The sequence below is a fragment of the Anabrus simplex genome, chromosome 5 (genome assembly GCF_040414725.1).
Source record: "Anabrus simplex isolate iqAnaSimp1 chromosome 5, ASM4041472v1, whole genome shotgun sequence".
Classification (NCBI taxonomy): domain Eukaryota; kingdom Metazoa; phylum Arthropoda; class Insecta; order Orthoptera; family Tettigoniidae; genus Anabrus; species Anabrus simplex.
The window spans coordinates 33,331,301-33,619,658 of NC_090269.1; the positions used below are offsets into that span (position 1 = coordinate 33,331,301).

Here is a 288,358-nt window from a genome sequence, read left to right on the forward strand (position 1 = left end):
TGACGCAAACCGCGAATTTCTCTCTCGGTTGTCAGGCATGCTTTACCTTCCTCCTTACTCTCAATCTAGACTGGAAAATGGTTTTCTTTCCTCATTCTGAAGGCAGTAGCACAGTGTGACGCAAGGATCGAGATAAACTGATTTGTTAGTACGATTATCTCGACTTGTGAGACAAGTTCTTTCTAGAACTTTGGACATCTTAGAACTATTTGTTCCCAATCAAAATCACAATACTGAGTATTAAACAAAGGCAAACGGAAAGTGAGTACCTTATTAATGTGGAGGTAGCAGGCCATACCGGAGCCACGTCACTGATAACAGCAGTTGAATGAGATAAGACAGCGTTTGAGATCCACTCAGCAGTGTAATAATAGTACAGGATTTAACCAGCGGAAGTGACCAAGATGGAGCAGAAAGGCTGTTGGGGTTACCTAGTGCCTTGTTCAGTGGAGAGCCCTCCCATTGGTAAGTGCTGACAATTGCCCGACAAACACATGTATTCCTATCAATCTAGTACATCGTTGACTATTCCATTTCTTCAGTTGCCTCTTTCCATTTTAATGAAATTTCTCAATTACACTCCTATAACCGGAGTTATTCCAAGTAAAAGTTGAGGAGATCAGGATACTAAAATGTATTATAAATAATATATGACGACTTATATTCTAAAGTAAAATTATATTATGTTTCATGACTTCTAAATCACCGATTATATCAACGTAAAACTGACCTTACTTAGCCTATTGAAAGTTAATTTAGACTGAAGCAACATTAATCTTACCGAGCTCGATAGCTGCAGTCGCTTAAGTGCGGCCAGTATCCAGTATTCGGAAGATAGTGAGTTCCAACCCCACTGTCGGCAGCCCTGAAGACGGTTTTCCGTGGTTTCCCATTTTCACACCAGGCAAATGCTGGGGCTGTACCTTAATTAAGGCCACGGCCGCTTCCTTTCCATTCCTAGCCCTTTCCTGTCCCATCGTCGCTATAAGACCTATCTGTGTCGGTGCGACGTAAAGCAAATTTGGAAGGAAAAAACCATTAATCTTTACTAGACCAGAATAACACTATAATACAGATTTAAGGTGCTTCCTAGTATGGTCTTCACGTAAAGTACACGCACAGAGTACTATGACAGATGTGATAAGCATCAAAACTGAATAAACAACACCAGTAATAATAATAATAATAATAATAATAATAATAATAATAATTTGTACTTTTTATGGCCAACTGTTATATTTCAGATATAATTTATAAAGTCAAACATTGCATTTTCCGTTGTAAAACGGTAACTTATGACTATCTATATATTTAAAAGTTATGAAAACTTACGTCAGTCAGTCCGGCCATTCTATCCAGTCGATTTCCCTCTTTCTTTTTTAACTGAAATGTATTCATGCACAGCTTTGTCATCAGGTACTATAAATCACTTGACTTCCGCCTTCCTCAAATTATTTGACTTTTCAATTTTTTTGTAAAGCAATCATATTTTTTGGTTCTAATTGAGGTACGGAGTTCGTTTTGGCCTAAGATCCATGAGTGGATCAAGCTCTTTTATTTCAGCTCTTAACTATTCAAATTGGTTAACTCTGAGGAAAGTTATGAGTGCACATTCAATTTGACGTCTCATTTCTTCAACATTTTTTCTACCGTGCTTGATAGCTGCAGTCGCTTAAGTGCGGCCAGTATCCAGTATTCGGGAGATAGTAGGTTCGAACCCCACTGTCGGCAGCCCTGAATATGATTTTCCGTGGTTTCCCATTTTCACACCAGGCAAATGCTGGGGCTGTACCTTAATTAAGGCCACGGCCGCTTCCTTCCCATTCCTAGCCCTTTCCTATCCCATCGTCGCCATAAGACCTATCTGTGTCGGTGCGACGTAAAGCAACTAGCAAAAAAAACTTTTTTTCTCCTTGAAGCAATCATATCTTTCGTTCTAATTAAGGTACGCAGTTTGTTTTAGTCTAAACACACTCGGTGGATCAAGCTCTTTCTTTTGAATTAATAACTACTTAAATTGATAGATTCTGAGAAAAGTTATGAGTATATTTGTTTCCATGACGAAGATCTTTGAAGGACTTTTTAACAGTTCGGCGCGTAGTGTTGTTCCAAGGAACGTTTAATTCAATTTCTTTGTGTGATGTATTTTCCAAGTGTTTTGTTGACATAATATTACATTATATTACCACAGCAGATCATGTGCTTTATTTCATTAACTCGAAACTTTGCAAATACATCCGCAAGGATAGTAACGGACAACACCATACTTTGTACATTGCGGGCGGAGCCAGCGAGAAACTGCTAGTTTCCTTTAATTTTCTAAATATATACAGTATACTTCGAAGATAATATTCCTAGCTGAGTAGAGAAAAAGACAATTATTTTTCTTAGTCCACCCTCAACTAACTAAAGAAATCTGTGTTTATTTACCTATATATATGAAATAACTTGTCCTGACTGACTGACTGATTCATCATCGCCGAGCCGAAACTACTGGACATAGAGAAATGAAATTTTGGGGATACATTCATATTAACATGTAGGTGCTCACTAAGAGAGGATTCTTGAATATTCCGTCTCTAAGGAGGTGACGAGGGGGGTTAATTTTTAAAATGAGAATATATATATTTCAAAAACTTAAAGGTTTAGAGTAATAAAAATTGGTATTTGGTATCTCCTTTAAAAATAAAGAAATACGTATATTTTGTTTTCGGAAAATCCCATGAAGGGGGCTGAAAAGGGTGGGGGGGAAGGGGTTGAACACCTTTTATGAGGAGACTTATATCTCAAAAGCTGAAGATGTTACGGTCATGAAAATTTAAATTTGAAACCTGCTTTAAAAATAAAGAAACACGTATTATTTGTTTTAGGAAAATCCAAATAATGGGGGTGAAAAGGCGGGGTGAATTTTTAAAATGAGTATATCTATATCTCGAAACTGTAAAAGTTTTCAGACGTAGAAATTGGTATTTAGAATCTCCTTATAAAATAAAGAAACACGTATTTTTTGTTTCCGGAAAATCCCAATAGGAGAGGTGAAAAGGAGTGAAAAATGGGTTGAATGGATTTAATGAGGATACTTAAACTTATATCTCAGAAACTGAAGATATTACAGACCTGAAAAAAGGTATTTGGGATCTCCTTTAAAGTAAAGAAACATATACTTTTTGTTTTTGGAAAATCCAAATAGTGGAGGGTTGAAGGGGGGGTGAATTTTTAAAATGAATGTATCTATATCTCAAAACTTTAAAAGTTTACAGATGTAAAAATTGGTACTTAGAATCTCCTTTCAAAATAAAGAAACACGTATTTTTTTGTTTTCGGAAAATCCCATGAAAGGGGTGAAAGGGGGGGGGGAAGCGGGTTGAACACCTTTTATGAGGAAACTTATATCTCAGAAACTGAAGATGTTACGGTCATGAAAATTTAAATTTGAAACCTCCTTTAAAAACAAACACGTATTTTTTTGGAAAATCCAAATAATGGGGGTGAATTTTTAAAATGAGTGTATCTATATCTCGAAACTGTAAAAGTTTACAGACGTAGAAATTGGTATTTAGAATCTCCTTTCAACATAAAGAAACACGTATTTTTTGTTTTCGGAAAATCCCAACAGGGGGGGGGTGAAAAGGAGTGATAAAGGGGTTGAATGCATTTAATGAGGATACTTATATCTCAGAAACTGAAGATATTACAGAGCAGAAAAAATGTATTTGGGATCTCCTTTATAAATAAAGAAATACGTACTTTTTGTTTTTGGAAAATCCAAATAGTGGAGGGTTGAAAAGTGGGGTGAAATTTTAAAATGAGTGTATCTATATCTCAAAACTTTAAAAGTTTACAGATGTAAACATTGGTACTTAGAATCTTCTTTCAAAATAAAGAAACACGTATATTTTGTTTTCGGAAAATCCCATGAAAGGGGATGAAAAGGGGGGAAAGGGGTTGAACACCTTTTATGAGGAAACTTATATCTCAAAAACTGAAGATGTTACGGTCATGAAAATTTAAATTTGAAACTCCTTTAAAAATAAAGAAACACGTATTATTTGTTTTTGGAAAATCCAAATAATGGGGGTGAAAAGGCGGGGTGAATTTTTAAAATGAGTATATCTATATCTCGAAACTGTAAAAGTTTTCAGACGTTGAAATTGTTATTTAGAATCTCCTTTCAAAATAAAGAAACACGTATTTTTTTGTTTCCGGAAAATCCCAATAGGAGAGGTGAAAAGGAGTGAAAAATGGGTTGAATGGATTTAATGAGGATACTTGTATCTCAGAAACTGAAGATATTACAGACCTGAAAAGGGGTATTTGGGATCTCCTTTAAAGTAAAGAAACATATACTTTTTGTTTTTGGAAAATCCAAATAGTGGAGAGTTGAAAGGGGGGTGAATTTTTACAATGAATGTATCTATATATCAGAAGTTTAAAAGTTTACAGATGTAAAAATTGGTACTTAGAACCTCCTTTCAAAATAAAGAAACACGTATTTTTTTGTTTTCGGAAAATCCCATGAAAGGGGGGGGGGAGAACGGGTTGAACACCTTTCATGAGGAAACTTATATCTCAAAAAACTGAAGATGTTACGGTCATGAAAATTTAAATTTGAAACCTCCTTTAAAAATAAACACGTATTTTTTGTTTTTGGAAAATCCAAATAATGGGGGTGAATTTTTAAAATGTGTGTATCTATATCTCGAAACTGTAAAAGTTTACAGACATAGAAATTGGTATTTAGAATCTCCTTTCAACATAAAGAAACACGTATTTTTTGTTTTCGGAAAATCCCAACAGGGGGGGGGGTGAAAAGGAGTGATAAAGGGGTTGAATGCATTTAATGAGGATACTTATATCTCAGAAACTGAAGATATTACAGAGCAGAAAAAATGTATTTGGGATCTCCTTTATAAATAAAGAAATACGTACTTTTTGTTTTTGGAAAATCCAAATAGTGGAGGGTTGAAAAGTGGGGTGAAATTTTAAAATGAGTGTATCTATATATCAAAACTTTCGAACTTTACAGATGTAAAAATTGGTACTTTCAAAATAAAGAAACACGTATTTTTTGTTTTCGTAAAATCCCAATAGGAGGGGTGAAAAGGGGTGGAAATGGTTGAATGCCTTTAATAAGGATCCTTATATCTCAGAAACTGAAGATGTTACAGACCTGAAAATCGGTATTTGGGATCTCCTTTATAAATAAAGAAACATGCACTTTTGTTTTTAGAAAATCCAAATAGTGGGGGGTTGAAACGGGGGGCGACTTTTTAAAATGAGTGTATCTATATCTCAAAACATTAAAAGTTTACAGATATAAAATTGGTACTTAGAATCTCCTTTCAAAATAAAGAAACACATAGTTTTTTGTTTTCGGAAAATCCCATGAAGGGGGGTTAAAAGGGGGGAAATTGGTTGAACACCTTTCATGAGGAGACTAATATCTCAAAAACTGGAGAGGTTACAGTCATGAAAATTTAAATTTGGAACCTCCTTTAAAAATAAAGAAACGCGTATTTTTTGTTTTTGGAAAATCCAAATAATGGGGGGTGAAAGGGGGTGTTTTTTTAAAATGAGTGTATCTATATCTCGAAACTGTAAAAGTTTACAGACGTAGAAATTGGTATTTAGAATATCTTTTCAAAATAAAGAAACAAGTACTTTTTGTTTTCGGAAAATCCCAACATGAGGGGTGAAAAGGAGTGAAAATGGGTTGAATGTCTAATATAGGATACTTTTATCTCAGAAACTGAAGATATTACAGACCTGAAAAAAGTTATTTGGGATCTCCTTTAAAAATAAAGAAACATGTACTTTTTGTGTTTGGAAAATCCAAATAGTGGAGGGTTGAAAGGGGGGTGACTTTTTAAAATGAGTGTATCTATATCTCAAATATTTCAAATTTTACAGATGTAAAATTGGTACTTAGAATCTACTTTCAAAATAAAGAAACGCGTATTTTTTGTTTTCGGAAAATCCCAATACGAGGGGTGAAAAGGGGTTTAAAATGGTTGAATGCCTTTAATAAGGATCCTTATTTCTCAGAAACTGAAGATGTTACAGACCTGAAAATCGGTTTTTGGGATCTCATTTATAAATAAACAAGTATTTTTTGTTTTTAGAAAATACAAATAGTGGGGGGGTTAAAGGGGGGGTGTATTTTAAATGTATCTATATCTCAAAACTTCAAAAGTTTGCAGATGTAAAAATTGATATTTAGAATCTCCTTTAAAAATAAAAGAACACTTTTTTTTTTTTCGTAAATTCCAATACAGGGGTGAAAAGTGTGAATAAGGGGTTGAATGTCTTTTATGAGGATACTTATATCTCAGAAACTGAAGATATTACAGACCAGACAGTTCGTATATGGAATCTCCTTTAAAATTACAGAAACTTTTTTTTTGTATGTTTGGAAAATCTAATTAATGGGGGTTAAACAGGAGTGACTTATTGGGGTGAATTTTTAGAAAGACTATATCTACAGTATATATCAGAAACGTAAAATGTTACAGACGTAAAAACTGGTATTTGGAATCTCCTGTCAAAGTAAAGAAACAGGTATTCCCGGAAAATCCAATGAAGGGAGGGGGGGGGGGTGAATTGAAAAATTAATTGAATTAATTGTATGAGGATACTTACATCTAATAAAACTAAAGTTGTTACAGACGTGAAAATTGGTATTTAGATCATCTTTAAAAATAAAACGACGCGTTTTTTGGGGGGGGGGAATCATCTTTGGGGCGGGTGTGAAAAGGAGTTGAATTCGTTTCATGAGGACACATATCTCAAAAACTGAAGATAATCGGTATTTAGAAGATCCTTTACTATTAACGAAACAAATATTTTTGCCGGAAAATTCACTTAAGGGGGGGGGGAGTGTGAAAGTAAGTGAAAAAAGTGAATTATTTTTATGGGAATACTTATATCTCAAAACTGAAGGTGACATACGTGAACATTGGTATTTGGAATCTCCTTTAAACATAAAGCACGCCTTCTTTTTTTTTGGGGGGGGGGTTAAATCAACTTAACCTCGGTGGGGTGAAAACGGAGGTGAGACCAATTGATTTTACTGTTCCTAATGTACTTATAAGGAGCCTCCGTGGCTCAGGCGGCAGCATGCCGGCCACTCACCGCTGGGTTTCGTGGTTCAAATCCCGGTTACTCCATGTGAGATTTGTGCTGGACAAAGCAGAGGTGGGACAGGTTTTTCTCCGGGTACTCCGGTTTTCCCCATTATCATTCATTCCAGTAACACTCTCCAATATCATTTCATTTGTCATTCATTAATCATTGCCCCAGAGGAGTGCGACAGGCTTTGGCAGCCGGCACAATTCTTATCCTCACCGCTAGCTGGGGGCTTATTCATCCCATTCCTGACCCGGTTGAATGACTGGAAACAGGCTGTGGATTTTCAATGTACTTATTCTGATCATAAACCAATCATTTTTAATCGTTCCTGGGTTCGTTTTCAAGAGCCATCTTTTCCTTTGGAGAACCTTTTTAAATTACAGTAGGTTCTTCTGGCATATAAATAAAAATTTAAGCACATTTGAAATAAACGATAGGTATAAAATTGGCCGTGTAATTGTTCACCTCTATAATAAGGTCAATAATGCACGAAAGTATATCATTCGTATTGCCAGTCCTGCGCACTTGCCTACGGGTGACAATGGTGCTGGTCATACTGTCATAAATGACAATGGCAGCAGATGTAATTTACCGCCAAGTAGAGGTCTTGCATCTTGCTGTGGGGTCCAGAACATCAATAATAGTAATTGTACCGGGAGGTACACCTCTAAGCCGCACATTGAAATCTTGCGCCTAAAAGATCTCCTCTACTGGAGAAATCGTGAACTTGAAAGTAGACATATTTAAACCTTTACTCAGAAGATGTCACTACAGTAATTTGACGTAATTTTCTCATTGTGAAGTTTCATGTACTGTATTCTACGTGTTTTGTTTACCATTCATCAAGAAGTTTGGACTTTTTTCAGCAGAGGTCACTGCTAAAAACTATGATCATGCACCCTGCTGCGAAGTGGATGAACTTTGATTCAAAGAAGTTTTGTATTCATAAGTTTTTTAAACTAATTAATGTTCCTTATTTTTGGGTTGGCAATATTGATATTTTCTTTCCGCCAGTTTTGAATCCAACCAATCAAGAATTTCTGTAATTAATTTTCTACCAATCACCATCTCTTCTTCGATTTTGAGTGTAACTTTTAAATTCTCCAATAAAATTGAGAGGGTGTGGCTGGTTTATTCGTGAATGGTCTCGAACTTTCCCCGAAGGTTTATAAACTGCGGATTTTCACGTCTCTTGGCCATTTGATCGTCATCTAACTTAGTGTCTGTGTCAAGCAGGAGGCGGGAGGCGCCTCTTTATCAGGCAACAGTTTTTCAGCAAGGTAATGGCCAATTAACATCTTTATTTCTTGCTAGCTCTGCAGTTTAACCCGAGGGGGAGGTCCGAAACCTTAACTATGTAAGCAACTTTTCTGAAAATGTAATTTCTGCCGGCTTATGTAATAACTTCACAAAATCTTTAACTATGAATCGGGGATAGAGAGTGATGTACCCTCTCGAGCTCCTCTTCATATTGGTTTGAGGTGACTACGTTTTGTAACTGGTCTTTTCCTTTCCGTATCTTAATTTATTCTTATACGAGTCACCTCCATAGTTTGGGAATAGCCCCTGTTTCATCGGCCTAGTGCTCTTTAGGTTTTAAGAATGCATATTTAGGAGTACATGTACTCGCCTCCGTTCAATTTGTGTTTCGAGCCATTTACTTAACCTGTTTCTTTCTGCAACGGCCCAATAGGTTGGGTACTAGATACCCCTGTTTCAAATTTGTAAGTTGTGCCTTGATGGCAAGTGATTGTAATTTTCTGATATCGCCTTAAATAGGCTTGAAAAACTGAGAGCCTGTTAGCTCGTTTTCAAAGTTTTGTAAGATTAATGAATGCCTCTGGGAGGCTTGATATTGACTGAGCAAGTGCTCCATGTATCAGGGGAGTTCTGCCCTTCCTTAAAAATTGTGCTCTTTATAAAATTGAGCTGAGAGCTCAGGAAAGGTAATGCGAAGGGCTTGAAGCCCAGGACTTGTGGAATTCACTGCATTGTATTTTCCTTGACTGGTTCCTAATTTGTAATTGTTAATTTTTGATTTTTGTTGAAATTCAAAAAATATAACCTTTGTTAAAGTTTTAAATTAACTTTGATCTTGTAGTTAGACCCATTCACCCCGGCACCTTCTTTCACCTCTGCTGGTCCACGGGTCACTCCGTAACAATACTAATAATAATAATAATAATAATAATAATAATAATAATAATAATAATAATAATAATAATAATAATAATGTGCGGACCGTGCTGGAAACGGGTCCTGGACGGGTAATGACTACGATTGCAGTTAGGCCGCCGGTTCAGTACCGCCAAGGCAACCCAAGACGGCACCACGCCGGATCTCCTCAAGGTTTTGATCCACATTAAAAACGCTTATAGGAAAAGATGGTAAAGATTTGGGGACCCAACTGACCGGGTGGAATACCTGGACCTAGCCCGGGAAGTACGAAATCGATTGCTGGAAAAAAGATTGAAAAATGGGAGGAACGTTGGCGTAATCTCTCAGAAAATGAGTCAGATCACGAATTTCTGTGGAATCTCTCAGAAAACAAGTCAGATCGCAAATATCGGCGGGTTACCTATAAAACGATAAGCATTCAATTATAAATTTCAGTATAATACCGTAGCGAAGCACGGGTATCTTGCTAGTTTCCTAATATTGCGAAGAAAAACTTGGCTAGGTACGGTACTTTGTATACGATACTTTGTATACCATACTATAGACCTACTTCTACGCGATTTTCTCATACCGGTACTTAATACTCTCATATCAAACGGGAGAAGGATGGTGGTGTGGTGGTCAGTGACTGACACTAAGTGAAACGTTGTTAACATATGCAAAATTAATGTACTATGTAAAAGGCAGATTCAGACTTATTTTTTCATTTTTTAAACTTTTCATTAGTAATTGAAAGTTTATTTTTTCCAATCCATCACGCAATGTCGTATGTTCCTAATTCTAAGAGAAACTTTCTTAGTTTCAATGAAAATAGGGATTTTGACCAGTACAAATGAAATAAATGAAATAAATACGAACAACAAATGCATTTCTGTTCTTTTTTTGGCTAGAGTTGAGAAAAAAATTCTGTATTAACTGTCTTTTAACATTATTGCATGTATGTATTTTCTTGGTTTTTGTCGTAAATTTGAAATATTCAACCATTAAGTTTGACTGAAAAAGTCCTGTTACAAGGTTTTAAAATGGACCGTACTACCGTTTTTTTGTTAGGAAGAGTTAGGGGATCGGGGATTTCCAGGTGCTCAAAAGGTGGAGGGTGGTGAAGGGAGAGCGAACGTAAATGACGTGAGTGGTTGCGTAACTAACCACATGCAGCTCCGCGGCGCCAAGACCCATATTCCGAGGCGCGCATGACTCCCCCCCCCCCCGCACCGTTCGTCCTACATTTAGAATGTCATAGGACCTTTTTTCTTGCAAATTTCGTCTACTTTCCGGATTTCTAGGATTTATTTCCAAAAAATACACACAAAAAGAGTTGTTTAAAAATCCACATTTAGGTTTTTTTTTAAATCTTGGGGGTTGCGGGGAGAATTTTTGGGAGGGAGAGCTAAAATTTTGGATTCAGCGGCCAAAGAAACATAAAATAAGCCAATTTCTAGCACTACCATGAATTTTTCTAGGTAAGGTCCTTATATGATCTTTGCACGCCCTCCCTCAGAAAAATGACCCGAACACTTCTCAGTTTAGAAGAATCCAATAGATTTTGTCTCTATGAGGAGTCATATTTATCAAACAGATTGGAAAATAAGCAATCCATAATGTCTTAGCTGAAAGTCTTGTAGCACAATATGTGGTTTATCACCATGCATGCACATGGAGCATGTTTATACACAGTGTGGCATCATAGCTTCTCTCCACAATTTCAGCACACAGTAACATAGCTACATACTTCTTTGTGAACTGAAGCCAAGTCAGTACTGAAACAAAGAGATAAAAATTTTGTTCTGCAAGGTGGAATTACCGCCTCCATAGTGTAACAGTCAGTGTTATTAGTTGCTGTCCTCAGTGGCCTGCTTTTGATTCCCAGTACTGCCAGAAATTTAAGAAAGGCATGAAGGCTGGTATGTGTGAAATGGTACATGCTGCTCACCTCCATTGGGAGTGTGCCTGAAAAGAGCTGCAACACCTCAGGAAGAAGACACAAGTTTACTTTTCTACTTTTACCAGTGCAATAAAGTGCATTACCATATAAGAAGCCAGTTCTACTTGAGCAAGCAACCAGAGTGGAAGTGTTGAGTGGTGAGTGCGGAGAGACACGGTGGGCATTGAGCAATACCGGGCGGTGATTGGGAGCTGGCCGCGAAGACAGAAGAAGATGGCAGGACGTGCGGCAAACAAGGGAGTGCAAGGGGAGATGGGCGAGGTGCTACTGGTAGCAGCAGTGATAACCATGCTACTAATTATAGGGGGTGTGGAATTGAACCCTGGCCCAAACATGAACTGGGAGGACTGAGAGAAGATTAAGTTGATAGGAGAAGCTGTTAAAGAAAATACTGGAGTTGAACAGGTAAAGGAAACGAGAAAGAAACAAGCAAAGGGAATGGTTCCAGGAACAATGGGGTGACATGGTAAAAAAGTAGAAAATAATGAGATCACAACTGGAGTGTTAAGGGAGCAGGTTAAAAGTCTGGGAAAGGAGGTCGTATTTTTGAAGAAGGAGATAGAAAACTTTAGCCAAGAAAGGATGAAGAAATGTATATACATATATGGGTTCCAGGAAGAAAGGAGTGAAAGAAAAGTGAACATTATATATAAAGTGGTGGATGTCGTACAAAATAAGATGAAAATCAATTTCAGTGAAGCTGACATTGATGATGTTGAAAGAGTAGGTAAAGTGAAAGGTCAGAGACCAATTAAAGTGAAGTTAATATCAACCCTGATGGCAGACATAGTGTCAAGAAACACAAGGAACATGTAAGGTGAAAAGATCTAGGTCAAGAGAGACTTGGGAAGAGAAGGGAACGAGAACCTGAAAAACCTGAAGAAGCATCTAGGTAGAGTTAGGCACCAGGGTCTTAGAGCATATTTAAAGGATCAAAGGCTGGTGGTATGTAATGGTGTTTGGTGGCGAGTTTGGTCTGTAGCAAAATTAAAAGGCATGGTGGAAGAGCTCAAACAGGAAGAGGAACTAACAATGTGGCAAAAAGGCAGGCAGGAGAATGCCCAAGAAGAGGGAGGAAACATGGTAAAGTTGATTGAAGTGTCGAGTTAAGAGGACAGTGCAGTGCAGTGAGAGTGAAAAATTAAGTCCACAGGTTCAGGAAGTGCTGTTAGATAATGTTGCTAAAGAAAAAACAGATGCAGTGATTGATGATATGAGGGAGGAAAAGAAAAGGCGAGGTTCTGTGTTGAAAAGGATAAGCAGGAGCCTGAAGGACCTGTGGGGGAAAAAAAAGGCTTAGATGATAAGGATAGTAATAAAACACCAAAGTATGATGGAATGGAGGCAGAAGGAGAGAGGGAGATAGTGACGAGAAGCAAAAACGAAGATGGAAATGGGGAAGGCAGGGAAAAATGTTATAACTAGACTGGAAGATAGGCTTTGTAAATATTGAAGGTTTATTGGATAAAATAGGTAATATAGAAGTGAAAAATTTAATAGAAAGTTTTGACATTGTGGCACTCTTGGCAGATAACTTGTGGGAAATTTACGGTCAGGCAAAAGTCAAGAAAAAAATTTAATAAAAAGGGGCAATCACCTGGAGGAATAGTTGTGCTGGTTAAAGAAGAGCTCACCGGGCGAGTTGGCCGTGCGCGTAGAGGCGCGCGGCTGTGAGCTTGCATCCGGGAGATAGTAGGTTCGAATCCCACTATCGGCAGCCCTGAAGATGGTTTTCCGTGGTTTCCCATTTTCACACCAGGCAAATGCTGGGGCTGTACCTTAATTAAGGCCACGGCCGCTTCCTTCCCACTCCTAGGCCTTTCCTATCCCATCATCGCCATAAGACCTATCTGTGTCGGTGCGACGTAAAGCCACTAGCAAAAAAAAATAAAATAAAGAAGAGCTCAGTGAATTAACAGAGGATATTGAGAGCAATCTTGGGATAAGATTTACTATGGGTAGAGAGGTAGGGAGAGAAAAATATGTTTGCTTGGCTTTTGCCTACTCTCACCCCAAAGGATAAGTTTTTTGAGGAATTACTAGTAGAAACCAGTATCGTTAGAGGGAAGTATGAGGAGGATGGAGTATTATTACTTGGGGATTGGAATGCCAGAATAGGCAAGCGAAGTCCAATGTATAGCAAGGAATACAAGATGACAATAGGGATAGGAAGAAGAAGTAATGATAAGGAAATTAATAGCTACGGTGGAAAGCTTCTGAAATTCTGCGAAGTTGGGAATTTTTTCATCTTAAATGGTTACTGGGAGGGGGACAGAGAAGGCAAAATGACTTATATTACTAAACAGGCGGGGAGTGTTATTGCCATAGTAATGAGTTCAGAAGACATGTTAGAGAACATCAAAAGTATAGGGGTGGATGACTGGTTGAATCGCACCATGCACCGGTATGGGTGAGGTTAGTGAGGAGGAGGGAGGAATTAAAGGAGGGAGTCAGAAAAGGGTCTTCAGAGAGGGGTAACGGCTATATTATATATATTGTGCCCGACATAGTCAGTCTGCGAACACGAGACACCCCAGGGGTGCTCAGTTCGGTGGCTGTAGGCTTATAAAACAAATGAATGTGGCAGGATTTTCATAGGGTTCATCGAATAAGCACGTTCCAGGTATAGAACAAATATGACACTTTTATTTAAATAAATGAAATGTTGGCCATCCTGAAGTCTGTGATTATGATTATGATCACTACATTATGGAATTTAATATGGCTCTTGATGTAACAAACCTAGGTGCAAACAAATTGGATGGTACACGGCAGTTGTTTCCCTAACATTCCAACAGAGTATTTTTACATGGTGAAAATTTTTTTTATCGTCTTTAAAGTTATTAAATTATTGATTTAAAGTTGAATCAAAAATTTTCATTCAGAAAAATGAGGTCTGGGCCAAGCCTTCATCGACAATCTGGAAAAAAATGCAGTAATTGTAAGAACGAGTATAATAAAGAAATATCCAAGATTCAAAAAGTTAACAATTATAGCAACAATAAAATTTACAGTCGTTATCTTAACAATTTTGTAATTATAAAATGAAAAGTTGAATTTGCCTTGGTTTTCTCTAAGTTAATCCGAGACGTCGGATATACCTGTTCACGTCATCTCACATCTCTTTTCGTGAGAATTTATACTGAACGTTAAGCATCTAATCAATAATTAAACCAAATAAAACGCCTTCTGGGCTTGCGAACGTAAGTAAATGGGGAGAATATCATCCATGTGGAAATCCCGTCCACTATCAATCGATAATGTCAAAGTGTCACATATTTTCAGAACAGAACATATAGAAAATAATTCTCTAACTACTAACAAATTACTACTTCTACAGCTAACTACGGAAATTGTCAAGAAGACTGTGATTACCAAGAAGAAAATATCTCCACTATGTACATGTCGACGAGTGTCGATCAATCATATTACTCTCCTATTAACAGATTTATTGAGTTACCTCATGAGAGCGAAAAATTGCACCAACGAATGAGCTTGCATAGTCACGAATCAAATATTATTTAGATATTTCGTCGAGGACCTGTTCTTCAGACCTAAGGCCTTCTCGAACGTTCACCTGTACCTTCAACTTGAAATTATTGAATTACTTGAGAAATGTTGGGATATTCCCACGAATTAAGAAGTACATCGATTAACATGGACTTTCATTTTCTTCATCTGAAGACACTAATATTAGACTACACTGCATTCATCGCGAATAATCCATTAACATGTGAAAAGCTCAGTTTCACGAAGATTCATGTCATGCGCAATTATTCCATATACTCTACACGTACAGTGTACTACAATGACGACTCTAACTTGTCGCATCCTAATCTCAAATATGTGTAACCACGAAATATCAGGACCTACCATCGTCCTACAAATACATAATATCCACTTAAATGTGTCTTGATGATTAATTACTCCAACTAATTATCACATGCCCCCAATGCACATATTCACATTAAATTCGTACATAGAATTCAGACTCAGTATCCCGATGACACGTTATCTCAAACACGAGGTACAAGTAGAAGTTCCATTACAAGAAAAATATTGAAAATATGGACGAAATATCCTACCATTAAATCCATCGGACATAAATTAATTCATATTCGTGACGAAATTCACTCAATAAGCAAAGATGGTGTCGATAACACATGGATAACTCTATCAGAACCCTCACTGTCAAATTCATGGCCACATGGTCATTAAGCAATCGCATGTGTCAGTTTTACGACATATCCGAGCAAATATACAACCATAAAATGTGTCAAAATAGCTTACTAAGAAGAAAGAAAGAATAGAACAAAACTACATAGAACAGATATAAATGAGACGTAATCGACTTAACTTAAGGAGAAATCTTCATGTCTGGAAGTCTGGGTTCTCAATCAGCCATGCTAGGATGAAAGAATCTGCATCCCGACGCCGCCAACGGTGGTCGAAGGTTTAGAACTTCATGGTGAAGCACTGGTAATCCATGATGCGAAGTTCCGTCCTCTTCTGGAAATGATCACGTCCACGTCTTCCGCGTCCACTCGTGAGAAAGCTGAAACTTACACAAAGTGCTTTAGCATAAACTCCAAACACACACGTAACTGTATTTTGGAAATGACACGTACTTAAGGGATTAATATCTGCACAGTCGACGTCTGATCACAGCACTGTTCTAAGTTGTATACAATTATCAGAGGTGTAGAGCACAGGAGTGAAGCCACTATTCTTGACGACAGTATTCACGACATTCCACGCTGAGCGACTGACGATGATAGTCCAGGAACACGTCAATGTGTGTGAGAGTGAGTATTCTTGTCACATGACTTAAATATTGTGCCTGGTGCACATGCACGGAAGTAAAGTCAACTTAGATACTAAATTCTTCTACTGTACGAATATACAACTTCATTACCATTTTAGCCACAAGGTCGTGTAAATTATTTCAAAATTTCAGTTTTTAATTTATATCCTCTAACTGTGCTGTTTTTTTATCCAGTTTATTTTAATTTAATCCTTGAGCCTTCCGTAATTATGCACGTCATGCCACCAAAGATATTATAAATATTTCATTCATATCGTTCCTCGCAATTACAAGTGACACACGCTGGTATCTCTCTTTCTCTCGCCAACCTTCATTTTTTTTTTTTATCCTGTTAGGCAGTCGGCCGCCCTCCTCACGTAAAAAAAACTTGTTCTCGTCCTCGCCCAAGGTCGCGCACACCCCATCTCGCCGACAAGCGAACACAAGCCATACCAACACCTGTTCACTCAGCTGTGGCCTCACGGTCACAATATATGGACAGAGAACATAAAATGGGAACTAGATGCCCTTATGGATAATGAGATACAATTAATTAGAAGTGGATCAGAAAGGGCTCTGGAGGAAAATAACATAAATAGAGCATTGGAGTTAATAGAATATCGCATAAGGAGAGTGGCACGGGCAGTCCAAGGTAGTAGAAGGAAAAAGACGGAAGGTGAAGGGTGGTATAACAAGGAATGTGAGGCTTTCAGAAGGTCAGTGATGAGAGCGTTAAAAGAATATAGAGTAAAAGGAGGGAGCAAAGAACGAGAAGTCTTTTGTAGATTGAGGAAAGAGTACAAACAAAAAAATTGCGGAGAGGAAGAAGCTGTGGATGAAGGACCAATCAGAGCTAATAAATAGGGACTGCAGGATGAAGCAAACTGAAAGAATATGGGAGAGAATAAATATAGTTAATGAAGGAGGGAAGGGATATAAGAAAATGAATATTGATTATGATCAGTGAGTGACATATTTGAGCGAGCTATTGGGAGGAAGAGACGAATGGGGTTATAAGGAAAGAAGGCAGGTCATATGAAAGTAAGTATACATGAACTAGATAAGGAATTTACAATAGAAGAAGTTCAGGGGTTGATAGGTAAACTGAAGAGGAGATCGGCAGTGGGGGGAATAGTATCAGCAATGTATTTTGGAAAGAATTACGTTCATACAGTCAGATGGGGGAGGGAATTGTAAAATTATGTAACAGAATTTTTAATGGGGGCAAGTTACCAAAAGAATGGGAATATGGGTTTATTTGCCCAGTATATAAAAAGAAAGGGAATAAAACCTCCCTAATAACTACCAAGGGATAACTCTCTTAGACTCATTGAGCAAAATTTACACAGGAGTCTTGGCAGATAGGTTAAGGGATTGGTCTGAAGAGAATGATATAATATCTAGATTTCAAGGAGGATTCAGGAAAGGGAGGCAAACAATAGATAACATCATGACAGTGAAGATGATAACAGATAAATACATGGATCGGGAAAGAGGTAGTGTATTTCTAGCAGCGATCGACTTTGAGAATGCTTTTGACACTGTGAGTAGAAGAGCATTAACAGAAAAATTAGGGAGGTTGGGAGTTTCTAGAAAGATGATCTGAGCATTTGAGGTGTTATACCAGAAAGTATATAGCAGTGTCAAACTAGAGGAAAATTTAATTAGCAAGCCGATAGAGTGCAAGGTGGGTCTAAAACAAGGACACAAATTATTGCCTATATTATTCTTATTATTTATAAATGATATACTGGATGGGCACGGAGGAGCAAATTGGGCTGTACCGGCAGTGAACAATATAGGGATTCCAGGTTTGATATTCGTGGATGACATATTGTTAATGACTGTAACAAGGGGGGATTGGAGAGAAGTATGAATAAATTAGCAGAATATGCAAAGAAGTGGTCATTAAAAAATAATTGTAACAAATCGAAGGTGATGATTATAAGTAAGAGGAAGAGGACAAAAAGAGGAAGGAAATGGATGATACAGGGGGAAAGAATTGAGGAAGTAGAGAGATTAGAATACCTAGGAGTGCTGCTAAATAGCAGAGGAGAGTGGGACGATCACATCAAGAGGTGTAAACTGAGAGGGATGCAGCTCTCGCAGCAGTAAAAATTCTAGTGGCTTATTTTATTTATTTATTTATTTATTTATTTATTTATTTATTTATTTATTTTGTATGGTGTATAGAGGGTACAGAGAAAAATATATACAATATACACTTAAAACTATATACACTTATAGTAGATAGAATAACAATCGGACAAAGGATCAGTGGTTGGTAATATAACTTAAAATTTAATATCCATAGAATTTAGCCAATTGACTGCCTCTTCACTTGCTGCATGAAGTTCGTGGTATCCTCCCTGGAAGCTCCGAAGTGGGCACATCATTACAACATGGTGGACTGTCTGAGCCACGTTACTGCAGTCGCAATGAGGGCTGGAAATTTTTCTCCACTTGTGGAGCCAGAAGTTGCATCTTCCAAGACCGGTCCGCGTTCTGTTCAACGAAGCCCAGATTCTTATTGGAAAGTTGAACCCAGTAAGTTTCGCACAAGGGTCAGATATCAACTCTAGCTGGTCAGGGTTTGAAGCAGCCCACTCTTCCCTCCAGGCATAATTCATGTTGTACTATGATTCAACCAGCCTCTTTCCTAGTTGCCATGATGGATGTCGAGATTTTAATCTTCTATGCTTCTGAGGGATGCAGTCCTGATGAATTGGGAAGAGTGTATTTGCAGTACATTTTAACCATTCCTTCTTCAGAGCAGTTAGCCTTCGAAGGTAAGGAGGATGGATGTTAGTTAATACTGGCAGCCATTTAAGTGGTGTGGATTTTTGAGTGTGCCAGACACTGTCCTCATGGTATCTTCCAAGACCGGTCCGCATTCTGTTTAACGAAGCCCAGATTCTTATTGGCAAGTTGAACCCAGTAAGTTTCGCACAAGGGTCAGATATCAACTCTAGCTGGTCAGGGTTTGAAGCAGCCCACTCTTCCCTCCAGGTATAATTCATGTTGTACTATGATTCAACCAGCCTCTTTCCTAGTTGCCATGATGGATGTCAAGATTTTAATCTTCTATGCTTCTGAGGGATGCAGTCCTGATGAATCAGCAAGAGTGTATTTGCAGTACATTTTAACCATTCCTTCTTCAGAGCAGTTAGCCTTCGAAGGTAAGGAGGATGGATGTTAGTTAATACTGGCAGCCATTTAAGTGGTGTGGATTTGAGTGTGCCAGACACTGTCCTCATGGTATCATTCAGCTGGACATCAACTTTTCCTGTGTGTGCGCTGTTGATCCATACAGGGTTGCAATATTCTGCATCTGGGCATACTAGGGCAAGAGCTGTTGTTCGGAGGACATTAGCATTTGCTCCCCAACTAGTGCCACTGAGTTTGTGAAGGACGTTGTTATGTGTTTTAACCTGTGCTGCTGTTCTGCAGAGATGTTCTTTATATGTCAAAGAGTGATCCAGCACAATACCCAAGTATTTTGGATGAGCACAGTATTTTAGCTGTTGGCCTCTGAATTGAACTTATGGAATGTAATGGCTCTCCTATTGTCTAGATGAAACGTACTGATCATGAGTACAAACAGTTCTTCTCAGAACCAAACAACAACAAAGGACCTAGGACATTCACTGACAATTTTAGTGGCTAAATACCCAGGGATAAACTGTAAGGTACTGAGATTAGTGTTAAAGACATTAGTACTAAGTAGAGCTCTATATGTGGTAGAATTATGGGAACTGGAAAAGAAAAGGGTCTGGCTGAACCAAATCATACACAAATTTAGTAAGACAATTATGAGATTACCGCAATGTACAGCTAACGTGGAGGCATTAATAATGTGCGGAGAGTATCTAGAGGTGGATTGCGTTAAAAGAGTATTGAATTATTGGATAAGACTTAAAAGGGGAGGAGGTGGTATTTTGCTGCAGGAAACATTCAAACAAGAATTGAAAGGAATGCATGATGATTGTTGGCTGGCGAAAATTAAAACCTATGTTGAGAATCTGGGTATGGGATATATTTGGCAAGAGATATGGAAGTAAAAAGACGGCAGAAGCCAGAGGGCCATGATAACGAGAATTAAGGATATACAAATGCAAAAATGGTTAGAAGAATATAGAGAAAGGCCTTTGCTCAGTCTACTCTATAAGGTTTTCCAAATCTCTAAGTTAAATATATGATTCAGGGATGGAAGGTTGAAAGGCGGGCTATTATGGTGGCTGATGGGATTGTACAGAAACAAAGGATGGACTAGAGCAAAGAGAGCTCACAGTGTATCCTATGTGAGGAAAAGACTGATGACTTGCACTTACTAGGCTCTTGTAAAGGGACTGAGAAGTTGAGGGCATTGTTTCCAAGATTGAAACAACAAGAAATGTGCAAGCAAAATGATGAACGAAAAATTTTAGTGTGGATAGTGAACCTATAGAACAGTGAAGGTGATTTGAATAAGTTTTTATGCGCAGTAAAAAACTATGTTTAAGAAAAGTGAAAGGTATTGTATGATGCAATTAAGCAAATGCATAGGTGCGCTGGAATGTAAACAGAGAAGTGGCCAACATAAGTAGGTTAGTAGTTGATTGGCACTCAGCGAATTACAATGTTTTGATAACGTCAGCGTGGAGTGGTAAGTTGCTACCAGACACGCTGATGGCGTCAGATGAAAGTGTAGAAATAGGCTTACATATTGTTGCATAATCTTTCCTTCTCCACTATTCTTTGTCTTTGTTAATCACCAGGCTCCGTCCAGCGGTTATCACTGCTGGTGAGAGCGATTATTCCTACTATTTCAAAATCCTTTCAGCATCTTGAGTAGCCTCGTGATACCCGACAATTAATATCGTGATTTTCCTCATCCCAGTGGTTATCACTACTGGTGGGAGCTATTATTCTTATTATTCCAAAATCCTTTCAACATCACGATTCCTGGCAAACACTGTTTATCTGGTAACCACAGTTTTGAATAGATGAAAACCTTTAGCTGTTTTACACTATATTTCTCTTCAGTACAGAATAATATGAAATTTATTACCTGTGATATACACATTTTGGCAAGAAAAATTTGAGAATTATTATAAAATGTAAGGTATAATTATGTGTATGTTATATACATTCTGTCATCCAAACTACTGCCTTTCTGTTACAGAGCTTCACAAAACTGAGGTACTAGTAGGCAGAGAATCTAGCTGTGATGTACTGTTACAAGGTAGTCTGCTTGGCTGTAAACAGGAGAACATCTCCAAACATCACTTCTATCTGGTCCATGACACTCAAGGTACAGTGCTCAAGGATGTGAGTAGAACTGGCACTTTTGTGAATGGACGTCCTGTTGGCCGAGGCAAGCAAACACCCATTTCTCATGGAGCAAGGATTGACATCATTCGCATTGGTGTTAAAGGTACTTCATAGATTATTAATTTTATTGACTGTGCTGTGAGCTTGTATTTGGGAGATGGTGAGTTCAAATCTTGTTGGCAGCCCTGAATTAATTGTTTTTCCTGTTCCCCATTTTCACATCAGGCTGTATCTTAATTATGGCCATGGCCGCTACCTTCTGTCTTAACCCTTTCTCATCCTTGCACCACTGAAAACCTTCAATGTGTTAGGGTGATGTTAAATCACTAACAGAAAAAAAAGTATTATTATTATTATTATTATTATTATTATTATTATTATTATTATTATTATTATTATTAGGCCTCAGAAGTTGAGGAAAAATCCCTTTCTTCTCAGGTGTCCGTAGATGAGACCCAACATAATATGTTCATATATGGTCATTGTAGGCCAGAAAATGGTGGATTTTATTTATCCTTTTTTGCCTTTTTTCAACATTTATTGGATTATTAATCCTTTTTCAGTCTTTTTTAAAGGTCTTAGTGGCTTGTTTTGCAACTTCGCTTTCTTTCAACTACCTTTTTACTGCCCATCCTCAATTTGAATCATCATTAGTTCATCCATCACCTCTTAAACATCTTTCCTCTAGTAATGACCTCTGTGTGTGTGTGTGTGTGTGTGTGTGTGTGTGTGTGTGTGTGTGTGTGTGTGTGTGTGTGTGTGTGTGTGTGTGTGTGTGTGTGTGTGTGTGTGTGTGTGTGTGTGTGTGTGTGTGTGTGTGTGTGTGTGTGTGTGTGTGTGTGTGTGTGTGTGTGTGTGTGTGTGTGTGTGTGTGTGTGTGTGTGTGTGTGTGTGTGTGTGTGTGTGTGTGTGTGTGTGTGTGTGTGTGTGTGTGTGTGTGTGTGTGTGTGTGTGTGTGTGTGTGTGTGTGTGTGTGTGTGTGTGTGTGTGTGTGTGTGTGTGTGTGTGTGTGTGTGTGTGTGTGTGTGTGTGTGTGTGTGTGTGTGTGTGTGTGTGTGTGTGTGTGTGTGTGTGTGTGTGTGTGTGTGTGTGTGTGTGTGTGTGTGTGTGTGTGTGTGTGTGTGTGTGTGTGTGTGTGTGTGTGTGTGTGTGTGTGTGTGTGTGTGTGTGTGTGTGTGTGTGTGTGTGTGTGTGTGTGTGTGTGTGTGTGTGTGTGTGTGTGTGTGTGTGTGTGTGTGTGTGTGTGTGTGTGTGTGTGTGTGTGTGTGTGTGTGTGTGTGTGTGTGTGTGTGTGTGTGTGTGTGTGTGTGTGTGTGTGTGTGTGTGTGTGTGTGTGTGTGTGTGTGTGTGTGTGTGTGTGTGTGTGTGTGTGTGTGTGTGTGTGTGTGTGTGTGTGTGTGTGTGTGTGTGTGTGTGTGTGTGTGTGTGTGTGTGTGTGTGTGTGTGTGTGTGTGTGTGTGTGTGTGTGTGTGTGTGTGTGTGTGTGTGTGTGTGTGTGTGTGTGTGTGTGTGTGTGTGTGTGTGTGTGTGTGATGAGGACATCCTGCAATCTGATTGGTTTGCCAGACGTTGCTGCTGACAGAATAAAAAAGCCATTTCAAACTGATTCAAACCAGCTGCCTTCCCATTGTGAACCCGAATCCATATCCATTGGGGTATGGCACTTCACAAACAGACACACATAACACACATATTACAATATAAGAATCTCATCTTGGGGTTATTCCATATTGACTGTATAATTTAAAAAAAGAAATGTATATAGTGTAATTAGTCCACCTTACTCAATTACAAAAGTTTCTTTTCTTACTCTGTGATTTTTCTTTAAAGTTTCTTTAAAAGACGTTTGAAGAGTGTTTGTTAAAAAGGTGCTATTTCCACGTCAAAATAAAAATTAGTATATCTTCCATATGCATTGCAGTAGTTGAATACTATCGAATGTCATGAGAGATCCAGATCATACAAAATGTAATTTCCATGTGGGTTTTGTTTTATGTTTTTTGCGTTCTCCCCACAACTTTCTTATGATGGAAATAGCGCCTTTTGAAGGGACACTCCTCATATTGTGTATTGACTAAGGTGGGCTAATTACCAGTATATAATTTTCTTTTACACATGTACAGTCTGCCATTAGAGTATTTGCCATGTAAGCAACACCCCTAAATGGAGATTAATGATTATTGCTGCTGCTGCTAATGTTGCTGTTGTTGCTTGATTGGGTGTCTTCCCCAGGGTCTCTTACCTAGGATGACGATGTCCTGAGCTGAAGGATTTGGATAGGTGGTGGTGGTTGGGTGATGTCGGCGACGAAGCGAACAAAGGGTATTGATACATAGGAGAACCTTGGCGTATTCCTAGGAACATGAGGAAGGGTAGTCCCTCCATCACAAGAGTCTCCAGGATGCCTGTTCTTCTGGCAATGTGACTGAAGTATTGAAGTTAAGCCTGGCTGATCTGCTCAAGAAGTCTAGTCTGGATACTTAGATGTACTGGAACAGTATGAAAAGATCTAGTTGTGTCTTTTCAATCAGAAATTCTTAGATATCTTCCCTGCTGATGCCAGTTCTATTTCTCTTACCATACTCTTTGCTTTTTTGCCTCAGGTTCTGTTACTAAGCTAGAAATTTTCCTAGAAAGGAAATTGAACAATTATGCAGATAATTTCAAGTTATAGTTGTTGGACTTATGTTACATGACATTCTGTTGTGTCTTTCTCATTGGTCTTAGGAAAGATTTTACATAGTGATTCCATTCTCTAGGCTGTAATAATTGGTTGAAATCGACAGTAATACAATTTAATAAATTCAGTGAAAATATGGTATCAAAACTTCATATGTATATGCTCATACTTGGGAAAGGCATAATGACTCGTATAAGAACCACCTTGTACTATTGTTTCCTTTATGTCCTTACAGAAATGAATCAATTTATTTAATTTGAATCCAATATACGGTAATAAAATAAACATAATTTTTATTTCACATCGTACATGTTTTCTTCACTAATTTGTCATTTTAATCAAGTCATTGGATTTTGGAAAATACACTGACTGACAGAGCAAATGCAACACCAAGAAGGAATGGTTCGAAAGGGATGAAAGTTGGGGAAAAAACAGAGACGGCACGGACGAATAATTGATGTTTATTTCAAACCGATATGCAGGTTACACAATGCGCACGGCATCGACTCAGTAGGATGTAGGACCACCGCGAGCGGCGATGCACGCAGAAACACGTCGAGGTACAGAGTCAATAAGAGTGCGGATGGTGTCCTGAGGGATGGTTCTCCATTCTCTGTCAACCATTTGCCACAGTTGGTCGTCCGTACGAGGCTGGGACAGAGTTTGCAAACGGCGTCCAATGAGATCCCACACGTGTTCGATTGGTGAGAGATCCGGAGAGTACGCTCGCCACGGAAGCATCTGTACACCTCGTAGAGCCTGTTGGGAGATGCGAGCAGTGTGTGGGCGGGCATTATCCTGCTGAAACAGAGCATTGAGCAGCCCCTGAAGGTACGGGAGTGCCACCGGCCGCAGCACATGCTGCACGTAGCGTTGGGCATTTAACGTGCCTTGAATACGCACTAGAGGTGACGTGGAATCATACGCAATAGCGCCCCAAACCGTGATGCCGCGTTGTCTAGCGGTAGGGCGCTCCACAGTTACTGCCGGATTTGACCTTTCTCCACGCCGACGCCACACTCGTCTGCGGTGACTATCACTGACAGAACAGAAGCGTGACTCATCGGAGAACACGACGTTCCGCCATTCCCTCATCCAAGTCGCTCTAGCCCGGCACCATGCCAGGCGTGCACGTCTATGCTGTGGAGTCAATGGTAGTCTTCTGAGCGGACGCCGGGAGTGCAGGCCTCCTTCAACCAATCGACGGGAAATTGTTCTAGTCGATATTGGAACAGCCAGGGTGTCTTGCACATGCTGAAGAATGGCGGTTGACGTGGCGTGCGGGGCTGCCACTGCTTGGCGGCGGATGCGCCGATCCTCGCGTGCTGACGTCACTCGGGCTGCGCCTGGACCCCTCGCACGTGCCACATGTCCCTGCGCCAACCATCTTCGCCACAGGCGCTGCACCGTGGACACATCCCTAGGGGTATCGGCTGCGATTTGACGAAGCGACCAACCTGCCCTTCTCAGCCCGATCACCATACCCCTCGTAAAGTCGTCTGTCTGCTGGAAATGCCTCCGTTGACAGTGGCCTGGCATTCTTAGCTATACACGTGTCCTGTGGCACACGACAACACGTTCTACAATGACTGTCGGCTGAGAAATCACGGTATGAAGTGGGCCATTCACCAACGCCGTGTCCCATTTATCGTCCGCTACGTGCGCAACACAGCGGCGCATTTCACATCATGAGCATACCTCAGTGACGTCAGTCTACCCTGCAATTGGCATAAAGTTCTGACCACTCCTTCTTGGTGTTGCATTTGCTCTGTCAGTCAGTGTATTATATTACTGGAGTAGAGAATTATGTTTCTTGAAACACGTATTTATTTGATTATAGTATATTGAATGTTGACAACATGGGTTAGGTGTAAAATGAAATTCCTTGATTCACTGTAAGTAGTAAATATGGGCCACTAAAAGCCATAAATATGGTCACATTTATAAATTCTCCATACAGGATGTAAGCACAACTAAGCTCTCACTAGATCACAGATTGTAAGGAATTGTAGCTGGCTTCTGCTGCAGTTACATCTAATGATACACCTAAAAGTGACCCTTGCACACTTTGTATTTACAGTACTTCTAGAAAGATTTTATTTTGTGTTACAGCTTTTGTGTTCCTCGACAGAGCAGTAAGTGATAATGGGAACCAACCAAAGGCTGTTAAAGACAAGTATGTAATGGGAAGCCAGCTTGGAGAAGGAGGCTTTGGTCAAGTGTATCTTGTTCTTGATAAGGTATGCACCCCACATGTACTGTATTGGGATTATTTAAACAATAATACTTTGTAAACTTTGCGACTGTGATGACAAATTTTTCTGGAAAATAAATGTGCAAGAAACATAATTACCAGAAGAGTTAGAGCTCTCTATATATTTATTACATAGTAACACTTCCTCAATTTAGAGGTTGCCTAAAAGACAACTAATATTGTGTAATGGAGAAAATAAATAAAAGTCTATTGAATGTTAAAGAAAATCACCAAAGATGGTTTCTTAAAATACTTATTGACAATTTCAAGGCAGAAATAATCAAAGATTTTGACAGGTGGAATGTCTTGCAGAACTCAACAAATTTTCAAGATCTTGTGGCGCTACTCCCAATCAGCAAGCCTATGATCCTGTTTAGGTTGTATACTTCCTTGTGGAATTGAACCGTGGGCTTGTATATTCCCTTCTTCTCATGATCAACATTGTGAGGTTGACTCGTGGAAGATTAGAAGTGGACGGTTGGATCATTTATATATTCTACATTGTTGTCTTCATTTCCATTCTCTCCCAAACCAAGAATCTCTTCACGGATGGTGAATCTGGTTCTTCTGAGGACCTGGGTGATGGTGGTTCTTATTTGATGATGCCTAGCGATGCGCAGAGTTTCGCCATGTTGGCAGGAACCAAGGATGTGTGCATTGAGGCATCACTTACAATGGTTACTGTCCATGGACCTACTGGGCACAGCACACTCTACAAGTTGACTGAAATTATGTTGTGACAAGAAGGAAGAGGAATGAACATTGCTGTTTTGAATTTAGCCACTTGTTTTCCTTAAGATTATTTTAATAGCAGTAATCCACCTTGGTTTGCATCTGCTCCATAGTGTAGTGGTTCTTCGGAGGCCCAGTTTCATTCCTAATACTGCCAGAAGTTTAAGAATGGCAGGAGGGCTGGTATGTGGTCAAAATGATACATGCAGCTCTCTTCTATTGCGGATGTGCCTGAAGAGAACTGCATCACTTCTGGATGAGGACTTGAGTTTTCCTACCTTGGTTAGCACTGGGTTATGCATTTTTTTCTGACATTAATGTTCAATGAAAAATTATTTTGGTAAAGTAGTGCTTCTTACCTTCAGGATATTATGCTCTTTATAATATGTCTATTGAGGTAAGCATTTATCCTTTGTTGTTACTGCAGCAAGCAAATGAAGGAATAATTTCTATCTAGTATGACAATATGGCATTTGAATATCAGCATCTGTAATGGAACAAATGTCTTGGAATTAAAAAGAACAATAGGTGAAAGTTATTTTATGCTCAATGTCCATTCAAATTTCTTTATTCTAGAAAAAGTTTCACTATCTTTTTATCAAATCACTTTCAATCATGTGTAAATATGTGCAATATTGTTTACATTGTGTAAACTTGTCAGCAACTGTGAATTGGTGATGGTAGGGATAAATAAGAGCAAATAATGATTGTAATAGTCCTCCACTACCACTTTAGTAACTTTTAGAAATTTTTCTGTACTTATCTAAGCTGCTAATTGTCCATTATCTTCAGCAACTGCATTCAGACTGAAGCCAGTTTCCTTGCTCCATTCTTTGTAACTAAGATTAGGGTGGTGAGGGAAAATTCTTTGGAGAGGGTAGAGGAAGTTGTTGTTGTTGTTGTTCTTCTTCTTCTAGTGTATTTTTTTGTATTAGGGAGTAAATGTAAGTTAGTGATTTTGATTAAATATACGGAAGTGATTTAAAGAGTATCTTGTATGACATTAGTTTTAGTGATAAATAATAACCTACTTTAATGTCTCAAGTGGCAAAGACGCGGTGTAAATTCAGAGAGTTTACTGCACATTTGAGACATTTGAGTCAGAGTAGCCTCCTATGGGAACAACATTTCACACTTTTTGCATTAGTGCTTAGTGATTCCCATTATAGCAACATCTTACAAGACACTTTTTAATTCAATTTCATACTTTTATTTCATTAAAATCATAAACTTACATTTACTCCCTGATACACACAAATACACTATAAGATGAAGAAGCAGTACTTCCCCTGCCCTCTCCAATGAATAGAGTCAATGCTCACAACATTCCCCTCATCCCCTACTTCCCTCGTTTCTCCAAGAACAGAGTTATTGCCAACAGAATTTCCCCTCACTCCCTCCCCCTGATGCAGCTCCTCTTAGGGCCAAGGAAACGTGCTTCAGTCCATATCCAGTTTCTGAAGGTAATGGACAATTAGCAGCTTAGATAAGAACAGAAACATTTCTAAAATTTACTGAAGTAACAGAGGAGAACTACTACAATCATTGAATGCATCATTGCTCAGTAATGTATGAGATATGGTCCACTGTAACTTATACATATTCCATGACTTTCATTTGTAGAATATTTTGTTTTTTTTATTCTGTCTTACATGTTTCTCTTTAATTTCTCTCTTTCATTTATAAGGCAGCACTGAAACGGTACGCAATGAAAATGGTGAAGAATTCCCAAGTTGCTATGAGAGAGGCACAGATTTTATGTGAAATAAAGCATGTGAGTATGATAGTTTATCACAAATGAGTAAGTTATTTCCCAGGTGGTGTAAGTCCATGTTTGCAGTTTTGAGATATTTAAATGTTTGCATTTGATCTCACAGTCAGGTTTAGGAAACATGTAGACAAACCCAAATAATATTTTTGGACAAAATATTTATTTAATTTTTATGTGCAATAAAGAAATAATATTAATTTTTGGCAAAGTGTTGTTTTATAATATGGAAAACAATTCAAAAGCAACATATTATACTAATTTCAAAGCTAATGTTTTCTATAAAATTGGATAGGTACTTAACTGTAGAAAGGTGCAAAGTGCCAGATTCATGAAAAATGTGATAAGTGGATTGAAAGGTGCAGGATACTGAGGAGGATTACATGTGAAAAGGGCTATATCTGCTGGGAATTCCAAGCGGTTATAAATGCCGCCGCTAGATAGCAATAGTGTTAAGTTGCCTGATGATTTCTTAAGAATGGTGCAATGTGCCATTCAATTGTTTTTGTTTCTCTTTCCTGGTGTGATAAGTGTATGCATAGAATTTTATTCTGTCCTATTTTGTGAATAATTGCTCTTCAAATTATAAGGTATGTGAATAAATATTCCCTGTGACTCTGAGTTTGCCTTGATAGAGAGAAGGAAGTCAGTGACTAAGGCATTTGTACCAGTGACCTATGTAAAATGGTTCAGAAACCAAAGATGGTTAAACCTTTCAAAGTAATTTCCATTAATAGTTCAAAAAAATTTTAACGTTCAAACTGTGGCAGATGAGATAATCTCTACAAAAATCTGAACATTTCAAAAGCTGTCAGAATCACATTTGAATTCATCAGATGTAGAAAGTGTAAGAGTAAGAGAATGCTACACCAACATAGAAGGGGTCCGTAAGGTGTAAGTCCTCAAAAAAGGGAAACTTGGAAGAAACATTCAATCTGTTATCTTTTAATCTAGTTCCTCAATGAACTCAATTTACAGATGAAAAAAAGAAGGATTTAAAGACTATGATCCCTTACCTGGAAAATAATGAGCATGAAGAATATTATATGCAGATCTGTGGAGAGTGAATGAGAACACAGCACCTAGAATAATTTTATGGTACTTAGCACCATTCACAAATATCTAAGTTAGAAATTCCTTCAGCACAAAAGTATTCCAACTTTGTCATGAAACTGCCAATAATGTATCATAAAAAACTCTCATTTGTAATTTTGAAACATTTGAGGAATAAATAATGAAAACACTGCACTATAGACAGTTTTTTTGTGTAATAAATTCTGTTCATAAATTTGCACCTTTCTTCAGTTAAGTATTCAATTATAGGAAATCAAACTGGACTTATTTTTATTGAAAAAGAAAACATACATATTAATAGCCATTTTAAAAAATATGAAAATAAAGTCTCTGCTGTTTCAGATAGCAAATAGGATAAAAGTGAGGACCACATGCACTGGGTGTACACCACTAGATTCTGAAATATCGAGCCAATTTGTTCACCACACCAACTGTGTGCTTCGACATACATCACTTTGTTAGTACGTAAAGGACCCCTTAAAGAACTGAAGTTGGGAAATAAACAACTCAAATAATATAGCATAGTTACAAATATGAAGTTATGTCCTGTTATTATGTGCTTGAATTACCTGAAAGGGTGTGGGTTGGATTCTCATACAGATATTTTGAAATGGAATTATCACTTTTGGAGAGGGATAAGGTCCTTAGGCTCCCTCAGTCTACAATAGAAATGATTACCGGGCAAAGAGACAGTCAAACGTAAAGAATTGATTAAGGGAGATTAAAGAGGAGAGATGAAGGAAAGAAGCTAGACACAAGAAAGTCAAATCAAAGCTAGACTCAGTTCCAGGCCAGCCCTCTTTGTAGGTCAGTGGTAGTGTATCAGCATCTACATCTGAAGATCATAGGTTCAAACCTAGCAGAGATAATCGGATTTATGACGGGTGGAAAATACAGTAGTCCATTTGTTGCTCCATGTTTGTGATAATTCTAATGATCATAGTACTAATTATTATCGTGTCAGATCAGCTGTTGTGTGCAGCCTTCTTAATTTAATGCCACTCAAGCTGCCTGCATGTCAGTTTTGATGTTTTGTCTTACTCCAGTACCGAGCAAGTGGGTATGAAGTTGAGTCACATAGCTGTCAGCTTGCATTCAGGAGATAGTGAGTTCTAACCCCCACTGTGAGCACCCCTGAAGATGATATTCCATGGTTTTCCATTTTCACACCAGGCAAACACTGCAGCTGTACAGTAATTAAGGACTTTTCCTATCCCATCATCACCATAAGACCTATCTGTATCAGTGAGACATAAAAAAATACAAATAGAAAAAGAACAGAGTGCAGGGAACAGACTTCAAGAATCTGTCTACCTCTGGCAGGTTTGACCTGTGATCTTGGGATACAGACCCAACACTCTAACTCTAGTCAGTTGTCAGCATACAAAAGATCTCTAGTGATACATTTGGTGATTACTCGATAAAATAAATTAAAACCCAGCCATAAATTGTCTAATAGAGATCTATTTCTATCATCTACAGTAGGACATTGATTATCTGAATATCAGTTATCTGACACTTCAAATATCCAAACCCACATTTTCTCCATTTGCTTATTTTTTGTTACTTTTAAATGCCTCATACAATAAGTTTTCTCTATGTCGCTCGGTAACAGTTTGAAAAATACCCTTCTGGCAAGTACAGTATAATAGTTACGGAATTACAGTAGCCTACATTATAGCCATATAAAAGATTTTGTTTATATCTTCTTGGAAATTGCAAGTGCCATACTCCTGTGTTCCATGTTGTCAATCATCTGATGCTAATTAACTTTTAGCCTGGTCAAAAACCTTTCATAATAACTAGCTTAACTCCTCTCCATCCAAATGTCTATTTTTTTGCGGAAAGTCCAAGTTCCCGTCTCAACCTCGTAGAGCAGGTAGACAACGTACAGATATACACCATGCACTGATAATTTGATTTCAATTTCAGTTTAAGAGAGGTACTGTAGTTGAAGAGTTCTAGGTTTCAACAATGAAATATCAACAATTATTTCACACAAATGGGGACTGCCAGGTTGAGGCGGTAAAGGCGTACTCGGTTCGCCCGGAAGGACGTGGGTTCGAATCCCCGTCAGGAAGTCGTAAAATTTAAGAAATATTTCCACTTCCGGAGGTACGTATGGCCCTGAGGTTCACTCAGCCTACACCAAAAATGAGTACCAGGTTAGTTCCTGGGGGCAAAGGCGGCCGGGCGTAGAGTTAAGCACTTTACCCCATCATGTGCCGAGGTTACGAATAGTGGAAGCCTTTACCTTCCACCACTCCCAGGGCCTTCATGGCCTGTACGGAGATGACTTTGCTTTTTTTTTTTTTTTTTTTCACACAAAATAAGTTAAGTTTGCTGCCTAAATTTACACTAAATACTGTAATTCAATTTGCATGGTAAAATTACCTTTGGGACTTAAATTTTGTGCACTGGTCCCAGTTAGAGTAATTTGGATAATTGACGTCCTACTGTAGTTAAAACAGAATTTTGAAATTGACATGCGGAAGCCTAAATGGTATCGAATTAAAGTGCCTGCAAATGGTTACTGAGCCCTTGCAATCATCGTCGTCCTTGTCATCATTGTCGTCAGTCCACATGATGGCCATGATTATTAAGGCATCAATTCTATGCGTTCTGACTGTTCTGACACCATGGTTAACCGGTTTGAGTCCCGTTGATCAAAAAAATGTTCGCCATCAGAATGTTAGCCAGTAAGGTAGGAGAGGTGGTGGTGTACAATTTCTATTCACCAGACTGCATGCCAAAAGCTTGGCTGCAGTGTTAATATGGAGTGAGGGCATATGACGCTGTTGACAGTGATTCGTCCATCGGATGCAGACATTAAGGCTTGAGCGGACCTCCTTGGTACTATTCGACAGGAATAGGTTATGTGCCAGTTTTCACCCTCTCCCTACCTATATCACGTCATTCATTTCATCTCATTAATTTGTCTGATGAGGTCTGATTGTAAAAACTCACTATGAAGTTTCATCCCATTGCATACCCGACCCTGTAGAGAAATAGGATAAGGGTTGGTCGTATATCATCAAAAACATCTGAAGCCCAGGTTTGCCACACATCACCTCACAAGTTGTGTGTTCCTGACAGTTACAACCTTCTCATTTACTCTAGTATATATGAGCACAATTCCTTGTTCCTGATGGAAAATTAAACTTGTGCAAACGTGAGATATGAAGATATCTAACAGAGCTTACAGGTCACATTTCAGTAGCTGCAAGGAAGTTTCTGTACATAATGACTGAATAAGTATATTGACTTGCTACAATAATTGAGGTTGAGCTCTGTTTTAACCATGTCTGTTAAGTCTTCAGCCTGGAGGCTGGTTAGACCCTCAAAAAGCATCATCAAAGATTATGTGCTTATGGGGAAACTGCAAAATCTAATGGCAGTGCTGTAATGAGGAGTGAGTTAAGTTGCCATTGCTTTCCTCACTGGACCAGTAATTACTATAGCGGCACGGCTGCCCCATGAGAAGTACCTTTCATAACATCAGGACACACTAGCTGTGTTATGAATGTCATCACTCAGCATCCATTCCTCAAAATCTTCCACACTATCACAGCCATAAAAGAGACCGAGACTTCAGTGGAAGCTACATTTTGCTTTTGCCTGTGCCAAGAATGAGATACAAATTGTAGCCATATTATTATTTCATGTCAGAGAATGGATTCAATATAAATGTACATAAACGTTATATTACACAAAATATATGGCACTTTACAGATATAATTCATGCTGTCACACTGAGTCCATCCAATAATAAGATTATGTAGTTATGGGGAAACCACAAAAAGTAATGGCATTGCTGTAATGAGGAGTAAGGTAGGTTGCCATTGCTTTCCTCACTGGGCCAGTAATTAATATAGTGGCACGGCTGCCTTATAAGAGGCACCTTTCATAACAGGACACATTAGCTGTGTTCTGAATGTCATTACTCAGCACCCATTCCTCAACATCTTCCAGACTATCACATGTGTGGGGTAGTTTGTTTTTCCCCACAATCGCAAGTTCTGTCTGTTTTCCTAAATACTCCCACCTCTTGAGGTTGTTCCTAGATATTCTAATACCACTTTTCAAATGATTAAATGACCTCCAAGTAGCCCAGCTGAACTGATGTCCAGGAGATGGAGATTCATGAGGTACCATCTGCTCTGACAGGTGTTGTAATCTACTTTGCCACAGGTCTTGGTGCGCTTTTGCTGGTGATTTGTTTGAAGTGGTAGAGACATTGAGGAAGCTCTTTCTTGATTTTAATCTTTTATGAGGTGGTCGAAGTCCAAATAGTGGGCGACTCCTGTTGTTCTCCACCATTGTCCTCTCATACCTTGCTGCCACTTCTCTTCGAATATCAGGGAGGTGGGGGCGATCCCAGACACGCAGTAAAGTTTCTTAGTAGGGGTTGGTTTTCAGACATCCTTTAACTACTCTGCAGGTTTCATTCAAAGCTACATCCACCCACTTTGTATAAGCGAAATTGAACCGCACAGGCCTTGTGTATGCTGCCACAGAGAAACTGAGAGCCAAAGCAGATGTCCTCGATACTCTTGGATGTGCGCCCCACTTGATCGAACAAAATTTACGAAGGATATCGTTCCAGGCTGAGACTTTTCGTCCAGTATTCGTACAGTTGTAACCAGATACAAACAAATAAATACTCTTCAAAAATAAGGTTCCTAGAAGGAAACTATAATTGAATTTCATCAATTGCAAATGTTAAACATTTAAGCTCTTTAGGCTTTTTGAATTGTGAAATTACCAACATTTCGCCCCAGTGTAGCAGTGGGCTCATCAGGTGGATTGTTACAACTTTCCAAGACGCCGGCGGCTAGTGCACCATTGAGATATCACTGCAAGCCTCTTATGTAGGACAATGCAGTGACAATGCATTAGGGAAAGCACGCAGGCATTTGTACAAGTGGAGGCACATGCTTCCCCTAGTACACCGTCACTGCATTGTCCTGCAGTGGTGTCTCAACGCGCATTACCTGCAATCGTCTTGGAAAGGTGTAGCAATGCAACTGATGAGCCCACTGCTACACTGGGGCAGAATGCTAGTAATTTCAGGATTGAAAATGCCTGAAGAGCTTAAACGTTTTTAAATATATACTTATTACAATTGTACAAACATCATGACATAGTATTATATGATACAAAACTTCTTGTTAGAAATTCTTCTCTGACAACTTATTCAAGTTTAAGGGAAAGGAAACCAATAAGTAAATGAATTTTATCAACCGTTGATGACAAATAATACCACTCTTTAACATAGTCTATTGTCCAGGGAAAGAGTTCTTTCTCTTAAACTTAAGATTGATCTTAGTAACTATTGTTTATTAATTACTTTTTCTTTGCATATTTTGTAACACTTCATCACATTGATTTGAAAGATGTGTGTAAGTTGATTATCAGTGATACTGTTTCAGCCATGTATGATCCGTGCATATGAAATTTTTTCAAACCAAGGTCATCTGTACCTCGTATTGGAATATATCGCTGGAGGTGATCTATCACGTTGGGTCAACAACAAGAAACTGCTGAGTGAAAAGCAGACGAAGTTACTATTCTATCAGCTTACTCTTGCAGTTCAGTACATGCATCAGAATTCCATCACTCACCGTGATCTCAAGGTGTGTAAAACGGGTAAGATTGATGTGCAGTTTCTGTAGAATTTATAATCTTACTAATATAGTAGGAATGTAATTTATGTCTGTGCTTTCATTTTTTTGGTCACAATTTTTAGAGGGTTGATAGTACACTAGATATGTCATAATTTATGATTTTCATGATTTCCATGTCGATTTCCCAGTTTCAGTGGCTTTAACTTTGTTTTGGACACACACACCTAATCAACACTTACAAATTGTGTTATACAATTTCATTCTATCTCATTTACAGTAGAATTAGTTTCAGTCTGTTGTTTAGATCATCTTCAGCTACAATGATAAACTTAAAACTAATGTATCTAAATCAAAACCAAGATATAGGAGAGATTGTTGCCTCTTACATATTTTAAATTTTAGATACGGTAATTGTTTTCACACATTCACACTTATCCATTGGTAATATTATATTGTAAATCAAGAGGCTACTTTCATTTGAAGATACAATTGAGTAGCACAAAACTTTAATAGTCGTTATTAAAATTGGTGTAAAACATCAAGTGAAGATTAAGGTTTTAAACTGTATTTTAATGTTCAAAAATTTTAGAGATTTTATAATGTTACAGAATGGACACTTGAATTGTGTTTTTAATTTTTGAAGACATAACCAAGAAAAGGAATATAAACTTTATAATATAGAATTTTTATCATTGTTTATAGTTTGTAATTGTATGGTTCTTATGTTTGTCATTGTAGCTGAAAATGGTCCAAACAATGGACCGGAACTAGTTCTACTGAAAGTGAAATAGAATAAAATTGAATAACACAGTTTGTAAGTGTTGATTAGGTGGATGTGTCCAAAACAAAGTTAAAGTACACTAGATGTAGAGATAAAGATAATGTGCTTTTCTTGGTCTGATATCCAGTTTCAATTGAATAAATGCAAAATCTGCTACTCTGTTATTTATGAAATTTGCCAATGTTAAAGTAGAAGCATCTAGAAACTCCCAGCACTTGATTTTATCTGTCTGTTAAGTATGGGAGAGTCATGTTGGATCAGACACTTACATTTTTCAATTTATATGGCTCAATTTCTGTACTAAATAAATTAACAAAACTTTTAATAGGACACCTTAAAGAACATGGAGCAGTGTAAAAGAGATAAACAATATTTGGTGTAAAACAGGACAGTGAAAATTAAGATTTATAAATCCTTGGGTATTTCTTTTGAGAATCTTGTTTTCTTATACAGTAAGTGAATACACTTGTCACATTCAAAATACAAGGTTGTATTTTCAAAATTAGTATACAGTTTACAAGCTTCCTACACCCTTCACACTGTGATGATGATGATGATGATGATGATGATGATGATGAAATGAAATGTCATATGGCTTTTAGTGCCGGGATATCCCAGGACAGGTTCGGCTTGCCAGGTGCAGGTCTTTCTATTTGAGGCCCGTAGGCAACCTGCGCATCGTGATGAAGATGAAATGGTGATGAAGACAACACATACACTCAGCCCCCGTGCCGAAGGAATTAACCAATTAAGGTTAAAATACCCGACCCGGCCGGGAATCAAACCCGGGACCCTCTGAACCAAAGGCCAGTACGCTGACCGTTCAGCCAACGAGTCGGACATGATGATGATGATGCTTGTTGTTTAAAGGGGCCTAACATCAAAGGTCATTGGCCCTCCTTCACACTGTATCCAGTCCTCCTCAAAGCATTTGATGGAATGCCACACTGTCTTGCCGCCTTTCTATGATAGAACGTCATTTAGAGAACATTTCATTTGGTCTTCCAACCACCAGCCCCTTTTAATCCCTTGTTCTTTCCATGAAAAGACCTGTAACAACAGGAAATGAATTATATTTGTGTCCATTGCTACCCAATATAGCACTCTCCGGTCTTACCTGACATGCATGCTGATGAAGTATTTTTCACCCTATGTACAGTTAATTCAATTTTCAATAAAAATATCTAATTGCCTTAATTACACTACTGTACATATAACTGTGAAGTATGGAAATAAATGACTCACCTGATTCTTAGCAGTAATATGAAGCAGATGTGGAGTCACAAAAAAGAAAATCACAAATAGCAACGTACCCTCTAAACTTGAAGAGATACACACTCACACTGCTGGTTATTTAGTTGACAAGAGGGAGACTTCAAGACACCGTCAAGGAAGTGCTCCCATCTTGTGGAATTTTCTAGAAAGTTAGTATGTCCAGACATAGCCACTCCTCTGTCTTACACTACTCTCCCCATACCAGTAGCTGACAAACATAATTTTTAACTGTTCAGCCAGAGAGAAGTGAACAGAGTTCAGTGATTTCCCTAATGCGCCATCGATATCACGCCCGGTTCTTGTACATGTCTCTTTGCCCGTACCTCAGTGAGTGATCAGAGAGTTCACTGAGTTGAATCATGGGTAAGAAGTAATTTTATGGATCTGAAATTTTTTCTGGAACTGGTTTACTGTAGAGACAGGATAGATTCAAAAAGAGGGGGAGTATTAATTCTGGTGAAGGAAGAAGTTATGAAAAGATTAGGAAACATGAAATTGTAGGTGTACGGCTCATCTCTAAAGATACCAGACAACTTCATGGTTTTGGGGTGTACAGACCTGGAAAAGGTGATGCTAATGTTGACACAGAATTATTTGAGAATTGTTATTGTGTGGAAATGACAGTGAAAGGAACATGATTGTAGCAGGGGATCTAAATTTACCAAATATTCACTGGCACGGTAATGTGAATGACAGAAAGTATAACGAACAAATGGTAAATAAGTTAATCTAGGAAGGACAGCTGAATCAGAAAGTGATAGAACCAACTAGAGGGAAGAATACTCTAGATGTGGTGCTGATAAAACCAGATGAACTCTATTGGGAAACTGAAGTGATAGATGGTATAAGTGATCAAAAAGTTGTTTTTTTCTGTACCCAAGTTAAATGTGATTGAAAGGAAGTTTGAAAAGTAGGAATATTAGCCAGCACCATACGGTTGATAAGGAAGACATGGGGGAGTTTTTAAAAAGTAATTATGATCAGTAGAAAATGGTAAATAAAAATAAAACAGCTTGTGGGATTGGTTTGAAGAGATTGTTGAGGAGTGTGAAAACATGTACTGTATTTCCCAGCATAATCGTCACCACCACGTAATCGTCGCATCCTTTATTTTCAATACAAAAATTGGACTTTAAACATTTAATTGCATAATCATCGCACGTCCAAATTTTGTTCACCAATCTGGTTAAAAGGTAAATGGAACTGCAATGTAAGTTGCACATGAATGCGCAACTTAAATACATGTATGGTTTATGGGCAATTTGGCAACACAGTCACATTTGTGAGATGTTGCACAACGTATAAATAAATAATACCGGTATATGTATGACGCATGGCTTACCGGTAGGCTATCGGCAGTTTGACAACGTGGTCGCAAGACAGTGTACAATTTATTCACCACCTACATATTATGAGTTCTCATTTGAAATACATAAGGCTGTAAGTTATTGCTTATCAGCAACGTTGCCAGGAAATACCGGTACCAACACACACTTGTCTTCTAGTAGACAAGAGGTCTGATAGAATTCTGCGTTGTTACAACCACCCGCCCCCCGGCGCAACAGTCGCGAAGGACCTTGGCCTAGCAAGTGACCCCTGCTCAGCCCGAAGGCCTGTAGATTACGAGGTGTCGTGTGGTTAGCACGACGAATCCTCATGGCCGTTATTCTTGGCTCTCTAGACCGGGGCTGCCATCTCACCGTCAGGTAGCTCCTCAATTGTAATCACGTAGGTTGAGTGGACCTCGAACCAGCCCTCAGATACAGATAAAATTCCCTGACCCGGCCGTGAATTGAACCCGGGGCCTCCGTGTAAGAGGCAGGCACGCTATCCCTACACCATGGGGCCGGCTCCTGCGTTATTGTGCACAAAGTGAAATCCAAGATGATAACACAGATTTCCACGGAATTATTCAGCTCATGGTCAGATTAATTATTTACGATGTCTCGGTTGTCATCGCTAGACTCTTATCTTACTACTACATCATAAGTATCCGGGCATGGGATGAAAACTTTTACCCAAGCAGTCAAGATAATTATTATCCAATGGTATTAAAGTTTTATTTTATAAACTTGTCAGAAATGTAATGTAAAATCATCAATAACTGGGAAGAAATATTAACCTAATTACCGTATGTTTAAATTGAAAAAATTAATGTTTGTTACTGACATCTCGGAACACGGTTAACTACAGTAGATCTACACCACGCTAGCTAGCCGGTTTGCGAGCTTTGTGCAAGCGCACTAGTGTGTCGCAACCAACGAGCTCAACTGATAACAAATTGCTGCATGCTTCCTTGCTGCCTAACAGTATTGGCTACTCTTGGAATGGACAGATCACAGATGCTTTTATTTGTTTGTGACTGACGTGATTACTGTAGACATGTGTGCGTGAGAATTTAAGTTTTTCATTTGTGTTTGGGGTGTTTGTAGAAATAATTTGTTTTAATAGTGAACAATTACGGAAAGTCATTTATATTGCAAAACATTAACGTGTGAAGCATTTATAAGCGATTATGGGTAAATATAGAAACTATTCTGCGGGCTTCAAGCTAAGCATAATTGCCTTCGCTGAGCAGCACGGGAACAGAGCTGCAGAAAGAAAATTTTCAGTGAGTGAAAAGTTGGTGCATGACTGGTGGAAATAAAACAAGCTAAAAAGCACAAACCCTTCTAGACGTGTGTTTAGGTCCTAAAACAGGGAAGTTTCCTATAATTGACAACGAAGTGTTTGTGTATGTCAATGAAATAAGTAGCAATGGCTGCAGTGTATCATATGAAATGTTACAAATTAAGGGACGGGAGGTAGTGCGCAAACACAACATAACTCAGTTTAAGGCGAGTCGTGGGTGGATTAAGGGGTTCATGCGACGACACAATCTGTCATTGCAAAGGAGAACAACACTAAGCCAAAAGTTACCTGCTGATTACACGGACAAGATTGTAAATTTTCACCGATTTGTCATACGTTTGCGCAAGGAAACTTCATACTTGCTTTCTCAAATTGGTAATGCCGATCACACTCCAATCTTTTTTGATATGCCTCGCAACAGCACTATTGCGCTAAAAGGATCACGGAGTGTATTAATGAAAACCAGCGGTAGTGAGAAGTTGCGATGCACGGCAATGCTAGCCATTACAGCTGACGGAAGAAAGTTGCCGCCTTACATCATTTTCAAGAGGAAAACGATGCCTAAGAATATACAGTTTCCGTGTGGAATTCATGTACGAGTGCAACCAAAGGGTTGGATGGACGTAGAACTCATGCTGGACTGGGTTAAAACTGTGTGGGATAGAAGACCCGGTGCACTACTAAAACAACCAGCTCTGCTTGTTTTAGATAGTTTCCAAGGTCACCTCGTGAACAAAGTGAAGCAACTTCTCAGTAAAAATAAGACATGACAGATAGTCATTCCTGGTGGCCTAACATCTGCTTTGCAGCCACTAGACGTATGTATTAATAAACCCTTTAAAGACCACTTACGTCGATTTTACAACAAGTGGATGATGTCTTGATTAATTAGTTTCATTTTTCGTATTGATAGTTAACATGTAATATAGATAAGATTCCACCTTATCAATACCAATTTTATTTATATAAGATTAACTTACAGGACCGGTTTCGACTTTTTAAACAGTCATCATCAGCTGTACATTGGTACCTTTACATAAGTCAATTATTGGTTGAATTGCCTTTCCAAATGGAGAAGTTGTGGGGAAGAACTATGTCAAGCATTCAAATTGGGCATGTTTAAAAGTAAAAAGTGGTTATATGGTACATTCTAAATGGTTGAAAGCGAGTTTGTTTTTTAGGCCTAAATTTGTGTAAAATAGCTCATTTTTAAAAAGTACAGGTATATTACACACTCTAAAATGCATAACACATGTTAAAGTCACATTTTAAAATATACAGTGCATGTTAAAATCCTTTATAATGGCTCAGATCACTTCATTGGAATGGATTTATACGTCTTGCATATGTCTATATTCTTGTTTGAGTCCAATGTAGATGAAGAATGTCAGTGCTTGCATTTGTGGGTAGTGCCCTTGTGGGGGTTCTGTTATATATTAAGGTATATCCACTTGTATGTTTGACGGGTTTATCATATTGTTGATAGCAATTCCAGTATATGAACGGAGGTAGATATGTGCAGCTGTGATTGATGCATTGACTTTAAGTATTGAATGTAGTCTCCATTGTTCGTGAATATTTCAGATGCAGGTTGGTGGTTCTTTTCTCATCTATAATATTTTTTCTGGTGTGTGTTATTGCTGTCGTGGTTGGGATGCATTGAGTTTGCATCAATCACAGCTGCACATATCTACCTCCGTTCATATACTGGAATTGCAATAAACAATATGATAAACCCATCAAACATACAAGTGGATATACCTTAATATATAATAGAACCCCCACAAGAGCACTGCCCACAAACACAAGCACTGACATTCTTCATCTACATTGGACTCAAACAAGAATATAGACATACGCAAGACGTATAAATCCATTCCAATGAAGTGATCTGAGCCATTATAAAGGATTTTAACACGCACTGTATACTTTAATATGTGATTTTAACATGTGTTATGCATTTTAGAGTGTGTAATATACCTGTACTTTTTAAAAATTAGCTAATTTACACAAATTTTAGGCCTAAAACACAAACTCGCTTTCAACCACCTAGAATGTACCATATAACCAATTTTTACTTTTAAACATGCCCAATCTGAATGCTTGACATAGTTCTTCCCCACAACTTCTCCATTTGGAAAGGCAATTCAACCAATATTTTGACTTATGTAAAGGTACCAATGTACAGCTGATGATGACTGTTCAAAAAGTCGAAACCGGTCCTGTAAGTTAATCTTATATAAATAAAATTGGTATTGATAAGGTGGAATCTTTTCTTATCTATATTACGAGTGGATGATGAGCGGCGATCAGCAATTGACGCCCGCTGGAAATATCAGGCGTCCAACCTTGGACTTGTTATGCTCGTGGGTGATCAAGAGTTGGGATCTTATACCACCTGAACTAGTCTCCAAGAGCTTCAAAAGGACTGGGATTTCGAATGCAGAAGACGGATCCGAAGATGACGCAGTGTGGCAGAGAGACGAAGAATCTGATACTGGTATTAACAGCGGCGAGGACGGCGCATCAGATACCGAAACCTGCGATAGCGACACAGAAGATTTGGAATAAATTGTGTACCGGTAAGTCCGTATTTCACAACAAAGTGATAATTTTTTGCAAGTGTAATATTTTAACTTTAATACTCAAATTAATGACAATTAACTTAATACGTTCATTTATATTTTCAGGTTGGAAAAATGTTTGCCGAATTGTTACGAATAATTATGAATTTTTTTTAGACTATTTTAATTATTTTGATGTATAAACGCGAGTATTACGTGCATCTTAAATTTGTATCAAATACAGTTTAGTTATAAATAAATTTTTGAGTAATACAAATACTGGTATTAAAAATTCTTCGTATAATGGTCGCACCGTACTATTTTTTTGAAAATTTTGGTATAAAAAGTGCAACGATTATGCCGGGAAATACAGTATACACATTTAAAGGTGCTAAGGAATGGCAAAGATCCACTATATTATAACAGAGAAATAAAGAGATTAAGCAGGAAGTGCAGGTTATAAAGAAATTGATTTTGGGAAGATTCTGAAAGTAAGGTGAAATTGAAAGAACTTATTAAGATAATGAATTCTACAAAAATGTCTGCTAAGGATGATTTTCACCCATGCATATTTTTCTTCACTTTTAAAAACCACTGACCGGGCGAGTTGGCCGTGCACGTAGAGGCACGCGGCTGTGAGCTTGCATCCGGGAGATAGTAGGTTCGAATCCCACTATCGGCAGCCCTGAAAATGGTTTTCCGTGGCTTCCCATTTTCACACGAGGCAAATGCTGGGGCTGTACCTTACTTAAGGCCACGGCCGCTTCCTTCCAACTCCTAGGCCTTTCCTATCCCATCATCGCCATAAGACCTATCTGTGCCGGTGCGACGTAAAGCCCCTAGCAAAAAAAAAAAAAAACCACTGAGATATTACAGGAGGGAAATCATGGGCACTTTATAACACCAAAAGGTGCCAATTCATCTGAAGGTGAAGATTTACAAAACTGTTGTCTATTCATAATGGCACAGTATGGAACAGAGCACTGGCCTACAACAAAAGCCACTAAGCATCGCTTTCATATTAAGGAAATGTGCATGGTTTGATGGACATCTGTGTCCTAGACCATACTTACAATAATTCTAGATGGCAATTTGGCAAAACTTCCATTCATGAGAAAATGATAGGGAGGGATGATGACCAAACAGCCTCATCTTAAGCGCCATGCCTGAAACAATCACATACATGTCCTACAATCTTAATATTAATGGCAAGAAATTATGTAGTAAAGCAAAGCAGTGATGGCAGGCGTCTACCAGTGACAACATAAAAATTGTGGCAAGCATTCTAATGAAGCACAGAACTGAGCCAAGTGACAATTGGACATCTTGTCCATCAGGACAACACTAAAGAGAAGCTGATAATTTTAAAGTTTTATATCTGGAATTCATACTGTAACTGTTACTAAGTGCATAAAATAAAAGGAATACATTTAAAACCGTCACAAATTTAGAATCATTAAACCACATTATAAAATCAAAATTAAATCCATTGATGAGGTAGAATACACAACAGCAAAGGTCAGAATATGGGAAGCAGCAAGAGCCCTACGAGGTGATGGAACAAAGCCTTTCATGGCTAAAAATTTGGAAAAGATGACTTTCTGGGAGCTAAAATTTTATTCAAATTAACATTAGTCAAAGCCTCAATAAGACCAAAGCAAGACCTACACAACATAATAACAGAAAGGAAATTAAGTTGGGTGCAACATATTTTCTTAAACAAAACACATGCACGGTGTGCTACATCAGGTTATTTACGAAGTGTCAAGTGCACCTCGGCACCAAAGAGAAATATTTCAAATCCCATTTCGACGATTTACATCTCAGTTACAGAGGGCTAGTCCCATTCTAATTAATTCAAGATTAGCTAAAGCCTTATACAAACAAAAATGTAGAAGAATACAAGATTACTTCATCAACCAAAACACAACAGGAGAGGAAAGTTAAAATACATCATGTTATACAGCACTACTGAGAACAAATCTTATAGAAAATTTTAATTTAAGGTAAATAAATGGTTAAAAACAAGGTTTGCCTCCGACAAGGTTGTAGATGCAACTATCTGCAAAGCTAAGTTATCGTGAAATGAAACAAGGTTAGCGGTTAACGTAAGATCCGAGGGCAAACTCCTGCATACTAAAAGAAAAGGTTTACATTTAAAATTTAAGGGAAGTTACAACCAAACATTTAAGAAACAAGAGTGCTTACTCTCCTAGGAGGCCAAGCTCCCCAGTGAGATAGGAGCTCAGAGCGAGCACGTTTAGCCTCTAAGACGGTCAATCATAAAAGACAACAGAAGCTCACTCCTCCCACCGAGGAGCAGTGAAGTTCGATAAACAGGAAATGGTAAGCATAGTAAGTGTAGGAGGAGACCGATAGCGATGCAGAATTAACCCTCAGGATTTTACATTGACCAATAGAAAACACTTTTATTCTGTCTAATGAATTCACTCTTCCTTCTTGCCGACGCTGTTAACTGCACAAGTTCTAGAAAAGTCCAGGCTTATGAAACATGAAATAATGCTTCCAGAATTGCGCATGTCCTACAGTATGTTCCTAAGTTTAGGCCAATATTTAAGATATTTTATACAACCACATAAATGAGAGTTCACATAGGTTCATTCAATTGCTCCCTTCTCACTGGCACACATACAGATGCCCTTTGTACAAATTGAGATTCATCACAGTGACTAATTTTAGTTGTAAATGTGGTACTTTTTGGACCCCAGACTAAGCAGCAACAGTCTGATATGCATTGGGTCATGTGTTTGTTTCAATTTTGTTTGATGATAAAAATGAGAGGTAGTTAAATGAATGGGAAAAATTATTACTAAGCTCATTTCAAGGTTCTATTTTTTTCCTTGCAGATTCTCCAGTAAGTAAATTTAATTGTTGATTTATGTTTCAGCCTGCTAACATCTTACTGGTATCCAGTTCCCCACATACTCTCATTAAGGTGACAGACTTTGGTCTAGCTAAGGATCAGAATTTGCACAGTGACATGACCACTTGTGCAGGTACAGAAGTCTACGTTGCTCCAGAGGTAATGGTATCTTCTCCATACACCAACAAAGTGGATATATGGAGTATGGGAGTTATTCTATACTACAGGTAAGGATGGATTCTCCTCCTTCTCTTAAGAGGTTGGTGATCGTCTTGGCAATGTGACCTCTGTCTACTGCAGCTTGTAGTGGATGGATTTATTTCATGCCGTCATCTGTGGCAAAGTTAAGGCTCAATTTTTAACCAGGAGAGTATTTTATAATAGGGGGAGGTATGAGTTGATCATCTCCCAAATGCAAGCTCACAGCCCATACTTTGTAGGCAACTCACTTGGTAGTAAGGAAATAAATAGATAATATTAGTAATAAATCAGGGAAATAATTCTGATTTGCCTGTGTGTTACCCTGCTCTTGTTTGTATGTACTGTAATTACACTGGCAGAAAAAGTATCTGAACACAAAGAAGGGGTTGTGCTAGATTAACGAACATTGATAGGCGTGTTTATACATCAGAAAGACGACATTGATTCAAATTTCCTATAAATTGCATTAGCATGGCGCTAGTAGTGGCCCCATGATGTTGCACATCAGGTTTGCTTTAAATACAGGCTGTAGGCTACTGTGCTAGAGCATTAGTTACAGGTGAGATTTGACAGAGCGACTGTGAGCAGGTCAAGAAAGCCTTTATGACGACGAAGAGGCCAGTCAGTATCAACAGCTCACGGTGGTTGAATGAGGCCGTATAATAGGTCTACGTGGATTTTCCTTCCACGCTATTGCAGAATGACTTGGCAGGGATGTCTCCACTCTGCATGTGTGCTGGCAGCAGTGGTCACGAGAAGCTACGCTCGTAAGAAGATTGGACTCTGGATGTCCCCGTGGCACCACCGAGACGAAGGACCGCTGTATTCGGCGTATGGCTGTAGTGGACTGTGTCTGCAGCAGCAATTTGAGCGGCAGTTGGCATCACAGTGAGGCAATGAACTGTTCAAAGTTGGTTACTCGAAGGACAGCTCCGAGCCAGATACCCTGCGGCGTGCATTCCACTTACCCCAAACCACCACCGTGTCGTCTGCGACTTCAGTGTTGTCAAGCGAGAGCTCATTGGAGGATAGAGTGGAGGTCCGTTGTGTTTCCTGATGAAAGCCAGTTCTGCCTTGGTGACATTGATGGCTGTGCATTGGTTAGAAGGAGGCCAAGTGAGCCTCTGCGTTCCACTTGTCTGTGGCGTCGACACATTGGACCTACACCAGGAGTTCTGGACAAGCATGCCACATTTGCAATGGCTTTTCTTGTGCGGATATTAACCTGTAGTCTTGTACCTTTAATCAATTAAATATATTACCTCAACAAATATATTGCCAAAATTTGCCTATTCTACATTCCTTATTTCATGGTGTTTGGATTTTTTTCTGCCAGTGTATACAACAAGATGGTCTTTGTATTATTCCTGTACACTGGTTTTAACTACCATACAAGAATTTGTGTATTTTCTCAAAAATAGGTCTTTTGTGGGTATTTATATACTTCTTTATTCAGTGTCATTAGACCTTCAAACACCACCAGACTTAGCCAGTATCAAACTCACCAACTTGGGCTCATCCGGCTCAGCTACTCATCTCAGAGTTCAGGGATCAAACCTGTTAGAGTTGATAGACAGATTTCACTCACTCCTGACCAATGTGTTTATTCATATTATTAGCGGTATAACATAACTCTGGTAGGTTTTGGTGCTGCTGGGATAGGAAAAATTCTAGGATAGGTAAGGTAGTGGCTGTGAACTTAATGGTAATTAAGGTGCTTAATGGAAAACTATGTAAATCACAGAAAACCATTTTAAGGTTTGCCAACATTGAGTTGTAAATAATATCTAGGGAGACCAGGTGCAAATAGATAAAAGAATAGGACAAAACTATTTAAAAAGGAAGACAATGCCAGAAAAAAGAGGACACAAAATCCTCCATCGAGAGTCTGAATTTAGACATAATATATTCTAATTTTCCATTACATAAACAAAATTTATTCATTTGCATATTATACAGTAAATTCTTACAAAATTTAAACAATGAAACTAATTTACTTGCCTTGCTGGTACTTCTGCCTTCACGAGTTTTGGGGTGTCTAACGTATACTTATAAACATTTACACACATGTTATAGATTACATTGAACCATTAAGAAGATTTTCACAGATTCTACTTTGATATGTTCCTATTATCAGTCCATTATGATGAGATCAATGAAAATAGTCTTTCTTCAATTGCATTGGGCCCTGGTATAGAAAAAAGTATTCTGCAAGTTTTAATAACTCTGAACTACAATCAACTGACTTAAGTGCATGGAAATACTTTGCCCATTTCTGACTACAAGGTAACTTTTTAAATTCAGAGTCTTTACTACTCTCATTCAGGAATTGTTTGAAATTGCAGAACTGATCAAAATATATCAAATCATCAGTTTGAAAGGATTTACACTTAGCTTGCAAGTACAGAATACTTTTTTTTTTTTTTTTGCTGTTTGCTTTACGTCGCAGTGACATGGATAGGTCTTATCGTGACATGGGATAGGAAAGGCCTAGGAGTGGGAAGGAAGTGGCCATGGCCTTCATTAAGGCACAGCCCCAGAATTTGCCTGGTGTGAAAATGGGAAACCACGGAAAAACATCTTCAGGGCTGCCGACAGTGGGGTTCAAACCCACTATCTCCTGGATGCAAGCTCACAGCCGCACACCCCTAACTGCACATCCAACTCACCCAGTAATACATTTTTAAATATCACAATAATCAGTATCACTTTTCAGCAACATCTGTTTAAAACAGGCTTCCTTTAAATCCTGTTTATGTCCTGTCACTTGTTACATTGTCATCTGTCACACCTTAACACAGCAATGTTCTGATGGGGTATTGCTGAGAGAAAAGCATGCAGCATACAGAGTGGTAAATAGTGTTTATAATCACAATACAAGGCATGCATAGAATAATCGCATGTACTGTATATCCATAATCACATATTTATATATTGATACGATATCAATGATGCTAAGTAAAATTCTTTCAAGAATAAAATTTACTGTGTCCACCTATTCAATACAATTATATTCTGTAGTGATTAAAACCTACATGAATTACAAACACTAATTAGGAACATGTTTCGCCCTAGTTTTGGGCATCTTCAGCCTAGGAGCAATTGAAATTATCTTACAATGACTAGAAATTGTCCATTGTAAGATAATTTTGATTGCTTCCTTGTACACATTGTAAACTATGTAAATATCACCTAAAGCACAACTTTTTATAAAAAAATTAGCATAAGACCATTGTATTTAGTTTTAAGTTCTAATGTTTATAGGTTTAAAGACTTGACCTTAAGATTATTATTAGGCTGAAGATGCCCAAAACTAGGGTGAAACATATTCCTAATTAGTGTTTGTAATTCATGTAGGATTTAATCACTATAGAATATAATTGTATTGAATAGGTGGACACAGTAAATTTTATTCTTGAAAGAATTTTACTTATTGTTATCTTCAATACGGAACAAAATGAGATTAGTTACTTGTACTTGTAAATCAATGATGCTGTCGCATAATGAAGAATATTTGTAAAAATAAAGTAGTACAACAGATTACCCCAAAATAAGCAGATTCACTAAAAAAACCAAGGGCTTTTTGGACTTTTTAAGTAATCCACCCAGACCCCAGATAGTGGTCTAAAAAGGTGAACATGTCCAGATAAAAGAGGATGTCTGGTAATCCTAATTATATCTGAATATGGTATTATGTTATTAATGTTATTTGGTATCTTATTACAGTTTAAGTGGGACGCTACCTTTCAATAGTCTTGGTGAAGCCCGAAGGGTCCAACACCATGTCATGTTTGCTGCTGATAAGTGGAGATATGTATCACTAACTGCATTGGAGCTAGTGAAGAGGATGCTGGTCACTTCTCCAGAGAGAAGAGCTAATGTCAATGAAGTTTTAGCCTCACCTTGGCTACAGGTACATTGAAGGGATAAGTACAGTACAAAGTAGCATCAGATAGATCTGAGATCAAACTTCGCCTGAATTAATAAATATACTTTGGATAATTTACCATTGAAAATCATTGGTGCAGATCTATGTCTGCCTTGTCAGTCCTATACAAAGTTATTTAATCTATATTAATAAAATGTTGTACATGTTCCCAGAATATCAACTATTCTCTTCATCAACAACCAAACATTCCACCAAATAATTTGAAGACTCGATACCTAATCTCCTAACAATATACTCTAAATAAGTTATATTTAAAATACAAGACTAGTCATCTAAATAAAATATTTAAAATTATATAAAAACCAACATTTTTTTTGTTACATAAAATAAGCATCTCTTCTTCTTAAAATTATATCACTAAAAACAATATGTGCATCTAGAGTTTAATTTTATTTAATTTCAGCTCCTTCTGTTTGAAACTTTCTCCAAATGGCTAACCTTTTTCTGGATGGCTGCTTGTATATGTATCAAGTCATAATGGTTACAATAATAAAAATTACACTTTGGATGATGAGACACTACAATCAAATACAGTAGAGACAATACACGACACTGAGCGAGATATCGAGGGACAGCTATTGGAGCTCACTCTAGCGGATAGACCTGAATGGTACTGATTCTGTCATAAGAGCACGTGTATTTTTGTGTGAAGTTTTTGGTGTTATTTATGCGTTTTCAGTGAGTTGACATAATTAAATAGTAGCGTGTGTCATTCCTTGATATCTCCTCTCAACATGAGGGGAAAGGTATGTGCTGTGTTTGGCTGCAGTAATTACGAAGTAGAGAAAAATGCGCGTTCGTTCTTCAGGTTCCCTCGTGACAAGAACATGTAAGTAATATTGTGTTTGCATATATATTCTTCCAGTGACAGAGATTTTTGTAGTACTTCATAATCTTCTGACCTGCTCGACCCATGTTTTAACGGGCTTAAAATATAATACGCATATTTTGTTGTATAGTGCAGCAGTTAACCTTCAATACCGATGTGTTGTTGTAGGTGTGATCTGTGGGTTTTGAAATGTCACAGAAGCGATTTGGATAAAGTGTACAAGAAAGAAGGGACGTTACGCATGTATAAGAATTATAAGATCTGTTCAGATCATTTCCAGGCCAGCGACTTTAAAAATCCTCGACTATATAGCCAAGGGTATGTTACATTTTTACTCTAATTGTACGTAAATATTCCTCAAAGCATCACTATCGGCAACATTTTCAAACTTTTCTTTCTTCTATCCCTCTTCTCAGATTAAAGCCGGGATTTTATAGATTTTCTTTCTGTTAGTTGGCTTCATGTTAAGAGGAAAATTGTCCAGCTATTAAATGTTAATTCATTCCATCATATGTGTAAGGAATGTACCGATATTTTTATTGACAAATGTCTCAATGTGATGATACATTGTTTTTAAATGAGGAAAAAAGACAAATCCAACCGTAAGATTTCAGGCAGGTATGCTAAAGCTAAAAAAGTAATGCATAAATGAAAGATCAAACCATTTCACAGCAGTCCATTTCACACCTTGTTTATATGTCTAATTTCAGTCTTTGAATAATAACCTTTTAAATAACTCTTCATTCATTTATCCAGAATTGCTTTAGCAACTTCGAAGTTAATATCTCAATACCACTGTCTTTCTAGACGCGATTTATTTATCCATTTCCGTATATACATTTCCATTGATATTTGAATTTAGCGCCATTTGTCCAGGTCAAGTCACTAGGAGCGCCACCGTCGAATTGTCTCCCAATTTAGCAAGGCGAAATCCGTAAGTGTCGTGTATTGTCTTTACTGTATTTGCTACAATGGATCATGCAGACTTTAGTTTTGATGAATCTCTTCATGTCCTGGAATAGTAGATATGGTAGTCTTTTATATTTATGCCATGTGATTTGTAACAAACTACTGACAAGCTTTATGTTTCACAACAATTTTGTTTGGTTTCTTCAAAAGTAAACCATTACACACCAGGTCCATTCTAATAATTTAAATTATTATGGTTTATGCAACTTGCATGTAAAGCAGACTTTATTCATGAGTTCAAAATAGTTTCTTCACCTTGTTCCTTTCTTTTATTTTTTTTTATTTTGTCTGTCCACCACCATGTCTTTTTCCCTTAACCCTTGCTTTTGTTTTTCCGCATACCTCAATATTTCTCACAGCTGACAATTTCACACGAACATGCGATGGACTTGGGCTATCTCAGGTAGCTGTTCACTATTACGTGTCTTATTCACCAGGATGGACAAACCAAGAACTGCAAACAATAAATTTTTTTTTTTAATCTACGAACTCGCACCAGATAACGAAACCAGGGAGTGTAGAAATCTGTCCTCTTTGAAAGAAAGAAGAAAAGCTCTTGATACTTATCAGAGGTGGAAACACTGGCGTATTTCTCTCGAGGTTCAAAATATGGGGGCAATTGGCATCCCAGATAGCAACTGTCTGGGACATGGGACATTTAACTCAAATACGGTACTGTCCTGTAAAATCCAGGACATCTGGCAACCCTAGTTGACTGGTCTAATTCTAGGCAGGCCGCTGTCACTAAAACTTCAACAGCATGACTGCTTGTTTGCATTCACAGAATTCTGCAAAATTTATAAACCTATAGGATGTTTACAGCAAGTTTCTTAAAAAGAAAATGAAGTTATTAACTTACGAGGGCAAGTCAATAAATAATTGAGGGAAAAATAATCAAAGTAACTTTCTGACATTTATTTCACTTTTCCACATATACACCCTGTACATTCAGGCACTTATCCCATCTCTTTACAAGTCCTTAAAAGCCAGCAGCAAAGAAGTCCTTTGGTTGCTGTTGCAGCCAACGTGTAACCTCATAGATTATGGCATCATCTGTATTAAGATGATGGCCACCCAAACAATTTTTTAGAGGCCCATCATCTGTATCAAGATGATGGCCACCCAAATGATTTTTTAGGGGCCCAAACAGATGAAAATCACTGGGGGCTAAGTCAGGAGCTGATCCACACGCTGTAATGTGGTTGCAGTTGACACCTCCACAGGACGACCAGGATGCTCCTCAACTCTGATGCTTTTCCTTCCATGGTTAAACTTCTGGATCTAATCGAACACAGCTTTCCATGAGAAACAGTTTTCACCATAGACGGGATGCATTCCACGATGCACTTCTTCTATGGACAGTCCTTTGGCCCACAAAAAGCGCACAACTGCACGCCATTCTTCTCGTGTACAGTCATGCAACACATGTGCCATCGTGCACTAACAGCCTCTGACTGACTGAGTGCCTGCGAGATGTCGTACAACAATCATACATATGCTGCCATCTGCTGGCAAAACATGCGCACGTAATTTCAAATGGTATAAGGCACACACATGTTTGTGACTTATTTATTGACTCACCCTCGTATTAACAATCCTTAAGTATTCACTAACTCTTCCCACCTAAAATTTGACTTCCAGGAGCACAACTCAATTACGAGAGCTTGTGAAACACACCAGGTGCTCAAACAAGATTTTCATAATATTTTTATGGATACAACACATTACTTTGACTAGATTTGCAATTCCTAATCGTGATAATTCACATTTAAAATATACAGTTGCTCAACAAGTATGAGCGCATGATATTCTGTAAGGTACTTGCAGGTATATTTTTTCTCAGAAACAACTGAACTTATAGATATAATGTTTGTTGCAGGTGTCTACAGGGAGATAATAATTAAATTTTCTAGGATGTACAGTTACTTTAACCCTTTCAGACCTGAAAGAAAACTGGAGGTGTGAATTTTTGTTTGTACGTCAAGAACTGACTAAAATGCTCCTTAATACACATATTAATAGTTTATTTTACAAAATAAAAACTAACATCCGAAAAACAGGACCCACACAATTGTGCGTATTAAAATGCAAAACCTCGTTGTATCACGTACGATGGTGTAGCTTCAAAATTTACGTTCACTAACCAATGTACACACTTCATTGAATATATTCCGGTATTCAGTAAAGCTTCTAGATTAATATAAACCCAGTAAATAAATACTTACTTTCGGCACTACTGCTTCCTGCCATCTCGCCGATCAACTGTGCTTTTTAAACTCTTCTTCCTTCGCCCTGGCGGTCAAGCGCATACTAAAATCAATTGAAATACACGCCACGTGTCCTGCGCAATCACTGAAGTCCGGTGTAGCGCCGAAAAAAAATCAAATACGGTCAGGGATAACTAAAATACGAACCCGCACAATTGTGCGTACTCGGTCTGAAAGGGATAAAGCACTACTGGATTAGCAATTATTAGTAGGCTGATGAAGGAATTCAAATAAATGGCTTCATCTTGCTCTGAAATGGGCAGATTTTTAGAAAAGCCACTCATTTCAGGAGTATTAAGAAACTTGAGGATTCTCGGTACCAAAACAGTTAGTTGCTCTGCTGCAGAATATTGCCCATCATACGCCATGAGGAGGCTTTTTCTTACATTACAAGTTAGAATTCAACTTCAGTTCTTGCCCTCTTTTTCATACTGCTTTATCACTTCTACCTGCAGCCTTAGACATTTTACAGATTTGTAGACATTTCTTCTAATGTATGCTAAGAAGCAGATTGTGTCGAACACCTGCAAGTTATATTGATGTCAACAAGCAGCTCCTCTCTTCAGACCCTTATCAAGTTTGGATTGTTGTATTTATAAAACTTACATTTTTCTAAAATGTAGTTCAAAAGCTTTATTGAATGAATTTTCTAATTCAAGTAATTTATTATATACCTAGTCCTCACTCAGTTGTTGCTCTTTTTTTTATATATAGTTACTGGTAATACTTTTTTTCTGTACAGAATATTGAAAAATTGAACATGATCTTTCTGCTCTGAGAATGTATTACTTTGCTTGATTTCTTAGGAGACATTTCTATTTTTTGAAGAGCTACAGTTCCATGAATATAGAAGAAACACAGTCGAAAGAAACTTGATCTCTCATAGTACATGAATAATGGGAGTATTATTGCCAGACAGTTCACTAATATTCCGTGAAGACATTGCTATACCACTCGTGCTGGGGTAACAGATTGCATCACTCTGTTATAGCAAACAGTTCCCCTCCCCAATCATCACTCATTAGATGTTCTATAACGTATGGCAGGATTATATCAGGAATTTTACAAATACAAAACTAATTCCTTTTTGTTATAGTATTTAATTATCTTCTTTAGATTAGAAAAGGCAACTTTGCTAATATTTTAAACATTCTTTACAGGATGAACCGATGAAAGAAGATGCTCACTCTCTCATGGGATCACATGTTGTTCAAAGTCCTGCCTCACCAACAGGCGAAAAGCTTTTATCACCAACTAATAGAAATACACCTCAAGTGGCAAGGAATAACGTGTCTCCAACAAGACCGAAAGCAGTATCTCCAGCAAAAGTAACTGCTGTATCTCCTGCAAGAATAAATGTTGTATTACCAGCAAGACTAAATATTCCATCACCAGCAGATAAATCTCCATCCCCTACACCACAAAATAGGACACCTGTGTCTCCACGGGGAGTACTGCAGTACCTGACACCGAGTTCTGGGGCTGATAAACCAAAGGTAGCTAATCCTCCCATTCATGTAGCAGCTGTGCCAGCAATAAACCAATCTCCTAATAGACTGAGAGCAAGATCTCCAGCTTCTCCAAAGAAATGGGACTATTCACCAGCACCAGTAAGTCCTTACAAACCAGGACAGTTTGCAGTAGCAGTTGGTGTTAAACTTCCAGTGGTACATAAGGCACAGAAAACTTTTCTGCTGGAAGCACGTAAAAACTTGAAATCCACACCAGGGAAACCCTAAGACCATGGCTCTTCAGGCAATGAATGAATGTTAGTACCATAGAAAGCTGTTCATCTGAAGTAAAGGGGCCTGGAACCATTTTGGATAAACCATTACTACTAATCTCAGTAATGAAACAAGATGCTACAGTGTTAATAGCAGTAATATTATAAAGAGAAAGCACACTTATTCTCTCTCACTGTATGCAAGGACATCTATATCTCGCTAGCATATGATTAAAAGTATATCAGTTAGTTTATTATATTGGGAAGTTTACATTCATTCAGTAAAACACAAGGCAACCTGAAACAAAACCTGATGTTAGGTCAACATTACTATAGAAAAATATTCCCCATTTAATGCATGCAGTGGAATCATAGAGGCTTTCTCACACCTAAGACTTTAAATTCTATCTGCCATTAGCAAGTCAATATCAACCTCACTATCACTATGCCATCTTCTTTAGTTCTTCACTGTAGCACTGTATCTACAATTTAGTGATCTGTTACACTTTTTCTGATTGTAGCCAGAATATACAGTGACCTCACAGTGTGATATTTACCACGTTATCTCTTTTAGATTGCCGTAAAAATTTTAAATATTCTCGTCTTCTTTAGTGGTAAATCCATTAGAGACTCTTCCATGATTTTTAAAGAGATGCAGGTGAAATATTTCTCCAGGATTTTTCTCACCATTAATGACACTCTTGAGTCTCTTATACAAGGAATATAATTTAAGACTTTGCAATTCTGCTCACAGGTCTTGGAAATCCCCAAGTGAGCGCCACATGGCATGATAAAGAAATGTTGACAGCTGACGTAATAGATGCTTACCTTTGTCGCTCAGTTCACTAGCAACTATTGATCTTTCTAAGGTGTGTTGTGAGTTTATTATTGCGATGGTTAAGTACACTGCAGCACTGCTCTGCATACTGCTCTGCGCTCTTATGCCTCGATTTTCCGCTACAAAGTCTTAAATTATACTCCCTGTACTCTTACTATTGTTATTATTAATATTGGATGATTTGCATTCATCTATCTTTAAGAAACAATCTATTGTACACGTAGCTTACTAAGTGCCTTGACCTGCCAAGCCAACTACTGCTCAGCCAGATGGCCAGCAGATATTGGAGTGAGTGGCATGTGGGCATTGTGACAATATTCTCAGCCATATTGCTTAGCTTTCTTAACTGGGCTGTTAACTCTCATATGAGAAAACTCTTCAGCTGAACTCATGAGACAGAGTGAACTCTATTCTAGCCCTCAGTCCAGCATTGAAATCTTTGGACTGGTTAAGAATCAAACCCAAAGCCTCCAAGAGGTAGGCACACTACCTCTATATCATGGGTAGGCTGACTAGACATCCTCCTTTTGCAATGTCTGGCCTCATGAAATTTGTGAGTATGACAGATTGTAACCTTCAAATGTCCCGTTTTTTCATAACATGGAAAAAGAGTGAGATCTAATGTTGCCATTGATGCTTTCATGGCCCGTACTTATAGACATGATATAGGCTTTTCGGCTTATGCCGTGTCAAGAAAATAAGGAGAAGTTCTCTGCGTTCATCAAAAGAAAATCTCGACTGCCCACAAGAGAGGCTTCTAAAACAATGAGGTTTGAATTTAGACGTTACCCAATAGAAGTGTAAATGGTACGTTCATTTGTCACCAGATGGCTCCTTGGATGCGGTACAGTGTTAGCGTTCGAAGAGGAAGGTGACGGAACCATCCAAATCGGTGTTATGTGACCCTCTCAGACTGATTCTGATGGTTCCGTCAGCTTCTGCTCCGAACGCTAGTGCTGTACCTCATCCGAGGAGCCATCTGGTGACGAATGAATGTACCATTTACACTTCTACTGGGTAATGTCTAAATTCAAACCTCATTGTTTTAGAAGCCTTTCTCGTGGACAGTCGAGATTTTCTTCTGAAGACTCAGAGCATAGTTCTCTGTGAAACAAAGAATTTCACCTTATTTTCTTGATTTTAAAATCAAGAATTTCATGTTTGGTCCGTATTGAATAGAGATTACAAAACAATAAGTTAAATTTTACAAGTCTGTCAATGACTTCAAACTTATTTCTACGCGGATTCCCAACTTCATATTTTTATTTTATTAGTGACTTACGAGTTGTCAATCTTGTACTAATTATATAATCAAACCTGGACATTTAGCATAAATATGCTTTATATTTTAACTTGTTATAGATAATTTTAATTATAAGGGTCAATTTTATGTATTTTAACTTTAATGTGTATCTTTGTATAATGACCCTATTTGGCTGATGATGACATCCATGGACGTTGAAACCTGTACCATTTAATAAATAATGTTGTAATTTTTATCAACAACATATCTTATATTCAAAAGGTGGATCTTGTAAAATTTAACTTATTGTTTTGTTATTTTCTTGATACGGCATAAGCCCAAAATTAATAAATAATGTTGTAATTTTTATCAACAACATATCTTGTATTGAAAAGGTGGATCTTGTAAAATTTAACTTGTTGTTTTGTTATTTTCTTGATACGGCATAAGCCCAAAAGCCTATATCATGTCCTAAGAGTGAGATCTACTTTGTGCATTTGCTGCAAAACTTGAACAACTTCTTCCAAAGCAATGTTCTTGGTTGTTGTTTTTCTTCTTCCATTGTGTATGTGTTTTTTTAATCCTAGGTGCCCCTAATTACTAGGGACCAGCAGCACATCTGGATTTTAGCACTTGTTGGATACAACCTTGGTAGAGGGATGAATTCTTCATTATTGACTGTGATTGGTGATTGGTAGTGTGGTGTAAATAGAGGGGTGTGTATTAAAATAAATGCAAATGTCTAGTCCCTGAACCAGAGGAATTTAATTACAACAAACAATGTTTTATTATAAACCACCTATTCAATACATCAAAATGTTATTACATTTAGAGTTTCCTCATTAATATGAAGTTATATGCGGACATGTTTCGCTCCTCCAATACAAGATATGTTTCATCATCAGCCAACCTAGAATCTCAAGGGGTGGTTTATGTTCGTAACTAATGACTTAAAAACTATTCGTACATTTTACAATCTTAAACTTATTTTACTAAAATATCATAGAAGGCAGAATCATTGGTAGCATGCCTTATTAACAAGGACTTAATAGTGAAAAAGTTGATAAAAATATTCATTTAAAATTATGGTAGAATACATTTGCTCTCAAATATTTTCAAACAATTAGTATGTCTAAAATATTGAAGAATGACTTGTGATTCAATCTTAAGAACTAATAATTAGGTTACAGTCATTTGAAATCTGAAAATGAGATCGGGCTAAAAGTTTATGTTATCCTTTGAGGATAAGAGTCTATAAAATTCTAAGATCTCGTCATCTTGATAATTGAAACTTGTGACAGGTTAAACCGTAGTCTTCACGAAGTTTAAACTGTTGTTGTAATTTGACACCGGCAATGTTGTTGAATAAATATATACTTGTTGAAATCATTGACCAAAGATCTGAAGCAATGAATTAAAATGAATCGTGGTTGAAAGGGACGTAATTCGACGAACTGTGTAGCTAAAAGTTGTTGAATAGGCTATCGCTTGTTGGCATGTCTGTAACAAGAAAAAAGATTTGTGTGAGTGTTGAATGTGGTGTTACTAGTTGAGTGAGCACTTAAGGAAATTTCACTTACCCCTCCAATTACTGTTTGTCTGTCTGGTGTTACCTAAAGTTGCATAGTGACTGCCTGTTGTTCCAAGTCTGCTCGTTGTGTTGTACGACTGAGGTGGTGGTAGGGGTTGGGGGGAGGGAGTAAGGGTGGGCAGAGTAATGTTATTAGGTGTAGCTTTAGGAGGGGATTGTCTAGAGGAGGCATAGTGGGGGATTATGTTCATTAATGTTACATGATTATTGGTTGTTTTGGGGATAAAAACTTTAGCAAAGTTATTTTTTTCTAGATTAAGCATTTGTAAAAGTTTGGGCAATTGTTCATGTAAAGGATTTTTTATTTCGATTTCATCATTTAAGTTTTTCTCCTTATTGAAATGCTGGTCTACATGGATATAGATATTTTCTAATTCTGTCATTAATTTTCCCTTTTCTATCTTTTTGATGATTTTTAAGTCTTTCTCTATAGTTGTAAAATGGTGGCCTGATTCTCTCATGTGAACACTCATAGTAGAATGTTTATGATGTTTTGCAGGATTAACATGTTCAAGGTATTGTGTGACAAAGCTATGGCCAGTTTGGCCAACGTATAAAAATTTACATTCTACACATGTTAATCTATAGATACCAGAATTTAGATAGGGTTATTGCTTGAATTTATGCTATTGTGGTTGAAAAAAATTTTGGTTTGTGTTTTGTGTCTTGAGAGTCAGGTTTCTTAGCCCACTGCATACCCCACATGTTTGTAAAACAACCCTCAAAAGGCATTATATATTAATGAAACAAATGAATTCAACACAGTATGTTAACAAGACATCAAAAACTAGTTTAAACACAAAAATTGTGAAACATCTTTTTTAGTAATGTCTTTTGGTATGATAATCCTGAAAACAAGGTACAGGGCAAAGAGTTTTGTTGCACTCCTTACAATGGTAGATAGTCCTTGTGTTCCTTTTCTCCCTTCTTGATGTGTGAGCATACACATGGCACACTCTTGAAGGTGGTCTTCTTCCTGGTTTGTTTGGTGGGATAAGGCACTTTATTTACCTTTATTTACCTTAATACACTTTGGATGTGGCAGTTGTAAGACCTCATCCTCACTTTCATTTAAGTCTTCACCACTTGAAATATTTCCAGATATATCTACTACATCATCTTCATCACTGTCTTCAAATACTGAATAATCACTTCCATCATTCATAAGAATTTATTTACCTTTATTTACCTTTGTTCGCTTCGGACATGGCAGCTGTAAGACCTCGGCCTTACTTTCATTTAAGTCTTCACCGCTTGAATTATTTCCAGATATACCTTCTACATCGTCTTCATCACTGTCCTCAAATACTAACCAATCACTTTCATCATTCATAAGAATTTCACGAACTGTATCTTCGCTTGTATGCAAAGCTATCCGTTTTTCAATTGTTGTTCAAAGACATACAGTTATGAAGATATGTATGTATGTATGTTGGGTATTCAGCCCGAAGGCTGGTTTGATCCTCTGGAGCTCCGCCAACAGCTGTCATAAATAGCCTAGGCGTTACTGAAGAGGCATACTAGGGAAATGAGGAGTGAGGTAGTTTCCCGTTGCTTTCCTCACCGAGCCAGCAGTTGCTATTATGTATCAGTCTGCCAAGCCCAGTGAAATGCATGCACCAACCGACCCTATGAGCGATAGTTTCACACCATTCATAACAGGGACTGGCTCCATAAGGAATGGTATTACTAGCATCGCTCATACCTCAGTCACTTTCATATTGTCAAAGCCAAAGATGAGACTGAGACAGGTCAATGAAAGTAACAAATTTGATATAGCCCATACCAGAAGACATAGTGCACTGTAAACACTACATCTCGCCAGCAAAGGCATTGTGAAGATATATCACTTCAAATTCCGACACGCAATATATTGCACCGTAACCACAGCGGCACTTACCGCTACACACAATATATTAACATCTTGTTTCTTAATAGAATTAGTTATTTGATAAATGACTGGGTTAGTGAATGTAAATGTAAATCTAACAACGTAAATGTAAATGTTGCAATTTTGGATTCCTTAGTTTTGTCAGGAGTAAGATTAGTTTCTAACTTCATTTTTACTTTATTCATGATATATTTCACCATATCCATTTTCTAGCCATTAATCGAAGCCAAATCCTTTATGAATTTGAGTTCCTTTTTTTTAAGCTACTATCCAAAAGGGGGATTTTGAAAGCTCTATGAATCAAACTAGAAAAAGCCGCCTGCCTATGCGATTTTGAGTGGAGTGAAACTTTTTTATCATTAATGGAGCATATGATGGTTTTCTAAATATTTGAAAGTCAAATTTGTCTACTAATCATTTTATACTAATGTCTAGAAAGTTAATTTTGTTAGATTCATCCTCTTTGTGAATTTTATATTTGGGTCAATATTATTTAAGAAATCTAGGGTTTTTTCACTATCGTTTTGTTGACTATCTATTATGACAAAGGTGTCATCTACATATCTAAGTCAAGGACAAAGCCCTTTTATGCTTGTTTTTATTTTGTTTTGTTCCAAATGGTCCATATATATGTCAGCCAGTATGTCTGACGTGGGGTCACCCATTGCTAAGCAAGTTTGATGGTAAATCTTTTTATTAAAGGTGAAATAATTATTGTTTAAGACAAATTTCAATAAGTTAATGATTTCTTCTAATTCCCATATCTCACATATAACTTTATATTAATCAGAAAACTCTAAGTGTAATAACATTTTGATGTATTGAATAAGTGGTTTATAATAAAACATTGTTTGTTGTAATTAAACAGACTTTCAATATGGATTAAAAGATAAGTTTAGTTACTTGCAACCAGAGGAATTTACTAGATGCAAGACTGATGACTACAATCAATCAGCTACCACGCATCTGCATTTTTGGCTTCAACCAGGTGGCAGATTCCCTATTATTTGCTTACCTAGTCTATTTAATTTTTCAAAGTAGTTGGAAATTTATCAAACATCTCTCTTGATAAATTATTCCAATCCCTAATTCATCTTCCTATAAACAAATATTTGCTCCTATACGTCCTTTTGAATTCCAACTTTGGTTTCATATTACGATCTTTCCTACTTGTAAAAGCTCCATTCAAGCTTATTTGTCTTCTGATGTCATTCCATGCCACCTCTCCACTGACAGCTAGGAACATAACCTTTAATCTAGCAGCTTGTCTGCATACTCCCAAATCTTGTACGTTTTTTGGAGAAACTGCCAGAATTTAGACCCGTGTGAGATCTTTTATGTGCCAGTAAATCTACCGACATGAGCCTGACCCATCTGAGCACCTTCAAATACCACCGGACAGAGCCAGGATCAAACCTGTCATGTTGGGGTCAGAAGACCAGTGCCTCAACCATCTGAGCCACTCAGCCCAGCAAAGTAGTAATATAGAAGAAAGACAATGTTAAGCATACACTAACTTTCATTAATGTGAGCATTATACTATGATAACAAAGGAAATGTATGTTAAATATTAAACACTTAGGTGCGGTCCTCGTGGCCTGGATTCAAGTCCCAGTACTGCCAGAAATTTGAGAATGGCGGGAGGGCTGGTATGTGGTTGAATGGTACATGCAGCTCACCTCCATTGGGGGTGTGCCTGAAAAGATGTGCAGCACCTCAGGATGGGGACACGACTTTACTTTTTTTTTTTTTTTTTTTTTACCAAAATGTTATTACTGTAGCTGTACCAAGCCTCTTAATATGTACAGGAGGTACTTAAGGTGATCCCCATAAGGTCCTTTTACCCCACCACTGAAGTATTAAAACTGAGAGGAATTTTCTGTTTGGTGGAACTTACAACCTGACTTTTCACCCCCTGTTGTCCATCTCCAAACTTATTTATCCACCAGGTTATTATTATTATTATTATTATTATTATTATTATTATTATTATTACCAGGTTTCAGACCTTTTCTGATGTAGTGTCATTTACATGGCCTGCTAAGTGCACTGCAAAAAGTCTTAAAACTTGCCAACAATTATGACAGAGAACCAAGATATTTACTCTTTCAAAAGTCAACTACTTGGCCAGGATCAAACCTCCAAACTTAGGATCATGAGTTGGACACTGTGCCTCTGATCCATTGAGGCAGCTAGTGGCCACTTAGGAATGGGATTACAGAGACAAAACATAATTAAATAATTGTACATAGTGCTATTTCACTCACAAGCTACAGTATGCAGGATGTACCAAAAATGGCATCCAATAATATAACTGTTGGATAAATGGCATTTTACCAAATAATTTAAGTATAGGAAGCAACATTCTCCAAGCCATAATGTCTGAGATATTGGACCACCTGCAGTGTACGACAAGTTGCTGGATGACCACGATCTGGGGTTGGTGAAGCAGTGACAACATTTCCCTCATGCATCTGTCCAATTGATCAAATACATGGGAAATAGAATGATGGCATACAGGATATTTTACCCTGTACAATGCTTACTACTCTCATCCAGGATAAGATACATGTCCCAGTACTCTGCTGCACTGCTATGGCAAAACACATCCAAATACCACTGCACACTACACTCACAGATGCTTTACTGGATACTGCTAGCCGTCGGGCGAGTGTGTCCTGTCAGTTTGATCGGTTGCCAGTTACTACACTGTGGAGTGCAGGCTACCAAACCCACTGTGTTTGTGTCGCGTAATTATTCACCGTTAACAACATAACTATGGTGTAAGACATTGTGGAGCTTACTTCAAGGCATTGTAAGTGATAAGTAAGCAGCAAACCATGCTTAAAACTACATGCCATTTCTTTCACCTTAGGGCAGCGGGTTGATTCCTCTCCTCATCCCCTTTATTATTCAACACCATTTTCCGTACATCCTGTATAGGTCTTGAATTATATAGTCTGCTCTATAAAAGAGTCAACATGTTTAGCTTCAATACCAATCACTAACACGGACAAGTATATTATCCAAGAAGAGGAGACATTGAAGTTTATTCTTGTTTTTCCATTTCTAGTCATTCAGTATTACCAGAAATGTATGTGCTGTGCTAATTGATTTAAATAATATTATCAAGAATACATAATAGAATGTATCAGTTTTAAGTACAGTAATTGCTAATTACTTTTCTTTAAATAACCCCACATGCACTGATGAGGATCTGAACCACAACTGCCTTGATGAGAAACCAGTGATGATATCATTCAGTTTTCAGACCCATCTGTCAACTGATGTAAAACAATCTGAGGATGAAAGATAATAGCGAACTGTATTAATTTAGCAACACACTATTATTATTATTATTATTATTATTATTATTATTATAATTATTATTAATTTTATTATTATTCTATTCTCCACTGACGAAAGCCGATGCCAAAAATTTTGGTCCTATTTCTTTCTTTTTTGTGTACTCTAACTATGCATTACTACATGTAAGTTGCTGCTCTCTATCTGTTTCTTAGACATATGTATTTTGCTTCTGCTAGCTTTCTTAGCTGAGCACATTTGTTAGTTAGTTTAGAAACTAACTGAAATACTATTACCTCTTATGGCTCTTAAATAAACATCGCCTCTACAATAATTTTTTTAAACATAAAAAGTATGAAGTATAGTGTAAAGAAGCTACCTCATAAAAACAATGAGCCCTTAAACATGTACTTTATTTTGAGTTCGCATTAATATTTCACACTTTCAGAATGTCTCATTTTATCAACTGAAAGCACCAATGAAATATGAATATGTATTGTCAACAGTATTGAACATTTATAACTAGTTTATAAACCAAGATTGTTCTTAATAAACTCAAATGTAACAAATGCTATCGTATTTATTTGTACCTTAACTCTTAGAGGGCAGAATTTAATATATTAAATCCCATAACAGGTTGCCTGCGAGCAGAATTTAATATATTAAATTATCAGAAATCCAGTGTCAATGGCAGACATAGTAATAAAAAATTCAACTTATGGCAGTAAATGACACTTACAGGTCTGGCTGAAAGGGGAATCCTCCAATAGAGTTGCGTTATATCCCTGCTAACCTTTTATAAGTTGTGAGAGGCTATCATGTTCAGTCAAGCGTGCATCGAGAGGTTTGAAGACCGGCTTTTTGCGATTTATATAGCTATTTCACGAAATGGTTAGTAAGAAGAGAGTTAGTGAAATATGAATATGTAGCCTATTCTCAACAGTATAGAAAATTTATAATTAGTTTATAAACCAAGATTGTCCTTAATAAACTCAAATGTAACAAATGCTTCAATTTTGGACTCTACAGATGTAGATGAAAGTGATTTTTCATTTGAAGAGTCCAAAAATGGAAATTCAAGTAGTGTGGACCCAGGACCTTCAAGTACCATTCTGATATATAATATTAATCAAGGACCAGTTTTACATTCATACTGGGACATGTGGACCAAGTCTATAGAGTACTTTTCACTACTTTTTTATACCAAATAATTCACCAGGAAACAGTAATTAAGGGAAACAAATGGAAACAACAACAAGCAACACCTCTATCTAGAACATGCAGAATCAAAGACTGATCATCTCCAACACTATCTGATATAAGAACTTTGATTTGCACAACAACTTATTTGTGGAATGAATCTTATGGCTTTTTTTGCACTAACATGCTGTCGCGCAAAAATTCAGTAAAATACTACGGATCTCTGCGATGGAGTACAGCCAATATTCTAGGTAAGTATAATATTATGTACATATGCATGTTTATAGCTAGTGTTCAATAATTATGGGAGAGTTTTAATTTGCCATATTTTCGGTCCACGTACAGATGTAAAGTGCTTCCACCTGAGTAGGGTTAATAATTCAATCAATCATTTTATTTAAGGTATTTTGTTAGTGGTTTAATGTCACACTGACACGTGCAGACTTCAACAATGCTGAAATGTAACAGGGCTAGGACTAGGAAAGTAGAGACCATGGCCTTATTTAAGGTATTTGCTGGGTATGCAAATGAGAAACCTGGAAAACCATCATCAGGGCTGCTGACAGTGGGCTTCAGACCCATCATCTCCTGAATTCAAGCTCACAGCTACACAAACTGTGCTATATAGCAAATTCACACAGCAACTTAATGATTGTGTTACTGGCAAAATTAATATATATTAATAATAATGGTGTGTGGCCTCTGAGAGGCCTGGTGCAGGTCTTTCGAATTGACACCTAATAGGTGACCTGAATGTCTGAAAATGGGACCCTATCTATAATGATTTATAATGCTGAATACGGCGCACACACCCAGCCCTCAAACCATTGCAGTGAATACTCAATACCAATGAAGGCTAAAATCCCAAAACTGGGCAGGTATCAAACCCAGGACCTCTTGGACTGAAGGCCAGCATGCTAACCAACTTAGCCATGGTATCGGACAAGTAATATATTATGACTTATGACAACTAAAACCATATCAAGTTACTAAAGGACTACTTAGACTGAGTTTTATATTTAGTCATCTCAAATTTGTATAGAGGCTTCAGTAAAAAATAAATAAATAATTTTTAAAACAAAAAACTAGAATCATTCACGAGGCAATAGAAATTGCTAAACACATGAATAATTTTAACAAAGGTGATGGCTATATACTGAGTAGAACATGGGTATCCTCCAGAGTTAATTCATCAATATCTTTCTCCTTGACTCTGGAGGCCCTGGAATGAACTACATTTCTAACAGGGTCTCACTATCTTGAGACTGGTTACTATGGAGTACAGTTGCCAATAAAATCTTTATTATTGCTCTGAAAACAATTCAGGTTGCAGGTTCGAAATGCATCAGCATATTTTAGGCATTACACAACTTAATATCCCCAGTTTTATAAAACCCTGCATTTGTTTGTCACTTCCACAATATAACATAATATTGTACAGTATTTATGAGACAATAATAAGAATAACCATCAGATAAATTGAATACTAAGAAATTTCCAATTTGTAATCCTGGTGGTATCTTCAGATAGAAATATATATTCAGTAATTCTATGTTTAGCTTTAGTAAATTTAGGAATTCAATCAGTTTTGTACCTAATTCCACAAATTTTGGCTGACTGGTACCTGAGAAGCCAGTTTTGGTTTAAGAACGATTTATAATCATGGTAAGTCCACTAAATTTCAGTATTGCAGAAGTTTGCATATTTACAAAGACATGAAATAGTTTGCAACTATCAACATATCTATATATATAAAAGAACATGTCCTGACTGACTGACTGACTGATTCATCATCGCCGAGCCAAAACTACTGGACATAAAGAAATGACATTTTGAGGATACATTTATATTACAATGTAGGTGCTCGCTAAGAGAGGAGGGGTGAATTTTAAAAATGAGTGTATCTATATCACAAAACTTTAAAAGTTTACAGATGTAAAACTTGGTATTTAGAATCTCCTTTAAAAATAAAGAAAAACATATTTTTTGGTTTTCGGGAAATCCCAATAGGAAGGATGAAAAAGGATGAAAAATGGGTTGAATGCCTTTAATGAGGATTCTTATATCTCAGAAACTGAAGATATTACAGACCTGAAAATTGGTATTTGGGATCTCCCTTAAAAATAAAGAAACATGTATTTTTTGTTTTTGGAAAATTCAAATAATGGGGGTTAAACAGGAGTGACAAATTGGGGTGAATTTTTAGAAAGACTATATCAACAGTATATCTCAGAAACATAAAATGTTAGAGACATAAAAATTAGTATTTTGAATCTCCTGTAAAAGTAAAGAAACATAGGTGATTTGTTTTTGGAAACTCCTCCACTTAAGGGGAACTAAAAAGGGGATGAAATTTTAAAATGAGCATTTCTACAGTATATCTCAAATACTTTACACGTTACAGAAGTGAAAAATGGTATTTTTATCTCTATTAAAAATAAAGAAGCATGTATTTTTTGTTTTCGGTAAAACCACTTGGGGGAGGGGGGGTAAAAGTGACTGAAAATGGGGGTTGAATTATTTTAATTAGGCTACTAATATCTAAAAAATAGAAGATGTTACAGACATGAAATTTGGTATTTGGAATCTCCTTTAAAAATAAAGAAATAACGTATTTTTTGTTTTTGGAAATCCACTTAAAGGGGGAGATTGAAAAATTAGTTGAATTATTTGTATGAAGATACTACTATCTCAAAAATGAAAGACTTTGGAGACGTGAAAATTGGTATTTGGAATCTGCTTTAAAAGTGAAGAAACATGTATTCTTGTAAAATCCAATGAAGGGGGAGGTGAAAGAATTGATAAATTAATTGAATTAATTGTATGAGGATACTTCCATCTAATAAAAACTAAAGTTGTTACAGATGTGAAAATTGGTATTTGGATCTCCTTTAAAAGCAAAGAAAAATGTGTTTTTGGGGGAAAATCATCTTGGGGGCGGGGGTGAAAATGAGTTGAATTCCTTTCATGAGGACACATATCTCAAAAACTGAAGATGTTAGTGTCATGATAATTGGTATTTACAAGATCCTTTACTATTAGAGAAACAGGTATATTTTGTCAGAAAATTCACTTGGGGGGAAGTGAAAAGTGAAAAAAAGTTATTTTTATGGAGGATACTTATATCTCAAAACTGAAGGTAACAGACGTGAACATTGGTATTTGGATCTCCTTTAAACATAAAGAAACATGCCTTCCTTTTTGGGGATGCGGAGGGGGGGGGGGGGTAAATCAACTTAACGGCGGTGGGGTGAAAAAGGAGTCGAGACTAATTGATTTTGCTGTTCATAATGTACTTATTCTAATCATAAACCGATCATTTTTAATCTTTTCCGAGTTCGTTTTCAAGAGCCATCTTTTCCTTCGGAGAACTTAAAGTTAGATCACAATGGATTCTCTTGGCATATAAATAAAAAATTAAACACACTTGAAATAAACAATTGGAATGATGCAATTGTTCACCTCTATAATAAGGTTAATAATGCACGGAAGTAAATCATACGTATCGCCAGAAATCCCACGCACTTGCCAACGTACGACAATGGTGCTGGTCACATTATCAGCAATGACAATGGCAGGAGATGTAATTTACTGCCAAGTAGCGGTCTTGCACCTTGCTTCGGGGTCCAGGACATCAATAATAATACTAATAATAAAAAATAATAATCTAAATTCAACTAATGTCACCCACCCTAATATAATAATGTTGTGGACCGTCGTCAAAATGTCTTGGTTTATTAGTTTCATTTTCCGTATTGACAGTTATCGTATGTTATAGACAAGAATGTTTCCACCTTTTCAATACAAATTTATTTATGTAAAATTCAATCTACAATACCGGTTTCGACCGTTTTTACACAACGGTCATCCTCAGCTGTACACTATTACCTTCACATAAGTCAAGTTTTTTGAATAGCCTTGTCCATTATAAAATCATGATACAGAGTATGTCTTACATTCTAATAGGGCATACATAAAGAATGAATCTTTTTAGGCCCAAAAATCGTATAGGTGAATTATTATTAAGTATACAGGTACATTATCATTTCAAAATATGTGGTACATGTTGACTGATATGTTAAAATATACAGTTCATGTTGAAATCTGTTACAATAAATAGGAACACTTTGTTAAATTGAGTTTGGCGTCTTGCATTCGTCGAATTTACTTATTTTTCCAGTATGAATGGAGAATGTCCGTGTTTCTTTCGTGAGCGGTGCTCTTATTTAGTCTACTATAAATTGTAATTATTCATTAGTTTTATAAAAGTCATGGTATAGAATATGTCTTACATTCTGATTGGGCGTACTTAAAGTTAGAAGTGGCTATATATACAATCTAAAATGAAGGCATACAATCTAAAATGAAGGGTGGACACAAAATAGGTCTTATAATACAGCTTCATACATCGTTTTGGTAACTGGTCATTTCATAGCAGATCTCTTGTGCTCTGATAAAATTTTCCTGTTAATTGTATTCTGTTGGAAATTTCATGAGTTAGTCCAGTTTGTGATACCATACTTCCTAGGTATTAAAAAAAATGCTCGACTACCTCCGATTGCTCTCCTTGGACTTTGACACTTGTTATCACTACACGTTTACTCTTCTTACAACTTATTTCCATTCCCCATTCTTCAATTACTCTAATCTAAATGTCAGTCTCCCTTTGCACCATCTCTCCTACTGAAGAAGATGGCTAAACACCTCCTGATCCCTCTGAAATTGACCAAAAGGAGGAAGGACTAGAACTTCCGACGCCTCCGAGACCTTCAAGAAACAGATGATCCCCTAAGTACCTTCAGGATTACATCCTCAAATAAATGATGGGGAGAGGAATATGGTGATATTTATCAAACAGACTACCAACTTACATTTACTCCATCATCTTGTGTTTTTGACAGTCAATTTTTTGTTGCTTTTTTTACAAATTCATGTTTTCTGTGTAAACAGTAGGCTACATCTTTGGAAGAATGAAATGCTATCAATAGGTACATCTCTAGTTTTTTTTTTATCATTTCAAGAGTATCTTCTGAAAAAGCTTTTGAACTGATCTGGTAACGACTTTCTTGCTCCCCATATCTGTTAAAGGGCATTATTCTTAATTTCTGCTCATGAGTGATGAATTTTTAAATTGATGCTCCTTTTCTTTCTTTCTTTCTTTCTTTCTTTCTTAGAAAAATGAGCAAGATCTTATTTTCCTTTTTGGAAAAGGCTAGGAAAGCAACAGATAGGGAATCTGCCACCTGGGCAACTGCCCTAAATGCAGATCAGTATTGATTGATTGATTTTACCACATAAATGAAATAGTAAAATAAATCAGGCACAATGTAATTTAATTACCTTTATCCACTGACAATAAGATTTAATTAAGCCTATCAAGATTACATTGGTGCAAGTAAAAAAAGCACTGTAAGTTCACGATTCAAACAGCGTTTTAAATGGAGCATACAGATATTGCAGCTAAGAGGAATGATTATTTTTGTAAAATGAAAGACATAAAGGAAGCAGGAAGACACAGAAACGGTATGTTCAATCAATAATGAAAAGTGGAAAGATACATAGCAGGGTACTAGAAAAATAGAGGTTTAGTCCGTCAGCGATGCCACTGGTGGGATCCTCAACAGCTCTGCCATCAGCTGTCATAGATGGCCTAGGCATCACTGAAGAGGGGTACTAGGGAAGTGAGGAGTGAGGTAGTTTCCCGCTGCTTTCCCCACCGAGCCAGAGTTGCTATTACATATCAGCCTGCCAAGCCCACTGAAATGCATACACCAACGACCCTATGAGCAACATTTTCACACCATTCATAGCAGGGACTGGCTGCATAAGGATTGGCATTACTAGCATCGCTCATACCTCAGTCACTTTCATATTGTCGAAGCCAAGGATAAGACAGAGACAGATCTATGAAAGTAACAAAATTGCTCTAACCTATACCAGAAGACTTAGTGCACTGTAAACACTAGGTCCTGCCAGCATTAGGCAAACAAATACCTGTAACTGACAAAATCCCTAATCATATCATCATCACTGTTGATTATAATCAGAATACTGTGAACTGAGATGAGGAACCATCAAATTCATTGTAACAATGCAAATAAGATAATGCAAATATTATATGAAAAATATTATTTTATATTTAGATTGTTATGAATTACAATATTCAGAAACATATCTTGAAGATTGCTTTACAGTATTTTATATTCTAACTAATCTAAAAGAGCGGTGACTGTTTCACATTATAATGCCATATGAAATGCAAGAAATAAGAACTGAAAACCCTGCTATTTCATGGTGAACAACAGATTACACCATTATCATTATTCCTGAGAGCTGATACTATTACTGTTCCTGACCATATTAATAGATGCACCTTGAATATTTTATAATTCATTGGCTTTCCAGGACTGTCTTTGTCATACAGCTCAGTTATCATTGGTACATTGGTCTGAATGTAAGTGGATTATTGTGTAAAATGAACACATTTCTAATTGTTAATGAGCACAAGCCAATTGCAGTATTGGAAATAACAAGAGCAGACTTGTTTCAAGTGTGTGTTATGTAAAATCTATTATTTCACATGTTTCAAGTATTTTTGGTTTATTTTTTCATTTACAATTGCTTTTACATTAGACCAACACAGATAGGTCTTATGGTGATGATGGGATAGGAAAGGGCTTGGAGTGGAAAGGAAGTGGCCATGGCTTTAGTTAAGGTGCAGTCCCAGCATGTGCCTGGTGTAAAAATGAGAAACCACAGGCAACCATATTCAGGGCTGCCGACAGTGGGGTTCGAACCCAATATTTCCTGGATACAAGCTCACAACTGTGCACCCCTAACTGCATGGCCAACTCGCTTGGTGGTTTATTTCTCATTTAAGCCTTAATTGATACAAACTTAGACTACTAGGAGTGAGCATTGCATAGGAAGTAATGGGGTAAAATAAGTGATTTGACACCTCGCAGGATTTCAGCGATAAAAGCTTCGATTCAACCTGGGAGATTTCTAGAAGACTGGATGTATCTGAAGCATCTGTAAAGTGAATCAAGAACAAAATTAATTTTGGTGAGGAAGTAGTTCCTTAAAAGAAAAATAGATGTGGCCAAAAATCAATATTTACACCAAGATCTGAATGCTTCTTGAATAAGATTTGGTACGCCATGAGATTCGGTTTGCTTGTACAAGATAAATTAAATTCAAACTTGAATGCAGTAGCATCACTGCAACAGAAAGAACTGTAAGGTGCAAATGTTCACAAATGAACTTTGCAGACCTGCCTGGAAGCCAACATTTTTCACTGCTTCCTTTACTCTCTCATTCCACCATGGGGTCTCTTTATCTTTCACTCTTTCAGCTATTCTGCAGCAAGCATTATCTGTACAGCTTACAAATGCCTTCTTGAACATGTCCCATTCCACTTCCACTCTCTCCACATTAGTTCTGGGACGTTCTGTTTCAGTTTACATTGGCATTTTTCTTTTACTTCCATAGCTTTTAATTTACGTACAAATTTAATGACATATCTGTTTAAAAAAGGGCTCATCACTTAGGTGTACTGTATATCATGCTAAACACGTGTCAAACTCATCCTCCTACTGAAGAATTCCTTTGTGAGAAAGTTCACATCTTATTTCTCCCTCCTAATGTCATGAGTCTTATGCACCTTGCTAACAAAAGAGTTTACAACTATTTCATAACGATGTGTCAGCCCTTTTCATGCTGAGTTCACTTATGAGGCAAGATATTCATTTAGTAGTCATTCCTTCTGCTTCTAATAGAACACAATTCTATTTTTCAAAAAAGGATTTTTGCCTCCTGTATTTGTGTTTCCTGGCTCAAATTTGACACTTCTAGAGCCATCCATAAGGATAGGGAACAAGAACACACGTCTCGAGAAGCTCAAGAACTTCTTGATTATGTGCAGACTAGGCACGTCTCATAAGAAATAAACTGACCTGTTCAATACAATATGAATATGAATATCCACAACAGCCTGTTTCCAGTCATCCAACCAGGTCAGGAATGGAATGAATGAAGCCCCCATCTAGCGGCGAGGATAGGAAATGTGCCGGCTGCTGAAGCCTGTCGCACTCCTCTGGGGCAATGATAAATGACTGATAGATGAAATGGTATGTTAATGGAGTGTGTTGCTGCAATGAAATATGATGGGGAAAACCAGAGTATCCGGAGAAAAACTTGTCCTGCCTCCGCTTTGTCCAGCACAAATCTCACATGGAGTGACTGGGATTTGAACCACAGTATCCAGCGGCGAGAGGCCGGCGCACTGCCGCCTGAGCCATACTACATCAGTCTTGGGACTAGATTCAGCCACTTTGTGGCCATCTTCAGCCAAATAAAAATTAAACAGATCATGTGATACCTAAAATATATGTATACAAGACAAAAACAATTTTGCAGGAATAATTATAACATTAGAGGACAGGACAGATAATACGCAGGTTTCTTTCGTTGACCTTCTTCAGTTGTAGAATGAGCATCAAAATCTTGATCGTTTGCATTGTTAGCCTCTGAAATGGTTTTCTCTTCACCTTTCTTCTTCTTCTTGACTTCGTTTTCCAAGGTGTTCATATCACTTACTACTTCATCTACTGGTACATCTAATTCTAAGCTGTTGCTTTTGTCATAAATTTTTGAAATATCCTCTTTCAGATCTCTTACCAAGGAATCGATTCGGCCTTTTATCTCTTGAGCCTGGGCCTCGATTTTCCCTTTGAGTTTTTCAGATTGTGTCCCAATCAAAGTAGTTAGTTGCGTAAGCATAATGCTTACCCGGTCGTTGGCTTCCTTCTCCGAGGCGACTTCAAAATCGAAACTGCCTGGGTCTTCCTCATTTTCTATCAGATCCTGGCGTAGTCTCTCTTGTAGTTCCGACTTGCTCCCAGCCGTCGGTAACCCTCAGGATATCAGCGCCTTTTGTAAAATCACTACGGTCATTTGATCAATCTTCATGGTTAACTTTCGGAAGTCCTGTCACTGTCGCCAATTTATCGTTCTCTATATGCGATTTTCTATTTTACGCAATAAATTATCACACGAGAACACTTTTACGTATTTCTAAAACAACTTTATTATCACTACGAAACTTATCCTAGTCTCGTCAATCTCTCTTTTTAAACACCACAGTCCACACTTTATTTATTTCCTCCCAGAAGGAAAAAACAATCCTCCGAGAGAAAACAATCGTTCTCTAAACCAATCTACGTAGAATATATACATGTTTCACATCAGAGACCTAATGGTGCTGCTTCTTGACGCCATATTGGAAGTCTGTGTGTCCGTACGTCCGTTGCTATCTTAACCAAGATAAGCACATGTACGTTATACGTCCATGGACACGAAACATAAATATATTAACATAATACATTCGGCTCATCGTAAAACTTCAAAAGACGATTATTGAAGGTTTTATCATAATTAGGATATTTGTCCTACGACATAGTTTCAGCCACTTTGTGGCCATCTTCAGCCAAATAAAAATTAAACAGATCATGTGATACCTAAAATATATGTATACAAGACAAAAACAATTTTGCAGGAATAATTATAACATTAAAATACATATAATAACATAGATTATGGTTGTGATCTTCTTGTCATAATATGTTGTCTAAGTTTTTCTCCTTTTTAATTTATTGTCTGTATGTTTATTCATTTCTAATTCTGGCTATTATTTCCAGATTTACTTCTTTGTCTGAGGTCCTAACCCAACTTAAAGAAATCATCATTATGACAAGAAGATCACAACCATAATTTTTGTTAATATATGTACTGTATTTTAATGTTATAATTATTCCTGCAACATTGTCTTTGCCTTGTATACAAATATTTTAGGTATCACATGATCTGTTAATTTTTATTTGGCTGAAGATGGCCACTAAGTGGCTGAAACTGGTCCCAAAACTGATATAATATTATTTACTTGATATATTGTATTGAAAAGGTCAATTTATTTCTTATAATTGCACTTTAGTACAGAACAAAAATGAAATTTATAACTTATAATTAAACGTCTCATAAGACCATAAAATATGGTAAGTACTCTTCTGCCGTAACAAGGTACACAGAGTGAAAGCATACTGTAACGGCAGGGTCAACCAGATAAGTCGGGTGATAGTTTTCTCTTCTGTTCATAGCAAAGACATGCGAGCAACCAGGGGAGGAATAAAAGGCACTGCAAGATCTAATTTTTCCCAGTCAACCCATGAAACAGATATAATCTGTTATCTCATTTGAGCCTGATTGTTTTAAGTGCAGTATGTGATTTTGTGTAACTTAATGCCTTTTCTGAGATTTTTGCAAAGTATTTAACTCATCAAAGCCAGTGTGACTCCAAGAACTTTTTCTCATGAAAATAACGAACAAGGCAAGCAAAACAAATTTGTAGCATCCACATAATCATGGAATTCTATCGTACTCACTTTCGTTAAAATGACTCATAAACACTAATACCTTTACCCCGAACACTGATGTCATTGTGAAGAAGTTTCCTCGATTAACCACTTCTAATTAAAATTAGTTGTTCATCGTAAAAGAATAAACTAAAGCTATGTTCTTGTACTCCTTCTATAGCTTAGTCACATGTAAGCTGTTCTTCCATTCCGAGTCCACTCATGCTATTGCCAGCAATATGGCTAGCTGTACTGTCCAGAAGAGGGTCCAAGATTTTATGAAACTGGCGGTCACAATATCAATTCACAACCTTAGATGTAGTTTGTAGGAATTCACATACTTTTGCTAATCATCAGCAACTTAATAAGAAAATACCCTTTTTATCGACTTAAAACTAGCATATAGATATAATACAAGAACCATTACAAACACAGATATACTTACATTTTTTAAAGATGCTACACGCAAGATAAATACCGTATTTACGCAAATAATCCCCGCATATTTTTTTTAAAAAATTGAGGCTCAAAATTGGGGTGCAGGTTTTATTTGCATCAAGGTTGGCAACAATCTCTAGGCTCAGCTAGTTTTCTTAATCACGTAATTAATTTTCTTGTTTGCTATTTGCTTTACGTCGCACCGACACAGAGAGGTCTTATGGCGACGATGGGATAGGGAAGGCCTAGGAGTGGGAAGGAAGCGGCCGTGGCCTTAAGTAAGGTACAGCCCCAGCATTTGCCTGGTGTAAAAATGGGAAACCATGGAAAACCATCTTCAGGGCTACCGACAGTGGGATTCGAACCCACTATTTTCCGGATGCAAGATCGCAGCTGCGCAACTAACTGCACAGCCAACTTGCCCGGTACGTAGTTCAAAATCCGATTTTTGTGTTGCTAAGACTCAAATTAACAAGGTTTTACTGTATCGCAAAACTAACATCCGAATTCTCTGGTGTGTCTTTTTCAAGTGTTTACATTGCACGAGAAGAATTATCCACAACTGGTCATGTTACTATCTGAGTAAAAAGAGACCGCCTGTGAGAAGTGTTTTAGACGTCGAGTGTGAAGAATTTTAAAGTCATTTAGGAGAGGATTCTAATGATGCAAGGGACAATGAATCTTCCATTCTACAGGGGAATCAAGCCTATTGCAAGTTCAGATTAATTAAATATCTGTCATGTAAGTAAACCTACTATCTAATTTTCATGGCAAATATATTTCATAGCAGTGATAATGTATTATTATCTCAGCCAAAGCAGTTATATCCATAAATTTACATGTTCATATTATTTTGCGTAAAAACCACGTGGACCTCGTGGAGAGATATGAAATGTTTGTTTATTCCTACGTTACTCTTTCGGTGGAAGGAATTTTAGTTCATTTTTTCCAAAACGAGCCTTCCTAAAATTAGGGTGCGGGTATTATTTGCGTAAATACGGTAAGTAAATAATTAAAATATTGTTTATTGCCATAAATATTTCCACTGGTCAGTTTTTCAAGCCACTTCCTTCGTGCTGAGGACTCCCAATTTATTCTGACAAGTTTCAATTTTGTACATTCCACCCCATCTCAAAGTTCAGTATTCCATACACAGAAATCACTAGTATCTGTGCTGCAGTGGAATTAACATCATTTTGCAGTAATCTAAATTTTCTCACAGCAAATATTTCCATGAATCTAAAGCCTGATTGGCATGCGGAGCAAATAAAATATTTATTTCTCTCCTAAAATACAGGTGGAAGCACTGCTTCCAGTGCTTCTTGACATCCTGTGCCACTGAGTATCATTAGTAGCTCTTCCACTTTACAGGGTGTGTTTGTAGCTTAAAGGATGTTCTGCTTTAAAAAAAAAAAAAAATTCCTTCTTTGTATATGAGTAGTTATAATTCTACAGTTCAATATAAAGTTAGAAGAAATAATTATAAATAGCATGGGATGTAAATTCAGGTAAAATACATCACATCAGATTACTTGAGCTGAAAGGATTCTTCCAATAGATAAAAGGTTTCACCCAACAAAGATATTTAAAGTAATCACAAAAAATTCTAGAAACTATTGGTGAGGCAGGAAGAAAAAAAAAAAAAACAGTTGATGGAACCTTGACTGTGATGTCCAATTGTGCATTTTTTTGTACTTCAAGTTATATCATACCTCAGCAAATTACATCTGAAAAACAGTTATATGCAGGATCTTTTCTTGTGAAATATACTCTTCATTGCAAACCCATACAGTACCATATCGTAACTGTGTTATGCCTTTGCTACTTTCCTAAAAATAAAACTAGAAACTGGAATCTTTAAGTAAACAAAGGTTTGTTCATAAATATAACTCCAAAATCTAGAGAACAATCCTGGAAATATTCCTAAAACATCCAGAAATCTAGACATTGATGGCAATCGAATGCTTTGACTGAAGAAAACAGGTCAAGTTCTGAGGATGTTGATAAAAATTAAGATTAATTTTATTTATCAATTTTATTATCATTTTCATAAGAAATAACAGATAGCCTATGTTTTTGAGATAGACTGTTTCTAACAAATATCAACAACAATATCTTATAAACTCTAAAGTATAGGTTCTTTTGAAGTGGTCAATCATGATTCTAACAGAAAAGAGCTGAAAATGTGACCACCTTTGGATCTTGAACCCAAATCCTCTGGTATTCATGCGTTTGAGAGAGGTCATTGCAAGCTCTTCTTAAAATCATGACTACTTCAAGAGAAGCTATGTTCTGAAACTAAGATTTTTAAAAATTAGTCATTTTTGGGTGATTTTGAACAGAAACATTGTGTAACATTTAAACTTTTCAGTCTGTTGAACACTAAATATAACATTATAACATACCTGTAAAAAAAAAACACTTATTATATACTGGAATGAAATGGCGTATGGATTTTAGTGCCGGTAGTGTCTGAGGATAATTTTGGCTCGCCAGATGCAGGTCTTTTAATTTGACGCCCGTAGGCAACCTGCGCGTCATGATGAGGATGAAATGATGATGAAGACGACACATACACCCAGCCCCCGTGCCAGTGAAATTAACCAATTATGGTTAAAATTCCTGACGCTGCTGGGAATCAAACCCAGGACTCCTGTGACCAAAGGCCAGCATGCTAACCATTTAGTCGTGGAGCCGGACACTATTATACACTATAAAACAGGTATGTTGTGTGTGTTATAATTAGTGTTTGACAGACTGAAAAGCTTTAAAATTACATCAACTGATTTGACAATGAAAAGTAAGGCTTCCTTCTTAACGAAAGAGTAGTGCTGTGAAAATGTTACAAACTTTGGCCTGGGAAGACTTGGAGTAAGGAGAAGAACTGCTCAACTAAGCAGTATGTTCCAAACTGTTGGAGGGTAATGCCAATCCAACTGATGAGCCCAAATGGCACGTCTGGACGAAACTCTGCAAACACACACGGCCTAACTACCCAAAAGCTGGTTCTATTCCTGAGATTTTAAGATCTGCGGCCACAAAAGCCATTTTTGGAATTGTACCTCCATGGGGAGCACATATTTTTGAAAACAGAGAATTCACTTCTCCTTTAACAGGTTAGCAATCCCTATTTGCTAACACAGTGGGACCATACAGTTGGTCTGCCACTGCTAAGCAGAGTCTTGGAGGGGCGTGCCAATCCAAATGATGAGCCCAAATGGCACGTCTGGACGAAACTCTGCAAACACACACGGCTTAACCGCCCAAAAGCTGGTTCTATTCTCGAGATTTTAAGATCTGCAGCCATAAAAACCATTTTTGGAAGTGTCAATGGAGAGATGGCATGGAATTATATCAATAGACAAATAAGCTTGAGTGGAGCTTTTAAAGGGTGGAAAAATCACAATATAAAGATAAACCATAATGGTTAAAATGACATTCGATAAAGCTGGAATTGAAGAGGATAAATTGAGGCAAATATTTATTTGTAAGAAGAGGAATTAGGGATTGGAATAATGTTATCAAGGGAAATATTCGATAAATTTCAAATTCCTAAATGCAGGTCAATGACTGATTGATAAATGCAGTTCAATTATGATTAACCGATTGATTGATATTGGCCAATAGAGAGCATTCTGGGCATCATCAAATGGTTTCACAGTAATCCAGTTGTTGCCCAGTAGAGATCACCACAATCAGCCAATTTCAGCATCAAATAATTGAGAGCATCATTCTTGTGCCTTCATCATCTCAATGGAATTACAAGTAATGAACTTCATTTTGGTTCCGTATTGACTTTAAATATCTATGATAAAATTCTAAAAAGAATTTAATTGTATTAAGTGTGCCTATTCAACACAAATTATTACCTTTTATAAATGGTCTCTCTGAAATGCTATATAGTAGAACATGTTTCAACCTAGCCTAGAGGTCATCTTCAGCTTAAAATAATACAAGGATGAAAAACATGTATAAAAACAGTGAGACATAAAAATAAATGAGATAAAATACAAATCAACAATTGCAATAAAAATCCATGTTTAGAAATGATCATTGCTTCAATCTGGTTGTAAGATGAATCTAGTTGGACCCACACCTGTTACAACTAGATTTGTCTTGCAACAAGATTGAAGCAATGATCATTTCTAAATATGGATTTTTATTGCAATTGTTGATTGTATTTTATCTCATTTAGTTTTTCATGTATCACTGTTTTTATATGTATTACATCCTTGTATCCTTGAAGCTGAAGATGACTTCTAGGCTAGGTCGAAACATATCTTACTATGTAGCATTTTAGACAGACCATTCATTAAAAGATGATTTATATTGAATAGGTGGACTTAATGCACTTAAACTCTTTTTCGAATTTTATCCTAGATATCTCAATGGAATGGTCATTGCACCCATCCAGTGAGTGAGGAATTTGAGAATGAGTCCTGAGGATGTCATATTTACAGCTCTTTGATTTTAGTGTAACAATCTTATCCTTTCAAATCTGAAAATGTCAAAAAATAATTTACGATATTAACTGGTCTGGTATTAGAATGAATTTTAAAAGAAGTGGTAGTTTGTACCTTTGTTACTTCCCTTTCAGATTAAATGCAGACTTGTGCAACTCTTCATTTGTATTCCAGAGACTTGACATGAATCAAAAACCAGTACCTTGTGTTCTCACTCCAAGACTTCAGATACGAATTCAGCACCTTTCATTTTGGAACATCACATCGTAGATTAAAATTTAAAAAAAGTAACTCTCAGCACTGAAATATGCGACCTTGTCTTCTTAAAAATTCAATACTTGACATCAAGCAAGTCAGTGAAAGGCAACAACAGTGCATAGTTTAAGATGCTTGATATGAAATATAAATAATCTGTTGTCTTTAAGCAACGCTTTGTACTTATGGAAGAGTATGCAGCACTTTACTGCTCTAGAGTGAAGATTCTGAGACAACCGGTGGAAAAAATACATCATCCTCTGATTCTTTGATATAGCCCAACGTAGGCTCATGTTGAGAACAAGACAACCGCCGTGGTGGTTCACTAATATTCAATACTGTTGATGGGACAGGGCTTCGAGGAACTTGTAAACTATCACCACCCGTACTTCCAGCAGTCGATGCCTTTCTTCGTTTGCCTGCTCTCTCTAGAAGTGCATCAATACCTTCCAGATCTTCAGGGAAGTAGCCCTCCAATTCTGTAACACCAATGTGCTTATGTCAATTCTTCAATGGCACAAATGAATAATAATACACTAGGATAATTTCAAAGAAATTTTATAAATTACAAAACTAGTAAACCTAGTATAATAGTGTAATGAAATTTTTTTTAAAAATCTTTAATATGTATATTTCTAAACAGTAGGGAAAAATATTTACTCCATAAAATAACCACTGAGACAGGAAACTGACTTCTTCAACATATTAACTGTTTATTTATATTTGTCCTTACTTTAATTTTATTTATTGGTTGATTCAGAAAGTTCATCTTAGAAACATAGGTAACACAATTTTAACAGTTTATAAAAAATAAATGAAGTACACGAATTAATTTTCATACATAATTTATAACTACTATGATTTTGTAACTAACACTGATAGAACCTTAAATTAACAAGAAATTTTAAACTAATTTTATTTTGAATGAATATTGAATTTTCACGACTGCATTGTAATCGAAGTAATCGAAACCGACTTTCAACCTATTAGGTCGTGTTACGTACATTTAGTACGTGTTGAAGAGATGTTAAGTACAGAACAAAAATGGCCACCCAGACACCAGTCGGATCCGAACCCACAACCTCTCGATTTCGCGTTGGTTGCTCTGTTGCTTTCTTCTGTACTTAACATCTCTTCAACACATACTAAATGTACGTAATACAACCTAATAGGTTGAAAGTCGGTTTCGATTACAATGCGGTCGTGAAAATTCAGTATTCATTGATTTGGCCCTCAACGGGCAACTTAAACGCACTCTACAGTGTGATGGTAGTAGTACCAGACCTGTAGCTTAGATCCTTTCCAACAAAACAAAGATGGCCTAGGCCACCATAGTTCAATTGGTAGAGCAACCGACGCAAAATCGGGAGGTTGTGGGTTCGGATCCCACTGGTGTCTGGGTGGCCATTTTTGTTCTGTACTTAACATCTCTTCAACACGTACTAAATGTATGTAACACGACCTAATAGGTTGAAAGTCTGTTTCGATTAATTTTATTTTATTTATTCAACCTGACCCAAACTGGGTTTGCCCAAGGACAAAGATTTCTTTTTTCTTTTTACATACTTTAGTTAGTAATGTCTATTCTAGCCTGTCTGTCACGACACAATCCATACAAATGATTTTGAAGAATAGCTACTGAACACTTATCAACATTTATCTACTATCTAGTGAAACGATTGCCCAGGAAACAGGTTTGAGAGAATTAGGAGGGAAAGAAGACGCTGTTGAGCTTGACTTGTCTGGCATTGTAAGAAGACATAAGAACTGGAAGCCATGCTCTAATATCCAGTGGTCCACTCTCATAATAGCTAGCTCTAATTGTAGCTCTGTGAATGTCATGTTATGTGAGCTATAAGGTAGCACTAAATCTTCCACTTATAGAGTGCCGAACCGCGCAACAGTGAAAAACCATTTATATATATCGCTAACAGAATGACATAAGAGGGGTAATTTAAAGGGTCCACCTTTTTAATACAAAAGGAACATTATAATGGTTAAGTTACATTTTACTTGGGACTAGTTTCAACGCTGTTGTGCATCATCTTCAGCCAAAATATGAGAACCGGCATGGGTACATATATACATACATATACAATACACAAATGTTATAAAATTATGCTTAAATATGATTAAAATGGGGAATATAATGAAATAGAAAATTGATTTTCAATCAAAAGTTCAGAACTTGACAGTCATTATCGGAACAACACATGGAATGGAAAGTGAATTAAAATAGCAATTTGATTATACAATCACGAGTTAAGAACTTAACAATCGTATTTTGTAACAACACATATAACACTTTAAAACTTAATTTGCTTTAAGACCAAGCTGAACTTGGTAGTCTAGGGTTCGACTTTTGAGTCACAGTTTTCATTAAATAATATCACTTTTTGACTAGAAGTATAGTGAATATTTTCATTGAATAAAGAGTTTTGTCGCTTTTTAACCAGCGTTGAAACTAGTCCCAAATAAAATGTTGTAACTTAACCGTTATAACATTCTTTTGTATTGAAAAGGTGGACCCTTTAAGTTACCTCTCGTATGTTCTCAGTTCAATACGGATATAAGATGAAATTCTTAAATTTAAACAGAATGACACTCGGAGCCTATCCATTTTCCTGAACATAGTATTGTGAATAAGCCCTGCCTATTCAGATGGGAGGAAAAAATGTTCACAATAAACACTGGCAAGTTACTTAGAATTTCCATTGATGCAGGGCTGAGAGGATGCCATATCACCACATGGTGTCATACACTTCATCAAAATCAAAGAAAACATCCACTAAATGCTGTTTACAGAGAAAAGCACCGTGAACTGAACTTTCCAGGTGCACCAGATGGTCAGTGGGTGGATCAAGCAGCTCAAAAGCCACACTGGTATTCGAACAATAGTCCTCTTCTTCACAAACCATGCAAGTCATCATCCTCTCAAACAGCTTACACATACAATTAGCAAGACCAACAGATCTGTAGCTTTCTGCATACTTAGGGTTTATGTCAGCCTTGAGGAGAGATATTACTATACCCTCCCACCACTGAGATGGAAATTTTTTTTAATGATTTGCTTTACGTCGCACCAACACAGATAGGTCTTCTGGTGATGATGGGCTAGGAAAGGACTAGGAGGGGGAAGGAAGTGGCCATGATCTTAATTAAGATAGATCCTCAACATTTCCCTCATGTGAAAATGAAAAACTATGGAAAACCATCTTCAGGGCTGCCAACAGTGGGGTTCGAATCCACTAACTCCTGAATTCATTGATCCAGTAGCCTTGTTCTTGCAAAACACCAAGGTGCTCTGAAGTTCTCACTCCGTAAAGAGCATGTTATAATCCTCTGAAGCATGAACAGGAAAAGAACTTGGATGCTGGTGTTCTGCCTTCATTTTTTTTAGAGCAAGAAATTCTGGATAGTAATTTCCGCAACCAAACATATCTGCGAGGTGATCGATTAGCAACTGCCTGAAATGGAAATTTCTGGTGCAACAGGTGGCCCTTGTATCCCTGAAATGCACTGAATTTTAGTCCACACGTGATATGTGTTATCATGGATAATGCATACCTTTCCCATAAAGCTATCTTTTTTTGTTGAGTAACAATTTGTGCCTTAGCATGGAGTTTCTTAAACATCACCAAATCACCCTTCAATAGCATTTGTGGCTGCTGCTATTTCATCGTCCTAGTAGGAAATTAGTTCATGTTGAGGAGTCCCGGAGAAAGATGGAATGGAACCCTCAGCAGCAGCAAAATTGACTTGTGTGATATTCCACATCATTGTCTACACTCCAGTTAATCGAATGGTAAAGACAGCTAAGGATGTGAACTTTGGCTAATCAGCATGCTTCACAAACCATCAAGAAAGAGCCTTGATAGATTTCTGGTTCAACAAAGTAAGAATGACCGGAAAATGGTCCCTGTCACAGAGGTCACAATGTACATCTCACTGAAAGAATGCAGAAAAAGGATCCAGGTGCTATACTAAAATGAGTTGGTTCCCCTGTATTTACAATGCATATATCCAGCTCAGTTATCAGTTTCTACAACATCCTTCCTCTGGAACAAGGCATTTCAGAGCATCATAATGGTGTTATAATCACCCAATAGGAGGAAAGGCAAGGGAAGTTGATCAATAAGGTCAATTATATTATTGATACCGAGAGGATGACCTGATGAGAAATATACATTACAAACTGTAGTCATGAAGTCATGAGAGGCAATGAGATGCGTACCAATACTGCCTCCAGTTCGGTTTTTAATGGAATGAGTTTGCTGCAGGTATCAGCAAGAGCGAAGATACCAATGCTACCATAAGCCCTTTAGGCTTTATCCTGTTCTTTGAAGTACAGTCTAAAATTTTTCAAGACCATATGATGATCTGGTCTGAGATTTGTTTCTTGAACACAGACTACACTTGTTGCGAACTGACTGGCCCAGTTAAAAGATGCTTGTCATAATAGGTACTGTTCCACTATAACAGTGCCATAATGTGGGCTCTTGCTTGTCTATGGTAGGTAGCAAGAAGCATGTTAACCTAAAGACTGCTTCAATAATAATGTTATTGATTCTTACATCCCACCAACTACTTTTGACGGTTTTCAGATACACTGAGGTGCAAGAATTTCGTCGCGCAGGAGTTCTTTTATGTGCCAGTAAATCCACCAACACGAGGCTGATGTATTTGAGTATTTGAGCACCTACAAACAGGTTTCATTCTTATCAGTGGCATATTGGAAGGTATCTTCCCCAAATGCTACCAACTACAATCAAGGGCAGATTCTGTAGCCACCACGCAGCCTAGACAATACCTGCCTGGCTTTGAAGGTACTGCCCAGGGTCCAATGTTTAATGATGCCATTTAGGCATATACTCCATATCATATACAGAGGGGTTCCTCAGGCATTCAGCTGTGTGGGAACTTGTGCTCTCAGGTGGATAATACTGTAGTGTACACAATTCTCCCACCCAATGAGTTATGGATACCATCTGGGCTTTTGGGTGTAGTTGCACAGTCTTACAGCATGCACATTAAATTTTGAATCGTACAACAAACACTCAAGAGGGGACCGATGGCCAACTTATGCTTTTACTTGCCTTCTATGACAGATAGAGATTACAAGCAACTATTCTCATTGTATTGTATTGTATTGAAAAGGTGGATCTATAAATATTATAATAATATTTGTGAGATAGAGATTATCCGTTATTCACACCCTCCCACCCACAGCAGGTCCAACTCACAATTCCAATGCCACGCCAAGATTGCCCTTTTTAGTCACCTTGTATTCTACCACCTCCACCCACAAGGAGTGAAGTAAACTGAAACATTGTTCTAATAATGCTAAAAGTTTTGAATTCAATCACCAAATAGTTTTACATGTTTTCTCAGCAGCGAGTAAGGCAGATAGAGTTAAATAAAAATAGAATAATTTCCTGCTCTTAATTTGATTTCTTATGAAATGCTCCTTATCTATCTGATGACCTTGCTATTTTCTATTTGGATTTAACAACCAGCTCACTGCCGGGAGAATATTTTACTTGTGCATAAATATAACAAAATGTACTAATCCTTCATGGTGAAAAAAAGAAGAAAAAAAAAAAAAAAAGAAAAAAAAGGTGAATATATTTTCATCAACAGAGCAAGCAATACTGAAGTTTACTTCAAAACTTTCAGAATTATTAGAATAGATGCAGCCCTCTTCTGAGGAAGAGGAGCAAGGTCTTCACAAAAACATTTTGTTTTTCAGAAGTTTGTCTCATTTCATATGGCATGATCCCAAAAGATGTTCAAGCCTAAATACCACACGAGATGATTATCTCATACTTCTACCACATTACCACAATAGTAAATATTTTTTGAATGACATAAAAAATTAAATAAGTTCTTTGCTATGTATGGAGCAGATATTTTAAAAAATGTCTATACTCACGTGATTGGATTTGACGTTTAGGCCAATCAAATTCTTCTCCAAGACGAGGAGAAGGAGCAGGATCAGACATGGCTGACATGCGATTATTTATAGCTGCTATATGTGTGATGTGCCTTGCCCTAAGGAGACGTCGTTCAAGATGTTCGTTGAGCTCTTGGCAGTCGTCATCAATCAAATTGGGATTGTAACGCTCATGGAGCTGCACAGACAAGTAAAATAGGAAATATTTAGTTTTCTACATATTCTTATCTTACTAAATCCTGTTGAAAGCTGTATAAGAACTGATGTATGAATATGTAGAATCATATACAATTTTCAAATCATCAAAAGATTTGAATTTTTTAGTTAACAATAGTATTTTTAGTATCCAGTTGGATACTGTTAAAATTATTTTTATGGCAATTCAAGTTTAGGAACTGACTATGGTGTTTAAAATGTTATTTAAAATGAGTAAAATGTCGAAGGGGAAACTCCTTCAGATGACAATTGCGTTTATGTGGAACGTGTTGTAATCACCAAAAGTTCCAGTGTGTTGAGTTTCCCTGCTGTATCCTTGTGTAAGGTAATATGCGTGTCCTGTATGCAGCACATTAGTGTATAGCGATAGTGGAAACAGCAGGGAATCTCAACACACTGGAACTTTCAGCAGATTACAACACGTTCCACAAAAGCACAATTGTCATCTGAAGGAGTTTCCCCTTTGACATTTTATCTACTTTAAAGAACATTTTAAACATCATAGTCAATTCCTAAACTCAAATTGCAATAAAAATCATTCTAACCGTATCCAACTAGATTATACCGTATAAGATTTTAATTCTAAGTGTGTGTTCATATAGACTGTAAGCTTGTTGCTCAGGATACAATTTAAAGACTTTATCATCCCCATAATTTTAAGGTTATCCTTACAATAGTGAATTCTAGTATGTGTGTATAGACTGCAAGTTGATGCTCAAGGTAAAATTTGACCTGTAGATATCTTTTAAAAACCATATACACTGAGTGGCCAAAAGTCATGGGAAGGGGTGTCCCCATTAGAAAATGTGCCATGTATGACCTCTGAGCATTGCAGCTAGCTGCGGCATAGTGAGCAGTCTGTCACAGACACCAGTGTCATGAAGAAGGCAACACATTGAGAGTTAACCGACTTTGAATGTGGGATGATCATCGGCACAACGGCGCATGGGTCATAGCAATGCGGAGATTACACGCAAATTCGAGTTTCCGAGGTCAACAGTTTTGAGGGTGGATCTTCAATATCGCAGGGAAAGTTACCACCCACGTAAACCACCACACGGGAAGACCACAGGTGTTTAACGAACGGACATGTTGCCTCCACAGAACCATACAGGACTCGACGGGCTACTGTGAGTCAGATCACCACCCAGTTGAATGTCGGGAGTCAGAAACCTATTTCTACCAGGACTGTAAGGGGGGCAACTGCGCCACATAGGCTTCACCAGCCAATGACCAACTCATGTCTCTTTGCTGACACCTCGACACAGAGCTCAACAATGTGCATGGGCATGCAAACATCGGCAACAGACCATGGAACAGTGGCGGAATGTGGTATGGTCCAATGAATCCCGGTTCCAGTTGTACCGAGCCGATTGGCGTGTGTGTGGCATATGCCCCATGAAGCTATGAATCCTGCATGTCAACAAGGTTGTGTCCAGGCAGGTGGTGGTTCAGTTCTGGTCTGGGCGGCATTCTCATGGTCACAATTAGGCCCCATTGTCTGGCTGCAGGAAGCGCTGACAGGTTGACATTATGCAAACATTTTTTCAGACCATCTGCATCTCTTTCTGGCCCTAAAGTACCCTGATGGAGATGCCATGTTTTAACAGGACAAAGCGCCGTATCACCACTCTGTGGTGGCACACAGGTGGTTGGACGACCACTCAGTGGTGGCATGCAGGTGGTTGGAGAAGCACTCCAGTGAAGTTACCACCATGTTTTGGCCCTCCAGATCCCCCGATCTTATTCCAATCAAGCATTTATGGGATGCTGTTGATGCTGGTGTACGTTCTGTGAATCCTGCACCAACTACACACAACCAATTGCGGGTAGCAGTTCAAGATGCATGGGTCCAGATCCCTTCAGAACAATTCCAACATCTTGTAGAGTCAATGCCTTACTGTACTGCTGCTGTTTTGAGGGCTCATGGAGGAGCAACTCGTTATTAACATCACATTCAGTGTCTTCCCATGACTTTTGGCCACGAAGTGTATGTAATATTACTAAGTGTTGTCTTTGTAATCTTATGGCTATCTTTCATTGATCTGAGGATGTCTCTATAAGAGACTAAACATGTATTCCCAATAATATATAATGCAATATATGAATATTTTTTTTGCAAGTTGCTTTACATCACACCGACAAAGAGAGGTCTTGTGGTGATGATGGGACAGGAAAGGAAGCGGCCTGGTGTGAAAATGGGAAACCATGGAAAACCATCTTCAGGGCTACTGACAGTGGGGTTCGAACCTACTATCTCCCGAATACTGGATACTGACTGCACTTAAGCGCCTGAAGCTATCGAACTCGGTAATATATGAAATTAAGCATTGAACAGGTGGACCCTTTCATTTGAGAATTGGATAGTGTTAAGACAGATATTTAAATGATGAAATTCATCAATTATTGATACAACAGTCCACTGGCCGTGTGACTTCTATGGCAGTCTACTGGCTACCTGGCATGGCTCTCAACTGCTATTGCAGTTCACTGGAGTGAAAGGTTTAAATCATTGATATGGTGTTTAAATACCATATTATGATAGGCACATGACATGGACAAGATGTATGCTCTTACCTTGTGGTAAGGATTGTCACGGAGAGCACGTCGTAGAGTTTCAGTGGATGGAGTTGTATCACTATGGGGTGAACTGGGTACTGTTAAGGGATGTCGCAGCTCAACACCAGGAAACAGCAGCGATACACGCAACGAGGACCGTTCACTAGGCGAGGCAGGCGATTTGGGCGTCGGTTCAGTGATATGTAATATATCAGTCTTCTTGTCCTCGACAAGAGTAACAGGTCCATACAAGTGGGCATAGTGATCACTGAAAAAAAAAAAAAGAAGTTGAAAAACAATGTGTAACATCCCTTCAGATTTTAAGAAATCTTAAAGTGTCTTAAAGAGAGTCCTATATAGGATGACCAGATGCAAACAGATTAAAAAGTGAGGACATAATTATTTAAAAAGGAGGACATGCCAGAAAAAAAGAGGACATAAAATCCTGCATCGAGATTCTGAATTTAGACATATATTCTAATTTTCACATACATAAACAAAATTTATCCATTTCCATATTATACAGTAAATTCTTACAAAATTTAAACAGTGAAACTAATTTATATGCCTTGCTGGTACTTTTCTGACGATTCACTTGTCTTTGGGAGTTTTTGCCTGTCTAACTTATACACATGTAAATTCCTTTAGATTATATTGAATCATTAAGAGAATTTTCATATATTCTACTTTGAAACAGTTCTTATTATCAGTTCATTGTGCTCAGGTCAATGTAAATAGTCCTACATTTGCATTGTGGCCTGGTATAGACACAAGTATTCTGCAAGTTTTAGCAAATCTGGACTACAATCAACTTTGCCCTTTTCTGACTACAAGGCAACTTGTTATATTCAGGGTCAATACCACTCTCATTCAGGAATTGTTTGAAATTGCAGAACTGATCAAAAGATTTCACATAATCAATTTGAAAGCCAAATATAATATATTTTTCAACATTATAACAATAATCAGCATTACTTTCAGCGCCATTCATTTAAAACAGGGTTCCTTCAAATCCAGACGATCTCCTGTCACACACTAATATAGCAGTGTTCTGATGGGGTTTTGCTGAGAGAAGCATGCAATATACACAATGGTAAATAGCATCTATTATCACAATGCGAGGCATGCATAGAATAATCGTATCTACTGTATATCTATAATCACACACACACACACACACACACACATATATATATATCGATACGATGTTGATGGTGTTGCATAATAAAGAATACTTGTAAAAACGAAGTTGTAAAACAGATTACCCCAAAATAAGCAGATTCACTTTTTTAAAAAAATTTGGTTGTTTTCAATAATCCACCCAGGCCCCGGACAATGGTCAAAAAAAGGAAGATACATCGAGATAAAGGAGGACATCCTTGTCACCCTAGTCCTATAACATGTCAGTAAATGAGCTCTATTTACTCACCCTTAAGTGCCGATCAACTTCTTGAGGAGAGAAACTCACAATCTTGAGCACAAAAGACAAGCACCTAACCAACAATGCTACTCAGCTGAGCAGACATGAACTTGTTATATTTTCTTAATTTCTAACTTTTGCATATAGCTATTTCTAAAGTGAATAATATTTTATTTAAACCTATTCTAATGATTGTTCACTTACGTCAACAACAGCTTTTCATATAACTTTGTGAAGTTGTTGATTGAACTTTCACGCATGAATAATTTCTTCAAATATAAGTCATCAAAATGCTCAAACTTTCTCTGTAAAGAAAACAAATAACACATATGACTTGACAAGTAGTCTACAGCACAGCCTAGTATTTTTACAAATGAAAATGACTGTATAATATATTAACCTGGATATAGAAGTCACCTCGTACTCCGGTCACCTCCTCAATGCCAGCCATCAAATTACCTATAATCTGAATCACATAAAATCATAAATTACAATATTTTCCTGTGTACAGTGCAAGTCTCAAGTGAGTTGCTGGTTATTTCCTGTGCTGTGTCTGAGCGAGTGGATGATGCAATAGCCATCTGACCCATAAGCTTGCCCAGTGACATCATGGACCCAGCTAGTATGCAATAAGCTTCCGCACAGTGTATAGTAGTGATGTGCTTGAGCCCGGCTTGAGTTGCTTGAAAAGATGACATCAGAGTTTTAACAAGTTCTAGCTTTGCGTGCTGCAACCTAGAGGCATGCTCTTACTAACACTCAAAGATCTATTTATCACTTTCCTCAGAAACAATAATGCAGCCAACCTAAACTCAATCCTAAATTTAATCAAAGGTACTTTTCCAAGACAATTACACTTTCTCCCGCACCCTTCAGCCCCACCTTAAGCCCTCTTCCTAAGCCATATTTCATTTCAATACAAGAACTTACTGATTTCCATGATTATAATTTTTACAACACCCCATTTATACTTTATTCTTTGTTAAAAACCTCTTATTATGTATATTCCTTGTATTATTAACTATTACCATAACATCTCATTTCACTTGTTATTCTTTAAAATAATATTGTCTTAGGATTTCGCCACAAATGATCTTTGCTCCAATACGGCTGATGATGACCCCTAGATGGGTCGAAACTAGTACCGTATAATTTTGTAATTTTGTGAATATATTGTATTGAAAAGGTGGAAACATTTAAGTTATTATTATTATTACTTATATATTGTTCAATACGGACCAAAAACATGAAATTCATAACCATCAATGAATTAGACATGCTAAATATTCACAGGAATGATGCAAACAAGTCTGTCTCGAACACACACACACTCTTCCTGTCTGCATGCACGTATGTTCTTGCTCGTTTCGCTGCTGATGCGGCCTCAGGTTATGTATCATAGGAACGTATCTGTGTTATCAATGCTTTGAAAGAAGAACTCTCAACTTGCTCATTAGTTCAAATCATGTCGGTGTTTTCCGGGCTTGTAGGCCATGGTCCAGGAGCATGTGATGGTCCCAACATTTTACCGAAGACTGCATTTGGCATTATCAAGGGTTCTGACCGACTTCGATAGCAGCGAAGCTCACAGTAGAATGGAGTGGTGATGCAATTCCACCCCATTATATAGTGCAGGTTACGGCGCGCTGCTCGCCTATTGGTCCGCCATGCTGGAGAAGCAGTTGCTGGTCCGCCATGCTGGAGAAGCGGTTGCTGATTGGCTGTTCTTTGGCCAATGACAAACATTAAGGAACCTAATCAACATCAGTCTGCCTTGGCAGAGACAGGCAACTGATCACCCATTGCTTTTTCTGGTCTTCTGCGGCCAACGTGTCCTCCAGGATTTGAAGTTTTCAGGGCAGGAAACCAGGCTTTGTTTACCCATTCAGATTCCTCCTTATGGTTGAAGCTATTGGTATGTTTCAAGATTTCAATGGCTTCCCTTTGTAGCTGGACATGATACGATACAGTAGTTGACAGTACTTTGGTGTCACTGTACTGTATGTCATGGCCTGCTAGCATCAAGTGTTCAGCGACTGATGATCTTTCTGCTTGTCCCAGCCGGCTATGTCTGTTATGCATTTTAAGATAAAAATTTCATAATGTTCTGTATTGAACTGTATCACAATTAAATTGAAACAAGAAATAAGGTAGTTCAACCTATTCAGTACATGTAAATAAGAAATGTAGTATTACATTCTTATTTGATTAAAAGCGGTGCCGGTTTTGACCACCAATCTGGGTCATCATCAGCCGATTAAATATATGAATCAAGGCGCAAGCCCTTGAAGAGTAGCACAACACACGCAATGTCCGGCACTGTGTCTCAAAATGTTTACGAGAAGAGGTGAACAGTTCATTGAACAAGCCTGCGAACACTGCCAGGCGCAAAGTCACAACACGATTTAATAAATTTGGAGTCCCAAAATTGTGTAGAGGTTGAAGACAAGTCGCTTAATTGAATTAAGATGCTAGCTCCTGAAGATCAGCGTAACATACGCAATGTCCGACACTGTGCTTTTAAATGCCGATGAAACTCGGTGAATGGCTTAATGATTAAGCCTGCAAATGCTTCAGTCGCAAAATATATATAATAAAATTTAATAAAATTAAAGTATATATCAGCGTTAATAGGATCTTGTAGATTGTTTAGAGATGCACAACAGTTGACATAAAAAACAAGTGTGAGGAGAAAAATGTTAAAAAAGCGCACTTGTAACATACTTCGTATTTACATACATTTCAATACAGACCTAACATGAGAATTATAACGTGTAATGTAAAAGCCAACCAGCTCTATTATATGATAACCTTCAGGTTGAGAAATTTGTTTAAGATTCACCTTTCAGGTTTGAGTTTGAGGCTGATGATGCCCTTAAAATGGGCAAAACATGTCCCTTGTAACTTTTTATGATAAGATTTAATTCTTAATTTGCTAGATCTCTTTGTATTGAATAGGTGGATATTAAAAATAACACTTGTAACAGACTTTGTATTTACCCTTGATAATGGCGAACACAGTCTTCAGTGAAATGTAGGGACCATCACATGCTCCTAGACCACAGCCTACAAGCCCGTAAAACACCGACATGATTTGTAACCCCGGCAGTGAAAGCCTCAATTGCTATATGCTCATAAGTTGTACATTTTATGCTTATAGAAGCATCCAACAGTATTTTGGTGAAGTCACAGCTCACTGAACTAATGGCTAGTATTTTTAGCTACAGTAAAAACATGCACCCTTAGATTCTCTGCCCTCTGTTAGCAGCTATTTGTCATCTCCAATGTGTTAAGTACTGAACATCGTATTTTCGTGAGAGTAGAATTTTAAATGTAATTCATGCTAAAATTTTAAAGATTCATGGCTGAAATGTAAAGAGTGAACCAGAATAACATCACATGCTACAACGCTTCTCTACAGGCAGAGGGAGAGCATTTTCAACACTTACTGTAAGGGGGTAAGTTCTATCTGTCTTTCAATCTACTTAAGCATTCATCAAAATTCATCATTTTTCTATGGGGATATAGGAACAGTGTGACAACAACCACACTCTTGCTCACCAGCACATGGCATGCAGGAAAGACAGCAACTCTTGTGTGACTCACCCTGTCTCATGTGATTTTATCAGTATTCTTAAATACAGGGAGTGTAATTTAAGATTTTGTAGCGGAATATCAAGGCACAGGAGCACAGAAAAGTGGTGACAGTGAGCGCAGTGCCCGCAATGGTGAGCGAACGTTATCGTGTCAAAGAAGTGGTATGATTATGCCCATGGAAACCAAACAAAACTGAACTCACCAGCTATACATATGCTCAGGATAAATAAATAAATAAATAAATAAATAAATAGATAAGATAAATAAATAAAGCTTATTATGGTGACGATGGGATGGGAAAGGCCTAGGAGTAGGAAGGAAGCAGCCATGGCCTTAATTAAGGTACAGCCGCAGCATTTGCCTGCTGTGAAAAAGAGAAACCACATGAAACCATCTTCAGGGTTGCTGACAGTGGGGTTCGAAGGCATCTTTTAACTGGTTTCTTCTTCTTCTTCTTCTTGTGCAAATAACACTCGAACAAAAATATTCTCTGAACTGTAGTATACTTAACCATTGTGATAATAACCTCACAACACACCTTAACAGTCTAATAGTTACTAGCAAACTGCTGTGTCAGCTGTCAAGACTTCTTAGCATGCCAAGCCTGACAAGCCATATGGCGCTTGCTTGGCAATTCCTGCAGCCTTTGACAGAGGTGTGAAGTCTTAAATTATACTCCCTGTAGATGGCAGTAAGCAATCAGTATATCATAATATTTTGAAGTTGTTTTATACAATGCAGATTTTTAAACAGCCCAAATATGCAAAATAGAGAAAGATGATTGGAAGATATTCAGTATAAGACATTGCATTACTTCTCATGATTTGCCAGTAATTGTGGATTTATTATGTATGTCTCTGTTTTGCTCATTTCAGGTTTGTACGTGTTCCCAGGGGGCAAGAAAAAATTCTTAGGCCTAAAATTTTAATAATACTTGTATACAATAAAATGAAAAGAATATTCTAATTACTATCATCACACTATAATAAATTAGCATATGACATTGTTAATTTTAATGTGGTGTCTGTAATGTAAATGACTGTAATTATACAGATACCTACATATCTAAGACAGGGTAAAGAAATTCTGGACAAGAAGTAAGCACAATCTCAGCATTTTTGGGGGGGCAAATGTGAAAAACCCAATGGGATCAATGTGTGAATTTAAACCTTGGATCTGTGAATTTAACCTTTCTTCTAATCGCTCATAGACATAACAGCTGAATCTCTAAATAAGGAAGATTGGTAGGAAGCTAGCATGAAGGGAGTAATGAAATGTTGAGGAGACTTAAGAATTATTCCCAAATCTTGTACGTAGTATATGCCATAGAATGATCAATAATTACTCAGTTAACTTCCTTATTACAAAACTTACTTATATTCTGATTATCATCATTACTTACACTATCATTCAGTTCTTCATTCAATGTTTTATGTCCAGTCTTGGATAGACGAATATGTAGCAAATGAACCAAAGGCTTAATGGTGGCACCCTAAAATAGCAAATTTATTCACTTATTTACAGGATCAAAACAGAAAACTAAACAATATAGATGATATATAATTTTACAATACAGGATGGTTGGAAACAATGTGAACCAGGATATGAAGAGGGTTGGTCAAACTGGTAATTAATTTGAAAAAATAATTGGATATCCTGCGCCGTTGTCATTTTATCTGCTTCTGAATTTAGCCAATCAGATTGCTTTGCTGGTGAATTCAAAATGGGTTTTGCGAGGTGGTGTAGTTAAATCTTCAGATGGCTTAAGACCAGCTTGAGAGCACCAATTGCCAGGAGAGAGATTTGAAAATGGACCTCCGGGTTGACAGGATCCACAGTGGAAATCCACAGTGTGTTTGTTTCAACACCTGTTTCTCAAGCTGCTCTTAAGCCATGTGCAGATTTAGTAACACTGCCTCACAAAGACCATTTGAATTTGCCCATGAAGTGATCTGATTGGCTAACTTCAGTAGGTAATAAAATGACATCGGCATGAAATATCGAATTATTTTTTTCAAATTATTTATCAGTATGTCCAACTCTCTCATGCTCATATACCCAGCTCACGTCATTTCCAACCACCGTGTATTTATAGTTTACATACGCTCACTGACATAAAAATTTACACAATTTACACACAAAAAAAGAATGGTTGGATTGAAACAGAATGAGGTACAGGAAAGGAGACAAGCAAATACAATAAAAATACATCAGAATGATATTCCACCCACCTGCAGCACTTAATTTAATTTCTACTTCCTTATCAGATGTTATGTACAGCCAACTGCACATTTTTTTTTTTTTTTCCCCTACAACTTGCTTTACGTCGCACCAACACAGATAGGTCTTATGAAGATGATGGGATAGAAAAGGCCTAGGAGTGGGAAGAAATCGTCTGTGGCCTTAAGTAAAGTACAGCCCCAGCATTTGCCTAATGTGAAAATGGGAAACCATGGAAAACCATCTTCAGGGCTGCCAACAGTGGGGGCCCGAACCCACTATCTCCCGGATGCAAGCTGTGCACCCCTCACCACACAGCCAACTCGCCTGATAAACTGCGCAAAAATCAGCTAGCAAATAAATATTTAATTTTACACATTCTTGAAATGCGAGAATATTCATAGCTGTGGATAGCTGGTGGCCAAAGAGATGATACTTTTAATCCTACCACCTGCACAATATATGCATCTTATTTCAAACAAGAGGATTTTGAAAGAAAGTTATCTTTTACAATGCCAATTTTTGTGCACTTGAGTGTTCATGTGTTGATATGATTGGGCATAGAATCAAACAGGCACTGTACGTTATCTTTCACCACCGTTGTAAATTATGATCCCAATCAAAAACATTTCAGCACAGAGGATGGATAGAGCCATGCGCGGATATACAAAATAATATCTGCATCCTCTCCGCATCTGCACTTCCTTCATCCGCAAAATGGTTATCCGTGGACATTGTAAATATTTAACTACAACTATCGATGTGTTGACCTTTGTTCCTTCCTTCCATTAATTGTGGGCAGGAGCCAGTTAGGCTTAGGTCAGATTTGCGGCTTTATGGTCTCAAAGCTCTTTATATATCACTATTCTCCCATGCCAATGTCAAGGGTCACCTAACCACAAGCAAAAACAAGAATATACCTGAGTGAAAATCAACTAACGTCATTATTTAGAAATTATCAGAAAAATTATCCACACTGCCATACAGCCTGTATCTGCCAAGACACTAACTTTGCAGATATCCACAAATTTCATCCACGGATATCTGCATCACTGAAGGGCTCTAACTATGGGAGTACAGTAAAATCTCTTATCCAGCCCTCATTTATCTGGATCTCGAGATAATCTGGATCAGTATTGTAGACATTTAAAAAATTAATGTTCACATAGATAATGATGTTTAACTATGATAGCAAGAGCCTAACTGTAAGTACACCAAATATTCACTTTTTAGTTTGATTCCATGTTCATTTCCAGCACAGATTGTACAATACATTATGGTAATACTGTACTGTAAAATGCTTTTTAGTGAGTTTAAGAAAGATTTACTAGACTGTCACAGGGCACCGACGTGGCATGACGGTGACTACGGCACTATGACAGAAGAGGAAATTGTAGCCGCATTACATCTACAGCAGACATTGATGTGGACGAAGAGGGAGCAATCGCACTGCAACAGTGGATGACACATGCAGATGCTGCATACGAGCTGACAAATATCACGGTATACTTGGAGTGTCAGCTCTACACCACTCCAGCTGAACTATTGATATAAAGCATTTGTACGACCATGCCTCATTCAAATGCCACATGTGTTTGAAACGAAAGACAGTGGACCAATTCTTTGTTAAGAAACGTGATTTTATGAGATAAAGAATTTATGCATTTTTTAACATTGTAAAAAATACTATGTACATATGAAATATAGTTTTTCATTGTCACAAATGGTAAGTCTGCTTATTTAAGGATTTTATTTTGCTTCTTACCCATATAACCTGGATTATCCAGATTTTTGATTGTCTGGATTGCCTTTGGACCTAGTTAGTCCAGATAAACAGGATTTACTGTTCTGACATATGGCGCATAAACTCCTGGGAAATCCAAGCTGGAAAATGACTCCTAGGCACTCCTTCAGGAAGGGCAGAACATGAGGCAGTATGATTTAATCAGCTGTGTTGTGCAGGCAATGACCCTCAGACAGATCACTACTAGTGATGAATGATTGTCACATGCACTAATTTCCAGACCATAACGCCAGTAATAATAGATCTATGCCACTATAAATTGATGCAAGGATTATAGAGATTATAACGAGAACTAGAAAAGATACAAAGAAAATCAGCATGATTTGTTCTGGTTGATTTCCAACAAAGAAGTAGTGCCAAAGTTTATAATTTTCATGTTCTGTATTGATGACAATATAATTATTGTAGACAGTGACTAATTTGAGTGGATATTAGATCACAACTATTTTCAAGTATTATGCTATCTATTTTTGTTATGTGAATGGCCAATTAGTTTTTTAAGTGTTTTAATATCTTATGCCTGGTGATGGCCTAATGTCAATAGGCCAAAAGTAGTACCATGATTAAAATAAACTGAAGGAGTAGTGTTACAAAAATGCTGCAAACTCTGGGCTGGGAAAAAACTTAGGAGCGAGACGAGTAGCTTGACTGAGTGGCATGTTTCGAGCTGTCAATGGAGAGATGGCACGGAATGACGTTAGTAGATGAATAAGCTTGAGCAGAGCTTTTAAAAGTAGGAAATCATAATTCAAAGAACATTTTATTGTCAATTATCTATCATTAAGAATCTGTCTTCATTGTAATATTTACGTGTATACCTATTTTCTTTTTACCACACTGTCAATAAATGCAAAGCCCATAAATTTATTTCTGTTGTGTCATTTATGACTAATGCCATTCTATCCTTCTTAATGCCTCTTATAATTAGTAATAGCTTTCACACATGAACGGTCCACACTGGGATTCTTGTGGCCGCTAGCTGAGCTTATGTAAAAAGGGGGCAATTCCAAGATTACATGACACATTATCTCCCAAGGTATTCATTAGTGGCTTTCAGGAATTATAAGTTTATCCCACTGCTACCTATACAACACACATGCCATGATTTTCCTAAATTCCTTTTCAGGCTATGTCTTTTTTTGTAAATTATATCTCACTGGTTGGTTTCAGAAAGTATGCTGGTTCTGTAACAATCTCAGGTTTCTATAATTTCTTCTACTTGGTTGATATTAACTTCTCAGGTTTCATACTGTTTTGAGAGAGTTGTCTTGTTTTTAATCTGCAAATTCAACTAATAATATACAGGATTGTTGGAAACAACATGAACCAGGTATATGAGTGTTAGTGTCATACTGTCATATTGTCATACTGATAAATAATTTGATGTCTCACGCCATCGTCATTTTATTAGCTGTAGAAGTTAGCCAATCATATCGCTTCAGGGGTGAATTCAAATGGGATTTGCAAGTGGGTGGTGCTAAATCGGCTCGTGGCTTAAGGCTGGTTTGACAACACCAATCGAAGAGAAAAGCTTTCTCAGGCAAGGGATTTGAACATGGACCTCCAAGTTGACAGGATTGCACCATAACAAATATACAATAATAATGTTACTTGCTTTACATTCCATAATTACTTGTATGGTTTTCAGAGATGCTGAGGTGCCAGAATTTTGTCCCGCAGGATGCAGCATCCTTTTTTAACCTCAAGATCTACAGCAAGTGTGCTCAAGAACCTAAGATATCTACAAAATATTATCTTCACTGAAAAGTGCTACCTACATGAACTTCAATTCTTAATTCTTCAAGAATGTGTCATAAGTGTTACAATTACCCTTTAATGTTTTTTGTGTGTTGACTTCTTGCCATTTTTGTATCGGCTGATGACGACATGGATATATGTCGAAACCGGTCTCAAAACATATTAAACATGTTGCAACATTAATTTGTGCAACAATTTATTATTGTATTGAATAGGTGGAACATCTTTCTCTTTTTAGCATTGTACTTATTAGTTCAATACGGATTAGTGATGAAGTTTTTAACTTTAAAAGTTCTTTTACTTGCCAGTAAATCTGCCGACATGATGCTGATGTATTTGAGCACCTTCAAATACCACCGGACTGAGCCAGGATCAAACCTGCAAGTTGGAGCCAGAAGGCCAGCTTCACAACTGTATGAGCCACTCAGCCTGGCAAGCAAATATACAATGGTGACACCAGCTAAAACCTATGGTGTGTTTCTGATTGATGCTGATTTCTCGGAATCGTTAGCTGGTAGGCAATCTGTCATTTACAGAAATGTTCATTAAGAAGCGATATGGCATGCGTACAGTCAGCTTGGACTTTCATTGGAACGCAAACCTTCTTCGATTGGTGCTCTCAAGCCGGTCTTAAGCCACGTGAAGATTTGATATCGCCTCACAAAACCCATTTCTATTTGCCCACGATGTGATCAGACTGGCTAACATCAGCAGCTAATAAAATTATAACTGTGCAGGATATAAATTTTTTTTTTTTTTTTGCAAATTATATACCATTATGACCCAAATTTCTAATGCTCATATACCCGGTTCACATTGTTTCTGACCACCCTGTATATGTCACTGTGTATTAGATTACTTTTGAGCGGGTGAGCTGGCCGTGCTGGTAGAGGCGTGTGGCTGTGAGCTTGGATCCAGGAGATAGTGGGTTTGAATCCCACTGTCATCAGCCCTGAAGATGGTTTTCCGTGATTTCCCATTTTCACACCAGGCAAATGCTGGGGCTGTACCTTAACACATTGCAGACCAGGTGCCCTTCACCCCATGCACAGCCCTGTTCCCGGCCACTTTCTAACTACCTCTAAGCTGCAGTGCATGCATTCAAATAAACTGTCAGAACTTCACTAGCTTTTGAAGGACTACTGTGTATTTTTCTAGTGGCCTTCCTGAATAGTTGTTGAAATGCAGGGTATTTCTTGATATCTATTTTGGCTCATAGTTTTTGGAAATACAGGGTTTTTTTTATTAGGGGATCGGTTGGCCAGTACTTCTTCAGACATGATTTCTTCACCTGCCCTATCAATATACACAAAACAATTTATTAATTTCCCTGCTAGTGACATTAGTCCACTTTAGTGTTTTAGGGGATACGTTATGAGAATGTGAATTCTGCTCATAGTATAAGTTTGTCTGTTCAGCTACATACTGAAAAAATTCCTCACCAAACATAAGTCCTGCTACTTGTCCTATGTTTCCTTTATACCAGGAGCACCTTCAAAATCCTCTAGCCTAGGTTCACTGTTGTCCATAACCCAGTTGTCAGAAAACAATACATTATTTACAATATTTAGAATATTTACACTTGTAACACAATTATCAGACTCGTTCTGCGCCACGTGAGTTCCTCACCTTGAAGATAAGACTATATCCTCGTCATCACTCGAAACATTTCCGTTAGAAGATATTTCATCATTGAACTCTAAAAATTCAGCATCATTTAGATATTCGGAGCCTGTATCAGCACATAATCCACGAATAATTTCATCTTTGTCTAAACACGTGCGATCCCCGGATGCTGCCATCTTGCATGGCTCTTCGAACTTTGTAAACACGTTGTCAAGAAATGCAAAGGCAATCTATGATATGAAAAATACTCGAAAAGAAATGCGACTATCGATTGTATAGAACCATACATAACAGAGTTCTATCACACTTGACCTCCAAATAGTTCCCGTATATCTCAAAAGATAGCACTAAAGTTCAGTCTGCTGGGTCTGCTGCTAACACGAGATAACTCGGGACCAGTCCGCAACGCTCGGCTAGGCAAACACGAGTTTTCTCGGGACCGGTCCGCATTGTGTTAATTAATGCCACGGTCGCTTTCTTCCAACTCCTAGGCTTTTCCTACCCCATTGTCGCCATAAGACCTATCTGTGTCGGTGCGACGTAAAGCCAATAGCAAAAATAAAAGATTACTTTTGTTGTTCTTCCTGTATTCAATGAGTACAGCAGCCTCATTTTTCATATTTATACTTTAATGGGAATCACAATCTAGTCAAGAATTATAAAGAACATACCTGAATAAATACGGTGAAAAGAATAACAATGAGGGTAGTCGTGATAAAGATCTGCCGAGGTATCAAATGAGAATCTAACATCACAGCCAATGAGAAGGCCACAGCTCCACGAAGTCCACCGTAACCCATTATGAACTGCTCCTGGAAGTCTATTTTCTTGACACGGTATACATTGGCAATGGCTGTGAGTACCAACACTCCTAGAAAACAGTAATAAGTCTCCATTCTTCTGTACAGAACAAATAATATAAGATATAGGTAAGAGTACTCATTTTATTCATCCACGACCTTCAGTGTATGTTGAAAGGTTACCTACAAGGTTCTACCAGCACATGGACAAGTCTTAATGAAGTGAATTGGGATTTAGAATCATGTTCTTTAAAGTGATCTAGTAATACTCCAGTAAACCAGTAAATGCCTTTAAATGCTAGGAAAATACCAATCAAAGAATGTAATTTACTAACATAGCTTATTCATAACAATATTTGTTTAGGGAAAAATGTATCATTCTTTTGAGTGTTTTCCAAGTGGTCAGACAATATAATATTTAAGAATTAATATACCTAATGAAGGTAGATCTTAGATCTTATTGTAGATAAATGAGGTAATCCACCTAATCAATACAATATAAAATTAGTACTTCAATTTATTTTAATCATGGTAATAGTTTCAGCCTATTGATATTTCTTGAGACCTTAATTATTTCCTCGCCCTCAATCAGGTGCATTACGCACACTTGCTAAACCAGGTCAATTGAGTGAAAGGTGTCTTACGGTGCAAAGTCATTGCCACCTCACTACTTGCCCATGTGCTCTCATCTCCTCTATTTCCTGTAAGAGACTTAAGTTGCCAGATCTTAGATCTTAGATCTAATTTTAACATCAATCTATTCTTAATTTTTCACCAATTGATTTTAATTTTATACAAGTGTTCAACAAATTATGTATAGATCTTCAAGACAGTGATTTATATTTAATGAAGTATACCAATAGATCATAAGAATTTTCAAGTGTTGTGTTACATCCTCAAGACAATGACTTATTTTAGTGCACTGTATATTGATTAATACATCAGAACTATTTTCAAGTATTTTGCTATCTATTTTTATTATACGCATGGCCAATTAGTTTTTTAAGCGTTTTAAGACCTTATGGCAGATGATGGCCTAATATCAATGGGCCGCAACTAGTACAATGATTAAAACAGTTTATTTTAAGAACTAATTTTATATTGCATTGATTAGGTGGATTACCTCTTATATTGTCATCAATACAGAACATAAAAATTATAAACTTTGATGATTCCGATATTGCAATTCTGCCAGGAAATAACATGCTCATGAAAGGTGAAAACAGCAGTGGGGAGAGCGCACACAAACTGAAAACATAGTTTGCATGATTGGAAATTTGTATTTCCTTGAATGTTCTTTACTTTAAAATAAATGCCATGCATGTTAACCAATTTGGGTGTGCACTTGTATGTGAATAACTAGGAGCTGCAACAGATTAAAATACTATTTACATGATCTACTTTCATTCTATATTAATCTTTTCACCCTCTGTCCGACTCGTTGGCTGAACGGTCAGCGTACTGGCCTTCGGTTCAGAGGGTCCCGGGTTCGATTCCCGGCTGGGTCGGGGATTTTAACCTTAATTGGTTAATTCCAGTGGCACGGGGGCTGGGTGTATATGTTGTCTTCATCATCATTTCATCCTCATCACGACGCGCAGGTCACCTACGGGTGTCAAATAGAAAGACCTGCAACTGGCGAGCCGAACCCGTCCTGGGACATCCCGGCACTAAAAGCCATACGACATTTCATTTTTTTTCACCCTCTACTTTCAGCATTCTGCCCATCCTCTCCAGAGTACTTACAATTCTATAACAGTACATAAAATTAATCTTCTTTCTGTTTTTGATACCAGAATATTTTATTTTATCATTCTAATCTATGGTATGTCTTTTGACATAGAACACGTAATGGTGCGTGGGCCAGTGAGCATTACAAATACATGAAGGTTTTTTTAACCTATTCCGATATAATGAAATATACAACCGTCGTATGTTTTTAAGATTTTGTAATATCTGAAGCCATTCCTTTTCAGTTTTGACTCAGTTAAGTTATAACCGATAGGTTCTTCAGTCTGCTGAAACTAATTCTGAGCAATAAATTTATAAACTAACTGCAAGAAAACATATGGTAACAGTATTGTACCTTAAGAAAGAAACAACTTAAAATAGAATTACTGTACATGTTTCATTCGTAAAAAGAACATCAGATTCTATCAAATCCACTCAAATATTTAGAAAAATATAAACATTTATGTTTAGAAAAGTATAAACGAGCGTCATGATGCAATTTCCACATAACTGAACCCATCAACTTCCCCAGTGGTGAAATTAGAACTTGCACACCCTGAACTTGATTAAGGTGCATTTCAATCCAGATTACCTGTCCACTGAGGGACAAATAAACATTTAACTTAAGCCCATAATATTGACTTTTCAAAAATAACTGTTAGGTTCTTCATTCTGTCAAAACTAATTTATGAATAACTAAATTTGGAAATTTCCTGAAAAAGAACATATGATAATAGAATTATACCTGGAACAGAAACAAGTTAACTGAATTAAGTTGCTCCTTTTTCAGGTATAATTCTTTTCTAGATTTGAAAAACTGAAGAAGCTAACAGTTACAATTTTGCTTTACCGAGCTCAATAGGTGCAGTCACTTAAGTGCGGTTAGTATCCAGTATTTGGGAGATAGTGGGTTCGAGCCCCACTATCGGCAGCCCTGAAGATGGTTTTCCGTGGTTTCCCATTTTCACACAAGGCAAATGCTGCGGCTGTACCTTAATTAAGGCCACAGCCGCTTCCTTCCCACTCTTAGCTCTTTCCTATCGCATCGTCACCATAAGACCTATCTGTATCAAAGGGTAGAGAAGAGTCCACCTATTCAATACCATTAGCTTAACATAGTGTCCTATATAATTGGTACACTATTATACATGTCGCACCGACATACACTGGGTCATCTTCAGCCACGATCCTATTGAAAAACATGTGCTCACATATACCCAATAATAAAGAAAACAATCTGGTATGTCTCTTTGTCGATTGGAGGAAGAATAAATATTATATCTTCTACTTTTGAGAGGGGCTGCCTGGCCGAGGCGGTAAAGGCGTGCTCAGTTCGCCCGGAAGGACGTGGGTTCGAATCCCAGTCAGGAAGTCGAAAAATTTAAGAAACAAGATTTCCACTTCTGGACGTGCACATGGCCCTGAGGTTCACTCAGCCTACACCAAAAATGAGTACCAGGTTAATTCCTGGGGGCAAAGACGGCCGGGCATAGAGCTAACCACTCTACCCCATCAAGTGCCGAGGTTACGGATAGTGGAAGCCTTTACCTTCCACCCCTCCAAGGGCCTTCATGGCCTGTACAGAGATGACTTTGCTTTTTCTACTTTTGAGACTACACTGGATCACTTTAATCAATCCTTTGGTTTGTCAGTTTCTTGGTAGGAACTGTCCAAGCCTTGCGATCCTCCCAGTACTTCTTCATGCATGATGATATTCTTGCCCTTTCTTGTGTAGAGAATATTCTAGTTGGGATTTTCTTCTTTACAAGTGTAAAGCGGAAAGTCATATATTTAAGTGTTGTGTTTACTTTTTTTCTTATCCATAGTGCCATCTGGTGTAAGGCCAATTTCCTCAAATCCTCCCTGATTTTTTTTAATCAATCTGCATCCAGTCATACTTTTTTAGCGAGATTGTACTGCACTAGTTGTTTCAGAAGTTGCGAATCTGGCATTCTCAGATTATATTATTATGATGTCCGTTTGGTGTAGCATTTCTTATTTTATATTAAGACAACAATTTCCTTAAAAGGAAAAGTGACACAAAAGTATTGGACATATGTGCAAGAGAAATCAATTTTAATGGGCTCATGTGTAACCACAACATATTTCATCAATGCTTCAAGATATGCCAGTAGTGTTATATTAAGTGTTGGTGTTTTCAAGTTACATTTAATGTTCCTTTCACTTTATAATTTAAGGCTGAAGATGATCCAATACAAGGGTCAAAACTAGTTCCAATGTAATAAATAATATTAAAGCATTATATACAGTACTGAATAGGTGGACCTTCTCATCCTTGTTGATCATCAATACGGACCAAAATGAAATTAATTTCATACGACCTATCACACAATACATATTCTACATCAAAACTTGTGACTGTGAACCCAAAACAGTCCAGTTTTATTTTATTTTATATTTTTATCTTTGATTATACATTTTTAATTACAATCTTCATATTTTCCTCTTTTACCTTGATCTATTTCCTATATTATCTCTTTGCTTAATATAATTAAATATGTATGTATGGTTTGTTTACCAATGAAGCGACAGAGCAGGCACAGCAGTAACGTCCACAGCACAAAACCTGTATGCCACACATGACGGTCACTCACAAGCTCCATCCCCAAGAAAAGGAAGATAATGGCATCACAGGTCGAGCTGCATGTAAGATATTAATGCATTTCAATTTTAAAATGTTCTACACATGTACAATAATAATGTGACATTCTGGAAGGAAGAACCCCTCCAATTCAAATTTCAAAATATTAAAAAAAAATTGCATCCACAATATATAGGGGGAAAGAAAATATCAGTGTTTGTAGGTATAATCTGATCTTTTATGATTGGCCATCATCATCATGGAATATAAATACATATCTATTTAAGAAACTAAAATTAATTATATTTTCTATTACTGTATCTTGATAAATCATGACATGTGGATTGAAAATGGTTTCTTTATTTTCTAAATTTTTCCATATTTCGGAGTCTAGCACATACAGTATGTTCCATATTTTTAGTGATTAAAATCAATATAGTCCATATTTCAGCCAAAAAATATTAAGTTTTATTAAATTAACAGTCCTCTCAATAATGGAGGAACAAATTAACAATTTATAATATAAGCATTTTATGTTTTAATATGTGTAAATTGTAATATGGTTATTGCCTTTATTGTTTCATGGAACTATATTAATATGTTCTGCACGCCATGGACTCTAAAGATTCAGCCTCAACTGAAGTTGCAAAAGCAGAAGTCTGTGACAAGTGTGAGAAATTACTTACTTTACATTCAACATAATATTTCATGTATCAAAAAAGCACTTATAAGGATCCAGAACTTTGATCTGTCATTTTCTGAAAGTTTCAAATATGTGAATAATACTATGGCACAACTGAATCATGGTAGAGCTAAGGTAAAAGCTCCAGAGATAGCAAAAATGAACCGGAGTACCCAGAGAAAAACCTGTCTCGCCTCCGCTTTGTCCAGTACAAATCTCACATGGAGTGACCAGGATTTGAACAACGGAACCCAGCGGTGAGAGGCCGGCCCGCTGCCACCTGAGCCACGGAGGCTCTTTCATACTATACATAACTGTATCAAAATATTGCAGCCATGATACACGTGATGAAAATAAAAAGCACAACTTATATGCCATTTTGTTTCACTTTTCCGTACATCTTGTAGTAATTAGAAAACCTTCAAGGTCAGTTCTTTTATTGCAAATTAATTATATATGTGCATATTATGGCGATAACCTGTATTTTGGTAAAGATTCCGTAGACCCTTCGTGAATGATAGGTTAGAGATCCCACATGGCGCAGCTCGGAAGATGTCATAGAGGTTAGAAATTCAACATGGCGCGCCTTGGACGACATCACAGCCAGCTAAGCGATGCTGCCAACTTACGAATTAGTTTCAAGACGAGGCTAGTGAAAAGATTATTGGTCTAGCTTGGTTAGATCCGGCTTGTAAAGAGACAACTGAGCAGGGGGCAACAAAGTGGTTAACAGGCCTCTACCATCCCACACACATCACAAGGTACAACACGATTAATAACCCTGTGACTAATCAAAATGAACCCGGCACACACTGAAACTATTTAAAACCATGCGATTTTCTCAATTTCAACGAAGGTGACAGCTCTAGCCAGCCAATAGCAACACAGAAAATGGTGGGAAATTTGAGTTTTATAGTGCCTCCATTTTAATTCTTATAAATAAGAATACTTCTAGGGGCCGGTTAGTGGGTCGAGGAGAAGCATTGGTGCCAGGAGGCTCATAGTGAAACGTTGTGCGTGAATAACCTGCGTGCAGCACTCCAGCCTATGAGATCCTTACTCAAGACTAGCAACTCTTAATCGCTCATACATTCTCGCGTAACACGTTGCCGCTATTTTATGCTAGAGTATTCAGCTGTCTCTTTAAATTCAAAAATCTTTTGCATATATTTTTCTTACATATGATTGATCCATGCAGGAAAATTGCGGACGTGGACACATTTTTTTGACGATCGATGCGATAAAATGATAGTTCGAGGAACAATAGAGGGGGGGGAATTTTAACAGTGGTTTATATGAAACATTTTTGGGACCAAATAAATTGAACGATGGAGATGGGAAAATGACAGTTCCGGGAACGATGCATTGAGATTTTACTGTATTATTGTTCCATATCAAATTTAGATTGCCATGTCAAATTATTATGAAAAGAAAAAAAAAAGGAATTGCCTAAAATGTCATCACACAAAAGCCAATTGGAGTTTCTCGGCCACATTATACACTGCCTTACAAAAAAATTGAAGCACCCAAAGGGGGAGGAGGAAACAAAATGAAACTTCACTTGTTGACAGGGTCTGTGTTGTTATTTCAGAGATTACAAAATCGAGTCAAATTTACAAAGAACTTGGCAGTATCAGCCCACTTATCAGTATGACGTTGCACCCCCTCTGGCCTAGATGCATGCACTAATTCTGTTAGGAAGGGTGTCATAAAGCTGTTGTATCATCTCCCGAGGTAAGCTGGCCCACAACTGTTGTAGCTGGTCCTTGATATCCTGCATACTGGCACTGGAACAGAGTTCACATTCGAGCTGGTCCCACACATGTTCTATTGGGGACCGATCTGGGGATTTGCTAGCCACCAGAGTACCTCAATATCGCTCAGACAGTTCATAGAGACGTGTGCCGTGTGTGGACGAGCATTGTTGTGTTGAAAAATGGCACCACGATACTGTCGCATGAGAGGTAACAAATGAGGATGCAGGATGTACCGTTGTGACATCAGAGTTCCCTCAACACTACCAGCCGTGACCTGAAGTCATACCCCATGGCTCCCACACCATGACGTCAGGACTAACACTCCTGTGCCTCTCCAAAACGTTGGAAGAATGGGACCTCTCCCTAGGTCATCGCCATACTCGCAGACAAGGCTCATCCAGGGTAGTGCAGAACTGCGATTCATTGCTAAACACAATATGATGCCATTCATCAGTAGTCATGTTTCCCAGTCATAGCACCCCTCCAAATTCAGCTGTTTGTATTGTGGTGTTAATGGCAGCCTATGTATGGGACAGTAATTCCCTAGTCCAGCTGCTGCTAGTCTCCGACTAATGGATGACATTTGGCGTGCGCAGATGTGAGGTTACAATGTGGTTGGTGCACAATACGGCGATCCTCCCTTGTGGTGGTCAGACTATGTCGACCAAAACCTTGACGATGAGTATGCCTGCCCTCACATTTCCATGGAGTCAAATTTCGGGCCACTGTCACATCCGAATGCCCCACAAATCTGGATATTGCATGATTCAACCAGCCAGCTGAATGGAAACTCATGAGACCCCTTTCAAATGTAACAAGGTTTAACAGCTTCATTTTTGATTTTTATAATAATAATAATAATAATGTTATTTGTTTTACGTCCCACTAACTACTCTTTTACGGTTTTCGGAGACGCCGAGGTGCCGGAATTTAGTCCCGCAGGAGTTCTTTTACGTGCCAGTAAATCTACCGACACGAGGCTGACGTATTTGAGCACCTTCAAATACCACCGGACTGAGCCAGGATCGAACCTGCCAAGTTGGGGTCAGAAGGCCAGCGCCTTAACCGTCTGAGCCACTCAGCCCGGCTTTTGATTTTTAAAAAACATGTATTGACTATAAAATCAAGCAGCAAATATTTAAGAATAACTTAAATATTGTATTTAAGCAGTTTGCTTATTCATTACACATATAATTTATTAAATCTTGTACATGTTTCTTGCCCTAAGGGACATCGTCAGCTAAAATAAATCACACAGTATATCAGATACAAAAATTACATTAATAGATTAGTAAGACAAATGAAAACACACTTTTATACACAAGGATATTAAAAATAAAGTATTTGCAAACTTGAATAAAGTTTCAAGTCATATAGTAAAGAAAATTATGTGAATTGTTCATTAAAATTCTTGATGACAAAGTTCGTAGAAACTAACATTTGTATTCATAAAATCATAAGATGAACATTGATGCGAGTAAAAAACCTTTGATTTAAAATATTTCTTGATAAAGAATCCTTAAGATCTTTGGTAGAAATTCCTTTAAATTGCATTTACGAATGAATTCTTCCAGATTCCAAGTCAACATGGGGCCAGAACAGTAAAGTTAGTTGTAGAACTGAATAATGTTCAGTCTGAAATTAAAAGAAAACTAAGTATAAGTGAAGAGAGATAGAAGATGAAATAATATATATGATCTAAATTGCATTACTTACTTCCCTGTTATTGGCATTAACATCTTGAAAACTTTAAATAAAGGCCATTTATTAAACATATACAAGTAAATATACATTCATCTGGACCAGAGGAACAATTCGACAGGTATATATAAACAATCTTTCTGAGAAGATTAACATCTTATATGAGGAATTGATTAAAGTGAAAGTTAGAAAGAAATGTCAAACATTAACGTGTCACATACTCTATGACACTCCAGTCGTTCCTCTGCCCAGTACACGCCCTCCTACTTCCCCTCCACACTCCCCACTCAACATAGCTACTACTTGAATATTGAATTTTCACGACCGCATTGTAATTGAAACAGTTGGTTGGCCATTTTTGTTCTGTACTTAACATCTCTTCCACACGTACTACATATACGTAACACGACCTAATACGTTGAAAGTCTGTTTCGATAGCTACTACTTGTTTGAATTCAGATAGACACATACCTCAGCAGAGGTGAGTCCTCTCTGTCATATCGGGGCCAGTAACAAGGAAGTAAGTAATGCAATTTAGATCATTATATTATTTCATCTTCCATCTCTCTTCACTTTTACTTAGTTTTCTTTCAATTTCAGGCTGAACATTGTTCAATTCTACAACTAACTTTACTGCTTTGGCCTCGTGTTGACTGGAATCAGGAAGCGTTCAGTCTTAAATGCAATTTAAAGGAATTTCTACCAAAGATCTTAATGATCCTTTATCAAAAAATATTTTAAATCAAAGTTTTTTTTACTCACATAAATTTTATTGACTATATGACTTGAAACTTTAATCAAGTTTGCAAATATTTTATTTTAAATGTCCTTGTATATAAAAGTGTATTTTAATTCATCTTACCAATCTATTCATGTCATTTTTGTATCTGATATATTGTGTAATTTATTTTAGCTGATGATGTTCTTTAGGGGAAGAAACATGTACTAGATATAATAAATTATGTATGTATTGAATAGATGGACCGCTTAAATACAATATTTAAGTTATTCTTAAATATTCACTGCTTATTCCTTTCAAACTCTGTTAGGTTCTGATCACGTTGTCTCACACGAGTATGCAGCATATCCACATCCTTCACAGTGATCACTCAACATCTGATGCTGTTCACACCCACCTTATATACCCTAAACACGAACCACACTAACACACTCTGGCAGCTATTTTACCTGTCACAGAGAATTGTAACTGTAATAATTTATATACCCACCAATGGTGTGCACACGTACGAAGTTACATTGACATCCGCCTATTTCTTCTGAGTGCTTCAATTTTTTTTATCAGGCAGTGTAAGCTTTAGGGTGTTGTTGCTCCCACTGCTCCCATCAAAAGTATAAGCACTCTTTCAATCAACAGACTATTGCAGTTTATGAATAAGATATCCAAAATGGTAAATATACTTAAATTTACCTGAGCATCTTTGTAAAATACTTCACTGTAGTATAAGACTTGCTGGATATGTTGTTTAAAGCGTAATGGGCTTGTACTAGTCCGCATATAATAATACTGTAACAGACAATAAGGGACATGATTAGTTGACTATCCAATTACAAAATGATGTTCCAATAAAACTGTCCATTTACACTTTCAGAACAAGTTTAAATGATACTGTATTTGCTATAAATTGTCCAAAAAGCTGCTTGTCACTTTCTGAACATAATAAAACTACACATTACATAAATGGACAAAAGTACCGGGAGGGGTTGGAAAGTAACTAGATATTAATTAATGGTTGTAGAATTTTTAATATCAGTGGAATCATAATGAAAATAGTATTATATGTACAAGTCATGAAATAGTATTTGAACTTTCATTCATCATAAGTACAGACACTGGTCACGATAGGGGGTATATTCAACAATAACAAAGATGGCTGACTGTCTCTCTGAAGGAGCGAGCACAGATTGTTGACTCATGCTATGAAGTGTGAAATTCCATTGTTCTTGTTCAGAGCAAGTAGTGTACGGTGAAGACAAGGAATGCCACAATCCATTCAGAGATGATAAAGAATTGTCACTTGAATCAACTGACCATGGGTGTGGCTAACCTCATGCCATTATTTATTTATTTAGCGTATGATGCTACAGTTGAGAATCGACTATGTACAAGTTCTTAACTGGCACAAAAAAATAAGACTCCATATACTTAAAATATATAGGGGCCACTTGGTGAATATCCTCGATGGAACCAGCAAAAGCTCGCAGAGGGCAGTCCTTCAGAATGTGCAGGATGGTTTGCACTTCAGCACCACAGTCACAAGCTGGAGAGTCTTTCCAGCCCCACTGATGCAGTGTATCCTGTTGGGTGTGGTCCAGGTGGAGTGAGGAAGGTTGAAACCAGGCAACTCTGTAGTTGTGTCCCTGATGTTGACAATCCCATGAGTGTGTGATTGAGATCATTCGTGTTTCCATATTTCATCAGGCTTGAAATGTGAATTAACTAATTCCTTTGCCGTCTTCCAGGCAGGTTTCCATGACTTGAGTCTGTCTTATTTTCTTTAATTCCAGGTAGAACATAGGACCTCAACGAAATTTCTCCAGCTTGTTCTATCTGCTGCCAATGCTTTTACCTCCCTCTATGTCTTGTTAACTCCAGCAATCTCTCTGTCTATGGTTCTCTTCAAGGTAATCCTCGGTCTACCTTGTGGATTCCAGCTCAATGCCTGCCTTGTGATACTTTCTTGTGGTCTTCTTGGTCTTCTCAGGGTGTACCCAATCCATCTTCATTTTCTTATTATTTGTTCCTGTAAGGGACTTTGACTTGTGGCCTCCCAAAGGTCTTTGTTTGAGATGGCCGTTGGCAACCATATTCTCATAACAAGGTACCTCAAAGAACAATTTATAAAAGTCTGTAACGTTGTGGTAATGAATCTCTTGCCATACTTTGATGGAATGTTCTGTCCAGCGAGTGATAAGTGCAGACATACTTTTATTGACACATCCGTCCACATATATGGTCTACATACAGATGTATATTTACGGTTACCAAGCCAGCGAGGTTTGTTCTATAAGTTTTAAAATGTAACCAAGAGATGTCAGGAACTATCTGAACTTCATTTTTATATAAAAAATGGTAACTCACTCCTGGAATAAGAAAAATAAAACACACCTCACTGCGTGTTATCTACATATATAATAAGAGTTTTGTCTGTATATTGCTCAAAATTTAAAAAAGGATGGTATTTCTGTGTCAGTCATGTCCATAGTAACAAGGAAATGCATTTTTTAATTTTCCGTAATGTCTGTCTGTACATGCATCACGAGAAAACGGTTGAAGAGAATTTAATGAAAATCGGTATGTAAAGTCCGGAAATAAGTGGCTACAATCTAGGCCATAAATAATCTTTTTCACGCTGAGAGAAATGGTAGTTTAGGGGAAGGCTTAAAATTCTCAAATATTTATGTTACTAGTGGTCCTATCTTAATGAAAACTGGTATGTAAAGTTCTAATATAAGTCGCTACAATATAAACTATAAATAATCTTATTTACTCTGAAAGAAATGGTAGTTTAGGGGAAGGCCTAAAATTTTATTCGCAAATATTTATGTTATTAGTGGTCGTATCTTAATGAAAATCGGTATACAAAGTCGGAGAATAAGTCGTTATAAAAAAGGAGATAAATAATTGTATTCACACTGAGTGAAATGGTAGTTTAGGGGAAGGCCCAAATTTAATTCTCAAATATTTATGTTATTAGTGGTCGTAGCTTAAAGAAAATCAGTGGACATAGTTGGGAAATCAGTCACTATAACCTAGGCTGTAAATAATTGTATTCACACTGAGAAAAATGGTAGTTTAGGGGAAGACCTAACATTTAATTCTCAAATGTTTATTTTATTAGTGGTTCTATCTTAATGAAAATCGGTATGCGAAGTCAGGGGATAAGTCGCTACAGTCTAGGCCATAAATAATTTTATTCATGCTGACTGAAATGGTAGTTTAGGGGAAGACTTGAAAATAATTCTCAAATATTTATGTTATTAGTGGCCGTATCGATAAATACCAAATAACTAAAGTTATATAGCCGTAAATTTCCGATCATTTATTTCTTATACATTGTTGCCGTACTGACTATGATCAAAGAGATATTCATGAATTTGGATTTTTGTTACTAAGTCCATATCAGCGCCGAATCACGAGAACATGGGTAAACTGAATTTAATGAAATTCTGTATGTAAAGTCGGAGAATCAGGAACTACAGTCTACGCTATAAATAATTTTATAAGACGCTCTAATATCACAGAATTGAAAGAAAACTAAATGTGAAGGCCTACAATACAGAAAGCTCATAAAACTTATCAACAATAACATTACATTGACCATTGTTTGTTGTGATGTGCTTTGTATCTTCTGTTGCCACTCATCACCATTAGATAGGATTACTGCTGCGTAACGAGTTTTAAAAATTTGCTGTACATTGCACCAACACAGATATGTCTTATGGTGACAAGAGGATAGGAATGGGCTAGGAGTGTGAAGGAAGCGGCGTTGGTCTTAATTAAGGTACAGCCCAAGCATTCACCTGGTGTGAAAATTGGAAACCACGGAATGCCATCTTCAGGGCTGCCGACAATGGGGTTCGAATCCATTATCTCCAGGATGCAAACTCACAGCTGCGCGCCCCTAACCACATGGCTAACTCGCCCGGTTGTACTGAGAGTAACAGCCTGCCTGAATATTGGCAGGATGTAGCAGGGAGTTCAATAACTTTCTTCTTTAGCATGCCATCCCTCTGGTTCATCATAGCATTCGAGCTATTCAATCCCTACTCTGAGGCACTAATTGGAATGAGCAGTGTGCACTAAATAATGGCAGAGGAGTTTTCACGGCTATCTGTGGTCTGGTCATTCCAGCACTGGGACTTTGAACTGTTAGATCGGTACCATAGTACTGTTCGTTAAGAGTGAGAAAATATGCGGGTTTTCATTTTTCCTGCTAACGATTTTGTAATGACCTATGTTGACCATTTAGGAAAACCAATAAGTCAGTCTTTCTTACAATCCCGTAGCGAAGCACGGGTACATCAGCTAGTTTGTAAATAAATATGGCAGCAGCCTGGAGCGGAGTGGATGACTGGCTTGAGAACATTGATGTTGAGATTCACTATGAAAGTGTGCGAAGTGAAAATAATTCATCTTCAAATTATATTGGTGAAGGTGAATCTGATTCTATTTCTGAAGAGCCAGTGGCCTAATTCAAGATTAACACAAGGTACAACAACATCAACAGGTAGGAACGTCAGTAATGACTGGAAGTGGGAACTTGAAGCTAATAAATTTACTGATGTCACATGTAAGCCAGTTTGTGAAATTCACTCTGTGGTAAAGAGTAGGTTAGAAGATAATCCAACAGAATTGTAAGTGGTCAATGAATTTCTAACCCCACAGTTTTGGGATCACGTAACAAAAGAAACCAATGCTTATGTCTAAATATCTTGCATCTTTGCCAAATTTCTCTCATACCAGCAATATTCCCTTGACACCTCAAGGTCGATATACTGGCTACTACTGATAAAAAATGGCTCCAACTCAGAAGAAATTAAGAGCCTTCCAGGCAATGCAGAGTGATATAGCATGGGGGATTCTGCAAGGATACCTCATTAGAGTACTTCAAATGAGGCTGCTTTGGATGTGGACACCTATTTTTTTAGTGTTTATACACAAGAGGACTTCTCCAAACCATAAATGTATGGTGGAATGCAAAAGTTCTTTATACACGTGTAACATTTGTGCATATAATCATATGCATTTCCTTAAAGTAACTGAAAAAAATAAATAGTATGTAAGGGCACAAATTTTTCAAAAATAATTGGTAGGTCAAAGGGTTAAAGGTGCAAGAAAAGGCCATTACCCACATCCTGAACTGAGGAAAATGTGATGAATGTGAGGGAAATGCTCAATCACAGCCTGGTTAAATGAAAATGTCAGGCAGCTCACGAAAGCGGATTTGCAAGGGACATGGTATGGAAGGTATGAAAGAAACAATTACATTTCCACCCATGGAAATCCATCATGTGCAGCACCTGACATCAGAAGACTGCAGAATGCTGGGCTGGCACGAGGACTAGCCTCAACTGTTTCAAAACATCCTGCGGAGTGATGAGGGCTTATTGAATTTTGTCACTCACCACCAAATGTCATTACTGGGCAGAACACAATCCTGGTATGATGAAGGAAAAGATGCGCAGTGTGGAATGATGGCCACAAATGTCATTGGACCATATCTGTTGCATGTGACACTGCGAATGTGGAACACTAGCAAAGGTGCTTGAAGATTATTTATGGCCCATGGTGTCTGAATGGGAGAAAATCAAAAGACATTTCTTTCATGCAGGATGATACACCACCACATTTCACACATGTGCGAACGAGATTGGATGAAAAATTTCCATGACATCAGCTGGGGCAATGCGAACTTCACAAATGGCCTGTAAGAAGTCCATACCTCAAACCCTGTGACATTTTCCTCTGGGGATGGGCAAAGAATGAGGTCTAACAGATGGAATCTCGCATATTAGAAAAACTGAAAACATAAATCTGGGACAGGAAGAGATGGTGAGTGCCTGTACACCACACCCAGGAATATGGAGTTGAAAAATGATTATGATGATGATGATGATGGATCTGAGACATTATAACCAATGGACCACGCGACTTTCTCCAGAAGACTGTGGAACCAATTCCCAACTGTTTAAAGAAATTGGTAGATGCTTCAGGTATATTTATTGAATTTTGAAGTATGCATCCGTATTCCCATGTAACCATGTACACATAACGTTAATTTCAAGTCAAATAGAGATATGAACTTAGAAAGGAACATTTAACGAAAAGCAGTCCAAAGAGAAGAAGAAGAAGCACTAAGAACCTTGCCTTGGTTACTTGAGACACAAATATAAAATTAATAACTGGGACGTTAGTGGTATGCTGTTTGGTGCGTGCGGAACAATCACAAATTTCTCTGTGAATATTTCCAATAGGTTTCAACTACCTATTTATGTTCTGCAAGATATGTCAACTGCAGGGCTGCAGAAATCTCGGGTGCCAGGTCACCGCGGCAACTGTGTTTTTGCTACTTGCCCCTAGGTTTTGATCCCCGAAAAATATCTGCTTTCCTTATTCTCCTACCCATCAATCTGCAACAAAAAGCCCCCTTAACATATGGCGTGATGTCACTGAACAAGCTTAAAACCACACCATGATCATCTCGAAAATAAACAACTGCAAGACCAAAGAGAATATATATTTTTCTCTGCACAGGACCATCGATGTATATTGAAGAATAAGAGACTTGCCACTAAAGGTAGTGGAGATGCTGAGGTGCCAGAATTTAGTCGCACAAGTTCTTTTACGTGTCAGTAAATCTACCGACACAAGGCTGACGTATTTGAGCACCTTCAAATACCACTGGACTGAGCCAAGTTTGAACCTGCAAAGTTGGGATCAGAAGGCCAGCGCCTCAACTGTCTGAGCCACTCAGCCCAACATTGACATTAGAAATGGAGATTTTGTGCGATTTGATGATGTGTAATATGAATGTAGCTGCAGTAAAGGAATTTGATACTGCAAGACTGTGGTCCAGTGGTTTTTTAGTAGCAAGACCACAAGGCACATGACCATGCAAGAATTAGATCATTATTCAGATAGATCAACTGAATTTTGTAAAACAAAGCTGACACTAATGTTTACAGTTAACAGTTATGCTCTAGTTCTTTAATTTAATATTTCTGGACAGTTTAAATGCCAAGATTACAAAAAGTAAAACCCTGGTCAACGCTACGTAGCCCAATTTGATTCTTTATAGGTATCAGGTTGGTGGGATTCTTGCTGGTTCCTAAACTTTTGGGTTTTCTCAATTCAGAGAAAATGTCTGCACCCCTGGTTAACTGCAATTAGTATTCACTCCAAATTGTACAAAATCATCTGTTTAACTTAAAAGTATTTTGAATAAATAAAATTCATCAGGGGTAGCTGCCTGAAAATACTGAATATTGCAACATTTTAAAAATTCAAATGAAAATTTATTAACAATATTTTATTATTGTCCTTACAGATTAATCAGTAGGCCAAATCTTTGTGATTTCCCTTGTATTAAGACAGCTATCATTATGGATTTTCTCTCATTCATATTCCATTTTCCATAACTGAATCAACAGTAACAACTGCTGATCTATCAACTAACTTTAAATGAGTATAAAAAGTTCACTGGACTATTATAATTTGCTATGTGTGTGAGAGAAAATTTACAAGCCCAAAAATGCACATACCAGTTTTGAGAATTTACCTGATAATTCCTGAAAAATGAAACAGCTCTGCAGTGAGGTATGAGAGGTAGGCTATGCCAAGCACAGCCAATGGCTCCACAACTGAAACACAGAAACAGGAGAAGTAATCGATAAACAGAACTGCAATTTGGATAATTTTTCATCCGTGTAGCCCTCAGGTGTATGAAGATTAGTTACAAGAAATCCAAGTAATTGAAGATACACATTAAAAACTGACTATAAATATAAAAATAAGCACACACTAATTGAAATATCCTACAGAACACCGTATATCCGTTACAGGATTCAATTATATAGGAATGCTTGGTCCAAAAGAAGTTGACATTAAATGCTAAACAGCCAATGAAAAGTAGATTTAAAAACACACATTAACCAGTGAGGAGTCATGTCAGAGTTATTTGATGGGTCATGCACGGTCGATTTGACCGGGATGTATAAAATACCAGTTTTCGTAGCAAAACGCATTGTACATTAAGGAAAAACATGCCCATGAAATGAAATACCAGTTTTTCTTGCAAATCACATTGTATTGTGTAAGAAAAGTATTTCCATTAAATAAAATACCAGCTGTTGTAACAAAACAAGCTGTATTAAAGAAAAGAATATCCATAAAACAAAATACCAAAATAGCAAAACACGTATTATTAATGAAAAATATATCCATGAAACGAAGTACACAGCAAAACATGTTATATTATCAAAGAAAGCATACCTATGAAACAAAATACCAGTTTTTGTAGCAAAACACATTGTATTATTGAAGAGAAAAATATCCATGACACTCACAAAACACTTCTATACCAACAACAAAGACCGTGGACAGCAAGTGTCAGGAGTCACACACGGTGTAAAGGACCGTATAATACGGCAACATCAGGAGTCATGCACGGTGGAAACGACCAGGCTCACAGAAAAAGATTTCCTCTCACTGACTGGTGATGAAAGGGGAGAACAGCGAACATAAGCACATGTAGTGGATGAGTCCACTGAAAGGTACAGGAAGGGATGAAGCTTTATACCATGAAACTATTTCAAAAGAATAAAAAAATGTACATGCCTAATCTAAAAGACCATGATGCAACCCCTCGCAGGTTAAAGTGAACAGTACATCATTAAAACAAACATGCTTGAAATGAGTGAATCTAATTAACACAAGAGTGAAATACCGTATTTACGCAAATAATCCCCACACTCTAACTTTAGGAAGACTGATTTTGAAAAAAAAAAAAAGCCAACAGTGACGCAAATAAAACTTGCACCACAATTTCGTGCCTCAATTTTTTTTAAAAACATATGCGGGTATTATTCACGTAAATACGGTAATTCCTTAAACATTCAGAAATTGCATTACTTTTAAAGCTTGCTGAAAACAGGGGAACTCCTTTCTATTTTGCAACTGAGATTAATCTCACAGAAACACTGGAATAATGGAGCATAAACGGCGTGGAAAACTTGAAGATCAAGAGAAGCCATGAAAAAAAAAAAAAAAAAAAAAAGAGACCTTAGAGAAGGAGCCTAAAAACACAAATGAAATTTATTTCTTGCTGTACATACTAACCTCGGCAGTCATTAGTTGTTCGAGTGACGAGAGCACTGATCAACCCAAACACAACACCGACAGCTGCACCACCTAGACTTACAGTGAAGAATGCCAATGTGGCGAGCAAATACTGCTCATTGGGTATGTGTGGCATCTCACAGAATGTCACCATTGTAGTGTATAAAACAACCGTTACAGCATCTGCAGACAATAACAAAGTACAGACATCAATGAAAAATGTGCACAAAAGTGGCTGTCAAAAGTGGCAGGCATTTAACAAAGATAAAATACTTTTTGACTGAGACACTCTAGAAAGCTTTAAAATTTTTCTGAAAATAAAACTTTGTACTGGAAGGTGAAATACTATATGAAAAAGTGCTTTGGAGTATGGAATGCTCTTCCCAAAGACATCAAGGATGCTGCATCAAAAAGTATATTTAAAACCTGCTACCAGCAGTTCCTCGTTAAGTGCTTCCAGCAAGGTACAGTACCTGTATGAGTGGAACGAGTGATTGTGTGTGAAAATGATATGAGATTATTGCACAATAAATTTAATATTGGTTTAATATGATAATTTAAATTAAATTGAAAACATTCATATTGTATTTATGAAATAGAAGTAGTCTAAAAATAGCTAGTAGTAAGTACAGTATTTAACTTAGATTTAGTCTTGCAAGGATACAATTAGTTAAATTTCATTTAGTATTTTTATTAAGCTTACTAGTATTTTTACATTCGTATTTCTTTCGTTGTGTATTGATTTTTTTCCCCTCAAACCTGTATTATGTAGGCAGTTACTTTTTCTTTCATTCTTCTTTGCATGTATATATTCATATTTTTGTCTTAAAAATTAGTGTTATTTGTAGTTCTTGGTATTTTAAGTTAATCAATGTCATTGTATGGAATAATAACAATATGTGTGTGGTTAAGTGTAAGAAAGGGCCAAGAGCCCTAACTTCGCCACAGAAAATACAGGCTTTATCTATCTATCTAACACTAAGTCATCTATATAAAAATAGATGCATTTTTCTTATACCAAATAATTAAAATACATGTCTCTTAGTTAATTCCTGATATTACCAAAAACAAAGCTTGTGTCTGCCATTATAAATTCACTACAGCTCCTTCCGTTGAACAACACCTCCTAACTGGATTTTAAGTGATACACTCTTATTCAACCTCACTTATATGATCTCTTTGATACTTCTTAGCCTGGTTTTAAAGTTGCCTTATTTATATAGTGTATTTTCCCTGACACTTCTTAGTCAGATGTTACTGTTGCCATTAAATTTGTTTATGTACCAGTTGGTTGTCTTAAGTTTAGTAAAACCTTATGAAAGGTGAAATTACATGTTCATTTACTTCTGCAAGACATGCTTTTATTTTTATAGTGTAAAGAAAGAATAAGCAAGCCGACCAAAAGAGATTTTTTTCCTTGTCTTTTTACAGTCTTTTAGTAAGTGTGCCACCATCCATATACTTATTACATAAAATGCATTGGTTTACCTTATTATCTTCTCTTATGACTTTATTGTTATATAATTGTCGAGCTCAGCGGCTCAGATGATAGAGCACCGGCCTTCTGAGCCCAAGTTGGCAGAAATCACGTCAGTGCTTTTTGGGCTTGCAGACCATGGTCCAGGACAATAAAAAAGCCTAAGTGCTATATCCAAGTTGGCAGGTTCGATCCCAGCTTAGTCTGGTTGTATCTGAAAGTGCTCAAATATGCCAGCTTTACTGGCATGCAAAAGAACTCCTGTGGGACAAACTTCCACCACCTCGGCACCTCCAAAAACCGTAAAAGTAGTTAGTAGGATGTGAAACCAGTAACTTCATCATCATCATCATCATCATCATCATCATCATCATCTTAACTCCCATCAACCACTAAATTAATTATCCATCTCCCATCTTCCTATTAGTTAACATTCCAGGCCTTATTATGTTTTTAAGACTTATTTTACAGAATTCTACCAGCCCATCTGGTGGCCATGATTGTTAAGACGTGAAGTCTATATGGTCTGACACTGTGGTTAGTTGGTTTGAGTTCCGTTGGTCGAAAAAATTTCACCATTAGAATGTTGGTCGGGAGGGTAGGGGAGGTGGGTGTAAACAATTTCTAATCACTAGATTGCGTGCCATAAGACTGGATGAAATTCCAAACCTCTCCACAGTGCTCATGTGGAGTGAGGGCATATGATGCTGTTGCTGGTGATTCGTCCACTGTATGGGGACATAAAGCTCTGAGCAGACCCCTTGGTGCTATTCGACAGGAGTAGGCTATGTCCTGGCACTGGGTTTCACCTTCTCTCTTCCTACTATCATATGAAGCGGTCCATTCCCAAACTCGTCTTATCCACCATAAGTGATATTTCAGGAAAAGCGAAAAACCTGTAATTTCTGTAATATAAGTCTCACTTGTTTAAATTTATTACGACGCGTTCAAGTCCAATGCCATAGGGTTGTCTTACTGAAGAATTATAAATATAATTAGTAGAACGTCAATAAATTACATTTGTATTTTGGATAAGATGAGTTTTGGAGCATCCAAAATAATCAAAATATATTACCTCACACAACTTATTTTAAAACAAGAAAAATGAAAGAATTGAGAATATAATGTTGTAATAAAACTCACCAGTACACTAATACACCTTTTTGCTATCAGTATAATGATATTCACTAATAAATTAAACACAGCAGTGTGATTTATCGTATTTACATCCTATCCATAGTATTTGGAGAGAATTCTTCCTTTATAGGCTACACTGCACTCACAATAGAAGTAACTTGAACAATAAAACATCACTTTGTTGTTAATCAAACTCTCAAATCTGTTCCCTTCTCTTGAGATCCATCACAAAGAACTTCTGTTTCTTCAACAAGATTGTTTTCGTCTACAGAAATTGAAGTGAAATGAAATGGCACATGGCTTTTAGTGTCGGGAGTGTCCGAGGACATGTTCGGCTCGCCAGGTGCAGGTCCTTCGATTTAACACCCGTAGGCAACCTGCGCGTCATGAGGAGGATGAAATGATGATGGAGATGATACATACATCCAGCCCCCGTGTCAGTGAAATTAACCAATGATGGTTAAAATTCCCGACCCTGCCGGGAATCGAACCCGGGACCCCTGTGACCAAAGGCCAGCACGCTAACCTCTTCATGTACTGTCAGAATGAGGGATGAGGAAATAGTCCCTTGCAGAGAGAAAGTAAGCAGAGTTTAATCCAGTACTCTCTTTTGTTATTCATTTTTTACGTTGCACCAACACAGACTGGTCTTATGGTGATGATGGATAGGACAGGTTAGGACTGAGAAGGAAGTGACCTTGGCCTTAACTGAGAAGCAGCTCTAGCATTTGTTTGGTGTGAATAAAAGGGAAACACCGGGCGAGTTGGCCGTGCAGTTAGGAGTGCGCAGCTGTGAGCTCGAATCTGGGAGATAGTGGGTTTGAACCCCACTGTCGGCAGCCCTGAAGATAGTTTTCCGTGGTTTCCCATTTTCACACCAGGCAAATGCTGGGGCTGTACCTTAATTAAGACCACGGCCATTTCCTTCCCATTCCTAGGCCTTTCCTGTCCCATCGTCGCCATAAGACCTATCTGTGTCGGTGCAACATAAAGCAAAAAAGGGAAACCACCAAAAACCATATTCAGGGCTGTCGTCAGTGGGGTTCGAGCCCACCATCTCCCGAATACAAGCTAACAGCTATGTGACCTAAACTACATAGCCAAGTAGCTCAGTAAATCCAGTATAAATGGCTGAAAAATCTTCGTCTTCCGCCATAGTAGAAAAAGGTTGGAAATATGTGATAAACAACTGTGTAAATGGCTTGTCCAGCATTTTCTTCTGTATATCACACCTTTTCTTTTCTACTGGTAAAAATTATAACAGCAACTGTTGCTGCACTGGCCCGCAGGTTGCAGGAGGTACAGACAAACATGATAGCACTTGCGATGGCTTTACGGGACCTGATATTTGAGTACCATGCACATTATTTTAACTATATGAAATGGTACAAAGCTTATATTCTTTAAAATCATTTATTATTATTATTATTATTATTATTATTATTATTATTATTATTATTATAATACCGGGAGGTACACCTCGACTCCGCACACTCAAAATAAGCGCCTTAATGAACTCCTCTGTCGACCCAAATGTGAAATTTCTACTACATAAAATTGAGACTTTAATTAGAAGATGTCACTACTGAAATATGAAGTAACTGTGTTATTGTAAATTTCCTAAACATTGAATTTCTCTTAGTTTTGTTTTGCTATACATCAAGAAGTTTGGACATTTTTCCTCAGATGTCACTACCAAAAAACTATGATCATGCACTCTGGTGCAAGGTAAAGGAAGTTGTTATTGAAAGAAATTTTGTGTTTATAGGTTTTCTTAACTTTCATTTGTTTTTTTTTATGTAATTCTAGGTTTGCAACACTACTGTCTCATTCTGCCAGTTTTGAATTTGGCCAATGAAAATTTTCTGATTTTTTCGGCCAATCACAGACTTCTTGTTCGGTTTTGTGTGAAACTTTTGGGTTCAGCCAATAAAATGAGAGGATATGTCCGGATTAGTCCAGAATTCTCTCAAACCTTCCCTGAGGGTATATAAACTGCGGCTTTTTCGGCTACCTTGGCTATCGATCGTCGTCTTTCTGAGTTTGTGTGTTAAGGCAGGAGACCTCTTTCTTCGGCCGGCAGAACATCTACCAGGTAATCGCCATGTAAACTTTATCTTTCCTGCTGTCTCCGCAAATGTATCCGAGGGGAAGGTCCGAATTTTTAACTATGTAACAAACTTTCTAAAATATAAATTTTCTTTCGGCTAATGTAAAAATGTAGTAAAGTCTTTAACTGTAAATCTGGGATGTCTGTCTGTTAGGTCATCAGCCCAGAGGCTGGTTGGATCCTCAAACAGCAACCACCAAAGGTTATGCGGTTATAAAATCTGGGATAGAGAGCGAGTTACCCTCTCGAGCTCCCCTTCATCTTGGTTTGAGGTGACTACGATTTAGTAACTTTTTTTTCTGTAATGTATTAAAGTGATTTCCATGCAAGCCCCCTCAGTAGTTTGGGACTAGCCCCAGTTTCATCGCCTGAGAGCCCTATAGGTTTTAATTTTTCATTATCTGGGAGTGCAGTGTACGCCTCCATTCAGTTTGTGTTCGGGCCGTTTATTTAACCTGTTCTTTTTTCGCAAAGGCCCAGTTGGTTGGGTACTAGATACCCCTGTGTAAAACTATTTCAATTTGTAAATAGTGCCTTTAGAGGGCAGAGATTGTAAGTTTCTGAAGTAATGTTGCCTTGAGTAGGCTGTAAGAAACTGAGAGCCTGTAAGCTCTTCTCTAAGTTTCCTGTAACACTGAAGGGTGCCTCTGGAAGGCTAGATATTATACTTTTGGGAGCAAGTGCTCTTGAATTAGGGGATTTCTGCCCTTGACTAAATTATTCCTCATTTTGAATTGTAAATTTTGTAAACTTGAGCTCGTAGTTCAGAAACTGTAAATCGAGGGCTTAAAGCCCAAAACTTGTTAAATTCCCTATTCTTGGGGTGTTCCACCCTTTTTTGGCATTGTACCTTAGATGATATCGTTATTTCACCTAGTGGAAATTTGTTAAGTCTTTTTAATATTGAAAGCAATATAACCTTTGTTAAAATTTTAATTCAATTCTTGATATTGTAGTTAGACCCATTCAAGCCCGCACCTTCTTTCACCAATCTGCATTCCACAGATACCACGGAGCAATTATTATTATTATTATTATTATTATTATTATTATTATTATTATTATTATTATTATTATTATTATTATTATTAGGTAGTTTCTTTCAATGGGAGCTTCCGTGGCTTAGACGGCAGCGCATCGGCCTCTCACCGCTGGATACTGTGGTTCAAATCCTGGCCACTCCATGTGAGATTTGTGCTGGACAAAGCAGAGGCGGGACAGGTTTTTCTCTGGGTACTCCAGTTTTCCCTGTCATCTTTCATTCCAGCAACACTCTCCATTATCATTTCATAGCATTTATCACTCATTAATATCACCTTGGGAGTGGCGACCCCATTGTAATAATAGCCTATATGGTTCATTCATTACATCCCTGACCCGGTCAAAGACTGGAAAACAGGTTGTAGGTTTTCAGTTTCTTTCAATGCATTTCTTCAAATTAAAATAAGTTTCCCTGTAATCGAGTTTTTGTCCACACAAATCGTATGAGGTATTTTGCTCATTGTCCACAACACAGTGTGAAATACAAGATGCAAAGTGGGAAGACCATGCGTAACAGTTTCGAGGAACTATGCTACTGTATGTGTTACCACCTGCAAGCCTAATACAAAGCACTTCAAATAACTAAAGAATATCAGTAACCGGCTAGCAAGTAACAGAGTAGGAATGCCAGTACTGCCTCGATAAACTGTTACAAAATTATCGCTGGTGGCTGTGCAGGAGTGTGCGCTTAAGAGAGCTCCTATGCTTCCTAATATCCATTGGCCAATCAGAAACTCCCCACCTTCCCTTGGTTTTGCTGAGACTTGTTACTTTTGTATTACGGTCCCTGGTGGAATATAATATTTCTGGAACAGCTTACTCTGATGGAATAGGTATATTATCAAATTACGATATGTAACTCCCATATCCACTTACTATCCAACCCCATTGAGAAATAATAATAATAATAATGTTATTTGTTTTACGTCCCACTAACTACTTTTTAAGGTCTTCGGAGACGCCGAGGTGCCGGAATTTAGTCCCGCAGGAGTTCTTTTACGTGCCAGTAAATCTACCGACACGGGGCTGTCGTATTTGAGCACCTTCAAATACTACCGGACTGAGCCAGGATCGAACCTGCCAAGTTGGGGTTAGAAGGCCAGCGCCTTAACCGTCTGAGCCACTCAGCCCGGCCAATTGAGAAATAGGACAAGGGTTGCACATATATACATTTTACAGAATTCTACTAGTATTCTCTTGCTATTACATTCTGTTAATGTTGTATATATAAAAAAAATGGCTCACTCACCATTAAAGAGAGATTCTCCAAAGACTAGATAATAAAGATCCTTGTTGACACCCACTTCTTGAAAGATTGCTAATACTGCAACAGGGTCCACACCAGATATAAGGGATGAGAACACCATGGCATCTATGAGCGTGAGCGAGTAGGACCTCTCTTCATCCACAGGTATGGCTCCCACAGTACCCAGCTCCGACAGCCCATACAGGATGAACCCTGCCACCCACAAGCACAGGCTACAGATTGATGTAAGGCTCACTGAAGATCTAGACTGTTGTTATGAAGACATGCCACCACTTACCTATAGAGAAGGTATTCCAGAGAGTTCCCTGCAACATGGATATCAGTATCACAAGCTAACAGCAGGATTTCTGAGCCATTCCATGGAAACTGAACACATAGCATAAAAGTTTTGTGTTACTTCTGTTTCACAATCTCCCGTGCTTCTGCATCATCATTGTGTATCACAAAAACCATACACTGAAATTAATTTATAATCTTGCTATAATTGGTGTACCAAATATTGTCTTGAGCAAGTCACTCTAATACAGGGTGTTTCTGAATTATACAAAACTTTCTCTCTGGTAAAAGAGATATATGGTGGAAGGAAAGCCCCAGAGCACATATGGTGCTACAATTTTAAAATAGTGTCTTACAGTAGAGAAGAATTCATAGTAGAATTAATGTGCATAGCTGCCTACTACACCTAACAAAATTCATACCAACAAAGAAACTTGAGTGCTCAAATTCTCACCTTATATCCTATACAAAAGGAGCAATTCTGGAGTGTGGAATCAACCTTAGGTTGAGCTCCAAGCTCCAATAATGTGTGAAAGAAGACAACCACACTTTTGATCCTGTAGTGTACAGTAAGCTCTTTACTTGACCCCTAACAGAAGTCCGTCAGATCAATATGATGAGCATGTGGTCAATGTAAAGGGATTTGGATTACAGCAACATACGGTAAGGTAAGGGTGTATTATGCCCGAAGGCAGGTCTGAACCTCTGCAGATGTGTGCCTGAGCTGGAGTTTATGTACAGTAGGGTGGCTAGCTCCTTTCTGCTCCTCCATTCCCTTGCCCCCCCACCAACAGTGCATGGCAACCCATCTAAATCTTGACCACGCCCAATGTTGCTTAACTTTGGAGATCTCATGGAATCTGGTGTTTCAACATGGCAGCATCAAACGAGGGCAAATCAAAAAGTAAGTTACACTAGCCAATGTGAAGCAAGCTACAGTAACTGCTGACACATCCGATAGGAAGGATGGTGTGATATCCCGTCATGTTGTGTGTTCAGATCAGGCTAGGCACAATGGTGTGTCAACTGGATGTTCACTCCAAATTGGAGGCACATGCAACAATCAGATTTCTATGGGCTAAACGGCTCAATTGCATGGATATTCGTCATGAAATCACTGCTGTATATGGTGAGCATGCAATGTCTCGCCCAGGTATTGTAAAGTGGTGTAAGCAATTTGATGCCGGACGGACGGATCTCACGGGCGAATATTGCTTAGTCAGGCCCACAACGTGCATTACCATTGCAAATGTTGACCGTGCTGATGCGATCATTACAGACAACTGGCACGTAACACTGCAGGAAATTGCCAGCATGCTGAACATTTCGTATGGCAATGTGTTCTCCATTGTTCACCAGCACCTTGGATTTTGTAAACTATGTCAAAGATGGGCCCACATCTGCTCACCGATGTTCATAAGGGACAAAGTTTCTAATCGTCATTGGCATTTTTGCAATGGTATTATGTGGAGGGCAATGAGTTTCTGTGGCGAATCATCACAGGGGATGAAACGTGGGTCCACCACTTCACTCCCGAAATAAAGAGAACATAGATGGAATGAGTGCACACCACATCACCACCACGAAAGAAGGCCAAGGTCCAACCTTCAGCAGGAAAGGCAATGGCGACAGTGTTCCTTAACCCGGAGGGTGTGGTACATGTGGAATTTATGCCAAAAGGTACGACAATCAACTTGGCTTGAACCGGTGGCATAAGGTAATTAAAGAAAAGTGGCGGGGAAAATTGAGCACTGGTATAATTTTGTTGCACGATAATGCAATGCCAAATGTCAGAACTGCTGCAGTGATTTAAGTGGGAGGTACGGCAACAATCTCCATACAGTCCTGACTTAGCGCCATGCAATTATTATGTGTTCGGTAAGCTGAAAAAGGATCTCAGTCGACAACGATTCTGAAATGATGAGGAGGTGAAAGCAGTTGTCTCCAGGTGGTTACAGAGCACTGGAGGTGACTTGTAAGCATCCGGAATCGAAAAGTTGGTTGACCGTTCCAAGAAATGTTTACTGTCTCTTGAGGACTGTGTGGAAAAGAACTTTCATTGTACATTGTCACAGCCATGCTGCCTATGTGTAGATGGTTTCATAAAGGGCCATAACTTGGAAGAATAACTTACTTTTCGATTCGCCTACATATATTTTCACCAAACATTGTTGTGACATGAGACTACAATGCTCTATCATCTCGAGCAATTACATGATGTAAATAATATGCAGAAACTTTTCTAAGAAAATAGGTGAAGTAAATACTTTCCAAGATGTCCCAATGTAAAAAATTAAATAATTGAAAAGGAGGTTCAACCTATTCAATACTTAAAAGAAAGAAATGCAGTAATCACATTCCTATTTAAATGGGACCGGTTTCGACCTTAGTCCAGGTCATCATCAGCCGTAAAAACATGTACAATGTTTATGAATATTGGAGGTCAGTTTCACACTCTGATAGGCACAAAGACACGACACCACATTCTGTCATGCACAAAGTCACAACAATATCAAATTAATATACGAAGGTCAAAAATAACTTGAAGTCGCAGACGAATAGATTTGTAGTAGAAAGCCGCCAGCTCCTGGTGATCAGCGCGGCACATTCAAGGTCATGCGCTGCGGTCGAACGCCAAAGTAGAGTGGAGAATGTTTTGAAGGTCCAGAATTTGTCACGGTTGCGGGAAGTTAAGTACGTATATAAAAATATACGATGCAAATCAGTATAATTGAATGAGTACTTGTACTCCTGCTAAGTTCTTGGAAAAATTACCCTCTAATCAGTTTGGTAAAATGTCTGCACTGATTGATGAGGGATGCTGCAACACATCACACCGATAAATTAAGTAGTCCCTCATGGGTTGTGTATAGATAATAATCCAGAATAGTGATTGCAGAGAATTTCATGTCAAAATGCAGCCAGTTCCATTCTCTGAGCATTCACACTTAGTGAAAAATCATGGGTCTCAGTTCAATCTGTCATTACTGAGCTTACCTCATCTTAACTGAAGCATATTTACAAGGGCAAGGAAATCTTCCATTTTTCCACCTGTCATGGCCTTTCTTTCTTTAGCTGAAACCATTTTAGGTTTGGGTTAGTTATAATTTTAAATAGAACGTATTATTTTTATCTAAGCATTTCCTGATTCATCAGTTATGTGTATAGAATTATGTTTGATTGTTTAGTCCAAACATTTAATGTAATGTTTGTTTATATGATATTGTCTTTGCACCTGGATATTTGACAGTATATTCTATGATTTATAGTTAAATTTAATTTCAATATTTTCCCTTTCCTTTGTGTTCTTTTAGCTGCTTGTTCTGTTATTTTTGTTTTGATTCTAAACTTTGAGTCAAAATGCAACTGGTCTATCTACTGTACGTAGTTGGAGCCAATCTATGTTGTAGATGTATAAGTAAATAATAATTCTTTCTACTTCAATATCTTTTACAGGAATTCATCATATTGTTGCTTTCCTCCTTAAAACACCATTAATCACCACTACATATCCATGCCATGCCAAATGATCGATTCAAGGAGACCACTCACCCAGGCTTCGTTGCCACCAGAATCATTACTGCTGCAGTGGTCATTACTGACTTCAATGAAGGAAGAGCAGTATGTTAATGACACCATCTCCAAAGTTGGTTGCCATATTTGCAATCACATAATTCTCAAAAACTAAGTACTTCAGATATTCCTCTTCAAAAAGCTGTACTATGAGTTGTGGAAATCTTTAAAGTATTTCAGAAACACCCTGTAGATTAAACATAAATTCCACATTTATCTCTAGCACTATGTAACTGGCATTTGTTAGACTGAAACACAGCAAAACATTCTGTTACTATGTAATCACTAGAGCCCAAATTTTTATGCATTAATAGATTAGAATGCAAACTTACTGAAGCGAGTAGCAAGAAGTATAGTCTACCTTCACAACGACTATGCTATGAGGTTTGCATAAATATTAGGGGTATGGCCCATCAGAACCCCTATAATTTATGTTACTCTTGCTACACTATGGAAGAGCAGGTGGCCGACACTTCCTGTTAACGAAATTAGTTTGCAGTCCAACCTGTTACTGCATAAAAATCTGGGCTTTAGTAATCACATAATAGGGTGGCAAATGAAAACTGAAAATAGTCTACATAATAGATAACGAATCATCACACAGAAATGCTATGAAAGTACAGAATTATAGACAGTGTGGAATATGAAATTCCTGTGAAAATAAAACTGTTAATTTTAGTTGTCAGATGAGATGGTAAACAATACTTCATTTTTTAAATTTCATTTTCCATGTACATCGAACCTGCCCTAAAGGACACCTTTATTCAGCAGACACCTCCCTATATGGACATTTTTCTATGGAAATGATTTTATTTCACATAAGGCACATGTTAAATAAGCCTCATTTAAGTGGACATCATTAGTCTCAACCACTAGTCTTAAGCGGACACTTTCTTTACACGGGGCTATGTCATTCTTTCTCTTAAAAACATTCTGCAGACATACAGGAAATCCTTTTGAATGTTTGTACTATTTTGTGTCCAAGGAAAACAGAAAGAAACGTACATAGGAATGCTGAAGTAGCCTTGAAGTTACTGGTAATTATTCTGTACAGGACTCTTTCTAAACCTTTCATTAGGGTTGTCTTGTGTTCTAATTAGTGTACATTCTGATAATTCTAGTTGCTCAGGAATGTTGCTAATGATTGTTTACTCACAACTTACCACGGTATTTACCAGCACATATTGCATCATTCCATTCATAACTCAGATTGTCGCTGATGAGGTTGAGGTCATGTGGTTCAATTAAACTCTGAGGAAAATAGGAATTGATAGCATTTCAATTGCCCAGGAGGAGGAATGAGCATGTTTAGTCTCGAGATAAGAAAAAAATGTAATTCAAAAAGACATTCAGTGAGGAAAGCTTCCTGAAAATTTAACTCCAGGAAAACACAATTGTGAGGAATAAAAATGGTAATTTAAGTGAGTGGGAGGAAAATATGAATCGAAGAATGAAAATAAAGTGGGAGTCAGTTTTTGCAGAAGTGAACATTGCGGTAAATGAGTGATTCAAATATGTTCGAGCAAAAAAACTGAGTGAGTGGGCCAATACAATAAAAAGCATGAGAAATCGCAAATAATCTGAAAGTTGAGGTTAATTCAGTAAAGAATTTTTGTGTCACACTGGTTCATTATTCCCTTTTTGAGAATATCACAGTAAAGAAGGTAAGGTAAGGTAAGGGTGAATTCTGCCCGAAGGCAGGTTCGAACCTCTGCAGAGGTGTGCCTGAGCTGGAGTTTACACATGGTAGGGTGGCCAATTCCTTTCCGCTCCTCCTTTCCCCTACCACTCACCAACAGCGCTTGGCAACCCATCCGAATCTTGACCACACCCAATGTTGCTTAACTTCAGAGATCTCACAGGATCCGGTGTTTCAACCCGGCTATGGCCATTGGCACAGTAAAGAAAAATGTGCTATATTTGTACACCCAGCTAAATGATAACTTCACGAAGCTGTAATGAATGTAAGGGCTGTAAAATCACTTGTAATATCTCCCAGGCAAGTTTTTAATTAGAAATTATAATTAGAATAATCAAAATAAAGGCATATGCTTATATTAAAGATGGATGTTCTTTGACGTTAAAGTGTTTGATAAATCTTTACAATCTTGTAGTGGACACGTCTCTTAACGAGACATTTTTCCACTGAACTGACAGTGCCCACAGAAGAGAGATTTGACTGTATAACAAAGCCATATGTAACTTAATTCACAATCATGATAACAAACAAACTACTTCAGCAAGTACATTAAAATGTGCAAAGTATTCAGTGGAATTAATTTATCTTCCAAAACTTATCTTCTAATTTGGTAGACCATACTTGCCTTAATGTCATCTAAATCAGCCAGTGAACAATGCTATAGATAATCAGCAGGCAACTATCAGGGTAGTAAAGTGAAATTCAAGGAGGGTAACATTCTTTTTGCAAATCTACAATATCATGCTCTCTTGCATTGAGCGGAAATTGAAATAGGAAAAGGTTGCCATAATTAAAATTACAAGGCAGGAGGATTGCATATAAACAGGGAATAACTTTCTCTTTCTCTTCACATGTTCAGCTGCATACAACTCTCAGCCATCCTATGTTTCATGCGTCTTCATTCAGCTCTATTGTGGGCGGCTAGTCCTGCAAGATTGCTCATCATGATCCAAACAGAGCTTTTCATTCCATGTTTGCCATTTCTCTTACTCTATTGACCTGAGAGGCCAATGCCAGTACTACAGCAATAGCCCAAGTCAGCCTGCATTAGCTTACAGCATGATGTCACTTCACAAGTGAGCTTAGCCAAGCCAACTTATATGGTTTAATAATGTTATTTGCTTTATGTCCCACTAACTACTTTTATGGTTTTCGGACATGCTGAAGTGCCAGAATTTTGTCCTGCAGGAGTTCTTTTATGTTCCAGTAAATCTACCCACATGAGGCTGACTTATTTGAGCACCTTCAAATACCACCAGACTGAGCCAGGATCGAACCTGCCAAGTTGGGGTCAGAAGGCCAGCGCCTCAACAGTTTGATCCACTCAGTCCGGCAATCTTTTTTAAGGGTCAATGAATACTAATCTTTTTTTTTTTACAAGTTGTCTTATGACACACTGACACAGATAGGTCTTCTGGTGATGATGGGATAGGAAAGGGTTAGAAGTGGGAAGGAAGTGTCCATGGCCTTAATGAACGTACAGCCCCATCATTTGTTTGGTGTGAAAATAGGGACTCATGGAAAACCAACTGCTGCTGATAGTGGGGTACGAACCCACTACCTCTCGAATGAAAGCTCACACGGCCAACTCGCTTGGTAATAGATAATTAATTTTTACTGGAGTGTTTCTTACTACCCAGCATATGAAATATTATTTGAAACTTACTGTTTTCATCTAATTTCAAGTTACTGTTCTGCATGTGTTAAAAAATCTTCATTGTCAAATGAAAAGCATTCTGTAATAGGTTTGCTGTAAATGTCTCTTTGCTGTAAACTCCTGCTAGCCTGAAATAATGTAGTGTCTACATAAGCTACAGTGAGTCAGATGTTCTGCTGTGCTCCATTATGCAAAACAGTCTCGAAGTAAGCACCACAACTAGCATGAGCTGTCCAGTGTGGTGAGTCGGGTAGGGCCAACATTAAACTTGACCAAGCTAGAAATATGGCAAGTAGGCTCAGTGCATGACTCTTTTCAGTGATAGTCATGCCAGTATCCGCTTTGACACTACCTAACTGGTTCCTCTTTTGCCACCCCCCATTTTGAGTAAGACTTCCTTTTCCAGGGATGTACTTCTCATTATGTAGCTACAGTAGAATAGCTTTTAGTCTGACTATACTCCCTTCCAAGGAGATTTTTGGTTTGACCAGATCCAAGATTTTTTAGTTACTAATTCTGGCTTTCCACAGTATTCTCAGCACATGTTAACATCAAAGCACTACACATCAATTCTTTTCCTGTCAGCTTTCTTCAAAGTTTTGCAACCACAGGTGGTTACAGGAAAATTATTCAGTACTTGCAAATGCTAGATAAGAACCCAACTAAAACTGCATTTTCCATAAAACATAAACTGTGCAGCATGTCTCCCTTTATAAATTTAGATTAATCTGATTGTACCACAGGACTGTTATTAAACTGTTGAGGAAATGTAGATTTTTAAAATATGTCAATATGATGATAGATGATAATCTCTTGTTATATGACTGCTGTAAAAGCCTATCTCACTAGAGTTTTGTAACAATACAGACAAGGATATACTGTGGAACCAAGAATTTCTTTATTTGATCTGTTATGTATTGATTATGACATATGCAGATGTACATTACAGGACTGTGAGTGAATGTAGGGCGGACTTAAACAATGTTGCGAGATGGACAGCAGACAATTATATGAATGTAAATGGGATGAAAATTCAAGTTGTAAGTTTCATCAAGAGGAAAAGTCCTCTCAGTTTTAATTATTGTGTGGATGGGGTGATTGTACCTCATGGAGAACAATGTGTGCACCTAGGTGTTAATATAAGGAATCATATTAATGAGGTTGTTAAGAAAGGTTACAGATCTCTTCACATAGTTATGATAGTATTTAAATTCTAACAATCAATCAATCAATCAATCAATCAATCAATCAATCAATCAATCAATCAATCAATCAATCAATCAATCAATCAATCATCCATCAATCAATCAATCAATCAATCAATCAATCAATCAATCAATACTGATCTGCATTTAGGGCAGTCGCCCAGGTGGCAGATTCCCTATCTGCTGTTTTCCTAGCCTTTTCCTAAATGATTCCAAAGAAATTGGAAATTTATTGAACATCTCCGTTGGTAAGTTATTCCAATCCCTAACTCCCCTTCCTATAAATTAATATTTGCCCCAGTTTGTCCTCTTGAATTCCAATTTTATCTTCATATTGTGATCTTTCCTACTTTTATAAATGCCACTCAAACTTATTCGTCTACTAATGTCATTCCACGCCATCTCTCCGCTGACAGCTCGGAACATACCACTTAGTCGAGCAGCTCGTCTTCTTTCTCTCAATTCTTCCCAGCCCAAACATTGCAACACTTTTGTAACGCTTCTCTTTTGTCGGAAATCACTTGGAACAAATCGAGCTGCTTTTCTTTGGATTTTTTCCAGTTCTTGAATCAGGTAATCCTGGTGAGGGTCCCATACACTGGAACCATACTCTAGTTGGGGTCTTACCAGAGACTTATATGCCCTCTCCTTTACATCCTTACTACAACCCCTAAACACCCTCATAACCATGTGCAGAGATCTGTACCCTGTAACACTGATGATGGACCTTAGTGTCCGAAAACCGGTTACGTTTAAAAAAAGTATGTGCTGATACGACTGTATATAATTAATAATAATAATAATATTAAAATAACTACATCAGCACTGTTAATAAGAAATGGCTTTGATATTTTATAATGACTATAACAGGACATAAAATGGTAACTAGCACAAGCAAGGCAGGCCTTTCTTAAGAAACTTGCTCACTTCGAACATTGATATATGAGTTAGAAAGAAGTTTTTGAACTGGAGTGTGGCACTGAATGGAAGATAATAAACTGGCTCAAAAAGAAAGAGAATAGAAGCTTTTGAAATGTGGTGTTGCAGAAGAATGCTGAAGGTGAGGTGGGTGGATCAAATCATGAATGAAGAGATAATGAACTGAATTGGTGAGAAGAGAATGATTTGGTGAAATTTGATGAGAAGAAGATAATGATAGGACACATCTTAAGACACCCAGAACTTATTCAGTCAGTTTTTGAGAGACATGTAGGCAGTGAGAATGGTAGGGACAGACTGAGGCAGGAGTATGACAAACAGATTAGAGCAGATGTAGGGTGTAGTAGTTATGTAGAAATGAAAAGGTTAGTACAGAATAGGGTATCATGGAGAGCTGCATCAAACAGTCTATGGACTGATGGCCCAAATAACAACAACATTATAAACTGAATCATAGCTGATTAGCAAGGTCATTAAAAATAATTTAAAGATACCTAGTAATTAAGGTGCATACCTTGAGTCAAATCACTGTCCTACCCTGGAGTTCAAAACAAAAATAGACATAACTGAGAGAAAAATAAAAAAGAGCACAGTAAAATATTCTTACCACAACAGCAAAGAGCAACACACTTCCCAGGTTATCAGCAAAGGATCGATCATGAAGTGAATATGCAGATTCCAAGATCACTCTGCAAAGGATAAAGCCAAGAACTAAGGTTAAAGTCTAAAATAGTTTTCAAAATAAACACATTTATTTTTGTTACTAGCCTTGTACAGAGACACTGAACAAAAACTACCCCAGTCCAAAAAATAATTCTAGTTCTTTAATTATCATTTTCTGGCTCAAAATCGTGTACAGTATTTGACATGATGACATTTGGAGTTTTAAAGTCATCTGACACTAAGGATATCGGTCTTTGAATACTGCAAGTGGGTTGAAAGGAGCAGTAGTATGTTATCTGCTGTGCAATCAGTGTACTTTTTTAATCTTTTATATTCTATTTACCAATAAACAGTGCAAGTACTGTACCAACAGAGGCATAATGAGTGGGGGGGATGGGGGGTGGGGCAGATGTTGTTGAAATGTCATCTTTTCCCCTTAGCATTAGAACGTTGCTCAGTAGTATAGAAATTCATTCTGCAATATAATGAAGAATTTTATTTCGCATTTTTTGTTGATTTGGGATGACTGGTCATTATTTCACCTTTTAATAAGGTTTTAGGTCAATATATACAGTAGCATTCTGAAGAATTTTAATATCTTATAAATAAAGTTGTTCGTGTCTGTCTGTTTGTTTGTTCCACCATCACGTCGAAACGGCTGGATAGATCTCAACCAAACTTCACATTTAGAGTATACTCACCCCAGGAAAGGTTTCGATATGCATATCATTTTAAAATCTTTGAAAAGGCAGGGGTTTTATACGAAAACCGTTTTTCTCTTATACTATTATAGGCAAAATATCGAATTTGTCGTATAAGGACAAGACAAAGCTCAGTTTAATCCTCTTGACGCAAAGAACAAAACTCGGTAAGCCCTATGGGCCCGAAAACCATGTTTTAAGGCCCTAAAACCAACCGTTACGGAGATATTGGCACCACACTACCCCTGCTCTAGGAATCGGATAAAGAAATGAACTGCCGTAACCATGGCAATGTCAGCTCCAGGATTCTAGAGCAGTGAGATTATGTATGTACGTTTGAGCATAGCTGCCAACCAAAATTGGTACAAATAAGACTTAATATCTGGAAAAAAATATGCTGTTGTGTAAGGCACTCATAGGACTCCTTTGGGCGGGGATGGAAAGGGGGTGAAGTACGAGTATACAAATCTTACTATATATAGAAATGGAAGTGTGTGTGTAAATGACACATCTCCTCCTAAACCACTGGAGCAATTTCAACCAAACTTGGTACACGTATTACTTACTATCGGGAGACGAGTACTGTGGGGGGTAAGCCATCCCTAGCGCCCTTAAGGGAGAGGGTCAGGGGGGGTAGTTACAATAATAATCGAGAATAGTGTCGAATTCATAGTTACAAGTAACAACTCTCATTATTGTTCCGTATTGAAGATGACGTTAGGCATAGATATCAAGTATAATTTAATAAAAAACCACCTATTCAATACTTTCCACATTTAATGTGGTTATTATCTACATGATTTTATGTAGACTTATTTGGTCAAGTACATATTTCACCCATTATTTTGGGCATCTTCAGCCTGTAAACAACCTTTAGGTCAAGGTTTGGGACCTTTTTAACCAATATAAACATACCAATATATACACTATATACAATATATACATTATATACAATATATACAAACATAAATCAATACAGTTAAGTTTTTTGGTCCTAATCTATCTAATATGAAAAATGTCCAAAACTAAAATGGATCTTCTTTTCGGTAAAGAGGATTGCATTTCGGGGTTTATGTGACCCCTATATCATATTAAGTTCTTGACGTACCGTGTCTGGTGACAGGATGTGTCGTCAACAATAAGTGGAGATTTGAACTGATTGTTGCTTGTAGGTTGGTCAAGATTGAAAATATAAATTTAAATTAAATGTGTTTTAACTTGGCAGTTCTATTCTGGTTAACTTAAAAGGTTCAAAAATAAAAATAAAATGAAATGGATCTTCTTTTTTTAATTCATAAGTCTTGAGAAAGGGTGATATTAAAACTGGGGCTTATTTGACCCACGATTTTCATTTTCATGTTCTTGACGTAACTAATTTTTAAATGTGTTGTCATGCACAAGTGGAGATTTAAAAAGCCGATTGTTGTAGGTAGACTGGTCAAGTACGTTGTGAATGAAACTGTTAGCATCTTGACTTTGGGTCTCATGTAACGTCAAGGAATTGACAAGAGTACAATATTAAGCTGTTTCATAGTTTTAGGCTGCTGCTTAATTGAGAAGAAACATCCTAGACACTTGATACAGTCTTGTGTGACAATTGTTCCTGTTGATGTGTTGCTTGGTCTTTGGGAGGGATCTTAAGAATATTTGTTCAATTAATACTAGATGGACCTGTCTGTTCCGGCAGTGCCTGTCTTATCACCATTTCTACTCCTGGTGGTGTACGTCAAGAACATGAAAATGAAAATAGTGGGTCAAATAAGCCCCAGTTTTAATATCACCCTTTCTCAAGACTTATGAATTAAAAAAAGAAGATCCATTTCATTTTATTTTTATTTTTGAACATTTTAAGTTAACCAGAATAGAACTGCCAAGTTAAAACACATTTAATTTAAATTTATATTTTCAATCTTGACCAACCTACAAGCAACAATCAGTTCAAATCTCCACTTATTGTTGACGACACATCCTGTCACCAGACACGGTACGTCAAGAACTTAATATGATATAGGGGTCACATAAACCCCGATATGTAATCCTCTTTACCGAAAAGAAGATCCATTTTAGTTTTGGATATTTTTCATATTAGATAGATTAGGACCAAAAAACTTAACTGTATTAACTTATGTTACCCATCTTAAGAGTTCGTTAATGTTTGTATATATTGTATATAATGTATATATTGGTATGTTTATATTGGTTAAAAAGGTCCCAAACCTTGACCTAAAGGTTGTTTACAGGCTGAAGATGCCCAAAATAATGGGTGAAACATGTACCTGACCAAATAAGTCTACATAAAATCATGTAGATAATGACCACATTAAACGTGGAAAGTATTGAATAAGTGTTTTTTTTATTAAATTATCCTTGATATCTATGCCTGAATTCATAGTTTTCGGGGTCGCTGAGTTGAAAAGCAATACTCTAGAATTTTTTAAAGTCTAGTCCCCTTTTAGGTGAGGAGCAAAGGGGGGGGGGGGGGGGTGAGATATAGAAATAATTAAAAACAGTTTCGAATCCATAGATTTCAGGGTCTCTGAGATGAATAGTATTACTCCGGATTTTTTGCAAGTCCAAGTGGGGAGCGAAGGGGGTGAGAGATAAAATTAATCGAAAAACTACATATAAAAATATTATCTTCTTCTTCTTAGTATATATATAAATTGATGTATGTGTGTGCGTGGGTGTGTAAATGATAAATCTCCTCCTAAACCACTGGAGCAATTTCACCAAACTTGGTACACTTATCAATTAGTATCAGGGTATTAGTATTAAGGTAAGACACCCCTAGCACCCTTATGGGCAGGGGGCGAGGGGGGTGGTATAAAAATAATCTAGAATATTATTGAATCCATAGTTTTCGTGGTAGCTGAAATAATTAGTGACACTCTGAATTTTTTAAAATTCATGATCAGCGAGCCCCCTTTGGGGTGTGGGTGAGGGAGAACGAGATATAAAAATAATCGAAAACAGTGTCGAATCTACAGTTTTCTGGGTCACTGAGATTAATGGTGACAATCCAGATTTTATATCTCTTAGTGGTGGAGGGCGGGAGGGGGACAGTCTCATCGACAGTTGAAATCCTGTATATCGATTCTATAGTGCGACGGCTAAATACATATAGTTATCACTTATTAATTTTTGACAGGATCAAATACTTCCCAGTCGATTCGAGCTTTCATAAGGACGAAGTTTTACTCGAAAATTAAATAATCTAAAACTTGAAATCAAACACATATAAATAATTTTAAAACTACATAATAGATCATAACATATCAATCTGCAAGTCAAAAAGGAATTCTATAAAAATTCACATCACACAGAACTAACTGGTAATGCAAATCTTAAAGGTAAATAGTCAGAAACTATCCAGGCAACGCCGGGTACTACAGCTAGTAATTTTATCATGTTTTTTTTAACTTAAGCATGCATTCTTTCTCAGACTGATAAAAATCCACCAGTGACAATGTATTACCCTGCAACGAACAAAAGAACCTACGCAAAGCTCACTTCCCCGCGCATTCTCTCTGAGTGGATGTCTGACATCATAGAGAGTAGTGGAGGGGGCCACATGCTGTCTGACCACTGTACTGTGCACACTGTGAAGCACAGTTACACAAGAGTTTCGCTGTCTCTTCTGTATCCGTTTTAGCGCTCTTGTTGTTTTGTCAGTTTTATTCACATTTTTTTCTTTAGTTGTAGTAATTGTAGTCCTATAATTCCTTTGCATGTAGCGTGTACTGTATTGGTAAATGTTTTTATGTATATAGTGTTGAACAGTGTTACCTAGCGACCTTCAAGGGTCATTACTCATTACGGAGCACATTAACCAGGTGAATAAACTAAATTCTTGACTGTGTAAACAACAGAATTAGAAGTATCGGCAGTTGCGCAACTGGTATGCCAAAAAAAAAAAAACACACACACACACCTAAAGCCGCTCAGCAGCGAAATAATTGACAGCAGCCCAGTCTTTCGCCTATATAGTGTTGGGTATTATGTTATTCTAGTGAGAGTGTCATTTGAATGTACAGTAGTTATGGCTGCTACTTCGAAGTCTGGTAGCAAATCTGGACGGCCTGTAAGGGGACAAGCCAGAGAAATAGTATATAACGTAGCTGCTCACTTACGAGAACAGAAAACAGTTCATAAACTGAATTATAATGTAGTGGCTTGAACAAGTGAAGCAACAGGGGTTTCAAAGTCACTGGTGAAATGTATTTTAGCGGAAGGGAAGACTTCTATGGCCAAGGGTCATTTGCATTTTTCTACACCTGATGGCAAGAAAACAGTCCACAAGAAAAGGATCGAAACAGACGACTTCACAAAAGACGTGATACATCGGAAAATTAGCGAATTTTACGTAATGAAAAAAACTGTACCTACACTGGACAAATTGAAGCGTGTGTTAAAATTAGAAAAGATTTCTGACTGTAGTGGAGAGTATCTTCGACGGTTATTTTGTGTTGTTCATATAATGTCCTCTGTGTGTACGCTTATTGAAACAGTATATTTTTATTTTTATATTTTTAAAACTATGGGTTACAGCTTGGGTATTGTAAGCAGTTCCATTTAACTCAACGCTTAATACTTTTGGCCACTTTACATTTACTTTCGTTCTTTTAATTGCATTGTGTTTCCAGATTTAATGAAAGAATAACCTCAATCGAAGAGCCTGACTGCAGCTACTTGCAGTATGTGTTAACTCCAGCTTGACAGCCGGCATGTCTGTCAGCCAGCTGTGCGTGTGCTTGTCCTTGATTCGTCGGGTAACATCGAGATGAACCGAAACAAGCTGCGCGAACCCAAGTAGCCGAGGGTTCTTTTGTTTGTTGTCGGTTAATAAAAAAATATACAGTACAAGCAAACTGACCAGCAGTTGTTGTTAACTAAGGAATTTATAACTGTGACTCTTGTGTATCCGAGATATGTGCAGAAACGCAATACAGAACTCTGATGACTGGGAGAAAGTATTTCCTAACATGTCTCAACCACCAACCTTCGCACCTGCCCCTACAGCCATTCATTCACCCCTGTGTACCTTAAGGCGAAGCACAAATGGAAATGAGATGGGATTGGAAACAACAGTTAATTTTCCACTTCATTACAGAGTTATCCTCTGAAGTGTTTGCTACAGGTCTGTGCAAGAAAAATGCCAAAAGTGAAACACAGCAAAGTGATTTTTAAATCAGCTAGTGAATTTGGAAAAAAACATGTTTACAACAGATGGGCATGTTTTATTTTGTAAATCATGCAGTGTTAAAAGGAATTTACCGTATAGCAGCACCATCAGAAATTTGTCACGACTGCGAAGAACAAGATTTTACCAGGTTTTTCGGGGGTAAAGTGTTATCACTATATCCAGCAAATCATTATGTCCATATTATATATACTTACAAGTAAATTGGGAGATAATTATTTTTCTAAAAAGAAAATCTGTGCAGTGAATAGAACAGGAATATATTACTTGTAAATCCGTTGTTACAGTCAACAGAATTAAGTTTGGAAAAATATTCTTAAGTCATTTTTTATTTATTTCATAGCATTTTGCCATAAATTTAAGAGCATTTTATAGATCATTTTCAGTGACTTTTAGGTCAACAACATCTGCCCCCTACGGTAGTAATGAATATGATATGGGCCTACCTGCCAAAAACAAAACTGGATCCCCTTTGAAGAAACTGTATAAAACCTCTCAATAACACACAAATTTAACTGCAGCTGATGCAAGCAAAACTTTAATGTAGTTTATATATCCCATTAGTATATACAAAAGATTTACTGTAATATTACACAAATCAACAGAATTTTGAAAACTATTTTTATTTTTTTAAGAATTGATATACAAATCTTTTGTACACTCAATGTTCATAAAAATCAGACATCTTGAAAGACTAGAGATAGGAAGTTCATATTCACAGGACACGTGCATTAGTATGTTCTGAAGAAATGATTAGCATTTGAACCATGTTGGCCCTCAGGTTCAAGGTCCACATCGATACCACCACCAACTGGTGAAAGGTGCCTGCGGCTCTCGTTGTCACTATAAACCAAAGGTAATGGATCAGTGTGACTTGAGCAGACATGCAGAATGCCTCGCAGACGTATGACTGTCAGAACGGTACCGTCAAATGGGCGAGTTTGAAAGAGGGTGCATTATTGGCAAGAGAGAACGTGACGCATCCATCCAGGAAATTGCTGCTCATGTGGGACGAAGTGTGTCGGCAGTGCAACAGGTGTGTACAGAATGGTTCACAGAAGGCCGTAGAACATGACGAGATGAATCTGGTCGTACCACCCACACCACCCCTCAAGAAAATCGACACCCCATCCAAATGGCATTGCAGGACTAATCTGAGTCGTCCTCACCTCTAGTCAACAGTGCGACTATCAGGAGCGACAGTCCATCACCGTTAATTGGTCTGGGTTACCGGCGTGTCGTCCAGTTCTCCACCTACCTTTGACTAATGTGCATAAACATGCTAGACTGCAATGGTGTAAGGAACAACGTCACTGGGGACAGAAATGGCAGCAGATAGTGTTTTCAGATGAATCCAGGTTTTGTTTGTTTGAAAATGATGGCTGCATTTTGGTTCGCTGCAGACAGGGGGAGAGGCATCACATTGACTGCATTCGCACAAGACATACAGCACCAACTCAAGGTCTTATGGTATGGGGTACTACTGGGTACAACCACAAATCACAGTTTGTGCGTGTCCAGGGCACTGTGACCAGTTTGACCTACGTGACTGTCATCCTACGACCCGTAGCCATACCCTTTCTGAGGGACACCCCAGTGCCATATTCCAGCAGGACAATGTGCGACCACATGTTGGTGCATGAACATGTGCCTTCTTGTTGTCACAGGATGTCAGACTGTTGCCCTGACCCACCCGATCACGGGACTTGTCGCCAATAGAAAATGTGTGGGATATGGTGAAATGATGGGTGCGGCACTGTGAGCCAATGCCAACCACCAAATATGAACTGTGGAACCAGGTTGATGCAGCATGGATGGCTATACCTCAACGTGTCGATGCCATCCCGCATGGAACAAGTTATCAGTATCCATGGAGGATGCAGTGCTTACTAGGCAACAGGACACATGCTGAACCTAGGTGACTGAAATGCTAATCGTTTCTGCAGAACAAACTAATGAACATGTCCTGTGAATATGAACTTCCTATCTCTAGTCTTTCAAGGTGTTTTGTTTTTTATGAACATGAGTGTATAAGGGCCATTCAAAAAGAAACAAGCCAGAGGCAATAAAATGATAATCTATAGCGTTATTTCAAAAGTATTGCCCAGCACTGTTGAGGCACTTGTCTCACTGCGACACAAGGTGGTGAATGACCGTCTTGTAAAATTTCTGGGGCTGCGTTGTGAACCAGTTCCAAACGTACTGCTTGATGTCATCCAAGGTAAATCGATTGCCTCTCAGAGCCTTCTTTAGCTCACATTGGACTTTTTTGGGGTGGCAACGACGCTGCACGTTTCTACTGGAGACTGTCATTTTGACTCGGGTTCAAAGCAACCACTCACGACAGGAACTCATTCCCTTCCTTGGCACAGCGCAGCAGATGTTCAAGAGAGAGGTCCATATGACATGCTTTCTGTGCTAGTTGAATACTGTGAGGTATCCATTGGGCGCACTTTTAGTGAAATTTCAATTTGTCCTTAATGATGATGTGAACATTTCTGACGCTTACTCCGACCTCTATGGCAATGGCTGCTACCGTAACTCGCCCGTCTTGCATAATGGGGACATCCACCTGCTGGACAATGGTACTGGTAATGCAGTGTGGCGTTCCAGGTCATGCATCGTTGGTCAACAACATGCGTCCTTCCTTAAATCGCTTGTGCCATGCCTTGACCCTTGCAATGGACATGCAGTGCTCTCCATACGTTTGTGCCATTCTTCGATGAATTTTCGTTCCCCTCACTCCTTCTGCTTTCAGAAAACACTCTACACTCCTCTGCTCTTCTTTTGAAGCCTCCATTTCACTTTTTTTTAGCACGACTGGCTGCAGTGGACGATCAACGTGTGCACATCTCGCTCTGTCATCAAGTGGTGTGCACCCATGTCCCTCTAGCGGTGAGTGGTGAGTTTAGGACCTCAGCGCTCTTCTGCAGGCACTTGCATTACAATCCATTCAACGGTTTTCATGTTATGGCCTCCAGCTCATTTCTTCTTGAATAGCCCTCACATATTTTTAGAACTTTACTGTACTCACCATCGAGTCTGATGAAATTAGACCATTCAGCATGCTTTCTGGGATGCAAGGGTATTGGTAACTTCACCGACATCATTAAATTTAGACCTTTCACATTCGAAGCAGAGATGGCTCAGTTTACTGTATCTGCCTATGATTATACACCATTTTATAGGTAGTTCTTTATACGTTCTGGTTTCAAAAATGATCATTCGGCAGAAGAAACAGTAACAGGAAGAGACAAACAGGTAAAAAGTCATGAGTAAGTCTGGAACACTTGCAGTTTATTAAATCTAGGATGTGTGCTGTGAGAGTTTATATATTTGGCCTAGTTCAGTTAACCCTGGAACCGGCAAGCAGTTTACCTTCAACCGGCAAGCATTTAGATGAGTTTTGCAAGCAACTTTTAAAAAATTCATAAAAATGTTTTTTAAATTATTTTTACGTACAAGAAGTCATTTTATTCGAAAAAGGACGAAGAATACTATAGTAGGAAATTAAACTTACCAATTTAGTATCCTGAAGCAGTATGGACGAAGTATCCAACACACGCTAAGTATTCCAAAATAATCCGAAAGTTCTGGGCAATGTGTACATAAAAATTAATATTATATGACAATTTTACTATATATAATTGCACAATTTTATGCTGATTAAAAATATGTACAAAAGGTTTCACTACACTGAAGTATTGTAAAGTAAAATAGAACTGAAGTAACACAGGCACATCGCACCAAGATGTGAGTCTACTTAAGATTCATCCTCGCTACCTTCGAAGTGGCTCATCTTTCTTCCTGATTTCATAGGCCTCCAAACATGTTCTAATTTATGGTAGTACTGTTGATGGACATCACAATTACATCCTGGGCACCAGAAGTGGGTGCGTGACTTTTTCCTGAAGATGAACAGACAGGGCACAACCGTAGTTTCTTTCCTGGAAGGCGTACCAGCTGATGTCCCTTTTCTCCTGAAGGTCCAGGTGGAATGTTTTGAAGAGTTTCTTCATCTACAAGACCTTTGACAATACTAACCATAAATTCCTCCTGTTCAAGGGGTTTGTCGGTGTTCAAACTATAGAGTATGTAGGCATCAAACATTACCATCAGGTTATAGAATATTCCTTTCCAGTCGAAACGTTTTAGTGATGACTTCAGAAAAAAATGGAAATAAGTTATTTGTGATTTTGAAGTGTACCACTATTTTTCAATGTTGTTATTAGGGTTCAGACTCATATTTATAACTAGAGAAATGTTTTTTTTCATTTCTGATACTGTAACGTCAACCCATCTTTGCAGACGAGAATACGGACCCAGATTTCTGGAATTCATTTTATTTCGTATAATTTCCTGTGCATATGTATTTATAGTTTCAGTCACTAAAAGATTCCGGATAGCATAGGAGAAAAACAAACAGAAATATGTTAGAGGAGGACTGCTCCTTGGAGGGCAATTTTGTATACCTGCGTTTCGAACCTTGAACTTCTCTTCTACTTTTATTTCTGGCTCTGGAGGAAAAACTCTTGTCCACTTCGGTTCTGTTTGGTCAACAGCATTACCGTCATTATCATTATTATCATCAGTGGCTGGTCCATTGTGCTCCACATCATCGTCAATATCAATGTTGAAATCACTTAGCCTAGGCTCATATAACGTTCCACTACCTGACGAATTATTGTCAAAATTATCATCAATTCCTTCTAAAAGTACGTCACTATCATCTTTGCCGTCCAGATCAAACAAATAATTACGAATTTCACTACTTCCTGACAATTCACTCATTTTCCGCCACGAAAGCTAATGCACATCGGACAACCACAGCAAGCACAACAGAATGACCGTCTGCAAAGCGTTCTCGTTTTTCTACGTGTATACCACACACTCTGACACAATAAACTACTTCAGAATTGTGGTGTATTCATAGAGTAGAGTTTCCTCTTCAATATGATGCAAGATATGTCATAATGATGTTGAGTGTCAAGGCGCTATCTCGAAATTAGTCAGTGCTGGCGTAATGCATCTCGATAGAGACTCTGCCGGCTGAGTAACAGGGAAATTAGTCGTGATCACGACGACTGCCGGTTCCAGGGTTAAAGTCTGGATCATTTAAAAATTGTATTAAATTTTATCATTGAAATTCATGGGGCACCCTGTACCACATGTGTTTATTTTTCTGGGACTTTCAAAAGATACAAGTTTTGAGAAGTTTCCAGGGACAATACAACAAGCTACAAATTAAAAATGTAAATTTGGTTTAAATAAATCGAAAGGTAACTCCTATGCAGTCAATGGTCATTAATTTTTCCGTGCTATTTCCTGTTGTACCACCGGCGACGTTCATTTTCTGTCTTCAGGGTCATATTGTGGACGTGTTGTCCGGGAGCTCTGTGCTTATCGCGGGGTAAGCAAATCTTAAATTTCCTAATGTAACTATATTTTATTTTACTTCAAGTTTTAATCTGTCACAAGAGTTTACCAGTTGATTTTTCTATCAGAAATCAATTGTCATTTATAATAGTGTAAAGAGGTTTTATGTCCATCTTCACATTGGCACGAGGCAAGCCTTTTCTAACAGTTTTGGTACCTTTAGATTACATTTCTCATTAAGCTTGACCTCAGTAAATCTGATACATTTTAATTTTTTCTTCCTTATGACCTATATTTTATTTCTTTGGTGAAGGTGGTCATTTCACATTTTCATCTTGTAATTTTCTTTGAATATGGACCCACTCTGCGCAGTGGACCCATTTGGAAGTATTTTCCATGAAGACTAGTACTGGCAAGATTGTAAGACTGCAACGTAATTACATCAGGGTTTGTATTTCTATTTTGTATTTATGCTACCAGTAGTGTTCCTTATTTCCTTTTCTTTGATCTTTTTTATAATACATACGTGTTAACTAAATTATTCTTTGCTGAAGTTTCAGCCACAAAAATCCTTCAATCCATAACCTCATAGGGTTCCTTCCACTGTCCACATTCTGCCGTTAGTTTCAGTGTATTTTACCTTGTTTAATTTTGATTTTATGATATGGTTTTAATGATTCTAAATTTATTTACATGTTTCAAAAGTTTTTTTTTTTTAATAACTGTTATGCTAAGCACTCAATCGCAGCTACAAAATCAGCTACTGGTGTCAAGGCGATGTTTTTTTTTTTTTTTTTCAGAGCGCGTAGTGAAGAGTGCAGCCCCAGTGCATTCTATGTACTGTATATCTTCAGTGAACCCCCTACAAATAGATAAGTCTTAGTAAACTGGCTTATCAAGAGCTTATTCCTTTAATTAATAAGCTCTGTATATTTGCGCATGTCGCAGTAATTTTGACGTCAACACTCAGTTGTTCTCTGGAATAAGCAAAGAGGTTCAATTTCAGGATCGTGGGCACAGGGCCATGGAGGAGTTATAAGGAGCAAGGAAAACATAGCCCAGGTATTGCTGGTGAGTTGACCAATGATAGATGCAAATTAAATCAAGCAGTCCCAAAATTAGCCGAAGCACTGTCTCAGAGTGTGCAATTAAAATTTCCCATATATGGTAAGATACAGTTGTATTAACAAGTGTTGATATTGAATAGATGGACCACTTAAAACCAAATCATACGTAATTAATTGGTGTCAGTACAGATCGAAAATGAAACTTGTAGCATATGAAATTTTAATTTGGGATTTTGAGGTTCTGCTATAATTAACCACAATGAACCAGAGTATTTTGGTAACTGCGATTTGTATAGCATCAATAGGCTTACATAGCATATGTTTAGATACTGAATGAAACTTTTAATCAGTAATACATTTTTTTTTTTTTTTTTTTGAAAAGTAGACAGCAAAATATGCCAACACATGTAATAGTAGTTTGCTTAACATGTTGAAGCAATTATTCCTCCATAAGCAACATCTTCAAGATAAGAATAAACGGGATCAGCTTAAAGTAACTGCGCTTCATATTTTCTCTCTCTCTCTCTCTCTCTCTCTCTCATTCCTTATGGTTTTGGTAACTTCCTCGAGCTGCAGCCAAGTGCCTTAAAAGGAAGGTACCGAGCTCGATAGCTGCAGTCGCTTAAGTGCGGCCAGTATCCAGTATTCGGGAGATAGTAGGTTCGAACCCCACTGTCGGTAGCCCTGAAAATGGTTTTCCGTGGTTTCCCCATTTTCACACCAGGCAAATGCTGGGGCTGTACCTTGATTATGGCCACGGCCACTTCCTTCCCACTCCTAGCCCTTCCCTGTCCCATCGTCGCCATAAGATCTATCTGTCTCGGTGTGACATAAAACAACTAGCAAAAAAAAAAAAAAAAAAAAAAAAGGAAGGTCTCGTTGCTAATCAGCAATGTCATTATTTTACATCTATGATGTAAACTGCATGTAACAATAAATTTGAAAACGTTATTTTCCAAAGCAGTGAACCCCCAGACGTTTCATCCACGTGCTGCCACTGGAAGTGTGTGTCACTCTTGTTATGAGAGATAGCTGTTTTAGAAAATCACAGGAATAGGACCACCTTTTGGGTGGTTAGGCCGTGTGCATTTGCAGAGTTCCGCCCAGATGTGCCATTTGGGCTCATCAGATGGATCGGCACGCCCCTCCAATACTCTGCAAACGCACACGGCTTAACAACCCGAAAGCTGCTTCTATTCCTGTGATTTTTTAGATCTGCAGCTATGAAAGCCATTTTCGGAATTGTATCTCCAAGGGGAGTATATATTTTTGGAAATAGGGAATTCACTTCTCCTTTAGCAGGTTAGCAACCCCTAATTGCTAACACGGCACGACTACGCAGTTGGTCATTTTTGGAATAGCTTTTCTAGATTGAACACAATAATAATAACTGCTGCTAGATGCAAACACCTGACAATTTCTCTACTTACAAATTGCAAAACCATTTTCTTCAACCCACTGTATAAAAACACTGTGATGTAACTTTTCCCGTGCAGTATGGCATTCAGGTAAAATTTTTTTTTTTTTTTTTTTTTTTTTTTTCAATTTTTGGGGGAAGTCTGTGGGGCACCATTGGGTACTGGGCTTGCATGCAATGCAGATCTTGCAGGTACTAATACATCATATATGTATAATATCCACCTGCAATGCAAACCTTGTAGGTCCTAATGTTAAGCCATTGTGTACCAAGAATTTACTAATGAATCTTCCTTGAAGATGACAATTAATGGTCAAAGTAAAAGGTACCTACCTACATTCAAAAAATCCTAGTCACATATTGTCAACATGCCACACGTTACCTACATCCAACAGATCTCTCTACTGCTTGAGTATCAATATAAAATATCTCTCATATAATACCTCCAAAATAGATAGTCAATTAATTAATTAATTATATAGCCTTAACTACCATTAATCAAACTAAACTGAGATGTTAAGACAAAACTTACGGAGGTAGCAGAATCAAAAAGAAGAGCCGTGGAGTAAACATAGGGAAGGCAAATTCTCGTACATCAGTGTGTGGGAAAACTCTGTCATCTGTGTTTTCAGGAATTTGAGCACCACATAAGCTGTAAATCACATTAACATTTATAATTTACACAAAATATTTCCCAGATGCTATACATTAGTTCACTGAGTGACCAAATGATTAACTACTTACAATATTATGCCTCCAACACTGACACCAACAGCAATCATTAAACTGGAAAAAAAAAAAAAAAAAAAGAATGGAATGAATTACACTGAATTCCAACAACAGTACTAAACTGTGAATACTGATAAAGGTGAGTGTCTATAGCTCACATTTCAATATGTGATTTACTTTAAAATACAGGGTGAAGCGAAATTTGCGCACTCGGGCATCGCAGCACGACTTCTCACATGACAGCAGTAAAACAATATCTCTCACAAAAGTTCGTCCTGCGAGTATATCCGGCAGAAAAATAACGTTGCAGAGTGGCAATCTGGCAACACTGTAACCACATGTAGGGTAAACTACCTCTGTCAGCACTTACTAATCGTGCTGTACAGTTGGTGCAGAAGATAGAGTTTTGGGTTAGTATGCAGAAGGTCGAGTGTTCGATCCTACATTGAGGCGCACTTTTTAATTTGCTAATTTCCATTGGACATTACATACTGTAGTACAGTAAGACACCAGACACCATTTCTTATGTCACATGTATCCTACATTAACAAAATTTTGTAATGCTGAACACGTAACGCAACTAGTAGATGAAGTGATGCGAATAAATTCACGCCCATGACGTGGAAAGGGCGTCTTTCAAAGCTGACCAATGAAAACGAATGTTCGTGCATTTCTAGGATCGTAGTATGTAAGTGCAAATGGTTTCTAGAGGACACGCTGCAATCGCTGTTGACAATTAAGATGCCAGATACCATACATTTACGAAATAAAAAACATACGCTTCAAACCAGGATCGACCCCCTCGACCTCCTGCATGCTAACCCAAAACTCCAGCCTCTGCACCAACAGTACAGCACGACTGATATGTGCTGACAGAGGTAGTTACCCTACATGTGGTTACAGTGTTGCCAGATTGCCACTCTTCAATGTTCTTTTTCTCCCGGATATACTCACAGGACAAACTTTTGAGAGAGACATCTTTTTATTGCTGGCATGTAAGGAGTCGCGCTGCGACACTCGGGTGCGCGAATTTCGCTTCCCCCTGTATAAACCTCTTTCTAATTCAGGGGTTTCCAATTAGTAAGAACTCAAGGGCCACATTGGAAACCTGAAGCATGACTGCAGGCCGCACTTTAATTTTCGTAAAATTTCGCAAATAGGACAGAGGTACCAGTGTACAAAATAATATGAAATTGAAAGGAAGGTTTAATAACTTTAATTGCTTAAAACACTATCTTACAATTGCATAAAAGAGTGAAATTAAGAATAATCACCATCATACCCAGGTCAATTGAATTTGGAAGAAGAGCGCCCAAATGAATACTAAAAAACAGGAGATAATATTAAAGAATGAATTAGTTCCGACTTTGCAAATTTTACCTTAAAATGTCTTTCTTTCTTTCTTAATCCCTTTGCCGTCCTGGTCTATACAGGATATAAAAATGAATACATTTTTGAATGAGCTATCAAATATTTTTCGTAAATTTTTCTTCACATTTCTTAAAATAAATTTATAAAGTCCTCGCGGGCCACAAGAAATAGCTTCACGGGCCACATGTGTCCCGCAGGCCACTGTTTGGAAACCCCTGTTCTAATTGATACTCATTATTCTACCACTTTACCCACACCTGCGGGGTTGTGGGGGTGAACTGCACCATACATGGGGAATTGGCTCTGTTTTACGGTCGGATGCCGTATGGGGAGGGATTTAATCACTACTGCGTGGTTTTCTGGTGGTTGTTAATGTGGTGTGTTGCTCGAATATGAAGAGGGAAGTGTTGGGACAAACACGAAGACCCAGTCCCAGAGCCAGAAGAATTAATCAGACATAATTAAAATCCCCAACCCAGCCAGGAATTGAACGTGGCACGCTCTGAACCAGCGGTGACCATTTAGCCAAAGAGTCAGACCTTCTTTGTAATTGATATAAGGTCATATTAGTCTATCTTACTTACTTGAATGGCACTATTACATATTTTATTTTTGTTCAAAAAATTGTAATTAACACTTTCGCTCCCATATCCTACTAGGGTCGGATTAGATTTCATGTGTAAAATACAGTATCTGACCTTCGTCGGATTTCAATTTGCGTCAACCTTTTACCTCCGAAAGTATCTTAGATGACACAATGTATCTATTTGCCGGTAGAGAGCAGACAGGTGAACATTTTGCTAGAGCTTGGGGTAATTTCCCGCATTGTGGGCTGTGTGATCTAAATAAACATGTGCCATTCTTAAGGTCTTTGAAATACAGGGTCTTTTATATAAACTAAGACCGTCAAAGTGGAATTTTTACTCTCCGATACGTAAGCTCCAGTATGGGAGGCGCACGCATAATTCTTGACCTTGCAAGCAGCCTACACATGTTCGACCTGGCAAGCATCAATCGCGAGTCTGAATCTCAGATTGTAACATGGTGGGACACTTATAATTGCAACACCGTATTTTCGTATCTAAAAGTTCTGGTTTCATCTTAATAGTTGTATGAACAGTCATAACTCTCGCTATTGATGTGCAGAAAATCCTAATGGTGTATATGAAGTCCCCCATTATGACAGGATGATTGGTGTTTCATGTGCTGTTAGTGCAAGACGAATAATTGGGCCTATTTTTTTCAAGACGACAGTAAATGCAGAGGGGTACCAAGATTACATTTTGATGCCATTCTTCCATCATTTAATGGAAGAAGAAACATCCTCTGGGCGTTTTCAACAAGATTCAGCCCCTTTTCATACAGCAGAAGATTCCCTTCTTAAAATCTCGGAAGTATTTGCAGACAGAGTGATCAGTGATGGTCTAATTCCCTCTTGTTCTCCAGATCTAACAGTGTGTCATTTTTACTTGTGGGGTAAACTGAAAGAAAAAGTGTATCGAATAAATCCTCACACATTGGAGGAACCGAAAGAAAATATTACGAATGTAATCAGAAACATTACAGTGGCAGAACTCACTCGCATCACCCAGAATGCGGTTACCAGATATAATGCCTGTATAAACCAGGAAGGACGATACTTCCAGCACCTTTTATAAGATAAGATTTCATATAAGATTGTATACATGCTTAAAGCAGGGCGGCCATGCATAACATAAGTTCGGCTCAGGCAGCTGCCATACGGAAAGGTATAAACGCGTGTTCGACCTTAGTTTATATGAGAGACCCTGTATGTGGTTGGAATTCAAGTGGTGCTGCATGATATACGGAATAGTATGGAAAGTAAAAAAAATTTCTCTCTCGAGCAAGTGACTATTGCAAGTGAAAGATTCAGGCAATGAATCTTATTCTGGAATTAGATTCCAGTGATAGTGATGGTGAGGAGACAGAGACTTCTTTATTCACACTGACAACGACATACCAATCATGTCTAATCAGTTGGTAAGTTATTGTACCTCTTCACCAGAGTTCATGGACGGTGCAGGATTAAATACTGTCATTCAGAACAGTGATGAAGTAATGTCATTCCTCAATGAACTTCTGATTTTATCCTGCATGATTGTGATCAAATTATGGAGCACTCAAATTGCTTTGCGATTCATAAGGAATCAGGCTGTATATTAATTAAGATTCACAAATTTTCAGCAGAAATGACAAATTGAAGGGCTATAGTGGTTTCAGACAAATTGAGAAAATTACAATCGGAATGAAAAACAAAGTACAAGAACCAAACAATTACACAACCTTCAAAGAGAAAGTGAATGAGGAATGATTCAAGTGGTCCACTGTGGCCAATAAAGTTAATAATAATAATAATATCATCATCATCATCATCATCATCATCATCATCATCATCATCATTATTATTATTATTATTATTATTAAGATACAGCTGGTACATTTCCATCCTTGCATAGACAAAACCTCGAATAACAGTAAATAGAGAGATGGATAATCCGCCTAGTCAATACTACGTATTAAAAATTTATTTACATTTCACATTTACATTATATACAGTACATGTTTCGAGAATATGTTCATTCTCTTCTTCAGCTAAATAGGTTAAAATCTGTATACTACAATAAGACCTAATGAAACAGGCTCTCCTCCACCCCGCTAAGAAAACTAAAACTGTGACATGTACAAATACGACATATTATAATACTATATATATATTGTACCAGGAAATCCACACATAACACTATCCTCCACCACAATGACACGCAGTGACCTACACATGGCAGATGCCGCCCCCCCTCTCATCAGAGGGTCTGCCTTATAAGGGCTACACCCGGCTGGAAAATAGCCACACAAAATTATTATTACCAGGAAATTATTTGATAATACATGACTAGATATTTTGGAGAGTAATGATATCTTATCACAGGGCACACTGAGTGTAGACATGGAGCTGGGTACAGAGAGAAGTCCTGACTACAATGAGTTCCAAATTCTTTAAACTGAATTTATTCAAATAAGGTTCACCTTACAATTGTGCTGGTTACAGTGAAGTTGTTTCCATAGATCCTCCTTGATGGACAGCAACCGGTTATGTAGACCAAAGGTATCCACGAAATGTCACTGTAATATTTGTCCCAAATGGAACATAATAATTGCTTTTACACCAATAAAGTGAATAATCCATGGTAAATTAAGAAATACCATTGTTACTAGAGAAATATGTATACGTACTTACAGGCCGTAGACAGGACTCCTTTATGTTGTATTCTGCTGCTCATGCCGTCTTTTGTTTCTTTCTTGAGGTTCAGGGCTTGCACCGACGAATGGGAGTGCTATGTCTGAATTGTCATTATCTTTGTCCATATGACTAGCGCGGGCAGTTCAAACAGCTAAATAGCATGATCCCTAGACCAATAAATATATTACTTGTTTGTTGAAAGGAAAATAGCATGATCCCTGGACCAATAAATATATAATTTAATGAATGAGTTAGGGCACAAAATGAATGAGCAACAGGAAGAAAACGACACCTAATTAATTCAAACAACTTCAGTGAGCAAAGATCACATACGAAAGTGTTAGACAAACAAAACACATATGGAAGTGCTGCAACGTAGCAGAAAAAATAGTTGTAAGGTAGTACAAGTAAGTAAAATATTTCATATTATTTCTTAATTTACCACAGATTTTACACTTTATTTGAGTAAAATGAATTACTGTATTATATTCCATTTGGGACAAATATTACAGTGACATTTCGTGGATACCTTTCCTCTACATAAACCAGCAACCAAACCATGGAACCACGATCCCTTCTAGGCAGCAATGGGTCGTCATTGATACTTGAAGGTCCCGCCATGTGGTAACCACTCACTGATTGAGATATGTGAGTGTCCACATTTAACTGTCCCCCAAGTATCAGAATGGTTCACATAAACCACAGCACTTTGTGAACTGTAATTGTTGTCTCAGTTCTGACTTAGAACCCAAAACGTAAAATTTGAAAAGTAAGGGGCTCTTGGAAAATTGTGGTAGCTTTCCACAAGAAGAAAAAAATAAAGTTTGATTTCTATCGCTTGCGTCGAGTCTTTCTACCAAATAAAAATTTGCACTGTTCGTTGGAACTCATCACAACACATTTGATTCCTATTCACATCGAGTAATAGAACGTCTGATGGAATAAGTGCACTCTTAGAATTATTTATAATTCTAAAGAAACTCAATGTTTGTAGCAACCTACTAAAAGCACAGTTCACTTGGAAATGTCACTTGCATTTTACATGAATGTCTGTAAGTCCACTTTTGTCTATTTATGTAGTGTACATCGTGTAAATCACTAGGAAAAATGACTAGCATTCCTAACTACTGTATTCTATGTGAGGCATTTATTATTATTATTATTATTATTATTATTATTATTATTATTATTATTATTATTCTGGGGTTTTTCGTGGAACACAGAGGTGAAAGAAGGTGCTGGGGTGAATGGGTCTAACTACAATGTCAAGAATTGAATTTAAAACTTAAACTGAAGGTTATATTTTTTGAACTTAAAATTTAACCATTTTTACAAGTATAAGTAGCAAACATTAAACAAGATTGGAAAAAAATCCAAGATTCAGAACCTTAACACCTTGGGGTTTAAGCCCCTAGCTTTACATTTCCTGACCTACAAACTCAAATTTACAAAGAGCACAAATTCACTCAAGAGCAGAAATCTCCCTAATTCACAGAGCACTTGCTCCCAAAATACAATATCTAGCCTTCCAGAGGCACTCGTTACAATCACAAAATTAGAAAAAGAGTTAACAGGCTCTCAGTTTCTTCTAGCCTATTCAAAGCAATATCAGAAAATTACAATCACTCGTCATCAAGGCACAACTTACAAATTGAAAGGTAATGTTATACAGGGGTATCTAGTACCCAACCTACTAGTGTTGGCTACTGAATGCATGATTCGAAGCAGTGTATCGATTCATTCAAGTGTCCGAGTGAATCGATTCACAGGAAAGGCGAGCTCACGGCACAAGATTCAGCTTAATCCCAGCGGACAGTGCTGAGTGGCGCACTCACTGGATGTTGACGGGGAGCCGAGCTTCCGCTGCAGCGAGACAGTGTATCATGGCACATCGAAAGAATCGTGAACGAGCGCGGCTCAGTGAGACACATGATACACACGGCTCCTTATCGGCTCACTGGACACGCGGAGAGCCGAGCTTCCGCTGCAGCGAGGCATACAGTGAATCATGGCACATCGAAAGAATCGTGAACGAACGCGGCTCAGTGAGACACATGATACACACGGCTCCTTATCGGCTCACTGGACACGCGGAGAGCCGAGCTTCCGCTGCAGCGAGACATACAGTGAGCCATGCTAGACTGAAAGAATCGTATGCTATAATGGACTCTCGAGCTCAGCTCATTTGAAAATAATACCCATTTGCATTCACTGTCCTCTTCTTACAGGGAGGTTTAAATAATAGATGGATTTATTTGCAGTGTTAAAAAGGTAGTCACAACATAATTCTGAAGTAGCTAGTAAGTAGGTAGGCTATTAGGTTATACTATTTATTAGTTTAATGAATCTTAGTATTATAACTTAGTTGACATTTGACAATTAAACTCGACTCTAGCCTGCCCTATGACTATGAGTCATGCTCATGAGTCATGACCATTCAAAAGTACCCGTTTTATATTGGGAAGAACGGCTCAGTATTTTCTCAGTTCATATGTCACATCGGTGCACAAGACTTCAATCATATGTGGACAGACGCAATAACAGTATGTTGAATCAGAAAACCAGCGGGCTACTGTACATCTCGGGTAGCCTATACAAAATATGACGATTTAAAAAATCCTCAGCTGATAGAAACATACTTTTTAAAAAAAGACTGAGCGAGTTGTCGTGCGGTTAATATCGCGTGGCTATGCGCTTGCATTCGGGGGATGGTGGGTTCGAATCCCAACGTCGGCAGCCGTTAAGATGGTTTTTCCGTAGTTTCCCCATTTTCACACCAGGAAATGCTGGGACTGTACCTTAATTCAGGCCATGGCTGCTACCTTCCTAACCTTTCCCACCCTGCGTCGCCGGAAACCTTCGATGTATTAGAGTAACTAGCATTTTTTCTAAGAAAGGAGTTCATAGTATGAAGACCAGATGGCAGCTGCGAGCACTGAATGCTGTTGCTGCTGTCTTACTAGCACATACTACACAGATGCAGTAGGAGCGGTGACCAATGAGCCGTGAATCGGATCACTGTATCGATTCAGTAACGTGAACGGAATCAAATGAATCGATTCAGTAAAATGAATCGAATGTCCCATCACTACAACCTACAGGGCCTTTTGCGGAAAAGAACAGGTTAGTAAATGCCCCAAAACACAAATCGAATGGAGGCGTATACTTGCACTCCTAGATATGAACACTAAAAGAACCTAAGGGGCTCTAGGCCAACGAAACAGAGGCTATTCCCAAACTACAGTACTGAGGTGACTCGTATAGGAATTACATTAACCAATTACAGAATGAAAAACAGTTATGAAACGCAGTCACTTCAAACCAAGATGAAGGGGAGCTCGAGAGAGTACATCTCTCTATCCCCGATTTACAGTTGAAGATTTATGAAGTTTTTACATTAGCCGGCAGAAAGTTACATTTTTAGAAAGGCAGGTTACATAGTTAACGATTCGGACCTTTCCCTCAGGTTAAACTGCAGAGTAAGCAAGAAAGAAAGATGTTATGTGGCCATTACCTTGTAGATGTACTGCTGACCGATGAAAGAGGCCGCCCGCCTCGTACTTTGACACACACACACAATAAGATGACGATCAATTGGCCACGAGATGTGAAAAGCCACAGTTTATAAATCCTCAGGGAAGGTACAGATCATTCAAGACGAAACCAGCTACACCCTCTCATTTTTATTGGTCACTTTCAAAGTTACACTCAGAATCAAAGAAGAAGCTGGTGATAGGTAGAAAATTAATTACAGAAATTAGGGATTGGCTAGATTCAAAACTGGCAGAAATAAAAAGGAAATACTGCCAACCCAAAAATAAATGAACATCAGTAAAAAAAAAAACTTATGAATACAAAACTTCTTTGAATTATAAGTTCTTTCACTTCGCACCAGGGTGCATGATCATAGCTTTTAGTGGTGTCATCTGTGGAAGAATGTCCAAACTTCTTGATGAATGTCAAACAAAACAAGTAGAAATTCACTAAGGTTAGAAAACTGCAGAATAACAAAATTACATAATATTTTAGTGGTGACATCTTCTGATTAAATTTCTAAGTTGGTGTAGTTTCAGTTTCACTGTTTTACGAATAGACGAGTTCATTTAGGCGCTCTTTTAGAATGTGCGGCGTAGAGGTATTCCTCCTGGTACAATAATAATAATAATAATAATAATAATAATAATAATAATAATAATAATAATAATAATAATAATAATAATAATAATAATAATAATAATAATAATAATATATATATAATAATCGTCATGTTGCCGGTGTGAACTGAAGTAACAGGCACAAGAGCTATGACCTTTTATACAATGCAATGTTTTACAAATCTTCAATATATCCGTAATCCCTGGATTGATTTTGGAGAAATTAACACGAGGAGACAAAGTGTGTGGTATAAGATGTCTGTTTCTGAATCGATACTTCAATTGGTTTAGAATATAGCAAATTTCTTGCATGGACGTTTCCAGATCATATGACGTAACCTGTCCTTGACCCCGTGTTGCCTGTGCGATGAAGTTAGCATTGTGGCGGGTTGACTATTTACTCCTCCGAGACTGTTATAATTAGCACTGAAAATACACTTGTTAATACTTTATAAATTATTTATGACATATTTTATTTAAGAAATACTTGATATACGGTCAATCCTGGTACAATATATATATATATATATATATATATATACTATATAATAAAAGTAAAAACAAAAGCTAAGTCATCTCCGTACAGGCCATGAAGGTCCCTGGAGGGGGAGAAGGTAAAGTGTTCCACTGTCCGTAATCTCGGGACTTGATAGGGGTAGTGGTTAGCTCTATGTCCGGCCGCTTTGCCCCCAGGAATTAACCTTTTCTTAAATTTTACGACTTTCTGACGGGGATAATGAACCCACATCCTTCCGGGCAAACCGAGCACGCCTTTACCGCCTCGGCCAGGCAGCCCCTATGTACTATATAATACTATATATATAATGGAAATGTGAAATGTAACTACATTTTTAATGCATCTCTCTATTTACTGTCAATACTGGCCATTATGGTCACGATTATTAATAAAAACCTCCAATGTGTTAATGTTATGTTAAACCACTAGCAAAATAAGAAAAGTTCAGAGATTCATAATTAAGAGGTTTCAGTCTAGACTAGTGATACTTAAGTTCTGCTAAACCTGTAATGACATGGAAGAATAGAAAATCCTTGATATTTCATTCACCATCCTTAAAGGTATCATTTTTGCTTTCACCATGGGAGCCAAGTGCTGGTTACACTGTTCCCATTAAGCTAGCAATAAATAAATTTGATGACAATTTTCATACTTCTATTAATTTCTATCATTTTAAGTACCAGCTGGCTGTAGAAAGTATTCAATACTGATGTCTTGGACAAGAATATGAGTACCTAACTTGTTGCATCATACAGACAGTTGAATTTTAATCTCTTTACTGATAAATGTAACAAGTTGGAATAGTTAACCACGGACTTGGTGTTTTGATTTATCCCAGCATCTGCCTTGAGAATGAATAGGTTTTTTTTTTTGTTATTTGCTTTACGTTGCACCAACACAGATAGGTCTTATGGCAACGATGAGGCAGGAAGGGGCTAGGAGCGGGAAGGAAGCGGCCTTAATTATGGTACATTTGCCTGGTGTGAAAATGGGAAACCATAGAAAACCATCTTTAGGGCTGCCGACAGTGGGGTTTGAACCCACGATCTCCCGAATACTGGATACTGGCCGCACTTAATCGACTGCAGCTATCGAGCTTGGTGAGAATGAATAGTAAGGCCAAGGAGAAAAATATGGATGTAGGATGAATTCCAGATTTGGTGTTTAGAGATTCTTTTTACTCCTTCTCTTGAAATAAATAAATGATTGAATGAATGAATGAATGAATAAATAAATAAATAAATAAATAAATAAAGGATGGGAAAAAACAAGTCAATCAATCATACAACCATTGTATTATCTACAATTTACCTTACTCATTGAAAGAAGTTATGAAGAATATATGGTATTCTGTAATAAGGTAGTCAGGAGAAACACAGGATAGCCCATAAAATATAGTAGACCATAGTCTAAACTGCCATAACATCTAGAAGTGGATTTTCTGACAGGTTTTACTTGTAACATATAGCAGAAGTGTCATACTTCAATGTTCTTAAGTGTTTTTTCCTTACAAGTTACAGATTGATGGTAGTGGTGATTATTGTTTTAAGAGGAGGTATAACTAGGCAACCATCCTCTCAGCTTGTGAAATGACGACCAGTAGGATTCCTCTGGAGCAACGAATTTGATGTGTATGCCTGTACTTAACAGCCAACAATGAGCAGGAAGTTCATTCATCACTGTATACACCTTGAGTACTGACCAGATGCAACAAAGTCGAAGACCATTGCACATTTAAACAAACACTTTGATACAACTGGCACTATACTGGATATGCTGCATGCAAGGAGACCAAAAACTGTCAACAGGGCTGAGAACAAGGAACGGCTGCAACAGGTGTTAGCGTCATCACCCCACACATCCGAATTAATAAGCCATCTGTCGGCAACACTGACAATTCTCAAAGCATCATTACAGTGAATGCTCAAAGATATGAAATTGAAAACATATCATACAAGACTGCTGCCTGCAGTTTGCTGACTAGTGGCTCGCCAAGTTTGAAGAGGACCCACAGTTGGAACAGAGTGTTGTATGGACTGATGAAGCCAAATTTCACCTGTCTGGTAGTATAAACAGACATAATTGAGTTTATTGGCATGAGTCAAATCTAAATGTGGTTGTTAAGTACGATGATAATGATCTGAGGAGGTGTTATGTACCAAGTTGTTATTGGACCTTTTTTCTTTGAAGATTGCGACAATTGTGAGAATTACCTGAAGCTCATTAGGGACACTGTTTACCCTTTACTCCAAAAGAGAGACCATTTTCATCAGCAACAGTGTCAGCAGGATGGAGCTTCCTCTCATTATGCCAGAATAGTATGGAATTGGTTGGACCAGGCATTCCCAGGATGCTGGATTGGACATCACGAGCCTATTGAATGCCTGGTCTCCTGATCTCATACCACCAGACTTTTCCTGTGGGGTATTTAAGGGATAGAATTTATTCCCACAACATCAACACCCTACAGTATCATAAGGATGTGATTACTGAGGAATTCTTGGACTTTCCTCATGAACTGTGTCCAAATTCATGTGAAAATGTCTTTGTGATTACAGGTCTGTATTGATGCTGATGGAGCGCAAGTTGCTCACATAATGGAAAACTGATATATAAGAGTGTTTGTGTTACAAAATAAACCAACTGTTTTCTTTTCATGCTGACTCTACTATAAGTCTAACAAGTAAGTATGGTCTACTACTTATGGACCACCCTGTAATTGTATTCTTAAGTGTTAAATAAACAATGATATTATAAAAGCAAACTTATTTTAAAATTTATTTGTAAAATAATTCTTACCAAGATTCTGGGATAAGTGTTGATATCCAATGAGCATGGTGGAAAGCTTTAATCAAAGAAAACATTAGTATAATATTAGTTGAAGATCTGTAAAACTTGGAGAAATTAAATGTATGCATAATTAACCAATAAAAAATTCAATCAATCAATCATGCTTCCAAGAAACTGCTTCCTGTCATTTGTTCAGATAGTAATGGAAGAGTAAGAAAGTGAAAATAGAAAACTACAATTAAAAGGATATTTCCTTTGCAAGAACAAAAGCACAGTGGGTGGACTTCTAAAAGGACATTCAGACCATGGCCATGGTTTTAAATTACGTTCCGGTTTCTAAAACAAGGTTTCGATCTCATATTTTTAGACATGGCTTGAAGCCATGGTCTCAGCCAGTGGTAGGTTTAAAACCTTGGCTCCATGGTCTAAAATGGAGGCATTGGTTTGTTTAGAATGGTAATAGAGAAGGTATATTCACAGAAACAGGATGGACTATGGAGTGTTGATAAGAGTACTCAGAGCTGAAACTCAAGTAAGGATGACAAAGTTGTTAGTGTTGAACTTAATGCTTAAAAAAATGAAATATTAAGTAATTTAATAGATAAACATTTACCAGATTTTGTTATAGGTGATGAATCATGGCTGAGAAGTGACATGGATGCAGAAATTTTTTCACGAAACTAGAATGTTTTTCGCAGAGACGGGATAAGAATGATAGAAAGGGGAGAATTCAAAAAGGTGAAAAATTAATTTGTAAGCTACAAAAAATTTACGGAAGAGAAACATGAAATTCTGGGTGTAAGGCTCATATTTAAAGATTATAGGTAACTTGATGTTTTTTGGGTGTAGAGACCTGGCAAGGGTGAGGCTGTCACTGATGCAGAATTATTTGATAAGATATTCAGCTATGAAGGGAATGACACAGAAATGAACATTTTCTTTTTTACAAGTTGCTTTATGTCTCACAGACACAGATAGGTCTTATGGCAATAATGGGACAGGAAAGGGCTAGGAGTGGGAAGGAAGTGGCTGTGGCCTTAGAGTACAGCCCCAGCATTTGCCTGGTGTGAAAATGAGAAACCACAGAAAAACCATCTTCAGGGCTGCCAACAGTGGGGTTTGAGCCCACTATCTCTCGAATACTGGAGACTGGCTGCACTTAAGCGACTGCAGCTATCGAGCTCGGTAAAGAAATAGTATTGTAGTTTTTGATCTCCATTAGCAAATGTTAAATGGGAGGCTAATTTGAATACCAGAAAGCATGACCAACAAATTGGTAATACGTTAATCTGGAAAGGGCAGCTGAATCAGAAAGTGATGGAACCAACCAGGAAAAATATTCTTGATGTGGTGCTGATAAAACCAGATTAGCACTATAGAGAAACTGAAGTAAGAGATGGAATAAGTGATCATGAAACAGTTTGTTGTAATTAAAAATAAATGTGATAAAACGGAAGGTTGTTACAGTAGGACTATTAGGCAATACCATATGGTTGAGAAGAGGGGCATGGGGCAGTTAAAAAAAGTTATGATGAGAGGAAAATGGTACATAAAAATATAAACAGCCAACAGGATGAGTTTAAAGCAATTGTTGAGGAGTGTGAAAGCAGGTATGTACAGTACATTTGAAGGTGGCAAGGAATGGCAAAGATCCACTATAACATGGAAATAAAGAGAAGGTACAGGATGGAAAGAAACAGAATTAGCAATGGTTGCAGGAGTAAGGAGAGACTGAAAGAACTTGCTAGGAAATTGAATACACTAGAAAATTTGGCTAAGAACATGATGGCAAACATAACTAGCACAGTCATATGAATTTTAGAGAAAAATGGAAGGATATGTATAGGTACTTTGTATAAAAATCTTAATTCTCAAACATAAATTTCAGTACTTTACTTCCTCAAGCTGGACATTATCTTTGTATCCAACTACTGTAATATACTGCTAACTGAATTTAGTGCCATATCAGAAACATTTTGATTGCTGTTTGCATAAAGTAGCTATATGAAATGATGCAGAGTTGCAATTGTAATCCCACTGTAAAAAAGAAGGGTGATAAGCATAAGAGACAATTACAGACCAATCAGCTTGACATGTATTACTTGTAAGATCAGCAAAAGCATTCTTTCTGGTTGCACTGGTTTGCAAAATTACTTTTCTTTAAAGTTGCTTTTACACTGCATCGGCACAGATAGCTCTTATGGCGATGATGGAACAGGAAAGGGCTAGGAGTGGGAAGGAAGCGGCCATGGCCAGCATTTGCCTGGTGTGAAAATGGGAAACCACAGAAAACCATCTTCAGGGCTGCCGACAGAGGGGTTCAGACTCACTACCTCCCGCATACTGGATACTGGCCTCACTTAAGCAAATGCGGCTATCGAGCTCAGTGCAAAATTACTAACTACTTTGCTAGAAAGGAGTTTAAGAAAGTTTATTCCAGTGAGGCTCAACTTGTAGGATTCCAGCGAGATATAGCAGATATTTCAGATTCAGGAGGTCAAATGGACTGTATTGCAACTGAACTATCCAAGGCATTTGATAGGGTACATTATAGGAGACTACTGATGAAAATGAGGGCTAATGGACTAGACAAAAGAGTGGCTAAATTTCCAGAAAACAGAACCCAGAGAATTAGAATAGGTGAGGAAGTATGTGATATGTAACAATTAAGAGGGGATCCTGCTAAGCAGTATGGTGGTTTAACGGCGCACTAACACATCAAAGGTTTTCGACGAGCAGGGCAGTATTACTGGACCTTGATGTTTTCTTGTTTATATAAACGACATGAGTAAAGAACTGGAATCAGAGACAAGGCTTTTTGCAGATGATGTTATTCTGTATAGAGTAATAAGTAAGTTACAGGACTACAAAAAGACCTCGATGTTGTGAGATAGACTACAGGCAATGGTATGATTATAAATGGGATGAAAAGTCAGGCTGTAAGTTTTACCAAGAGGAGAGGTCCTCTCAGTTTTAATTACTGTGTTGATGGTGGTGGTAATACCTCAGGGGATCACTGTAAGTACTTACGTGTTAATATAAGAAAATATATTTATTGGGATAATCACACTAAAGAGATCATAAATAAAGGTTACAGATCTTTTCATATGATTATGAAGTTATTTAGTGGTTGTAATAAAGATGTAAAGTGGAGAGTGTATGAGTCCCTGGTAAGACCCCAATTAGACAATGGTTCCAGTTTATAGGACCCACCCCAGGATTGCTTGATAAGTGAACTGGAAAAGATTCAAAGGAAAGGAGCACGATTTGTCCTGGGCAATTTCCGACAAAAGAGTAGTGTTAAGACAATGTTGGTAACTTTGGGCTGGGAAGACTACGGAGTAAGGAAATGAGTTGCTCGACTGAGCGGTACATTCTGAGTTGTCACTGGAGAGATGGCGTGGATTGACTTTAGTAGATGGATAAGCTTGAGTGGAGCTTTTAAAAGGTAGCAAAGATCATATTATGAAGATAAAACTGGAATTCAAGGGGACAAATTGGGGAAAATATCCATTTATGGGAAGAGGAATTAGGGAATGAAATAATTTATCAAGGGAAATGTTCAATGCATTTCCAAGTTCTTTAAGAAAAGGCTAAGTAAACAACTGATAGGGAATTTTTTTTTTTTTTACAGTTTGCTTTACGTCGCACTGACACAGATAGGTCTTATAGCAATGATGGAATAGGAAAGACATAGGAGTGGAAAGGAATCAGCCGTGGCCTTAATGAAGGTGTGAAAATGGGAAACCACGGAAAACCATCTTCAGAGCTGCCGACAGTGGGGCTCAAACTCACTATCTCCTGGGTGCAAGCTCACAGCTGTGCGCCCCTAACTGCACAGCCAACTTGCCCGGTGATAGAGAATCTGCCACCTGGACAACAGCACTAAACATAGATCAATGACTAGTGTTTGATTGATCTTGCTTTTCCACTGTACACAGAGATCACAGTTTAGAAATACATATTCCAAACAACTGGTCATCAAATATAAAATTAGAGAGTCCCCACTCAGATGGTTTTAACACATCTGCACGATGAAGGAAACTTGACTTCCAGGACATTGCTGTCATCCTTCTGCTTGTATGCATTGCTCCAAAGAAAATATGGATCAGCCAAGCAGAAGCAGGGACAAAGCAACTGAGGGTAACAATAGAACAACTGAAGAAAGCAGCTTAAGAACAGAATGAATTGGCAGAAGACCATCAAGAACGTGCTTGCCATGGCTGCAACAGTCCTGATCAAGTTAATAAAGGCAATTGTGTGCAACTTAACATTCATTTGTTGAATACCTTGGTGAGTTATAAAACTGTAAGCTTGACTAATCAAATTATGGCCTAGTGAAATAATTTATATCCTATGAATCAATAGATGTTACGTTCAGATATGTAGCTCAGCAGTTCAGCATTTGATTTACGAGGGCTGTAATAAAGTACTGGCAAGAGAGTCCAGACAATCGCAGGAGATCGGGCATGTGTAAATAGATACAGGAGCGGGAGTGGTCAGGTGGCGCTGTTGTCGATGTGTAGTGTGCATTTGATGGGCATTCTCTTGGGAGTGTTGTTGCTGTGACACTGATGCAAAGAGTGTCAATTTCACTGCTTGAAAGCATGTTTTCATAAAGTGATCAGCATTCGTGGATTAAAATTGATGCTGCCCATGGCAAAAATGCATCAGAATATTATCGAAGATTGCGTGAAGCCTGTGGCAAGAGTGCATTACTGTATAGAATGGTTGAATGATGTGTCAAGGCATTTCATGCAGGTCAGAATGAGACTACCAATTGGCACCGCACAGGTTAGCCGTCCATCTTCAAGATCAGATTGGCATTGTGAGTAATCTAGTTTTTGTAGACCATCACTGGACTGTTCGGGAATTATCCATGTCTTAACATTAGGAAAATTGCATCCTATTGGGTTCCATATCAACTCACCATGATAATTCATGTCGCAAACAATGTCAAGCTCTTATTGCAACGGTGGCATTGAGAGGCCTTGGAATACCCTCCATAACCACCAGACATGAGTCCTTGTGACTTTGACCTGTTTCTAAAGTTGAAGGAACCTCTCCGAGGCCACCGATTTCTTGACATGGCGTCTGTACTCTACGCAGTGGAGTGCTCCATCATCATCATCATCAACAGAGAATGCCTTGCCAAAGTTCGGCAAAAGGTAATACACTTTAAGGGTGACTACAATGAAAGAATGTAATGCAATTGTACTTGTTGGAACATTAAATATTGTGTTCTATCAATATTGTCACCATTTCTTTAAAACTCATAATAAGAGGTTTATTTTCTCAATCACTTCCTTTCTATCTGCCACTAAGCATCGAGACTTAGCAGAGTCTGATGAGTTCCCATGGACATTCAATATTTTATGTGTGATGAATGTGCAATGTACTGTAAAACAACAGTGATAGGAGTTGAAGAATACTCACCTACTTTTGCTAGCCCAGCCACCACAATAAATGCAGTAAATGTAAAGAAGAGTCCCAGCTCATCCCAGCGCCAGTTGGCCACATGTATACCATGATGTACTGGCTGTACTGAGAGCTTCTCAGTCTCATTGAAGCTAAGTGCTGGTCCGAGCAGGGACATTAGTACTACAAGTCCAGTACAGCCTGCCATATCTTCTTTCTAGCAGAACTGAAAACAAAATTCAATAAACTCTAAGTTGTCAGTGAAATTAAAATGAGGTAGAGAAATAATAATAATAATAATAATAATAATAATAATAATAATAATAATAATAATAATAATAATAATAATAATAATAATAATAATAATAATAATATGATTATAATAATTAGACAGCTGGCCAAGGTTATGAACAGTGGTGTAAAGTACTATATCTAGCTCCCGTGGCCTTGAAATATTGGTGAGCACACTGGCCAATCGGAATGCTAAATTTTCTTTAATAATTTAAAAATATACATCAAGAAATTTTTAACCCAGGAGTGGTTGCTATATGAGATTTTCTCTCACATTATTTTTTATAGTGATATTACTTCACAGTGATGAAAGGGAGGTGACTGTTCCCTCTTCTAGTTGAGTTTATAACTGTCGTGAGTAGAGCGATTCACATTTGAAGGGTAAGCACCCCCTCCCCTAGTCAGAACAAAGGTTCCTGTGTGTCCGTGCGTGCTACGTGAGAGTTTCTCTCATTGCGCAACCAATGACATTGGTGTTATGTTAAAGTGGAGTGGGAAACTTACTCCTGTTGTACGCGTTAGTATTTGTATTATGAGCACTTCTTGTTTTTGAAAATGTTATTGTGTTCAGAAACCTTGCTTTGTATATAAATATTACTAGATATAATGCATGTGTGAGATTTTATTTTTTACAATTTCAGGACGGAAGTTATTTTTATGTACATTGCGTATGTTATTTTAAGTAGTAATTTGTGTCTTTAATAAACAGCTAATCATTTCATTTTTATCTAAAGTTTGTCCAGCTCCATGGCTAAATGGTTAGCGTTCTGGCCTTTGGACACAGGGGTTCCAGGTTTGATTCCCGGGAGGGTCGGAAATTTTAACCTTAATTGGTTAATTTCGCTGGCGCGGGGGCTGGGTGTATGTGTCGTCTTCATCATCATTTCATCCTCATCACGACGCGCAGGTCGCCTATGGGAGTCAAATTGAAAGACCTGCATCTGGCGAGCCGAACTTTTCCTCTGACACTCCCGGCACTAAAAGCCATACGCCATTTCATTTCATTTATCTAAAATATATGGTATATTACACAAGGTAGAACTTGCGTTTCATTTCAGTAGTAAATTTCAGGCTTACGCCCCACAAAACTGAAAAATGTCATATTTATTTTAATGTGAGAGAAAGTCTCACACATGACCACTCACGTTACATTTCGGCTAGCGGCCACTCGCGGGTTAAGCTTTTAAGGAAGTCCGCAAATCTACAGGCCAAAAGTTTTCGTCAGAATACAGTACTTTACGATGACAATCGGTTCAGCCGTTCTCTCAAACTCACTGTAACAAAAATTGGTGAAGTGTTTTAAATATATATAAAGTATTAACCGAGTCAACACTGGAAAGTACAGCTTCATTTTTAACAAAATAATATATTCCTATTAAGAAATTGCTTTGGAGTGGCAAATAAGTTTATGTATTTGGGTTCATTCCAAAATATTCAGGAGACTGCACCAAAGAAATGTAGCTCAGATCATGTATGGGAAAACTATGACAAAGTCAAACTAATAAAGGGGAAAGACTCAATACAAGAAACATGAAACCAACACTGGTCAGAACATTGATCTTTGCCTCCATAATATACTTGCAAGATGTGTGCACTTGTTTGCTTCTTTCCATTACATGAGTTTAATGAGCAGTGAACATGACCTTTCTTTCTGTCAAGTGATCATATAGAGGAGGGAGAGGGGAGGAAGTCTGTAATAGCCAAGTAATAATGTCATTGGTTCCTCACCAAGACAGCTGCAGTCTGAACAATAGCCAATGCACATGATTTTAAAAAATAAAGTTATTACATAAATTTTCCTTTGGGGAAATAAAATGATCATAAATATGTCCTTCAATAAAATTTGTGATGCGATGCAGGGTGTGATGTGAAGTACTGATAGATGGCCATGACATACAGATCCATGGCCTGTGCATCTCTTTATACATATCCACAGCCTGTGCAGCTATCAAGGCACTGTTGCTAGATAACATCGAGTCACACATTTTGTTACAGGACACTATTTTGTTACACAAAGACATATTTGTGTCATGTTTCTGTGGTTTTCATTCCATATTAAACTTGAGCTTCCGTGGCAAAGATTACGATGTCTACAGACAGAAAAAATTACAAACTAACTTGCATGGTTGTTCAAGCAATATAAGGCTGGTTGGATCCTCAACAAATACCAATATGACAGAAGGAAATCCTTAAAATCCTACAGTAGTGCTATAATGAAGCAAAGTGAGGAGTGATTAAATCAGTCATTGCTTTCAACATAGAACCAGAAAGAGATTTTACACCTCCACCGACGCTAGCAGTAACTAACAGTATTCACAGGCACTGACCATGCCATGAATTCAATTTTTCAGCACCACCCATACCTCAGCATTTTTCCTATCATCATGGCCATAATAATATTAGTAAAGTTATTTATGGCAATAAACGAGGTTAAGGTTTAGTAAAAGCCACATTTTCTTGTAATCTGTGCTAATGAACAAACCTTGTGTCCACTTAGAAATAATTTATTTATATATTAGCTACCTCCCCCAGCTTTGCGCGTTAAATTTATAAATTTAAGGTGATAGGTTACTTTTAACCAAGGACTGGGTAAATTTTGAGCAATCCTAAAATTAAATCACTAAATGACCACTCCAATAACAAACTGCAATTTCAAAAATATCTCAAATCCATTTTTTCAGGAGGAACAAAAAACTTAATTTTATTAAAAATCGTTATTACAGCCAAAATTTTTAATCCCGTACAATAGTCATCCATTCGGTTTATATTCCCAGAAAGGGAGAATTTTGTAAGTTTTGTCTATGACCATCGGTGAGTGTACAGAGCAAGTGGACTTTAGATGTTTTTTAAATCAGTGCCCCCCTACACTGAAGTAACATGAGTTTTATTCCAGTTGAATATGTTTTATTGCAAGATTGTGCATTATTAAAAGATACAGGAATAAAAATTAAATACACAGCAAATACACAACAAATAGTTACAAAAATACCCACTGAACTATTTGCAAATTATTCCTCAAAGTATTCTGCAACAGCATCATAATCTCCATCCTCATCTTTGTTATATGGATTAACAGATCCAACAAGCGACTTAATGAACTTCACAGCATGTATCACCAAGTTTCTTTTTCTGAAGTGTGATTGCTATGTTGTAAGCCTTACATTCAGGGATTATCAGCTTCTTTTTAGGTTTTAAGATGCGGAAGTACTCTGGCATCATCCCACTCATTGTTTTGTCTACACAAACTTCATTCACATGGTGACTATCAAACTTCAAGAGTTTATACTTAGTAATGCAAAACCTCTGTCTTTTGTTATGCTAGATTTAAAATATGTCTTGAAACACTCTCTGAAATCAATCACTTCTTCTGTTTCTAAGCACTACACAGGAAATTTCCTCTTTATTATTTCCACTGTCTTTGTACTTCTCCAATGTCTCCACATCTCTTCAACTTTTCAATCATGGCGAAGTGCTGGTCGCAAGGCAAGAATAAATGTCCTCTGGCTGGAAACATCTGAGTAACCTTCAAAAATCTATGCTGATACACTTAAGTGAAAAAATATTGCATCATGCTCATACTGTGGTTCTGTCCAATACATCCATCTGAAAACAAAAACAGCTCATGAAGACAGTCCTTAATGTAGATGTGTAGACAAGAAAGGACTTCATTAACTCCCTGTTTTGCTTTTGTTTCCAGCCATGTAAACTTGACACTTACCGGTCCTCAAATCTTTAACTACAAAATTATGGAGCCACAATTACCTTTTGTACAAAATGTCACAAACTGGGAGGGAAGATGACTGAAGGGAATATTTTGCTGCAAGTCAAAACAGATTGCTTCTGCATTTTCATCAGTCTGAATGTATTCAGTTGCCTCTTTCACTGATGTTCTGAACTTCTTGGCTTTTGCTTTGTGAAGTTTTGAAGCATCTTGTAACTGATCACTCCATTTGTTTCAATACCTATTTTGATATGGTATTCTTCACAAAAATCACATACAACGGTTCTTGGTCTACCAAATGGATAGTTGAAATGTGCTTGATAATGGCGCAGGTAATATTTATACTTTACTGTACGGTTTACATGCTTGTTGTCACTGGATGCAGTCCACTTCATATGATAACATGCCGCAAAAAACCCAATTTGGTAAAAACACGGACTTGGAATGTTTTCCAAATCACAGTTTTAATTGCTGGCGAAGTCTTGTCCTAGCCCACAATACATTTTGTACTTAGTAGGCTGCACATAATTAAGGAGCAATATCTTTACATACAGATATCGGCGAAGCTAAACGATTAAAAACAACAGATGTCTATAGGCAAACATGCAATTTCAACCGAACTTGGTACACATATGTATTAATACTTTCTGGAGAGAAATATTGTGGTGGTGGAGGGTAAAACACCCCTGGCAACCCTATGGTTAAGGATTGGAAGAGAGCGACATGAAGAAATCATTCATAACAACCAATATTTGTGTCGAATCCATACTTTATGGGATGGCTAAGATGAAGTGACATTCCTGCAAACTTGGTTCAGATATGACTTACTATCTGGAGAAAAATACTGTGTGGGTAATACACCCATAGCACCCCTATGGTTGGGAATTGGGAGGGAGTAGCATGAAACAAATCATCAAAAACTATAAATATTAGTGTCAAATTCATAGTTTTCAGGGTTGCTGAAATGAATAGACACACTCTGGATGCCGCTTAAGTCTCCCTCGGCAATGGGGGTGAAAAGCAATGAAAATACTCTGGGGGGAGTGACACGAAACAAAAATCATCGAAAACGACCAATATTATTGTCGAATCCATAGTTTTCGGGTTCATTGAGAAACTGTGACATGCTGGACGATGTTTAAGTCCAAGTTCAGCCTCCATCGGTACGGGGGTCAGAATGGTTGTAAAAGAAAATGTCCGCAATGACCAAGATTAGTGCTGAATCCACAGTTCTCGGGTTCACTAGGCTAATTGGAGATAGTCCCAATGACAGTTGGAATTGTGCACGTAATGTACCTATAATGTGACATGTACTGTAAACACATACAATTGTTTTTAAAAAACTATTTTAATATATAGATTATCACTTATTTTTATTATTTGTTTGAAAGGCAATATGGGCTGCAACAAGGACAAACTTCCATGTGAAACAAAATAATCTAAAACTAAAACTGCCGGGCTGAGTGACTCAGACGGTTAAGGCGCTGGCCTTCTAACCCCAACTTGGCAGGTTCGATCCTGGCTCAGTCCGGTGGTATTTGAAGGTGCTCAAATACGACAGCCTCGTGTCGGTAGATTTACTGGCACGTAAAAAGAACTCCTGCGGGACTAAATTCCGGCACCTCGGCGTCTCCGAAGACCATAAAAGTAGTTAGTGGGTCGTAAAGCAAATAGCATTATTATTATTATTATTATTAAAACTAAAACTTTAAATGAAACACAAAACAATAACTCTAAAACTACCGTACTAAATAGTTCGTAAAATATCAATTGTCACAATAAAGAAATCTACAAAAGTTCACTTGACACATAACTAACAGGTGATATAAACCATAAAAGTAAACATTCAAAAAGGTACCTGTGCAACACATGGAGCAATTTTATATCATACATGTTATTTGACCTAGGCCCTATGTATAACGAATGCCGTGGAGCAGCATGGGCCTTCTAGTAAATATTTAATTTTTATGACAGCATTGTAGTCAAAGTAAGATTTCAACATATTAGGTTGGCCATTTTTGTTCTGTACTTAACATCTGCTTTGGTATGTATTGATCAGGTGAAAGTTTACTTTGAGTAGAATGCAGTCATGAAATTTAAGTATTCATTGAAAATAAGCCTTTTTTATACATTCAAACCCCATTAGTGCGTTCTTCATTAACACGTTTTCTCGCTTAACACGTCGTAAATCTGAACTCCCGATTTCTGTCGTGTTAAATTTATATAAAAATACCCCACTTATCTCGTCACAATTGCCGCGGAGTACTGTCACATATTTCCTACTCCTGGAAATGTTCTTTGTCATTCCTTGGGAACGGGACAGGATTTCCAACACAGAGCCTCGCCACAGGTCGGAAAACGTTGGGCAATAATGAGAAACGGCCTTGAATTCCTGAACTTCACAGGGTAAGCTGAACCTTCGGGGAGTAACCCGTTAGCGTCAAAATGTTCAATTTTCCCTTGCCCGTTAGCAGTGAGATTGCTGAATAACCCAGCGAGCCTGATTGTGCTTGTATTCCAATCAGAAGTTAGAAATGTATTCTTTATTGAGTGGTACAGTGAAGGCTAGCGAATATTTGTCGCGTGACAGCCTACCTAGGGATTATCTAGGAACATAATCGCGTGAAGTTGATAGCCGATTCTTCGGCCCATAATCGTTGGAGTCTGACATTTGAGCGGCGAAAGCAGTAACTACGAGGTGCGCTGTGGCCTGTGTTGCAATAATTACGGTAGGGTACCTCAACTGCGGTAGGCGTAACGAAATTCAATAAATTTTGACACGTTCTTAAGCTCGTGCTAATTATTTCAACTTAAGAAAGAAGATGTTATTGCCGATTAATATGACATGGTATAATAAATATCAAAATCATCAACTGCTGCCAATTACATCAACTAATGTACCGTACACCATTTATACCAGGTTATGTTAAAGCACAGAATAGAACACTACCCACATTGGTATTTGTATTAACTGTACACTTCAAGAATAAAACTAAGAAAGTAGTAAACTAGACACTGATTAACTAACAACAACAAAAATAATATTCGGAAAACAAACACGTAAAGCAAGAAAAAAAGAAAGAAACTAACACATCACCACAACGAACGATTCACAAAAGCGACTGAGAGCAAGCCAAGCCAAGTCGCAATAGCATCCATAGAATATTTCATCGTAGGGGGATCGTTGCCATGGAAACAGACCGCTTTCGAGCTAGACTCCAACTCCCTTTCAGTAGGTATAATAATGGCGCATGACCTACGGAAAGATCTGGTGCAGTTTTTTCTTTCTTTCTTTCTTTCTTTCTTTCTTTCTTTCTTTCTAGTTGACGGTCTATATGCGACATGCGTTTCTGTTAGAATGGGATCCTACTTAGGATGATTTCTGATGATGAAGTCGGCACACATACCCGCCCCCGAGCTAGACGAATTAACCATTTAAGGCTAAAATCTCCAACCCAGCTAGAAATCGAACTCGGGACCCCTGGACCAAAGGCCAAAACGCCAAACATTTAGCCATAGAGCCGGACGATAGCCTAGTTATGGATACGAAAAAAAGTCGTCTAATTGCTTACGAATGGAGATCAGTAGCGGCGATTAAGAGGGACAGTCGCCCCCTCACTTCGTGAAGAAAAAATTACATTTTTATTCGATTTTATCCTCCTGAAACTAGGAATTACAAAAAAATGTGCTAACCTTGTTGTCTTTTAACCTAATTCTTTCCTTTAATTGTTTTAATTATTAAGACAAATACTTAGCGGAAATACGCACAAGATGTTCGTCGCGGCTAACCGAATTGTACAGCATCACAGCAAGTAGTAGAGACCCGCGGAACAATGTCAAATACAGTAGAGACAATACACGACACTTACGGATTTCGCCTTGATAAAATGGGAGACAATTCGACGGTGGCGCTCCTAGTGACTTGACCTGAACAAATCGCGCTAAATTCAAATATCAATGGAAATGTATAAATAAATTACGTCTAGAAAGAAAGTGGTATTGAGATATTAACTTCGAAGTTGCTAAAGCAATTCTGGATAAATGAAGAATTATTTAAAAGGTTATTATTCAAAGACTGAAATTAGACATATAAACAAGGTATGAAATGGACTGCTGTGAAATGGCTTGATCTTTCATTTATGCATTACTTTTTTAGCTTTAGCATACCTGCCTGAAATCTTACGGTTGGATTTGTCTTTTTTCCTCATTTAAAAACATTGTATCATCACATTAAGACATTTGTCAATAAAAATATTGTCACATTCCTTACACATATGATGCAATGAATTAACATTTAATAGCTAGACAATTTTCCTCTTAACATGAAGCCTACTAACAGAAAGAAAATCTATAAAATCCCGGCTTTAATCTGAGAAGAAAGATAAAAGAAAGAAAAGTTTGAAAATGTCGTTGATAGTGATGCTTTGAGGAATATTTATGTACAATTAGAGTAAAAATGTAACATACCCTTGGCTGTATAGTCGAGGATTTTTAAAGTCGCTGGCCTGGAAATGATCTGAACAGATCTTATAATTCTTATACGAGCGTAACGTCCCTTCTTTCTTATACACTTTATCCAAATCGCTTCTGTGACATTTCAAAACCCACAGATCACACCTACAACAACACATCGGTATTGAAGGTTAACTGCTGCACTATACAATAAAATATTCGTATTATATTTTAAGCCCGTTAAAACATGGGTCGAGCAGGTCAGAAGATTATGAAGTACTATAAAAATCTGTCACTGGAAGAATATATATGTAAACACAATATTACATGTTCTTGTCACAAGGGAACGTGAAGAACGACCGCGCATTTTTCTCTACTTCGTAATTACTGCAGCCAAACACAGCACATACCTTTCCCCTCATGTTGAGAGGAGATAATTATCAAGGAATGACACACGCTACTATTTAATTATGTCAACTCACTGAAAACGCATAAATAACACCAAAAACTTCACACAAAAATACACGTGCTCTTATGACAGAATCAGTACCCTTCAGGTCTATCCGCTAGAGTGAGCTCCAATAGCTGTCCCTCGATATCTCGCTCAGTGTCGCGTATTGTCTCTACTGTATTTGACAATGTGTAACATTTTCTGCGACGAAGGGTAGCAGGGGTATATTTTTTGCCAAGGTCACCCGCTTGAAGCGTGCATTCGTCAGTCTCACTCCGTCAATGTGTCTATTCAAGTTCTGTCTAGTGTATTACTTTGTTACTGTGTAGTCAAATACTAAATGACATTTAAATGATATAATCACGCCGTACTTCTATTTAATTACATGTTTATTTGGTAAATGAAATGAAATGCCGTATGGCTTTAGTGCCGGCAGGTGTCCGAGGACTTCGGCTCGCCAGGTGCAGGTCTTTGGATTTGACTCCCGTAGGCGACCTGCGCGTCGTGATGAGGATGAAAATAATGATGATAATGTCAGGAGAATTAACAAATTAGGTCAAAATTCGCGGCCCTGCCGGAAATCGAACCCGGGACCCCTGTGACCAAAGGCCAGCATGCTAACCATTACTTAACAGCTTAATCCCCCAGACCCGAGTACTTTTTGTTGTCTATACATTTTTGTGCCCCCCCCCCCCCCCGCCCAACTTCTTATTCACAATTGCTGCTACTGATGAAGACAAAATTAAAAACCTCAAATCAATTGATTGCAACTGGCAGCAGGCAACGGGACCTGTCCAACTCTATTGTGACTGGAAGTAGGAAAAAAGACCTGCCTTTGTAATGAAAACTAAAGTGACTGTGACTGACAATAAGTAAGGGAACCTGCCACTGTCGACTGTCACTGGCAAAAGGAAATAGGGCCTGCCATTCTAATGTAAACTCCCCAGCCCAGACTTTACATGAGAAATTACAAATGGTGACCTCCCCTTGGTGTCTCTCAGGTAACGCTAAGAGCAATCTAATAAAATCACATCCACAATGTGTATAGTATTTTACCTAGAATTCCATAGCGAAGCACATGTACAATAGTTAGTGTTTAAATATTTGTTGTCTGGTGTTTTTCACACCTTCCAATACACTGTTGTTATAAGACCCAGTGAATAAAAGTTTTCATATTTGTTCTCTTGTGTTTCTCACACCTTTTAATACACTTTTCTGTAGAAACGGTGGATATAGCTTTCAGTGCATTGCCACTGCCGGTGGTTCCAAGTAGCCTACGCACTAGCCATGTGTCTTGGTTGGTGTGCTATTTACCAACTGATGAGCCCAACTTTGCACACTGGGGTGAAACGCTGGCAACCAGGAATGAGTTAGCTGGAAAATTTATAATGTTCAATAACAGACCATTTATATTGGTATTATAAATTTACTCGTTCGAGACAAATATTTCAGGTTCCCTATGGGAATCAACATCTATATCTGCTCATGGCCAGGCAGGCATCAATTTTTGGTAATGAGCCAAAGTCTCTCATAGTGCATTGGTACAGCCAGTGGCACCAAGTAGCCCACGCAGTGGTCTCCACGTTATGCACTAGCTGTGCGTCTTGGTGGGTGTGCTAATTAACAACTAATGAGCCCAACTTAGCACAATGGGGCGAAATACTGGCAACCAGAAATGAGTTAGCTGGAAAATTTATCATGTCCAATAATGGACCATTTATATTGGTATTATTAAAATGCAGTCATGTCGAAAAAAGTACATTTCAAGTGTTTCCATCCCTGTTGGATAATGTTATTTGGGTATATTTCTTTATTTGTTTTATGTCACACTGACACATATAGGTCTTATGGCGTCAATAGGATACGAAAGGGCTATGAGTGGGTAGAAAGCAGACATGGCCTTAAGGTACAGTCCCAGCATTTGCTTGGTGTGAAAATGGGAAACCATGGAAAACCATCTTCAGGGCTGCCGACAGTGGGGTTTGAACCCACTATCTCCTGAATGCAAGTTCACAGCTGCATGCCCCTAAAAGCCAGGCCACCTCGCTCAGTATTTGTGTATTCAATAGCACGTTTTCTCACTTAACATTTTCTCTTTCCTTGTCCACTGCAGAAACAACAGGGTTTTAGTGTATTATATGTTTTATTTATTTGTTAGTGCATTTCAAAAATTGTTAGGGCAAATAATAATCGTCAGTTAGAAAGAATAGTAGTAGTAATTATCAGGGCCTGGATTTTGATGTTCTAATAAATGCCAGAATATGACCTAAAAATTCTCAATAAAAAAAAGACTTAAAATGAGCAAGAAAATGACTCAAAGATATGAAGGACAATATCATCCATGAAACTACAATGTGTTGAAACCCTCAATTTAAGGAAAATTAATATTTTGCCACTTTTAGGAAATATATTTAGGAAATATTTCTATTTTATTTTCATGGAAAAGTAAATGTTGTATCCCTGGTAATAATTTTTACTTTTGGCTTTATGTCATACAGACACAGATAGGTCCTATAGCAACAATGGGACAGGAAAGGGCTAGGAGTGGGAAGGAAGCGGCTGTGGCCTTGAGGTACAGCCTCAGAATTTGCCTGGCGTGAAAATGGGAAACCACGGGAAACCACCTCCAGGGCTGCCGACAGTGGGGTTCGAATCCACTATCTCCCGAATGCAAGCTCACAGCTGCGCGCCCTTAAACACATGGCCAACTTGCTCGGTTGGTGATGTTTTCATTCAGTGACAAGATGTTATAACCCAATTGATGGTTACAACATATTGCCTTTACTTAGGCAATATATATTTACCAAAAATTAATGAATATATGCATTGTCTACATTACTTTTATCTTGTTCTGGATTTTGTTTTAAAGGAGCCACATTTTCCAGTGTCAACTTAATATAACTAAGGTTTTTCAGTCTGTCAAAAACATTCTTCGTTCAATAGTCTTCGTTCAATAGTGCATAGTGCAGGTATGTTATAGTGTTATTATTAGTGTTTTCAACAGACTGATAAACCTTTAAGTTATGTTGTTCTGGAGTGAGTAAAATTAACAAATGTCATCAAATAATAACAGCAATAACAGAAAAGGGCCACACAGCAAATCCCGAGAAAATAATACTTCAGACCTTTTATACAATCCAGCTTTTACAAGCAAAATAACTCATTATTAGGGCATTGTACAGTCCACTGATATTCTGGATACTTGTTTGTTGCGATCTAGGTACATATTGCTAAATGGTAAATCTCTTATCCACTGCCCCTTTCACTTGGCATATTTCTCAGAAAGGTAGATACCATCTGCCAGTAGCATATGCTGGGATCAAGAGTGGGCTACCACTACACTCAGGTTACCCCTTTTCGATAGCTGGTTTAGTGAATGTCAAGCCTTTAAACGTTTTGAGCTGCAGCCAATTGCCAATGGAGTAGCCCACTGTGTTGTCAAGGCTATTTCACAAGCTACTGCCCTGGCCTCTGCTACCGTCAATAATCAACACCTGATCAGTGGAGATGGTAGCCTAAGGTTTAGGAAGTTGAAGTCTGGCTTTGTGGCTAAATTGATACAATGCTTGTCTTTGGTCCGATGACCCCGGTTCAATTTTCAAAATCAACCCCCTTTTACTCTTACTTCACCTGGCTTGGGGACTGAGTGTTTATAGCATCTTCACAATTCATTTCACCCTCATTAGGTCACCACCAAGCCTATAGAGATGCCATGCACCATTATTATTATTATTATTATTATTATTATTATTATTATTAAATACCAATTTTGAATTTTACAGTATTATCAGCAGTCATACCCATTGTTCACTGGTTTATTACCTTCCTTGAGAGATTAGCAGTGGTGTCTGACCCATGATCACGGGTTCTATTCCAACCAACAAAAGAGAACACTAAACATGAAAGGTAGCATTTTATTTTAGCAGAATTACCTATAAAAATAAAACTATATTACTCCTATAACAGCAGCCCTGCAGTGTCTTCCTGCAATGATGCAGAAGTAAACGGATGTAAAATATAAGTACTCTTATCTGTAAGGCTGAAGTGTGAGGTGAGGAACTATACATGATGAGTAATGCATGGTTGTTCATTAGCACACCTATCCCTACCGGTCCCCATACCTATCAGACATTCAGCAACAAGCTGTGTGGGGTGAGGCGAGGGGAGAGGGACAAAGCACTTGGGCTGCAAGATCAGTCTCCGATGCCTTGCTCTCAGAAATACATGCAACGTTTTTTCTCATTGCTTTCAAGTTTTGTAAATGGAACAATATGTCAGATGCTTACATTATAATGTGCTCTAGATTTCCAACATTCTCATTTGAGGTTTGGGCTTCACCAATAGCCTCGATAGCCCTCAGTATATGCAGAAAAAGATATCCTCATCAAACTGTGAAGTATCTTTCAATGGACAGCTTTATATCTTTTGCATTCTAATACTTGAAGTGAATCATACACAAATAAATAAAACTTGTACTGTATAAAATAAAACTAACAAGCACATATAGGTATGTTTGTACTCAGGCACTTCAACAACCTGACTGAAATGTGAATTTGCACCTACTACAGCAATAGTACCTCCCACTCTCATTGCAAGCCCATCCAGGCTAGAAGCTATGTTTCATCATACACTAGGGATGTGAATTTCCAACGAGCCGGTCTACAGATTAGATTTGTAGAAGAGTACTTAATTTCACAGTTTTTGAAATGAGTACTGAATCTTTTGATGTTTGAGTATTCTTGTTAATTGAAAGTGTGTATGGTTATTTAAATATGTTGATTACCTAACATAAATGCAAAAATATGACTAAATAATAATGAAATACAAAGAAAAATTACTTTTAAAAAGATACATGTAACTTTCTCCACTACATGGAAAAGCATAGAATGATGGATATGTTTTTGGGCTTAGAAGACAAGAGAGCAAGTACAGATTCGTTGGTTGCTTCTCTCTTAGCAGCCTCTTACAACATACTCCATCCACATGGTAAGGTAAGGGTGTATTCTGCCTGAAGGCAGGTCTGAATCTCGGCAGAGGTGTGCCTGAGCTGGAGTTTACATACAGTAGTGTGGCCAGTTCCTTTCCACTCCTCCATTCCCTTACCCCCCACCAACAGCGCATGCCAACCCATCCAACCACATGCAATGTTGCTTAACTTCAGATATCTCACGGGATCCGGTGTTTCAACACAGCTACGGCTGTTGGCTCCATCCACATGGGAGACAAAGAAATATGTAGTATCATGATCAACGTGCAACAATAAGGCAATTAATCCAGCACACAACACTTCTATATCATGTCACAAGATAGCCCCATCTATCAAGATCTGCATACTTATATCTTACACTTTTATTATAGACTGTTATGCCATTCAACGTTCAGTCTGTAAGCCCCTGTGAATTTACTAATTGCTGCCACAATCCTCCATTTCTAACTAGTTCTGTGGACTCATTTAGTTCTATATATCTATATCATTAGAGACTGATTCTAACCACCATTGTCTTTGTCTCCCCTTTACCCTCCAAAACAAAGTACATTATTTTTCTAGGTAACCTATCCTCCTCCATTTGCCTCACATGACCCCACCACCAAAGCCAGTATATCTGTACAGCTTCATTCATAGAGTTCACTCCTAACTTAGCCTTTATTTCCTCATTCCAAGTACCCTCCTGCCATTGTTTCTACCTGTTTGTACCAGCAATCCTTCTCACTACTTTCATGCCTGTTACTTCTAACTTGCAAATACGATATCCTGATCCCCCCAGCTTTCATTCCCATAAAGCAAAGTTGATCTGAAAACAGACCGATGTGAAGATAGTTTCATCCAGAAGCTGACTGTACTGTTGATCGCAACAGCAAAGTCACTGCATTACCTTTACTGCACCTTGACTCAATCTCACTTACTATATTATCATCCTGGAAGAACACACAGCCTAAATACTTGAAATTATCTATCTGTTCCAGTTTTGTATCACCAATCTGACATTCAATTCTGTTGAATTTCTTACCTACTGACATCAATTTAGTCTTCGAAAGGCTAATTTTCATACCATACTCATTGCACCTATTTTCAAGTTGCAAGATATTAGACTGCAGGCTTTCGGCACAATCTGCCATTAAGACCAAGTCATCAGCATAGGCCAGACTGCTTAACTATATTTCCACCTAACTGAATCCCTCCCTGTTACTTTATACCTTTTAGCAGATGATCCATGTAAACTATAAACAAAGGTGAAAGATTACAGCCTTGTCTAACCCCTTTAAGTACCTTAAACCAAGAACTCATTCTACTATCAATTCACACTGCAGCCCAATTGACAACATAAATGCCTTTGATTGATTTTAATAATTTACCCTTATACCCATAACTCGCCAGTACAGCAAACATCCTTCCCCTCAGTACTCTGTCGTATGCCTTCTACAGATCTATAAAACATAAACATAACTGTCTATTACTCTCGTAGCACTTTCGAGTTACCTGATGCATTCTGAAAATTTAATCCTGACAGCCCCTCTGAAGTCTAAAACCATACTGGTTTAAATCCAGCTTCCTCTCAACCACAGATCGCACCCTCCTTTCCAGGATGCCAGTGAAACCTTGCCTGGTATACCGATGTTGACAACATAAAGAATATTTTAAAATGCACTTAAAATGTTAAGAAAAGGACTATTAAATGACCTAAAAGTCAAGGAAATGCATTATAAAATGTATAAAATAATGTTTAAAAATTATTCAGAAAATAATAGGTTACAAAATACATAATATAGGTCTTTCATTAGGAGGCTGCTCGACGACAAAGAATCCACAATACAATGAATAATGATTGAAAAATAAATTGTTTGAAAAGATCTCAAAATAATAAATGGTTTGTGAAATTAAGATCTATAAAAACATTTAAAAAATGATGAGACAACTTGAGAAATTAATTTCTGCAAAATTTAAGATATAAATATAATTTGGAAAAAGGACTCGAAAGAACAAGAATACGACTACTTCATTATATGTTCTTTTAATTCACCTTAGTCTGAGTTGCACTGGACTACAAATGTCATTTTCAAGTTCTGGAAATTGAAGGATTTGGATTACCTGCCAAGAAATTTTTATACCTCGAAAAGCTGTGTCCTACATCAGCTTTTGTATAACTACTAGTTAAGGCTTTCAGATGTAATTTCATAAATAATATGGGAATAGGAAAAAAGGGAGAAAATGACCTAGAGAGACAAAATTCTCCACAATATGACCAAACAATTCTCCAAAATCAAAGAAGATGCATTTAAAATGTAAAATCCCAAAAACTGTGAATAATGCAAAATAAAAAGGATATATTTGTAATCAAGGTGCCATGAGTGGTGTCTTTAAAAGTAGGAAAGATCACTATATGAAGATAAAGCTAGAATTCAAGAGGAAAAATTGGGGCAAGTATTAATTTATAGGAAGGGGAATTAGGGATTGGAATAGCTTACCAAGGAAGATGTTCAATAAATTTCCAATTTCTTTGAAATAATTTAAGAAAAGGCTAGGAAAACAACAGATAGGGAATCTGCCACCTGGGCAACTGCCCTAAATGCAGATCAGTAGTGACTGATTGATGAACAGAGTTTGTATAAGAGTATTGCACCTGACCACTCAATAAAAAAATGACATGTCATCAACATACGGGCCCTACCGGTGCCGATTAATGAGTTACCATAATAGTTGTTGCAATCCTTCCTGTTCCCTTGCTTATAGATAGGTGTAATTACTGCTTTTGTCCAATCAGACTAACACTCCATGCTAATCTTATTATTCTGTGAAGGCATTTTACCCCTGCCTTCCCACAATACTTCTCCATTTCAGGTCTAATTTCATGTATTCCTGCTTATTTATGATAATGGATTTACCATCCTTTCCACTTTCTCAAGCTACCTGTACTCTCATCTCTCTGAGTCATTGTCCAGGTTTCTGCTGCATATGTCATTATGGGTAAGTAATATCCCTTGTACAATACTTTTTTAGCATTCATTGGTATATCTTTATTCCATATTAATCTTCGTATCTGGTGTTAAAAGGCACTCCCTAGTAATAGTGATGATTGGCAGTTAGAAGTGAGGGGGCGCAATATTTACAGACAAGAAAAAGTACCCAGGTTTGTTAATAATTAAAGAAAATAAAGGCATGAATTAGCTTTTCTTATAATTTTCTTATAATTCCTAGTTTTGGGTGGCTAAAATAGAATAAAAATGTAATGTTTTCTCCACAAAGTGGGGGGGGGGGACAAGTGCCCCCCCTTACCTCCCCTAATTTCTGCCACTGTTACCCAGTTGTGTCCTCCTACTAGTTTCCCATTTTCTATCAGTTCAGTTCAGTTCTATCAGTACCAGATGAATGGAGAGTTGCTATAGTACTCCCTGTGTATAAAGGAAAGGGTGATAGACATAAAGCTGAAAATTACAGGCCAGTAAGTTTGACATGCATTGTATGTAAGCTTTGGGAAGGCATTCTTTCTGATTATATTAGACATGTTTGTGAAATTAATAACTGGTTCGATAGAAGACAATTCGGTTTTAGGAAAGGTTATTCCACTGAAGCTCAACTTGTAGGATTCCAACAAGATATAGCAGATATCTTGGATTCTGGAGGTCAAATGGACTGTATCGCGATTGACATGTCTAAAGCATTTGATAGGGTGGATCATGGGAGACTACTGGCAAAAATGAGTGCAATTGGACTAGACAAAAGAGTGACTGAATGGGTTGCTATATTTCTAGAAAATAGATCTCAGAGAGTTAGAGTAGGTGAAGCTTTGTCTGACCCTGTAATAGTTGAGAGGGGAGTTCCTCAGGGCAGTGTTATCGGACCTTTATGTTTTTTTATATATATAAATGATATGAGTAAAGGAGTGGAATCGGAGGTAAGGCTTTTTGCGGATGATGTTATTCTCTATAGAGGGATAAATAAGTTACAAGATTGTGAGCAACTGCAACGTGACCTCGAAAATGTTGTGAGATGGACAGCAGGCAATGGTATGTTGATAAACGGGGCTAAAAGTCAGGTTGTGAGTTTCACAAATAGGAAAAGTCCTCTCAGTTTTAATTACTGCGTTGATGGGTTGAAAGTTCCTTTTGGGGATCATTGTAAGCATCTAGGTGTTAATATAAGGAAAGATCTTCACTGGGGTAATCACATAAATGGGATTGTAAATAAAGGGTACTGATCTCTACACATGGTTATGAGGGTGTTTAGGGGTTGTAGTAAGGATGTAAAGGAGAGTGCATATAAGTCTCTGGTAAGACCCCAACTAGAGTATGGTTCCAGTGTATGGGACCCTCACCAGGATTACCTGATTCAAGAACTGGAAAAAATCCAAAGAAAAGCAGCTCGATTTGTTCTGGGTGATTTCCGACAAAAGAGCAGCGTTACAAAAATGTTGCAATGTTTGGGTTGGGAAGAATTGAGAGAAAGAAGAAGAGCTGCTCGACTAAGTGGTATGTATGTCTCAAGTATTATTACAATATTATAAGTAATAATACTTGAGACATACGTCAACTTCAATACGGAACCAAAATGAGAATAGTTACTTGTAATAAGTGGTATGTTCCGAGCTGTCAGCGGAGATATGGCGTGGAATGACATTAGTAGACGAATAGGTTTGAATGGCGTTTATAAAAGTAGGAAAGATCACGATATGAAGATAAAGTTGGAATTCAAGAGGACAAACTGGGGCAAATATTCATTTATAGGAAGGGGAGTTAGGGATTGGAATAACTTACCAAGGGAGATGTTCAATAAATTTCCAATGTCTTTGAAATCATTTCAGAAAAGGCTAGGAAAGCAACAGATAGGGAATCTGCCACCTGGGCGTCTGCCCTAAATGCAGATCAGTATTGATTGATTGTTCCCAAGTATTTGAAGTGTTCTACCATTTCCAATTCTTTGCCTCCAATTTTGATAGTTCCTTTTCCTTTTATTTACTTCATGTAGCATTGTCTCACCCTTCTCAACAGTGATCCTTAACCCCCATTGTTCAATCCTTCTATTCAGAACATTCAGCTGTCGTTGTACCTCCTCGTCTTCTCCCCAGATCACAACATCATCCACAAACATCATTACATTCATTCCTTCCCCTCTGTAATCTCCCCTTGCTGCCTTTACAATGCCATCCATCACCATTATGATTGGTAAATATGACAGCACACTCCCTTGTTTTAGGCCATTGTCAGTTCCAAACCATTCTGATCTACCTACTGTTGTCTTCACACAACTGCAACAGTGTTATCATATTACTTTTATCAATGTTATTAGTTCCCTACCAATGCCTTTGTGTGTCAGACTTTCCTGAACTTTTGTTCTTGAGATGCTGTCATATGACTTTTCTAAGTCTTTTCAACATGTGACTCATTTTATTGTGGATATTTCATATTTAACTCAGCAAATTTTTTTTTTCCTGCTATCTGTCCTACATACACAGATACAGACAAGTCCTATGATGACAGTGGGAAGGAAGTGACCGTGGCCTTAATTAAAGCACATCTCCAACAATGGGGTTAAAATTCACTATCGGTATCTCCCGAATTATAACAGTAACAGTAATAACAAATGATTCGTTAATTAAAATTAATAACATTCTCTAAAATAAGAAAAAAAACCCAGGAACTCTCTAAGCAAGCATCAAAATAAGTTGCTCACCGTTGACGACAGAAAAACTATTTTCTTCATACTTGTTATCATTTGTGAGTTTATTACAGTTTGTTAATGGCTATAGTATTGTTGTGTATAGGTTGGCCTCGATCATTATAATTCACACTTCTACACAGTAGAATATAATACTGGTAAAATTTGTTTATAAAAGCAAGAAAGCAAGCTTGTAGGTTTATGTGACTGTTAATACCATGAATGTAGCCAAGGGACCTCCAGTTTTACAATGAATCCAAACCACTGGGATGTGATATTTAATTTCAAAAATTTCACAAACATTGGCTGAGATTTGAATCTCAGCCACCCTGGCAAGAAGCCAGTGATGATGTTACTCCACTATCATGCCCCCAAAAATAGTTATTACCAATTCCTCATAACATTAATTGAAAAGAAAGAGCTCTAAGTTTTCAAAGAAAGAGGGTACTGGTGGAAAATAAATAATGAAAAAATAAAAAAATAAAAGGACCACATAATTAAGAAAAAGTAGTAAGTCAGAATAGTATACAAGCAAAATAGAACAAGGAAACTTGACACCTTAGGCAAAGGCTTTCATGTAAAATGTGGAAAACACTCATGTAAAAAGTTAAATTGTAGTTGTACTGTATTGTAGGCCTATATACAGAATACAAAATTGCATGCTTTATATATTTTTAAAAATAAAGAACACAAACTGATATATAGGAACAAAAACTGGTTCGTGCACGTTAATATATATAGTACAGTATTATGCAAGGGCACCCACCCCACTCTCAGGCAAAGGCAAAAATCTAGTGTAGACAGGTGTTTTCCTTTCAAGAAAATGATTTAAAAGTCAGTATTACGTAGAAGCGATAGTACCGTCCCCCATCAACAGGCAGGGGATACTGTGGATTATTCTACCACAGAATACAAGTCACCATTTATCTTCCAAAATATCAAAAATACTATGTACCCCCAGGTCTGCCCCCCCCCCCCCCCCCCCCCCCGCCTACAAACTGTCACATGGGCGCCAATGGTATTATGTAAAATCATTTATGTATGTAACTTTTATATTCTTCAGTTTGCCAAAACTAATTTTTGAATAAATACATTTTTAAAAAATTCCTGAAAAAGAAACTTCATTTATAATTAATATACATGGAACCAAGTCTAGAACTTAATCTTCCTCACTTTCAGCTTGAAAAATATAGAAAAAATTTCACTGAGATCAATTGCCTCAGCTCCTGTTTCATAAACAACATTGACAGCCTAATGAAAATTCTCAATTTTGACCATTTTCTTGCCTCAAATCAGTCTGTATTGACTCCATTCATGGAAATAAATACACTGGGTTATTGATGGCTCTGCCCTGTCAATATTTATTATAATGTTGTTAGTTTAATCTATTATCAATCATACATGTTTTCAGAAATGGCCATTCTCTTCATCATCATCATCATCATCATCATCATCATCAGTTTACCCTCCAGGTTTGGTTTTCCCTCGGACTTAGCGAGGGATCCCACCTCTACCGCCTCAAGGGCAGTATCCTGGAGTTTCAGACTCTTGGTCGGGGGATACAACTGGGGAGTATGACCGGTACCTCGCCCAGGCGGCCTCACCTGCTATGCTGAACAGGGGCCTTGTGGAGGGATGGAAAGATTGGAAGGAATAGGCAGGGAAGAGGGAAGGAAGCGGCCGTGGCCTTAAGTTAGGTACCATCCCGGCATTCGCCTGGAGGAGAAGTGGAAAACCACGGAAAACCACTTCGAGGATGGCTGAGGTGGGAATCGAACCCACCTCTACTCAGTTGACCTCCCGAGGCTGAGTGGACCCCGTTCCAGCCCTCGTACCACTTTTCAAATTTTGTGGTAGAGCCGGGAATCGAACCCGGGCCTCCGGGGGTAGCAGCTAATCACGCTAACCTCTACACCACAGAGGCGGACCATTCTCTTCATCACTTATAATAATATTATAAGCAAAAGCTCCTTATTATTTAAGACCCTTTATCATAAATTACAGTTAAAATGTCCCTGGCCAGCAAGCGAAATGAAACATGCTGCCTTGATACATTATAAATAAGAACATCATCTACCTGGCACACACATCACATTTCAAAGACACAGCGGGATTGGTGGATCAGTTCTGTTTTAAATTGGGCTAGAATTTGTCATAGCATGAGGTTGCTCTTCTGAAGCATACAAAAAGGCACAATACGTTTTTAATTATAAGACACAGATAGCCAAAAATTTGAAAGAGAAAATCATTCTATCACCATAGCTGGATTACAAGTTATTAATAACTTCAGCAATCAAGGCCATAGTTTTTAATAAATTTTCAACATTTTGACTTCATTCTTATAATAGTGGTGCCATTTTATGAAATCTTTTAAAGCGAGTTTTTGGCTAGAATAGACGCAGCAACTTTTAGTGAACATCAGAAAATTTTAAGTGTTTAAAGTTTATAGTAATGTTTAATTGTAATTTATGTAAAGGGTCTTAGATAATAAGGAGATTTTGCCTGTGACGTTTTTATCGCTGATGAAGAGAATGGTCATTTCTCGAAACAAATATGATCAATGAAAATCCACAGCCTGCTTACAGTCATTCGACCATGTCAGGAATGGAATGAATGAAGCCCCCATCTAGCAGCGAGGATAGGAATTGTGCCGGCTGCCAAAGCCTGTAGCACTCCTCTGGGGCAATGATTAATGAATGAAAGATGAAATGAAATTATATTGGAGAGTGTTGCTGGAATGAAATATGACAGGGAAAAGCAGAGTACCCAGACAAAAACCTGTCCCACCTCCGCTTCATCCAGCACAAATCTCACATGAGTGACTGGGATTTGAACCATGGAACCCAGCGGCGAGAGGCCGATGTGCTGCCGCCTGAGCCATGGAGTCTAAGTATGATTGATAATTGATTAAATTAACAAAGCTATAATAAATATTGACAGGTCAGACCCATCAACAACTCAGTGTATTAATTCCATGAACCTAATAAAAACACACTCAAACTTGGACTAATGGATTAATGAATAAAACAACAGGATTATCAGCCCCTTTTTAAAGATGATTTGAAAGGAAGGAAAAGGAATAGTTCTGCCACTGCAAAGGAAAGGAGTAACATTTAAAGGAAGAGAAGGACCATGACAGACTATGTAAGGCCTCTCTAGCCTGATACCATCAAAGTGGGAAAAGCACCAGAGCTGACCAAGGGAAGCTGGAAAGGAAATATGAAACAGGAGCCAATTACAAGTAAGAGGAAGCAATTCTGAGGCCATGAGATCATCACAACATGCCCTACAAATTCTGTTGTGGCATGATGGCTTTTCAGCAAATCAACTGTAGTTTGTGCCGTGGCCAAATTATGTGGAATTTAAAGGTAGGTCAATGAGGTTGACATTTCAAGTAACAGTCATAGTCATATGGCTGTGATCAAGATATCAACAATTACATAAAACTGCAAGCTAACTTGCTTCATTGTTTAGTTTTTGCTTTACAATGGTGAAGAGGAAGCAATGCCAGAATCAGTTGATTCCACAAACATCTCTTCAGCTGGAGAATATGAATAATTACAAATTCCTTGGTACAGTATCAGTAACTAAGAATAATTAAGCTAATCAAAACTTTTTTAACAAAAAAAAAAAGCTATTTTTTCAGGGCGTCAACCTATAGAGATCCTTTGCCCCTACTTGTACCATATGATATTGGAATTTCAGAAGTGTAGTGTGTTGAATGTGAGGAAAGGAACGTTAAGGATGACACAAACACCCAGTCCCCAGGACAATTAAAAACCCCTAACCCGGCCGGGAATCGAACCCGGGGCGACAGGCTCATGCATTGCCCCCTACACTGCGGGGCCAAACTAATAAAAACTTACAACAATTGTAAAAATTATTGTTTCATTTTTTGTAAAATTAATCATGGTAGAAGTTGCTGTAAAGTCTTCATTAAATTAACAACTGGTAGTAAGAATTGCAAATCTATTCTTTGTGCTGATTAAACTAAACAAATCTAATGTATTTTGATGCACTAATTTCAGATATGGCACTCATTTAGTTGTGCCACTTACATTTTTGAAGCACATTTAGGTTTCCAGTGAGCGTATCTGGTTAGCAAGCCCAAACAAATAGGATACGGTACTGCAGTTTTATGACAATTATTAACTGAATGTTTACTTATAAATAAGATTAGCATGTTTTTGACAAACACTGTTCTTTTCTGAAGTGTGGTCGTCATCGACAGTAATTTAGCAATGCTTCTGAACATCTCTTACTCTTGTTGATGTTGCTGTGTATTTTTGTGACACTAAGAATCTACGTGTGAATTGTGAATTATAAGTCAGGTGTGTTTTCTATTAATTACCTGCAACTGCATTAATAACCTGTACATATAAGAAAAATATGCAGTTGGTCCACCTTAGTCAATGCATAAATGTATCTTACAAAGAACTTTCAGAAATATCGCACAATAGGTATATACATGTTTTGGCCCATTTTTGCTTCGTTTGTGGTGAATATTCCCTGAAGTCATAGATCAAATCCATCACTCCTTTAGTAAAAATGGCACATGAGCTATATTTTGGAAGTAAAGTTGATGAGGGAAATGACTGAGCACCAGATAAACATTGCACTAGATACTTGTGATATTCATATGGTTGACTAACTGGCACTCACAAAGCAATGCCCTTTGGAAACCTAAAGACATGGAGAGAATAGAAAGATCATATTACAGATTGTTGTCCGTCTCCATAGCGTATCAGTTAGCACTATTTGCTGCCATTCTCGGAGGTTTGTGTTCGATTCCTGGTACTGTTGGGCATAAGGATGTAAAAGACATTCTTCAGTTCTCAAATCCTTTGATAAGAATTAATCAGTCACCACTGATCTGTTACCCTGGTGCTTGCCTAGGTTTTTCTTAAATTCTTTCACAGGAGTCGGAAATTTATCAAACAACTCCCTTGGTAACTCTTTCAAATCCTATAAACAAAAATTAGTCCCAGATTTTCTCTCTCGAATTTGAACATGATCTTCATATTATTGTTATATTTCCTACTTTAAAAAATCTCCATTCAAGCATATTCATCTACTAATTCCACGCCATCTCTCCAATGGCAGCTCAGAACATACTGCTAAGTCAAACAGCTCACCTCCTTACTCCCAACCCAAAGTTTGCACATTCTTGTAAGGCTACCATTTTTAAATAATATAGAGTTTGAGGGATGTTGCACCATTCAAAACATTGCAAAAATATATTAAATTATAAGAAGACCAGTTTCGACTCCCTTGGAGTCATCAGTTCTTGGTGAAAATTATATCAAGGGGAATCTGATAATCATCATAACGAAAAACCATGTACCTATAGGTGGTTTAATATATTATATTTTATTATAATTTAATATATTTTTGCAATGTGTTGAATGGTGGAACATCCCTCAAACTCTATATTATTTGTTAAACGTCAACACTGAAATGAAGATCATAACTTACGATAGACTACCCTTTTTGTCAGAAACCACCCAGAACAAACCGTGCTTCTTTCCTTTAACAATGAATTATAACAATTTCAGTAACAGTACCTACTAGTAGTGATCTAGTCATTCAACGTTAATAACACCAACTCCATCAGGGTACTGTAACTTAGCATATTTTAGTAATAGGAGCTATACCTGCAAGTCATGAAATCGTGTTCAAATTTTCCGTTGGACTTCCTTGAAATGTTGTTGCCGTGGTTATAATAATATGTTTACGTCCTTTTTTGCTAGGGGCTTTACGTCGCACCGACACAGATAGGTCTTATGGCGACGATGGGATAGGAAAGGCCTAGGAGTTGGAAGGAAGCGGCCGTGGCCTTAAGGTACAGCCCCAGCATTTGCCTGGTGTGAAAATGGGAAACCAGGGAAAACCATCTTCAGGGCTGCCGATAGTCGGATTCGAACCTACTATCTCCCGGATGCAAGCTCACAGCCGCGCGCCTCTACGCGCACGGCCAACTCGCCCGGTAATTTTTACGTCCTACCAACTACTTTTACGGTTTTCAGAGATGCCGAGGTGCTGGAATTTTGTCCCACAGGAATTATTTTAAGTGCCGGAAAAACTACCGACACGAGGCTGGCGTATTTCACCTTCAAGTATCATCGGACTGAGTCGGGATCGAACCGCCAACTTGGGCTCAAAAGGCCAGCGCGTCTATCACCTGAACCACTCAGCTCCGTATGTGGTTTAACTCCACGAAAACAGAAATGTCTTTCCAATCCGAACCCGTATCAATACAAGTACGCGCAGAGTACAAACAATGCAGATAGGAAGTTTATAAAACAACTCAAGCATGCAGTAAGTAGCCTACACTGGGCTAGTGTAGCGATTAAAACAAAATGCAGATAATGACACACTGTCTATGTGTCTAAATCCCCACTTCTGAAGCTCTAACTTATGAATGGCCCGTGGTTTATCGAGACGACTACTGGCCAGCAGATAGAGTCATTCGGCCATCTCATCAACCAGGTTTCCTGTCTTAGGTTAAGAGCTCCTCAATTGATCTCGTAAGGCTGAATCGTGAACTTCGTTCAAAGCTTAGACCATGGCCATCACACTTCGCGGATTCTGTTCAGCCGTCTCTAGGAAACTGCAGAATATACTGATACCAACACCGATGACTCTTTATTGAATACTAGCATTAATTATGCTCTGGTGTTCTATACAGCAAATATTTTCTCATAAACAAGAAACAAATAATGGAACCTTTGGATAAAATGCATAAGAGCTTCACCTCCATTATGCTGCATAATAATAATAATAATAATAATAATAATAATAATAATAATAATAATAATAATAATAATAATAATGAAATGAAAACCTACAATCTGTTTTCCAGTCATTGACCGGGTCAGGAATGGAATGAATGAAGCAAATATAGGCTGTTAGTACGATGGGGTCGCCACTCCCAAAGTGATTTATTAATGACTGATAGATGCTATGAAATGTGAATAGAGAGTGTTGCTGAAATGAAAGATGACAGGGAAAACCGGAGTACCCGGAGAAAAACCTATCCCGCCTCCGCTTTGTCCAGCACAAATCTCACATGGAGTGACCGGGATTTGAACCACGGTATCCAGCGGTGAGAGGCCGACGCGCTGCCGTCTGAGCCACGGAGGCTAATAATAATAATCATAATAATAATATGACGAGTACAAAATGTATCCGCGTCGTAACACTATGCCGCACTCTATGTGAAGAACGGAGTCAAAGCTGAGTGCAGTGGTTTGAACATAGGCCACTGCGACTACTGGCGGCTATTCTGAATGTGGTCTTCTCCACTTCCACCGAACAATGTTTGATTGGTTCTTTGTTTCACCTTTCGAAGAGCCTATCATTCTACTGTAGGTCCTATATCGTAATATTAACAGCTAGATTATTACAGACATTGCATTAATACAGGTAACGCAACAGATTATTCACATATCGGTATAGGCTACTCACAAAATTGGTGACTAGGATTCCTTAAATAACGGCAGAAATCATTTTGGTTTTTCAGTGCCTAGCTAATAAATTACTGAAGTCTTAAAACACGCACCTTGTCTGATCTTTTAAAATTAATTCAACTAACAGTCAAGATTGTATAAAACAAAGTCTATAAATATTAATAAATCGTACTTCCGATTAGTGGACTTATAAACCACGCGATGACATTAGGCGTACTAACCTGTCAAATGAGATAGCTCCGCGTAAGTTTAGCACTACTATCACTCGCCACAACCTTACAGCCAGACGGCTGTCGCAACACTGAACTGCGATCGGCTGCTCGCTGTCAGTGGTCAGTACACACCGACAGGAAAGTGAATAGCTGTGTACTCCACCTGCCAAACGGGTGGGCCGCATTTAACGCTCGTTATCTCACTCGAGAACGATAACAACAGCTACGTCATGATCACGAAGTCCGTGATCATCCTGTCACCTTAATGAGTCGTCGAACTGCCAGATCTGGTCACTTTCAACACATCAAAAATCACCCAGTCCTTATCTAGCATCCTTCCATCTTACCATGAGCAGAGGAGTAAACGAATATTCAGAAAATCAAATCAGAGCACCTAAAATCTATATCATTATATAAAATAAGAGTTTTGTCTCTACATTGCTAAAATAATGGCGTTTCTGTATCGGTTGTGTCCACAGTAACAAGTAAATGCATTTTTTAAATATTTTCCGTAATCTCTGTCTGTACGTCTACACGCGCTTCACGAGAAAATGGCTGAAGAGAATTTAATGAAAATTGGTAACTAAAATCGGGGAATGGGGCACTACAATCTAGGCTATAAATAATTGTATTCACGCTGAGTGAAATGGTAGTTTAGGGCAAAGGCTAACATTTAATTCTCAAATATTTCCGAGCATTTATGTCTTGTACATTTCTACCGTACCGGCTATAAGAGAGATAGATATTCATGAATTTCGATTTTTGTTCCTAAGTCCATATCAACGCCGAACCATGAGAAAATGGGTGAACAGAATTTACTGAAAATCGGTATGTAAAGTCGGAGAATAAGGCACTACAGTCTAGGTCTAGGATATAAATAATTTTATTCACGCTGGATAAAATGGTAATTTAGACGAAACGCCTAAAATTTGATTTTTAAATACCTGTGTTATTGGTCCTATCGAAAAGTACTTCATACAGGGCCGAATTTAACTACTGCAACGCATCTGGGCCCAAATAATTTTGCGCTCCCCTTCCTTAAATTTGACAAGACAACATTGTAATTTATTACTATTATTTTAATATGATGAATAAAGTAATATAGTGGAATGCCTCCAAGATAAAATATAAAAAGAATAAATAATAATAATAATAATAATAATAATAATAATATCGCCTCTGTGGTGTAGTGGTTAGCGTGATTAGCTGCCACCCCCGGAGATCCGGGTTCGATTCCCGGCTCTGCCACGAAATTTGAAAAGTGGTACGAGGGCTGGAACGGGGTCCACTCAGACTCGGGAGGTCAACTGAGTAGAGATGGGTTCGATTCCCACCTCAGCCATCCTCGAAGTGGTTTTCCGTGGTTCCCACTTCACCTCCAGGCGAATGCCGGGATGGTACCTAACTTAAGGCCACGGCCGCTTCCTTCTCTCATCCTTGTCTATCCCTTCCAATCTTCCCATCCCCCTACAAGGCCCCTGTTCACCATAGCAGGCGAGGCCGCCTGGGCGAGGTACTGGTCATACTCCCCAGTTGTATCCCCCGACCAAGAGTCTGAAGCTCCAGAACACTGCCCTTGAGGTGGTAGAGATGGGATCCCTCGCTGTGTCCGAGGGAAAAGCCGACCCTGGAAGGTAACCAGATGATGATGATGATGATAATAATAATACCTGTGTTCAACTGAGAGATCAGACGGTCAACTCTGCACTATTCACTACCCCGCCTTTTAAACATTAACACGTAATCAGGACGAGAGTGGAAATGCTCATGTTCCATTAATGGCTGATTTCCGTGCTTCCAATCACTGAAGCCAGTTGTTGCAAATTGGAATGCCCCTCAAAAAGTTTAAGAGGAGCACAGAAAAAGATCGTTGGCTGCAGGAATAAACCAGAGGTACTCACGTTTAGTAAAGCCCCCATTTAAAAGCTTTCTTTCAAACAGCACTACCGAGCTCGATAGCTGCAGTCGCCTAAGTGCTGCTAGTATCCAGTATTAGGGAGATAGTGGGTTCGAACCCGACTGTCGGCAGCCCTGAAGATGGTTTTCCGTGGTTTCCCATTTCTCACCAAGCAGATGACGGCCGCTTTCTTCCTATCCCATCGTCGTCGTAAGATCTATCCGTGTCGGTACGATGTAAGGCAACTTGTAAAAAAATAAAAAAATCAAACAGCACTTTTGTCAGAAATCGCTAATTGTCTGGATACATCCGCACAGAATTACAGAAAATGTCCTGATTCTGTTTCACTCCAGTTTTAGCATAGTAGTCTTTATAGTAACATTATTAGAAAGCCAAAAATAAGGGTAATCTTTTGGTTTAAAGATATCTTCTCTTGGTACTAGATATCTTCACGATTTCACAACAGTTCCAACAGCAGACTAATTAAAACGCAACTAAAACTGGGCGTACACTTATCAAAGTTTTCTGTGCCGGTACCATCATTTTTATTTTCGTCATTTCACGAGAGGACGTTGTTTGAGTTATAGTTTGGATCCTTTGGAGAAACAATAGTCTAATGTTGGTGTTTGAGATACAGTTCACTTTCCCCCCTCTTATTCTCTTCTGCTTCTCTGCGACAATTTGAGCCACTTACCGTAATCGTTTTCGACCAATCATGTTGTGTAGTGACAGGAAAAACACTTAATAAAACTCTCAAAAGATGAATAAAAATGGCTTTCACTTTCACGGACTTCTCCGGAACTCTCGGCATTGTGGAAAACTGCGGCCTTCTCTATTCACTTAACACCATGCGGTTGTCTCTAAGTGGCCTTGATTCGCCGCCCGCTTGTCTAAGTTGCAGCCTGAAGTCATCTCGATACCCGTACGCAGAACCGAGAGGGTCTGTGTTTCAACATTGCGGTAGTATTTATAATATTATTACCGATAGTTTTCACATAAGCGGAACGAAATTTCCGTTATTCAGGTCAGGAGCTTTTAAATAATTCGAAAGCGCGCGCATTCTAAAAACTCGTTTTGAAGTTATTAGACCTTTTTATTTCTGCCGTCCCATAAATTTGCCGCCCTAGGGTCTCGCCCGTCCGGCCCCGCGGTGTAGGGGGGCAAAGCGTCCGCCTGTTACCCGGCGGCCCCGGGTTCGATTCCCGGCCGGGTCAGGGTTTTTTTAGTGGTAATGATTAATATCCCTGGCCTGGGGACTGGGAGTTTGTGTCGTTCTTAATGTTTCTCTCCTCACATTCAACACTCTACACGCAGGTTTATATGATATGGTGCAAGTAGTGGCTAAAGATCCACAGGGGTCGACGCCACGAACAGATATATATAAAAGAAAAAAAGATCATGCCTGAATATGGCTCTGACTATACACAAGTTATAGAGAATACAATTTCCAATCATTTATGTGTTATGCAGTTTTACCGTACCGTACCGTACCGACTGTCCAACTCCTTGGCTGAATGGCCAGCTTTGAGGCCTTCGGTTCAGAGTAGTGTTGGGATAATCGAATACTTTTAATAATCGAATAACCTCCATCCGATTATTTAAATAATCGAATAAAGCAATCGAATGAGTTTCAAATATCATTCAGTTATATCGAATAGAATATTCGCATGTCATGAATCAATTATTCGGTTTAAGTGTGTCGGATGGATAATCGATTGAAATACGCGAATAGATGAACTCTTATGAAAATTAGAAATACGCTTTTTTCCAAACGTATCTCCAAATGTTGAAACTAAATGAGTGAATTAACTGTCTTAATAACACCACTTTTCATTCGATTATTTCGAAAGCATTCACTATTCAATTGCCTCATTCATTAGAATGCAGTTCCGAATGAATAATAATAAAAAAAATCGAATGGAAAAAATATTCACTATTCGATTGCCTCATTCATCTGAATGAATAATCGAATGAGAAATATAATAAAATAATCGAATAAAATGAAATAATCGAATAAGCCATTATTTTACATTCGATTATTCCATCACTAGTTCAGAGGGCCTCGGGTTCGATTCTCGGGCGGGTCGGGGATTTTAATCGCGTGTGATTAATTGTTCTGGCTCGGGAACTGGTTATTTGTGTTCGTCCCAACAGCCCCCCCGCCACCTCCCTTCATATTCAGACAACTCACCACACTATCAACCAACACAGGAACACGCAATAGTGATTACATCCCTCCACATACGGTCATAAAACAGGGCCAAATCCACATGTGCGACACAGTTCGCACCCGCGACCCCACAGGTGTGGGAAAAGCGGTAGACGAAGAAGAAGAAGACCGCACCGTATCGACTATTATAATATAATTTATGAATCTAGACTTCTGTTAGAAGTCCATATCAGTGCCGAGCATTGCTAACATGGAAATATTGTTCAATCGCGTTAACTGGCGATGGTTTTTGTTATGATTGTCTTAAGGTGTAAAAGCGCGTGGTCATCGGTCCATATCAACAAGAAAACTTGTGAAGATGATTACTAAAAAAAAAAACGACCGCCTGAAGAATAAGACAAGGGGGGGGGGGGTTGATGAAAGAAGGAAGGAGTCCCTTTACATTAGATGCCTTAATATCACAGAGTCGGAAGAAAACTAAATGTGAAGACCTACAATATCAAAAACAAAGTTCATAAAACTGATCAAGAATAACATGATATTGACCATTGTTGTGATGTGATTTGTCTCCTCTGCTGCCACTCATCTCCGATAGGTGGGATTACTGCTACGTCCCGAGTAAAATAAACCCAGCATGCCAGAGTCGTTGCTTACGCTATTTATACAAGGCTGGGAAATACAAGGTCTCGCTGGTCGTGAAACTGGTTCCCGCTCGGGCTCGTGAAACGCATCGTTTTGCCACTAGGTGCGCTCTTCTTAGTCATAAATTGGGTGGGCGAAGTACTCATTCAAACATTCACGAGCATGTCAAGACGTATTTTTGTACTTTATGAGCTTTCTTGTGCTATTGTGGGTGATTATAATTTAGTGACTGAAATGAATGACCTTATTTACGTAATGCGAACATCGGATAATGCTTAAAAAACACGGTGTACTGTAGTGTTCCTTACTGTAAATCAAAAACCTCAAAAGGATGTGGTATTTCATTTCACAGATTTCCGAAAGACGAGGAACTTAAAACTAAATGGTGTTTGGCAATTTCTCGTCAAAGAAATAGACTGGCATCTCTGTGGAAACCTAGCATGCATTCCAATGTTTGCAGTAGGCATTTTAAAGACTCAGATTAGTGTAAACACAGCACTATAAATCCTACTTTCGAATGCCATTCAATCTGTATTCCAAGTTTTCCCCGGACACAAACAGACACAATCACATACAGGAAGATCACATAAGAGAAAGGCTACAGAAGTGAGAAATGAAGCTAAACTTTACAAGAAAATTCAACTTCATGTAGAACCAACCACATCTACAGCCAGCGAAGAGAAGGATCCTCCACCTGTAATTATCAGTGAACCATTGTATAAAACCATATGCACAGTGTTCTATTCACCTTAAATTATACAGCACTACAGTAGGTTTGAAACAGAAAAGAATAGTTAGAAAATACAGGAAAAAAATAGCACTTATAGTGAAGCAGACAAATATTAATACCACTTTGAAAGAAAGGATGCATCAACTCAAACATTTAAAAAAAATCAGCTTGGACTTGAGAGTCAACTAAATAAAATTACAGAACTAGCTGAACAAGGTGACTGGAAAGCAAATTTCTTGACTGAGCAGAGTCAAGCTTTTTGTAAGCAGAGTGTAAATTCAGAGAGAACACTGTACTATAAAGGCCTGCATATTACTGTCCAAATTTACATTGGCTATTCCAGAGGAAAGATAGGAATTTCTTCTTTGGTACGATAGATAGATGGTAGATGAGATTGCAGTAAAATCAAAGCTGGTCTATGACAGGAATTTGGATAAGCTTCCTGGAATGACTGATGTACCGTAGAGAGTGATGCTGTCTGTATTGGAGACAAGCTTTCTAATAAATTGCTCTGCATTCTGTTCAAATGTCTTCCCACATGTTACACGATTCCTGTGTCATATTATTTTTACACACAGCAAGCCTTTGAACAGAGAAGTGTTAAAGCTAAGTTAGGCTGGGGAGTGATGTGAGATTCAAATGGTTACTCTGAACTGGAGACCTTTTACAAATACTAATTTTTTTTAATATTACCTTTTACGTGTGTATAGGTTGACTATAGATTCCCATAAACACTTTAAAACACCATTGTAAGTATGTATAAATTCGTGTTGACTGTGGGGTCCATACTAGGACGACTCATAGCCTCAAAATACCGATGTAAAAGAGTTTTCAAGAGGACATGTTAACAACATATTGATGGATTATTTGCACAACAACAAAAATGGATCATAAGCACATTCAAAATCCTTGGTTTCTCCGTAAGTATCATGATTAGTTATGCATTAGCAAATTTTCGCGAGCATTTGTCACAAGATACATGCTGAACATAGGAAGACATTCAAAACTTGTGTCTTAGAAAGGCGATCATTGTAGGTAAACTGAAAACTAACTTCCGTGACACCACTTCTCATTGCTCATTTCCCAGCTTTGTACAGTCCGTCTACGTAGCGTAACGGTTAGTGTTATTAGCTGCCGTCCTTGGGGGCACGGGCTCGATTCCCCGTACTGCCAGAAATTTAATGGTACATGCAGCTCACTTCCAGTGGGGGTGTGCCTGAAAAGAGCGGCACCACGTTGGAATGAGGACACGAGTTTTTTTTAGTCTTCTATGATAATACCGTAAGCAACGGCCTGAATACTGGCGGAAAGTAGCTGTGAAGTTAGATAACTTTGCGCATGCTATCTGATTGTCGTGTCAAAGACGGTTACTGCAGCTAGTAAATTATAAAACCTACAAAACATACAAAATGTAACTGCAGAAGACACAAGCATAGCTTTAAAGCAATATGTATTCCCTTTATGTAATTATATTTTGTGTCAGGGTTTAAGAGTAGCCTATAAGTCATGCCAGATTGCGTCCCTCATACTACAAGTCATTGATTTAACCTGCAACAGTCAGCAGAAGAAAACAATTCTTCTTCTTTCTTCTTTAAGCCCAACTAAGGAGCGCGATTGGACTTATTTAGTTGATGTCGTTGCCTATTTCTTCCCTCTTTCTTCTGTGGCTTTTCTTGCGATCTTCTGACCAGGTTTTGTTGGTGGTGATGTTTAAAGCGGGGATTGTCGACTAATTTTCTGAACTTAGATCTGTCTAACACAATGTCATCTGTGATGCCTATTTCCTGAAAATCTTTTCCAACTTCGAGCAGCCAATTGTTTTTTACTTTCATTGGAATAACCCTTGGCAGATTACGTGAAAACAAAATTAATGTACAGTGTTTGGCCTTCACTGATGACTCAGGAGTGCTGTCCAATAATAGACAGGAAGTGATTGCATCCATTGAAAAACTCCGTAAAATTGCATCCAGAACAGGACTCCAGATCAGGGGCGGTTCGTGCATGAAGGGCATTTGGGTGCCGCGCCACCGCCTTTTCAAAAACACTTAACGTTATTTCACTCTGTAATTGATTACATAAAGAGATGGACAAATGTAGCGAAGTCGAACTTACAGTGGAGTGCTGTTCACTTATACAATGTTATCTTTATTATTTCGGCTGTAAATATTTTTTTCTGTTCTATTTTCAAGAAAATGGCAACGGCTTTTAGACCGTGACTGCTGTCCAGCACGCCCGATGTTTTCTCTTTAAGGCGGCTACACACGTTACTGTATAACTGTGCGATTTAACTGCACCAACCGAACTGCGGAGATTTATCTCACGTGTGGATGGAAAATCGTTGCAGTTATTTCTGCTTGCACAGTTCATCGGAGCAAGTTCATTTTTCTAACCAATAAAACTGTGTCGATTGCGTTTGCACAGTTTTATCGCAACGTGTGGACTGTGGCGACTGCCGAAGTGCCGATTGCTAAGTTCAAGTGAGTCACTCGCTAATAAGATAGTGCGCGCTACTGCAAGTTATCACAAAATGTCTCAGGAAGACCAAAGCGGATATCGTGAGCATTTAGAAGCTTTTATTGGATGCTATAGAAATGAATTTTGTCTCTGGCAGACGAAGTCTAAAGATTATCACAATCGGAACAGAAAAGACGCCGCCTACAGTACGTTGATTGAAAAATATAAATTAATTGACTGGAGAGCTAACAGAGACGTAGTTGTAAAAAGATTAATAATCTTAGGAGTTCTTACAAAAAGGAGTTAAACAAAGTTAAACAATTTAAAATAACGGGGTCAGGCACTGACGAGATATACACTCCGCGGTTTTGTTTTGCTAGTTGTTTTACGTCGCATCGACACAGATAGGTCTTACGGCGACGATGGGACAGGAAAGGGCTAGGAGTGGGAAGGAAGCGGCCGCGGCCTTAATTAAGGTACAGCCCCAGCATTTGCCTGGTGTGAAAATGGGAAACCACGGAAAACCATTTTCAGGGCTGCCGACAGTGGGGATCGAACCTACTATCTCCCGAATACTGGATACTGGCCGCACTTAAGCGATTGCAGCTATCGAGCTCGGTGCACTCCACGTTAGTGGTACTTTCATCTATTGGACTTCTTATATGAACAACACATACTAGATGTAACGCTAAGAATAATTTTCTCGTAAAATCAACGTTAAGGCGGCTACACACGTTACTGTATAACTGTGCGAAACCGATAACTGGACTGTATTATCTGCAGCTGTCTTGGAGTCTTTTCCCCGAAATATAAGATGCTCTAAGAAAATTCTGTAATATCCTGTAAATTTCCATATGACAGTTGTATTTCCAATGTTACGCCCTGCCGGGAATTGAACCCGGGACCCTCCTGACCAAAGGCCAGCACGCTAGCCATGGAACCGGACCAAACAGGTCTAACGTGCTGTTATTCTGTGGTACGTAGCCCAACTCATTTAATAAATTTACGTGTGAATATTGCTTTCTCTGTAGTAGCCAGTCTTTAGACCACACACTGCGTGTCTTCCTTTGCTCACACACATAGGCCCAATACCGCTAGTACGTCGTCGTCGTGCGTAGATGACATGTTGCTTTGATAAATGTCTGATGAGTACTGTCGATTGCTGTCGATCGACGCAGTTATCTGTACCGTGTGGTGGCTATAGGGCTTTCAGTTTTACTGCGCAGTTCATCGTTGCAGTTAAATCGCACAGTTGTACCGTAACGTGTGTAGCCGCATTTAGTCGTGAGGCGTTCGGACTGTGGGAGCAGAGCCCTGAGTAGGTCCCACACTTTGCAAGTGTGCGGGGTGCGGGAGGAGCCTGGAAGAACGATGTTGGCTTGTCAGGGGAAGGAAGAGTGCAGGCATTTACTAACTCTATGAGTGCAGGCGGGTGTATGGTCTGCAAGGTTAGTATGGTCTGTCCGGCAGAGACCTCAGTAGGTTCCTAGAGTTTAGCAAGGGTACGGGGTGCGGAATGCGGGAGGAGCCTGGAAGGATGATATCGGCTTGTCAGGGGAAGGAAGAGCGCAGGCGGGTCAAATACAGTAGAGACAATACGCGACACTGAGCGAGATATCGAGGGACAGCTTTTGGAGCTCACTCTAGCGGATAGACCTGAACGGTACTGATTCTCTCATAAGAGCACGTGTATTTTTGTGTGAAGTTTTTGGTGTTATTTATGCGTTTTCAGTGAGCTGACATAATTAAATAGTAGCGTGTGTCATTCCTTGCTATCTCCTCTCAACATGAGGGCAAAGGTATGTGCTGTGTTTGGCTGCAGTAATTACGAAGTAGAGAAAAATGCGCGGTCGTTCTTCAGGTTCCCTCGTGACAAGAACATGTAAGTAATATTGTGTTTGCATATATATTCTTCCAGTGACAGAGATTTTTATAGTACTTCATAATCATCTGACCTGCTCGACCCACATTTTAACTGGCATAAAATGTAACACGCTTATTTTATTGTATAGTGTAGCAGTTAACCTTCAATACCGATGTGTTGTTGTAGGTGTGATCTGTGGGTTTTGAAATGTCACAGAAGTGATTTGGATAAGGTGTACAAGAAAGAAGGGACGTTACGCTTATATAAAAATTATAAGATCTGTTCAGATCATTTCCAGGCCAGCGAACTTTAAAATTCCTCGACTATACAGCCAAGGGTATGTTACATTTTTACTCTAATTGTACGTAAGTATTAATCAATATTTTCACACTTTTCTTTCTTTAATCCATCTTCTCAGATTAAAGCCGGAATTTTATAGTTTTTCTTTCTGTTAGTAGGCTTTATGTCAAGAGGAAAATTGTCCAGCTTTTAAATGTTAATTCATTGCATCATGTGTGTAAGGAATGTGCCGATATTTTTATTGACAATGTCTTAATGTGATGATACAATGTCTTTTAAATGAGAAAAAAGACAAATCCAACCGCAAAAGCTCAGGCAGGAATGCTAAAGCTAAAAAAGTAACGCATAAATGAAAGATCAAGCCATTTCACAACAGCCCATCTCATATCTTGTTTATGTGTCTAATTTCAGTCTTTGAATAATAACCTTTTAAATAATTCTTCATTCATTTATCCAGAATTGCTTTAGCAACTTCGAAGTTAATATCTCAATACCACTTTCTTTCTAGACGTAATTTATTTATCCACTTCCGTATATACATTTCCATTTATATTTGAATTTAGCGCGATTTGTTCAGGTCAAGTCACTAGGAGCGCCTCCGTCGAATTGCCTCCCATTTTAGCAAGACGAAATCCGTAAGTGTCGTGTATTGTCTCTACTGTATTTGGGCGGGTGTAAGTGCTGAACGGCGGAGCCCTCAGTAGGTTCCTAGAGTTTAGCAAGGGCGCGGGGTGCGGGGTGCGGGGTGCGTGGTGCGGGGTGCGGGGTGCGGGATGCGGGAGGAGCCTGGAAGGACGATATCGGCTTGTCAGGGGAAGGAAGAACGCAGGCTTTTTTCCCCACGTATTATATTAATTATTATTAATTAATTCCAAAACATTTTACAAAACAATGAATTCCATTATAGTGGCTATTTAAACAATTCAGTTCTATAAAGAAGCTAAAATAAAGATTCAAAATGTAACCATAACGTGACGGCACTATTTGTAGTGTGATCAAATTGTTAAATACGTTGTCATGCTTTGAAATTTGAGTACGGAGAGAGAAATTCGGGAGTGCATTGTTTGTTTTCATGAATGTTGTTATTATCACTTGTGATTGTGATCAGTGAAACAGTGCAGTTCCATAACAGTCGGGACTGCATTAGCTGTTAACCTATTAATGTGTGTGCATAAATGCCATTGCAGTATAGTTAATTCATTAATTAATGTTGTAATGCAAGCAGATTTCTATTCAGCTAGTGCCATCGGATTATTATTACTATTATTATTATTATTATTATTATTATTATTATTATTATTATTATTATTATTATTATTATTATTATTATTATTATTATTATTATTCATCTAAAAGTATCGTGGTGCTGGTCAGTGAAAACTTGACCGATTAGGGAGGGGAAAGAGATGGCGGCACAGCCCTGCCAGAGTAAAATGTCACGAACCGCCACTGCTCCAGATCTCACATCAGAAAACTCATAACATTGAAGGATCTCTTCGGTACCTAGATGGACAACCAATGAAAACCCAATATGGCAAAATATCCCAAGTGCCTAAATTCAAATACCTGGGAGAAGTCATCCAACCTTCAGGATTCAATCGTGAAGCAAACGAAGAAAGGGTCTCTAAACTACAAAGAGCACACAGACTCACTTGGAGCAGGTATAATAAAACATCTATGTGCCTAAATGCAAAATGAAGACATTATAACACTGTAATCAAGCCTGAAGCACTATATGCATCTGAAACACTGATCATTGGGGTCAGATAATTGATTAATGATGTAGAAAAGCAAGAAAAAAGTCTTAAGGGAAATTTTGGGACCAGACTGTACAGGGGGAATTTGTATGATAAGGAAATCTCATGCCCTGTACCAACACTCAGATAAAATCTCAGACACGTTTAGGAAAAGATGTTTGAAATTGTATGGATATATTCTCAGAATGAGTAACCAGAGATTGACCAAAAGAATTCTGAACCTTGCGCTACCAGTGAAAGAAGAAAACGATTATTAACATGAAAATAAAACAATTTTCTGAAATGTGTTGATGTTCTATTTGTTTCAAACCCTCTACAATACTGATACTGTCTCTTTTAAAAACTTCGAATTTCTGTCCTGAAATATAGCTACTTTTGATTTATACTTTAAGGACTGGCGCGAAGAAATAGTCGATGGTAAAACTTGCTTAATTCGAAACTCAAGGAAAAGAAGAAAAATCGATTTATCTACAAATTCGAATTAAACCAAGACCGAACGGGTCGGTCTTGATGGTGGTGGTGGTGATTATTGTTTTAAGAGGAAGTACAACTAGGCAACCATCCTCTATATAACACTAATCAGAGGGAAAAATGGAAGGGGTCCGACACTTCGAAAAATGAAGATATCGGCCAAAGGAAGGCAAGGGCCACGAAGGGCGTGAAAATGAAAGACTCCCTAGCCCTCGCAAACCTAATAGCGTCGGGGTCGGAAAAGAACAAGAGTTGACCAAGGGAGGTCAGATAGGATAGGTGAAAGTGAGGAGCCTGGCACAAGTAAGTGGAAGCAATGTCAGGACTCAGCTAAGGGCCCCGTGGTCGCCAACCCACGCTCCAAAGTTCAGAGCCCCTGGGGCCTCTTTTAGTCGCCTCTTACGACAGGCAGAGGATACCGTGGGTGTAGGTCGGTCTTGATTAAACAATATCACACGGGCTACTTACGCGAATCTCGAATTAAAACAAACCCGAACTTTTCAATGTTTCCTCGAGATTGCAGTGACAGTAAAATATGGTGAAACAATAACAGATCATAAAACTGCACAAGACATTTCATCATTAATTATGAATATTTTACCAAGTGTCTTCATACTCCATTTTCCAAGCCTTCAACAGCCTGTGGAATGTCTCACTTCATCTACTAACTGCTGTCAACTCTCCGTGGAGTTCTGGATTTAGGGCTTATGAGGAGGTTCTCCTGGTTTTTGAAACTCAAAGTTCGCTATCCAAGAAAACTGTTCAAGAAACATAACCTGAGAGGGCCAGCGATTGAGCCTTTCCTTAGCTTCGCAACAAATACATTTCCGCTTCCAGCACCATTACGATTCTCAGGGGCCCTCATGGAATTTTTACAAAATAAAATAAACAGAAAGTGACAATAAACAAGTGAAAGTCGACTCAATGGGTTTGTTCTTTTCCACATTCACAGAGACATTTGTAAAACTAAGAGATCTCTTGAATCTATTTTCTAAGAAGCCTCAAAAGTTGGATTTTAGGTTGTAATCTGAACATAGGATACGGTTCTTTGTAAAACTGTTGACCTTGATCATATTCAACAATCAATCAATCACTACTGATCTGCATTTAGGGCAGTCGCCCAGGTGGCAGATTCAAATACATTGGAAGTTTATTGAACATCTCCCTTGGTAAGTTATTCCAATCCCTAATTCCCCTTCCTATAAATGAATATTTGCCCCAATTTGTCCTCTTGAATTCCAAATTTATCTTCATATTGTGATCTTTCCTACTTTTAAAGACGCCACTCAAACTTATTCGTCTACTAATGTCATTCCATGGCATATCTCCGCTGACAGCTCGGAACATGCCACTTAGTTGAGCAGCTCGTCTCCTTTCTCCCAAGTCTTCCCAGCCCCAACTTTGCAACATTTTTGTAACACTACTCTTTTGTCGGAAATCGCCCAGAACAAATCGAGCTGCTTTTCTTTGGATTTCTTCTAGTTCTTAAATCAAGTAATCCCGGTGAGGATCCCATACACTGGAACCATACTCGAGTTGGGGTCTTACCAGAGACTTACATGCCCTCTCCTTTACATCCTTACTACAACCCCTAAACACCCACATAACCATGTGCAGAGATCTGTACCCTTTATTTACAATCCCATTTATGTGATTACCCCAATGAAGATCTTTCCTTATCTTAACGCCTAGATACTTACAATGATCCCCAAAAGGAACTTTCACGCCATCAACGCAGTAATTAAAACTGAGAGGACTTTTCCTATTTGTGAAACTCACAACCTGACTTTTAACCCCGTTTATCATCATACCATTGCCTACTGTCCATCTCACAATATTATCGAGGTGATTTTGCAGTTGCTCACAATCTTGTAACTTATTTATCACTCTATAGAGAATAACATAATCCGCAAAAAGCCTTACCTCTGATTCCACTTCTTTACTCATATCATTTATATATATAAGAAAACATAAAGGTCCAATAATACTGCCTTGAGGAATTCTCCTCTTAATTATTACAGGATCAGATAAAGCTTTGTCTACTCTAATTCTCTGAGATCTATTTTCTAGAAATATAGCAACCCATTCAGTCACTCTTTTGTCTAGTCCAATTGCACTCATTTTTGCCCGTAGTCTCCCATGATCCACCCTATCAAATGCTTTAGACCGGTCAATCGCGTTACAGTCTATTTGACCTCCTGAATCCAAGATATCTGGTATATCTTGCTGGAATTCTACAAGTTGAGCTTCAGTGGAATAACCTTTCCTAAAACCGAACTGCCGTCTATCTAACCAGTTATTAATTTCGCAAACATGTCTAATATAATCAGAAAGAATGCCTTCCCAAAGCTTACATGCAACGCAAATCAAACTTACTGGTCTGTAATTTTCGGCTTTATGTCTATCACCCTTTCCTTTATATACAGGGGCTACTATAGCAACTCTCCATTCATTTGGTATAGCTCCTTCAACCAAACAATTATCAAATAAGTACTTCAGATATGGTACTATATCCCAACCCATTGTCTTTAGTATATCCCCAGAAATCTTATCAATTCTAGCCACTTTCCTAGTTTCCAAATTGTGTATCTTATTGTAAATGTCATTGTTATCATATGTAAATTTTAATACTTCTTTAGCATTAGTCTCCTCCTCTATCTGGACATTATCCTTGTAACCAACAATCTTTACATACTGCTGACTGAATACTTCTGCCTTTTGAAGATCCTCACATATACACTCCCCTTGTTCATTAATGATTCCTGGAATGTCCTTTTTGGAACCTGTTTCTGCCTTAAAATACCTATATATACACCCTTCCATTTTTTACTAAAATTTGTATGACTGCCAATTATGCTTATCCTTAGCTGCCTTCTTTGCTAGATTCAATTTCCTAGTAAGTTCCTTCAATTTCTCCTTACTTCCACAGCCATTTCTAACTCTATTTCTTTCCAATCTGCACCTCCTTCTTGGTCTCTTTATTTCTCTCTTATAATAAGGTGGGTCTTTACCATTCCTTACCACCTTTAAAGGTACAAACCTGTTTTCACATTCCTCAACAATTGCTTTAAACCCATCCCAGAGTCTGTTTACATTTTTATTTACCATTTTCCAACGATCATAGTTAATTTTTAGAAACTGCATCATCCTTGCTTTACCAGCCATATGGTACTGCCTAATAGTCCTACTTTTAAGAACTTCCTTTCTATCACATTTATTTTTAGCTACGACAAGAACAGTTTCATGATCACTAATGCCATGTATTACTTCGGTTTCTCTATAGAGCTCATCTGGTTTTACCACCACCACATCCAGGATATTTTTCCCTCTAGTTGGTTCTATCACTCTCTGAATCAGCTGCCCTTCCCATATTAGCTTATTTACCATTTGTTGGTCATGCTTCCTGTCGTTCGCATTTCCTTCCCAACTGACATTTGGTAAATTCAGATATCCCGCTACAATCACATTTCTTTCCGTGTCGTTTCCCACATAGCTGATTATCTTATCAAATAATTCTGTATCCGTGTCAGCGCTACCCTTTCCCGGTCTGTACACCCCAAAGACATCAAGTTGCCTATTATCTTTAGAAATGAGCCTTACACCAATAATTTCATGTATCTCGTCTTTAACTCTTTCGTAGCTTACAAATTCTTCTTTCACCAGAACGAATACTTCCCCTCCCACCATTCCTATCCTATCTCTACGATACACTCTCCAGTTCCGTGAGAAAATGTCTGCATCCATTATATCATTTCTAAGACATGATTCAACTCCTATTACAATATCTGGTAAATATATATCTATTAAATTATTCCTATTCCTTTCTTTACAATACTTGTACAGTTCAACACTAACATCCCTACTTGACTTCCAGATCTTTGTACTCTTATCACCGCTCCCTAGACAATCCCGTTTCCCTGAATGTACCTCCCTATCACCCTTCCAAACAGATTTCCTAACTGCGGTTTAAGTGAAGGCCATCTGAGCACAGATCCCTATCTCTTGTTTAATGTAAGATATTGTAGTGTACTTATTCACGAAGTCGACTTTGAAACGTTCCAGTTAATCAAGTTTTGCTGTACAAAAGACTTAAGTGTAATATTAAAACATACCAAAAATGAGCCAGAACGGCTCCAGTGACCCTAGAATTACCGGGGATGAGCTGAAGAACGTTTACCCGACTTCCTGGCTGAATGGTCAGCGTAGTGGTATTCAGATCAGAGGGTTCGATTACCGGCTGGGCCTGGGATTTTAACCGCGTCTGGTTCATGTACGTACATCACCTTACATTAGAAACCACTAGAGAAACACACAATTGTGAATAAATATACATCCCTCCACATAGGGTTGACGTCTGGAAGGGAATGCAGCAGTAAAACTGGGTCAAATCCATACAACGTGCCGACTCCAGTTGATTAAGAAAAGGCTACAAGAAGACTGTACTTACTGTATATTAAGGTGCGTCCACACTTGCATCAAATCAGCGTATCTGTATCAAGAATTGATACGCGATAACGATACAGCCGCCTTTTGACAAGGCTGCTCGATCTGTACATGTTAGTTTTCCACATATCGGTCTTATATAATCTGCTGAGTGTTGGCTTTCCAAATACAGTTGGCTGCTGCGATCAAACACACCTTTCCTTTTTATTTTTTATTTTTATTGCCGTACTTCGATAGGACTCTCAATATCTTTTCGCGATTTCCTCAATGCGTCATTCTTTTTCAACCGATCACAATGGCGCGGATCCTTTGGATTCCACAAAACGCCATTTTGTTGATAATAACTTATCAACTGTTGAACTTTGTGCATGGACCACTCCGAGCCCATTTTTCTTCAAATCGGAAGATCCCCAAACAAAGGTTCATGCAAAACTGAACGAAGTCGGAAGGACGGTCAATAGGGTAGGGGTGAAGGGAACAGTGACGGGGCTCGGACAGTGGCGTATACTGAGGTGAAGCCCAAACGAGAAGGATGGAAGTCTAAAGCACATTATAAAATAAGCATCTGGCACATAGTCCCATTTTCAAAACTTGAAAGCAGCGGGAAGAAGCGTCGCGCGTATTTCTGAGAGCAAAACATCGGAGACTGATATCGCAGCCCAGACTCTCGTCCCTCTCCCCTCTACTCACCCACTGCTGTATATCGGTTAGGAGCGGGACCGGGGGTGGGGGATAGGTGTGCTAGCCTTCGGTCCGTCAGATCGCCACTACTATCAACCCTCATCTTATACTTCTGACTAATCATATAGATAGCAGAGTGCTGGTATTTCACTCCCGTTTCCTTCTACATCCTTATAGGAAGACACTGCAGGGCTGCTGTTGTACGAGCAATATAGTTTTATTTTTATAGGTACAACTGCTAAAATGAAATGCAATCTTTCAGGTTCTCATTTGTTGCTTGGAATCGAAGCCATGATCATGGGCCAGACACCACCACTGATCTTCCGAGGAAGCTAATAAACCAGTGAACGATGGGTACGACCGCTGTAATATTCAGCATTTGTATTTAATAATAATTGTACCGGGAGGTACACCTCAACGTCGCGCATTCAAAACTAGCGCCTAAATGAACTCCTCTATTTGTAAAACAGTGAAACTGAAACTACACCAACTTGGAACTTTAATCAGAACATGTCACCACAGAAATATGATGGAATTTTGTTATTGTGCAGTTGCCTAAACTGAGTGAATTTATCCTTATTTTGTTTGCCATTCATCAAGACGTTTGGACATTCTTCCACAGATGACACTACTAAAAACTATGATCATACACCCTGGTGCGCGGTGTAAGAAGTTATAATTTAAAGAGGTTTTGTATTTCTAGGTTTTTGTAACTGAATGATGTTCATTTATTTCCGGGTTGGCAATATTTCCTTTTCCTTTCCGCCAGTATTAAATCTAGCCAACCCCTAATTTCTGTAATTAATTTTCCACGTATCACAGGCTTCTTGTTCGATTCTGAGTGTTACTATTGAAATCTACCAATAAAATTTAGAGGGTGTAGCTGGTTTAGTCCTGAATGATCTCGAACCTTCCCGGAGAGTTTATAAACTGCGGATTTTCTCGTTTTTTGGCCAATTGATCGACGTCTATCTGAGTGTGTGTGTGTGTTAAGCGGGAGGCGGGCGGCCTCTTTCGTCAGCAGCTAGAACATCTACAAGGTAATGGCCACATAACTGTATTATTTCTTGCTACCCCCGCAGTTTAATCCGAGGGAAAGGTCCGAATCATTTACTATGTAACCTACTTTTCTAAAATGTAACTTATCTTTTAACTTCATTAAATCTTTAACTGAAGACCAGGGATAGAGAGTGATGTACCCTTTCGAGTTCCCTTTCATCTTGGTTTGAGGTGGCTACGTTTTCACAACCTTTACGTTTCTGTAATGTATTAAAGTTATTTCCATCCGTGCCACCTCAAGTAGTTTGGGAATAGCCCCTGCTTCATCGGCCGAGAGCCCTATAGGTTTTAATGTTTCATTATCTGGGAGTGCAGTGTACGCCTCCACTCAGTTTGTGTTCGGGCCGTTTATATAACCTGTTCTTTTTCGTCAAGGCCCTGTAGGTTGGGTACTAGATACCCCTGTATAACATTATCTTTCAATTTGTAAGTTGTGCCTTGATGGGCGAGTGATTGTAATTTTCTGATATTGCCTTGAATAGGCTAGAAGATACCGAGAGCCTGTTTGTTCTTTTTCAAAGTTTTGGGAAGATTAAAGAGTGCCTTTGGAAGACTAGATATTGTAATTTTGGGAGCAAGTGCTCTTGAATGAGGGGATTTCTGCCCCTCAGTAAATAATTCCTCTTCTTTTGTAAAATTGTAAAACTGGTGGCTTAAGGCCCAAAGTATTAAGGTTCTGAATCTTGGATTTTTCCCAATCTTGTTTAATGATTGCTACTTGTACCTGTAATACTGTCATGAAAAAATTGTTTTGAAGTTCTGAAAATATAACCTTCAGTTTAAGTTTTAAATTAATTTTGATATTGTAGTTAGACCCATTCACCCCGGCACCTTCCTTAACCTCTTTCTGCTCCACGGGTATCCCTGGAATAATAATAATAATAATAATAATAATAATAATAATAATAATAATAATAATGGTGCATGGCATCTGTGTAGGGTTAGTGGTGTCCTAATGAGGATAAAATGAATGGCGAAGACATTATAAACATCCAGTCCCCAAGCCAGGTTAATTAACACTATCGGGAGGCTGATTCTGAAAATTGATCCGGGACCATCGGACCAAAGGCAAGCATTCTATCCATTTAGCCACAAAGCCGGACTTTAATTTGCTAAACCTTCGGATACCATATCCACTGATCAGGGGTTGAGCATTGGCAGCAGCAGAGGCCAGGGCAGTAGCTTGTGAAGCAAATTTCACAACACAACAGGCTTCTCTGTTGGCTATTGGCTGCAGCTCAAAACGCTGAAGGCTTGACGTTCACTAAACCTACCATCGAAAAAAGGGGTAACCTAAGTCTACTGGTAGTCCACGTCTTGATCCCAGCATAAGCCACTGATCGATCGATCAATCAATCAATCAATCAATCAATCAATCAATCAATCAATCAATCAATCAATCAATTGATCGATCTCCTAGGTGGGTGCAGTAAGATAACACCCACGATATCTCCTGTCTGTCAAGCAATCAATTACCACTGATCTGCATTTAGGTTGGTCGTCCAGGTGGCACATCCCCTAGTCTTTTCTTAAATAATTGCAAAGAATTTGGAAAATTATTGAACATCTCCCTTGGTAAATTATTCCAATACCTAACTGCTCCTCCTATAAACGAATATTTGCCCCAATTTCCTCTTGAATTCCAATTTTATCTTCATACTTCTAAAAACACCACTCAAGCTTATTCTTCTACTTATCATTCCACTCGAACTCTCCACGGACAGTTCGAAACATATCACATAGTCGAGCATCTCGTCCCATAACTTCCAAGTCTTCCCAGCCCAAAGTTTGTGACATTTTCGTAATACTACTCCTTTGTCCGAAAACATCCAGAACAAATCGAACTGCTTTCCTCTGAATCATTTCCAATTCTCTTATCAAGTAGTCCTGGTGAGAATCCCATACACTGGAACCATACTTTAGTTGGGGTCTTGCCAGAAACTTACACGCCCTCTCCTTACATCCTTACTACACCCCCTAAAAACCCTCAAGACCATGCGGAGAGTTCTGTAACGTTTCTTGACAACCTCCTTAATATGATTTCCGCAATATACCTTGCCCTGTACTATTCGTTAATTTCTAGTCAGCAGTAGCAACGTTAGTATTACGGGGAATTACCTCCAGAAGACCAGAGATGAATGCTAGTCGAAAGTGATCCTCGCCATGCCAGTTATTTCTCTTCTACCAGACGTAAAGTTTGTAGGAGAGTTTTAATATACTTTAACTATCTTTGTGGGTGGAGGCAGTAGAATAACACCCACGATATCTCCTGCCTGTCGCAAGAGGCGACTAAAAGGGGCTCCAGGGACTCTTAACTTGGGAGCGTGGGTTGGCGACCACGGGGTTTTAGCTGAGCCCTGGCATTGCTTGTGCCAGTCTCCTCACTTTCATCTGTCCTACCTGACATCAGTTGATCAACTCTTGTTCATTTCAGACCCCGACGGTATTAGGTCACGAGGTCTAGGGAGTCTTTCATTTTCATGCTCGTAGTGGACTTTGTCTTTCTTTGACTGATACCGTCATTTTTCTAATTGTCGGATACCCTCTACTACCCCTTCCTCTCTGATTAGTGTTATCGGAGGATGATTGCCCAGTTGTACGTGCACTTAAAACAATATTCACCACCACCGCTATGACAACAATGGTGCGGCACCACATTCTCTATGCGGTCCGTCCTTAATGTTATAAGTGGTGGCTGCAATAATATCCTAATTTGAAGGGGGTATGCGAAGTTGCTCCTTTGGGAAGAGCTTTCGCATTACTGGCCATCCGCATGGTCGTTTGCAAGACTACTTTTTATTTATTTGTTCTCTCTCGACCGCGCGTCAAAATGTATTTTATTTTATTATCTTCTCCATTTTCTACCTTGAAAGCCTTGCAGGCGGCCATGGACCGGGGGTGACAGTGGCTCTTGAGCGGCAGTGGTCTAGCGCCGGGGATGTCTTGGTACGACCGCGACAGGGTAACCAGTGCCGAAAGGAGATATGGGATTGCCTGGTGGGTTTAGGGAGGTTTCTCATAACTTCTCCTTTACGGAGGGGTGGAAGTAGCTGGCAGAAGACTAGCCTTTCCACCTCAAGTTATTCTGTACTCTTGTACTAGGCTATGTTCCTGCGTTAGTACTCGCTTGTCGGTCATTTGTCCAAACAGGTAGGTCACCACGGGCTGTGAGGCGGGGCGGAGCCTCACGGCACCCTCTCCCCCCAAGGAAAACCACATACCAACACAGCTCTATTCCATTTATCTCACCTAGAAAAAGGCAAACCTTGTCGAGCTGGGCTGAGCGATGACCAGGCCTCCAGTGATTTCCATCTCTTCGGACCGTTGATGAAGCACGAGGATGAACGTCATGACGTGGCTTCAGAAACTGGAAGCAGATTTCTGTCTTGCCAACATCGATGTCTTGATGTAGAGGAACAAGAGCTTGGATAAGAATAGTGAGTATGTTGAATAGCAATGTGCACTACTATGTGTTCTTTTGTGTGTCTGTAAAATAAAGTTTCTCCGTGCAAGGTCTTGTTTCCTTATTTTTTAAAGGAACATTGTACTTATAACACATGGTGCCCGTCATCCTTGAAGGGTCTGCCTTGCAAAGGCTGCACCACTCTTACCAATAACGTAATAAGCCATACAAAATACACCCTGGGGTGTACAAAATTCCCTGTACTTGCGACAAGGTATACATTGGCCAAACATTCCGGTTCCATTGGTAATCGTATCAAGGAACACCAACCTAATATCCGTCTCAACCAGCCAAACAAATCAGCAATAGCTGAGCACGCCCTATCTATGTCGTGTTCCAAGATGTTCGACTACTACTAACATGTTTTCATTCCTTCCTTGAAGAAGGAGGTGACTGGTGAGCCTATTAGACGGTTATGCTGTCTCTCAGACCAGGAGATGCTTGGAGAAAGTGAGGGGGTAGGCGTTCGTTGCCTATACTAGGAACTGTCTCGGCATTCACCTTAGTGCAGGAAAATGGAAAACCACGGAAAACAATTTTCAAGACAGCCGAAGGTGGGGACCAGTCTCTCTCCGTCTCTCGAATACAGGGGCGTAGAGCCATGGTAGAGCCGTGGCCATCCCTCCTCTGCTCGGTTGGCCGGTCAAAGTGCAGAGCTGTCGGACCACAAACCAGCGGTGGCCACGTGTGGGCCCAGACTCACCCTGCATCCGCCGACCCGACGTCGATGGTCTTTTCACTATTATTATTTCATTCTGATTTTTTCCAAATTCGTATTCTCCTCATCCTGAGATGGTTCACACTGCGCACAGGGAGCCATCTAGTGGCGAACGAGAGTAACACTTACTATAGACAACGGTAAAGCATTCTTAAGTTCAAGTGATTCAAACTTTCATTCATTTTTAGTGAAGTCTTGCTCGTGAACAGACGAGATTATCTTTTCAAGACGCAGAGCGAAGTTCTCTGTGGGGGGTGGGGGGGGGGGAGCCCAAAAGCTTATTTTCGTATCTACATACAAACTATTATTATCTATGTAATGCTATCATCATTCATTGTGCAAAATTTTAATCACCAGTAGGCCTATACTTTGTTTCAAGGAAAGTGTGTGTTTGGTTGTTACTTACAGTAATGCGTGCATTTCATGTACACCACCCTTTATTAGTCAGTTTCATTTGTAAATGGTCTGGAGGAATGCAGTTTATCAAGTTTCTATTGACTTAAGGAAAAGTATAGCTGGGCAACCATCATAAGCAAAAAGTTCTAACAATGCTTAGAATGAATGTATTAGCCAAAGAAATACAAGCACCGTAAAAGGCTTAAAAATGAAAGACTCCCCAGGCCTCGGAACCCTAATACCGTCGGGACAGAAAAAGAACAACAATTGACGAAGGGAGGTCGGATAAGAAATATGAAAGCGAGTAGCCTGACACAAATAACTGGAAGCAATGTCAGGCTCAAAAGTGCTACAAAAATGAAAGCCTCTGGGACCCCTTTCAGTCGCCTTTTACGGCAGGCTAAAGATACCGTAAGTGTATTCTACCGTCCCCACCCACAGGGGGAAGTAACATTATTATTGCTATTATTATTCCTGTTCTATTACTAAATTCATTAGTCAGCCCGTACCGTAGTTAGGTCTAGTTTTACGGCTGAATATTCTTCCTGACGCCAACGCTGTGTGGTGGGAGGTCATCAGTATTAAGTGTTTTTGTGGTGGATGGTAGTGTGATGTGTTTTGTGTGTATGAAGACAATAAGCAAATTGTAAATGTAAATAATAATAATAATAATAATAATAATAATAATAATAATAATAATGATAATAATAATACCAGGAGTTCTCGGCTATTTAAACTGCGCGCCTTGTCTACGGCCATCTATGCCAACGGACTTGAACTTGTAAATTCCTAAAGAATTTCGTTTTCTACGGTTAAATGGCTCTAACATCGATTTGCTAGCTCACTCTTACGCACTAAAAATGAACCTAGAACGTAGGAAACTTCATTTTTGTTATTAGTAAACCTTTTTCTGAAGACTGTTTTTTTTAATGTCAACACTTCAGCTGGTTCCTCCTCTACTGTAATCTAACTATCAGATGCTTGTAAATATGTTCTATAGCCAATCAAAACCGGGGTTGTGTACAGGAATCCAGCCTATCAGCAAAGTGTGGTTCAATTTATTCGGGAAGCCTCCCCTTACAGAACTACATAAGCAGGGGACTTTAGGGTCGTCTTGTCTGAATTGCTCCAGTGCCTGGGACTGTGTCTTGACGGAGGCCTAAGAGGCAGGAGCGCGGCCTGCTTGAAGAACATCCAGCGATACAAGGTAATGGCGGTATTTTCCTAAACATGCGATAGCGCCTGCGGGTAGTTTGAGGGGAAGGTTATAGCCGTTTTCTTTTAATGTAATTTTGTGAACTGGTGGTTTAAATGTAGGATATTCGGCGAAGTCTGAGGGCTCTGTTTCTATTCGCTACCAGGAAATATGTAATGTAAGGGAAAGAAGAGTGGTGACCCTCTGACGTCTCCCATTCAACCTTGCAATTGGGTGGCTGAAGTTTTCAAACTCTAAATTTTGTAAATCTCGTCTTGGCTTTCAAGGTTCCTCCTTTAGTCACCCTCTTGTAGTATGGGATTAACCTCTGTATCTTTGGGCCGTAAGCCAACTTAGGTTTTTAGTAATTTCTATAAGGAGTGTTCGAGTTTCGCCTCCTTGCCTTTTGTTAATGGCCGGTTATGTGCAACATTTACTCTTTTACTCTTAAGGTTAAGTAGTATTTCCTGTATTATCCATAAGGCAACTGTTCTTCGTTGCAGCTCAAAACGCTTAAAAGGCTTGTCATTCACTAAACCAACCATCGTAAAGGGATAACCTAAGTCTAGTGGTAGCCCACGCCTTGGACTCTTCATTCGCCACTGGACTCGGGCCATGCGCAGCACACGAGGCGATTATACTGAGTGCTGATCGGGGAAACGCTCCGTCCACACTGTCCGTATCTGTATCACGTATCTTTCCTTTGATGCGACGGCAAAAGACGGACTCTCAGTGGGAACATCCCCGATCCGATCACTGTATCATATTTGATACCCTATCTTGAAACAAAACTCTGTTTTCACAAGGCCGATCATGATACAGATATGGTGATATGATACAAGTGTGGACGCACTTTTAGAGTCTAATGAAACGACCATGCGGTGTACTTTCTGGATTGCGAAGGTACTGATGATTTCACTGACAGCAATGGATGTCACATTCGAGGCCGAGTTCACTGAGTCTGTCTTGGGTCATACCATTTTGTTAAAAGTTTCAGTTTCGAAAATGATCGTTTTGTGGAAGAAACAGTAACAGAAATTATTAGACTCAAAATATTATACAGTATTTTGGTAACAATTTCATTGTTGTAATTATTTTTTATAACAACTTGGCGCAGCTCTTCTTGAGAAAGCGCGCCCCTTGTTTTACGAGAGACGGCTATGTTGAACTCGTCGCAATAGTGACTACAGCTAGATGCAACCTTTTTGTTTTTCTGTTGCTAGTAACTTAACGTCGAAGGTTTTTGGTGATGTAAGGATGGAAAAAGCTAAGATTGGGAAGTTAACGGCCGTGGCCTTTATTAGGGCAGCATTTTCCTGATAAAAGAATAGGAAACTACTGAAAAGTATCTTCGGGGCTGCCGATGGTGGGATTCGAACCCACCACCTCCCGAAAGCAAGCTCACAATTACGCGACACGAACGGCGCGTCCAACTCGCTTGGTATAGATGGAACCACCTTACCCGTACAAAAACAAAACAAAAAAAACCTTTTCGACCCATTTTACAAAACATAGCTCGACGTCACCTTTCTCGTGTCCACCTCCGTAGCGTAACGTTTAGCACTAATAGCTGCCGTCCTCGGAGGTCCGGGTTCAATTCCCGGTACTGCCAGAAATTCCACTTCTGCCGACGGCTGGTATAAGGTTGAAATGGTGCATGCAGCTCACCTCCATTCCGGGTGTGCCTGACAAGAGCTGCACCACCTCGGGATGAGGTGGAAAGTGGCATTTGGATTTTATTTATTTATTTATTTATTTATTTATTTATTTATTTATTTATTTATTTATTTATTTATTTATTTATTTATTTATTTATTTATTTATATACTTTTGCGGAGGAAGTCTGCGAGCTCTTTCCGAAGCGATAAAGGCGTGCTCGGCTCACCCGGAGGACGTAGGTTCGATTCCCTGCCAGGAAGTCGAAAAATTTAAGAAATGAGATTTCCACTTTCGGAGGTGCATATGGCCCAGCCTACACCAAAAACGAGTACCAGGTTAATACCTGGAGTCAAAGGCGGCCGGGCGTAGAGCTGACTACTCCACTTCACCAAGTACCGAAGTTACGGTAGTGGAAACCTTTACCTTTCACCACTCAAAGGGCCTTTATGACCTGTATGGTGATGAATTTGCCCTTTTCTTTTAGTCTGCGAGCTATTATAACCTCGGACCTGCCGGCACTGCGGCACTCTCTGCTTACGAGTGATTTAACACGAGTTTTCAGTCGACGCTCGAAAAGGAAAGGATCACGATTGGGTATTAGTGGCCGTGGCCTTTATGTAGATTCAGATTCGTTATTTGGTATGAAAAGCTCAAAACACGGAAAATCATCTGTGGTGGGGTTCGAACTTACAGCCTCCAAAATGCAACCTATCGGTCTTAAGAAGAGTTTTATCCATATTTCAGAGGTAGACAACTTTCACCGCAGCATCGTCATGACCGAAGGTTTATGTAACTCATATCAATTGACTTTCCTTAGGAAATATTTACGGTCATATTATTTACAAGTTGCTGAACATCGCACCCACACCGATACACACAGGTCTTACAGCGACGATTGGGTAGGAATAGGAAGCAGTGTTGCCAGTTATTTACAATTAAAATTCCCTTCACATTGTTAACATTTCTCTCAAGTACCTGATTTTCCCCACATGTCTGATATTTATAATCATCGGTATCAAACTAAGCTTCTTGCTACTATAAGAAACAAAACACAAATAGTTCGTTCGTTCGTAATCTGTTTACCCTCCAGGGTCGGTTTTTCCCTCGGACTCAGCGAGGGATCCCACCTCTACCGCCTCAAGGGCAGTGTCCTGGAGATTCAGACTTTGGGTCAGGGATACAACTGGGGAGCATGACCAGTACCTCGCCCAGGCGGCCTCACCTGCTATGCTGAACAGGGGCCTTGTGGAGGGGCAAGCAAGAGGGAAGGAAGCGGCCGTTGAATTAAGTTAGGTACCATCCCGGCATTTGCCTGGAGGAGAATGGGAAACCACGGAAAACCACTTCCAGGATGGCTGAGGTGGGAATCGAACCCACCTCTACTCAGTTGACTTCCCGAGGCTGAGTGGGCCCCGTTCTAGCCCTCGTACCACTTTTTCAAATTTCGTGGCAGAGCCGGGAATCGAACCCGGACCTCCGGGGGCGGCAGCTAATCACGCTGACCACTACACCACAGAGGCGGACACAGAAATAGTAATTGGTATAATATACCAGATGTTCTCCTACTTCCTTAGTTGATAATTCGCCCTGAGAATCCACCTTTCCTTCTAGACAGGTCATATAATTATTATTGTTCACATCGACCTTTTAAGAAACACGTTATATCAGCTGTCTTCTCTGAGTTTTGATCTTTGCCCAGTGCTCCTTGCCGGTGTTACTCTTTTCTTTCCTCTGTCCACGTCTTTCCCGTCTTCAACTTTGGTCTTTTAGTGTCCCCCTGAGTGCGTAGCGTTCTTGTATATCTTCATAAGTGATCCCCATCTCCTGTAGGTCTCTCTTCACCTCCTCGAACCAAGTTGGCTGGTGTTCTTATCGATAATCGATAATCGATCTGATTCGATAATCGTGTTGGTTTCGTTCTCAGCAAGTTGTCATAAAGCACAATTCTCCTTCTTCGCATGACATCAGAGATCATCTTTATGAGTATACAGCTCATGGTTATGCCGATGTCTATATTCATCTTTGTTCTTAATTGCGCCAGGAATTTTCGTTAATATCTTTCTTTAATTTCCAATTTTTCTATCAAGCCTTTCGTGTCTATAGCAAGGCATTCCTCTGCATACAAAGGCTCTGGTCTTATGGCAGTGCAATAATGTTTGAGTTCTGCGTTCAAGGATAGGGACTTTTTGTTGTAAACGTCTTTGGTTGATAAGCCATTTCCAGTTTATTGATGCGCGACACAAAAATTTCTTTTTCAGAGATGTTTAGTTCTATCCACTCTTTCTGTCTTAATCTGCTTACTCTCCAGGGTTGGTTTTTCCCTCGGACTCAGCGAGGGATCCCACCTCTACCGCCTCAAGGGCAGTGTCTTGCAGCGTGAGACATTGGGTCGGAGGATACAGCTGGGGAGAAGGACCGGTACCTCTCCCAGGCGGCCTCACCTACTATGCTGAACAGGGGCCTTGTGGGGGGGGGGGATGGGCAGATTGGAAGGGATAGACAAGGAAGAGGGAAGGAAGCGGTCGTAGCCTTAAGTTAGGTAGGTATACCGAGCTCGATAGCTGCAGCCGCTTAAGTGCGGCCAGTATCCAGTATTCGGGAGATAGTAGGTTCGAATCCCACTGTCGGCAGCCCTGAAGATGGTTTTCCGTGGTTTTCCATTTTCACACCAGGCAAATGCTGGGGCTGTACCTTAATTAAGGCCACGGCCGCTTCCTTCCCACTCCTAGCTCTTCTCGGTCCCATCGTCACCATAAGACATATCTGTGTCGGTGCGACGTAAAGCCACTAGCAAAAAAAAGTTAGGTACAATCCCGGCATTTGCCTGGAGGAGAAGTGGAAAACCACGGAAAACCACTTCCAGGATGGCTGAGGTGAGAATCGAACCCATCTCTACTTAGTTGACCTTCCGAGGCTGAGTGGACCCATTTCCAGTCCTCGTACTACTTTTCAAATTTCGTGACAGAGCCGGGAATGGAACCTGGGCCTCCAGGGATGGCAGCTAATCACACTAACCACTACACCACAAAGGCGGACTTTATCCACTCACCAAGATAGTTAAACTTATCTGTCCATTTGATTGCTCTCTGGTTTATTTTCGCTTACAGTTCCGGGGTTTGAACAATAATATGGTGCATCAACAATGCTAGTCTATATGCAAAGTATGTCTGCCTCCGTAGCGTAACGGTGAGTGTTATTAGCTGCCGTCCTCGGAGGCACGGGTTCGAATCCCGTTACTGCCAGAAATTTAAAACTGGCAGGAAGGCTGGTATGTGGTTGAAATGGTACACGCAGCTCACCTTCAATGGGGGTGTGCCTTAAAACAGCTGCACCACCTCACGATGAGGACACGAGTTTGCATTATTAAAGTAATTACACCAAACATCATTTGTGAAAATATTAGGGGTATTTCATTTGTTTCAATGTTTTTCGAAGATTAGAAACAATAGTACCGTGTAATATTATCATCTTTTGAATCATTCTACAATTACAAAACAAGAATATGTACAGTATATACAATCAGAGAAACGTTCCACAATATGACAACTATGTCTCAGGACTTGATCCACTCAGCTGTCTCCTCCTGTGCTCTATGTAGGCCCTAACACCTGTAGTCCACCACGAAATCTTCTTTTGGGGCATTCTTCTACTGTGCGGTGTACTGTCCGGACTGTACCACAGTCACATAGACTGTCCTTGCGGAAAACCTACTTGTGTTTTCGATATTTGCATATTCCTTGACCAGCACGGTGAAGGTTTACTGAACCCGTACCTGTCTTGGTTGATGGAAATCAGGTAGTTCCAGTAGATAGATTGCTGATAATTCATGGTTACGTGGCTTTGCCTCCAGCTATTGCCGTGCACATTCCACCTTCGAGTCGAACCCACTTCCCAGCTTCATCATAAGCCGGTCTTCTGGATTTAACCCGTTACTGCATAGCATTGCCTTGAGGCAACATATCACTTTTCATCTATGTATGTCAGAGACAGGTCGTGGACAGAGGTAGTTTTACAGCACACCTTAAACTGTACAGTCGATCAAACACATATACAAGTGATGCTTTGTTTTTTAATGTTTCTTTTTGCTTTTACACACAACAGACGGCAAAACAGCCCTAAATAAAGGTACACCTTCCACCCCATCAACATCCACGCGTACCGACCACCTTTTATTTTACGTGAGCCCTCCCCATCACGTTACCAGAGGCTACGAGAGTGCCTCTGGCTCAACCTTATATCTACGGTCGTGCAAGTATACTTGCACCTGGCAATACGAACCCATGGCCGGTAGGCAGTAATGATCGGTCTTCGAATGTTAAAAGCTTAGCGTAATCTTCACAAAAAATAGTATGTACCGGGTGGTTCATCAGCCCCTTATGTTTTCGAAGGTAGGTGACCTAACTAACGTCTATGTCACAGTCATCCGCAAAAAAAAATAGTACCTGCTTCTTTATGGCCTTAGTACAATTATTATACCGTTTATATAATGTTCACGAATATCGTAGACATGATTATAGCAGCAGTGTAATTTCTATTACTTAAACTATAATGAATGTGTAAAACGATCACAGCTGCGAATAACACTATCTTACGTTTGACAGGAAGTGTCTATAACAGGGGTTTCCAAATGGCGGCCCGCGAAGCTATTTCTTGAGCCCGCGAGGACTTTATAAATGTATTTTAAGAAATGTGAAGAAATATTTACAAAAAATATTTGATAGCTCGTTCAAAAATGTATTCATTTTTATATCCTGTATAGACCAAAGTCAGAACTAATTCATTCTTTAATATTATCTCCTGTTTTTAGTATTCATTTGGATGCTCTTCTTCCATATTCAATCGTCCTGGGTATAATAGTGATTATTCTTAATTTCACTCTTTTATGCAATTGTAAAATAGTGCCAGGAATCGAATCCGGGTATCCGGGGGTGGCAGCTAATCACACTAACCACTACACCACAGAGGCGGACTTTCATACGATTTCTTCTTTAAAATATACGCCTCAACGAAAAGTATCCACTGTTCTCTAGTGTATCGCATCACTGCTATCACATGTTTGATGCGTTCATTTAACTCCGCTTATTGTGACTAACAAATGGTATGGTAGAGAATGGCCTTGAGACTACCGCCTTGTTAGTCAACCGCTAGATGCCAAGGCCCAGCCCAGCCTGGTATCCGTCAGGCGGCACAGCACCTGTAGCGCTAGCTTCTGAACGCCCTGTAGAATTTTTGAAATAAGACATGTTACAGGTTGGTATTCCACGAAATGCTGGAGTTCCCGTGGCTGCAATTGTTGTACCAACAGTCACGTAAAAACCGCAAGCTTCCTTGGCTTCCTTATGCAGTGTATCGCTGGGATTGTTGGAGACATGGCTCATTTCCGTTATGGCAGGGGGGTTTAAGACCAAATTCCCTTCCTAGTGCCACGTCAGTTTCCGACCCCCGTGAGGAAAGCAACGAGAAACTACCTCACTCCTGATCATGCCTTACAAGCCTCATTACGACACCTCCATGGGCTTTTGCGATTTCTCCATAACCGCGTACATTTTGGTTGTGTTACTTGAGAATTCAACCGGCCTTTGGGCTGGGGTAGCGTTCTGCCACTCACACGCATATCTCGGGTTCGATTTCAGGCCAGTCAATGGATTTTAATGCTGGAATGAGGACTCACGAGGTCAACTGACGAGCTGTCCTATATGAGATACAGGGGACCCGATAATAAAAGCCAAGCAATATGACTGAGAAAGTCCGTACGCTGACCACGTGACACTCTAATATAAGCAGACCATCCGACTGAGCAGCAGTCGCCCTGGCAGGCCCTAAATTGGTGTTAAATATTACAGGCCTTCTCTTTCAAGGATACGGACGAGAAATTCATACCACTGCGAGGCCAGGAAAACACATTGTTGTTGATACACTGACTGACAGTGACAATGCAACACCAAGGAGGAGTGGTTCGAAAGGGATGAAAGTTGGGGAAAAAACAGAGACGGCACGGATGAATAATTGATGTTTATTTCAAACCGATATGCAGGTTACACAACGCGCACGGCATCGACTCAGTAGGATGTAGGACCACCGCGAGCGGCGATACACGCAGAAACACGAAGAGGTACAGAGTCAATAAGAGTGCGGATGGTGTCCTGAGGGATGGTTCTCCATTCTCTGTCAACCATTTGCCACAGTTGTTCGTCCGTACGAGGCTGGGGCAGAGTTTGCAAACGGCGTCCAATGAGATCCCACACGTGTTCGATTGGTGAGAGATCCGGAGAGTACGCTGGCCACGGAAGCATCTGTACACCTCGTAGAGCCTGTTGGGAGATGCGAGCAGTGTGTGGGCGGGCATTATCCTGCTGAAACAGAGCATTGGGCAGCCCCTGAAGGTACGGGAGTGCCACCGGCCGCAGCACATGCTGCACGTAGCGGTGGGCATTTAACGTGCCTTGAATACGCACTAGAGGTGACGTGGAATCATACGCAGTAGCGTCCCAAACCATGATGCCGCGTTGTCTAGCGGTAGGGCGCTCCACAGTTTCGGCCGGATTTGACCTTTCTCCACGCCGACGCCACACTCGTCTGCGGTAACTATCACTGACAGAACAGAAGCGTGACTCATCGGAGAACACGACGTTCCGCCATTCCCTCATCCAAGTCGCTCTAGCCCGGCACCATGCCAGGCGTGCACGTCTATGCTGTGGAGTCAATGGTAGTCTTCTGAGCGGACGCCGGGAGTGCAGGCCTCCTTCAACCAATCGACGGGAAATTGTTCTGGTCGATATTGGAACAGCCAGGGTGTCTTGCACATGCTGAAGAATGGCGGTTGACTTGGCGTGCGGGGCTGCCACCGCTTGGCGGCGGATGCGCCGATCCTCGCGTGCTGACGTCACTCGGGCTGCGCCTGGACCCCTCGCACGTGCCACATGTCCCTGCGCCAACCATCTTCGCCACAGGCGCTGCACCGTGGACACATCCCTATGGGTATCGGCTGCGATTTGACGAAGCGACCAACCTGCCCTTCTCAGCCCGATCACCATACCCCTCGTAAAGTCGTCTGTCTGCTGGAAATGCCTCCGTTGACGGCGGCCTGGCATTCTTAGCTATACACGTGTCCTGTGGCACACGACAACACGTTCTACAATGACTGTCGGCTGAGAAATCACGGTACGAAGTGGGCCATTCGCCAACGCCGTGTCCCATTTATCGTTCGCTACGTGCGCAGCACAGCGGCGCATTTCACATCATGAGCATACCTCAGTGACGTCAGTCTACCCTGCAATTGGCATAAAGTTCTGACCACTCCTTCTTGGTGTTGCATTTGCTCTGTCAGTCAGTGTATAATTGAATGCTTGCTTGCTTTTGCAGCCGTTTCCACTTTTCAGAAGTAGCCTGTTCTCAGATACCACAGATTCCTATTTTGCCAGTCTTCTCCGGAGATCTCTCCTGAGCTTTAGCTGTTGTTCCCCTCCAGGTGCCCTTATTCTTTCACGGTATCTTCTCCCTGGTGGAGACCATTTGAGCAAACAATGTTGATATCACTGTTCCTCCATCTGTGGGATGTGTCCATACTATCTCGGTGTTTGAGCATCAATTCCATCCGTAACCGGTTCTTGCGTATCCATCTCTATTTCAAATTCAAGCTCGCTTGCAAACCGCTTGTGTGCCCACGGAGCGGGGACACAAGTGGCGAGGGATCTCCGACCACAAACATAAGGTCCTATATCCCATGTTTCCAACGGCCGTAGCCGTATTGAAACACCGGATCCCGTGAGATCAGCGAAGTTAAGCAACATTGGGCGTGGTCAGGAGTTGGATGGGTTGCCACGCGCTGTTGGTGGGGGGTAAGGGAATGGAGGAGCGGAAAGGAACTGGCCACCCTACCGCACGTAAACTCCGGCTCAGGAACACCTCTGCGGAGGTTCGGACCTGCCTTCGGGCAGAACAACCCTTACCTACCTATATCCCATGAACGGAGGGGAAGTTGCTTGTTTCTACTGATTGGTCATTTCTCAAATTTAGGACGTAGTAATGTCTTTACGGTGAAGTTCGTCCTAATCTTCCGATCTTAGGTGGAATGGTTGAAATGTGGTTGTGGAGGAGAATTGAGTTGCCAAGGGATCAGTACGAGGTTCTTGAGAAGGTGGGGCTTCTGAACGTACAGGAAGGATGGTGGTGTTGATTATTGTTTTAAGAGGAAGTACAACTAGGCAACCATCCTCTAAATAACACTAATCAGAGGGAAAATATGGAAGGGGTCGGACACTTCGAAAAATGGAGATAACGGCCAAGGGAAGACAAGGGCCACGAAGGGCTTGAAAATGAAAGACTCCCTAGCCCTCGCAAACCTAACAGCGTCGGGGTCGGAAAAGAACAAGAGTTGACCAAGGGAGGTCGGATAGGATAGATGAAAGTGAGGAGCCTGGCACAAGTAAGTGGACTCAGCTAGTGGCCCCGTGGAGGCCAACCCACGCTCCAAAGTTCAGAGCCCTTGGGGTCCCTTTTAGTCCCCTCTTACGACAGGCAGGGGATACCGTGGGTGTTATTCTACTGCCCCCACCCACAGGGGGTTACAGAAAGGAGCCTGCCGTCTGTTCTGGCAAGCTTGTGAGTGCTACGAGGAGTGTAGTGCTATTCGATCTAGTGTTGGGATATTCCTTAATTTTACTGAATCGATTCATTTGATTGCGTTCACGTTACTGAATCGATACAGTGATCCGATTCACGGCACATTAGAGTCAACGTTCCTATTACATCCGTTGTGTACTGATATACAGCAGCAAGAGCAGTCAGTGCTCCCCGCTGTCACCTAATTTTCATTCTATGAACTACTTTTCTATGCTCATCCAGGCCCCGATTTACAAATGGGCGGACGGGGCATTTGCCCAGGGCGCCAGTTTTTGAGGGGCGGCGGCCGGCGGATCGAGTAATTATGGACTGCGTGAATTACGTCTTAAATTAATTTCCCTCAAATTACTTTTACATTCCACAAATTATTCCAATTATTTTATTAGACTATATAAAACACTTTAACCTATTCTAAGTTTTAAACCTGAATTTAATCTATATATTCAAGTTTTATGAAGAAAACGTGTCTTATTTCTAAAATTACATACAAACTATCAAACTGAACCAACGGTTTTTTAAAATAAAAATAAAAACAGCCTCATTCTTATTTGGCTGTTATCTTTATTTGGCTTGGTAAGTTTAATTATGAGAACTGTATTTGCATAATGTGCTGTTTTAAAACTCATAATCTTGAAAACTGTAATATTTAATTTGTAAACAATTATTTTTTAGAGGAACAGGAAAACGAGCAGAGGGGCGGGCGGCTAAATATTGTTTGCCCAGGGCACTAACTATTTGAAATCGGGGCCTGTGCTCATCTAGCTTTCAGATTCAGGTTTCTTCTGCAGCCACCTCTTCGCATTAAGTTTTAATGTTACAAAGCCTTCCCCCCACGGTGACAAATGTATTCAATAATTATGTAGAATTAGATGAAATCATCAATGACTGCATTTAGGGCTTCGCCCAGGTGGCAGATTCCCCTCTCAATTGTTTGCCAACTCTTTTCTTAACATGATTTCAAAAACTTGGAATATTCACTGTATTCACGGTTTTCCGATTCAGCCTGATTATAGTTAAGTTATTACGTCAGTCCGCTCACTTACCCACTGTCCACGCACACCAATGATCTCATGATTCGTTGCATACGATTCTTTCAGTGAGCCATGGCTCGCCAGCAGCGGAAGTTCGGCTCCCCGCCAATGTCCAGTGTGGCGATAATTAACTGTGTGTGTGTCTCGTGTCTCACTGATCCGTGAATGAGCCACTCAGCACTGTCTGCTGCGAGTCAGCTGCCGTGAGCTCGCCGTTACTGCGATTCGATTCACTCGGACAGTTGAATGAATCGATACAGTGCTTCGATTCATACACTCAGTAGCCAACACTCAATTCGATGGGTTATGCAGCATATAGCGAGGGGGTCCGGTAGTGGGGAGGGTAGTCTGGGATTAACATGAGTTTGTCAGGAAGAAAAGTAAGGACTTAAGACGTTCTATGGTAGGATGAGGCTGAGAGACAGGGTTCGGTGCGGTTGGAGGTGTGGAGGGGGGTGTGGGGGGTTTATTTTGGGGTTTAGGAGAGATGGGGGCGGTTGTAATTGTAAAATCAGTCTTGACTGAAGCTGACTTCCGGCATAGTGTGTCTTACTGACCTTATCGATGAAGGGACAGCCAGGATACGAAGCTGCATGATTGCCGAGACACTTCGCCTGTTCCCGTGGTACCGTATATCCAGTGTGGTGGTGATGATTACCACATCTGTTGTAGTAGGTGTCGTTCTTACATTCTGCGGCTGAATGATCCAGGTGGAGGCAATTATAACACATTATGACCAGTGAAGGTTGGGTGTGAGGCTCTCTTGAAATATTCGGGCACGAAAATTGGTGGAGGCAGTGGTTTGTGAAGCTGTTTGTACCAGTGGAGCAGTAGATATTGTAGGCTATTGTAGGCTTTTCAGAATTGGATGCCGCTGGCTGTTGGGTGACCGTTGCCTACGTTATTATACTCGTACAAGGCCAGGAGATGGCGTACAGCCACTGGGTAACACTGGAGTTCAGCGCTCTGCCACTAGGATCGCTTTGTAGCACCCTACACATGAGCGCACTATATGAATTTATTCTAGAGATGAGAGTGTGTACCGCCTTTTTTTAAATGAATATTTACAATCTCCAGGCTTCTCAGTCGATATACAACTCACCGCATGATCATAAACGAGCAGTCACTCAAGAAAACTTCAGTATTTTTCTGTTGAGAGACTTATTGTGAAGATGCAAAACTCTTTCATTCCTGCTCGTGTAATTAAAGGCTATGTTGTCCAGGAGCGGTTTCATGAATTTTTGCAGAAGAATAATTGGAAGCTGAGAGTCTTTGTATTTGGCACACTTAATTGTATTAAAGAACTTTCTTTTAATAAAATTGTACAGTTTGTGAGCAAGTTCTTCTGAGGCAGAAACTGGTGGTCACGGGGCATGAATTGCATAACTTACTCTAGTAACGCTACAGATGATGTTTTAGTACACATCGGTCCGCCGCGATCTTAACATCGTACAAGGCTGAGGACCGCGCTGTAACTCGCAAGAAGAGAAATAGGTTGTGAACAGTCTTCACAGATAATATTTTCTTCTGCTGCACGCACCAGATAGCCTGCTGCTATTGCTACGCTATGTTGGATGTAGTAGCTAGAGATTCTGAAACAAAGCCAACTTGCTAAAAATACTCGTGTTTTGATAAAAACGCACTGCAATGAAAACAAATGTGTAAGGTAATTATTTACCCTTAGCGGGATTTTCAATTATGGTAAGGACGTGTTTGAGGCTGTCGTCGTTTAGGAGGTCCTAGCTGTAGTTGTCACTTGTTTGTGACGAGGCAAGTCTGTGAATACTGAAGGAACGGAATTAGGCAGAAGAGATCTTTTAGTTGTGCTCTCACTATAATTGTCTTCTCTAAAATGCCTACTACAAACGGTCGACCTTTCCGAAGGAGTTCATGCAGTACCTGGTGTATCACCTCGTAGAGAAACAGCTGAAATACACTTATTTCTTAATTATTCTGGATTAACAGGAAACGTATGAAACGAAATGGATTAATATTTTCCCTCATGAGATGTACAAAACGGAACACAGCAGTGAACCGTCTGACTAAAATATTCATTAAAACGACCGCTATTTTCAATGTCATTATTGACATGCGAATACTGAAGCTAAGGTGGTACAACGCGATCCTAATGGTGACTGACGGAACTTCATGTAGCATCATTTTCAGCGCATAATTTATTGCATTTCATGGCCTCGTATATAGCGTAGGGAACGATTCCTACATACGTCGGCGGATGAAAAGTGGGCTTCCGCCTACAGGTGGCCACGGCTGGTCCGTGGTTTGACAGCTCTGCACTCCGACCGACCAACCGAGCAGAAGAGGGGCGGCCGCGGCTACAATACGGAGAGGAGCTGGTTTCCAGCGTCGGCTGTCCTGAGAATGGTTTTCCGTGGTTTTCCATTCTGCACTGAGACGAATGCCGGGACAGTTCCTAGTATAGGCCAAGGCCGCCAACTTCCTCACCTTCTCCGAACACCATCTTCACCGTAACAAATCCCCTTGAGGAGAGGAGTGAAAACAATGTAGGAGTAGCAGTAGTGCTAAATGCATCACCACAACTTTTTATATCGATGGATATATGAAGACAACAGAGAGGAAAAGTGGATCCGAACACCAATCTCGGCGATTCTGGAGATGTTTTTACGAGGCTTCCCACATCAATTCCAAGTGAATACCAGAATAATAGGCTACTCAATATTACAGAACAAGACCGATTTCTTCCCAGTACTAGGCCCTATAACTCTATACACATTACTACAAGCACTACACACGCGTATACATCTTCTCAGGCAGATGGAGCTATTGAGTACATTGTCCCAAGTAACCTGAACAAGTAACAAGAACAAGAACAAAGACTACGCCTGGCTGAGTGGTTCAGATGATAGAGCTCATGACTCCGGGTTCGATCTCAGCTAAGCCCAGTGATATCTAAAGGTGCTCAAATACGCCAGCCTTGTTTCGATAGATTTACCGACATGAGCCATATTTCCAACACCTCTACATCTCCGAAAACCGTGAAAGTAGGCAATGGGAAGCCAAGCCAAGAGCATTAATTAACAACAAAAACTAATTCTATTATACAGTGAGTTTCTCTCAGCGGTTGGTCGGCAGACGCGCCCAGCTTATCTGCCTCCCGTTGACTCATCACTTCCCGTTACACAGCACAGGAATGCCTGCACTTCGCAGTTCAGGTCTGTGCTTAGAACATGTATTAAGTGTTGATCTTTCGCTCCAATTGTTCTCGAGTTGTGAAGTGTTACTTCGGGGTATAATTTTCATAATGTGTACACGGTAGATGGAAGGGTATTTATATACGATAATTATGTGAAAACAGAATCTTGTAGGGAAGTAGTTAGACGATTTGTAATACAATTTCCAGGTATACGCTCTCCACATAGAGACACCATGAGGGAAACTCGTAAACAAATTGAGAGGAACTGGTTCTTTACTCGATAAGAATTAAGCATGTCTGCACGTGGAGGAAGAGGAGAGGGAAGGAAGCGCGCTGGCAATGGGACATAGAAGTAAGCCGTGTACATCAGGCTGGAGGTAAGAGTGTGGCAGGTCACGTGTTGTATTGGTTTCCGCCACATGTGGCCTCTACGCAAGGTATGGGAGGAGGAAACACATTGTCAGCTAGGACCTGTGAGATCCAGTATCCACCTCACGAGGCGGGGCTGGTGGCGGTGTCTACGGGTTGGATGGCAAGTTTTCCTACCGGGGCAGACGCCGCGACCAGCCAACTATTTTAAATTACTCTTAGGTAATAGCGTAGCATGGTTATGTGATTAGTGTAGTTTGTAGTGTGGTAGCATCTTGCATGTGTGCTGGCTATCTGCGCACGTGTGGGATGATACTGAGTAGATGTAGTAGTTAGTAATTTAGTTTTAGGAGGGAAGTAGTGGCTTATTTCATTTATTGCCTATAAACCGATGGTATGTACTATGGTTGGGAAATAAAGATATGTATGTACTCGATAAGAAGCGAAGTGTTAAAAAGAGTGTCCGTAACGTGTGAGGTGTTTGTAGTAATGCGTGCAGAGTTCTAGGGGCTAGTATTGGGAAAAATCGGTCTTGGTCTGTAATACTAAGTATCTCTGGCATTCGCTTGGAAATTAAGTGGTAAGCCTCGTAAAAACACTTCCAGAAATGTGTGGATGCAGGAGAAGAACATTTTCAACATATCATGTCATCATGTACGAGCTTGTTTTCTTAATTCTTAATTGCTAATTTTCTTAAGTCTTATTTTCTTAATTTTAATTGTTATCTCATGTCATGCACGGATAAAGTGAGCGAAGTGATGTCCCTGTTGCTATGCCGCGGAGCGGGAAGTGATGAGTCAACGGGAGACAGATAATCTGGGCGCGCCTGCCGGCCAACCGATGGGAGAAACTCATCATCATCATCATCATCTGTTTACCCTCCAGGTTCGGTTTTTCCCTCGGACTTAGCGAGGGATCCCACCTCTACCGCCTCAAGGGCAGTGTCCTGGAGCTTCAGACTCTTGGTCGGGGGATACAACTGGGGAGTATGACCAGTACCTCGCCCAGGCGGCCTCACCTGCTATGCTGAACAGGGGCCTTGTGGAGGGATGGGAAGATTGGAAGGGATAGGCAAGGAAGAGGGAAGGAAGCGGCCGTGGCCTTAAGTTAGGTACCATCCCGGCATTCGCCTGGAGGAGAAGTGGGAAACCACGGAAAACCACTTCCAGGATGGCTGAGGTGGGAATCGAACCCACCTCTACTCAGTTGACCTCCCGAGGCTGAGTGGACCCCGTTCCAGCCCTCGTACCACTTTTCAAATCTCGTGGCAGAGCCGGGAATCGAACCCGGGCCTCCGGGGGTGGCAGCTAATCATGCTAACCACTACACCACAGAGGCGGACTGGGAGAAACTCACTGTATAAAATACTCGAACATTAAATAGAATTAACCACATATCGTCGTTACAACTGCGAAAACCGCCATGTGGAATATTTCAGCTTAGAACTTTTGGCTGATAAGGTTCAGTATTGTGTGAATATTGGCAAGCAACACGCTCATCATAACATATGTGCTGCGGGTAATACCTTCCGTTATGTAGCAAGAGTAACATAAATTCTGGGGGTTCTAATAGTCTGTACCCCTACTGTTTATGGAAGGTTCATTACATCACTGTTGTGTAGGGTAGGCTACATAGCCCGATTTATTCAATCTCGGTTAAAAGAACACTAAACCACTGTTTGTTAACATAGCGTTAAAAATTTAGTAGCCTGTTAAGATTCTTGCATTTATCCAAACATTTCCTGGGAACTGTTAGCTAACACGGTGATAACTCTCACAAGAGTCACGATCAGTGAGAATCTAGAAGGCAGTGGCAGAGCCGTGCAGTTTTTTAATGCGCTCCGATGCGCTTTTGTCTGAATACAGCCGTAAAGAAATGCGCGTGAAGTCAACATTTATTATACTTTTTGACCTTTCCCGTATATTTTCTGTTGGTCTATAGATCAAAATGGAAAAGGCCGAGAAGAGAATGAATGCCTAGTTCAAATTTCTCTTCTTTTAGAAATTATTTCCAAATATATGCCTATTATAGAAAGTAAGCAAACTAATGGCAGAAAATTTGTAGTGAAATCAATGTGCTGACGTTAGCCAACGTACGAACAATCAAGCAACTGAAACAACTGTATGAAAATTATCTTTCCTGTTTCTCACTCTTTCTGGAAAAGGCCTATCATATTCCAAATATTCAAGACACAGAAGTTTTTCATCTACTGCACCTGCCATTTTTTGATTTAAGAGAGAATTTAATTGCTTTAACCTGGGCAGTTTAGTTAACTGAGAGTGGCAGTTTAGTTAAATGAGAGTTTAACAGATTGTTAGTCTTAATCAATGTTGATTAAATTCTAATTTGCTTACGTTCACTGTTAAATTATTTTAACATGCAGTTAAATGTTAACTGAGGGTGAATAAACCGGGTCTATACTTGTTACCCACATCAATAAGTTATCATTCTAACCTATTACTGCCTACAAATCCGAAGTCCAATAATTTTTTATTTTTTTTGCTAGTTGCTTTACGTCACACCGACACAGATAGGTCTTATGGCGACGATGGGACAGGGAAGGGCTAGGAGTGGGAAGGAAGAGGCCATGGCCTTACTTAAGGTACAGCCCCAGCATTTGCCTGGTGTGAAAATGGGAAACCACGGAAAACCATCTTCAGGGCTGCCGACAGTGGGGTTCGAACCTACTATCTCCCGAATACTGGATACTGGCCGCACTTAAGCGACTGCAGCTATCGAGCTCGGTAGTCCAATTATTATCCCCGATACTTGAATGATGCGTAAGTTTCTAGATAGAGTCACACACATTTCGCTTAAAGGTAAACATTCCTTTAGAGCTATTTCCAATATTCAACGTATTATGAGGCGAGTTATATCCTACTTTAAATTATCTTTTGCCGGGCTGAGTGACTCAGACGGTTAAGGCGCTGGCCTTCTAACCCCAACTTGGCAGGTTCGATCCTGGCTCAGTCCGGTGGTATTTGAAGGTGCTCAAATACGACAGCCCGTGTCGGTAGATTTACTGGCACGTAAAGGTAACTCCTGCGGGACTAAATTCCGGTACCTCGGCGTCTCCGAAGACCTTAAAAAGTAGTTAGTGGGACGTAAAACAAATAACATTCTTCTTATTATTAAATTATCTTTTGACGATCTGCTTTACGTCGCACCCACACAGATAAGTCTTATGGCGACGATGCGATAGGAAAGGTCTAGGAGTGGGAAGGAAACGGCCGTGGCCTTAATTAAGGCACAGCCCCAGCTGGTGTGAAGATGGGAAACCACGGAAATCCATATTCAGGCTGCCGACAGTGAGGTTCGAACCCACTATCTCCCGAATACAAGCTCACAGCTCTAACCGCACGGTGATAAAATATTCTACTTAAAGGTAAACATTCCTTTAGAGTCATTTTCAATATTCATGAGTTCTTCAGCATATTCAACGTATTATGAAGTACGTTATTTCGTATTTTACATGAAAGAAAATAAGAAACAACACTGTTTTACATAAGAACTGTAGCACGTGTATATCGGATCTAAAGCTCCCAACACCGAGCTCGATAGCTGCAGTAGCTTAAGTGCGGCCAGTATCCAGTAATCGCGAGATAGTGGGTTCGAACCCCATTATCGGCAGCCTTAAAGATGGTTTTCCGTGGTTTCCCAATTTCACACGGGCTGTACCTTAGTTAAGGCCACGGCCGCTTCCTTCCCATTCCTAGGCCTTTTCTATCCCATCGTCGCCAAAAGACCTATCTGTGTCGGTGCGACGTAAAGCAAACAGCAAAAAGAAAAAAGAAAAGAAAAAGCTGTCAGCACACTTGCACAGCCCATCGCATATGCCACTTTGCATGACAGGAAGTGTGCTGAGTCGATCCAGTAACAATCCTTAGTGTGGCCCTTTCTACGAATTATTTTTCACGACCATGATTTCCCCTTCCAAAAGTTTCTACAAATCATAAGACTTACGGACACTGTAATAATATACTGTAGTTAGACTATCATACAGGTTCTACTCCCTTGAGTACACAGGGCCGATTACCAACGATCCAGAATGACACAACAAACTGGTTCTTGGTAAATAACAGTGTTGGTGTACGGGAGGGGATCATAAATGCCGCCCTCTTCATTCAGTCGGTTAATACTCGATGTTCAGACTCCATTTACTGATTGATTGATCTACGCTTAGAGCAAGGTAGTATTTAAATCTGTATAGATATTCGATTATGTTTCCTGAAACATCAACTGCGGATAGACGGTGAATGGAGCGATGCCTCCACACACATTCAATTCAGAAATGCAAATCCACTGCAATTACGGAAATGAATCCGGTAATTGAGAGTCATTCGTGACGTTGGAGTAGCTTATAGTTGACGCTGCTGTAGACTGTGACATTGAAGCGTCATCCAGCGGAAAGATTAATTTACAGTAAATGTGGTCGTATTTTAATCTCTGTAATCTGATGTGTTAACTTGAGTTCACGTCAGTTTCAGATAGTTAATTTAATTTAATGCATGCTACAGGATTTAAAAAATCCCAATTACAACAGCATTCCTTTTTGATAAACCGTAAAAACACACAAAAAAATCTTAATATATGTCTGCCCTTTAGTCCCGTATCCTATTATCAGAGGTCGGGGATGAGGTGAGATGAAATTATGTCTTTTTTACGGCCGGATACCCTTCCTTACCCCAGCCTCAATTGAGGAGCTAATAAAGACGAAATGAATGCTGGCGAATGAATTTTGATAAGAAGGTGGAAGGGATCTGTTGTGGCCTACGAATAGGAACCGTCCCGGCATTTGCTTGGAAGTGAAAATAATAAACCATAGAAGAACCATTCTCTGGACATTGGACGCCGAGGTTCGAACCCACTCGCCTCCTGAATGCAGAACTTGGCTCCATAGATGCAGCGCGTTAACGCGCACGACCACTCCCATCGGTACAAATAATCTACATAAATCAATGTACAATTTTGTCCATACATTTAAAATGTTAGCCCCATATTACATTTTAACAAATCTTGAATCAGATGTACAAACGTTGAAATAGGTTCAATTTATTTTTTGCCTTTCTGAATGTTTGTGCGAGCAATACAGGAAAATGGCTTGACAGAATTTCTTGAAACACGGTCTTTAAGTTTAGCGATATCAGGAGAGTGTATTATATAGAATATGTATTATTTGATTACTGTGGCAATATTAAGGGGACCAAAACATGAAATGTCAGATTTCTCGGTTAATATTATCTGGATCGAAAAACTGTTCATTAGGTCTATACAAGTTGTGTAAAATACAATTTTCGATGTTTTGTGTTTTATGCATTTTTACCTTACGAGAAACATTTGCGAATGCTAAATTTTTCACTAACATTCCAAATATCTCCGGAAATATTTATTTTGTCTAAAACCTGTGTATAACCAAAAAAGTTCTTTAGGCCTTTTCAATTGTGAAATTACCAGTGTTTCACCCCAGTGTAACAGGGAGAGTGCGCCATTGAGACACCACTACAAGCCTACAATGCAGTGACGGTGCACTAGGAGACTTGCTGAGACTAGCCGCCAGCGTCTTAGAAAGGTGTAACAATCCAACTGATGAGCCCACTGCTATACTGGGGCGAAACGCTCGTAATTTCACGATTGAAAAGGTCTGCAGAGCATGCTGTAGATGTTTTTAACAATTGCAATCGATGAAATTAAATTATGGTTTCATGATAGGAACCAGAGTTTCCGATAATATGTCCTGTATGTTTTTGTTTCATAATATGGCATAATTGCCTTCTTCCAGTACTCAAAAGAGTACGGAAGGTGACACTTTAGCGCACTGTTTTATTAGAAGTCGTCTCTGATTGGTTGAGCTTCGCTTCAGAGTAATGTAAATACGGACAGTCAGAGAGATTATGAATCAAGGAACATCAAACTTATCCTAGTTGAATTGATTCTCCGCCTGAGTGCAGCACTGTGGTTCCGTACCCATCTACACAAAAAAATGGCGTCTCTGCATTCCCAGCTCAAGTAATTTTTCTACCATCACAGTACTGGCTAATGTATAGGTTGTAACCGTACAACTAGGTTACAGACTCCATTCTGTATGTATTATTATTATTATTATTATTATTATTATTATTATTATTAACCTGATTCATTAGATTTTATATATTCTGTTTCTCATCATTTAGACTGTAATAATTAGGTATCGCGTATATTATTGTATTTAATCATAGGTTAAGTGAATATGTTTGTAATTATTCTGTATTGTAGTAAGTGAGATTTGTTGGTTTCATATTGTCATGCTGTGGCTTGTAACTTTGGCTAGATGAGCTGGCATAGTATTTTGCAATCGAGGCTATGTTTAACTGGGAATGTTGTGTACAAGGAGATTTCCCGGTGACGCATTCGGTATAGTCATTCTTGGTCCGCTTGGGTACGCTTAGACAGCGCGTGACTGATGACATCAGTGCGTGGACACGTGATTGCGACCAAGTGTCAGTATTCGCCAGCTACTGTATGTGGAAGTGGAAGGGATGAACAGTGAGTGGGGAGATGAGTCGTCATCGCGAGGTAATATAAGGTGATGCTACGGTAGGGAGAGGTACTCAGTTCATCAGATCTACTCAGTTCATAAGCAGTTGATATCGTGCAGATCATAAGTAACAGTCAGATGTATCAAATGGAAGAAGTGGTCTTAGTGTGATGGTCAGAGCTAAGAGTTGTGTTTGAAGAGGTAATAGTCGAGGAAGTCTACAAGTGGTGCTTGTATCCGAACAGAGACGGGTACTATGCTGATAAAGAAACATCATCTTCTTGTGAGGATGGACTTCACAAGATGTTTCAATAATATTTTCCAATTATTTAAAATATATTGAGTGGACGTAATTACATTGGAGCTCCCTACACGCGTACATGGTATGTAGGCCAACTCCTTGTTATATAAGAAGATTGCAACAGACGGCTCCCGACTTCAGCTCATAGGTTTTCCCAAGAATTTCAAGTTCAACAGCGGTGTATGCAGACAACAGGTAATTAAAGCATCAGACATGTTATGCATTCATAACATGAAGAAGAGTGTAATCAGCGGCGATATCACATCTCACTTCAAGTTCATGCCAATAGCTTTTTTTGTTTAGATTAAATTTTCCTTTTCTTTGTACCGCAAATCTCACGATATATTTCTTTTGTTAAATTAAAAGACGTAAATGATTGTTCATTGTGACGTAAATTTAGTCATAAACTCAGTTTTATTTTTAATTATAATAAGTGATTCCAGTTCCATGTACAATCCTCAATTGTGGAAATGCAACAGTAATTTAATATTGTCCTGATCCATATCCCTGTATATTGCCAGACATGTGAGTTTATCACCTCACGCCTTGAGATAATTGATATAAGAGGAATGCTCTACCGAATTTTGTTGTTTTTCTTAAAAAAGCAACTGGCGCTCAAACAAATGTTATTTATATTATGTGGTAGATATGAAGGTATAAGAGTAGTGGTCAGAGTAGCTACAACGTGTCGCCAGCAACGTGGGACTCGAAAGGTTCAGAAAAAGTGTTTCTGAATGGCAATATACATGGATCAGTTCTTTTAATGAGTACGCACATGTTAAATTCACCGAGTAATGTTAGGAAGGTCATTTTGTTGAAGTTTGTATTTAAGGGGTAATGTCAGAGGAATTGCAAGGGGAAATAGCTTTGAGATCGCGAAAAATTAGTAGGAAACCGAAGATGGACAAGGATAGCAATATGCAGTCAGGTGATGAGGCTGAGGTTATTGTGTCCAAGGAAATCCAAGGTGGTAACATAAATAGGAAGTTGGTGACTAAGGTGGGACCTACTGAAAGTCAGAAAATAGTAGAAACTGAGGAAAACGCTGTCACGCAAGATCAAAGTAAAGGGGTGATTGACCTGGGTTTATTTAATTTGCTGATGTCCAAAATGACTGAGCAGAATAATATCATTAGTGAGAAAATTGAATCTCAGAATAATATTATGAGTGAGAAAATTGAAGCGGTCATTAGTGAAAAAATTGAAGCTCAGAGTAATGCCATAAATAGTATTAATAAGAAGATTGATGATGTTAGTAATAAGATAGATCATAAGGTGTTAGAAATAAGTAAGCAAATTAATAATTTAGAAAGTAAGGTAAATAGGGAGTGTAGTGACATCAGAGCTGAGATGGAATTGGGTCGGAGCAATCTCCATACGGAAATAGAGCAAATTAGTGAGGCATGCATCAAACAGATTGATGAATTAGGCGCCAAGATCGAGTCTAATAAAGGAGAAATCAATGAGTTAGTAGAAGAAAGGTTTGAAAAGATAACCAATACAGTGGGGCAAGAAACTAGGAAATGTATTAGTAGGGTAGAACAGGTGGAAAGAAAACTTGGAGAAGTAGGTGATCTAGAGAGTGAACAAAAATCATTATCACAGAAGGTGACAGAATCGGAAGAAAAATTACAGGAGAAGTTAAGAAAAATTGAAGAAAAGGCTGAGGAAACATTGGAAGAAAAATTTCTGAGTTGCCAGAGAGTACTCCAGCAAGAAGTGCGTGATAGTAAGAATGTACGTGAGATAATTGTAAATAATGGTTTAATCACTAGAGATCATGACTTACCTAAGTTTTCTGGGAAAGAATTTAACCCGATGGAATTTATGAGAGTAGTAGAGAAGAAATTTGCTGTTCAATTAAGAGACAATATTATTAGCTGGGAAACTGTATTGGAGATCTTATCTAATGCTTTTGTAGGAGAGACTAAGTCTTGGTTTCAAGTATATAAAAGCTCGATGTCTAGTCTAACTGAATTTAAGGAGAAATTCATGGCTAAATTTTGGAGTGAAGGTGTTCAGAGTAGAGAGAGAGAGAGAGAGAGTAATGTTTGGCAGGTATAATTCTAACGAGGGTGTTAGAATGACTGAATACTTTTTGGCTCATGTTTTGGTGTGGAGAAATTTAGAATGTATTGGACCTGAAGCTGATATAGTTAGACTTATGGCTAAGCACTATCCCGATAGAATAAGAGAAGCTGTTTGTATGCAAAGAGTGGAGACTATTAAGGAAATGGAGATTTTGTTGGAAAGTTTTGATGCTTTAGGTAGTAGCTTGAATAATAGTAGGACACTAAATAGGAATGTAGAAGGAAGGGGTAACCAATCTAATAATCAGGACAGGCCTATGAATAATCGTAACTACCGAAGAGAATATCAGGAGAGACCTAATAATAATTTCCACAGGGAGAGAAACTATCAAAATAGTTCGGAAAATTTCAGGACTGGGAGGCGTGATTATGGTAATCAACCAGAAGCTGGGAGGCGGGAGAATACAGGCAATAATAATAATAATAATGACGCTAGAGGAAATAGGCAACAGGGGAGGCCGACTGAGGTGTGTAACCAACAAGTCGTAACCGAACCAAGTACTTTAAACGCGCAACGGACTGTATAAACAGGTCACTGAGACAGTCCGTAAATGGTAAGTTCACGTATAAGGTAGATAAGTATGTTAATGTCGACCAGCCTATAGTTGTAAGTGAACATGATTGTGACCTAAGTAGCAATAATTCAAATGTTTTAAGTGAGGACTTAATCGTAGACAATAAATTTTATAAGTGTAATTTAAATTTAGATATAAGGCAAGATTTGTTAAGTGATCTTATATTATGTAATGAGGATAATTTAAGTAGTGTTACTGTTACACCGACGATTGAACTGCTGATATGGGGCAGAAAAGTTAAGATTTTGTTGGACTCTGGTAGTGAGAAGTCATGTGTAAATTCCAAGCTGTATGAGGAAGTTTTAAGAGAGAAGTATGAGGTAGCGGAAATTCCAGTGAGGAATACGTTCATCGTAACAGCTGTTGGAAACAAGTCTCAAAGAGTGAATAAACAAATAGCTGTCCCCATTAACATAAGTGGAGAATGTATTTTCCAACCATGCTTAGTTGTGCCTAATTTAGTTTATGCCGTTATTTTAGGTACCGACTGGTTAACGTGTCACAAGGCTAAATTAAATTTTGATCTGTGTAATGTCAATCTTATTTGGGGAAAGAGTAGCAGGGAAGTCAGTTTACCATATGATGTTTTGTCAGAAATTAGTGCGAATAAAGTGTGTTCTAGTACGGAAGGATCTTGTGAAATTCCTAATATTAGGAAAAATATTGATGTCTGCCATGTGTCTATACAGATAGATTCTAGAGATGAATTGTATGAGACAGTGGAGAAATGTAATTTAGCGGAAAGTCAGAAGGATGAATTGTGTGAATTGTTGATATCACAGAGTGATGTTTTTAGTGATCGGCCTGGTAGAACACATCTTTACGAACACAAATTTAATGTTCTTGATAACTCAACTTTTGTAGGACCGAAATATCCCATTCCGTTAAAATACGCTAGCGCTGTTGAAGAGCAGATTGACATTATGCTAGATTATAATATAATTGAACCATCATGTAGTCCTAATTTAAATCCACTTGTTATTATACCTAAGAAGGATAACACGGTAAGACTGTGCATTGATGGCAGATTAATGAATATGAGGATAGAAGCCGATCAGCAAAGGGCGGAGACGGTAGAGGAACTTATTCAACGTTTTGAAGGTAGAAAATGGTTTTCTACTTTTGATTTGTCGTCATCTTTCTGGCAGATTCCACTTAGAGAAAGTGACCGTCCACTTACGGCCTTTGCATACAAGAATTGCTTGTATCAGTTCGCCAGGGTGCCCTTCGGGACCCGTACTTCTTCTGCAGCATTAGTTAGAGCCATGAATAAAGTATTAGGGAGAGATACGGATAGTTTTGTGACCATGTACATCGACGACATTGTTATAGCATCCCACACGTTTGACGAACACATGAAACACTTACAGATTGTTCTACAGAAAATCAGGGAAGGGGGATTTACATTAAAACTGAGTAAATCGACATTGTGTTCACAACAGATCACATTTTTGGGACACACTGTATCTGAACAGGGGGTAAAACCGGAACAGACGAGATTAGACAAGATAAACAACACTCCTACTCCACGTAATGTTAAGCAATTGAAATCTTTTCTGGGAATGTGTAATTACTTTCGACGTTTTGTGGGTAAATATTCTGCGCTGTTAGAGCCGTTTCGTGAGCTATTGAAAGGAGGTGCGAAGTGGAAGTGGAGGATAGAACATGATGAGGCTTTCCAGAAGTTGAAGGATGGATTTAATGAAGCTGTTATGTTGAGATATCCTATGTCAGATCGTGAATTTATTCTCATGACTGATGGTTCAGAGAAGGGAGTTGCTGGATGTTTATGTCAGAGAGATGATAACGGCAATTTAGGCATAGTTTCCTTGGCAAGTCGTGGGCTCAGTATGGCAGAAAAGAGATATACGATCACTGAGATTGAATTTCTTGCAATCATGTATTCATTAAGTAAGTTTAGAATGTATGTTTTAGGTAATAAATTCGAGATATGGACTGACCATCAGGCCTTGGTATTCTTAAATACTTATAAACTAACTAGTAATCGTATGACTCGTTGGATTTTAGCCATAAGTGAATATGATTTTAAGATACGTCATATTAAAGGGAAAGATAATGTTATGGCTGACTTTCTCAGCAGGTATCTCCCTAAGGAGGAAAATACTGTCTCTTTAGAGGTGAAAGAAGGTATTTTGATTTGTGTTGGCTCGATGACTGATAATACTGCAGAAAGAGATAGACTTCGTTATCTGTTGTCCGAGCAGGAAAGAGAAGAAGAGTTGGCGGGACTGTTGACCTCGCTTAGAGATAAGGAACCAGGTACTGTTCTAGTGAACGGTAAATTTACGTATAAGTTATGTAATGGTTTTCTCACTCGGAAATGTTATTCTGGGAAGTTCAATGTATGTGTACCTAAAGCCCTGCAAGAGGATATGATTTGGTTTTATCATAAGGAGCTGGGTCATTTTGGAGCAAATAAGGTCTTATATGCTATTCAGGGTAACTTTGTGTGGAGGAATATGGGAAGGCACGTGAGGAAAATACTCGCTACGTGTGATCTCTGCCAACGCTCTAAGCACCCGACTAGACTTCTAGAGGGGCCCAGGCAGGCTGTGATTGTTGACAGACCCGGGAAGCTTATTAGTGTTGATCTGTTTGGACCGTTAGTTAAATCCAGATACGGTTACCAATTTGTTTTTGTCTTGATTGATGCCTTCAGCAAATATGTCAAGATGTACCCATTGAGGAAAGCTACAGGGAGGGGTTGTCTCAAACAGGTCGTGGACAGATATATTCCTGAGTTTGGATGTCCCCTCAGAATATTATCTGATCATGGCAGCCAGTTTATTTCGAAGATCTGGAATACCAAACTAAATGAACTGGGGATCAAAACTATATTTTCATCGGTACGTTGCCCGCAAAGCAATATGGTTGAAAGAACGATGCGTGAAATAGGACGTATATTTAGGGCATATGTGCATGACAAACACAACTCGTGGTTTTCACAGTTGAGTAATGTCGAACGTTGGTGTAACATCACGTTGCACGAGTCCACTGGATTTACGCCCTATGAAATTCATCACGGCAGGAAGCCTACTGATGAAATTGCGAGTATGTTAGGTTTGGACTTGGGAGAGGAGAAAACTAAGGATTTTTATATCCAGCTGGCTAGGGAGAATTTAAAGAAAGCAGGAGATAAACGTATTCGCCAGCAGAAAAAGACTACATTGGATGAATTTGAGCTTGGTGACAAGGTTTTACTCAGAGTGCCACTCCCGTCATCAGCAGAAGCTGGTCAATTTTCTAAGTTTTTCTTGTTATATCAGGGATACTTCACCGTAGTGAAACGGATTGGGAAATGTGCTTATTCATTAGAAGACAAGGAAGGAAATATCGTAGGAACATACAATATAAGAAATCTTAAGAAATATATCATGTGAGTTTGTTGATTAATTTTCATTATTATGTTAATTCACCATATTTTATGAAGCTGGCATTGCGAACAGGACTTCAGTGAAATTAGCGTGTGTTGTGATAATAAGTGAGGCACGGCAGTGCAATAAACTCCAGTGCTTGGAGACAGTGTATATAACGAAATGTCTTCGAGAATTACTTTTGAACACTCAATGAACGTTTGAAACGACAGAAGTGAGAAAGAAATGTAATCTGTATGTAAATAATACTGTATAATCAAAGTGAAAATGATAATTGATCAATGTTTTATATGTGTAACAACGAACATCCAGGTGGATGATAACATGTACCCAATTTGTAAAGGGCATTTTTATACATGTATCTATGGTGTACTCGATTTCAGGTGATTATGTATATATTTCATGAATCAATCGATTCATTTAATCGATTATTTCATGAGGGAGGCGTTCTGTAACCGTACAACTAGGTTACAGACTCCATTCTGTATGTATTATTATTATTATTATTATTATTATTATTATTATTATTATTATTATTATTATTAACCTGATTCATTAGATTTTATATATTCTGTTTCTCATCATTTAGACTGTAATAATTAGGTATCGCGTATATTATTGTATTTAATCATAGGTTAAGTGAATATGTTTGTAATTATTCTGTATTGTAGTAAGTGAGATTTGTTGGTTTCATATTGTCATGCTGTGGCTTGTAACTTTGGCTAGATGAGCTGGCATAGTATTTTGCAATCGAGGCTATGTTTAACTGGGAATGTTGTGTACAAGGAGATTTCCCGGTGACGCATTCGGTATAGTCATTCTTGGTCCGCTTGGGTACGCTTAGACAGCGCGTGACTGATGACATCAGTGCGTGGACACGTGATTGCGACCAAGTGTCAGTATTCGCCAGCTACTGTATGTGGAAGTGGAAGGGATGAACAGTGAGTGGGGAGATGAGTCGTCATCGCGAGGTAATATAAGGTGATGCTACGGTAGGGAGAGGTACTCAGTTCATCAGATCTACTCAGTTCATAAGCAGTTGATATCGTGCAGATCATAAGTAACAGTCAGATGTATCAAATGGAAGAAGTGGTCTTAGTGTGATGGTCAGAGCTAAGAGTTGTGTTTGAAGAGGTAATCGTCGAGGAAGTCTACAAGTGGTGCTTGTATCCGAACAGAGACGGGTACTATGCTGATAAAGAAACATCATCTTCTTGTGAGGATGGACTTCACAAGATGTTTCAATAATATTTTCCAATTATTTAAAATATATTGAGTGGACGTAATTACATTGGAGCTCCCTACACGCGTACATGGTATGTAGGCCAACTCCTTGTTATATAAGAAGATTACAACAGACGGCTCCCGACTTCAGCTCATAGGTTTTCCCAAGAATTTCAAGTTCAACAGCGGTGTATGCAGACAACAGGTAATTAAAGCATCAGACATGTTATGCATTCATAACATGAAGAAGAGTGTAATCAGCGGCGATATCACATCTCACTTCAAGTTCATGCCAATAGCTTTTTTTGTTTAGATTAAATTTTCCTTTTCTTTGTACCGCAAATCTCACGATATATTTCTTTTGTTAAATTAAAAGACGTAAATGATTGTTCATTGTGACGTAAATTTAGTCATAAACTCAGTTTTATTTTTAATTATAATAAGTGATTCCAGTTCCATGTACAATCCTCAATTGTGGAAATGCAACAGTAATTTAATATTGTCCTGATCCATATCCCTGTATATTGCCAGACATGTGAGTTTATCACCTCACGCCTTGAGATAATTGATATAAGAGGTATGCTCTACCGAATTTTGTTGTTTTTCTTAAAAAAGCAACTGGCGCTCAAACAAATGTTATTTATATTATGTGGTAGATATGAAGGTATAAGAGTAGTGGTCAGAGTAGCTACAAGGTTAATAGCTGCCTCTGTGGATCCGTGGTAGACTGTCGGCCTCCGGATCCCAAGATAGAGGGTTCAAACCCGGCAGAGATAGTCGGATTTTTGAAGGGCGGAAAAAAGTCCATTCGGCACTCCATGTCGTACGATGTCGGCATGTAAAAGATCTCTGGTGATACATTTGGTATTTACCCGACAAAATTCATTAAATCTCAGCCATAGTCGCCCAAGAGAGATCCGGTTTACTCCGTCTGCCATCTAGTGGGCCTTGAGTAAAACGGAACGTCGAAATTGACGAGCAGACAGCCAGATGGCGTCAACTCGAAATGTCTGCACACGGTAGCTGAGGCCATACGATTATTATTTTTATAGGTTAATCCATTTCCAACAGATAAATATTACATATATCACAGTATATCATAAAGTTCGTATTATCTTCATTAATCTAGGAACAGAGGACCATGTTTACGACTCTGGTAGCTTAGTGGACTGTTCACTGGTTCAAAGAACATTTGTTACAACATAACCCCATGTATGCACCTCTTATATCTTTCATAGCAAGACACGAACAAATAAACAAGAAAACGTCAAACCATAAATTAAACCTGGACGATTTGCATCGTGACGAATCAAAATTATTTATAGGCCTAATTATTGGTTTAATTTAAGTTATTTCATCACAGTATGAAATAAAATATTGTACGCACCAGCCACTACAGAGATAAGTTTACGTTCCTCGTTTCGAAATTCCCCTCGAGCCGTCGTGATCTAAAAGATCACTTTCCGTGGCTGAACGTAAATAACTACTAACCCACGGAGATATTCGCGTAGCTGTCAGCTTGCATTCGCACGATAGTGGGTTTGAACCCCACTGTCGGTAGCCCTAAAGATGCTTTTCCATAGCTTCCCATTTTCACACCAGGCAAATGCTAGGACTGTACCTTAATCAAGACCAAGGGCGCTTCCTTTCTACTCCTAGCCCTTGCCTATCCCATCATATTCTCAACACCCGTCTGTTTCGGTGCGACGTAAAGGACAATGTAAAAAAAAAAAAAAAGGGAAGAAAAGGTACTCACGAACTGAGATCTTAAGTTCGAAATTCATTAACGCCGAACATAGTTGATTTGGAAATTTTCTTCAGTCGTGATCGTAACGAGTTAAATAGCGATGCTCAGTGGTGTACTTTTCCTTGCAAGGGGATAATAATAATAATAATAATAATAATAATAATAATAATAATAATAATAATACTAATAATAATAATAATAATAATAATAATAATTGTACCGGGCGGTACACCCTTATGCCGCAATTTTAAAACTTGCGCCAATAAATCCTCTACAGGAGAAACCCTGAACTTAAAAAACTGGATCCATTCATTAGTTTTCTCAGAAGATGTCACTACCGTAAATTTTGTGATCACAAAGTTGTCAGTACTGTGTGAATTTCATCTTGTTTTGTTTTCAATTGACCAAGAAGTGTGGACATTCTCTTATAGATGTCTCTACTAAAAAACTATGACCATGCACCCTGGTGCGAAGTGGAAGAACTTTATTTGAAGACATTTTGTATTCATAAGTTTGTTCTTTATTAAATTTCGTTCTTTCGTTTGTCGGTTGGCAATATTAATCTTTTCTTTCCCCCAGTTTTGAAGGTAACCAATCAATAATATCTGTAATTAATTTTTGGCCAGTCGTGTCTATCTTCTTCAATTTTTATGTGTAACTTTAAGCCAGCCAATAAAAGCCTGTGGGTGTGGCTTTTTTATTCGTGAAAGGTCTCGAACTTTCCTCGAGGGTATAAAAACTGCTGATTTTCTTGTCTCTCGGCCACATCATCGTCATCTAACTTAGTGTATGGACGTATAGCGGGAGGCGGGTAGCGCCTCTTTCTTCAGGCAGCAGCTCTTCAATAAGGTAACATCTTTATTTCTTGCTAGCTCAGCAGTTTAACCCGCGGGGAAGGTCCGACATCTTTACTATGTAACCTATCTCTTAAACATGTAGAATTCTGTAAAAACTTCATATATCTTTAACTGTAAATCGGGGATAGAGAGTGCTTTACCCTCTCGAGCTCCCCTTCATTTTGGATTTGAGGTGACTACGTTTTCGTAACCATTTTTCTACTTTTCCTTAATGTGTTAAATTTATTCTGTATACGAGTCACCTCCATAGCTTGGGAATAGCCCCTGTTTCATCGCCTAGTGCCTTTTAGGTTTTAAAATGTATATTCAGGAGTGCAAGTTCTCGCCTAGACTCATTTTGTATTTTGGGCCATTAACTTAACCTATTCTTTTTCTGCTAAGGCCCAGTAGATTGGGTACAAGATACCCCTGTTTTTTTGTAAGTGTGCCTTGAGGGCTGTTAATGGTAAAGTCCGTTGTGGCCTTTGGTAGGCTCAGAATATCGAGAGCGGGTCAGCTCTTTTATTTATGGTAAATGTGCCTCTAGGAGGCTTGACGTTGCTAGGTGGGAGCAAGTGCTCCATGTAATTAGGGGATTTCTGCCCTTTGGTAATAGGTGTTTGTGAGCTGAGAGCTCGGAAATTGTAAACATTAGGGCTTGTGACCCAGATTGTTAAATTGTCTCTAAATCTTGGCTTTCCTGGTCTTGTACCTGATTTGACTTGTTGTTATTTATTAAAGTCTGAAGTTTCATGTGAAAATTGTTAAGTTTTGCTATTTTCGAAAATATAACCTTTAATGTAATTTTAATCCATATCTCAGCTTTGTAGTTAGACCCATTTCAGCCCGCACCTTTTTTCACCTCTGCATTCCACGGGTGTCCCCGTAATAATAATAATAATAATAATAATAATAATAATAATAATAATAATAATAATAAGCATCATCATCATTATCATCATCATCATTGCACTGCTGGTACAGCATCTCCTTTTTATTTGTTATGTGCGCCGTTTCTACTGTATCCATTCCTGATAAGAACTAAGAACTTCTGTGGCTTTCTAAAACGCTTTCCTCCGTTAGTTAGATGGCTTTGCTGATGTTATATTTATGTTTCTGAATTTGTCAATATGGCTTCTGATTCCTCCTCTAATTCCCTCTGTCTATCACAAGCCAGAATGTAAAATATCGACCAATCATAGCCTGTAAAAGTTAATTGAGGCTGCCCAATCAGAGCTTTGGAGACTAAAACAGCTAGATCATTCTACCATCTCTATAAGCCGTGAATATTTTGCCCTCTTTGTCTGATCTTGCTGCGGTGATTGTGCGTGCGTCTTGACGGAGGATAGGGAGGGTCTCTCTTGGGAGATAGGTTAGAGGCGCGCAGCTATGAGCTTGCATGCGGGAATAGGGCGTTCGAACCCCATTGTCGGCAACCCTGAAGATGGTTTTCCGTGGTTTACCATTTTCACACCAGTAAAATGCTGGGGCTGTACCTTCATTAAGGCCACGGCCACTTCCTTCCCACTCCTAGGCATTTCCTATCCCATCGTCGCCATAAAACCTATCTGTGTCGGTGCAACGTAAAACAAATCGTACTTACAAAATTAATACGAACAGTGTGAGCACCGAGATAATGTTCGCCTTGCCGAAAAAAAAAATCGATTAAGCAGTAACAATTAATATTCGAGTGAACTTTTTATTTTTACAATTTTCTTTACGTCAAACCAACATAGATATGTCTTGCGGCGACGACGGGACAGGAAAGAGCTAGGAGTGGCCTTGATAAAGGTACAGCCCCAGCATTTTCCTGGTGTTAAAATAAGAAACCACGGAAAACCATCTTCAGGGTTGCCGGCGGTCAGGTTTGAAGCCACTAATCCCGTCAAGTGAACATTAATTCAAAATAAGAATATACCGGTATCGTTAATTGTGATGAGATAGAGGTGAAAGGGAAGTACAACATTGCAACTACAGAAGTATCCCCCTCAACTCGAATAAAAAGAAAAGGAAGAGGCCCAGATTGAAGTTATCGGGCCATGTTTTATTGTTACACCCAGTACTGACACATGCGACATGGAGGAGCAACAGCTTCGTTAATTAGCTGGACTATACAACATTTACATTGGTTGGAAAATATCATTTTGTTCTCTGAGAATGTTCTTCAATAGAAGCTAATTAGCGCGCATCGTATTTTTAAAGCAGAAGTAATGGGCTTTATTACAAAGGCAATTAAGATACGTTATAATTAATTAATTAATAAATGCCATATTTGTGTTCCTGTCACAAAATGAGAATCTCATCAAATAATAATAATAATAATAATAATAATAATAATAATAATAATAATAATAATAATAATAATAATAATAATAATAATAATAATAATAATAATAATAATAATAATAATAATAATAATAATAATAATAATAATAATAATCTATATAAATAAAGTACTAATGACTGTGTGTCTGTACATTGAATATGTTGGCAACATTTTCGTACAGTTATCCGTTTCAGGTGTAATAATGACCATCTGCATATTTTTTAGCTTTGGTGTCTGTTTGTTTGTTTGTCTGTTTGTCTATAACTTAAAAACTACTGGATATATTTCTACCAAACTTCATATTGAGAATCCACCTGTCCTTGGGTAGGTTTTAGGGCCAATGTTGTTTGTAAATCCCTGAAATGACTGAGAGTTTATACGAAACCGAAACCGTGATTTTGCACTCCCACAAAATATACTCAACCAAACTTAATGGAAATCTACATGCCTTAATGAAAATCAATCCCTAAACATTTTTTTCATATGTATCATTTCGATATGGGGATTAATAAGGGAGATATCATTAACGGACCGTTTTTCGGTACAAGTCCCACCGGACTTAACTCAAGAGCGGGTGCGTTTAAAGCGTATTTCTTATAATTTGAAAATATCTGGATATATTTAAACCAAACTTCATATTTAGCATTCACCTGTCCAATGGTAAGTTTTAGGTCCATACCGTGTCAAATTCCCGCAATGGACTGGGCGTTTATAGGGAACTGAAACAGTGATTTTACTCTCCCACAATATACAGTATACAAGACCAGCCTGACTGGAAATCGACCAACCTTGATGGAATGCCATTTCTGAAGCTTTTCTCGTGTGCATTTTTTCGATAGGAGGATTAATAGAATAGATGTCATTAACGAACGGTTTTTCTGCACAAGTCCCACCGACCATAACTCAAAAGCGGGTGCGTGTAGGACGTATTATAATTGAAAACTGCTGGAGTTTTCTCGACCAAACTTCATATTTAGTATTCACTTGTCCAAAGGCATGCATTTAGGTCCATACCATGTCAAATTTATGGAAAGGGCTCGGGGTTTATAGGGAATCGAAACAGTGATTTTACTCTCCCACAATATACAGTATACAAGATCAGCCTGACTGGAAATCTGCCAACATTGATGGAAATCCATTTCTAAAACTTTTTCTCATGTTCATTTTTTGATAGGAGGATTAATAAGGGAGATATCATGAAAGGTCGGCTCTCCAGGATAAGTCCAGCGGATATAGCCCAAAAGGTGTTGGGCGTAGAGCAGATTCCTTATCTATATACATGAAATCGTAACGACCGTGTGTCTGTACGTTGAATATTTTGGCGAATTTTTCGTACAGTTATCCGCTTCAAGTGTAATAATGACAAACTGAATATTTGCTAGCTTTAGTTTTACCCCTCTTTGTACAAAATTAAGATTGCAGCACAATCTGCCAGACGAACTGGAAAATTGAAATTTGGCAAAATTATATGTCTTACCCTGTAACTGACGGAAAGCTTCCAAGAACTTTAAATACTTTATATTTTACCCCCGAAAAATATCGAAATATTGAGGAAATTTTAATATCGGTTCAGACCTTCGTTTCGAGGTATTTCGCGACTAAACGGTAAGTCTTATCACAAAATGGATGGCACGATCTCAGTTCAATTTGGAGTGATCTACAACTTTGGTCCTATGACGTTTCGTCGTATCTCTATTCCTTATGGAAAAATGGAAGAGTATGTACAGGTACTTTAAGGCAGAAACAGGTTCCAGGAAGAACATTCCAGGGATCATTAATGAATAAGGGGAGTGTGTATGCGAGGATCTTCAAAAGGCAGAAGTATTCAAACAGCAGTATGTTAAGATTGTTGGTTACAAGGATAATGTCCAGATCGAGGAGGTGACTAATATTAAAGAAGTACTAAAATTTACCTACAACAGCAATGACATTTACAGTAAGATACAAAAGTTGAAAACTACAAAAGCAGCTGGAATTGATAAGGTTTCGGGGGATATACTAAAGGCCTTGGGTTGGGATATAGTACCATATCTGAAGTACGTATTTGATTATTGTTTGGTTAAAGGAACTTTACCAAATGAATGGAGAGTTGCTATAGTAGCCCCTGTGTATAAAGGAAAGGGTGATAGACATAAAGCTGAAAATTACAGGCCAGTCAGTTTGACATGCATTGTATGTAAGCTTTGGGAAAGCATAATTTCTGATTATATAAGACATGTTTGAGAAATTAATAACTGGTTTGATAGAAGGCAGTTTGGGTTTAGGAAAGGTTATTCCACTGAAGCCCAACTTGTAGGATTGCAGCAAGGTAAAACAGATATCCTGGATTCAGGAGGTCAATCGGACTGTATAGCGATTGACCTGTCTAAAGCATTTGATAGGGTAGATCATGGGAGACTGCTGGCAAAAATGAGTGCAATTGCACTTGACAAAAGAGTGACTGAATTGGTGGCTCTGTTTCTAGAAAATAGATTTCAGAGAATTAGAGTAGGCGAAGCTTTATCCGCCCCTGTAATAATTAAGAGGGGAATTCATCCAGGCAGTATTATTGGACCTTTATGTTTTATGTATATCAATGATATTTGTAAAGAAGTGGAATCAGAGATAAGGCTTTTCGCAGATGATGTTATTCTGTACAGAGTAATAAATATGTTACAAAATTGTGAGCAACTGCAAAATGACCTCGATAATGTTGTGAGATGGACAGTAGGCAATGGTATGATGATAAACGGGGATAAAAGTCAAGTTGTGAGTTTCACAAATAGAAAAAGTCCTCTCAGTTTTTATTACTGCGTTGATGTGGCGAAAGTTTCCTTTGGGGATCATTGTAAATACCTAGGTATTAATATAAGGAAAGATCTTCATTGGGGTAATCACATAAATGGGATTGCAAATAAAGGGTGCAGATCTCTGCACATGGTTATGTGGGCATTTAGGGGTTGTAGTAAGGACGTAAAGGAGAGAGCATATTTGTCTCTGGTGAGACCCCAACTAGAGTATGGTTCCAGTGTATGGGGCCCTTACGAGGATTAATTGATTCAGGAAGTGGAAAAAATCCAAAGAAAAGCAGCTCGATTTGTTCTGGGCGATTTCCGACAAAAGAGTAGCGTTAAAAAAATGTTGCAAAGTTTGGGCTGGGAAGACTTGGGAGAAAGGAGACGAGCTGCTCGACTAAGTGGTATGTTCCGAGTTGTCAGTGGAGAGATGGCGTGGGAGGACATCAGTAGACGAATAAGTTTGGGTGGTGTCTTTAAAAGTACGAAAGATCACAATATGAAGATAAATTTGGAATTCAAGAGCACAAATTGGGGCAAGTATTCGTTTAAGGAAGGGGAGTTAGGGACTGGAATAACTTACCAAGGGAGATGTTCAATAAATTTCCAATTTCTTTGCAATCATTTAAGAAAAGGCTAGGAAAGCAACAGATAGGGAATCGGCCACCTGGGTGACTGCCCTAAATGCAGATCAGTAGTGATTGAGATATATCAATCAATCAATCAATCAATCAATCAATCAATCAATCAATCAATCAATCAATCAATCAATCAATCAATCAATCAATCAATCAATCAATCAATCAATCAATCAATCAATCAATCAATCAATCAATCACTACTGATCTGCATTTAGGGCAGTCGCCCAAGATTTGTCTCTATTTCTCGATTATACCTACATTTTGCTCTTTGTACGTGTATAATTCGTAGTTCAACATTTTTAACTCAATTTTACCCATAAATAGATGAGACAGGAGAAAATATCTTAAAACCAGCCATTTAGACTCCTCTGTAACTAAAATTAGTAAGGAGTGACAACCATCGTAATTAATGATTCTCTTCTGGATTTGACTGCCAGAAGTAAGGGAGTAGCCTATGCAATGTTGTTAAAAACTCCCCTAAGCGATTGTGTTTGGGAGTAGGCAAGTGTGCCCGCCATTATAAACAAATTTACCTATCTAAAATGTGACTGGCATTAGGCATAGCGGCCTTGCTATTATAATGGAAACTCACCAATTCGGTGTGACTGTCGTTAAGAAAAAGGGGCCTGTCATTATAATTATGACAGCACAACTCAGTTTTGACTGACAGTAGGGAAGGTGTCTGCTATTATAGTAAAAAATTCCTCAACTGTAATCTGTCTGGAAGTACTCCAGAGGTACTCCTGAAGCCTGTGGTAATGTGATGGGGAGGGCCCACGTAAAATAAACGGTGGTTGGTACGCGTGGATGCTGACGGGGTGGAAGGAGTACCTTTGGTTGTAGGGCTGTTTTGTCTTATGTTATGTAAAAAAAAAAAAAAGAAACAAGGCATCACTGGTATATGTCTTTAAATGATTGTACAGTTAAAGGTGTGCCGGAAAACTACCTCTGTCCACAATCTGTATCCATTTATACAGGTGAAAATTTGTATGTTGCCTGAGGGCAACAGTATGCAGTAAAGGGTTTAAAAGGAATAAAATAATTACTTTTACTTTGACGAAAGCTATAATTGTCATTGGTTTGAGTGTACAGTTGAGAAATAAACATAACACAGTGCACCTGAAGAGCTTTTTTCTAGAAAACCAAATGAATAATGTCCGAGGTAGACTTCATTGGACATGGGAACATAACAACGTCTCGTCAGTGTAGTTGTTATGGCACTGACTGCAGTAGCATGCATTCGGGAGAGCGCAGCTTCGATTCTTGCCTTTCCCGACCTGAAAATGATGTTCATGGTGTCCCATGTTCATCACCAGGCAAATGCCGGACTGGTACCTTTGAGATAGGCCACGATCGACGTCCTTTCCAAATCTTTCCCATTCCCATCCTTGGGGAAAGACGCCAAACTGAGCGCAAACTGTTACACATGGATTTAAAAACAGTCATACGGTAACATTACACACCAAGGCTATGTTACGGTACATCACATTATGTGTACGATAGTTTACAGTACATGCCTGATATCCGATCTGTGGCTGGAGTCAATGTCAGGGAAGTGCCAATACGCTGTCTGATGCGGCACGCAAAAGCTCAAATGCGGTTTTTATTGATATCTCAAAAAGTAACTGTCCGATTTTGAAAATACTTACATAATTGAACTTGTACGCAGTTGAACTTTTAGGCCAGCTGTATGTATTCGTGCCGTTCCATTTAAAAAATATATGGAGTTAGTATCAATATCTCGGTTATTAATCACCCCATGAGAATATGTAGCACATTATTTTAAAATCCCCTGGGTATCATTTACGAATATGACAACGTAATATCGATATATTTAATGATTTAGACCAGGGCCTCTCAAACGCCCAAAATCTCACGCGTGCAGAGCGAGGCGCAAGAGCTCCGTGCACTGTGCATCGGTGCCGCTCGGCGCCGCTCGGTATGGCTCGGTTCAACGCTTCGTCTCTGGGCTACTCGGCTCTACTCGGCTATACTCGGCAAAACTCAGCCCGGATTTGGAGCGCTACGGCGCAAGTGGGGGAGAGAGAGAGAGAGAGAGAGACAGGCGGAGCGAGCGAGAGAGGCGTAAGGAAAGAGAGAGTTAGCGCTATTGCTTCAAATTGAGGAGTGGGAGGTCTGCACTCTGGTCAACCAAGCCAAGTCGTCTTTTGCACCGTGCACAGTGCATGCACCACGCGCATGCACCTTGAGAGGCCCTGATTTAGACGTTACTTCCGTGTAACATATTAGGTGAATAACCCTGTATATTTCTACCAAACTTTATATCTGTCCTTAGGTGGGTATTAGGGTCAATATTATTTCTAAATCCCGGATTGCTTTTATTTATTTATTTATTTATTTATTTATTTATTTATTTATTTATTTATTTATTTATTTATTTATTTATTTATTTATTCCTGACTTACATTATAGTAAGTTAAATCAGTGATTTTACCCTCCCACAAAATATTCATGATTAACCTTAATGGAAAACTACTAGCATTAATGGAAATCAATTTTTAAAAATGTTTTTTTAATCAGCACCTTTTCGATAGGAGGATAACGAGGGAGTTATCAGTAATGGACTGTTCTACAGGCTGCCACGTCATTTCAAGTTGAGTTAAATGGTTTACCTAAAGAGACATTTTACTCTTTTTGGTAGAACAGTTTATCATCAACGATTGGTTTCATGAGTTTTCAGCCACAGTACCACTCCCGGTTTCAGATGAACAACAATATGTAACCGAGAAATAGGGAGAAATACGCACAACTTCGGACCAGGAACTGTACCGTTCAATGAACTCTGTGCTCTACCCCATTCTCTGTCTCCACTTTATTAAGCTTTTTTGTACTTCACGTTACTGCCACGTGCTTTAGTAGAAGAGTATCAGTTTAACATCCCGTATTAAACGTTTGAATACAGGCATGTAACTTCGCATAAATTCATGAAGGAATCGTGAAATCGATTACCAATTCCCGTGCGAAGAACAGATACATACTGTATGCTAGTCCGAAATATATCTATTGAGGGAATGTTTTATCTACTGTAAGCCTATTCTGTATGTCAACAACTCGTTTCGTACGTAGCGCGTGTCTTGGCTTTTCATTTAACCTTTTCCATCCCATGCCCGAGTTAACTCGGATGTCAACATTTCTCCTGCTGTCCCAAACATGAGTTAATTCGGATTTAAAGCAATGCGCTCTTGTTCACTTCCGCGTTCAGTCCAACGCTGCTGACATGCTTTGTTCAGACGATGGACGATTCATAAATCGCCTCACCGTTTTTTGACGATAATTATGCGCCTTGTGTTTTTATTTCACAGCTGTCTTCTGAGATGGGTGCACGGGAGTGTAAAGAAAGCATAACGAAAGATTATATTTTAGAAATTTTAGGCAGTGATGATGAGTCTGACTTTTTATGAATATAGTGGAGATAAGTTTCAGTGAAACAAGCTGTCGACATTTATCACGCCAAGTTCTTTCAAGTTTTGGGAAAAGTGTTAGGAGAAAACTATTGCTAATATTGTCGTTCCATGACTTTTCAGTAGCTGTGTAAATACAAAGTATTTATGGCCTATTACAACCACTGTCGAAACGTCCAGAAAAATCTGGTATGGGGCATGCATAAGGCTGAAAGAAACTTGGAAGTGAAAAGGTTAAACAATAACCATTAGCACCACCATACATTTACTGCGCACGCACGCACACACACACACACACACACACACACACACACACACACACACACACTGTTGTCATAATGTACTTACGGGCATAGCAGAGCGAATTGGGCCCAAGAGAACGATCTCCAATTGAACGACCAGAAAGCAGTACAAGTGGTTTTTCAGGAATGGGGGAAGACTGTCTGTCCGACGAAGTAATACACGACGACAACATTCTAAGGAGAGTTAACAATATTATTGAATACTTAAGAGTCGTCTTGCAAACAATGTGGAAATGTTTCACCCAACATATCACAGACAGATCTCTTTCGGCAAGCAAGGCCACGACCGAGGTAACGGGTCTCTGTAAGACGTCAGTTGATGTCTTTTCGACATCAATATCCTGCCTATAATTACCTACGGCCTCAATAAATTGTGGGAACACCCAGACATCAACAGCCTGAGAAGATTAGAAAAGGTTAAGGCCACATATTTAAAGAAGCCACTAACCAAAACCAAACCGCATGGCGCAAGAGCCCCGAAGGGCTGCTCAGCCCGAAGGCCTGCCGATGAAGAGACGTCATGTGGTTAGCACGAGGATTCCTCTCGGACGTTATTCTTGGCTTCCTAGACCGCGGCCACTATCTTACCGTCAGATAGCTCCCCAATTGTAATCACGAGGCTGAGTGAACCTCGAACCAGCCCTCAGATCCAGGTAAAAATCCCTGATCTGGCCGGGAATCGAACCCGGGGCCTCTTGGTAGGAGGCAGGCACGCTACCCCTACACCTAAGCATAGGAACATGGCTCGGCGAACTTGGGTCCTAAAGATGGTTCCGGACCGATGACCTTCGATGTTAGGCCCCTTAAAACAACAAGCATCATCATCATCATCATCATCAAAGATGGTTCACGAACCAACTTCGCATCTGTTTCGCTACACACACATTCATCCAGCACGAAGAACTCAGTCTCACATTTGTCGTGGAAATGAGCGTTTCGAATAATAATAATAATAATAATAATAATAATAATAATAATAATAATAATAATAATAATAATAATAAAATTCTCCTTGGGGACTTCAATGCACAAATCGACAGGGAACGAGAATACAGAAGCATCATTGGGTGCTTTTCAGCACGCAAGAAGACTAATGCCAATGGACATCGCCTAATCAACATATGTAGAATGGCTAACCTCCAAATAATGTCCACACACTTTAAGAAACCTCCGTGGAAAATGACCACTTGGAAACCGCCAATCAACTACATAGGTGAATACCAGATTGATCACGTAGCCATCACAAGAAAATACTCTCCTGAAATCATGAATGAGCGAGTTCGCAAGGGTTACGTAGAGTCCGACCACCATCTTTCACAAATCAAAGTCCGCTTCAGAACTAACCGGAAAAGTTATCAGAAACCTAAAATACCGCGCATTGATCCAGAATACTTAAAAGATCACGCACAGGAATTCACGGAATCAATGCAGACTAACACAGAAACATGGGACACCCTTCTTGCAACCATTCAAGACTCAGCGAAGAAACTTGGCCAACCTCCACGAAAACGTACACACAGGTGGTGGACTGCCGATTGCGATACAGCTCTGGAATCCCGCATGCAAGCCTGGAAGAATTGGCATAGTCGCCAAACACCAGAAAATTGGAGTAACTTCATAGAAATACATAAGCGAACAGCCAAAACTATTAGACGAGTTAAACGTACCTACCACCTCAATAGATTGTCGGAAATCGATTACGATTTCAAAAGGAACAACACTCAAAATTTCTATAGAACTTTTAGAGAAGAACTGACTAACTACAAACCCCCTAGTATTTGTTTTCGTCGCATCGCTGGAACACTTGAGCCGAATACAAAAGCCAACTGTGACATCTTAAAGCAGTACTTTGAGGCGTTACATAACTGTGAACCTCCTGCCGAAAAACTGCAATTCAGCATATCCACCCCAAACCATGACTCGCTTCCACCAACACATGACGAGATACAGAATATTGTATTAAATCTGAAAAACAACAAAGCACCAGGGGAAGATGGTGTAACTGCCGAGATGCTCAGGATCGGAGGTGAGGTCATAATTGACCGATTACAAGCCATCATTGCGGATATATGGGAGAGCGAAATCATACCTGCAGAGTGTACAGCTGCTTTGATTCATCCTCTACACAAAAAGGGTGACAATACAGATCCGAACAATTACCGAGGTATCTCTCTCCTCTCAATTGCTTACAAAGTATTCTCTCGTGCTCTCCGTACCAGATTAGAACAACAGATAGAATGGAAGATTGGAAAATACCAGGCGGGCTTCAGACCTCACCGATCGTGTGCAGAACAGATCTGGAACCTCAAGATGATTCTCCAACATCGCCAATCAATTCGAACAGTGGTCACTTTTGTTGACTTTAAAAAAGCTTACGACTCGATTGACCGTGCCACCCTATTAAGATGTACTTCATGAATATGGTGTTGACAACAAAACAACGAAGTTAATCCAACAGACTTTAACTAACACAACTTCTAAAGTGAAATTCATGGGCAAAATCTCCGAATCATTTGAGATAAGAACAGGCGTGAGGCAGAGTGATGGATTATCTCCACTGCTGTTCAATCTTGTACTAGATAAGATCATTAGAACATGGGAGAAAGAAGTACACGGGATAAATATGGGAACGAGAGATAAGCGAATCAATATTAAGTGTCTTGCCTTTGCTGACGACCTAGCAATAATCACCTGCACTCCCGAGGAAGCCAGAACCGCTCTTGAGAATCTGCATGAGATTGCTATTAAGACTGGCCTCCAAATATCATATGAGAAAACACAATACATGGACTCCAAGAACACCAGTGTGGAATCACTTGGGACCAAATATGGCAATATCGCACGAGTTAAACATTTCAAGTACTTAGGTGAAATTATTGGAAGCACTGGTAACGACAGGATAGCCAACAGAACCCGTGCCGAAAAATTACGTAAAGCCTACACAGTCACCTGGAATATCTACAATAAGAAATCCCTTTCCATCTAAGCCAAGCTGCGTCACTACCATACAGTAGTTCTTCCTGAAGCACTCTACGCGATTGAAACATCAACACTGACCATCAATATCAATGGCATCGAGAAAATGGAACGGCAAATACTTAGGAAAATATTTGGACCAAAGTTCCAAGATGGAATATGGATGCGAAAAAGCTCGGAAGAACTCTACTCGCTGACCGAAAGATTCACTTCAATCGCCCGGAAAAGACGTATGCAATTCTACGGACATCTAGCACGAATGGACGACTCGCGACTGACCAAGAAAATCTTCCTCATTACCAGCGGAATTCGACAAAATAAAGTACGGTGGCTTGCTGACACCCAAAAAGATCTCTCAGAAGTCGGCGTTGACCCACCGACAACTACACGGGCTACATTTAGACACAAAATTAACTTGCACAGCTTTGCAGCCAGACAATGTACAAGAAACTTGAAACTCCAGGAGGCATGGACTCAAGAAAGACGACAGACTCACAGTGCGAGGATGAAGAAGTTTTGGGAGGATAAGAGAAACAAGAAGAAGAATGCTAACTAATGGTTCTACGTGCTCCTTAGAGGGCCTAACACACATATATAATAATAATAATAATAATAATAATAATAATAATAATAATAATAATAATAATAATAATAATAATAATAATAATAATAATGTTATTGGCTTTACGTCCTTCTAACTACTTTTACGGTTTTTCGGGGACGCCGAGGTGACGGGATTTTGTACCGCAGGAGTTCTTTAACGTGCCAGTAAATCTACTGACACGAGGCTGATGTATTCGAGCACCTTCAAATACCACGGGACTGAACCAGGATCGAACCTGCCAAGCTTGGGTCAGAAGGTTAGCGCCTCAACCGCCTGAGCCACTCAGCTCGGCATGAGCGTTTCGAATGTTGTGGTTGCTGTTATTGTGCTTGACGCGTTGGCTTGTTTTAGGAAGAAGAGAAAGAAAAGGAGTACGTCGTGTAAGGACTGGTTATGGAAAAGAGACAAGTGGTCGCATATTAATATTTTAAACATGCTCTCAAAGACACAAGTGAAAAAGACTTTCAAAATGCGTGGAGGTCGCAATGTCTGCCATACCAACCGTACTGTTCTCATCAACCGCTCGCTGCCAACGCCTGGTCTCATATTATCAACTCAGCCGCTCATAACCGCCTTGTAGGGTGGACAGGAGACCATGTTCGCACCACCCACTACACACGCGCGAACATGGTTCCTCGCTGGTCATTTCCACGAACCAAGCTTTCCAACTCGACAGAAATCCATGTTCGCCACGAACATGGTTCTTGAGACAACACACACAAAAATCTTGGTTCGCGAACTTTGAAAAAGACGGAATACGCGTAACCATGCTCGGATGTGTATAGGGCGCTCAAGTCTATGAAAATGGACAATGTCCCTTCTAGTGTGCGTGGTGCTACCTTCTACTGCAGTCTATAACCAGATACTCAAGGAGCTACAGCAAAAGAGAGATGTATGCACGGAGTTCTACTGTACTTCTCGCAAACTATGAACTGCGACATCTGGTGACCGGAATGGCAGTGCTGGTTTCCACCACCGATTATGCAGAAGGAAAACCTATCATGTACGTGGTAAATACTGTGTGTGCGACCGTTGCAACCAACATTGTGAGAAATAGCACTATCTAAAGTGTTCCAAAAGAGAGACCTCCGTAACGAAATTCTGGCCGGAAGAGCAATTCCAATGTAACATAGATTGTAAGTTCTAGTAAAGTCCCTTATGGGTTATTGTAAAATTAAAACTGATGTTCATTATGCATTGATTATATTCAGTAGTTCGGTTTAAAACTGATAGCTAGAAAATCTGAAAGAATAACAAGCAACTAGAACAGATTATTAATGAGCTCGTCAGTTTTAACAATAACAGGGACTTAGAAGTCCGAAAATCAGGTACAAAACTTGATATAACTATCAATTTGTTGATTTACATAGAAAAGAGCATTATTGCTCTTGACAGGTACAAATATTTATAAGAGTAGGATTTTCTTCAATAAGTTACACTACTCAGGAGTCAGGGCTCCCAAAAACACCATAGTCTAGCCTTACGGAGGCATCACTTTCTTATGGCGCATTAAAATTCCACCAGACAACCTATCGGTTGGCCTCATATTAAAGTATTAATGCACGGTTGCGCCGATGTGGGCGTATCTCTTGCTCAACAGTTACCTTCGTCACTGTTCCTAAAGAGAACTAACAGTCTGAAATAAGTAAACAGCGGCGTAATTGCCCATACTACTTGGCCTTAATGCACGGTTGCGCCGATGTGGGCTTATCTCTTGCTCAACAGTTACCTTCGTCACTGTTCCTAAAGAGAACTAACAGTCTGAAATAAGTAAACAGCGGCGTAATTGCCCATACTACTTGGCCTTAATGGTGAAAAGAAAAGCTTGTACATAATCGGCCATAAACAAAAGGCAATGAGGCAAAACGCTAGCACTCCTTATATAAATGTTAAAACTCTAAGTGGGCTTACGGCCCGAAAATACAGAAGCTAATTCTATGCTACGCTGGGGTGACTAAAGGAAAAACATAAATGCCAAGTCAAGATTTAAGAAATTTAGACGTTGAAAGCTTTAGTCACCCAATGCAAAGTTGAATGGGGAACGACAGAGGGTCATCACACTTTGTCCCCTTACATTACGCATTTCCCAGTAAGGAATAAAACCAGAGTCCTCAGACTTGCCTAAAATTCTACATTTAAAACCACCAGTTTACAAATTTTACTAAAATAAAAGAGACTGAAACCTTCCCTTGAAGCTATCCGCATGATCTATCACATGTCTAGATAAATTCTGCCATTACCTTGTGTTGCTGGACCTTCCTCACGCAGGCCTCACCCCTGCCTCCTGGCTCAAGTCGCACTCCTCAGACAATACTCAGACAATAGTGCCCTGCTTTTAGAGGACCATTAAAGGGAAGGTTCAGAAGTCTTTACTGATAATCTGTATTCCTGTACACACCCCCGGCTTTAATTGGCTAGAGACCATATTTCCAAGAATCTGATAGGTTGATTACAATCGAGGAGGAAGCAGCTGAAGTGTTGACAATATCGGTACAAAGAACTCAATCCCCAGAACCAGGTTAGCAAACTTAGAAATAAACATTACCTACTTTATCAATTAATTACAAATCGATGTCTAGCCATCTAATGGTAGACAGCAAAATTTTGGGAAGTTTACAAGTTCAAGTTCGTTGGCATAGATGGCCTGGAGTACGCCTGGTACAATTGTTATTGTTATTATTATTATTATTATTATTATTATTATTATTATTATAGTCGAGCGAATACCTATAAACTAAACACAGAACAGCCATGAACATGAGGGAGGAGCCAGATTTGCTTGATCGCCCGCGCCAGCCAATGGAATAGAAAGAAAGAAAGACCCTTGGAGAAAGAGAACCGACTAACGTCACAAGTACCTTACAAAGAGTAAACAATAAAATAGTAAACAAATGTAGTGTATATTAGCACAAATTAAAATATTTTATTATAACCGGGTTTCGGAAATTCCATCATCAGTAACATGCTTGATTTTTAAATTTAACATTTCTAAAATAGCCACATAATATGTGTCTTTGAACAAAACAACTTTGGCGACCAGTCCGGTTTAGTCTGGAAATACATAAATATAGAAAGAAAGAAAGAAAGAAAGAAAGAAAGAAAGAAAGAAAGAAAGAAACAACGTTCCCAGTTACTCTAATTAATGCTGGATGAATGTTATTCCCTTTAAATTAAGGTACAACATGCGTCAGCGTGAGTCAACTGCTTTTAGCTTGAGTTTCATTATCTCTTGGTTTAAGGCCCTAAGCATTTTATTAAGCGCCTTCTCCGAGATTGCCATTATTGCAATATCAGCGGCAAATCTGATGCGGTGAATATGAATTCCATTAATTGCAATTCCAATAGTGGCCAACTAATCAAGGTAAATGAATAACGAAACGTCTGGTGATCGAGAACTTGTAGAAAAGTCCAAAATTGTGCGTATTCAAAGTTTTAACTGTGTTTTTTGGAGTTAGTGCGCGTGGCCTGCGGAGAGGCCCGGTACAAGTCTTTTGATTTGACTCCCATAGGCAACCTGTGCGTCGTGATGAGGTTGAAATGATGATGAAGACGACACATACACCCAGTTCCCGTGCCAGGGAATTTAACCAATTATGGTTAAAATTCCCAACCCTGCCGGGAATCAAACCTGGGTCCCCAGTGACCAACGGCCAGCACGTTAACCATTTATCCATGGAGTCGGAGTGTTTTTTTTGGAGAAATGCGTAATTATGTTCATCCAGAGAACGTTCGAACAGTCCTTATGAGAGAGTGGCGCAGAGGAAGAGATCCAAGGGAGAAGCTGTTTGCATTAATGAGATGGGCGGAAGAAAGAGGCTAGTACTTACAAAGGATTACATTAAGGAAAATCAATATTGGTGTAAAAGATGTAAACTTCGCGGACAAGAGGAAATGTAATATCTTCCAATTACATGGAGTTGCACTCGGCGGAGCAGAGTAAATGAGGAGTTGAGAAAAGTTATCTCCAGCAGGCTGTGAAATATACTGGGGGTAATATTAAGGTTTAGCGGCGTATTGTGTCAGCTAGGTGGGAAGAACTAATTTTATTTAAGACTAAACGGACAAGAGGCACTATCTGAACATACTGTATTAACCCTTTACAGGATAGTGGTTCATAGAGCAACCACCTACCGTAAGTGCGAAAATACATGCTTTAGTTAACGTGAGATGACCCTTGTATTCGTGTTTGGATGTATTGGGATGGATTGTGATGGTATATACTGTAACCGTATCGGTAACTGGCTGAGGGAATTAAGGCGCTTTTTAGCTTCCTTTGTCCGTATGGAAGCTGTGTTGCATCCGACTTGGTGGCGCCGTCTCAAATACTTTGTGGCTTGAAAAATCCCTGAAGAGAGAAAACTAGCTAAGGAAAGAACAAACAGGGAATACAACATTCTAATCGCCCCGCCCACCAAAAGTGGACGAAATACGATAGTACCAAATTGTTAACTTGGTTTAAGACTGGATATTTCGAGATGATCGCATTACTTAATAAGTAAAAGATCGGCAAATCATATGTGAGCATTTTAGACTTCTGACAAAATTAGAAAGTATTATAAAATGTAAAATTTCAAAATTCAGATTTTTAAACTATACTTTGATCTTTTCTCTGTCCACCCATTCACCCCGGCACCTTCGTACATCTCTGGAAACCACCATATTTCCGTAACAATGGGTAGCAGAGCGTGGTTGAATGCTCTGGACAACGTCACTTTTGACGGCTTTTCGTAGAATTTGGAATCGAATTCTAAAAAGTTTCCTGTTTCCTGTTTCTTCCAAATTTTGTCAAAATTTGCTGTCATCATGTCTGGTGCTAGAGAAGTCTTTACTCCTTGGTATTTGCACAAGGAAGAACTAATTTATGAAGTGTCAATTAGAAAGGTCCAGTCTGATGGCACGGTTGCAACAGACGCATCTAGGCTTAAAGATTCTTTAGAGTTACCTAGCAGTATTCCGGTACATGGGGAGAAAGAAACTGATGATGCTCTGTCCGCAATCACTGCCAATATTACCGAACTTGCCCCTGTTCTTAGCTTTTTTAATGAGGTGAATCCTCAGGAAATCAACTTAAGCGTGTTCAGGCCAGGTTATTTAATTTTTATAATATAGTGGGGGACCTACTGTCTCTAAAAATTAACGAAGTGCATTCTAGTATTGCTAGCACGCTGGTTGAACACATTTCTGAGTTGTCGAATAAGGTTAAACAATAGTTGTCCGGATCCTGCCCCATTAAATGTACAGAATGAAGAGGATCCTAATAAGTCTTCTTCGAGTGGGAAATCTGTTGACCCACAACAAGCTTCAGTTCCATCTGAACAAGTCGTCAGTAATCCACATCTTCCTCCCTTCTTTATCAATAACGCAGCTTTCGAACCTCGACAACCTCCGGCGCCCTCTCCGCTCATATCACCAGGTTTCAGTAGTTTACCTCACCCCTTAGCCATGTTGCTTAAGGGCATTTCGTAATTCTCAGTCAATTCTACAAACAACATGATAGCATTTCTAAGATTTCTTGTGGAATTTCAGGATCATGGCCTAGAGTTTGCCCTCTCGCATTCACAAATATTACAGATTATTTACCCCTACTCTGTTGGTGTACCCTGAGACAAAATCGTTAAGGCCATAGCGGAAAGAAGTTCGATCGAAAGCTTTCGTGCTCATCTACTAGATAATTTCATCCCTGCAAGAGCTTTGTCATCATTAGTGCAAAATTACTACTTTCGAGTCCAAAGGCTAGATAAAAATCTAGCAGATTTCATCCAGGACATCAAATTTTCTACAAGAGGGTTTGCATTACACTACTCTGAAGGTCGAATTGTACAAACCATTGTTGAAGGGATTTCCCCATCTTACCGATCTTATTTATGTTTTGCTTCCTGGCAGCAAACACTTTCAGAACTGGAGGCTATGCCAGTGTCCGCGGGAAGAGTTAGATACGCAGACACTCTGTGAGTCGCTAGGGAGCCTCCACCATCGTCTAATAGTTCTCGGCCACCATCTCGCCCAACCATCTCACCCCGCAAATGTTACGCCTGTGGATCGGTGGACCATCTTCCAAATGTCCTCTTGTAAAATCTGGTGGACCTAGGAATGGAGCAGGGTCGTCTCAAGAATATTTTAAGTGCGAATCATTCTCACACCTTGCTAAAAATTGTTCGTCATCTAACAGCGCACCTTGTTCTATCTCTGGTGCTGCCTCCGCTAATCTAGGTGATAGAAAGTGACTAGCGTGCACGACTGAGTCACCACTTTCTGTTTCTCGAGGCTCAGCACAGTTCACTTCGGGCATCGAATATTCTGAGGAGGGAAGGCCCTCTACTACATCTTTTGATGGTCCTATAGAATGTATCTTAGAGGTGAATCTTCCACGGTATGTAGAATTATTTAGTTTATTTTCCGGGTTGAAACGTGTTGTTGTTTTCTGTACATTACGTGCAGTTCGCTGACGTTTCGAATTCATTGCAGTGTTTTTTGTCAAGGTGAATGAATTACCCCTACTCGATCCGAGGTAATCAGTCTCCCAGGCAGCAATCACACTACAAAGAGTGGCTCCTGACCTTGGTCTATATATCATAGCCTTTCTGGCTGACGTAAGCCCCCTGGCTGTCTCGTGAGAATTCTGGAAGGTATGTGTCACAGCCGGGTAGCGGGGTTTGCCCGCGCCGTTATGTAATAACAGGTTCGACTTGCGTGTTTATGTTGTCTGTTTGTCTTAATCTATGTACGATAGGCATCCGAGAATTACTGATTTGATATCCTTCTTCTAAATGTTCGGATGTTTCTTGATTTCGATAGCCTCGCGGATTTTCCTTTCCAGATTCCAAGCGATAGCTGCTAGATGTTGGTGTTGTCAAATGATATTCCGTGTCTTGTTTCGTAGGAATGCTTGGCTACCGCTGAAATATCTGTGTTTTGATTCTTGGTATGACGGATATGTTCTTTTAGGCGGGTGGAGATCAGAAGTTTTGTTTCACTTTCCGCAGCTTCTAGCGGCTCAATAACATAAATTACTTCTATATGTTTACTGAAACTGATTTTTATGGTGCAAAATGTACACTGAAGGAAATGGAAATTGCAACACCCAGAAGGAGTGGTGCTACATTGCTGCAATTGAACATGCAGGACCAATGTTTGGTTGTGATTCGATGATTACACTTTCAGGTCTCTCTGACCGCAAGTTTGGGCAACAGTCAATACAGGATGTGCCCACCACGAGCTGCAATACATTGATGAATTCGTCGAGGCATGGAGTCAATAAGGCCCTGGATCGCTTCCTGAGGAATTGTAGCCCATGCTTGCTGCACTGCACGGGTCAGTTGTTCCAGAGTTGTGGGTGGCTGAGGACGGTTGGCCAGTTGTCGACCCATCATGTCCCACACATGCTCAATAGGACTGAGGTCCGGGGATCTGGCGGGCCATTCTAAGGTTGTGATGTCGTGGAGAGATTTTCTGGAGATGCGTGCAGTGTGATCCCGGGCATTGTCTTGCTGAAACATCCCATTATCAATGTTCACCATCATAAGGACAACCACTGGATTGAGTACCCTATCAACGTACTGTCGAGCAGCCATAGTGTCCTCAACAAGCACTAATTCTGATTTCACATTAAAGCCAATAGCTCCCCAGACCATAATGCTTGGTGTTGGCCCTGTTAGCCTCTCAACAATAAGATCTGGGCGGTCCCTCTCTCTGGTACGTCAGCGCACACGATTCCGGCGATCACTGCGGGTAAGACAGAAGCGCGATTCATCTCTAAAGATGACCCTATGCCATTCGTCGACCCACGTCGATTTTTCTCGACACCAGGCCAGCCTTACACGTCGCTGTTGTGGGGTCAAAGGAACACCTTCTGCAGAGACACGGGCTCGTAAGCCAGCTGCACGCAGGCGATTATCAAATGTTTGTTGTGTAACGTGGGGTGCCACAGCTGCTCGAATTTGCGCTGCTGTTGCATGGGGTTCCATCCGGGCCATCCGAATGATGCGGCGATCCTCTCTCACAGTTGTCCGCCGCGCTGGGGCTGTGTCAGATCTACGAGTGTGGGTACTTTCATTTGCCCACTGCTGCCATACACGTTGTACCGTAGATGCCTGTCGGCCAACACGTGCAGCGGGAGTCCTTAGCGATAATCCAGCCTCACACAGCCCAATTATCCGAGCCCTCTCAAACGGCGACAGTTGTTGATAGCGTGCTCTTCTCTGTCGTCGAGGCATGTTTGACGGGGAACACTTCACTGCACAGACTGCAAGTCAACTACGCTACACCAGAGTCCGTATACTGGAGATGATTCCTCCGCGACCAATCACGTGGGGAGACCTGTAGCAACAATCCAATTGGTCTGAAACTTTGATCGTTTACATATCTACATGGCATCGTTCCATATCTTAAAAATCAACACAAACGACCTATGCCTTCATAGTGTTGCAATTTCCATTTTCTTAAGTGTATTACGAATATAATAAACAAACAAAATTTAAATTACAATTTATATTTGCATTAAATTTGTTAGCTATATTCATAGAGAAACATTTAAAAATGGTACAGATTTTATAGGTTAAATTAATTTGTTTGTTTTGCAACTGTCTTTTTAAATATTTCTAATTATTGTACGTAAGCTGTTTCAAAACCCGTATATGCTGTTTAAACTTGTCAAGTTCATTTATGTTTCGGAGGGGGTTCGAACCCCCTCCCCGCTTAACTCTCTCCTGGGTACGGCCTTGGAGTCACACGACCAACGTCAGTTGATTGCACCGCGCGCCGCATTTTTGACTTCCATGGTCATCTACAACGGACGCTATAAACTGTGACTTGTGCTGCAGTGTTTCACAGAGTACGCCGGTCCTGTTCGCATGGTCATTGCTTTCACGTGTGTCAGTGAGCTGGAATGGTACCTAACTTAAGGCCCCGGCTGCTGCCTTCCCTACCGAGCTCGATAGCTGCAGTCGCTTAAGTGCGGCCGGTATCCAGTATTCGGGAGATAGTAGGTTTGAACCCCACTGTCGGCAGCCCTGAAAATGGTTTTCCGTGGTTTCCCATTTTCACACCAGGCACCTTAATTAAGGCCACGGCCGCTTCCTTCCCACTCCTAGCCCTTTCCTGTCCCATCGTCGCCGTAAGACCTATCTGTGTCTGTGCGACGTAAAACAACTAGCTTCCTTCCCTCTTCTTTGTCTGTCCCTTCCTATTTTCCAATCCTCCCACCCCCACACAAGGCCCCTGTTCAGCATAGCTGACGAGACCGCCTAGGCGAGGTACTGGTCCCTTTCCAGTGGTATCCCCTACCCAAAGTCTCACACTTCAGGACACTGCCCTTGAGGTGGTAGAGGTGGGATCCCTCGCTGAGTAGGAGGGAAAGGTACCCTGGAGGGTAAACAGATTAAGAAAAGAAAGAACGAAAAGTAAGAAAGGAAGGAATCAAAAGAAAGATAATTTCGTGTAGCTTGTCTGGTGCAGCTCTTGTAAGGGTGGTCGGCGTGTCCCATATTTAGCAAACTGTGTTAATATGGTGTATGCTACATGAGTTACAGAATCGTTGAGTATAGCACAAACAACCAGTCTCTGAACCAAGAAAATTAACATTTAGCTTAAAATCCTCGTACGCGGCCGGGAATCGAAACCGCAGCACTGAAGTTCAAGGCGCTGACCATTGAGCCATGGAACTGGAAAATTTATTGAACCAAATGTACTGGTGTCTACCGCTCTATTGTATATTTGTATGATCTACTTGAATATCCGTCTTGGTTTAAGTTTTATAATTATTATTAGGGCTAGGATTTTTATGATGGAGCATCAATTTTTTGATAAGACTGATAAGTTCCTTAAATATATATAAATGCCTGTTATGAAAAAATTAGCGAATGATAGTACTTTGTTATGTAGCCTCCGTGGCTCAGACGGCAGCGCGTTGGCCTCTCACCGCTGGATACCGTGGTTCAAATCCCGGTCACTCCATGTGAGATTTGTGCTGGACAAAGCGGAGGCGGGATAGGTTTTTCTCCGGGTACTCCGGTTTTCCCTGTCATCTTTCATTCCAGCAACGCTCTCCATTCTCATTTCATAGCATCTATCAATCATTAATAAATCACTTTGGGAGTGGCGACCCCATCGTACTAATAGCCTATATCTCCTTCATTCATTCCATCCCTGACCCGGTCAATGACTGGAAAACAGGTTGTAGGTTTTCATTTTCAGTACTTTGTTAAGTCATATTTATACATAAATGGTCGTTTCTATGTGATAGAGCGTATTTTAGGTAGTAAATGGTCCTTACGCTACTGCGATTTGAAAAGCGTTCTGGACTATCGAGTTCGTACCAATACGCAGTGGCGGCTGGTGCTGAAAATCAGTTGTGTGCTGTAACCCATTCCCCCTCCAAAAAATAAAAATATTTAGAAACATATGCGGTTTTGAAGAGGCTCTCCATTGAGTTTTCCGTACTGTACAAACACGCAATTAACCCCAACACATATACACATTCCTCATACAAAACTAATAAAACATACAATAACACCTGCAATGACAAAACATTCACAAACTTAGAAACACTTGGCGTGAGCGCGCAAAAACAGAACTTCTCAATGTTAACAAAATAATTGAAATAAAACCAACAACGTCGCAATGCAGAATCACATGTTATGTTGTTATAGGGAAATTTATAAACTAAGCATTTTGTAATTAAAGGAAATAACAATATTATGTCCTTATTTTGACAACATAAAAACACACCCCTAATTTTAACTGGCTACAAAAATATTTACAAAAAGTTCTGATTGGTTAATAACTTAAGGAAGAAGGAAGTGATAGAAATGCTAGTAACCTTAGTACACAAAAACAAACCACAAATACTTCAGGTTCACAAAATTAGACAATATAAATTCCCTGAAGAAAAATGTCCGTCCTCCCGCCAGAGGGGGCACATAGGTCGATCGTAATGACATCTGAAGATTAAAGGCTCGAACTTCTTCTAATACATAGTTTCAGATTGATAACACAGATACAGGGCGAGTTGGCCGTGTGTTTAGGAGCGCGAAGCTGTGAGCTTGCATCCGGGAGATAGTGGGTTCGAGCCCCAGTCGGCAGCCCTGAAGATGGTTTTCCGTGGTATCCCATTTTCACACCAGGAAAATGCTGGGGCTGTTCCTTAATTAAGGAATAATTCATTCCCACTCCTCGCCCGTTCCTGTCCCATCGTCACCATAAGACCTATCTGTGTCGGTGCGACGTAAAGCAACATAAAAGAAAAACACAGACGGCATTCTAAAAGGCGCTCAGTTCAAATGCACGGAGAAGGCGTTCCTCCGGTAAAAATGTAATTGCTAACATTTCCTCTGGTGCAATTTCATTTTCAAGCTCCTTTTAAAACGAAAGATTAGTATGATATTGGGGTCAAAATTGTCAGATTCATGCTTTTGGAACCACCACATATCCTGGTAACATATCCTGTTCGCTTTGTTACTGGGCGAATTAGCATAGTGTGTTTAAACAGCTCATTTGTAATTAATACCGCGTTGATAATTGTTACACTGTGTTCTAGGGCATGAAGTTTGCAGTGGCAATTAGTTACCGGAGTGCTGTTCCTGTCACGCGATTTCTCCCCAAGTGTATTCGGGCATAACAACACGCAGCAATTCATTCATGACAAAGCTACTGGGAAACCAAGGTCGAGTTAGACCTTGCTTAACCCTGAACCGTTCACCAGCTCACTGAGTGTCCCAGTGAAGTTTCAGTTCGCAGTAATTTGATGTTTTCAACCGATATAGTCTCCTACCTCCGTGAATTATCTGCGACTTTGTACTCTCTCAGTTCGTGCACTAATTCTAAGGAATGACGACAGATTGTATGTCAAAACTAGTGGCGGCGATAAGGACCCTGCAGATGTCGTGGCGCTGGGGAGCCCATGGCTTGTGTGGGGTCCATGACTGTTTCTTAATTCAGTAGCCTGAAGAGTGATTTTACATATTGATAAAGCTACAGCATACAACACAGTATTATTTGTATTACAGAGGGTTATTCCAAACTTAGGCCGTCGTAGTGCAGAGTTTCTTTCATCGCTAGGAGTACGGTAGTTATTTCTGCAAGAATATGGGTTTCCCTACCTGTTCCAATAATAGCCATCAATTGCTGCCACTCACAACAATTAACAAGGCTTTTGAAGTAATTAGCCAGTTCTGAGAAGCCACTAGTCAGCGAAGATGCGTTAACAAAGAGATCTTCCTTATTTAAACTCTAAATACGGAAGTTTCGAGCCTGTTTATAACTTTCGGCAATCAGTGTAGCTAAGTAGGCTTACGATGGATGGTTGAGTTGTAAATTATTTAGTCCTAGGAACGAGATTATTTCTCAATAGTGTGACGGCTAGCGTGTTTTGTTACTAATTGGAATATGCATTTCTTGTGTGTGTGTTCGTACCAAATCAGTGTATTTTTTAATTCGTTCGGATTTGGAAACTAAATTATGCAATTATTATCGTTGCGTCGGTGTTGTTCATACAAGCCTGTATTACGAAATAAACTTGGAACTATCCTTATCAGGAAAGGAGGGCCCATTTTCATTTATTGCGGGGGAGGCCCCGAGCTTCTTAGCTCCGCTACTGATCAGAACGTATGTACGTTTGGGGCATACACTTCCCCAGAGTACGGTCAATGAAGGTTTATTTCTTTGCAGCCAGTTAGGTTTTCATTTTTTTTAACATGCACCTTTGTACTTTGTGTTAAAAGTATTTGAAATCAATTGCCTCGAAAGCGGTGAACAGATTTTACGAGAATCATATAGGTCTGAGCCTGATGTCCTTGATAATTTTGTCGATGCTCTGGACCAGAGATATTCAAAGTGTGGTACGCATACCACTCGCTAGGGGTACACGGAGTCGACTCAAGGGGTAAGTAAATTTATCGTAGCTTCTAAGTGTTTCCAGATAGCAGTTCAGAAATAAAAATGAAATGGCGTATGGCTTTTTGTGCCGGGAGTGTCCGAGGACAAGTTCGGCTCGCCAGATGCTGATCTTTTGAATTGACTCCCGTAGGCGACCTGCGCGTTGTGATGAGATGTCACATATACCCAGCCCCTGTGCCAGCGGAATTAACCAATTAGGGTTAATATTTCCGATCCTGCCGGGAATCGAACCTGGGACCCCTGGGACCAAAGACCAGCACAGTAACCATTTAGCCATGGAGCCGGACAGTTCAGAAATGAATTGAACCTGCTTATTTACAATAAACTATTTATTTTAAAATATGTGACAGTTTGTACCTTGCATGTGACCTTAAATCCCCAGCCCCAACTCTGTCATGTCTCGGTGCATGCAGGGACCTGAGCAAGTGGGATAATCTGTTGATGATGATGATGATTATATTTAATATTATTTGGCACCCAGCAACAATCATTTGTTTTTCTGGTAATAATAATAATAATAATAATAATAATAATAATAATAATAATAATAATAATCGTATGGCCTCAGCTACCGTGTGCAGACATTTCAATTTGACGCCATCTGGCTGTCTGCTCGTCAATTTCGACGTTCCGTTTCACTCTAGGCCCACTAGATGGCAGACCGAGTAAACCGGAACTCTCTTGGGCGTCTTTGGCTGAGATTTAATGAATTTTGTCGGGTAAACACCAAATGTGTCACCAGAGATCTTTTACATGCCGACATCGTACGACATGGAGTGTCGAATGGACTTTTTTCCGCCCTTCAAAATTCCGACTACCTCTGCCGGGTTTGAACCCGCTATCTTGGGATCCGGAGGCCGACACTCTACCACTGATCTGGTATAATCACAATAATGCGTACTGCGGGGGTACGAATATAATACTATTGGATTTTGGGGGTTCGCCAACTAGAAAGTTTGAATACCACTCCTCTAGACGACGATGGAAATAAATGTTGTTGAAGAAGATGATGTGCAAGAATATATTGTATATTTCCCCTTCGTGCTTCGAATGAACGCTGAAAGAAGAATTAATGAGATCCTGGGTATGACGAGGACTGGAAATCCCGTCAACACGCAGAGGAATCTGCCTGTCTATCGTGTAAAATGTCCTATTTACGATACCTATAGCTCATTCCATTTTAAGAAAACAGAATTTCTCTTATGACAACAGGGTTGCCATATCGAACGGCTCTGCTCAACACCATCACGGGAAAACGGCGGCACATAAATGTGTGAAATTCAGTATTTAAGTTCAAGACAAAAAACTGAAGAAACTAAGCTACAAATTATTTTTATGAACTAAAGGGGACGGAGGATTTTTGTTTGTACAGAATCAGAAGTAAACTACGGCACGTAAAATACCCCAGCACTGAAATGTAAGGCAAAATGGGGGAGAAAATAGACAAATAATTTTTATGGGCTCGAGAGGCGCAGGATGCGTTTAATTGCATTTAATACATTTCTCCAGGAAATAAAGGCTAGAAAACAGACGCAACAAACAAATACTGTAGATGACTACAAAAGATCACGGTATTAATGTTAAAGAAAGAAATCACACACGTAAGCTTATCTCATAACGCACTGATTTAAAGCCTAAAAACACACATTCAACAAATAAGTACCGTAGATGACTTCACTACAGATGTGAGCTGCCGGCGGTTCACAGAATGAGGGACTACACGAGGCTTGTACCAGAGCAACACAGAAGGAAAATGAAGGAAGACAACAGAGCGACGGCTGTTTCCAGCATTGTGCCTCCTCCCAACAAATTTATGAAAAAATGTTATATAGTTATTTTTAATAACTCACGGGCAGAAATGCCTCATCCTTTTTATCTATCATAATACCTTACAAAGTATAGTATAATACCCCTTGATCGCGAGAATTATGGGTGTCTCAGAGGGGGGGTGTTCACTTCTTGTAGGTCCATAAGAACAATACTGTTTTCCTTAACGTGGAATGAGTTATATTCAGTGGCAGGTCTGGAATATGTAACGACTGTCCGAAGAGTCTAAAATCACTGTTATTCGCAGTGAACGAAATACGAAGGTCGAACTATTTTTCTTTCTCGCGAACAGGAGACAACACGGGAAATCTAAGATATGCATTTGGAAACGTACGGTATGTACTTGCGTATGATACCACTAGATGGTGTATGTTAACAACAGTGTGGGTCTAAGCTTGACCCCAAGTTTGGTGTGTGAGTGAGAGGGTCACAAAATGGAAGTCAACAAGCAGGAGCAACGATAGTATATAAAAATAGCAGTTCTCCGCGGCAGAAATGCACGCCAACGCCATGCAGAGCTGCGGGAAGCATTAGGTGTGCATGCCATGCCCTATAGAACAGTGGCGAGGTGGGTGGAGACGTTCAAACGGGGTAGAGTATCAACTGCCGATTTGCCTCGCCCAGGCCGTCCGGTGCCCATGGGGATGGGAGGTTCTTCCACACCCGCCTTATTCGCCTGATCTGAGCCCATGTGACTATGATCTAATCCCCAAATGCAAGAAGCCATTACGAGGACAACGGTTTGCTACCAAAGAGGGCATCGTAAGAGCATTTCGGAGACAGGTGTCACACGTTAGGGATACACATGCAGCGAATGGTATTCAGCGCCTGCCCCGCCGCTGGCAACGCACAGTGGAAACCTTGGGTGATTATTTCGAAGGTCTGTAACCAGTGAAGACCTATCCTTTGTACGTAGTATTTTCGCCGTTAATTTAAACTGCGCGCCTGCTGAAGAAGTTTGGACCTTTACCCTTCAGATGTCTTTACTATCGAATTTAATATTGCCTAAGTTGGTAAACCTTAAGTGTTTGTAATTTTTTTAATGTGCTACAGTTATCTGCACTTCTAAGGCTTCTTTCTTCCTTATGTTATGGACCAATCAAACATTTTTGTAAATATTTTTGTAGCCAATTAAAATTATGTGTGTGTACAGGCATTCTGCCTAGAGAGTTCTGGAACTTTCCCCTCTGCTATATAAGCTGGGCGCTTTTGGGCCATTGTGTCTTCTTCACTGCTCCAGTCTAGAGTGCATACGTTCTAAGTGGAGGCAGAGGAAGCCTTGTCCGTCGTCGGAAGGTCTACCAGCTCAAGGTAATGGCAGACATCTTTTAAAAATGTGATAGCTCCAGAATGTCAACTTAATGGGGAGGTTTCAAAATTATTTTAATGTAAATTTCTAAAGTTAAATATCACCGTTTAAATGTAAGTTTTGAGGCAAGTCTAAGGACACTATTGAAATCCCTGCTGGGGAAGATGTACCTTAGGGAACAAAGAGTGTTTACCTCTATTAATTACCATTCAACTTGGTATGAGGGTGACTATGATTTTCGAAAACTCAAAATGTTTAACTATTTTGGAACTTAATATTTCGCCATCTAGTCACCTTTGTAGTGAAGGCTTAACCTCTGTAACTGTTTTTCAAAGTGTATTTCAAAAGGAGAGCATGTGTTTCGCCTCCTAGCATGTTGTTCATGGCCGATTCTCTTAAACCTTTTTTCTTTGCACATTTAGGTCGTTTAAAATTCTAGTTATTTATAGACAATTGAGGATCAGATTGTCGAGCACGAATGACAGCAAACACTGTCTTCGAATTTGTCTAGTGTAAAACTTGGATAAGAAAAATGTGCCTCTGAGAGGCTTGACTGTAGTAAATTTCGCAGCTCAGTCTCCAAAGTGTAATTGAGTGGAGCAATTATGCTATTTGATACAGTGTACCTTTAGAACTATAACGCTCATTTTTAAAGTAAATTGTTGTACCTGATCTGGACTTATAGCCAACCTTATTATACAAGCTGTCGAGCTCCTCATCTGTTATTATGGTTACTTACTCAGATTATCTATCAAATTTTACATTAAAGAAAATTTCAAAATTCAGTGTTTTAAACTATACTTTGATCTTTTCTCTGTCCACCCATTCATCAAAGCACCTTCTTACACGTCTGGAAACCACGATATTTCCGTAATAATAATAATAATAATAATAATAATAATAATAATAATTGCACCGGGAGGCACACCCCAACGCCGCGCATTCAAAATCAGCCCCTAAATGAATTTCTCTATTGGTCAAATTCTGAAACTGAAACTACACCAACTTAAAACTTTACTCGGAAGATGTCATCACAGAAATATTATGTAATTTTGTTATTGTGCAGTTTCCTAAACTGAGTGAATTTCTCCTTGTTTTGTTTGCCACCCATCAAGAAGTTTGGACATTCTTACATAGATGACACTGCCAAAAAAAAAAAAAAAAAAAAAAAAACTATGATCATGCACCCTGGTGCGAAGTGAAAGAACTTATAATTTAAAGAAATTTTGTATTTCTAGGTTTTTGTAACTGATTGATGTTCATTTATTTTTGGGTTGGCAATATTTCCTTTTTTCCCGTCAGTTTTGAATCTAGCTAATCACTAATTTCTGTAATTAATTTTCTACCTATCTCAGGCTTCTTGTTCGATTTTGAGTGTTACTTTTAAATTTAACCAATGAAATTAAGAGGGTGTGTCCTGATTAATCTTGAATGATCTCGAACCTTCCCTGAGGGTTTATAAACTGCGGCTTTTCACGTTTCTTGGCCAATTGATCGACGTTTATCTGAGTGTGTGTATGTTTAGCAGGAGGCGGGCGGCCTCTTTCGTCGGCAGCTAGAACATCTACAAGGTAATGGCCACATTATTCTTTCTTGCTACCTCCGCAGTTTAACCCGAGGGAAAGGTCCGACTCTTTAGTATGTAACAACTTTCTAAAATGTAACGTTCTTCCGGCTAATGTAAAAACTTCATAAAATCTTTAACTGTAAACCGGGGATAGAGAGTGAAGTACCCTCTCGAGCTCCCCTTCATCTTGGTTTGGGGTGACTACGTTTTTCTCTGACTGTTTTTCTTACTGTAATGTGCTAATGTAATTTCTATACGAGTCACCTCAGTAGTTTGCGAATAACCCCTGTTTCATCGTCCTAGAGCCCTTTAGGTTTTTTAAGAGTTCATCATCTTGGAGCGCAGTACGCCTCCATTCAGTTTGTGTTTCGGGCCATTTACTTAACCTGTTCTTTTCCGCAAAGGCCCTAAAGTTTGGGTACGAGGTACCCCTGTTTCAAATTGTAAGTTGGGCCATGGAAAGCCAGAGATTGTAAGATTTTTGAGGTTGCCTCGAGGAGGCTGAAAGAAACGGAGAGCTTGTTAGCTCTTTTTCAAATTTTGTAATTGTAAAGAGTGCCTCTTGAAGGCTAGATATTGTCATTGTAGGAGCAAGTGCTCTTTGAATTAGGGGATTTCTGCCCTTAACTAAATAATTCTTCTCCCATTTGTAAACTTGTAAAACCAGGGGCTTAAAGCCCAAAGTGCTAGGTCTAAGGTTCTGAATCTTGGATTTTTCCTAACCTGGTTTCAAGATTGGCATTGCACCTGATTTTTATTTTCCCTTGTGGAAATTTGTTAAGTTTTTTTATAATGAAATAATTATAACCTTCGTTAAAGTTGTAATTCAATTCTTGGCATTGTAGTTAGACCCATTCAAGCCCGCACCTTCTTTCACCTCTGCGTTCCACAGATAACCCCGGAATAATAATAATAATAATAATAATAATAATAATAATAATAATAATAATAATAATAATAATAATAATAATACCGGAAGTTACATCCACCCCGTTCATTCAAATGAAGCGCCTTGGAGATTGCCATTTAAAAGCTAAAACGCGCAACAACTAATAGAAGAAGTTTGGACATTTCCTTACAGATGTCTATACTACAAACTTATGTCCTCTGGTGCGAAGATTGACTATTAAAGTTGTAAAGTAACTTGATATTTTAAGGTTTACTAAACTGAATTGATTTGTCTTTGTTTTTGGTGTGCTAAACTTTGCAACACTTCCATATCTTCCCGCCAACTTAAGATGGGGGCCAATAGAAAATTTTGTGTATTTATATTTTAGCCAAGCAACTATGTCTTGTACTTATTTAATTGGGGGTGTGTCGGGCCTTAGCCCAGAGTTTTCTGAAACCTTCCTCTTGGGTATAAAAGCTGGCACATTTTCGGACCAGGTTGTCTTATTGATCGTTCCAATCGACAGAGTGTGCGTTAATAAAGGAGGCGGAGGTGCCTCGTCCATCATCGAGTAATCCATCAGCTCAAGGTAATGGCAGTCTTGATTTAACTGATAGTCTTTGAAAGCTAGCAGGAGGGGAAGGTTTCCAATCTTTAACAATGTAACTTTAATTTTCTAAAATGTAAATTCTAAATTCTAATGGAAATTTCAGACAAGCCGAAGGGACTTAACCGAAATCAGGGAATAGAGAGTGAGCTACCCTCTCATGTTCCCTATCAACTTGATTTTGAGATGACTATGATTTTGTAACAGTTTTCTGTTTGTAATCTTTGTAACTTAAATATTTTCTCCGTCTAGTCACCTCAGTAGCATAGGATTGGCCTCTGTAACTACGGGCCATAAGCCCAAATAGGGTTTTAAGTTTTTCATTGCAAATTTCAAGGAGCGCAAATGTCCGCCTCCACACAATTTTGATTTTTGGGCCAGTAACTTTAACCTATTGTTTTTCACAAAGGCCCGGTAGAATGGGAATGTGAAATTCGATTTCATTCCTCTTATGTTAAGATGTTAGACTGTTGTGCATGTAAAACAGTGAATACTATTGGATTTTGTTAAATGTAGGTTGTGTAGGCCTGGTAGATGGGAAACTTTGAGAATAGATTCCTAAGGGTAAATTTACAGAGCAAAGAGGCTCGTGCTAGTGGTGTAAAGACATTGGGAGGTCCGTCTCCTTGACAAGTGTTTTTAAGAAGAAGCAGTAGTGTTTAGCTGAAAATTGTAATTGTGAGCTTCAAGCTCAACCTGTCAAGTTGTGATCAAAGTATTCTAGACCTCCCTAAAGGCATTGTTTCTAGCCTACGGGCTAAACCCTGTGAATAACTGTTAATTACTTGGCAAGCTATTAAGATTGTGTTATTCGCTTTTCGAATTGTTTTGTTAAAATTTAACATCTAGAAAGAATTAAGGGAGGGAAACTTATGGAAAGAAATTAAATTGCTAATTTTAAAGTTTTAAATTAATCTTCTGATCGTCTTATATCGACCCATTTATGCCCGCACCTTCTTTCAGCTCTGCGTTCCACAGAATCCCCGGAACAACAACAACAACAACAACAATGATAATAATAATAATAACAATAATAATTTGTTTACGTCCCAATAACAACTTTTACGATGTTCAGGGACACATAAATGCCGAAATTTTGTCCTGCAGGAGATCTTTAATATGCTAGAAGCCAATGACACTTGTTTCCCCATTCATCCACCCTGGAATATATCGCCTTCAGCTGGAATCAAACCTGATATTTTAGGGACATAAGGTTGACAACTGAGTGCGCTGCTGACGTCAGGACCTATATATTTACGTCTAATCTTTTTTTAAATTGTCTTTACGTCGCACCGACACATATGTCTTAAAGCAACGATGGGATAGCAAAGGGCTAGGAGTGAGGAAGCGACCGTGGCCTTAATTAAGGTATAGCCCCAGCATTTGCCTTATGTGAACATTGGAAACCACGGAAAACCATATTCAGGGCTGCCGACAGTGGTGTTCGAACCCACATCTAATCTTTAGTTTCGAAAATCTCTCGTCAGTTGACAGGGATTCGAACGCCAGCCCTCCTGATATGAAGCTAGCTATAATATGGGGTATTAGTCCTACAGCATCAGGATTCTTACGTACTCGACCAACTTTGCCCGTGGGTCTGCCTGATGAAATGACTGAACAATAATAATAATAATAATAATAATAATAATAATAATAATAATAATAATAATAATAATAATAATAATAATAATAATAATAATAATAATAATAGCTATGGCGTGTGGCCTCCGTAGAGGCAAGGTGCAGGTCTTTCTAGTTGACATCCTATAGCTGAGCTCTGCGTCTGTGAGGTTTGGGTCCTACCTAATGTTACTGCTGAAGACAGCACAAACACCCAGCTCCGAGCCGGGGAATTCACCAATGCAATTTAAAATTCCTGACCCATCCGGGAATCGAACCAAGAACCCGCTGAACCAAAGGCCAGCACCCTAACCATTCAGCCTTGTAGTCAGGGGAAACTCGTGTCCTCATCATCAGGCACACCAGCAATGGAGTTGAGCTAAATGTGTCATTTTAACCAAATACCGGCCTCCTTATCACTCTTCAATTTCTGACAGTACCGCGAATCGAACCCGGGACCGCGAAGATGGCTAGCGCTAACCGTTACGCTGCAGAGGCAGGGCATTCCACCAACGTCACAAGATCTTCTAAGATATTTGAACAATAACATGTTTTTGTGCGCAAGGAAAGTCTTTTGATTGATAAACATTTCTTGTCTGAATGGTCATCGTAGTGGCTTTCGGTTCATTTGGCCCCGGGTTCGATTCTCGGTGATTTTAAGTTAACTAGATATTTGTGTTGTCTCCAACTTCTCTGCAACTCACACACCACACATAACACTATTTACCTCCACAATAACACGCAGTTTCCCACATATGGCAGACGCTTCCCCACCCTCGTAGGGCTGCATCAGGCTAGCAATAACCACACGTTATTGTTGTTGTTTGAGTCATCAGTCCATAGACTGGTTTGATGCAGCCCCCATGCCACCCTATCCTGTGCTAACCTTTTCATTTCTACATAACTGCTGCATCCTACATCTAATCTAATCTGCTCGTCATATTCATATCTTGGTCTGTCCCTACCGTTCTTATCGCCTACACTTGCCTCAAACACCAACCGCAAAAGTCTTGGGTATCTTAAAGATGTGTCCTATCATTCTATCT

At 38.9% G+C, this 288,358-nt stretch overlaps 2 protein-coding genes across 3 annotated transcripts; one reads left to right on the plus strand and one right to left on the minus strand.

Moving 5' to 3' along the window:
• Nucleotides 1–206: 206 nt before the first annotated feature.
• LOC136873701 (ovarian-specific serine/threonine-protein kinase Lok) lies at nucleotides 207–55,830 on the plus strand. Of its 2 annotated transcripts, XM_067146830.2 has the most exons (8): nucleotides 207–465; nucleotides 21,217–21,468; nucleotides 26,158–26,285; nucleotides 28,719–28,805; nucleotides 35,306–35,509; nucleotides 45,660–45,862; nucleotides 49,563–49,749; nucleotides 55,011–55,830. In XM_067146830.2, exons 1-8 carry the CDS (start codon nucleotides 405–407, stop codon nucleotides 55,587–55,589), a joined length of 1,701 nt encoding a protein of 566 aa, XP_067002931.2. In that variant the 5' UTR covers nucleotides 207–404; the 3' UTR covers nucleotides 55,590–55,830. The 2 variants fall into 2 exon arrangements, with proteins under 2 accessions (XP_067002931.2, XP_067002932.2); XM_067146831.2 differs by lacking the exon at nucleotides 28,719–28,805.
• A 21,482-nt stretch (nucleotides 55,831–77,312) lies between these two features.
• LOC136873702 (probable Na(+)/H(+) antiporter nhx-9) lies at nucleotides 77,313–197,906 on the minus strand. The gene is made up of 19 exons (XM_067146832.2): nucleotides 197,792–197,906; nucleotides 170,554–170,761; nucleotides 165,127–165,172; nucleotides 153,042–153,083; nucleotides 152,830–152,949; nucleotides 138,481–138,562; nucleotides 128,802–128,829; nucleotides 128,507–128,716; nucleotides 121,493–121,675; nucleotides 119,934–120,015; nucleotides 113,063–113,158; nucleotides 107,431–107,552; nucleotides 103,032–103,231; nucleotides 96,355–96,444; nucleotides 91,756–91,821; nucleotides 91,560–91,660; nucleotides 89,954–90,203; nucleotides 87,140–87,338; nucleotides 77,313–81,686 (listed from the first exon to the last, which is right to left on the minus strand). The coding sequence occupies exons 2-19, from the start codon at nucleotides 170,741–170,743 to the stop codon at nucleotides 81,421–81,423; spliced, it is 2,373 nt and encodes a 790-aa protein (XP_067002933.2). The 5' UTR covers nucleotides 170,744–170,761; nucleotides 197,792–197,906; the 3' UTR covers nucleotides 77,313–81,420.
• Nucleotides 197,907–288,358: the final 90,452 nt, after the last annotated feature.

What these genes read in the sequence shown, in the direction of transcription:
- LOC136873701 (XM_067146830.2), top strand. Translation starts at nt 405, where the DNA reads ATGGAGCAGAAAGGCTGTTGGGGTTACCTAGTGCCTTGTTCAGTGGAG. An exon ending in TTTTATGTGAAATAAAGCAT is followed by an intron (nt 28,806 to 35,305) that starts GTGAGTATGATA and finishes ATACTGTTTCAG; the next exon opens with CCATGTATGATCCGTGCATA. An exon ending in GGAGTTATTCTATACTACAG is followed by an intron (nt 45,863 to 49,562) that starts GTAAGGATGGAT and finishes ATCTTATTACAG; the next exon opens with TTTAAGTGGGACGCTACCTT.
- LOC136873702 (XM_067146832.2), bottom strand. Translation starts at nt 170,743, where the DNA reads ATGGCAGGCTGTACTGGACTTGTAGTACTAATGTCCCTGCTCGGACCA. An exon ending in TGTTGCTCTTTGCTGTTGTG is followed by an intron (nt 128,830 to 138,480) that starts GTAAGAATATTT and finishes TCCATGTTGCAG; the next exon opens with GGAACTCTCTGGAATACCTT. An exon ending in CATTTTTCAGGAATTATCAG is followed by an intron (nt 113,159 to 119,933) that starts GTAAATTCTCAA and finishes TGTCTGTTACAG; the next exon opens with TATTATTATATGCGGACTAG.